Source organism: Ursus arctos, unplaced genomic scaffold, assembly GCF_023065955.2.
Source record: "Ursus arctos isolate Adak ecotype North America unplaced genomic scaffold, UrsArc2.0 scaffold_15, whole genome shotgun sequence".
Classification (NCBI taxonomy): domain Eukaryota; kingdom Metazoa; phylum Chordata; class Mammalia; order Carnivora; family Ursidae; genus Ursus; species Ursus arctos.
In genome coordinates this window covers 49,682,555-49,970,912 of record NW_026622819.1, presented here as the reverse complement: position 1 = coordinate 49,970,912, position 288,358 = coordinate 49,682,555, and the positions used below count along the sequence as shown (strand labels likewise).

The 288,358-nt window shown below is 36.4% G+C and overlaps 1 protein-coding gene across 3 annotated transcripts; it reads left to right on the top strand.

Annotated features, from left to right (window-relative positions):
- The first annotated feature begins 49,633 nt into the window (after window positions 1-49,633).
- On the top strand, window positions 49,634-281,075 carry GABRB2 (gamma-aminobutyric acid type A receptor subunit beta2). 3 transcript variants are annotated; one of them, XM_057312398.1, is made up of 10 exons: window positions 49,634-50,267; window positions 51,359-51,591; window positions 51,748-51,839; window positions 52,852-52,919; window positions 126,904-127,124; window positions 163,162-163,244; window positions 238,161-238,298; window positions 240,263-240,415; window positions 243,714-243,958; window positions 278,955-281,075. In XM_057312398.1, exons 2-10 carry the CDS (start codon window positions 51,515-51,517, stop codon window positions 279,300-279,302), a joined length of 1,425 nt encoding a protein of 474 aa, XP_057168381.1. In that variant the 5' UTR covers window positions 49,634-50,267; window positions 51,359-51,514; the 3' UTR covers window positions 279,303-281,075. The 3 variants fall into 3 exon arrangements, with proteins under 3 accessions (XP_057168381.1, XP_044244421.1, XP_026366701.1); XM_044388486.3 differs by lacking the exon at window positions 49,634-50,267 and adding an exon at window positions 257,180-257,185 and having other exon boundaries at window positions 51,469-51,591; window positions 278,955-279,302; XM_026510916.4 differs by lacking the exon at window positions 49,634-50,267 and adding an exon at window positions 248,485-248,598 and having other exon boundaries at window positions 51,469-51,591; window positions 278,955-279,302.
- The last annotated feature ends 7,283 nt before the right edge of the window (window positions 281,076-288,358 follow it).

Below are 288,358 nucleotides of genomic sequence, written 5' to 3'. Positions count from 1 at the left end.
ATCTTTCAAATAAGAATTTGGTTATTAAAATATCAAATCACCTTTACTGTCATTTTAGCAGTTACATTTATTATTTTGTGCCAAAAATTTCTCTAAGGACTTTGCATAGATTGTCTCCTTTCATTGTCATAAAAATCCTAAGGGGTTATATTATTATGATAGAACAAAAGCCCAGAGAATTCAATTTTCCAGGATCACATAGCTGGTGTTGAGAATCCAGGACTCAAACAGAAGCTTATCTGTTTTAAAGGTACTCCTTTTAAGTACTACATTATAAAAACACTAATAGGTATGTCCATTTAAAATTTCAAGATTCCAGTAAATTTGAATGTTTACAAAGAGATGTTCTTACGGAAAACATGCATAAATAATATAGATCACAAAATAGCATTGGACTAAAATTAATTATTGTTTATATGTTCACGAGATAGCATTGTTGTAAGAATTAAATGAGATAATTCCCTATTATTTAAATACATTAGTTATGTCAGGCTCTACTCTTGACTACTCACCTATAATTAAAAAAAAGAAAGAACACAGAGCCATAAAACTAAGGATGGACAGGAGCATAAACAGCCAAAAAATGAGGTTTAGAGACTGGTCACTTTTGTAAAAGTTTAGTGGTTGGCGTACTTCCCTCATAAAAGCTACATCCCCTGTCAATGACTGGAAGAAAATATATTTTTCCTTTGCCTGAATGTCTCTTTTTCTCTCTGTCTCTTTCACCTTTATTTATGTTTCAAGGTACATTCAAACAACTTCTATGGAGCCTTCCCTAACATCTCCACCTACCCCTAGACCTGCTATGTCCCAGAAAGAAAAAATAATAAATTTTACCTCCTCTATTTTCATATAGCACTTCACTTACACTTCTACTTACAGCACAACAGTAAATTTTTTATTGGCTTATACATTTTTCTTCATAGTAGACTATAAACATCCCAAATGTCTTATTTCACTCTGATTATTCAGTTCCTGGCATAGTAATTTCCACAGAAGAGTTGTTCATGTTCAACTTTTTTGGATGCATTAAGTAGAATTTTATATTTAACAGAACAGAATTATTTCTGCATTGTTCTAACTACAATTACTAAATTTCTTTGGTATAACATCTGTTGCTGGCTTTAATACATGCTGATCAGAACTCCAGACACATGTGTGTAACCTAAATTTAAGCTAATCTGAAGAATTTGCTGGGATTGACTCATACATGGGCACATGTCAGGATAGCATGTCAGGATTTCCTGAGGAGCTATGAGGAGAAGGAAGAATTTTCCAATATGGCTCCCCATAGCTTTACATTTCCTACCCAAAAGAGAAGAAAACAAAGTTGAGAAATAGAAAGAAACGGTTCTTTATCAATGTCATTTAAGTTCCTAGAATCAGTCATTTCTGAATCCACTACCACAATCCTGAACTTTCTTAATTTTTAAATTAAAGTTCATTTTTCTCTACGCTGGATTTTCTATCACTTTTAAAAGAACAAATACACACACATAATTCTAAATAACACAATTTATTCAGAATATCTCAGTCTCAGGCAGATTAAGGAAAAGGACCAGAAAAATAGAAGGCATAAAGTCTTAATTCTTGTATCAGTAGCTAATATTTTTCCAAACAACAACAACAACAACAACAAATCAATGGTAAGAAATAAGTAAGGGAGAGAAAGAAGTAAAATAGAATGGCTTTTATCAGGTAGATAAAGCCCCACATACTTTACTCGGGTTCTTAAGTCGCTGACACCATAGTCAAACATTACTCAGGATTTTGTTGATCTCCAATCCCTGCACAGCCTGGAGGATCCCCGTATAGCCAACTTCTCTAATGTCTAATAACCTGGTTTGATGGTGACATGTAAAGTACCAGCTGACAGACCCAGGAGTCTCAAAAGTAGAGATCACCCACATAGACATGTCCATGTGGCATTTCTCATTGGTGAAGTGGCTTGTTGGCAAGATTTGGGACAGATTCAGCCACATAACTCTTTTATCTGCTATAATTTCTTCTCTTCTCCCATTTCTGGTCACTGACAAGTGAGTCTATTATTGCTCTGTGTAGCAGTTTCTTAGGGTTGCGATAACCAACTATCACGAATTGAGTGATTTAAAACAACAGAAATTTATTGTCTCACAGTTTCGGAAGCTAGAAGTCCAAAATCAAGGTGTTAGCAGGGTTGATTCCATCTGAGGGCTATAAGGGAAAAGCTGTTCCATACCTTGGTCTTAGCTTCTAATGGTTTGTTGGCAATACTTAGCCTTCCCTGGCTAATATCTACCTTCTCTTCATACGGTTTTTTCCCTGTCTGTGTGGCTGTGTCCAAATTGAGGACCATCGTACTGGATTAGAAGCCCACCCTCCTCTAGAATGACCTCATCCTAACTATATCTGCAACAACTCTATTTCTAAATAAGGTCTCATTTTGAGGTGCTCAGGGTTAGGACTTCAACATATTAATTTGTAGGGAGTGGGAACAATACATCCTGTAACACTCTGGCATTCAGCAATGTCCTCATATTCAAGAAAATTTCAGAAATTTATGGACCATTATATTTAATGCAATAATGCTAAAGAATAAGAGTTTTATTATAACTAGTTCAGGAGACTAGGTCTGTTAATATGCTTTTAACAAAATTTTTAAAAAGAAGAAGAAAGTTAAATGGATCCAATGACAAGTGAAGTATTATGAAGGTTACAGCTGACTCATCCTGATTACAACAATATACACACACATGCAGAGTTTCAGAAACCTTAAAATTAGAACTTACTGGCTCAGCTAACACTGCCTGAATTTGTTTCACCTGTGGAAATTTTCTAGACCTGCTTTTATTTTAATTTGCAATTTGAAAGTGCTAAGTCTTAAGTATGAAGAATGCTTTATTTCCCTATTTCTAAGTAAAAGTGAAACAAGTGACTTTCAGAGATGATTTCTGAGAATAGGAGTAGAAACAAAACTAAATGCATAAAGCGTAGATCTAGCCAGAAAGGTCATACACACACAAAAAAGTGTTTACATTTAATATATGAAGAACACGGGAAGAAAATTTATCAGATAGAGTACGGCAACAAATTAGATTCTACGGTCAGAGTTATTGTTATTTTGAATGAAAGAGGAAAATTAATAGTTGGAGTGAAGGTCTGCAGCTTCTTTTTTATACATGTTCACTTCATTTTCTAAAATGAGTGTTTGATTAAAGCAAGGAAAATTGTGATCCAACCCAGAGACCTTTCTTGATGAGGACCTGGAATGACTTATCTTTCTTGGACAATTTCCCAAAGAATGAAATGCTAGGGGAATTTAAAAGAAGGAGCTGGGGTCAGCTGATTTTTCCTTCCTTCTGTAAGCCTCTTATGATTAGGATTTTTAATAGATATTTCTACCTCCAATTCACTGAGTTTAAGAAAATTGCTTCAAGAAATAAACAAATTCAAATCCTTCATGAAACTACTACTAGGGTTTATATAGCCACTGAAAGTGGTGATTTGCCATAGAGCAGACTGAAATGGTTTTCATTAACAGGTGAAAATCATATCAATGATATTTTCCATCATGCGCTTTGGCATCACAATTCTTGATCTGAGCAGACTGAGAGTGTCAGAAGTTGGCCTCACCTTCTTTAAGCTATGTATTTGTGACTCTTGCCACATGAATCACATACATATCATGAAAATCAAAAATAACACATGCCTATTAAAATACCTGACAAAGGTGTCAGTAAGTTCATTGATACTGTCATTTATAAAACTGTTTAACAAAGAATGGAACAGGAGGAGAGGGTCACAGAAATATATGAATTTAACCAGCATTTAGTAAGCAGAATATATCTGAGGGTACTCTGCCAGCAATGATGAAAAATCAAAGACAAATGAAACCAAATCCCTGACCATTATAGCATAAAAGGCAAAAAGCTGGATTCCCTCCTTCCCTTGGTTATAATGGAGAAGGCACCTTCATGAAATATTCTAATCTTAAGTGAATCATTCAATAAGTTTTAGAAAATAAATACACACATAGACTCTAAATCCCAACAAAATATATGGCATTTCCATCACCTCAGAAAAGTTTCTCACGCTCTTGCTAGTCAGTCCCATCTCTGTCACTCTCAGACACACCTCATGTTCTAATTATTTTTCAATAAGATTAATTTTACCTGCTTTAGAATTTCAGATAAATGAAATCTTATGGCATGTACTCTTTTGGATTAGTCTTTTTCTCAGCATATTATTTTTGAGATTCATCCAGGTTTTTGCATGTATCAGTTCCTTACTTTTTAATGTTGACTAACATACCACTATACCTATACCAGTTTTGTGCAAGCATGTGGTGTGTGTGTGTGTGTGTGTGTGTGTGTGTGATTTAATTATCCTCTTGATGGATACCTAGATTGTTTTCTGGTTTTGGCTATTATGAATAAATATGCCATGAATATTTTTTGTACAAGTCTTTTTATAGAATATATGAGCATTTCTCTTGGATAAATATCCAGAAACAAAACTGATGTACATAGTAGGCCTTTGTTTAGTTTTATATGAAATTGTCATATATTTCTCCAAAGTGGTGGTAGCATTTTACTCCCATACTGTAACGTTGAGAGTTCTAGGTGTTCCAAGTTTTCGCTAACACTTGGAGTTGTCCTTCTTTTTTAACTTTAGCCATTCTTATGGATGTTTAGCAGGATCTCAGAGATTTAATTTAAATTTCTCTGATAACTAACAATGTTAAGCACATTTCTCTCTCTCTTCTCTCCCTCTAAAGGTCCAATACCCATATGTTAGCCATTTAGGTATTACTCCACAAATCTCTGAGTGCCTGATTATAATTTTTCAATATTTTTTCCCTTCTGTTTTTCAACTTGAATAATGTCTATTGATCTATCTTTACTGACTCTGTCTTCTGTCATCTTAAATATGCGGTTAAATGTATCAAGTGAATTTTTTTCAGACATTGCATTTTTTAGTCCTCAAATTTCCATTTGATTCTTTTTATAGTTTCTATCTTTCTGATGAGATTTGCTATCTTGTTATTCTTTATGTTCTTATTTCCTTTTACATCTATAGTTGTAATATCTGCTTTAAAATATTTGCTAATTCCAAATTCTGGGTCATCTTGGGTCTTGATTGTCTTTTTTCTTGAGTATGGAGCATGTTTTCCAGTTTCTTCACATATTATACATTGGATTATATCCTAAAAATTGTCAATGATTTGTTGTAAAGACTCTGTATTCTATTATACTCTTTTCAAGAGTGTTTGATTTGTTTTTATTAGGCTGCTAAGTTCCTGAACCCAAACTCCACACACTGTCCCTTGTCTCTGAAATCTCTATTCAATTATTTTAACAGTCTAGCGAATAAGTTGGAGTTTACCCACACATGCATAGTTCATGGTTAGCCAGATAGTTGGCTGAAGTTTATATACAATATAGCATATAGTAATGCTCACTAAATCTTCTGAAATGAATAAATAAATGAAATTAAATCACATATGAGGCATTGGAGTCAAGCAGATCTTAATCCAAATTTCTCCTCTACATGTTTTCTGTTATTTGATCTTGAGAAACTTACTCAGTGTCTCTGAGTTAGATTTTCTCCACCTTAAAATGAAGAGAATAATAGCTACTTCTCAAGCTTGAGTTAGAGAGTGAGTTAATTAGGTAGTGTTTGGCACATCAGCATGTGAGGGCTCTCATTATTACTTGAAGTTTGAGTAAAGTTTCATGAGAAGAGTGTATTGTTGAGGGGTTCAAAGTAGGCAGCAATTATTTTCATTTTGAAGAAAAACTTTTTGGAGGAATTTAGTATTTGAGGTAGGCCTTGAGAGATGAATGTTATTTAATTCAAAGTATTTGCTTCCAGCATTTCACATTTACATATCGTGTCTTTATTCATCTCTATAAGTATATATGTGTATATATTTATATTTTCTAAGATATATCTATAGATCCCTATATATGAATGTACTTATATGTATACATACAGATCTATAGATATAGATAGCATAGATACGGATGTATATGTATATGCATATGTATATATACAGAAAGATCTATAGATGTAAGTGCAGATATGAATATAGATTAAATATATCTATGGATATATAGATATTTAATATATAGAAACATAAATATATACATACAAATACACATTTAAGAATATAAACAATCAAAATGTCATATAAAATAGGTCAAGAAGGATGTCAAAAGTCCTTGAATACTAAGACTTTTGCAAAGCTAAGATGACGAGCAAAGTCATGAAAGGTATGAGTTCAAAGAATTTACCAGAATTATTCTACTCCCTCTGTCAGAGTATGTGCTAAAATCAGAATTAGCATCATGTCTGACACTTGAAATTTGGATACAAACTTCCTTATTAAAGAGAATTACAAAATGTGTGCCTGGGAGCTGAGTTTTTGTTATCTTTGTAGCTAATCTGGTTGTGGTTCAGGTGATTTTGAAATTCTACTTACTGTTGCAAAAGGAATGGGTCACATAAAATATTCAGGACTTCTTCCTCTGACATGTTAGACTAAACCTTGACAAGGGTCTTGATGGTCTGGTTTACTAATATAAATTATAGTTAATCATTTTAAGTCAGTGAGACCCAGTGACCCAGAAACTAATATCTTGGAGTTCTGAGTTCTAGTCCTAGCTCGGCTGCTTGCTGTGCAGACTTACCCAAGTAAAGCAATACCCCTTGCTCATTCTCTCCTGGTTAAAATCAAAGAAGATGGGAGTGGGAAGCCTCTCATTTCCCTTCCAGATACCACTTACAAAAATGAATTTGGTGAAGAGTCTACAAAATGAATAGGCACTATCATGCTGAAATTTACCTAAATAATACAGCACTTTCAGAATTTTTTTATTGTACCACATTTAATAACAGAAGGCTAAGAAATTACTTGTAACCACATCATTTTTTAAATACTGTGTATTTATAAAAAGAAATATTAAATAAATATATTCTCAATTAGTGATCAATAAGTTTATTAAAATAGGACTTTAAAATTATAATCAACAATGAGGAGTAAAGTGTGGTTGTGAAGTTGAAAGAAATCTAAACTTGTTCACATGGTAGAAATTGTATACTTTAAAAAGTACAATTTCTGAAATATACAATGCAATTGCTTTTACATATAGGTCCAATTTTTTTTGACAGTTTAAATTTGTTTCTTCTAGAAAGGGAAATTAGGGAATCCATTCCATCAATAGCACCAAAAACCATATGTTGCCTTGGAATTAACTTAACCAGAGACGTAAAGGACCTATATTCTAGAAACTATAAATCACTCTTGAAAGACATTGAGGAAGACATAAAAAGATGGAAAGATATTCCATGCTCATGGATCGGAAGAATTAACATAGTTAAAATGTCCATGCTACCCAGAGCAATCTACACTTTCAATGCTATCCCGATCAAAATACCGAGGACATTTTTCAAAGAACTGGAACAAATAGTCCTTAAATTTGTATGGAAACAGAAAAGGCCCCGAACCTCCAAGGAACTGTTGAAAAGGAAAAACAAAGCTGGGGGCATCACAATGCCAGATTTCGAGCTGTACTACAAAGCTGTGATCACAAAGACAGCATGGTACTGGCACAAAAACAGACGCATAGAACAATGGAACAGAATAGAGAGCCCAGAAATGGACCCTCGGCTCTTTGGGCAGCTAATATTTGATAAAGCAGGAAAAAACATCCGGTGGGAAAAAGACAGTCTCTTCAATAAATGGTGCTGGGAAAATTGGACAGCTACATGCAAAAGAATGAAACTTGACCACTATCTCACACCATACACAAAAATAAACTCCAAATGGATGAAAGACCTCAATGTGAGACAGGAATCCATCAAAATTCTAGAGGAGAACATAGGCAGCAACCTCTATGACATCGGCCAAAGCAACCTTTTTCATGACACATCCCAAAAGGCAAGAGAAACAAAAGATAAAATAAATTTATGGGACTTCATCAAGATTAAAAGTTTCTGCACAGCCAAGGAAACAGTCAGAAAAACTAAGAGGCAGCCCACGGAATGGGAGAAGATATTTGCAAATGACACTACAGATAAAGGACTGGTATCCAAGATCTACAAAGAACTTCTCAAACTCAATACACGAGAAACAAATAAACAAATCAAAAAATGGGCAGAAGATATGAACAGACACTTTTCCAATGAAGACATACAAATGGCTAACAGACACATGAAAAAATGTTCAAAATCATTAGCCATCAAGGAAATTCAAATCAAAACCACACTGAGATACCACCTTATGCCAGTTAGAATGGCAAAAATAGACAAGGCAAGAAACAACAATTGTTGGAGAGGATGTGGAGAAAGGGGATCCCTCCTACATTGTTGGTGGGAATGCAAGTTGGTACAGCCACTCTGGAAAACCGTGTGGAGGTCCCTTAAAAAGTTAAAAATTGAGCTACCCTATGACCGAGCCATTGCAATACTGGGTATTTACCCCAAAGATACAGACGTAGTGAAGAGAAGGGCCATATGCACCCCAATGTTCATAGCAGCAATGTCCACAATAGCTAAATCGTGGAAGGAGCCGAGATGCCCTTCAACAGATGACTGGATTAAGAAGTTGTGGTCCATATATACAATGGAATATTACTCAGCTATCAGAAAGAACGAGTTCTCAACATTTGCTACAACATGGACGGGACTGGAGGAGATAATGCTAAGTGAAATAAGTCAAGCAGAGAAAGACAACTATCATATGATTTCTCTCATCTATGGAACATAAGAACTAGGATGATCAGTAGGGGAAGAAAGGGATAAAGAAAGGGGGGGTAATCAGAAGGGGGAATGAAACATGAGAGACTATGGACTATGAGAAACAAACTGAGGGCCTCAGAAGGGAGGGGGTGGGGGAATGGGATAGACCGGTGATGGATAGTAAGGAGGGCACGTATTGCATGGTGCACTGGGTGTTATACACAACTAATGAATCATCGAGCCTTACATCGGAAACCGGGGATGTACTGTATGGTGACTAACATAATATAATAAAAAAACATTAAAAAAAATTTGTTTCTTCTTGATAATCTCTCACTTTGGGAAATTGCAGAAAGATACGTAAGGATCATAAATAAACTCAAAGTATTTTCATTTGGGTCTAGGATTTTGTTTGAATTACTTTCTTAACTGTGATCATTTTACAATCTAAACCTGAATTGTTCTACTAATTTTATGGCAATATTAATCAGTTCTATTTTTAGAACTGATTACAATACAGAGTGATTGAAAATGTTATCAATGATACTGATTGCAAAATAAAATTGCAGATTGTTTGCAGAGCTGAGTTTAACAACAGGCTTCTCTCTACCATGTCAGGAATGATCACTACCTTTACAGACCTCCCTCCTGCTGCTGTCATTGGAGAATAATTCTTGACTCTGGGATTCTCATCCCCAAATTTGTCATTGCCTAGCTATTTGACCTTGAGCATGTCAACTATTAACTTCCCTGTACCTTGATTTTCTTTGCTTGTCTTGCCTAAGACACAGATTTACTGTGAAGATATAGTATGTTACTATTTATGAAAATGATTTGTAAATCATAAAGTATTACAGAAAGTACTTTTACTTTCTTGGTTTGGCTTTTAAAAGATATTTCAAAGAAATAGTATCACAAACAAGTCTTTTCTAGGACCACTAAATCTAAGGGAGTTTACACAAAAGTAAACATATTATAAGCACTAATTTAAGTCTGTGAAATAAGTCTAGTGGTAAGAGTTGGACTCTAAAGTCAGAAAGAATTGTTCAAACCACAATTCTGTCTTTTATTGAGTCCTTGACCTTGAACAAATTAGAAAATTTACTTGAGCCTTCAACCTATCAATAAAATGCAGGTAATATCTTCTTGATAAACTATTAGTTAGGACAGCCTAGGACAGGTTATGCCATGATAACAAACAATTCCAAAATTTTAGTGGCATATACAACAAAGGTTGGTTTGTTTTCCCTCTCACTCATGCTGTGTATCCTTTGTGGGTCAGTTGAGGCACTCCACTTAATTTCTTCTCACTCTGGATCCTTTGCTGTTAGAGTAGCTACCACATAAAATTGTGTTGATCACTAGAGCAGAGGGAAAGTGAGAGCCGTAAGTGTGTACTGACTTGGTTTTAACTGCTTATATTTCACCAGCCAAAGAAAATCATATGGCCTCACCCGACTTCAAGGTAGAAGAAAATTGCAATCCTATCACAGGCTTGGAGAAGAACTGGAAATATTTGAAAGCATGATCATTGCTACAAACAGGTTGTTTTAAAATTACATAGATATGAAATACTTATTATAGTGCCTGGCAAGTATATTATGGTTTCAATAATGTCTTATTATGGTGTACTTAGTATTATCTCAGTTAACTTATGTTTACACACAGAAATAATTTAGAGATTTCCATAATCTATACATAAAAACTGGAGAACCTATCAGAAATTTGAGTGTCTAAGTTATTCTGTCATAAGGGATAATAATTTCTCTCCCCCTTAAAAACTTATCTTCCTCTCTTAAAAAATAACTGCAAAGAGAAATATTGTGACTACGTGGAAGTACTATATGGTATTGCAAAGCAGTTTGAGCTTCTAAAAAGTACCTGTGTGACACACATTGTATCTATTTTTTACTGAGAATACCCCAGAGCTATCATTCCTGATGCTTCAAGAAGGGATAAAACTTACAAATAGGTCTTGTTTTTAAAATAACTTTGTGGTTCTTTCCCTGGAAGCCCTGTGACTATACTTCCATTCTTCATGGAGACTGTGATTCAGGTTGACTTTCTGTGATCCCAAAAATATCCTAGCTTCTAGTCCAGATGACAATTACAAATAAGAAAGTCAGAGGGAGAAAAAAATAGAAAAACAAAAGCGCTCACAGAGTGACTAGCATAGTTCCTTGGTACATAGTATACACACCAACAGTTTCCTCTTTTTAGATGGTAGTATATTACCTCTTATTTAGTCCTACAGTTGCCCATTTTTCTGAAACCTGATGCCAATCATTCAGGCTTCTTTCAATTATGTGAAAATAAATATTCAGGTTCTGTATTTTTTATGTCTAATGTAAAAGTATCCTGTACAAAATCATAAATATATAAATCAGTAATAATATTATATAAAAATAATGAATGTATGAAACCATAAAGTTCATGAGAGAAGAAATGGGTCATACTTATTTGGTAGGATCCACTCCCACCCCTTAGTTCCCCTGCCCTGTCCCCACAGCTCCAGCACAGGCTCAAAAATATTCATTAAAAAATGAATGACAATATTTAATACCAATTCAAGTATCTGGGTTGTTAGGTATCAAATTCTAGACAAGCTTCTTGAATGTGGTACACCAAATTGAGGTGGCTGTCTTCTTAACCAGTTTATAATTTGGAGTTATAAAAGAATGGTTGTCAGAGGGGAGTTGGGTGGGGGGGATGGGTTAAATAAGTGATGTGATTGAGGAGTGCACTTGTGATGAGCACGGGTGTTTTTGGAAGTGTTGAATCACTATATTGTACACCTGGAACTAATATTACACTGTATGTTAACTAACTGGAGTTTGAATAAAGACTTAAAAACATGGTTGTTATACTCAGTTCCAGCAAGCATTTTCATATTTCCTAGCCTATCAGTTCCATGACCAGAAGTGTTTAACTAAGGGACCATTTAGACACATGTACCGGTTTTGAGACAGCAACTCTAAATTGCTTTGAAAAGTACTATTTTGGGAGTATGGGCACAATTAGATATTCAATTTCATGCAGGTGTTGTATCTCTGACAGGCTTTTATTTTCTTTTCCCCCTTTCTTTCTTTTCTTCTCTTTTTATTTTTGTAAATCCATTTGTTAAAGTAGAATTCTGGCCTGGAGATCCATAGCATTTGTCAGTGGGAGAAGATGTGGGTGGGAACAAATGGATTTTTCAAGTCACCGCCTCACTCTGCACTCAGAGCACAGCTCCTACTGCTGGGTGGACACCTATGAGCGCTCTTTCCTCAGGGGCAAGCTTCGAAACTTAATTTATGGATGTGCTCAGCCTGATTTTAGAAAATACCTGGTGATGTAAGACTGAGAATTAAGAAAAAAGATCAAGTTCTCACAGTTGCTGCTTGCTAATTAATCCCGGTGATTAACCACCTGAGAGAATCATCTAAGAATAGCTATATTGGGCAGTATTTCTATTTTTTCCCCTCTATCTTTGGCTGTCCACAAACAGGATAAAATAGAGGGTATTTGGAAGCGAATATTTTGACAGTTTTAAAACAATAATCAAGGCTGTAATTACTTAAGTAATTTTTGCTTCAGTGAGGTCTCTTGAAGAGAAGCAGGTCTGTCTTTCTTTCATTTGCAGCCTTGTTTTCCTTTTCCAATAAATCAGCTTGGGATAGCTTCAGATGTATGCACAAAACTGTATAAAAGATTTAAGATTTTCACAAATCCCAAACTCAAGGCAACATGATCAATTCTAGATAGCATAAACCATTTCACTATAAGGTATGTTGCCCTATCAGGACTGAAAAATTTGCAATTAATGCTTTCATCATATAGACAAAATCTTAATTAGTTCATTTAAAATTATTAAATAGTCAATAGGTATGTTTTTACGTATGCATAAATTAGTATAAACCATTCAAAAATGTATTGAACACCTACCAGATGCCAAGCACTATTTTATATTTATAAACAAAATTAGATATATAATGTTGTATATTCATATATTTAATTTAAACCTAATAAAGAATGTGTTGGCTAAAATGGTCTTAGAATCAACTTTAATGTTCAATATGAGATGACATCAAATTCTACCACTCAGAGGTCTCAGATGGCATTCCATTGTAGATCACTCTAGAAGGTTCACTCTACAGATACATATATAGAAAGTTTTTAAAAATTGGATCTATAGACCATTTGGAAATATAGTATGATTTAAAAATCATAAAAATAAATTTTTAAAATTATATTACTTTTTAAATTTATCTTTACGATGCAGAAGTTTACTCTCAGGGCCCCATTCTGCCCTCTAAGAAATAATGCATATTTCCTTGAAAAGGGACCACACTGAGTTTCATCATCCAATGGTCAGTCCATTAATTCATTCCAATCACACCATGGTACAGTAGAAAGAACAAGCTCAGAAATTCTCCCACTAACTAGACATACGACCTTCAGCAAACATTACCTTCCCTGGAATTCATTATTTCCATCCATTCAATGAGGGAAATAGAATAAATGACTCCTCAGTCTCAGTGACTTCATCTAAACTCTCCAGGGAGGTGAAGGCTTTCTCTCAGACCCTTACTTCTCAACCCTGGTCTACTGAGATGGGTCCCCACAGAAAGTGGCACAAAAGAGTCCACTTTCATTCTTTCATCCTGCAAAACTGGACTAAGCTCAGCTTCTGTGCTAGGCACTGAAGATAGAGGGGTAAATAAAAAGATATGAAGATATGATTCCCCATATAACAAATTGTATATTCTGGATACTTAAACTTCCTCTAGTCTAGATTTTAAGATAATTCAGCAGATTTTAGAAATTTTGGATACTCATTTGAGGACAACCAGGACAAGATATCAAATAAGTAGGATTTAGAGTTATAGCTTAGCTAGTAATAAAGAAAATGCATTTGCCTGGCTTGTTTTCTATGTATCATTTAGTTTCTAATCTATTGCAGTGGTTGCTGATGAATGACATTCACAGATTTAGAGATCCTAAGTCTAGCCACATACCAACATAGTTCTTTGCAGCTCTAAAAGTCTGTCATATTTGGCTAGGCCCAGCATACAAAAATTCATTGATTTTTGGATGTTAAGTGTTTGTTCAAAATCAGTTATGATACCAGTCAGCATTTCCAGCACCTGACATACTGTGAGGACTTAATAAAATACATGTTTGTTAGATTAATTAATTACTCAAGTTCATCTCTTCTAAAAAGTGCTAGAGAGGTAAGAGTCAGGAATTCATTTCATCTACTTAGACCTTAGCTAGAACATGCTGATTGCAGTCTAGATCAGCAGAAAGTGAAGGCAAATTTTAAAAAGGAAAAATGGCCAAAGACTACTATTCTTTTGTCGCCTTAATCTGGTGTTTGCTCATCATCCACTGAACTAATCATGTTTGTTCCTTGAGTTGAGAATAGAACAGGGATATTATGAATTCAGAAAATTCAGTGCTATTTCTTTATTGATGTAATTATTTTTTTGAGAGCCTACTATGTCTTGGGTATGTTCTACATTCTGTAAGTTGAGAAGCAAATATATGTCTTCCAATAGCCACACAATCAGATCTTTATAAAAAATAATCCAAACAAACAAATCTTAGTTTAGAATGAGGATAGAACAAGAAAGCTTAAACGATGTTCTCTAGGAAGTTAAAACATTTTTCAAACCACATCATTATTTTCAATTTTATTATCTGCAACTATATTCCAGAAGACAATTGTATTCATAGATTTGGACAACAGCAGTGTTCTGGCCCTTTGTTTCATTGCTATGTTAGTTTTGAGTGTTCTGTTTTTCCAAAACTGATCCTTGTTATGTATATACATAGATTCTTTTTAGGAAGAAAAAATATCAGTAAGGTGAAATTGCTGCAGTATTTTTCTTCCCAACTGTGTGCAATTCGTTTCTTTAGCTGTGTGTCTGTTTCCTAGGAAACCTTAGTGGAGTAATGTTTGATTGGCTGTCATGCTGGACTTATCATGAGAGTTCTGAGCACAGAGTTAGAATGGCATAGCCCCAGATAAGTTGTCCTGAGGATATAACAATGCCTCTCTGTGCTTATTTGCAAGCAGATACATGCTATACTGAGTTTGAGGTGTTACCATGTTGCAAGAAGATCTGTGCGTGGAATTTTGAAGACTCTCGTAATAGACATGATATAGCACAATTTCTCAGTACTGCAACCTTGATCTCTCACCAGGTATTCAAAATTTGTTTTCCAACTCAGATTCAAATTTGAGATTCTTAGTTGTAAATCCCTCCAGAGAAATAGAGCTGTTTACTATCCTAGGATATTTTACCTGATTGTGGTTGATGATTAAAGTATCCTTGATATATTTTCCAGTGCTGTCATACTGTTTACATAATATATTTAACAATAATTTTTAAATCTGTAATACATTCCAATTTATTAACTGTCTATATATATTACCTCATTCAATTCTTTCTAGAATCGATGAGTTAGGTAGACAAAAAGTCTAATTACCTCACTTTAAAAGATGAGGTATTAGAAGCCTCAAACAGATGAAGCTATTCATGTGTGATCACACAATTGAAAAGTAGCAGACCTGAAACTGATATCTGGGTCTGTCGATAAACTTCAGAGTTCTCTTCCTAAAAATTTCTAATTGTCCACATCTAATAAAACAGCATGTGCTGGTTGCCTCCAGCTTCAAAATATATCCCCAATCTACTGTTCTCTCATTTTCTGTTTTATCACTTATTTTTCCTCCAGAGTTCCACAATAACTTTCTCAATAGTTTCCTTGATACTAATCTTCCTAAGATTCATTCTCTCCACAGTAGCCAAGTACTTTAAAATTTGTAATATGGTTGTTTCTGAAGTAAAATTTATATGCCATGAAAGGCACAGATTGTAAAAATACAATTTAGTGAGTTTTAATACATATATACTTCATGCCAACTATACCAAAATAGAAATATAGAACATTTTCAAAACTCCAGAAATTTCTCTCATGCCATCTTCCAATGCCCATCCCTCAGCAGCACCACTATTTGAATTTTTTTCACATAAAGATTAGATAGATGAAATCGTGCAGTATGTACTCTTTATTCTGGCTTCTTTCCTGAACAAAATATTTTTGAAATGCATCCATATTGTTGTATGAATAAGTTTGTTATTTTTAGCACAATGTAGTATTCCACCAAAAGCATAGACCTAAATTGTTTACCTATTTTACCACTGATGGACTTTTGAGTTATTTCCTATTTTGTATTATCATGTCACAGTAATTTTTAAGTAAAAGTCTTATTTTAGAATAGTTTCAAATTTACAGAAAAGTTGTAAGATAGTAAAAATGGTTCCCATATAGCTCACAACCGGTTCACCCTATTATTAACATCTTACATTAGTGTTGTATATTTGTTGCAACTAATAAACCAATGTTGAAACATTATTATTACCTAAAGTTCGCACCTCATTCGGATTTTCTTGGATTTTTATTTTAAACTTGGGCATTTTATTTTATTTTTTTCCAGTTTTATTGAGAAACAATTGATGTACTTCACTGAGTAAGTTGAAGGCTTGGAGCATGGTGACTTCATTTATATATACTGTGAAATGATTACACACCAGGTTCAGCAAACATCCCTCTTATCATATAAAAAAAAGAAAAGAAAGAATAAAGGAAAAAAATTCTCTATGATGAGAACTCTTAGAATTTAGTCTCTATACAACTTTCTTGTATATCAAGCAGTGTTAGCTGTGGTCATCATGTTGTACATTATGTCCCTAGCACTTATTTGTCTTGTAACTGGACATTTATACCATTTGACTACCTTCCTCAAATTCCCCCTCCCCAACCCCAACCTCTGATGACCATAATTCTCTTTTTCTTTGAGTTTTTTGCTTTTGTGTTTTGTTTTTAGAGTCCAGATATAAGTGAGATCACGCAGTATTTGTCTTTCTCTAACTTACTTCACTTAGCATAATGGCTTCAAGGTCCACCCATGTTCTTACAAATGGCAGGATTTCCTTATTTTTTTATGGCTAGATAATGTTTCATTGTGGTGTGTGTGTGCATATTTATTTACAAATAAAATAACTTCTTTATCCATTCACCCATTGATGGACACTTAATTATTTCCATGTCTTGGCTACTGTAAATACCACTGCTGTGGACATTGGGAGGCAGGTATCTTTTTTGAATTAGTGTTTTTATTTCCTTTGGATATATTCCCAGAAATAGAATTGTTGGATCAAATGGTAGTTCTATTCTTATTTTTTTGACGATTCTGCATACTGTTTTCCATAGTGTCTATACAAATTTACAATCCCATTGAAAATGCACAAGGGTTCTCTTTTCTCCACATCTGCACCAGCATTTGTCATCTCTTGTCTTTTTGACAATAACCATTCTAATATTTGTGAGGTGACATCACGTTGTGGTTTTAATTCGTATTTCCTTAATCATCTTTAACGTTCCTATTGGCCTTTCATATATCTTCTTTAAAGAAGTATCTATTCAAGTCCTTTGCCCATTTTTTAAATTGTTTTTTTTTTTTTTCGTTTTGTTTTACTGTTTGTTTTTGTTTGTTGCTATTAGGTTGGATGAGTTCTTTATTTTGGATATTAACCCTTTATCAGATATATGATTTGGAAATATTTTTTCCCATTCTTTAGGTTTTCTTTGCACTTTGTTGATGGCTTCTTTTGCTGAGTAGAAGCTTTTTAGTTGATGTGTCCCACTTGTTAATTTTTTATTTTGTGGCTGTACTTTAGGTGTCATATTCAAAATATCATTACCAAGACCCATGTCAAGGAGCTTTATTCCTATGTTTTGTTCTAGGATTTTAATGGTTTCAGGTCTTACATGTAAGTCTTCAATTCATTTTAATTAGTTTTTGTAGGCAGTGTAAGATATGAGCCCAGTTTCATTCTTTTACATGTGAATAACCAATTATTCTAGCACCATTTCTTGAAAAGACTTTTTTTCTCCACTGAATATTCTTAGATCCTTTGTCAAATATTAGTTGACCATATATGCTTGGGTTTATTTATAGGCTCTCAGTTCTGTTCCATTCGTCTATTTGTTTGTTTTTATGCCAGTACTATATTTTTTTGATGACTATAGCTTTATAGTATAGCTTGAAATCAGAAGGTGTGATACCTCTTGCCTATTATTTCTTCTTTCTCAGGATTTGTTTGAGTCTTTAAGGTCTTTTCTGGTACTACATACATTTTATGAGTGTTTTTCTCTACTTCTTTAAAGAATGGCATTGGAATCCTGATAGGGATTGTATTGTATCTATAGATGGCTTAGTAGTATTGGACATTTAAACAATACTAATTCTTCTAATCCATGAACACAGGGTACATTTCTATTTATTTGTGTTTTCTTCAATTTTTTTCATCAATGTCTTGTAGTTTTCAGAGTAGGTATCTTTCAACTTATTCCTGTGTTTTTTATTGTTTTTGATGATATTGTAAATAGGATCAATTTATTTTTCAGAAAATTGTTCATGCACAGAAACATTGCTGATTTTTGTATGTTAATTTTGTATCCTGCAACTTTACTGAATTTATTGATTAGATCTAAGTTTTTTGGTTATATATTTTGGATTTTATGTATATAAAATTATATCATTTCCAAATAGAGACCATTTTACTTCTTCCTTTATAATTTTAATATTTTTATTTATATTTTTCCTGCCTGATTGTTCTAACTAGGAATTCTAGTATTATGTTGAATAAGAGTGGTGAAAGTAGGCACCCTTGTCTTGCTTCTGATCTTAGAGGAACATCTTTCAACCTTTCACTATTAAGTATGATGTTAGCTGTGGGCTTGCTATATATGGCCATTAATGTATTGAGATATGTTTCTTTTATGGCTAATTTGTTAAGAACTTATATCATAACGGAATGTTGAATTTTGTCAAATGCTTTTTCTGAACCTATTGAGATTCTTTTCTTTCATTCTATTAATGTGATTTATCATATTGATAGGTTTGCCTATATTGAATCATCCTTGCAACCCAGAGATAAATCCCACTTGATTATGGTGAATGATCCTTTAAATGTACTGCTGAATTTGGTTTTCTAACATTTTATTGAGAATTTTTGCATTCATGATTAAGATATTGGTGTGAAGATTTCTTTTCTAGTAGTATCCTTTTTTGATTTGGATATCAGGATAATGCTGGCTTCATACAAAGAATTTGGAAGTCTTCCCTCCTCTCTAATTTTTTGGTAGAGTTTGAAAATCATTGTTAATTTTTCTTTAAATATTTGGTAAAATTCGTCAGTGAAGTCATCAGATCCTTGACTTTTCTTTGTAGGGAGTTTTTGATTACTGATTCAATCTCCTTAGTAATAACTGGTTTATTGAGATTTTCTACTTTTTTTTCCTAATTTAGTCCCGGTAAATTGTATCTTTCTAAGAATTTTTCCCTCTTCTAGGTTCTTTAGTTTGTTGGCATATAGTTCTTTTTACTAGCCTCTTATGATTTTTGAATTCTGGATATCTGTTGTGGCATCTCCTTTTTCATGTATAATTTTAATTTGGGTCCTTTCTCTTTTCTCCTTGGTTAGTGTGGATAAGGGTTTGCCATTTATTTATCTTTTCAAAGAAATAACTTAGTTTGTTTAATATTTTCTATTATTTTTCTGTTCTTTATTTCATTTATTTCTGCTCTAATTTGTATTATTTCCTTTTTTATGTGAAATTTGAGCTCAGTTTGTCCTTCTTTTACTAGTTACTTAAGGTGTAGAGTTAGGTTGTTTTTTCTTAATGTAGGTGTTTATTGCTATGACCTTCCCCCTTAGGACTGCTTTTGCTACATCTGATATGTTCTGAGATGTTGTATTTCCATTTTAATTTGTCTCAAGAAACTTTGTCTCCTTTAATTTATGCTTTGATCCATTGGTCATTCAGGAGAATGTTGTTTACAATTTCCACGTGTTCATGAATTTTCCAGCTTTCCTCTTGTTATTGATTTCTAGTTTCATGTCATTATGGTCAGAGAAGATACTTGGTATAATTTCAATACTGGATTTGCTAAGACTTGTTCTGTAGCTTACATATGATCTATCCTAAAAAAATGTTCCATGTATACTTGAATAGAATGTTCTGTGTATGTCTGGCAGGTCTATTTGGTCTATAGTGTTATTCAAATCCACTGTTTCATGATTTTTTAAAAAAGATTTTTTATATTTACTTGAGAGAGAGAGAGAGAGAGACAGAGATAGTGAGAGAGAGCATAAGTGGGGAGAAAAGGGAGAAACAGGCTCCACTCTGAGAAGGGAGCCCGATGTGGGGCTTCTTTCCAGGATCATGACCTGAGCTGAAGGCAGACAGTTAACCGACTGAGCCACCTAGGTGCCCCCACTGTTTCATTATTGATTCTCTTTCTCTGGATTATATTTCCATTGTTGAGAGTGGAGAATTAAAGTTCCTAAGTCTTAGTGTATTACTCTTTATTTCTCCTTTTAGCTGTTAATTTTTGCCTTATATATTTAGGTGCTCCAATGTTGGGTGCATAAATATTTATAATTGTTATATCTCCTTCATGTATTGACCACTTTATCATTATATAATGTCCTTCTTTATCTTTTTACTACTTCTAACATTTATTTCTGATCTACATATAGCTATCCCTGTTTTTTTTTTGTTGTTGTTGTTGTTGTAATAATTTGTTTGAAATCTCTATTTCCATCCCTTCACTCTCAGTCTACGTGTGTTTTTAAGGCTGAAGTGTGTCTCTTATAGGCAGCATATTGCAGGATATTGTTTTTTCTTTTCTTTTTTTATATCTACTCATCCATTCTATGTCTTTAATTGGAGAATTTAATTCATTTATGTTTAAAGTAATTGTTGATAGGTAAGGACTTACTCTGGCCATTGTGTTAATTATTTTCCAGCTATTTTGTAGATCTGTTGTTTCTTGTCTCTTATCTTGCTATCTTTTTTAAATATTCTTTTTTTTTAAAAAAAAAAAGTAAACTCTACCCCCAACATGGGGCTTGAACTCATGACTCCAGGATCAAGAGTCACATGTTCTACTGACTGAGCCAGGCAGGTGCCCCATCTTGCTGTCTTCTTCGTGTGTGTTTTGATGTCTTTTACTTTCATATGCTTTGACTTCTTATCATGTTCTTTTGTGTAATGACTATAAGATTTTCCCTTGTTACCATGAGGCTTACATAAAATATGTTAAACTTACAACACACTATTTTAAACTGATAACAACTTAACTTCAATACAAATTGTACTTTTACTTCTCTTTCTCTTCACATTTTAGGTTATTTTTGTTATAATTTACATATTTTTATATTGTTTAACTAATAACAGGTTATTATAGCTATGGTTATTTTTGCTACATTTATTTTTTAAACTGGAGTTTAAGTGAATTATGCACCACTATATTGCTAGTGTTATTGCTATTACTATATTGCCAAATCTAGCTTTGACTATATATTTACAATTACCAACTATTACCAGTGTGATTTACACTACTTTTTATGTTTTGTGATGTTAATTTGCATTCTTTTACTTCCACTCAAAGAACTCCCATCAGCATTTCTTATAGAGCAGGTATGGTGATAATGGAGTTCCTCAGCTTTTGTCTGTTCAGAAGTCATTATTCCTCATTTGTTTCTGAAGGACAGGTTTGCCAGGTATAGAATTCTTGACTGACTGTTATATTCTTCCATATTTTGAATATATCTTCCCTTGAAGTTTCTGTTGAGAAATCTGCCAATAATCTCATGGGGGTTTGTTCCCTTCTCTCTTTTCTATTGTCACTCAAAATTCTTTCTTCATCTTTGACTTTTGTCAATTTAATTATAATGTGTTTTGGTGTAGCCCTAATAGAATTCAACTATTTGAGTCCTTTGGGACTCATGGATCTGGATGTCCATGTCTCTTCCCAGGTTTGGGAATTTTTCAGTCATTATTGCTTTAAATGTACTTTCTCTCCCTTTCTCTCTTTTTCTGGAATTCCATAAAGCAAATACTGTTTTTTTTTTTCTTTGTGTTCTATAATTCCCATAGGAAATTTCTTCACTCTTTTTCATTATTTTTCTTTTTTTTTTTTTTTAAAGATTTTATTTATTTATTTGACAGAGAGACAGCCAGCCAGAGAGGGAACTCAAGCAGGGGGAGTGGGAGAGGAAGAAACAGGCTCATAGTGGAGGAGCCTGATGTGGGGCTCGATCCCATAATGCCGGGATCACACCCTGAGCCAAAGGCAAATGCTTAATGACTGTGCCACCCAGGTGCCCCTCATTATTTTTCTTTTTTGCTCCTCTGTCAGGGTAATTTCCAAAGTCCTATCTTCTACATGGTTGATTCTTTCTTCTGTGTGGTTGAATCTATTTTTGAAACTTTCTATTGAATTCTTCGATTTAGTTATTGCATTTTTCAACTCTAGGATTTCTCTGTGTCATGTGTGTTTTGATGGTTGCTATTTCTCTTTCAAATTTCTTGTTTTGTTTGTGCATTGCTTTTCTAATTTTGTTTAGTTGTCTGTGTTTTCTTATAGTTCACTAAATTTTGTTTAAAAGATTATTCTGAATTATCAGACAATTCATAGATCTTTATTTCTTTAGGGCCAGTTTATTGGAAATTTATTAGTTTCATCTGATGGTGTCATATTTACCTGACATTTCTTTGTGATTCTTGACTACTTTTGACATCTGCACATTTGAGTAATAGGGCTTCTCTTCCTGACTTAACATGTTTGGTTTGACAGAAACAGTTTTTCCTCAGTCAGCTTAGCTTAGGTTTCTGGGTGCTTCTGCTGGTAATGTTCTTGGGCAGGTGGAGCCTGCTTTTATGGTCTATTTTTGGGCGAGGCAAATGTTCAAGCTCTGAAGACGGGGATGGGGAGTGTGACACTGGCTGCGAACAGTTGGATAAGACTGCTGGCTTGGTTTCCTACACAAATGAAGCTGTTGGATAGGCTCCTTATTTGCCTGGATTCTCTGGTCAGGCTTACTAAATGGTCAGGACAGGGTATTCTATCTACAGTAGATGGGGAGATGAATTAGCTTCCCTTCTCTGGCAAGGCAGCAGGATGGGACCCAAGGCCTGTACAGTTCATTGTTTGGGGACCCAAATAAGGCCAGAGTACAATGAATTCCCTGATCAGGTGAGGCCACCAGTTATGCTCTGCAGATGGGAGAAGCCATGGGTTGTGCTCTCTGTTCAAGTGTTACTGTACATAGGACTTTGAGTGGGCTATGCAGCTTCCTGTGTTCTGTAATGTTCCGTAGTTGGACAAGCTTTTTTCAGCAATGAGCAGGGTTCCAAATTAGATTCCCCACCTGGTCGCAGTGGGAGAAGCAGCTCTAAGGCGGATAATGTTGTTGTCTTAACTCACACCGACTCACACCCTAAGTTTCCTGATCAAACAGGGCCACTGGCTTTGTTCTGCAAACTATTGGCTCTGCCGGCTCCTCTCTCAGCTTAAGGGCTGCTGGGCCACACTGCTTCCAGGAGTAGGACACTTTTGGTCAGAAGGGGCTGAAAAACATTCTCCACATCTGATGGGGCTGCATCTCAATTTCCTTGCCCAGGCAGGAGGAGAGGCCTGTCCAGACTACTCTCAAATTCCATACAGGATCTCCAGTTGAATGGAGCCAAGAACTACCCACAGTCTTAGCTATGAATTAATAACCCTGCCTGTGCATAGCACCAGAACACTCTATGCCTGGCACTGGCTTTGCTCTGGGGATGATTACCTTTGCCTGCCCACCTCTCAGTTCAAGCACCACTGAGCCACACTGCTTCCAGGAGTTCTCATCGGCCTTTCTGGTTAGATGGTACTGGAAGACACTTCCACAGTGGGTGCACCTGCAATTCAGCTCCTTGTCTGGGCATTGGCAAACTAGGCTTTATGGCCCCAAATTCCTCATTTGAGGATTCATTCCACCAAGTTCCCTAGTCAGAGTGTTCCCCAAACATGATTTTGCTGATGAGCAAAACTGCTTGTTGAGATTACTACTAAGGTATTGCAGTTATGAAATCAGTCTCCCAAGATGTGTGTGCTGGTTGTTGGAAGCCCCTCCTCCTTTCTCTGTCACAATAAGATTCCCAGTGATTGGACCGTGTAGATTCTCGTACAGTCCCCATGGTTTCAAGATCAGAGTGAGGGCTTCCACAAAGTGACCTATAATGCTGGGGACTGGTTGTCCCCAAAGTTTCTCTTTCTCCACTGGAGGGCATTGCTGGAGCAATGCAGTCAACATGTAGCCATTTCTCTTACCCTTATAATAGTCTGTCTTGGTCTCTGTGGTACAGCGGACTTCAGCCTCACTGTTATGTTTTAGTATTCTCTCAGTGTTTGCCATGTGCTTAAATAGTTGTTAGTTGTTTTTGTGAGGGGGAGTAAAGTCAGGAACAACCTACGTCACCATCTTGGTGACATTCCTCCCCCAAATTTCCTTGGGATTTTACCTAATGTTATTTCTTTGTTCCAGAATTCCATCCAGGATACCACATTACATTTAGCTGACATGTTTCCTTAGGCTTCTCCAGACTGTGGCAGTTCTTGAAACTTTCCCTGTTTCAGATGACTTTGAGAATTTTGAGGAGTACTAAAGAGGCATTTTGTAGAGGCATTTTGTATCCCTGAATTGGGGTTTCATTTTTTCTTATGATTAAACTGGAGTTCTGTGTTGGGGGGGAAAAGGCCACAGAGGTAAGGTGCCATTCTCATCATGCTGTCAACATGACATTGCTGTGGAATAAACCATGATCAGCTGACTGAGATAATGTTTGTCAGGTTTCTCCATTATGAGCTTACTTTTATTCTCCTATCCACAAAGTACTCTTGGCATGGAAGTTATTGTGCACACACTTAAGGAGTTATGCCCACTCCCCACATCTTGATGGAGAAGTATCTACATAAATTATTCAAAGTTCTTCAGAGGAATCTTGGCTATTCTTCTTCACATATTTATTTACTAAATTACTTATTTGTATAAGTATGAGGTCATGGATATTTATTTCATACTTTATGTTATAGTCCACTGCTATGTTATTTATTTTGCCTCTCAAGTCGTTCTGGCTTTGGCCATTGAGAGCTCTTGCAGTTGGCTTCTGTGCCTTTTGGCATACTCCCACAGTTGTTTGTGACATTTTGTTTTGTTTTCAGTTCTTCCTTTCTTTCTGGCATTACAATATGCTCCAGGTTCATCATGCATATACCTGTCCCAGTCCCCAAATCAGGCTTTTCTTCAAAGACACTTGGCTCCTTTTATTTGGAGAATAGTATTAGAAACCAACAGCCTCTATAAGCCTGTCTGTATTTTTCACAGCATGAAACATTTTAATCTTAATAAAGTCCAATTTATCATCTTTTTTTTCTTTCGTGAATTTTGGTTTTGGTGTTGTATCCAAAATGTTATCACCAAACCCAGGGTCACATAGATTTTCTCCTGTGTTTTCTTCTAGAATTTTTAGTTTTTCATTATACATTTAGGTATATAATCAATTTTAAGTTAATTTTTGTGTAAGGTATAATATCTGATTAAGTTCATATTTTTATATGGATTTCCAATTGCTTTTCTCAACACCAGTGTATAAAAAGACTATCCTTTACAGTAACATTGATTTAAAAGACTATCCCTGCTACATTGAATTGCCTTGTACCTTTGCTAAAAGTAAGCTAACTAAATTTGTGTGGGTCTATGTCTGTCTCCTATATTGTTACATTCATCTATGTGTCTATTCTTTTACCAAAAGCAAGTGCTGTGATTACTGGAACTCTATAGTAAATCTCGAAGTAGGGTAGTTAAGTCAACAAAGTTTATTTTGCTTCTTTAGGACTGTGTTCGTTATTCTATGTCCTTCCCATTTGCATATAAGTGTTAAAACCATTGTGCTGATATCTATAAAATAGCTTGCTGGAATTTTGATTGGGATAGAATTGAATCTACAGATCAAATTAGAAAGAAATGACATCTTACTGCATTGAATCTTCCATTCTATAAACACACAATGTGTTTGTACTTATTTAGATCTTCTTTCAACAGTGTTCTTTTAGTTTTTCTCCTACTGATCTTGTGTATATTATCTTAGATTTATACCTAATTACTTGCCTTTTGGAGGGGGGGCTAATATATGAGTAGTATTTTTTTTATTTCAGATTCCAATTTTTTTTATAGCTGGTACACATAGTAAATTTTGAAACACAAGCAATGTCATGTTTAATCACTGCACTTAAAGTGCAAATTCCTTAACTCTGGCCTATAAGACCCTGCCGATCTTTCTAAACCAGGTTAACCTTTAATTCCTGGTTTTAAACTCACTCTCTTTTTTATTTCTTGACTTTTTCCAAGCTTTTTCATACCTCAGGGCTCTCGCACTTGCCCTTCATTTTGTCTGGATTTCTCTTAAGTGTTTCCCTCTTTGCTTCTGGCACTTTTCATTCTTTGGGTCTCAGTTCGAATGTCGAAGCGGCTCTCTCTAATCACTACATCTAAAATAGTCAACTTTTCTTCCTTCACCTCTTTTCATTTATCCTTTATAGCCTGAATAATACTCACCATTATTTGGCATTACACTGTTTGTTTGTTATTCTTCTTAGTTAATATTGGTCTTTACCCAAATAGAATATAAAGTAAACAAGCGTAGGGACTTGGCCTTTTTCATTTAGCACCTTATTCCCAGTGCATATTACCATGTCTAAAATATAACAGACACTCATTCAAATGTCTTTGAATGAATGAATATATTTTCTTTTAATACACCAAGGTCAAATATCTCAACTTCAACAAAATCTTCCTTCAGTCCCTAAACTGGAAATGATTATTCTCTGCTCTGATTCTCCCTTAAAATGTATTCTTTTTTTATGCAATTATTTATAGTCCTTGTTCATATGCATCTTTTGTCTCCCATAATCACTACAAATAGGGACAGTAGTTTATTTATCTTTGTATTGGAAAAGTTATCAGGCATCGATGACAGAGGGTAAGTCAGCATAAGAAAATGGGGATAATGATAATCAGTGCCAGTCTTCTACTGGAACATTCCACTGCTAAGTGCTAATAATAAAGGGCTTGGACTCTAATTGTGCTTCGGTCAGTTCCATTGACACCAGTCCTTCACTCTTCTTTCCTCACCTATCCCTTCCTCATCACCTGACTATAATTCCTTTCTCACTAAATCTTCCCTCACAGGAGAAAATGGGAGGAAAAAAAAAAAACCCATGATGAATAATCGTGTGAACTAAAAGTCATTTCTGAATGGCCCTAATTCCATGCATGCTGGGAATTCCCCTGAATACTTGCATTGAAAAAAATGAACCCTTCTTGACCTTTGACTAGATAGATCTAGAGCGAGGCTTCTATTCAGATGAAGTCACACTGAGGAGATAAAGTCTTAGAACATGCAAGATATGTGTTACTGATATCTTAACTTTTCTTTATGTTGGGTGGGTGGAGATTTGCACTGATGGCCATTGTTAGTATTGATTCCATGTGAGTTTAATTTCAAAGAAAAAAGCTATAGATTCTAATTTTTTGAAGTCCCTAACATTCAGTGGAAGTTTGTCTAAAAGCACAGTAGATATTAGAATCTCCAATTCTAGCAAAACAAACAAAATAAAAACAAAAACAAAACCTACAATATGGCTTCTGAAATATATTTTTTTTCCAACTCTTTCACTAGCACCATTGTGGTTCGTCTACAACTCATGCCTCCTAAAAGGAAAGGAGTCTTTCTGACAAAGAAAGCTTGATAAGACAGCTGGAGTTTCTTGGAAGATGTTGACCAAAGTAATTACTGTTTTTCTGAGAGCAGCTGTAAAGTTTCTGTTGCTAGGGTAGAGTTTAACCCCATACTAACTGAATTCTAAAGAATTTATTGTTATAACTTGCTGACATACACATCAAGATATTACTCTTAAAAAGATGAGCTATTTAATTGGATTAACAGCAATGATTTCTTCCTTAATACCTTAGGTTCAAAAGCTTTGCAAAAATATTTATAAAACAGATGAAGAAAAGGAGATTCTCCTTACTGGTCAGCTTATCCCTGCTGTGGTTTCCATAGTTGCATATATCCTAACATTCAGCCCACTTGGTAAGCAACAAAACATAGGCTGCTTTTGGATACAATTAAGCTTGAAGCAATATGGAGGTAAATGAGAGTAAAATGCAATACGTTGTCTAATCCCAGATTGCAAAATTACTCTAAATTTCTGTCTCCTACTCTTCTCCTAAATTATCAAAACTCATTATTTTGTAAAACAACCAGTTGCCAAGTATTTGCTAAGTATCTACTATTTATAAAACAGTAATCACTTACGAATTACCAAGAAGTATAAAACATAATTTCTGTCTTCAGAGTTTATGCTACAGGTATGGCACTAAGATATATGGAAAAATAACTATCAAGAGTAAGCAATAAATTCACAGGCATCATCATGATCAAAAGTTTATTATTTAGTGCCTGGTTGCTATGCAGGAGGATTCTGAGTAATACTCAAATAAATTATGTGCACAACATTGCTTTAGGAATTTTGAGGATATCAAACTGTGAGAACAAAATGCTACCTTGATTATCACAAACGTGTTTATGGCAGTCATAATAGTAGTGGTAAAGTTAGTAGGTATAAGAACAGCAAATATTTACCAATCAGACACTGCATACCACATGCTTTGCATTTATTATTTCTATACCTCTCAACAATTCTATGAAGTAAGTGTTATGTGCCACATTTTTACAGAGGAGAATTCAGGCTCACATATTCCAAATTAGGAATTTAATTAGAATTCCAAAGTCAGGATTTCCTGTCTCAGTCATGATGTCCTTAAACACATCAAATCAGGCTTTGAGGAGGAAACTAGATCAGAAATAAGTTTAGCACATATGAAACTTGTTTCAAACATTCAGCCCTAAAGAAAGTATCCATTTATTTTCTATAAATCAACCTAAAACCTTTTTTAGTTTCCCAACATGTGGAAGATCACATCAGTTATTTGTTTATTTATTTTTTTTAGTTTCACCTCCAACCATTTGTACAGAGATTCTGAGTTTGTTTAGGTATGGAGAGGAAGAAGCTTCCTTCCACCAGTGACCAAGATTCTCTTTTTTATGTGTTAAACTTGGGGTGCTTGCCTCTCTGGCAAGGTTGGGATCTTTATTACTAGGGTTCCTGCACTATAGATACAGCAGGCAACCATCCCCTTAGGCATTTTGGCCTCCTTAGAACTCCATTCCCTTCCCAAGCATGGGATTCTCTTCACTGCTGCCACTCCTCAAAGAGCTAGACTCTCTTCTCCTCCCAAAGAAAGCCAACACAATTCCTCTCAATCACTTAGGCTTCAGGAAGACAAAAACCAGAGTAAGATGTATCTTTCTTTTGGCCCAGAAACAGATATCTCTCCTGGGACAAGGAGGCACACAAGGTCATGATATCTTTGTGGAATGGATGAAGAATGAGAACAGACCATAAGGAAAAGAAAGCAAATTAATATCTCAGTTAATCACTCTGTCACATAAACATTGAAGACAAGTAGAAATGAGACAAGCAAAGAAGACAAGATAGGGCATTCTGGTTTACCTGAGATTTTATTAGCCTATGTGTAAATCTTTGCTATTCAAGCGTGGTTCTAGCTCCAACAGCAATTGTATCACATGGGAGTTTGTTAGAAATGTAGACCCTCATTGCGCACCCTATGATGAACACTATTAAACTTGTTCAATAATATATACTAGTAAACATGTACCTTAACAAGATTCCAAAGTGATTTATATGCATATTAGAGTGGCTTGAGAACCACTAGTATAGAGGGCAAAAAGCATATTCAGGGTACAGTAAATAGATCATTTGGCTAAAGCACAGGGTTTCCACAAAAGAAAAAGTTTGACATGTCTAGAAATGATGGTTGGTCCAGACAGTCAAGAGACTTGAAAGCCATGTTCAAGAAATTAAAAGTTTTCTGTAGTCATGGGAAGCCACTGGAAGTTTTTGCTCTGAGAAAAGACATAATCAAAGAGATGACTTACAAAGACTGGAAGAAGGGGACCATTTGTGAAAGAACATGGTGATCTGTAGTCTCAAATCTTTTCTGTAAGATACTCCTTCAAGTCCATCAGACACTTTCAGAAATACATAGACTCTTTCAGGCTGCTGGGAGACTATTAAATGTACGAACACTTTATGATGCAAAGATGTTCCTACTAATGACTTGAAAGAGTACTTTTAGCTCTTAGTGTTACTGGGTTCTACAAAGAGGCAGTGAGAGCTAGGGTTCCAGGGATGAGAGACTGAATGTTCACAGCCAGTTAGAAACTAATACCAAACAGAAAATGTAGGGCAAACAGGGCCCTGGGAACACAGCATATGGATCTTTCAGGTTCCTTAACGCTGAAGTATGTACCTTTTTTCATCTGCCCTTTGGCAATTCCACCACTTATTTGAATTCTTCCCTGAGGTAGGTCAGGATACAGAGTGGAGCCAGCTGTTGTCATCCTACTGGAACAGCCTTAAGGTCAGTGGTTTGCAACCACTGCTGCACATTAGAATCACCTGGGGTGTTTGAAACACTACAGCTGCCCAGCCATGTCCCCAGACCAATCAAATGATTATTTCTGGTAGTTCTAACAATCAGCCAGGTATAGCTAGAGTCAAATAAATGCCCTCAAAATGAAAATTACAATAAAGAAGAAAATATTCTTCTGGTTCAGTGTGTGGAGTAAAATATAATGGTTACCATTTATTAAGTCTGCAACACCTGACAAACACTGAGATCTGTATTTCACATGCACCATCTGTTTAGGTTCCCCCTTGATAACTTGTGTGTCAAGTAAGATCTTTGCCATAATCTTCAGTTTACAAAACAGTAAACTGAGGCTCAAAGAAAAGAATACACTTGCTTACACTCAGGAAGTGGTCGAGCCAGGATTCAACCTAAAGGAGTAAGATTTGGAGCCTGATTCTTGGTCCAAATCACCAATTCTGAGAATTATTTGTGAATTCATTCATCCTTTCTACCCTCAGCCAAGGCTACTGAATACAAAATGTATTTTTTTAATATTATGAAAATAGTGTATTCTGTGATTCTGTTTGTATATGCTTGAATTTGTTTTCGTGTGATGGGTCATTTCTAAATGCCACCAGTGCACAGGGTGGTGCCTTGCACTTTGCAGGTATTTGATAGCTGCTTTTCAAGTGAAGAAATGGGTGAATCTGTAGGGACTTTGTGAAAGAGACAAAGGTATCTGATTGAATCAATCATACCACCAAAAAATACATACGACAATGTGTTTTTAACATTGTCAGTAGTTCCATGTTATTTGGTTTAGTTACCAAATATGGTCTGTTCTCTGTATTTGGGGTCTCCTTTGATCAATTTACTCCAGTCACACTGGAGTTCCTCAATCCAGTCAGTCTTTTCTCTTTCTCAGAATGGGGAGAACCTCACACTCACTGTTCTCTCCACTAGATTCATCCCCTCTACTCTCCTCCCTTTGTCCATCCCAACACCATCACTACCAGTCTATGCCTGAGTAATACCTTCAGATTCTAATTTAAATGTAATTTTGTCACATAGCATATAGTGACTTTTCAATACCCCCTTCTCCCATAATTTTTCCCTATTTCCCCATTCTTTTCTTAAAGTGACTTAATCATACTTTGTTATTATGTATCTACTCTTAGGTTTATTTATTCAATAACAGATTCCCTACTAAAATGTGCCTTCCTGGAGAAAAGGAATAATGTCTTGTTTACCACTGTGTTTCTAGTGCCTATAAAGTACCCAGCACACAGTAGATGCTCATTAAAACCATTCACTGTTAAGTGTTTCTAAGCATTAGCTGGTTTAATCCGTCAAAATAACATTGGTTTCTCTTAATTCCCAGTCTTATTAGGTGATCTAAATTACATACAGTTGTTTTTCTTCACTTCAGTGTTTTCAACTGATGCTTAAAAAATACATAACCAACTCAATATTTAGTATTTCCATTTAGTAACCTACTTATTTTTTGGAAAGCTCTTTATCTGTAGGAAGTTAGAGAATCAATGTAAATTCAAGAAAATTCCTCGGAGGCAGAAAGTAAGCAGAAGACAGACAGGAGTTTTGTGATATGACCTGCTAATCGGGGGGGGGGGGGGGAACGCAGAATATTTTACTTCAAATCAATATCCTGGAATTTCTCAATAAATTTGAAAGGACTGGTTAATTTTCACATATAACTATACCATTCTCTTACACCAATTCACCTTAAGGGATGACTCTTATCATCTGTCTATCCATTCAGTAAATTCACTTTCAACAAGCATTGATAACATGTCTACAATGTGCCTTACCCTATGTTCCTTGCTGTTAGAATGCAAAAGGAAACTAAAACAAGGTATTCAAAGAACTGTCAACCATATCAAGGTTACAAAATAAAATCCATGACTTGGGGTAGAGGGAAGGTTGGAGGAGAAAGCATAGGAGACAGCATTTACTAAAATGAGATATTGAGCACAACCAAGGACCTCACTGTAATACTGCCATATTTGAGAAGCCCATATCACATTCAGTGGTGAATGGTTGAAAGCTTCTCCTCTAAGATCAGAAACAAAACAAGGGTGCCCACACTTACCACTCCTGTACAACATGGTATTAGAAGTCCTAACCACAGCAATTAGGCAAAACAACAACAACAACATCAAAAGCCAAAAACAAAACGAAACAAAAACCCAAAACAAACAAACAAAATCCACATTAGATAGCAAATAGTAGCACAGTTTAATAAGACTATCACTTTGAAATCATCTGACTTACCCTCCCCCCCACTCATGCTCTCTTCTCTCTCTCTCAAATAAATAAATAAAAACTCTTAAAAAAAAAAAAGAAATCATCTGACCTTTGTTTGAATTCTGGTTCTGATATTTATTAGCTTTGTCAGTTTCCAAGAGCATATTCCTGGTTACCTCACTAAGTTGTTATAAGGATTAAAATATGCAAAGTGTCTCACATAATATTCTCAAAAATATGCAACTCTTATACCTGATGAGAGGAAGAAAACAGCAATATTAAGTCAAAGACGAAAGATTCATGGAGAAGGAAAGATTCAAAATTCATTCAATATAAATTTTATCTTAGACCTATTATGTGTCAGATCTTTTGGATACAGTATTAAAGAAGATAGACATAATTTCTTGAAGTCTTCATTTTAAGGGGAGAAGCCAAACAATGAACAAGTTTTTTAAAAATTACAGTTCAGAAGAGAAAATAGTGAAAAGCTATAATATGATAGAGAAAGACTTGACTGGAGTTGTTGAAGCATAGGAATGGCTAGTCTGACCAGGTTATATGTGAGAGGATGAGACCTGGACGTGCAGCTAGCCATGTGGAAATCTGGGGGAAGGGTATTCCAGGCAAAGGACCACAAGGGCAAAGCACAAAGGCAGGAGCCTGCCTGGTGAGATGGCCAGTGCATATGGAGTACAGTGAAGGAGGGAGTGAGTGAGGTGAGGGTCCAGGAGTAATTTTAGGCTCTAATACAGAGTGCCTGGAAGGCCATAGAGCAAAAGTATCTGATGAGATGGACCTGCTGCACCCCTTGAAGTTGTGCGGAAAAACAGCGCAAGTAAACCACTTTGGAAAGAAACCGGAGCCTAAGGAATGAGGCAAGGGAAAAGGAGCCTGGCTGGAATATAAAGTCAAGATTTGTGTAAGTTCTTAGAAGCATACTTCAGATTTAAGCAAAGAAAATTTGATGCCATAGTTACTACTTTTTCTTAAAAGGTATAAATGGATTGCAAAACAAGATTCATCAAGAATTCTAATGCCTTCCAGGGCTTGTCTCTTCACTTTGGATTCCATTTCCTTATGGGTCAAATCTTAGAAATTTTTGAAAAAAGAGGTTGCTAAATGCTAAGGGCATTATATTCTTCATAGAAAACCCTGCTAAAAATTAAAAGTATTAGGGAGACACAATTTATATTTTTAAACAGCCTGTCTGTTTGAACTTCTCAAGAGACCTTACAGCTTTTTCTCTTATTTTCCCTACACTTTTCCAGTCTCAGAGGCAAATTCAGCAGTTTACATATCTGAATTCCACATGCATAGCATTAAAATGTAGGTGAAGAATGATATATACTTCTTTCAAAGCTAGTAGATATTATTTATATAATGGATATTTTCAAAACTATAATACTCTGTACCTTTGCTTTCTTTAAATCAATTCTCAAGAAAAAAACAAAACTTTACATTCCCACCAACAGTGCAAGAAAGTTCCCCTTTCTTCCCCTACCGATCGTCCTAGTTCTTATGTTCCATAGATGAGAGGGGAAGAAAGGGATAAAGAAAGGGGGGGTAATCAGAAGGCGGAATGAAGCATGAGAGACTATGGACTATGAGAAACAAACTGAGGGCCTCAGAGGGGAGGAGGGTGGGGGAATGGGATAGGCCGGTGATGGGTAGTAAGGAGGGCACGTATTGCATGGTGCACTGGGTGTTATACACAACTAATGAATCATCGAGCCTTACATCAAAAACCAGGGATGTACTGTATGGTGACTAACATAATATAATAAAAAAACATTAAAATTAAAAAAAAAAAGTTCCCCTTTCTCCACACCCTCGACAACATCTGTTGTTTCTTGTGTTGTTGATTTTAGCCATTCTGACGGGTGTGAGGTGATATGTCATTGTAGTTTTGATTTGTATTTCCCTGATGATCAGTAATTTTGAGAACCTTTTCATGTGTCTTTAGAGAATGTTTTCTTTATAGAAATGTCTGTTCATTTCTTCAACCCATTTCTTAATCGGATTATTCATTTTTTGGGTGTTGAGTTTTATAAGTTCTTTACATATTTTGGATACTAACCCTTTATCAGCTATGTCATTTGCAAATATCTTTTCCCATTTCATAGTTGCCTTTTAGCTTTGTTGATTGTTTCCTTTGCTGTGCAGAAGCGCTTTATTTTGATGTAGTCTCAATAGTTTATTTTTGCTTTTGTTTCCTAATATCACTCATCCATAAAAAAAGAGTGAAATCTTGCCACTTGGAATCATGTGGATGGAGCGGCAGAGTATTTTGCTAAGTGAAATAAGTCAATCAGAGAAAGACAAATGCCATATGATTTCATTCATATATGGAATTTAACAAAACGAATGAGCAAAGGGGATAAAAAGAGAAAGAGAGGAAGAAACAGACTCTTAACTATAGAGAAGAAACAGATGGCTACCAGAAGGGAGGTGGATGGGAAGAGGGGTTAAATAGGTAATGGGATTAAGGAGTGTACTTGTGATCAGCACTGGTGTTGTATGGAAATATTGAATCACTGTATTGTACACCTGAAATTAATATTATACCATATGTTAACTAACTGGAATTTGAATAAAAACTTTAAAAAATAAACTTTATCAAAAAAAGAAAAAAAAAACCAAAACTTCGGAACATCCCTAAATTATCAGGACTTTTTCTTCTATAAGCTAATAGTAGCACCACTTTATAATGAAAAACATTGTTTTTAGTGTATAAGGGAAATGCCAACATGCTTTTCAATGCTACCCCACATCCATATTCTGCCTTGTTACCTGTGTAGTTGTAGAAAAAATAATTAACTTCTCTAGTCTCTCCTATATTTTTGTGAAGAATAAATAAGCTAACATATACAGTCTGTGTACAATATTTGACACAAAGTACGTGCTCCATAAATGCTGATTCATTCCTTAATTTGGAAAATTTCTGCTTCAGAGTCAGGTCCCTTTACATCTTTCTTGTTAATGAAAGATTTTGGTGTTAGTAGGTCTTTCTATGTTGGTTCTGAGTCCAGGTGCTGTTCTGAACATCAGTCACCTACCTGTCCCCCAAACCCTAATCTCTATCAAGTTTCAGGCCAGGATAAATGTTTCTTTCTCCAACTACCTTGGTGAATGATATCACTGATCTGTTCTTGATCTTGGTAATACAATTTTTTAACCTTTTCTCCGCCGATCTAGATTCATCACTACTATCTGATCCCCATTTGGCAACCTGCATCTTTCTTGATTCACATTACTATTTGAGAATTTTTATACTTTACCTGTTTGGGTTCTTGTACAGGATTTAAGGTAACCACCTAAAGGCAGATTGACCTGAGTAAGAATCTAGAGTGCATTATTTACCAGTTTTCTGCCTTTGGGCCACTCCCTTAACTTCTAACAATCTTAGTTTCCTCATCTAAAAATTATAGACAGCAAACTCAACTTCAGGGATTAATGTGAAGATTGACTGAAGTAAAGCATATTAAGCACTTAGCACCGTAGTCAGTACAATTACATACTCAGGCAATCATTTAATAATGGCAAAGTTAAATACACACATGTACCCACACACACACAAAGAGAGAAGAAAATTGGTTTGATTTTATTGCAAACCCAGACACTGCTAAAAATGATCACACAAGGAAATTCTGACCTGGGCAGAATAAGGAATAGATCACCCACTTTTCCCACATGAGGAAAGGCATTAAATTACAGCTACAATGTCCAAAACCAGATTATTTTAGCCAAGCTCACTTGATGTGATTGTCCAATTGTGAGTGACAAAATATTTACCAGAAAATAATACCCTTTCCTAAAAAAAGAAATAGAAATTCATATTAGCTACCCCTACTCCTCCATGATTTAAATCCTACTTATCATTCATTTAAGGAAAATAAATTGAAAAATGCTTCTCCATCCTTCCCTCTTTGGGATATTTCCTTCTTCCTCAACTTATATCAGTATATGAACTCGTTCCATTCAAGTAGAAAAGGATACATAAACGGATGTTGAGGGAATTTATGTCAACGGGCTCTAAAACAAACAAAAAATATAACACAGACTGTGCTGATGCAGTATACATAACACTGCGGATTGTCAGAAGTAAAATCGTCTACCCTTTGTCTTATCATCCGTCACGTTGCCTAAGCAAAATTGCAATCTCAGAGGAAGTGGGAAGGGGATGAGAAGTGAGAAGTGACTTAAAATGATTAGTTCCGCTCCACAGACACAGGAGCTGGCGTGCTAAGGACCAAGTCAAGCATCTTAGTTGTGAATTTGTTTGTGAATGTGTCTGTGATTTGCACCATGAGGGAAAATGAAGAGAACATGAAACCACATTTAAAACTGCATGTGATGATGAAAAAATAAGTACGTTTTATTTTATTCTTGCTATTTCCTAACAACTTTGTTGAACCTGCAGACACCCAGCCCCCTTCCTCTCCTCCATTCATGCTTCCACGTGTGTTCCTGTTAATGTTAACCCTGCTACTAAAAACAAAATAAACATGGTGTAGTTACTATGAATCAGAGGGATTTAACATTAGTTTTCATTATGACCTTCCTAAATTAGGGAAGTCAGGACTGTCGCTGTGGTTAAAAACACCAACTCTGGAGGCAGATTGGCTGAATGTGAATCTTAACTCTGCCATTACTTGCCTTGTGAACTTGGGCAAGTTGTTTAACCTTATTTTGTCTTAATTTCCTCATCTCACTTAAAAAAATGTGGAGGATGATAATAGACCTACCTTATAGTATGAGGTAGTATGAGGTAGTATGCCTCAATTCTGTGGCATAAAAGCAACCATAGATAGTATCTAAAACAATGAATTACCATGTTCCAATAAAACAGGAGGCAAGGCTGTATTTGGATAGTGATCCACAGTTTGTCAACCCCAATTTAGTTCATAGAAGTTTATTTATTTTTATTTTTTTTAAGATTTTATTTATTTATTTGACAGAGAGAGAGAGACAGCCAGTGAGAGAGGGAACACAAGCAGGGGGAGTGGGAGAGGAAGAAGCAGGCTCATTGCGGAGGAGCCTGATGTGGGGCTCGATCCCAGAATGCTGGGATCACGCCCTGAGCCGAAGGCAGACACTTAACGACTAAGCCACCCAGGCGTCCCGAGTTCATAGAATTTTAGATATGGAAGAAACTTTAGAGATCACTTAGTCTGACAGTCTTATATTACATATGAGACAACTAAGAGACAGGAAGAGGCTGTACCTTGTCCTCCTCCCTCCATCCCCCCAAAAATCACACAACTAGTACGAAAACAACAACAGAACTGTTTTTCTTACATAACTCATGATATCATTTTCATCTGTGGCATTCCAAAAATGATGTCTTATTTTCCGGAAACAAAGGTTTTCCCTAGAATGGATCTCATACTTTCCAGTGGTCTTAGGTCCGCTCCTCAGAAGCAGACCAAGGAAGAAAAACTTTTTGGCAAGTGATAAGCAAGTAGGGGAAATAAGAAAGGGAAGCAGGGGCAAACCAAATAAGGGTGAGATTTCAAAGAAAAGCCATTCAGAGGATAAGTTTGAGTCTGATTCTATGGGGAAATGCTGGAGTGTAAGTCACTTAAGGATTGCTCTATTCTCCACCACGTAATTATCAGTTAATGGGCACCTGCAAAGCTGCAAACTCTCCAGTGATCCCAGTGGTACAAAACTGCCCCAGGAGCCTAAGGGTGGTATACTGAAGAGGATGAATGCTAGTACTGGCCATAGAAATCACTCAAAATAATGTATGTGTGTGTGTGTTGGCGGGGGTGTGGGGTTGGGAGGATAAAAAATTATCTGAGGGAATTTAGGTAGAGCGCTAACAGTGTCTTCTGCATGACCTTAATAATAGAGGAAAATAAATAAATAAGCCTGTGTGAAGGTATAGACCAGAAATTTCTGCGGCAAGCTAGGTATCTATTTGAAGTGTTTTTATCTGTAAAAATTCATATGAATTTTGTATTTTACCTTAACATCTCAATGATTACTTGAGGGTCTTTCCAAAACTATGACTTTGATTTGCTATCTTCAAAAGTTGTTTTATCCGATACCTGACTTTTTTAACTTTTAATTTTAGTGTTTGTTTGTTTTTTAACCACCACTCTCCCCCTCTACTTTCTTTCTTTCCTGGTAAAACATCAGTTTTAGTCAAAATAGCATCTTAATGGTTTTCTTTTCTCATATCCATTTATATTTCCATCTCCATATAGAAGGATGGAAGGGGGCAGCTAACTCCTTATATACCACATAACCCCACTGCCCAGGTGAAAAAAAAATTAGTAAGCATTAATGTTATTAGTCCGGTCTCTTGCGGTAAATTCTCAAGTGCTTTTTCAGTAGAATTTGAAAAGAGACTGAGATATAAGGTTTCTTCCCCAAGTCAATTCAACTTCACACTAAGATTAAATTGATCTATGATGCCATGCCATTCCTTTCAAATACTCTCATGCCCCTTTGTACACGGAAATGACATAAAAGATCCTCTCAAATCACTAGAGCCATTTATATAACATGAGAAGCGTTTGTCTGTTTGCTTTGTTTGCTTTCTTTCCTGGTAAAGATCTTACCACATTTTCCCAGAAGTGTTTTGGTTTTGGTTTTTGGTTTTTTCCTTCTCTATTGCTCCTTAATCCATGACTGATCTGTATTGTTTAGGTTTGTCTCTGACTGCTTTCGTGCCACTACCCCATAGTTAAGTAGCTTGCAAAACTAAAAATGTTTAATATCAGAAAAAGTTTGCTCATCTTTGATCGAAATGATGTGGGAACTATACCATAGCTAATAAATGATCAAAGGGTGACTGGATTCCAGGCTACTCTACATCTATGTCCATAATTTGAAATGCTTGTCCTGATATTAACATTCTCTGCATCGTGGCTGAATTTGCCAGCCATTTATCTCTAGCCAGACACTGGTTTGCCAACAAAGAAACTTACCTCAAACTTTCCCATTCCCCATCCTTCCAGGTCCGTTTCATATAGCATCTTTTCAGTAAAGTCTTTCCTATTTAATTCCAACCAGTTGTGATCTCTTTTTCCTTCAGTCTCCTTGGATTAGGTTCTTCTTGGTCTATGCCTTTCTTGTGATATTAATATTCTACTGCTTAATCATTTTTGCTATCCTCCTCACGCTGCTACAATTTAGCTCCTTGAGGGGAGGAGCACTAATTCATCTTTTGTTTACCTCAGAACCAAGCACATTTCCACATGCATAGATGCTCAGTATAATCTATATACCTGAAATAGATTTTGACACCCAATGTATAGAGAAGACCTCATTGTCTGATGGTGTTCAGGTTCACGTCACATCTCCTGAATACTGATCACTCACACTGTGATTTCTGATAATTATAGATACTTAAGAGTTAGAAGGCCCTCACTGTAGCCTAAACTATGAGAATTTATCTTACAGAACTTTGGCAGGTTGTTCCTGCCCAAATAGTTTAGCCAGAGTTTCCCAAATGCTTGCATATCAGAATCTTTGCATACCACCTACATTATTTTTGTCAAATGCAGGTACCCCTGCTCTGTTACTTTTATCGGAATTTCCTTGAATTTATTCACCTTTAACTTACATAAATGTATTTGAAAGAAAGGTGATATCACTACCTTTTGAGGAATTTTAGTATTATTGACCATAAATGGAATATAACCATAATAAGAAAGATCAATAATTTACATCTGAAGGCTTACACATTTTAGTTAAAATGGAGAAGGAACAAATTTGGTAAGGGAAGATTAATGGCATGCTGGCATCAAACTGAGACTTTCTTGGGAGCTTGATCAGGATGGAAAGGAAATTGAGACATGTTGTGATATAATCCTGTTTAAACCTCTGTCCATATACTATCCTGAACCATCAAAGGCCTACATGCAAACTTCTGTATCAAGTGCATGTTTGAAGCATATCAAACTCCCAAAGTATTCATTGCTTCTTGTTGAATCATCATTGGCTCTAACACCTAAATCGCTTAATACTAAACTCTCATAAAATAAAGTCTGTTTAACAAAAAATAAAATAATCTGATTTAAAAAGTAGGCAAAGGACCTGAATAGACATTTTTCAAAAGAAGATGTATGAATGGCCAAGTACATTAAAAAGTGGTTGACATTACTAATCATTAGAAAAATGCAAATCAAAACCACAATGAGACAACAACTCATATCTGTTGGAATGGCATCAAAAATACAAAAAATAACAAATGCTGGTAAGGATGTGGAGAAAAGGAAATCTTTGTGTACTGCTGATGGGATTATAAACTGGTACAGCCACTTTGTAAAACAGTATGGATTTTCCTCAAAAAACTAAAAATACAATTATCATATCATGCAACAATTCTACTTCTGGGAATAAATGCAGAGGGGACAAAAATACTACATTGAAGAGATCTCTGTACCCCATGTTCACAACAGCATTATTTACAATAGCCAAGACATGGAAGCTAAGTGTACGCTGATGGATGAATGGATCAAGAAGTCATGGTACTTATACACAATGGAATAAAAAACAAGGAAATCCTGCCTTTTGTGACAACATGACGGAAACTGAGGAACTTCAATGTTAAGTGAATTAAGTCGGACAAAGACAAATACTGAATGATCTCACCTATATGTGGAATCTAAAAAGTAAAAAAATAAACTCATAGAAAAAAGATATCAGAGTTGGGGTTACCAGAGGTGGAGGGTGGGTGGGGGAGAATTGAGGAAGGTGCTCAAAAGGTACAAACATCCAATTGTAAGATGAAGAAGTACTAGGGATGTAATGTACAACATGATGACTCTAGTTAACTCTGCTGTATGGCATATTTGAAAATTGCTAAGGAAGTAAATGCTAGGGTGCCTAGGGGGCTCAGTCAGTTAAGCATCTCCCTTGTGCTCAGGTCATGATCCCTGGGTCCTGGAAATGAGCCCTGATTCAGGCTCCCTGCTTAGCGGGGAGTCTGCTTCTCCCTCTTCCTATGCCCTTCCCACCTTCTCATGCTGGCTCTCTCTCTTGTGCTCTCTGTCTCTGTCTCTCTCTCTCAAGTAAATAAAACCTTAAAAAAAATAAAGTAAATGCTAAGAGTTCTCATCACAAGAAAAAACCTTTTTTTTTTTTTTGATCTATATGAGATAATTGATGTTACTAAACCTACTGCGGTAATTATCTCATAATCTATGTAAGTCAAGTCATTAAGTTATACACCTCAAACCTATACAGCCCTATATGACAATTATATCTCAAGAAAACTGGAATTTTTTAAAAAAGATAAATTACAGTCAAAACAATAACATTGGTAGATATTGGCTGTTGGGCTTTCCAGCCTGAAAGGAATTGTCTTTATTTTATAGAGCAATCGTGCTCTAGGCCACTACATACCACATCCCTCAGTGGGAACACTTCCTTCACAGCTCCTAATAATTTATTTGAGCCCAAAAGCAAATTCATTTTCTCAGGAACTAGGAACAAAACATGTCTTCATGCAGTTGCCGATATGGGAGAATTATGTTAAAACATGGAAGGAAACATTGGTTGTTATCACCTGCTCTTAAGTTTTCCAATTAAAAAAAATCTTCACTCTGACAGACTTTGACTAGGTCTCCATTCCTCCTTTTCTGCAGAGAATCTTTCTTAATCACAAAACCTTTGACACGTCCATAATATTGTGAAATGGAGATAATATTAGAACTCACTTCATAGTATTTTGTGAAAATTAGTGATGTATAGAGAGGTGAGAAAAGGTCACCTGGTCTCCACAATGACTTATGTGTCATAGTTAAATACCAAACAAAGGTATATTTTTATTATTAAGAAAGAATGCACATTAACACTAATTAAACTATTGTATGATTATTAATATGGGAGGTCTTTCTAAAAAAAGATTTTATTTATTTATCTGAGTGAGAGAGAGAGAAAGAGTGAGTGAGGGGAGGGGCATAGGGAGAAGCAGACTCCCTGCTGAGCAGGGAGCCTGATGTGGGGCTCGATTCCAGGACCCTGGGATCGTGACCTGAGCTAAAGGCAAAGGTTTCATGGGGGGAGCCACCCAGGCACCCCAGGAGGTCTTCTATTTAAATGCTTAGACAGCAAAAATGTGGAATTCATCCATTCAACTTATATTGATAAGGTCTTATTATGTATAAGTGGAGCAAATTGAATTATTTGACATTAATACCATAATATTTATAAAACTAGGTCCCAGTTACTCAAATATTCATTTATTGAGGACCTTTTGTCCCTAGTCATTCTTGTTCATAATTTTAATAAATTTTTATATCAGTTCCTGCATGTCTTTACTTATGTTTATTCAGTTACAGCATGATTATTTTAAAACAGTTTTCAGGGTGATTGTTTCACACATGACTATGGGAGCTGCTAAAATGTAAGTAGTAATCCTTCACCCTTGACATGAATCTGAGAGATCAGATGTCCTAGACTGATGTATTCATTCATTCATCCTTATTGGCCAGTTACAGGGACATTCATGTAAAATAGATGTGGTGAATTTGGGTTCTTCTTCTAGCCATATTCAAGTTCCCATGTTACAATTTCTGAATCAAAAACATGGTTAGTAATAACACCTATTCCACTATAGTAGACATCTGTGACTTCATCTGTTCATCATCCATTCCTCCTCTTTCCGGTAATAGCGCATTAATAATCTGACTTTGGGTCATTGTTCCTCAACCATTCATAGTCCACATAGTTTGGATATGGTTCATCCCAGCTTCAGGACCAGGAGTGAGCGCAGGCCCAGCAATCAGAGTGAGAGGTAGAAAACAGGAGTGGGGTCCAAGCCCCACAGAGTGTCCTAGTATGTAGTTTGGTGGAGTTACAAAATTGGTAAACCTCTCAATGTTGCTAAACTACAGCAGTTGATGGTTATCTTTGGAAGACAGCCTGAGATTGAAGCCAACTTTCATCAAACAGAACTGTGAGATGAGCTGCTTCAAGCCTTCTGAATCTAACCTGTACTGAGTTGAACACCCTTGACTCATTCAGTTATATAACCTCACTTACATTAGCTAGTTTGAGTTTGGTTTCTGTCCCTTTCAACCCCAAGAGCACTGAATAATATATTTCACAGAATTAAATGAGTAATCATTAATGTTCATCACAGAATAAGCAAGATAGTAAACAAGTAGTACTCATAAGTATTTGCCATGAATAATCATTGGAATTGTAATTTATCAATTACTGAGCGTCTCATGCAAGGTAGGTGAATGCAGTGAGCATGGAGAATAATAAAATAAGAATACGAGTCCCTTGTAGAATTAGCAAATGGAGAAGTTTTCAGAGATAATTTAAAGAAAAACAAAACAAAACAGAAAAGCAAGACTCTACAACTGGCTTTAGATGCACAGAAGTAGGAAGAGACTAACCCTGCCTGAGGCTGGTGACAGCTGGAAATTTTTAAGACTTTTTTATGCCTAAGTCCTCTAACTTTTGGAGGCCCCTGGACATATAATATAAAACATATTAAAATGTACATTTCCCATGTGAAATTTAAATTTGGTAATTATAGTCATAATATTACATTTTATAGACATTTAATTAAACATTAATTAATTTCAGCATTGTAGTTTGCTTTTCTAATTTGGAACCAATATGTACTTTTTTTTTTTTTCAAGATTCTGACATTTTTTATAGGCCCTCAGAAGGCTTGTAAACTTTAGGTTCTCTCAGGCATCTACTGGATAAATAGTCTGGTAGAGGAGCATCAGGAGAGACCTCAGAGTGTGTGACCCACATTCTGGAAAGCTTAATTTTACACATTGGATTACCTCTCTTTGGCCATCTCTCAAATTCATCCCTAAGTAACCAACCAACTTGAGAGAGATTTTGAAAAATTATTCCTTAGGATCTGCAGTGTCACTCACTGCTTACACATTAGTTTTGCTCCTTTACTTATATTGATGAGACACACTTTTCCTCCTCCTTCAGGTTTTGAGAAGTAGTTGGTAAAAAGATAAGGGATGTGGTGTTTTGTTACTACTGAGACTGTGAATATAATTTGTCTCCTCGAGTGGCATCAGAGCTAAGATAATTTCCTCATCTAACAATTTTACCTCCATTTGGAGCACCGGTAATTTCATTTTGTACTTTAAGGCACACTTTTTCTGTACTCTTGAAGATCGATTAATTTGAGGTGGTGCTTAAAGGTATAAAGGACTAAAGAATATTAAAGGTAAAAGGACTTTCAAAAAGTATCCAGTAACTCAAACCCAAAATTTCCTATTGGTCATTTGATTGTTAAATCAAATCTCCTTTAGATGCAGGGATCCTTCATTTAGGCTAAGATTTTATTTCTGTTATATTAACTCACTAGCTGAGACAAGCTGAGAACTAACTGCAAAGTAGACAAATCCACAGAAGTTTTATTTACAAAGTCACATAGTTATTAGGAAGGTCTGAGTCCTTCAATATTTTCTTATAATCTGTATAATCTTATAGCACTTAAATTTTGCTTCTATTTCCTCATATAAGAAAAGGTTATAATAATATTTTACAGGCATATTATAAGGATTAAAAATGCAGAGCATTTGAAACAGTATTTGATGCATTATTATTATTATATGTTAATTTTTAGTTAAATAATTTAAATTGATTTTTATGTCATCAGGCTTACTATGGCCAAGAATTATATGGAAACCAGGTTTAATGTTAGTGTTAAACTGCTGAAGGAGAAACAGACAGAGCTCAGTGAACACAGAATTTACATTTCTAATTCTTCAGAATAAGACAACAGTGAGCCATAAGCCCATAATTTGGAATTTAGGAGAAATTTTATTTTCCAGTGTCTATGAAAGCAAGATTTGCCAGACAAATAAATAAAGGGCATTTTTGACTAGCATGAGGGAAAAAAAAATTGATAAAATTTAAACCCTTCTAGCATCTTTTAACATATAAAAATAAATAAAGGTGCATTAATGTGTAAGACATATGGAGAGGTTATTTAAAAATGGTTCTTATTTGTATATTACAGTAGGTCCAGGAAGCCATATGCTTGGCAACATGTTATTAGTAAGTGCATGAATTTGTGCTGTTGTCTGTACTGAAAGTAATAAATGTATATTTTCTTCCTACATAGTATTTCTGACTTTCTCCTTACTCTTCAGCATTACTGAAATTTCTAAATATTATTTTAAAAGACCTCAATATTTAAAGCTAAGAGATCCATTATTCATTTAAAAAAATAACAGATTCAAATATTTAAATGATTTGGCAAAACAGGTAACCCATGTTCCATAAGACTTTCCCCAAAATCATCATCACTGATGCTCTGCCACCAGCAGCAGGTCAGTGAAAATGACCTGCACCTGTGGGCAGATTTCATACGTGTTCATCATCAGATAAAAGGCTATGACATAGAATATCACATTATCCCCTACCAACTGAATTGTATTAGTTTGTAGGGAAGGAATCAGGGTGGCAGAAGGACAGAGTGAATTCCCTTTTGAATTTTATACCATAGGCACATAAAGTCTATTTCAAAATTAATAAAGAATTTAATACAGTTAAGCAGTCCTTCTTTATCAGAATATTCTCTTTCCTTGGCTTTTATCACCACAGTAGTTTTCCTCTTACCTTTTGGACCAGTCCTAATTTGACTCTTCTGATGACTGTAATAATCCTTCACAGAAGATTATCTTCTAGATCTTCTAGTCTTCTCATTCTGTTCATCTTCTTGAGAAAAGTCTCATATGCTCCTATGATTTAAGTTATTTACACCCTCAGGATCTTCACATATACACTCATTCATTAAAACAGATGTATTAAGTGTCTACTATGGGCACAAGGTACTGCAATACAGTGGTGAATAAAGCAGACAAAAATCTCTGGGTTTTTTGAACTTTTATTCAATGCAGTAAGATAGAAATAAAATGGGTAATATATAATATGATAGTAATGTGTTCTAAACAGACAAATCAAAGCAGAAAAGAGAAATAAAAGTATTAGAATGGGACATGGAAATTTTATCTTGGTCCTACCTCACCCCTCACTTCTGAGCTGAAGCTGAAGCTCAGAAGTGCATGGATCGAAACATCCAGTGCACCTTGGAGGGCTAGCAGGTACATTAAACTTATCATGACCCAAACTGAGTATATTATCGCCAGCAACTGTTTTCTACCACCACTACTGAATTGCTCAAACAAGAAATGTATGAGTTATCTTTGGATACTTCTCTCTCATTCCCCATATTCTACCTGTCACAAAGTTCAGTCAGTTCTATCACATAACTCTGGTCACTCCTCTCCATCTTCACTGTCACTATTCTAATTCAGGTCAACATCAACTCACATCTGGATTCCTGCAATAATAGATCTCCCTATAGCTACTACCATCTTCCTCCAGTGTCATTAAAACTCATCTTGTCTCTCCTCTACCTCCAGATCAATGGTCCCAAACTGCTACTGTGAAGCTCTCCAACTGCATCACTCTGTGGGACACTCTTACTCTTTTCCTCTAGTCTTAATTTCTTTTTAAGATTTTATTTATTTGAGAGAGAGAGAGAGTGAAAGAGAGAGTACAAGAAGGGGGAGGGTCAGAGGAGAGGCAGACTCCCCACTGAGCGGGGAGCCCCCCTGTCAGGGCTTGATCCCAGGACTCCAGAATTATGACCTGAGCTGAAGGCAGAAGCTTAACTGACCAGAGCCACCCAGGCACCCCTCTTTTCCTCTAGTCTTACAGTTCTTCCTTCATTCTTCATTTATGCCATCCTCTCTTGCCCCAGGATATTTACACATACTATTCCTTCTTCTCGGAATACTCTTCCCCCAACCCTTCACCAGGCTAACCCATCTTTCAAATCTCAATTGAAGCATTAATTTATCTAGCGAATTTTATCCAAAACCTCAAGCTGATTATTACTTCTATAATGGCTCTACCCACACTGGAGTGTAAGCTCCAAAAGGATAAGGACCTCGTTTGTCTTTTCAACACATCATCCCCAGTGTCTGTCAAATAATGTTTAACATCGAGTAGATGCCTAATACATATTTACTGAATAAATGAAGGAATATTATAATAAAGACTAAGGAAGGGCAGATGGTTGGTGACTGGTTTTATCTGGAATTTATGTAATTCATACTCAGAGATGATTTTGAATCATGATCTCTTAATAATACTTACATTTTGCCTTCTTGTACATTTGGGATCATGGCAGATTCTCTCCAGCAACTGATACCTCTCCAGATTTCAGCAGTGCCCTCCCTTGCACATTATTGTTCCAATTTTCACATGCCCAGGCAGTGTTATCAGTCTTCCAGAGAGAAGTTCTAGTGTTGATTCTGCTGTACAATAAGACTCATTTTAGATATAAGTTGATCTCAGGTGTTATAAGTAGTAGAAATATCTCTTTGATTATGTTAGTAATATCTATTGGTAAGAGATATCCCTGCGATGTTACCACACAAAGAAAATATTCTTTTATCATTTCTTTTTGATTGCCTTTAATACATTGCTTCTTAACCTTATCTTAATTCCCTTGAAATGTCAGCTCCTCTCTTCTCAAGTCAGTCTGTGATAATTGCATTAAATTTATGTCCACTCAGTCTTTATATATTAACGTTATTAAACCTTGTTTTCCTGTCCACTCATTATGCTTTATTCATGAAAAATTGTTAGTATTTGTTAATTTCATACCAAATGCTACACATATATTTATATCATTCTATAATCAAACGGAGAAGGTACAAGTACCATTCTCATTTTTACAGAAGAGTGAGCTGTGGCTTAGATTTGTTTACTGACCTATCCAAGTTACAAAGGTACTAAGTATTCAAACTGGAATTTGAACCCAAAGTTCTGCCTCCAGTTCCTTTGAAACTCACAGTTTGCACTGTGCTATTGTTTTACTTGCTCAGATGCAAGTTACCTTTATTTTAACTCTTTGCCCTCCTTGCCCTTAATTTTCTGTATAAGGCAAGGCTTCCATAAGTACTTGTTTAACTGTTCACTGGGTTATTTTTATTACCGCTGGATGACAGTATTTGTGGTATTGTTCTGTTTACTGAGTACTTTTCTTTCAACCCAAACTGAAGGGAGTCTTAAGTAGGAGAAGCTAACAGTGCAGAAAGTGCAACATGGATAACTAATGGTCAAAAGGAAAATCCTGTTTTGGGGTGTTTTCAAGAAAAAGACAAGTTTCCTGAGTTTTCACCAGTTAGTTAGCTGGGGTTCAAACTGATTAAGGAATCCTATGGATATAATGCTAGTAACCTAAACTTTGTTTTCCCTTCAATATGTTAGCTTGTGTGAAGAATTCCCACTGTATATAAGTGTAAAAAGAGAGGAAAACTGGCAATTTTCCTCTGCCATGGATCTGTATTTTATCTTTGGAACTCTCAACCGGAATACTTACAGATGGGAGAGTTACAGATATCATCTTTCTCTCTCTCCTTCTCTCTCCCCGTCCGTCTGTCTCTCAACGGACTCCTACGAGCCTGGAGCCCCGCAGAACGCCGGGCTGTAGAACTGCATGGTTTATGGCGTTGTTTTACCTGTCTCAAATTCAGAAACTCCCCTAGTGAAGGCACACAGCTCTCCCTTCCCGCTCGCGTTCCCTCCTAGGGGAGCTGTCGGATTCCCGCCTCGAAGCCCTCCCGCCTCCACCCTCCCCTAGGAGTCATTTCCCGAGCCGCCCCAGGATGACCCTCTGACCTACGCGGGGTGAGGGGGAAGGAGGGAGGTGGTCAAGAGGTAAATGGGTCAGGAGCTTGGCTGGGACCAGGACCCTGAGGAGTCCCGGGTGCGGCGGAGACTGCTAGTCTGCGGAGCACCGCCGGCCCACTACCGCTGCTGCGCGCGGCGGGCGCCTCTCCTCTGTTCAGACTCGGGCCATGCAAGCGTGGGACCGCGCGCTGCCGCTCCTCCCGCAGCCGCCGAGGGCTCCGCGGGCCCGGGGAGCTCTGCTGCAGTTGAGGGCCAGCAGCCGTCATGGTCACGGACTGGGGGGCCAAGGGTGTCTAGTCTAATGGTTAGGGACACTGGCTTTGGAGTCCAATTCGGGTTCCACCTCTAGCCTCCTAGGTGACCTTGGGCAAGTTCCTTCGCTTCAGTGCGCCTGTTTCTAAATCCATGAAGGAACTGAGGTGATGGCTACATCCTAGGGCTGTTGTAAGAATTAATAAATAAAGCACTCCTAGCAAGTAGTAGGCGTTCAGTTAATGGTTAACGATGATCAGCGATAGGAGTTAGAAGCGAAAACTGCTCTCGGTCCAGAATGTAGGTTTGGGCTTTGCTTTTCCCGTTCTTCACCGAGGAGAGGGGGAAGGGGCAGCGAGAGCACCTGCCCTACATCCCCTCCTCCTTCCTCCCCCGCTCCAAGATAACTCGGGAGTACTGGGAGAGTCATTCGTCCTGGCCTCGGGCTCCGGCTCCTTCACACACCCAGACACCCCAGCCTTGAAGCAGCTCCCGGCACCCGTGGCACGTCTCTCTCCCTCGAGCTGAGGAAACATTTCGGGCGTGAATTAAGTATCTCCCTCCCTCTCCAACCTCCGAGCTCGCTCGCTGCCTTCTCCGGGTCCCGGCGGCCGAGGGGAGCCGGGCAAAGCCTCAGGCGGGAGGGAAGAGGCAGCCTCGGGGTCTGAGTGTCTCTCTGCCCTGGGAAGGGGAGCGAGGACGAGGTGGAGCGGAGACAGAGGGAGAACGCCGGGCCCCCAGACGCCCCTAGGCCCCTTCCTCATTTTCCCACCTTCTGGGGACCGCTCTGGTTTTTCCCACCCCGAGCCACACTCAATCCCTGAACAGCCAGGAGTCCCTACCCGCCACTGGCCCTCTCCAGCTGGGACAGAGCTCCGGGGGGCCGGCTCCGCCCGCGGCAAGAGTGGGCGGCGGGCGCAGGCCCGGGAGGTAAGGAGGGGCGGGAGGCGGATTGGGAGAGTGCCTGCACGTGCGCGCGCCTGTGCGCGTGCTCCGAGGGGGCGTGTGGGGGGGGTGTCCGCCTGGGGCGCCCCCCCAGGGCTACCTGTCCCTGCTGCACGGTATCGCCGCTCCAGCCCTCTTGCCCCCGGCACCCGGGGTCAGGCGCTAGCCACCCGCGTTCCCCAGGCTTGCTGTCCCATCACCCCCCTCATCCAAACCCCACCCTCCCCACTAATAATTTCCCAATGCAGAATCAGACCGAAACCTGGAGAGACAGCGTTGCCTTTCTGCTCCCCTCGCCCCCCCTCCACCTTCTATAAATAATCAGGACTAGCGGGTCAGGCACGTCACACGGCAAGAAACCGGGACCCCGAGGTTTTCTTCTCTGGGAATAGGGGGCAAAGGGTGAGAAGGAGGAGAAAGGAATCGCTCGTGAGTAGTGAAGAAAAGCTTGCTCCTTGACTCCTAGAAGAGACCAGGCATCATTTTATTCTTCCTTTCTTCTTCTTTCTTTTTTTATTTTTCCGTTTCTTTTTTATTCTTTACTCCCCTACACCCCCCCGCCCCAAATCCGACGGATTGCTCAGCACTTCTCCCATTGGTTTCTTTCTTCCCTCCCCCTTTGACTACTGCACCCACCGTCCCTTCCCCCATCCCCCACCGCACAACCCCCATCTCCAGCACACATCTCGCCCCACGCAGGGGGGAATGCTATTCGCCAGGAAATAAAGTTCAAACTCCTCTCCTCCTAGGCTTGCTGATACCAGAAGTGGGCTCCCAGCCACCCCTTTTCCACTAGCACTCCACACCTGGTATCTTTTAAATTCCCTATCTGGTTTTGCGTATTTAAGAGGAAACACACATACACGCCCCAAAAACCCGTGAGGTGCAAAACTGCCTCCAGGAACTACCAAAACTTACCAGACGCTCTAGTTGTTTTTGTCTTAACGAAAGGAAAACAAAGATTTTACTCTGGGTTCTCCTGGGGGGTAACTTTCCTATATTATTAGAATATGTATATGTTATACATATATATGTTTTTCCTTTTTCCCCTTTAATTTTTTTTTTTTTTTTCTTAGCAAGAAAATCTGCTCGGTCCCAGGCAGCCGCCGCTGCCCCTTTGATGTTTTGGTACACCGTGCGCATGCGCTTCACATTAGAATTACTGCACTGGGCAGACTAAGTTGGATCTCCTCTCTTCAGTGAAACCCTCAATCCCATCAAAAACTAAAGGGATGTGGAGAGTCCGGAAAAAGGGCTACTTTGGGATTTGGTCATTCCCCTTAATAATCGCCGCTGTCTGTGCGCAGAGGTAAGTGTGCCCAGCATTTCTCGTTTTCATTTCACTTTGAAGGGCTCTGTCTGCATACCTCTGTGATCAGGGATCTGTAGTGAGGATCAGATAGATGCTGAAGACGCTGTGCCTGCTGCCTTATTGATGCCTGTTTATTGTCTTTTCTTTCCTTAGTGTCAATGACCCTAGTAATATGTCGCTGGTTAAAGAGACAGTGGATAGACTCTTGAAAGGCTATGACATTCGTCTGAGACCAGATTTTGGAGGTAATGGGGTTGCCTTGGAAATAAGAAACAGCCCAGCTATAGCCTAAGCTGCCTTGTGAGCTTTGTGCGCGCTGTGTCTTCCCTTTCCCTCACTGTTGGCTGCACGTAGTATATCGAATGTGTCTCTGTGTTACCATATTGAGCAAGTGATCCAAACTTAAGCCGATTTGTTGCTATCCAGCACTTAGAGGGTCTCTCAATGAGACCCTCTTAGAGTGTATAGGTGACTGCTGTTCTTTAGCTCCACTGCTGAAATCCTTGGCTTCACTTTCTTTGATTCATTGAGATACAAACCTCTTAAGTTTAGTTAATGGTGTGCCCAGAGAACCTGGCTTACTGGAGGCCATCGTGAACATTTTTGAGAACAAAATGTGCAGGCAATTGGTTGAAAAGTGACATTAATCCCCTGTGCCCGCCTACTTTGGAAGAGTTCTGGCAATGGTTTAAAGTGGCTGGTATCTGGATGTTATCCAGTCCTGAAAGCCCCACTGCTTGAGGCGGTGGGAGGGAAGGGGTTGGGGAGGGCTAGAAGATGGGGAGGGTAAGTGGGAGAAGGGCTAGGGACCTCTTGCTGCAGCCTTAGATACACTGATGTGCCCATTTAATTTTGGTTTAGACTCTTATTAGGAAGCTCAAGGAGTTAAAACCTGCTTTACGGAAGGGGGTGGAAAGAAGGAGGAGGGGGTTTTAGTGCAATATATAAAAATTCCCTCGGGCTAGACTGGGCTTGTCGGGGCTTCTGTGAGTTGTGTGTTTTCGCATACTGAGACATCTACATATGTAGATAGAATTGGAATTCCTCTTCCACGAGGGCACGTGTGTACACGTTCCATAGAGCATTTCCTAGAGGAGTGCCGGGCACTCCTTTTAAAAAGGAGCAGAGAAGTGAAGAATGTAAGGGTGAGCAGCGGGGGAGGGATTTGAGGCAGAATACCCCATGCCCCGGGGACAACTCTTGCTGAGAATGAATGAAGTTCTGAGAAATCACATGGCTGGCTATCTTGGTTCTCAGGTCCCCCTGTGGCCGTGGGAATGAACATTGACATCGCCAGCATTGATATGGTTTCCGAAGTCAATATGGTGAGTACTGAGATTTATAGTTGTGTCTCCTCAGACCTTCATTTGGGGACAGGAAGTAGAAAGGAGCCGGTTCGTGGGGGTGGTGTATGCATAAGTATGTGTATGAAGTGGGGCTGAGGGCTGGGATTTTGCTTTGGAGCCCACTGTGTTTGAGGTTTCAAAGCCTTTGCTTTTGGTCCCTAACGATTTTTCCGACCTGGTTTGGATACTTGGGAATTGGTACAGAGAAAGTAAAATGCATCATAATTCAGGTGCAAAACACAGCAACATGCAGAAGATCCCCTGCAGAAGCCACATGTCTTAAGGCTTAGTGGGAAACCAGATTCATCAAGGATTTTCTGAGTTTGGGGTGGGGTCAGGAAAAGAGGGAAACGTTTTGATTTGATATTTCACAGGGAATATAACTACAAACTAAACTGTCACAAAGAGGCTGAATAAATGACCCTGGGATACTGATGTCCACTTGTTGCTTTCAGAGATGGCCTCTTTACAGCTGATGGCAATCACCTGCTCCCACAATTGTTCACCAGCTCTTTTAACGTGGGCTGCCCACCAAAATAAATAACAAAACTTGGTCACCCTCTTTTCTAAAGGCAAGCTCAGACCATGTGCCCTAGCCAGTCACTTCTGCAGTGTTATTCGCCTCATCTTCTAAGCTTGTACGGTTTATGGATAACAGCACTCCTTATTGGCTACCTTGTTGGACTTGGGGCAAATGCTAAGAGGAAAAGCCTCGGTGTTCCCGACCAGGGACACTTGTGGGGGGTTTGCTTCATGCAGGAGCGCCCCCTGCTGCCCATGTTGGGGCACTGCAGACATACAAAACATTAAGTGTCCCAGATACCCCTGATTACTTGGGCTGCTTACCTGTTTCTCCAGTGACTTTTCTACTCTGTTTTTGAAGTTTTCTCCTTTGGAAAAGTCTCTCTAGAAAGGCCACATTTGAATGTAAGTGTTACTTTCAATCCTGAAAGCACACAACACATTTCAGAAGATCGTGTCGTGGCATGGTTCTTCCTAGAAATGAAATGAACTATTTAAATAAGAGGATGTCGTGTGTAAAGTTTTATACAAAACACTTCTAAGCCAGCCATGGGGACTTGAAAGTTAGGACACTTATTAAGTAACTCAAGAGAGCCAAAGTACTAGGCAGTGGATATGCTCTCAACTTTATGCAAATTTTCATATTCTCTGAATTCAAATAGAGACCAAGCTCAAGACCAGCCTTCTCCCTATACACTCTCCAAAGACAGTTGATAGTCCTGAGGCATCACAAGGTTATAAAATATCTCACGACTACTCCAGGGAATATTCAACAGTTTCAGCAATGTTTTAATGCCATGTGTATCTTCTTATATTCTAATTATTGGGGAGGTTTTTGATATATAGGATACACAGACTGAGACAATATTAGGTGATTCAGAACCACAGATTTCCCACATATTATGAAAATCCCCCGTAGTCTAGAGAATACGTCTTCCTTGGGAAACTAATTTCTCAGATACACAGATATTCACTTTTGTGGGATTATGGAGGTCTTTCATCAATTTAAATTTGGAATTTTACCATAACAATTTAAAAATGTCCTAATGTGGGTATCTCCCAAGTCCCAAACATATGAATCTAAATTGTGTTGCTAGAAACAAAGTTGTATAGAAATCAGGTGTGGTTCTGTGTGTCCTACGTGTGGTTAAATTAGATTCTCTTGCCTTTTGATTTATTTATGTTGTTTTTACATAACAACATCACAAAATGGTATTCTATGGAAAAATTAGGAAATAGAGTCCAGACAAACGATGAGAGGGTTAGAGTTTGCTGTGAAGGTTGCTAAGCTAAGAACTTAGATGTGTTATATCCCCCAGTTGTTTAGAGTAGTGTTTTGTTTTGTTTTTTTCCCTGAAATGCATGCAGCATTTTGGGGAGGCACCTGAGCTGGACACAATGCCAAAACCTGCTAGTCAAAATATAGACACCAGCTAAGGCGAGGTGTCATGTCTTAACGCTGTTTACTGTTGCTTAAAAATCATGGGATGTTGAAAGTGCAAAGACAAATGTCAGGTTGTAAATAGGCCAGTACTGCAGCATTAATGATTAGAACCAAGTGTTAAAAATCCCATGCCAGCTTCCTTTCTTAGCCTACTGCTAACACATGTGGACTTGTCCAGACACATTTTTACTTGTTGAAAAATTAACACTTATTTCAGCTAACAGAGTGACTTTAAATTAATCCTTCAAAGAAAAATTTTGCAATGTATGTTATTTTTAAGTATGCTTATTTGATTTGAAGCAACAGATGGGAAATTTCATCACTGGTGTGTGTAAAAAAAAAAAAAAAAAGGTGTTCATGGCATATTGCCCCCTGTATACAGGTCTTAAAGTATTAGTATCTTTTGATTATTTTTAGTTCTGAAAGAATGATTATTTAAATGAAACCTCAAAATTAATTAACATACATGTTTTTGTCTCATTATCTTTTGTGACCAGCGACCTCTGGTAATTGTAACTTTCTTTTACTATAGCAAATCTTCCTTTAAGGGATGGTAGACATCAGCCCATTTAGATTGTCAGTGACTCATTTGTACTGAAGGAAGAGACCTTTGTCAATTTGATGCTCCTGGTAAATGACAATAATAGAAATTCTAAACCAAGTCAGGAGTCTTGAATACTAGTTCTGCTTCTGCTGCTCGGTCATCCTGAGGGAATTCACAGACAGATGAGGCTCAGAATCCTCACCTGTTAAAGGGCAGGCACAGTCTCTTTTTACCTATCTCAGGTGACTACTAGAATTAATAAAACAATATATGTGAAACTATTGATGTTCCATGAACATAGCTTATGTGGAAGACTGAGTAAAGGCTATCACTCAAGAGACTCTATCTAGTCCAGCTGTGCCCTAAATGTACTTGGGTCAATAACTGATATTACCAGGTCTCAGGGTATTTTTATGTTTGAAATGAGAGGGGACATGTTAAATTGATTTCCAACTCAGTTATATGTGTTGCTGGTTTGGTTTATTACAGTAGCTCTGTTGAGTACAAAGAAGTTCCAGGAAAACTTGGAAATCCAGCATAAATGTCAGGAAAATGCAGAATTCCTAAATATCCTGCAGTTGTGAGTCTGACTCAGGAGGGTGAGGATGGTAGCTTATTCAGGTGACGACTAGCCCAATGCTAGATCTTTGGAAGAATGCGATTTCAATTAGAATGTTCCTGAGCGGAAAGCTTGGCTTTAGAATGAAATATTTTTAGATGTCTTGGTTACATTGGCAGGAATCTTTTTGTTAAGACTCTTTGATGAAAAGTGCATTTTAAGATCCAAAATTGGCTCTGAGAATTATGGACCGAAATAGCTTTCTCTTCATTTAAAGCAGATACTTCTCCATCTTGAAACAACACATTTGCCAACCAAAGAGGGAAGCAATATTTCACTTTTGAGGAAATAGTTCTAGTAAACACACACACAAATTACCTTTTTATGGAATGGCGAAAGAGAAAAAGTGCTGCTTTTCTTTCTTTTTTTTTTTTTAACAGATGTTTTCTTGCATCACCAGATGCAAAGTTAAAATTCAATTCAACACAAATGCTTAGTTAGCAGCTACTATGATCCAGCCATGTTGTTAGGCCTTAGAGACAGAACGATGAACAAGACTGATTTGTCCCCCGACCTCATGGAACTTAGCATCTAGGTGTTCACTATTCTTAATTCTTCTGTAGTCTCTTACTATACTTATACTTCTCTTTTCTCTAAAACTTTTTTTATGAGCAGCCAATTGAGTACCTAGTGGTCTGTATCTCCCATGGGTTCCTTTGTCACTTGTTGGTTTCACCATTCATTTGGTATTTGCCGCTTCAAATTGCTATATATGTTACATATTCATTCTAGCTTCCTGATCCTGTTTATAAACTGCATGTAGGCAGAATTATAGTATATCCCCCCATGTGATTTTGCTCTATACACAATGGTTGGCTGGATGTTTGACTCCTTGTGAATGCTGCAAATATTGGGTGAACTATTTGTTTCATTGCAGCAATTTGTTGTTATTCACTAGATACTGTACCATATATGGGGAGAAACAGAGCATAGACTCATAGGCCTCAAATTCAAGGCATTCACTGTTTAACCAATGTAGAAAGAATCACAATGCACAATGCAGGTTTATAAATGCTTTGAAGGAAGAAATAAACAGGGTATATTGGGAATACAGAATACTGAGATATTACATAGAAATTACTAGGTGAAGATGGGGTTAGAGGGCTATGGATAGATGTTCCAAGCAGAAATAATGGCACATAGAAGAAAAAAACCAGGAAAGATAAATGGGGTTAAGGATTTGCAAGTAGCATTAAATGGCTGGGGTTGGGAGTGGGAGTAAGGAGGTGGTAAGAGCTGGTATTGAGATCATAGGCAGTGATTAACCTATAAAGATCATTTTTGCAGCTTGCTGAAGAGTTTAAATTTTGTTTTGAAGACTGTAGAGACCCACAGAAGGATGTGACTAGGAGAATTGCATGAACAAATTCACACTTCAGGAAGATGTTTCTGAAATACAGAGTTAAGCAAAACCTAAGGGTGGGAGATAAGATGAAAACTCATTGCAAAAATCCAGGAAGAGTGATGAATTGAGGCAGGGATGTAAAAGAGAAGATGTAAAACTGGGACATTTACAAGGTAGAAATAAAAGGACTTGGTGAATCCCAGATTTCTGATGGCACCATTTATTGACATGGAGGACACAAAAAGGGCAGCCAAGTTGGAGGCGGGGTGGGGGGTTAGGCGTATGGACAGACAGTGAGCTCAGTTTGGGATATGTTGACTTTTCTACAGACATGAAATCTCCCATTGGAGATTGGAAAATATAGGTCTAGAGCTATGTAAAAAGTAATGACTAGAGAGATGAACTTGGACATTGTCAGCATGTAAGTAGTACTTACAACAGTATGAATGGGTACAATTGAATAGGGAAAGTGACAAGACAACTACAAGTGGAGATCTGGTGAGCACTGTAATTTAAGCGGAGGAATAGTGAAAACGAGTCACAAAGATTAATAAATAGCTAAGCAGCAGATGGTTAGAAAGAGAGCCTGCAGATTAGAATGTTTTGGAAGCTGAGGTACAAGAGAGTTTCAAAAAGAAGAAAGTGGAGGAGCGCCTGGGTGGCTCAGCCATTAAGCGTATGCCTTCGACTTAGGTCATGATCCCAGGGTGCTGGGATCGAGCCCTGCATCTGGCTCCCTGCCCAGGAGGAAGCCTACTTCTCCCTCTCCCCTTGCTTGTGTTTCCTCTCTCGCTGTCTCTCTCTGTCAAATAAATAAGTAAAATCTTAAAAAAAAAAAAAAAAAAAAAAAAGGAAGTGGAACACCTGGGTGGCTCAGTCAGTTAAGCCTCTGACTCTTGGTTTCGGCTCAGGTCACTGTCTCAGGGTTGTGGGATATGACCACCTCATTTGCTTGTTTGACTGGGAGTCTGCTTGAGATTCTCTGTCTCCTTCTCCCTCTGCCCCTCCCTCTGCTCATGCTCTCTGTCTTTCTCTCACAAAAATAAATAAATCTTAAAAAAAAAAAAAAAACAGAAAGAAGAGGGTGGTTAGCAGTGTCGCATGCCACAATGATCAACTGAAATAAGCTCTCAGACTTAGCTTCCAAGTATAGTAGTAACAGGAGCTCTCTGGTAAACCTAGAGTGTTCTAGTAGTTCGAAACTATACTTTTGAAAAATTTGAATCTGAAGGGCAGTAGGGAAGGAGTAATTGCTAAAAGGGATGATATATAATTTGGAGAAATTTCCTTTAAAAGGGAGGAGGTTGCAGATACAATGCAAGGGATAGGTAGGGTGGCAGGACAGGAAGCTAAAGGCTTGCTTGATGGAAGACCTTCTATTGTCTCTGACATGGGAGACCCTTTCTGTCGAGAATAGAGGAGGTTAAAATTGGCTTCTGTGGAGAGTGGGTAAGTGAGGTTACCTGGGACACTTAGAAGGATAGCTAGGAAGCATGAAGCATAGTGAAGGGTATGAGAACACTCACTGGCCACAGGCACACTTAATTCTAAATAAATTATGCTTAGAAGGAGGCCTCCTCCTTGCTAACTTTTAGCAAGCTGTCATATTCTCTCCTTTTTCTTCTTCTCCTTCCCACTCTCTTACCCCTTTCCTCCTCTTGTATGGTACCCAACATTTTTCATTGTCATCATAACACTATATAATAAAATAATTGCAGTTAATGCTTATTGAATTTTTAACTCATGTAAGTATCCTGTTGATTTACATTATCTCATCCAATCTTCCTATAAAAACAGTGAGATGGCTAGTATCAACCTACTTGCAAAAGAGGAACCTGAAGCCCAGAGAGGTTAAGTGACTTGCTCAAGGTCACACAGCTAGCAAATGACTGATTTCACATCCCTTAATCTTAGCCATATGATTATACTGCAGTTTTAAAAGTAGCAAGGCCTCATTTAAAAAAGAAAAATCATTTTCATTCCTTGAGGACCCTGTTTTGTTGTAGTGTTTGTTTTTATTCTATTTTTTTGAAATAGTGGATAGACCAGATAAACTAATCCTTCATAAGATGATATTCCTCACTCTTTCCACCTTAAAAAAAATCTTAATTTTATTAAACTGATTCCAGGTAGGTACTTTATTCAGTGCATATTAAATGTAAGAAATGGTCCCCATCCTTGAGAAACTAATATGTTAAATTACATCTATTGAGCATAATTTAAACCGTGTAATAAAGGAAGATTTACATAAGACCTTGAAGAATTCAGGATATTTCTTGTGTCATAATTTCTTTCATTATGAATGGGTACTGAGAATAATTTTCTTGTTGCTCCAGAAGAATCTGTCAGATAACCATTAAGGCCAATAATTGCCAGAAAATACTGGCTGGTATATGTTTAAGAACCATAAGCTCAGTGGTTATGGGCTGTGGGTGGCCACTATGTTAAAAGACCACACTCTTTTCCTTATTTTTTTTATTATGAAGACTTCGTTTTCAGTTGAACTTCTTTCCATTGAGAACACATTTGTCTGATTTCTGATAAATTGCTCTTGCAAATAATTCTCTTAAAGGTGGTTGAATTTTTTTTCTTTTCTTCCCGGATCTTTCCTTCCTCCATCCCACGTAGTGTAAATGAGACTCATTATAAAGATTACATGTCTAGAAGACTTACCTACTTTTAAACATCTATGCCACTTGATATTACAGTTTATAAATCTATTTTTTTTCTTGGTTAACTCTTAGAACAATTTTTTTTGCTGTTTCTTTATGGGTACCCTGAACAATGCTCTTGCTTAACTATGGCATGAAATAAATACATGACTATGGGCTTACTCTGCAAGAGAAAGCAGGTTAAGGAAATATCTCAGGTTTCATATTGTAGCGTATCATGGGTACTTCTGTGCACTCCTCTCAACCCCCACTCAAATAATTAAATGGTTGTGGGAATTCCTTTAAGAATGGAAGTCAGATAAAGTATTTTCCTTAGCCGTATGGGAGGGGCATGTGTATATGTTAATTTTTCAGAAAGGGCACTGATTTGTTTTCTGGTCATTCTATAGCAAGATTTCTTACCCTCAGCATTATCGTCACTTTGGACCAGAAACTTCTTTGTTGTAAGGGGGCTGTCATGTGTGTTGTAAGATGTTTAACAGCATCCTCGCCTCTACCAACTAGCTGCCAGAAGTACTCCTGCTGTTGTGAAGACGAAAAATGTCTCCAGAAATTGTTAAATGTGTCATGTAGGGTGAGGGGATTGTCCTTGGTTGAGAACCATTGGTGTAAAGAATGGTGTTGTGGTTTTATCTCCAACCAAAGAGAAAAGAGGAGATTTGTTTTTGAGATTTTTCTCAATGATCTTTTGCATAATCACGATTTTCATTTATGTTTGGTGGTACTTTGTGACAAAACAATTTTAAAATGCCAACAAACATCAAAAGCAAAAATTATCCACACCCCCATCACTTCATTAAAACTGTACTTTAATTGGTCTATATTACCTTCTAGTTCTCATCTATTTGTTTATTCATATTTGACACATTGCACTTATTTTGTAGAGAGAATTTTATAGTCTACATTTTCACTTAATGCACCATGAATATTTTTCCAGAATTATGCTTTCTTAAAAAAAAATACACATCTCTACTACCACTAATGTGAACCGATGTGTGTTTTTCTCTGATCTTACAAACATACACATGAATGTACTGACATTTTATTTTTTATTCACTCTGTATTTTTTCAAAAACAATTTAAAAATACATTTTATAGATTGCTAGTCTTAATTCTAGCTATCAATTATTTGAAAATAAACATATTTACTTTTACTTATGCATCATTAACAATAATATACAAATCATATACAAAATAGAGAACTGGATTTAAATAGCATATAAGTGGAAATTTAAAAAAATTATAAATCAACTTGACTTATGTTTACACAGCTACTCTTTACTCTGTTTCTATTCTGATATTACTCAGTTTTTCCAAAATCAACTTATATTTTTCAGATGACAAAAATACTTAGAAACAGTTAAAAGAGGAATAAGAGGAAGGATGGTTATGAGTTTTTAAAAGACACAAACAGAAGATTTTTTTTAGTATTTATTTATTTTTGTGAGAGAGAAAGAGGGAGAGAGAAAGAACGAGCATGAACCAGGGGGAGCAGCAGAGGGAGAGGGAGAAGCAGGCTCCCTGATGAGCAAGGAGTCCATGTGGGACCCGATCCCAGGATCACAGGATCATGACCCGAGCTGAAGGCAGAGGCTTAACCGATTGAGCCACCCAGGTGCCCACAAACGCAAGGTTTATATGTTGCTTCCAGTTGTACATTTTATTTACAAAATGCGTATTTTATTAAACAAGGAGAGAAATGGGTTTATATTATCCTGTCCCTATTTATATGGAAAAATATAGAAATGTCTTTAGCCCATTGGCTCTTGCTGGTGCTCGTTTTGTTAGCATTCTATCTGCTTTTTTATGCCAAGTCTCATTTTTCCTTGTTGTATAATTTGGCACTTACTGCCCACTTACTTGCCAAGAGGTCTTAACTTAGAAGTAATTGGCAATTGAAGATAAAATAACTTCTCTCCTAACACAATAGCAACAATTAATGAAGTTTTAAAGGTGAATCTACATATATCTGAGAAAAGTGATACAGAAAAGTAAGTGATAGGAGAAGATCAGAGATGCATGGACAGTACCTACCACAATGCCTGACAATTAATAGATGCTCGACAGGTATGGAATGGATGAATTTGTTGAATGGGTAGTTGAAGGACTCCAGGACATCAAGCTACAAGGAAATATTTGTCAAGTGCTAACTTAAGCAGCACTATGCCAATTAAGCTAGATTGTGGAAGGATGTGAAATGGTTCTTACACAGGGGCTGAGTCTAGAATCAAGAAAGCTTAATTTTACTGCTGAAGAGGGAGGTGAGGGTAGATGGAGAGAAGAATATTTCAGATGGTGGGAGAGGAGAGTGGTGTGTCTTTCAGCTAGAAAAATCAAAATAAAAAGTTGAGAACCAAATTTTTACAGTGATTCTCAGACTTCCCTTTACGGTAGAACCACCTGAGTCTAGTCTTAATATTCATATTTTTAAGGTCCATATCCAGAGTCTGACTCAGTAGGTCTGGAATTGGGTTCAGGAATCTGCATGTTTAAAAGCTTTCTGCATAACTGACACGGGCACTATGCAACTGACTGGCCTCTAGTTAAAATGTGGATTTTTGCAACAATAACAAGCTAAGCGGTCAGAGTGGGTGGAATTTGTAGAAGACTTCATGAAAGAGAGAGTTGAGCTGAACAAACAGGACCAGTGCGATTTGAATAGGTGGGAAATAACAGTTCTGTGGGAAAGGGCAGTAGGGTATAGACAACATGAAGAAAATCATTGCACGTTAGCAATAATAATATTGCAAAAATATAAATTTACAGTGTGTATATCTCACTTAATATTCACAAAAACCCTATGAACTAGATAATAGTATTATCACTTTCTTTTACAAATGCAGCAACTAAGAACTAGATGGATTATATAATTTCTAAGATTTTACAGCTAATGTGAGTGGATTGGAATGGTAGGGTGCCTATATAGGGTATGAATATGCAGGGTATGAATACGTAGGGTGAAGCTTAATTGCATAGGACCTTGACAGCTGTGCAGAAGAGACTTTGGAAATTCTTGAGTGGATGCTCTGACATGATGAGAGGACCTGAAGCATCTTCACAGAGAGTAGAAGGCAGGCCACGCTAGAGGAAGTATGAGGAAGTTGAAAAACATTTTCCAGCTCTGATTTTTATTTTTATAAAATGTGCTTTGGCGTCTTCACACCAGTTTTATTGACACAGATGATGAAAATATTTAGAAAGACCAAAAGTTGAAACAGACTGTGAAATGGGGGAGGAATGAGCACCTAGCACAGTGTTTGATACTATGGATAAATTAATAATAGCCAAATCAATTATTTAGTTTTAAGTTGTCAGGAAAAAATCAGAAATACTGATATTTTAATATACATTTCAGGTTAATATGATTTGGCTATTCCTTATTTAGAAAGGTAGCTATTTAATTGGTGGTTAGTAATAATAGTATCACACATTTACATATAGAGACAATGCCACAGAATAGCTTCCTATAAATTATTTGTGGCTGCCTAATTATAATTCCGGAAGTATATGCTTAAAAAGTAAGGCTTTAGTGATTAAGCATCTTAAGATTGCTCCTCTAAAGATCAATAATAATTCAGTGCCTAATTGGTACAAGACCATCGAATCAAAAACATTTTTTAAAATGTTTATCTGCAGACTTTTCCATGAAGTTTTTTAAAATTAAATAGGTAGTTTTTAAAAGCCATGCTTCATTCAGCTATTTTATTTTTTATTTTAGATAGAAATGATAGTTGCATCATGAGAATTTAATCCATCTACTTGATTTGCTCAATTGATGTGTATTTATCTATGCACTAATATATAACGTACATTATCAAACATACTTGAAATAGAGATATTTATTTATTTATTTATTTATTTATTTATTTATTTATTTATTTATTTTAGAGAGAGAGCAAAGGGAAAGGGAGAGGGAAGGGGAAAGAATCTCAAGCAGACTCTGTGCTGAGCATGGAAAGCCTGAAGCAGAGCTCCATCCATCCACCACCTAGAGATCATAACCTGAGCCGAAACCACAGAGTTGGATGCTTAACCCACTTAGCCACACATGCTCCTCAAAATAGAGATTTAAAGAGGATTTGATATATTTTTATCTCATGCTCATCTAACACTGGGTTAGGTTTTGCATTTTCCATGAAAATAGAGTGAATAATAATGGAAATTAAGGGCTGTTTTATTCTGCATTATTATTCTGCTAAAGGAAAATACTGGATAGTATGGCTTGTGATATAGATAATTCAAAGGTGACTGTTTTCTGTGGAAACAGTCCCATTTATTCCTACCTCCCAATTTCTAAAGCATCAACATCAGGCAAGTAGTATTTTAGAGAGTGTGCTGTTCATCCCTTCCAAGATGGAGCCTTTGTTTTCAAATAATTATTGAATCTTCCTGCTTCTTATAAGTTGGATTTCACAAAGGACAGTATAGTCACATAGCCAGCTTTTAAACAATTCTGCAAAGGTAATCTTTAAAAATTGTCTGGTTTTGTGAGGGTGTTAACATTTCATCAACTGTAGATTTCTCAAGAAATACTTTTAACGTTAATCTTTAAAGAAATGATTTGTAGGCCATTTTAAGGAATATCACAAAATAAGCAGAGATGTCAAGAGTTTTAAATACAAGTGAGTAGGTGCCAATTATTGGGTTGTAAAGTCTAATCGCCAATCTGTAAACTTGACCACTGTTGAACATATTGTGCTCCAAGAAATAAAATTTAAGTACTTTTTCTGTTTGCATTCTTTGACCTACAGAGAAACTTCAAGGCTTATTTTGTAAATACATATTTCTTTTTCTTTTTCCAAGTGAATGTTTGAGTTAATAGACTGAAGATCTCTTGAAGCATTCTCCCATCAGTCAGTTGTGTAAACCATTGCTCTTTCAAGCACTGTTAAGCCAACACTCTCTTTTGACACTGGTGGGGCTCATCTGCTAGGCTGTGTAAATTTGCATCTGGCTTATGTGTTGGAAGAATGCTTTTAAGTGTTTACTTGAATCACATTAGCATGCCAGTGTGGCAAACCATTTTCCTAACTGAACTCATTAGCGAATGATACCTTTGTTCCTCTAAAAGTCATAATATTTTAAGTACTTGCCAAATTTACAGGTGAAATATCTGTAGAATTACAGAGCATATGAAAAACACAACTTTTCTCATTTCCTTCAGATTTTTTGGATGCTTTATGTTAAACTTTAGATGTTGGAGGCAAAGTTCTGTTCTATAACAAATCTGAATAAAAGCATTTTGCCAATTGCTTTTTTTAACACTAAAAAGGTAATATTTCCTGACAAATATATTATTTTCTGATTACTCAGAAAGATCAGCTCTCATTTTCATATCTTAATTGCATATTTTCTAACAGACCAGAAAATTCTTCCTATCTATTTAATGAACCAGCTTTGAGAGCCACATATTAAAATGCTTTATCTTATTAATTTACCGAACTGACGCGGATCATCATCATCACCACTTAGGCGGAAATTTGTTTTTAATGGAACTTTCTTTACTTAGGTTACTTAAGTCCAAGTGGCAATGCTATAGATGTGTCCTAGTTTTAAAATTCCCAGCTTTGGACAAAATACCTCTTAATTAAAAAATAGCCACAATCCCGGAGCTCTGGGTTTCCCATTTTGTTGTTGCTGTTGTTGTGTCTACTGCAATCATGGCAGGAATAAAACCTGATTAAATCAAATGCTACTTAGGTCTTTGAGCTTTAAAGAGAGAGGGAGAGACAAAGAGAGACCCAGAGAGGGAGAGGGAAAAAGGGAGAGATACATGTGCTTCCCTTCTTGAGGAGTGTGTAATGTGTTTTCAGTGGTTGAGAAATAGCACACGGTCTTTCTTACACAGTTGCTGGGTCCTATTTAGTATAAATGAATATTTATGTATGTAAAGTATGCAGCAAAGATTTACCATGTAAGAATGTATGTATAACTAAGGACTGTCTTTTTGAATTTACGCGATATGAAATCAACGATATCAAAGTGCATGTGGATTCACTGTTCTTTTACGCATTTGATAGCTAATAAATATTTTTAAAAAGGTCAATGAAAAACAGGAGTTGAAAAATTGCAGTATACCTTTGATGTATAACTGGGATATATTTATTTTGATTAATGACACGGAAAGTCACTACCATTTTTTGAGAAACCTTAATTTTCAAAATTTCTATGAAATAAGAAGGATAATCACATTTTACAGATGGATAAACTGTGGGTTAGAAGATTTTTGTGAGTTAGAACCTATTAGAACCATGACAATACAGCCCTCCTTATGTTACAGCGGGAAAACGCTGGAACTGGAATTTGAGCCTGATTTGTTCCCTATCCCATTTATTTTGTGTTTTTCTGAAGTTAAAGGAAAAGGAACTTGAAAAAATTGAGTGGACCTGCATCTATCATAATCTCGCAGGGTGATCATTAATAGTCCACATTCCAGATTCCCAGATGACTTTTGGGAAGCCTACAAAAATAAAATAAATAGAACAGAAGGAATAAAATCTGTAGTACACAAAAGTAGGCAGTCTAATTCATTGAGAGATCAATTAAATTAGTAATTTTCACTATGTCAGCATCATTAGAGTTTGTGGGTAAATTGAAGATTATTATTTACTTTTTTCTTGGCTATTATAAATCATCTTTCATCACAGGAGAATGAATTCAATTCTTGCTTGAAACAAAAATCTACTCTGAAAAAAGGATATGGTAATCTTGAGAATTAAGAACAAAATTTGATTTTGATTAAATTTTATGACTTTTAGAACCAAGAAAATATCAGCCCTTCATATCTTACTTGTTATTTTAATGATGTGGTACCTATCTCAGTATCTGAGCATCTCAGAATATTCAGTAAAATGATGATTAACATTTGTGTGAAATAATAATTGTGATGTATTTCAAGGTCAATCTAAAAGACTTCAGTTTGAATACATGTGCTCTTCAAGGTTGAGAAAAACACGTGGCTTAAAATGTTTCTAATTTCTTTTTTTCTACTTTATCAAATATACGCCTGGGTTGATAAAAATTAAGAATAAAATTAGAGTACATATATTTTATATATCTAATTTTATACACATATACATATATGTGTAATTATTAAGTTCTAGATTTCTTTTGAACATAAGCAATCCTTGGGCTAAAGTATGCTATTGCATTTTTTTTTAGAAATTATTTCTATAGTTATTGTGAAAAACTCAGTACTTATATCAAAAGCAGGGACTGATAAGTCCTGGATTTGTCACTGATGATAAAACCTCCTACAGAATTCTTGTTCAGAGTTCTCTATATTTGGAAATCAAGGAAATTAAATGAAAGATATAAGGTAACTTCCAGCTATTTGGTTTTTATTTTATTTTGTAAAGTGGGTTAATTTATGTTAAATAATTTTCTTAACATTCTCCCATTTTAAAAAATTTCCATTTTTTAACTTGAATTGTTTTTATTACTTGTTTGTGTCCATTATAGAACAATTAGTAAACTATAATTAAAAGTGAAGATGCCTATTAATGTCATCACCCAGATATAAATACTGTTAGCAAATTGTCAGTAAATCTCCAGACTTCTTGAGATGTATATGAAATAGAATCAGGTAGTATCAGACATGTTTTATGATTTCTGCTCTTAATATTTTGTGAACATCTTTTGATGACATCTAAAATTTTTCTACCACATAGTACCCAAGGGTTGCAGAATTTTATTGACTTTATTAAATCAATCCTGTTGATAGACATTATGATTATTTTGGGGGTTTTTACTATCATAAATGATACTATATTAAACCATCATGTGTGGTCATATTTGATGCAATTGTAGAAGTATCTCCCTGGTAAATTCTTAGAAATGAGATCACTGGAAGCCAGAGCATGTAGATATTAGGTATTGATACATATAACAAAACTGTGCTTCCTTTGGGTGCTAATTTATGTTCACACCACCAGTGTATGAAGAGTTCCATGTGCACATACTTAGACCATTCCTGGGTATCTCCCTCAGTGTGTTCATTCTTTCTACCTTTGCCAACCCAATAGGTGACACTGGTAATTTCCTCGATTGATTAAACTTTTTTATTGCAAGATAACTATCTCAAATGCTGTTTTTGTTTATAGGACATTTGTATTTCTTCTCTCTGAATTGGCTTTTCCTGTCATTTATTGATATCTTTTTTTCTATTTAGAGAATTCATTTTTTCATATTGATTTGTTGGAACTTCTTATGTATTAAGGGTATTAACCCTTTAGTATACATTATAAACATATTTCCTCATGTAATAACTTTGTGAATAATATATTTTAGTATCCAGAAGATTTATATTCGTATTTACTAAGTATGTTATGGTTTTTTATCTTGGTTTTCAGACTTTGAAAAGTCTTGTTTACCCCAAGATTTGAAAAGAATGTTCCAATGATCTTTCAGTATTTTATGTGATCTTTCACTTCAATATTTTATGTCAATATTGACTCCATTAGAAATGTGTTTTCGGGTAAGTTCTGAAATGGTACTATCCATAGGATAGATAGGTAGATAGCTGGATACATAGTTGTGACAGTAAGATCTAATGAAATAACCTGTTCTTGCCCTATAATTTGAAATGTTGTCTTTATCATATATCACGTGTCCTTAGGTCTATGTTTTTATTTGGTAATTTGCCTCATTAATATTTTCCTCTTTCTATTTTTGTGCCAGCATTATGTGGTTTTCATTATTCTAATCTTAAATATCAAGGCAAATCTCCCCTAATTGTATTTCTGTTTATTTATACTTAAACACCGAGATAGTTATACTTTTGTACAATCTTTATATTTTGGCAAGTTAAAAAAAATGCAACTAGTATTTTGGTTGTAATTGCTTTGCAATTTGGAAGAAAATTTACTTCTCAACAATATTGGTTCTTTCTATTGAAAAACATACTATGTTTCACCATTTATACATATTCCATTTTGTCCTTCAGTAAAGTTTTATAGTTTTCTACATGTAAGTCTTGAACATTTCTTGTTAAATTTATTTCCATAGGCCTTCCATAATTCTTGTTAAATTAATTCTTCAATACTTTACAGTTTTTATGGTTATTGTGAATAGGATTTTTATATCCAATGATTATTTTTGATCATTGGCCAAAGGAATAAATGCCATATAACCATCTGAGAAGGGTGTATTTTAGCTTTACAACTCAGAGTACCATTTCTATTTCAATTTATACATGAGGTGCCTTAAGTGTCACTACCCTGTTTGAAATATATGTATATATTTCATATATATATGGGGGGGAGGGAGTAGGAGGGGGAAGGAGAGAGAAACATTATGCACTTTTTTTGCTGTTTATTACTCCTAACCAACTTAAACACTTAAAATGATTGTTTTATTTCAATTTCAATCTCCAACATAGGATTCACTTACTTGGCACCATAAAACCAAGATGAATTACCACTGAAGGCATAGTCTTAAAGATTCCTTCTATTCCTTTAACCTTATTGAGTAAAATTTCGATTTAAAGTAAAATGTTCTGCTTAATATATCACATTTTTATCTTGCACATTATGAACCATATGGAAGTAAGAAAGCTTTTTTTTGATGTAGTAAGCCAAATCATCATCATATGCTACATTTAAACTCTGGTATCCATCACTTGAAGTATGGATGATTTAATTTCAAGTAGTTGAAGAGGGTATATTTTATAACCAGAACAGTTATAACGAGAGAACAAAGCAATGTAATTGACACAGTGTGTGAATATTGCTACAAATACCTGTTTCAGAGTGAAGACTTGTCTGGATTTAATACTAAACCTAATCATGACCTTTATCCACAGACTTGATCACCAAAAATTGGGAACCATAAAGGCTCCCCCATTATGGTAGCCTAAATTCATAAGTTATTTGACCAGTTTAAATACATTGACTTGTGAATGTATTTACTGAGTAGTTTACTGAACAGTTTTAGTTTTCATGATGAATCCTTCAGCTAAGAATGGTTTAGTTTTGCATGAAGTTAGAGATTTCTAGAAAATATCCCGATAGATGTTACAAAAGTTTAGGGAAAGCATAGCATACCATATACATTTTAGGGGATTTAGTGACTCCTTATTTGAATTGTAACTTTTGTTTTGGTTAAATCAGAAGTGCCTTAAAAGCAAAAGCTCAGATGTTGGAGAAAAGGCTTTCTATAAACTAGTCCAGCATTGTCAGTAGCATATAGTATTTGGCCATCATACACATAGACATATATATATAATATTATATATATATATATATATATAATATTATATATATAATATATATATATATATAATCGAGTATAAATTCTTTTTCTAAGTAAAAAGTTACTACTTTCTTGAATTATTTAATATTGGTAAACTTAAATTAGATGCATTAGTAGATGGGGATATATTATGAAATAATAATATATATACATATATATGTATATTATATATGTATTATATATATTATATAATATATATATTATATATATATTATAATATATATATATATAATCGAGTATAAACTCTTTTTCTAAGTAAAAAGTTACTACTTTCTTGAATTATTTAATATTGGTAAACTTAAATTAGATGCATTAGTAGATGGGGATATATTATGAAATAATAATGCCACATGCATAATTTGGAAAAGACGGTATATCCTTGGACAGGAAAATGTGTTCCTTGTAATTAAATAGCAAACTGAGAGTAGAATCCCATGCTATTTTGCATGAGTTTAAATACATATTTTTACTTGCAAAATGTCTATACTGGATGAATGTTTTTTAATATTAAAGTATTAATGTGCTACACATTAATGAATTTAGACTTCTGACTGATGTATCAAGGAAGGCTTGATCTTTTGACAATTTGTTTATTTTCATAAAAAATACAGTTACAGTACTATCATAAATAGAATCCTAACACAAAAGGGATTTGAAAAAAAGGGAATTTGATTCTTAATCTTTATAGATTTATCCTCCCTTCTAAAAGATAATTACAAAATTTATTTTCAAAGATATATTGTAGAATATTTTATTTTTTAAACTGTATTTTAGTGAGACGTGCTTTTGACAGTCATGCTCATCTTTATTCAGCTAGTGTTGGCCAAAAGATTGTTGATATTTTAGAGCAAGGGTCAACCAAATATGGCCAATATTTGCCTATTATTATAAGTAAACTTTTATTGGAATGCACTCCAGTCCATTTGGTTACATATTATCCATATCTGTTTTTGCACTTCAAAGGTAGAATTGAGCACTTGCATTAAAGACCATATAGCCTACAAAGTCCAAAGTATTTACTCTGTGGTCATTACAGAAGAAAGGTTTCTGACCTGTGTTTTAGAGCATTAAGTATGGAATGAATATAAAGTACTTTGGATATATAAACCAATAGAAGAGGAAGCATGTGAAATTGCATATCATTGTTCTTCTTTATGTATCTGCTTGGACTTCACTTGAATGAGAGATGGTTCAAATTAAATAAGAATGTATTGAAAATGTGATTTCATGCAGAAGAACATTTTTGTTAATTAAAAGTACGGAAAACATAAAAAGGAAAATATCTTTAGTATTAAAATTGGGAGAATTATAGAAAATATTGTGAAGCTCTTTGTCTCATATTAATTATTCTTAGATTTGCTCCTTAATATCATAGATAGTTTTAAAAAAAGATAGCAACTTACGTTCAGGTTTGCTCTATAGTAATTGTGAATTTATATAACCTAAAATGTATGGATGCTTCTTCGAAGATTAACGTATTAATATAAGAATTAGAATCAAGAAGATCTTTTCTACTCATAGTCCTTAACAGTTTCTCTCTACTGAGAAATAATCCCATAGCCCATTAAACTATGCTTCATGAAGTCGGGACCATTTCTGTTTTTTTTTTTTTTACTATTTTAACTACTGCCAGATCTAGCTCAAAACCGTCTGACTCATGGAAATTACGTAAGAAGTGAGTTAAATTGGTGGTAGAATAACATATAATCTCTCTTATTAGTGTTTCTTGCTCTTAAGAGGTTATAGCACCACAAAATCTTAGTTTTGTTCAGAAGTTTTTATCATTGCTCACTTTCAATTTGCAATTTTTATTCATGAATGTTTTGGTTGATTTTCAGAATTTGTTCTGGAAGTCATTGTACAGAGCTATCACAGTAGTCCTACAGTTATGTAAGGATCTGCATATCAATAACGGTGACAGTAGAATCCACAGAATTCAAATGGTTCCCAACTTGACATCTTTAGGCAGTTCCATTCCTTTCTGAAGTTTGTGTGCTAGAATTACGGATAGGATTAAAACTAAATCTAAAGAGCAGAGCTAAACAGGAGTACCAGATTGTACATAAAAAGAGGTATAATTGTTGTGACTTAACAGCTAATAAATATGCCATCATATTTCAGATGTAAGAAGAGCAGGGATTTCAACAATGAACTAATTTAGCCTACCAGATAAATAAAGCTTTAATCTCAGTCCTTGAAACTGTTTATTAATGCTGAATGTCTTTGGAATTGGTTGAAATGTATTTAAAGAACAGAATTAAACAATCTGCTTTTTATGCTTGATTAGAAACTCTTCTTACTAGCTGTGTAATGTCCAAATAACCTAATTTCATAAATCATCACTTTTCTCATCTATAGAATAGGAATAATGGTATCCAGCCTCAAAATATAATTCTAAAAATTAAATGATTTAATATACCTAGAGGGCTTAGTAATGTTCTTTGCACATAATAAATCTCAATAAATTATATCTATTAATAACATTACACACATACAAAATTAACCTTGTATGGTGTTACAAGACCTCTGACACATTCATGATCTCAGTTTATGCAGAATGGACACCAGATCAACGGTAATGATATACTGAAAAGAACATGATCATGTGATGGTCGAAGAAGCTTTGTGCTAGAAAAGAATCTTAAGACATTAGGCTAGTATTCAGGAGACCTAAATTCTAACTCCAATTCACTTACACACTAGTGTGTGATCTCAAGTATGTCATTTTCCCCCCTCTCTGGACCATAGTTACATTTCTGTATGTGGTATGGGGATAGGAGTGGGGATGAGGGCAATGACTGGATTGATACAATCTTCTAGTTCTGAAATCCTGAAAATCTTCGAGTTAAAAAAGTAGCAATTTGTAAAAGTTTTTTTTCTAAATTGTTAAATTTGCAATCAAATTTGGAAAGAACTAGGAAAAAATAAAAAAAGACATTGTTGCTTATTAGGCCAGGAAAAAAGCTGGCAAATGGTAGTTGTGTTTATCAGAAACTGTGCTTCTTTCCAATGGAATATTTTGCAGTTGTTTTGCAGAATAAGCACTTTGCTAATTCTTTAGAGCTTTAGGGGTATAATCCTCTCAAGGTGTTCTGTCTGCAGGAGTCTGCTATGAAGTTGTTAGATGCTAATACTTCTGGATGCTAATATGAAAAGAATTTTATTGAGAAGCTAAAATGGAAGTAAGACACAACTCTACTCTCTTTCCAAAGGTAGTTTTCTTTCTGAGTCAGATGTGTCTAATCTTAAATGTGTGATAACAACTAGGGGGCTATTAATTGTATGAATGTAACAAGAGCTTTATGTTCAATGGAAAAAGATTCAAGGTTCATATATAGAAAATGACACCCTTCTTATTGGATATAGCATGGGATTTCACCTTGGGAAATGCAGATGCCCTTCACCATGGCTTTATAGGTACTATTTGCCTTCTGTGATGGAAGAAACTAAAGAAATGATTGTACAGTTTAGTAATGCTAGAAAGACAACTCTGTCTTCTCCGATTCATTTGGAAGTCATTGCCAGAGTCATTCTCAGAGAGTGAAAAGTCTTAAAATAAAATGCAGATGTTCAGAATATAAGTCCCTTCCTACCTGCAAAGTTTGATTTACCTGCTTTGCCAAGACAGAAAACTGTGATTTGTCATCATACACGTGCTCAAATCGCAACCTCCATAGTTTGGTTTAGATACGGTCTTTCAACAGTGCATCATGGCCCATTATTTTTTTGAATTTTATTATGTGCTACCAAGGCTATTTCCTAGTTGAGTGTGAATACTTACAATGATGATAATACCAGTACTAACATTTTTATCATATTTTAGGATTGTGCTTTAGTATAATCTACTTCATTTGATCTTGCCACCGTTCCTGGGAGATAAATACGAGTTGTGTGTATTTTTTTCCTCCCTTCTTGCTTCCCTTCCTCCCTTCTTGTCTTCCTCTCTTCTTCCCTGCCTTCCCTCCTCTTCTCTGTCTTTTTCAAAAATAAAATTCAGCAACATTAAGTGACTTATTAATATCAGTCATATTATTAACTAAATAGTAGAATTTGAACTAGAATCCTGGTTTTACAAATTCAAATCTGGTTCTATTTACTAATTCAGGAAGCAAGCTATTGGAAGTATGATCGAGGAAGAGATTTTTAAAAATCTCAAGAAAGTGTGATAGAGGTTTTAGTGACCATGGATAAAGTACTTGGAACAAGCACCAAATACATTCCTTTAAAGAGTCAATAAACCTAATAGTTAATCCAAAAGGAGCAGCTTGGATTTGCTAAGCATCATTTCATTTTAATGCCTTGGGTAATCTCAAGAAACCACTAAAACCAATGTTCCTTCAGCTTGCCTGTCCCCATGAGATTTGTCTACATTTGAAAGATTGGCACACTTAATCAAGCATCATAAATTATAGATGTTCCAAGTCACAGCCAACAAAGTAGACCTCCTGCAGAAAACCTCCCCAAATCAGTAAATACGATTTGTAATACCTGTTTTCTGAGGCAGTGTCTTATAGCAGCAATTGATTGTTTGGAAAGTTATAGTGATCATTGAGATCTAATGTGGTGGGCTGTGATGGGAAGTTTAGCCATGCTCCTTTTTTGTTCATTTTAGAAAGGCAAGTATGCTTTTCTGTGGGCCTATGGCCCATACCAAAGCAACAGAGCTTCTCCTCTGGATGGCCAGGGTACCAACTGTCAAAGGGTATATATTCTTGTGAACAGGTTTCACAGTACCTGGTCTGGACACAGACAGACTGCATTAACATCTCAAGCACGTATGAATTAGGCAGGTTACTGAATTTCTAAGCCTCAATTTCTTCATCTGTCCAATGAAGTAAATCTGTTAGAGATTATCGAAGATTAAATATGATACTTTCTTTAATGTTTTTAGGATATTTCCTGTGCAAAGAAAGCATTCATTAGAAATTAGCTTTGAGGAGTGCCTGAGTGGTGTAGCTGGTTAAGCATCCAACTCTTGATTTTGGCTCAGGTCCTGATCTCAGTGTCATAAGATCAAGCCCCACATCAGGCTCCACGCTCAGCATGGAGTCCACTTAAGATTCTCTCTCCCTTTCCCTCTGCCCCTCCCACTAATGTTCTCTCTCTAATAAAGAAACAAATCTTAAAAAAAAAAAATCAGCTTTGTTGCATATGAATGTTGGCTATCACATTATGTATAAAGGGATATTATTCCCAAAGAAGCTATGTAAGAGTTGAAATAGTTGGCAGCTGGGAACTGAATATTAAGAATTTTACTAGGTTAAAATAATAGAAGAATTTTTTCATTTTGTAACCATATAGTTTCATGAAGATTTGTTCTTTGATAAAGTCTAAAAATAAAAATTAGCAAAGCAGAAAGACATTTTGCAACTCATCAAATCCAAATCTATTTTATGATGAAAGAGCTGAGTATCAGGTCAGTATTCAAGGTTATAGATGACTTAAGATAACCATTCTGACATTTTGCTTTTATCTTAATTTTTATTTATTTTTAAAGATTTTATTTATTTATTTGAGAGAAAGAGAATAAGAGAGAGAGCATGAGAGGGGGAAAGGTCACAGGGAGAAGCAGACTCCCTGCTGAGCAGAGAGCCCAATGTGGAACTCCATCCTGGGACTCCAGGATCATGACCTGAGCTGAAGGCAGTTGCTTAAACAACTGAGCCACCCAGGTACCCACCATCTAGCTTTTATAAGCCACTCCTTCCTACATACTAGAGGCAGCCACAGAAATATTTCCTAATTATACAACTCACATAACCTCATGGCCAGGTTATTTTTTAAGAAGTTGCTAAGAACTTTTACCTTTAATGCTCTTATAATTCACTTGGTGGTAAATTATCCTAAAAGCAAGTAGCTATGGTTCATTTTATGCTCCATTTTAATGCAAAATCTAATATCAACATTGGCTAAAGAGGGAAAAACAACATTGGAAATGAGAGCTATTAAAGAAAATATGATCATGGTATTAGATGCTATTTAAATAATCAAATGTATTTTCTATTATACCTTGACCTTGCTTTGCTTATTGAAAAGATTTCTTAGACATAACTTTTATATGCCAAGATTTATAGATTTTAAAACAAAAACTGCAGAATGACTTGCAGAATTTCATCTTTCTTCACCTTCGTTCACTTTATTATTTTTGTCTCATAAAATTGGGATATTATTTTTTAGTTTAGTTTCTTTCTGCGTTTTCTTTAGTAATTTCAAACCTTCTCTTGATAGTCTTTTGCTTTATTTCATTAACGCCTCAATCTTTGATGAGACTTACATGTAAAAGAGTCTTTAAAAATAGTCAATTTCTCTAACACGAAAACGTTTTTATTGTAACTACATTTGTTGAATCCTAAAGGTTTCATCGTGAGGCTTCATTGATTTTTCCCTCCATCAGTAGAGATTGAGTGGCCACCTTTAGTGGTAGAATGATTCTCAAAAGGGTAGGTATCTAGAGGAGAGCTCCATAAGCCTCCTGTATAAATTAATGAGTGTGTTTCTGGAAAAACTACTCCTGTTCAAACAAGGGGTGATGCCTTAGTGTAGGCCAAATATAATCGCTGTATCTGAAGCAAAACAGTTTTGAATTGCAAGATAATTGAAATGAACATATGGTGAGCCCGCTCTGAGTCTATATGTGTGCATGGATCAATTTCTAGTCTCTTTTCGAAGTGTTACCAGTTCTGCTGTGGCTCATGGTCTCCAGAAGGGAACCTCTGACCTGCCTATTCATCTCTTTTCTGGTATGTGTTAAAGGGCATAGTGGTTTTCAAAATAACTTAACATCCAAACTTAACCTTTCTTTAGAGACTTTGAATGGCCGTCTGAACATGTTCATTATGACTTCATAAATTCTGCCCTGAAGCTACATACGGTTCTTTGTTAACCTTATAAAATTCAAAGGTAGTTGTTTTTAGGTTGGTGCCTAAGAAACTGCCACTATTGCTTTCCACAGTGATTTGTTTCAAGAGTTAGTAAATTCCTTTACAAACTAAAATTTGATCATGGAATTTAGGTCAAGAGCTTGTGTTATAGGTTGTACAAAGAATTCTGATTTCATTTATAAATTGTAGTTTGTAATATGTCTTTTTTTTTTTACATTTGAAAATAATGTGTATGCTTTAAGATGTCTTCTCAGAATACCCCGTGACTTTATCCGTGTCCTTTTTATCAATACCTTGCAATAATCAGAGTATCTCTCTGTTATGTGGATTGTATTTCAAGCAAGTTTTAGAAATCTTTGGCTTCTGTGGGATGCAATGTTTATGAATGTTGTGCTCTCAATAATCAAGAAGAATTTTATAGTCAAGTAGCATCACCTATAAAAGACTGTCTTATGGTAGGATCATAGATAGCATTAAATATATTTTCACTGTTTATAATCAAATGTACTTTTTAGTATAAAGTATTGCAAACGTTAGGGAACCGCATAGGACTTTAACTGACCATTAAAGATATTTGTATTCTATCCCGACTACCTGTCCTTTGGCTAAGTTACAGCAATGGGATGGTAATGTCTATAGCCGCAGATGTCTGTATGAGACCCCCTTTCTAGAATAGATTAAGACTTGGTCTTCATTTTCCTTTTAGCTCATTGTTTACATCATTGGAATTTATCTAGATCAAGAACTTGTTTTTTCAAAGGAATTCTTTCTGTTCATACATTTTTATTTTATATGGTATAGTTAGAAAATAATAAGCCTTTCCCATGTGGTGCAGAAGGGACGGTTGGCTAAACTCTTTACTTCAAATGTACCTCACTGTTCTCTTATGAACAAATCAGAACCTTTCAGTTTTATTTTATCATCTGTGGGTTATTTCTTTAATGACATCACCATTTGCTGCACAAATTTATCTCAGAAACTCAAATCTGAGTTAATCCCAGCCACAAGGATCCAGTGTTATATATCCTATCAGATTCAGGCCTTTGTGTTGCCTTTGGCAGACATGACCATATTACTTCTCCCAGAATGACGTGAGATCTTTCGTCAGGGTCAATAATCTAACCTCAGGAGTGATGGAAGAAGGAAACTTTTATTCCTCTCAAGTACACTATAATGATAACTGCATATACCTGATACTGTTTATCTTGTCCAAATTCCACCTACATCCCAGCTGTCTTTGTGAAAAGTTTGGGCACAAACATCTAATAACATTTCATGTGATATCCCCCAACATGCCAATTTCTGTCCTGTTAATTTATATATTTGTATCAGGAATTGTCCAACCCCTCAAATTCAGTTACAGAGCAGACAAGAGCCTAGCAAGATATCTAAAAAAAAAAAAAAAAAAAAAAAAAAAAAATGGTGCTGCTTTATACATAAAAAAAGGTGAGACAAAAGTCTAAGTGAGATGAAGTGAAATGTTCCCTGAAGTCAAGTGTACCTTATTGCTAGAAAAAAAGAGTAGAGACATGTCAAAGACTGGGAACTAACAGCTGAGTGAAATGTTTTTCAGTTCCTTGGGTCAGAGCTTTATTTTTATTTTTGTTACCTGGGTTATTGGTGGCAGTCCCTTGTGCCTTTTTGTTTTGATTATTTGAACATGATTAAGCAAAAACAATTTTTGGAAGTTTGTAATTTCTTAGTAAGAATATTCCATAAAATGTGCTGGACATTATATAAAATCCATTGTGTTTAAATCTTCCTCAAAGACAAGAATCAAGTTTTCTCTTACTTTGCAAATCCTGAAGCACATATAATAGAAGACTGTGGTATATCAGAAACATCATTGCTCTTAAATAGAAATAAAATAGCTAGGTTCAAGTTTAGTTGGTCCCTTATTAATTATATGTACATATGGGGAGGCTTCATTGTATTTCTTCACTTTTCTCTTCCATAATATGGACACAGAAATAATTACCTCTGGTTGCTATGATGAAATCATGTATGTCTTTCGCAGAAACCATGGTATCCATAGTGGTTAAATGGGGGGCTTTGGAAGTTATGCAAAGCAAGGATAATAATATTTACTTCACAACGTTGTGAGGATTAAATGAAAGACTATATAAAGCCCTTAATACAGTTTCAGGCATATACTAAACACTCAATAAATATTAGCTAAAGTATTAAGCAATATAAATGGCAAAAGGAGATAAGATTAGTCAACAACAATAAAAGCTTTTTTTATTTATTTAAGTCTTATTATACACAAGTAATGCTAATAAGTACTTTTTTGCAGATGAGGAAAGTAAGAATGAAAGATAGAATACAACACACTCAACTAGCAAATGCTAGCATGGAGAGTCAAAATCTTGCAAATGGCAGTCCATAGTCTGTGCTTGTTTTCTATAGCAGCTGCCTCTTGACAAACCATGAAGTAGCAGGCAGAAAAGTTACCATAGTATCGGGCCAATGCCAGGTTAGTTATACAGCTGACTTATACCTTTCCAGTGTGGCATGCTGTTTGTACTTATGTTCTACCTAAATTATAACGTCTGTTTTTGATACCTGTTGATTAGTCCATAAACTGAAGCTAAACGTGTTTTCTTGCCTATAAAACAAATATGCTGATGGGTTGTCCGAAGTTAATTGAAAATTACATTTTTAGTATATTGGAAATAATCTTAAAGAATTACAGCTACAGAGTAGGAATTCACAATTTTGTTGTTATTGTTATTAACAAGAAAGGGGGAAATTCTTTTATCAGCTCTCTAGCATGTGCTTCTAACCTTTAACTCTAAGAAGCTTAGTTAATGCATTTGCATGTTAATTAAAAATCAGTGACGTTTAAAGGAACTTAAACCTAGTGTGGAATTAATGGGATAGGTGAAGCATACCAGAACTTAAATATTTTGTTTGGGTAATTAAACTGCTTAAAAAAAATAAAAACAGAAAAATCTCTTGTAAAATTGAGTTTCTCACAGCTATACTTGTATGCAGTTCATTCATTTTCCAAATTAAAAGATTTGTTTTGCAAATTGTCTCCTGGGTAGAGCGGTACATATTTTCCAATAATAGACTCATATTGCTGAAAACAAAAATTTCTTTTACTTTTGATTTTTTTTTGCATTTTAATTTCCTTTCCATTTACATTTAGTCAAAATGTTAAATACAGTTTCAGAGAAATATGTTGAAGATTTTAGTGTAGAACTGATTTAGGGATATTTTTAATGAAAAAAAATGATGACACTCAAAGAAGAGGTTGACTTTATAGACTAAGTTTATTTTGCCTAACATGGTCCTTTTCCTTATCTAAACCGTATGTCAAGTGAACTCAGTAGCTGTTAAAATTAACTGATCTAAATGAATAGACTATTATTACATACAGCAGCATCAACAAATAAAGATCAATAATATTGTAATGGTTAATTTTATGTGTCAACTTGACCCTGACTAATACAGGTATTATAACTACTCCTTAATGAGCACTTGCTCTGGTAAGGCTTTTGGTTAACATATATTTTCTTAATAAAAAGTAATTAATGATTATGAGATAAGGTATATTTAATGTGAAGCAAGTAGAGATTAGAAAGAATAAGCAATCTTCTAAACTCACACATGTCATAAATGAAGAAAACCAGTTTGACTCAAAATTCAAGCTAAGGTTTGAGATGATTGGAATGCAGAGCGGTATGTGGACGTCAGTCTTGGCTGGGGAATCTGGGAGACCTTAGCACTATAGGATTGTCCCAAGGGCCATTATTCTACTGTGACTGGATCCACTGTGCATAACGTTCATAATCAGTGCACATCGTTTCTCATGCCCACTGAGGACCAATTTGGGGCAGTTATAGCTTATAAGAATGACTCGATTAAAAATGTATATACTTTATGGGGCACCTGCTGGTTCAGTCTGTTAGGTGTCTGCCTTCAGCTCAGATCATGATCTCAGGGTCCTGGGATTGAGCCCCTCCTCTGCCTGACTCCTTGCTCATCAGAGAGTCTGCTTCTCCCTCCCCCTCTGTCCCTCATTCCTACTTGTACATGCTCTCTCCCTCTCTCTCAAATAAATAAATAAAATCTAAAAAGTTGTATATACTTTAATGATAAAAAGAAGGCAAGAGAATTTACTTTCTCTTTCTTGTTTTCATTTATTCAACAAATATTAAGTATTCACTGTAGGATAGACACTCTTCTATATGTTTCATATTAAGGAGATAAAAAGATGAATGAAACAGACCAGATCTTTCATCTGATGTGCTTCTTCTACAAGAGACAAACAATAATCAAGTGAACATGAATATAAGAATATTACATATTCTGTGCAGGAAATAAACAGAATATGGAAATGAAGGGTATGATGAGAGAGTAGCTTAGGGGTAGAAGGACTCTTTTAGAATAAGTGGTTGGATTTTTAAAAGAGGTTGCATTTAAGCTTGTGATGAAGGATGAGAGGAAGCCACCCTTGGGAAGAGTATGCAAAACTCTGGTTGGATAATCAGCAAACACATTTGCAACTGTTTAAGCAGAAGTGTCAGGTGATGAGCACATCACTGTGCTGTGGGGAGCTGTGATTATAAATCTCTAGAATGAAATCACACTTGGCTAATGTTTTTGGCATGGAAAGAGTATAACTATATGAAAAATATTTGCTTTCTTGCTCCAGATGAAATGGAGCCAAAATTGTGTGACTTTAAAATGAATTTGTCTTTAAAAAAGCAATCAAATGATGAAGAAACCAGAATTTGGTAATGTATATAGGTCATCTCCAGCTTCATTGTAGTTAGGATTTCCAGTGTGATTTTTTTGTAGCAATTTCTTTCCATTGATAGTCAGTTTTAGTTGATACATGTTACAGATGAGTGTAGTAGAGATTTATCTAAACCCTAGTATGTTACTATAAAATCGTGCTTGAAATTTAATTTGTTTGGTTTGGTGATATTAATCATCAGTTTTTCAAAATAAATATGTAAAAAAAACTTAAGCTAAAATAGTGTTTGGGTTATTTCTTATGCTAAAATATTATTACTTTGCATTTGTCGCTTTGTTTGAATCTATCACTTTTTTTTTTTAACTGAAGTGACAGCAAATTTGTTTGTTTTGTTTTAATTAGTAACTTAGTAAGAATAGCTTGTGTAATATGTACCTGGGTAGTGAGCATTTCTGTGAATGTTTCAATTTTGTATATTTCTCCATATTTTTAAAGTTTTTTTCCAAAGACTGTGCATTCTACAGTCTGAAAAGGATATTCTTTGGGATGTAAAATAAAATAGTTTCATACAATATATAATTATTTTTTCATAAAAAAAGAGCAAGATTTTCCAAATGTATTGATTTGTCTTTCTAAGTTCTCTATACCTTCGGTTTTGAGGTAGATTAGTACAGGAACCTCTGCCGTCAGACCAGCTCTATTCAGGAGAAATAGCTCTATAATCACGTATTTAGTATGTATGTGAGGTTGGTACTTTCTCAATCATTGTGGAGTAGCCCTTTTGTCTTACTATGAAACTAACTATGGTATGGTAAAATAACATAGTCAAAATACTGATAGCATCATGATTGTTACCTTAATCTGATTATCATTATCCTGACTACTGCGGTGTGGAAAGAATATGTGAGCTTCTAGCAGTTATGGATATGTCCTTAAAAGACCAAAGAAGCATAATAAAAGATGAAAAAGAAAACTTGGATATATTCAAATCATCATAAAAAATGTATTTTTCTTCTCCTTGCCTTCTTTCCATAATGGTTTTTTTTTTTCCTTTTCTTTTTTAATGAAGTCTAAGTGGTAGACTTAACATGGCGTTATTTGGTACATTGACAGATATGCAAGAAAAAAAAACCACGTTATCCTGTAGACTAGAGTAGAAATCTAGGCTAAAATAATTAAAATTCACAAATACTATGTGACAAAATAACTTTTTAAAGAGTTTAGTGAGAGAATTTTATTCTTTTCATTTAAGTTAAAAAAGAATTTTCTGAGGTGAAAGTCAAGCTAGATCTTGAGTAAAAGTAAATTAGCTTTATAAAAAAAGATCATGCTGGTCAAAATGTGAAGAGAAGATTAAAGGGAATGAAACTAGAGGCTGGAAGGTCTTTAGGAAGTAATGCAGAAGGCGAAGCAGAGGTGATGGCAGGCTTCTTTAGGACAGTGGCAGTGGGGTATAGAGGAAGGGTTTACATTCACCCACTAGAGCTGTTCTGGTTGGGTAATGTCAGTATTTCTTCTGATTGCTTAGCTTACATACCACACTGGGTATAATATCTTAACTGTGATGCATGGGTGGAGGTGATATGAAGTGAGGATTGAGAAAGAGGAGTCAGCGTGAAAAGGATAGACATGTAAACAAATAATGCAATCCAGTGCTATGAGAGCAGTAATCGACATGGGTATATATAAGATGGAGCTGATGCTAAGGAGAGAGTGATTCACTCTCTGAGGATGTCAGAGAAGACTATAGAGAATGTGATGCTGAGCTGATTTCCTCATGCAAAAGAATGGGATAAAGGCTTTTCAGGCAAAAGAAACAGCATACGCCAAATTTGCAAAATTGTAAAACTGAATGTGATATTCAGGGACATATACATGGATTGATATCGCTAGACTGTAGTACACAAAATGAGAAGGCATGGTAGAGATATTACTGGAAAGCTATTTTATCCTGCAAGACATTGGAATGGATGGAAATCATGGAAGTTCACTCAGCAAGTCATATTTAATATATGCTTTGTATCCGATATTGTACTGGTTGTTGGGGCACTTTAATCAAAGAGTGAATTGTCCATGCTGTGTTTTACATCTGTTATTTTGAGACTAATGCAAAGCAAAGCAAATAGAGATCTAGTACCTCATTTATGTAGTGTTGCCTCATTTTGCTATATAGCTATCTGTAATGGGGTTAAGTATTTGCTAGTTCGAAAAGGAACCACAAAATCCTCTCCAAAGAGAATAGCTTAGAGGAAATTAGGTTGTTCTGGCAAATTAATTCTACCTTACTTATACGATGGTGGTTTACAGATGTCCCTGCCTTATTTTTATGATATTAGCAGAAAACGTGATGATACCGTGGTCAGGTACAAAGATGATCATAAATATGATGTGGGAAGCCAATTAAGAATAAGAGATAGGACAATTTGGCCTACACTATTAGGAATCAGTGTCAGGGCAAGATATGTGCACTTACCATTTTACCTACTAAGGACATCCTTCGGGTTTCTGCATAATTGCCTCCTTCTAGAAACCATAGGTCTAGTCTTATTTTCTCTTTAGAAACCTGGGCAGTCTATTTTCCTTATTATAAATTTAATTAAACATTACCTATCATAGTTCGTTTTAATGTCCCTCTACTTGCTAAAGTGACAACAACTTGAAAGGAGGGGCGATGTCTTAAGAAACAGGGAGTATGGTGTGTTATTTGGTATGATAGTGTAGTAGTCAGGGAGTCTGCATTTTGGGTCAGAGAAATCGGATTCAGATCCCAGCCACCATCTCTCAAGCCTCATCTATAAAGTGGGAACAATATCGTTACCCATCTTAATACAGCCTTTAATTATCAACTGTCTCCCCCTTGTAGAGTGTAAGCTTTAAGAGAACAAAGAACTTGAGGTGCCTGAGTGGCTCAGCCAGTTGAGTGACTGATTCTTGGTTTTGGCTCAGGTCATGATCTCGGGGTTGTGGGATCAAGCCCTGTGTGGGGCTCCGCACTCAGCGGGGAGTCTACTTGAGGTTCTCTCCCTCTCCCTCTCCCTCTGCCCCTCCCCCTGCTTGCATGCTCTCTCTCTCTCACTCTCTAAAAATAAGTAAATTAAAAAGAGAGAGAGAGAGAGAGAGAGAGAGAGAACAAAGTTTGTATGTCTCCAGTGCCTAGAACATTGCTTTGTACAATATAGATTCTTAATGAATGTTTGTGGAATAATATGTATTAATAGGCAACATATGTGGCTATAAAAGGTTTTTGTGAAGGTTAAATAAGTTTGAATCTATAAAGTTTTTAGCATAGTACCTGTCACAGAATAGGCACTTAGAACATATATTTTTTTTTTACTTAATAGCAAATATTAAAACAGTGCTTATCTTAAAACAGTATTTGAACATTGTTGTTCAAATCTTTTTGTATATGTGTGTTTCCATTTTTCTTGTATAAATACCCAATACTAAGTGGGATTAGTGGAATTAGGAAACTGCCCAACTCTTTTCCAAAGTGGTTATTTTATTTTGCACTTCCACCATCAGTGTACGAAAATTTGGGTTGCTCTATATCCTTGCCAGTCGTTGGTGTTGTTCTTTATAAATTTAGCCATTCTAGTGGGGGTGTAGTGGTATCTCATTGTGGCTTTAATTTGCATTTTCTTTGATGACTAATGCTGTTGAGCAATTTTTCATAGGCTTATTGGCCAGTTTGCATATCTTCTTTTGTAAAATGTCTGTTTTAGTCTTGTTCATTTTTAGTTGGGTTGTTTGTCATTTTATTATTGAATTGTAGCACTTATATACACATTCTGGGTACAGTCCCTTACAAGATTATCTCTATCTCTGTCTCTATCTCTATCTCTATCCCTATCTCTATCTCTATCTCTGCCTATCTCTATATATAGTTTTTCCTCCTGGCCTGTAGTTTGCCTATTCATTTTCATAACAACCTTTTTTTTTCCCCCTCAGTAATTTTATTTCAAAATAATTTTAGATTTACAGAGGAGTTGCAAAGATAGTACAGAGAGTTCCCAAATACCCTCCCCCTAGCTTTCTCTATTGTTAACATCTTATATAACATTTATCAAAACTAAGAAATTAACATTGGTAAGATACTATTAAATAACCTACAGACAACAGATTTTCCTAGTTTTTCCACTAATGTCCTTTTTCTGGTTCAGAATCCAATCCAGGATACCATATACATTTAGTTTTCATTTCTCCTCCAATCTGGACAGTTTTGTGGACTGGTCCTGTCTTTATGACCTTGAAAATCTTGAAAAGTCCAGTCATTTATTTTTTAGAATATGCCTCAGTTTGGGTTTAACAGTTTTTTGATGAGCAGAATGTTTAAAATTTTCTATGGCGTTCAATGTGTATCAATGTTTTCTTACCTAATTTATGCTTTCTTTATCCTATTCAAAAAATCTGAGTATCCAAGTTTACAAAGATATTCTATGTTTTCTTAGAAGTTTTATAGTTGTTGCTTTTGTGTTTAGGTCTATGATCCAACTTAATTTTTCTCTACAGATTGAAATCAAAGTTCATTTTTTTAATGAATAATTAGTTTTCCAGCATTGCCTATTTAAAAGTTTGACCCTTTTTCATTGTATTACTTTGATGCCATTGTCAAAAGTTAAAGTATGCAGGTATGGTTCTATTGCTGGATTCTATTCTGTTTCATTGCTCTATTTGTCTCTTATGCCAATACTGTAGCTTTAGATCAGGGGCAGATAAACTTTTCCTTAAAGGGGCAAGTAGTGTTTTAGATTTGCAGGGCATAATTAATATCTCTCTTAAAATTACTCAGCTCTGTTGTAGCTTTGATAATATGCAAATAAATTGCTGTGGCGATGTTTCACTAAAATTTTATTTATAAAAAGAAGCCAGCCTATGGTCAGTAGTTTGTTGATGCCTATTTCAGAGTAAGGCTCGAAATCAGGTAATGTAAGTCCTTCCAACTTGGTTTTTCTGTACCTTAATTGTTGTGGTCATTCTGGACCCTTGTAGGTTTACGTAAATTGTGAAATAAGCAATTAATTTTGAAAACATTACCTGCTGAAGTACTTATTTTGATTACATTGAGTTTATAGATCAATTTAGGCAGAATTGATATCTTTTTAAAAATTTATTTGAGAGTGAGAGCACCAGGTTGGTGGGGGGGTGGGGGTGCAGAAGGAGAGGGAGAAGTAGCCATGCAGGACTCCATCCCAGGACACTGGGATCATGAACTGAACTGAAGGCAGATGTTTAACTGACTGAGGCAGCCAGGCACCCTGAGAAGTGGCATCTTAACAATATTTTGTCTTCTAGTTCATGAGCATGACATATTTTTTTTTCATTTATTTTGGTCTTCTCTAATTCATCTCATAAATGTTTGTGTAGAGATATTGTATGTGATTTGTTAAAATGTTTCCTAAGTATTTTGTGGTTTTGATGTTTTTATAAATGGAATGAATTAATTAATTTTGCAGTTTCACTATTGTTAACTTTGCATTCTGTGAGCTTCCTAAATTCCTTAGTAATCCTAGTACTTTTGTTTGTAGTTTCCTTAAAATTTTCTATCTATATAATCATCTCATCTGCGGATAAACACAGTTATATGTCTTCCTTTCTAATCTTTGTGATTCTGCTTACTTATTTATTATAATGGCTTTGGTTTCCAATAAATTATTGAATGAAGGTAGACGTGATGATAGCAGGGAATCTAGCTTTCTGATCTCAGGAGGAAATAAATTTCTCAATATTAAGTATGATATTATTTGCAAATTCTTCAGAGATGTCTTTTATTGGAGTAGGATGTTCCCTTCTATTTCTAATTGCTGTGGGCTTTTAAAAAATCACGTATGAGTATTGAATTTTGTCATATACTTTTTCTGAACCTAATAATATGATCAAATTATTTTTCTTTTATATTATGTCAATGAATAGGAGAAATATATTAATTTATTTAAAAATATTAACACATAGTTGACATGCCTAAGATAAACTCCACTTGATCATTCTGTATTATCTTTTTAATTTATTACTAGGTTTATTTGCTATTTTTTTTTTTAAGGATTTTGGTGTCTATGTTCATGTGGAGTAGAAAATAGGTATATAATTTTCTTTTCTCATAATATCCTTTTGTTTTGGTATCAAGGTTATGTTGGCTTCAGGACAAGACTTGGGAATATTGATCTTATCATTTTTTTAGTTGTTTGTGTAAAATTAGTGACATTTCTTCTTAAATTTGATAGTACTCACTAGTGAAGCCATCAGGGGTTATAGGGCTTTTTCATATGCAAAAAATTTCATTATGAATTGTTTTTATTTTATAGTTACTGGGCAATTTATAGTTACTATTTCTTCTTGTGTCATTTTTGTGAATTGTCTCCATTAATGAATTTGCAATCTAATTTGGATAACGTGTGCACATAAAGTTGTTCATCATATTTCATTTTTTTTTCTTTTTAATGCCTTGAGGCTGTGTACTGATATTCCCTTTTGTATTTTATATATTGGTTTGTGTTCTCTTTGTATCTTTTTTCTCTCTCTCTTCCCCTCGTTAATGTGGCTAAAAGTTTATCAATTCAGTTGATGTTTTCAAAGAATCTGCTTTTGGTCTAATTACTTTTTCTGTTATATTTATTAATTCCTTCCTTCTATTTTGTGCTTGATTCATACTTGTTTTTATAATTCCTTATAGTAAACCTTACATTATTAAATTTAACTTTTCTTCTTTTTAAATATAAGCATATAAAGAGCTATGGCTTTCTCTATAAACACTATTTTGGCTACATCACACAAATTTTGAAATGCTTTGTTTTTGTTATTTAATTCAAAATATGTAAATATTCCTTATGATTGCTTAAGTCATTCATGAGTTACTTAAAATTATTTTGTTTAATTTCTAAATATTGTGTGGTTTCCATGGTTTTCTTTGTTGTGATTGTTACTGAAATCTAGATCGATTCTAGTGTTGTCAGAGAACATACTATAGATATGACCTCAGTCCTTATAAATTTTTACCTATTGACTGTCCTGGCATATGGTTTATCTCAGTGAACATTCCCCGTACCCTAGAAAATTATGTGTATTCTTCTGTCTGTATGTAGTGTTCTATAAATATTAACCAGGTTATTTGGTATGTAGAGTCAATCACATCTTCAATGTCCTTCTTGATTTCTTGGTCTACTTTATCCATCAACTTGTGTAAGAGGGTTATTAAAATTTCCAACCATAGTTGTGGATTTAGTCTGTTTCTTTTTATTTTTTTTATTTTATTTATTTATTTTGACAGAGAGACAGCCAGCAAGAGAGGGAATAGCCAGCGAGAGAGGGATAGTCTGTTTCTCCCATTAGGTCTGTCAGTTTTTGCTTCATGTTTTCAAAGCTTTGTAATGAGATGTATGTACATTTTGTGTTATGTCTTTTGATGAATTTATGCTTTTATTATGACATTCCCTCTTGATAGTCATGCTCCTTGTCTAGAAGTCTTGTCTGTTTTTAATGTTTCCACTCTAGTTTTCATATGATTAAGTTTATATGATTGTCTACTCCATTTATATCTTCATTTAATATACCTATTGAAATATTTGGGAGGTTAAATAAACCATATTGCTGTTTCCATTCCATTTGTCCCATTTTTTTTGTTGTTGTTGTTCATTTTTTTTATTCTTTCCTGCCACATTTTGGATTTATTGAAGATTTTTTAGTTAAATTTTTTTCTTCTCTTTTTCAATTCTAGGATCTTTATTTGATTTTTAAGAAAATAACTTCTATACCTCTGCTGACATTTCCTATGTTTCCTTATTGTAGGCAGCTTTTCCTTTGAATCCATGAAAATATTTATAAAAGTTTATTTTTAATGTCCCTGTCTAAGAAAACCAAAATACTCCCCCCACAAACAAACAAACAATAGCAAATAAAAACAACCCTTGCTCTTCTTTTATTGACTAGTTTCTCTCTTGTTTATTAGTCACATTTTCTTTTTTCTTTTAGTTTAGTAATTTTTGAACGTATGGTGAACTTTTTTTTTAATGCCACATTATCAAGTTTATTGTTTTCTTTGTTTAAAATTTGTTGAGTGTTGTGATGGGTAGTTAATTTACTAGTGGATTAATTTGATCTTGTTAAGACTTGCTTTTAGGGGGCTCCTGGGTGGCTCAATCAGTTAAGTGTCTGCCTTCAGCTCAGGTCATGATCCTGGAGTCCTGGGATGGAGCCATGCATTGAGCTCCCTTCTCAGCGGAGAGCCTGCTTCTCCCTCTCCCACTGCCCCCCCCCCCATTACCCCTGCTCATGCTGTCTCTCCCAAATCAATAAATAAAATCTTAAAAAAAAAAAAAAAAGACTTTTAGGCTTTATTTTCCCCCTTGGTACAGTAGCCTGACTCCTAAGAAATGGCCTTTTTGAGTCTCAACTGAATAACTGGAGTGTTTCTCTGAAGTCTGTTCTCTCGCTTGTTGGAAGTCCAGTGTCTGCAATCCCTGTATGACCTGTAAAATTCCCAGATTCCCAGCTCACAGATCCCCATAAATTATTTTTTTCAGGGCCTTACAGAGTTTTGCCCTATTCTTACACTGCTTAGCATTTGGCCAACTCTCACTGGAAAACTCCTGTGGAGATTGTTCGAGTTTCTTCTCTGTGTAACTCTCTCCTCTCCAGTACTCTGCTTAGTACTTTGCCCCACAAATTCCAGCTGCTTTACCAGCCCCAAATCTTGATATCCATTTCTTCTACTTACCAGACTATTGCTCCCTATTTAAGATATACATCCTTCTGCTGTGCTTTGAACAGTGCTTCCAGGCAGGGGGCTGTGGTGCTTGTGAACCTCACTACCTGTGTTTCCTTTCTTCCAAGGGTCACAGCCCTCTGCTGTATTATGTTCAGTATTTGAACACAGTTGACATGGTTGATTTATATATTTTACCTGGTTTTAGAATTATTTGCAGAAGGCTCTAAAGGGAGGAAGGACATGAGTTATGGAAATGTAAGTCTAATATCTATCAGTCTTCATAGCTAGAACCAAAAGTTAGAAATAGGTTTTATTTTTTTTATTTATTGTTTTTAATAATATTTTTTATTATATTATGTCACCATACAGTACGTCCCTAGTTTTTGATGTAAAGTTACATGATTCATTACTTGTGTGTAACACCCAGTGCTCCATGCAATACGTGCCCTCCTTAATGCCCATCACCAGCCTATCCCATTTCCCCACCCCCCTCCCCTCTGAAGCCCTCAGTTTATTTTCCAGAGTCCATAGTCTCTCATGCTTCATTCCCCCTTCTGATCTTATGTTGCTTATCAAGATAGTTTTTGATTTTTAGATTGTTTGGTTCATTCATTTGGATATACATGTATGCATTTCATGTCTATTGTAATAAACAACTTGTCTCTTTCATGATGACTTTATTAAATAATGAAAATACTGATATTTTAAGCAATCTAAATACTTTTGTTTATCATCATTTGCATTGGAATATATATACGTCTATAGTGTAGTAAAGTTTATTATACCAAAAATACTTTATTTTTTAGTCTGTTTTATATTCTTATTTAGATCATATTTTCTCCATCAGTATAATGAAATTATACTGAGGTTTCCATAACACAATGGAAATATAAATAATATTGCACATTATATAAAATATATTTTATTAAGTATGCATACATGTTTATGTATAAGAATAAAATAACAAAATATAAATATAAAATAACTAATTGTGATTATTTATATATAATCATTTATTATATATTATAGATGTATTTTATGCATGTATATAAAATAAGTTTAACAATAGTATATTTAATTAAGGTGTTTTATATATGTTAATTATTTAACATGTCACTCCAGCTTTCTTTTTCTTTTTTTTTAAAGATTTATTTATTTGAGAGAAAGCTTGAGCACAAATGGGGGAGGGGCAGAGAGCAAGAGAATATCCAAAGACACTCCTGCTGAGCACGGAGTCCCATATGGGGCTGGCTTTCATAACTGTTGAGATCAGGACCTAAGCTGAAACCAAGAGTCGGACACTTAACCAGGGACTGAGCCACTCACGCACCACACTCCAGCATTTTTTTTTTAGTTGTAGAGAAGAAGAAACAGATAAATATCCAGATTTGAATACAGATATGTGCATAGACCACCTACAAGAAAATCAGGATCAATATCAAATAAATAAACTAGATTATTCTTGGAAAATACACTAGATATTGTAATATTGGAAAACTATAGCAGTAACTTAACACTAAATACTTCAGTTTGGTATGTCTCTAAAACTGAGCTATTAACATTGAAAAATAAAATTATATTAGGTCACTATCTTTTAAACTGTCAAAAGGGAAAGTGGAATGAACATTTTCTAAAATAAAACACTCAAAAGGCTACTGTGATTTAAAATGGATAATGGAAAAACCTGTCCATTTAAAGTTTTGTGGTTGAAAGGTAATTAATTCCACCTTGCTAGAGGCACATTATTTTCTCATTCTTTTACTACCACTCATGGCAATTTTTTTCTTTTTCTTTCCTTTTTTTCTCTCTTTCTTCCTTTTTTTCTCTTTCTTTTTGTGACAAAGACTTGGCACAAAAAAGATTTTTTATAAGAAGTTTAGATTTCTTTGGGAGAGTAAATCTCATACACATGCATAGCTTTTTGTGTTTCCTTCTTGATTTCAAGATTGTTTTATAATTTTTGTCAATGAGCTTTCAATATATATTTTTTTTCACAGGATCACTATTCAAGAACTTTTAAGGGGTTTCACCAAGCACTGAAAATTCATTTATTATTTAAAACTTTCCATGTACTGGATGATACATGCTCATTTTAAAATAAATATATCAGGAAAATTTTTATTAAACATAATAATTTTAGATGAAAAGATTTGGAGAAATTATATTACCTTGCTTGATATGTTTGGAAACATTTTTAAATGACGTAAAGCCTGAAGTAGAAATCACTGATTAGTAATTTCCTTTGAATTAAATCAGATTTTTACTTTCACAAGATGAGTCTATAATTATTGAAGGCTTGAAGGAGATCCATGCTAATAGTTTGATATCATTCAAAAAGAGTTATGAAGTCAGAGAAGGGAAGGAAAAACAAATCAAGGACAACAATAGCAACAAAAAACCAAGCAAAGCAAAAAGTCCATTCACCACCTGCCAATTAAGGATTACCCCAAATTATAGTCATTTTATATACATTTACCAGTTAATCCCCACAACAGTCCTAATATATCCATTTTACAAATGGAGTTCCATTTACCAGATCCCTACACCCATGTTCTTTCCATTACTTCACACTGACTTCAAGGTCATTTATTCCAGCCCCTTTGTTTTATATATGGAGGGGGAAGAAAAGGAAACAACCAACCAACCAGACAGACAACAGAAACTGAGCCCCAGAAAGATACTTAGTTTACTTAATTAAAGACAGACAGCAAGTAGTAGCATGGATATTCAGTCCCAAGTCTTCCCAGTGCTTGTGTCTGTAGCCGACTCAACAATATTATCCTCAGAGTGAGAAAACGCATCTTAGGAAGTGAATCCTAGGAGAACCTATATATTTAAATTTTCAAAAATCTGCCATTTTGCATCCACAAGATTCCCGTCTTTCAGTTTGTGGATTTGCACCACTTGCCTTGTTACATTGTTTGGAACGACTTATTTTTTTCATTGCTGTCCTAGCTAGAAGGCTTAGGATTTGAACCATGAAATCAATTTTCCTCATCATAGAGTATGAAGAACTACAGGATATAGTACTTTATTAAAAAATGTTTAATAGAGATAAGCAAAGCAATTTAGTAAGCTTTCATGTTCATTGCGGTTTGTACTCCTTCCCTCTCTCCCCCCCAGAAGGAAGATAAAATACTTGGCCTGTTCATGCTTCTCTTTTATCCCACCTATCCAGTGGTCATTGTGGTTACAAGATTGAAAATATCCCCCAGATAGTTCTCATATTAGTAAAAAAAAATATTTTTGTTATATTTCATATTTACCTAGTTAATTATTTTCAAAATGCTACATAGTCATCAAAAGACATGGTATTGGCAATGCCTGAAGAGGGGCTGATAATTTCATTATTTAGAGATAGTTGCAATCTGTTTATTTTACTAATTTCAACTACCCAGTGAAATCATGAACTCTTAAATATTTGGAAGGAAGGCGATGAAGTTTCAAAGCTTATAAGGGCCCATACAAGATTAAGTAATTAATTTATTCCCCTTATATTACAGATGAAGAAATGCTGCATACTTTGTAGGCTCCTAACATAATTCAATTTCAGTAAGAAAAAAATTAATTTTTTAAATATTTTAATATGAGGTTCTGTTCTCCTCATGTTTGGCCACCTTTTATTGCTGGTAAAGTAGGCTTCAGGAAGTGGTACATGCTTTCTCTCTCAAATAAGAGAACTGATACTTCTTATTTTTGAAATTATTTTTGAATATCATTTTTGAATAATTTGAATAATTTTTGAATAATAGTAGAATTATTTTTGAAATATAGTGATTGATAGGGTATTAATGGAGAAAGATTAACGCATAAACTTTGAAAAAGGGTACCTGCAAGAAGAATCTAATAGATTACGGTCCTTGATTTGGTGAATAGAATTTAATAATTTTTTAACCAAAATTCAAGGTTACTGTACCTCCAGAGTCAGAGCGAATAGAAACACAGGAACATGATATTTTTGGTTCTTTATTTTTATTTTAATTCAGTGGCATTGGTGCTATTTAAGTATGATTAAGAGAAATGATGTAAAACTAAATAATTTTAACCTGTCCTCTAACTCTTTATGAAAGGAAGGACAGTGATTCCTCAAAGATCCCAAGGAGAGTCCCTGATACCAAGGAGAGTTAACTTAATATGCTTATGTAATGCACAGACTTTGCTATGTGAATACTTAAGAGGATCAATTATGATGTATTTTAAGGCATCCATTTCAGTCAGACTTCTATATTTGTATCCTTTGGGTCTGACTCATGGTGAAAACATGCTCAAAGATCCATGCAAAGCATTCTAAATTTCATAGTTAAATTAGTGTTCCCCATATGCAATAAAGTAGTATTTTCATGACTGCACTACTTTGCAGTAGCTTTTCAAAGAAAATTAGGGGTGAAGCTATGTTTACCCTCTTTATTTCCAAAAGTTGATTATTATTTCCAGATGTTTCTCTAAGAAACATCTCTAAACATCCCCAAAATAAACATCCCAATATCTCATATTGCAAATAGGGAATCTTTAAATAATCTTGAATTTGACCAAGAGACCCACGTAAAGGAAATTTTCTCCCAAAGTGATATAGGCAGGAGATAGCTACACTCCAAGACAGAGGCAGAATCACTGGGGGCTTCCTGACTCAGGATCAGTGTGAGGACAGGCTAGCAGTTCAGCTGGAGAGGGAATAAAATACGTGATCTTCGTCAAGTAACTTGAAAGGTAGTTACAAAAGTCAGCTTATGTGATGTGTAGAAGAAATTGAGCTGTCAGGGAACAAAGAGGTTTTGTAGAGAATGCTGTGCTGTATTATTGTCGTGATTATGGTATTGCATACTGCAGGCTTCCCAGGTCCTCTTCCCCATCACAGACTGGCTGTCTTCCACCCAGGTTCACTGGGAAATTCTAGTTATTGTTCAAAATAGAAGAAGGCAGTACATTTAAACTTGACTTCCTATGAGATCACATGATTATGTGCTGCTGAGTTCAGATTAGTTTCTGCCTTTTAGATATAACACTTCAGCAATCTTAATGCCTCAGGACTCAGTGGTGCTTTCTACCTGAGCAATGCCAGTCACCATCACCTCACCTGGGGCTGTGTCCTTAGGTTTAGTCCTCTAGGAAGACTCAAGATCAAGGATTGGGAGAGGTTTGCCAGATGCTAAGTGAATTATTGCAAAGATTCTCTGTTGCCTTCTGTTTTTAAAGAAGTAATCATATTGAAAATCATTTTTGAGCTTGAAGCAATTTTTTTTTATCTAAAGCATTATACAGAGGCTCATTGAATTAGAACTCATCTTGAGAGTTTCAATAACTTTGAGCTCAGTTTCTAAGCATTCCATATATAAGATTACTAACTTCTATCTGAGGGGTATGTCCCCTTGAATGTTGGACATTATTGGGTTATTTACTTTTTGAATGGCAAAAGGGCCTAACGGCAACCCAAGAAAGCGTGTGTCTTATGGAGAATACAGCATTTATTATGTACTAGTTATATCAAATAATAATAATGATAATAATAATAGATATGAACTATTCCCTAAAAAGATATTTTGCCAAGTGTATAAAAACGAAATATTTAAGAATACTCCTTACAAATTTATCAATTTCAGTAGAAAAAATGTACAGATTAAAAAACCCACATTAATCAATAAGAGAGTATTGGTGGTATCTAAAATTGAGGAGACTCCTCTGCAGACGTTGAAGTGATGATGTAGAAGATATCTAAGAGAGAGAGAGAGAGAGATACTTAAAAGTGAGTAACAAAATAGCATCTATAATATGGTCATATAAGTTCATATTTATATTTGTTTTCTGGAAGTTTATATGACAGTCTTAACAGAGGTTATTTTTAGGTGGTAGGTTATGCTTCATTATTTTCTCCTTTATTCCTTATTGTGACTTCTATTTTTTCTATAATTACTATAGATTGTTTTTATAAGAAAAAACAAATCTCTTCCCAGTTTGAGGAAAATAATCTTATCTGGATACAAAATAAATTGAAAAATTAATATGTAATGAGTAGTTAACTACATACTTTCTACTTCTTCGGGAATTTTAAATGATTATTTAATCCTTCCATAAATCCTCTACTAGAGGTATTACGGTCACTATTTTATAGGCAGGAAAAAAGAATCAGAGAAGTTACATAACTTGTCCAATGTCAAATTACGTAGCTAGTAAGGAATAGAATCAGGGATCATTACCAGGTTTCTCTAAATCTTTCTGCTGTGCCCACGTTGCTGTACTAACGGCAGTTTGGTGGCATGTTGTCAAAGACCTATCAGTTTTGGAAAGGGAAAGGGAAGAGTGGTATGTGTTTGTCATCACTGCTAATAGTCCAACTTATCACCTCTGCTTTCCAGTGTGGGTTGAAGCAACATTTACAGTATTCAGTTAGGAATGGAAATATGAAGAGCTGTTTGGTTACAGAAAGTCTAATGCGAAGATTTATAGTAGTGGATCGAAGGAGGCACACATAGTTTATCTGCTTCAACTTAATTTTTCCAACTTATTGCGGAAGACATACGGGATAGACCTATGAAATCCCTTTCTCATGTGCTCCCTACTCATGAGGAGGTCTCACTCTGTCCTCCGTTTCAGAGTGGCATATTTCCTTGTGGAGTGTGTCCCTAACTTTATTTCTGGTTCAGCTAATAGCATGGTTGAAACCCCACTAATAATAGCAGGGAAATCTTCCATTTATGGCCACAGTGTTAATCATTGAGCCTTGAATACCATTCCGCCTCTGGAGTATAGAATCCACTATTTTGAGATGTTGACATTTAATTTCTCAAGGGTACCTTGATAGAGTGGAAATTCAGGGTGATTCAGGGAAACCATCTTCAGATTTTTCTACAGGAGAATAAACTGAAAAAAATTCTTTGAAATGAATAAAACAGAAACTCAAAAGGAAAAAAAAGGTCTGATGGCATTAAACTACTTACTTGCTTTAAATGATTTTGTATAAATCAGCTTGCCCTTATCCTATAGTATTTTGTTATGGATAATAATTTATATTTCTTTCCATATTATTTTGATTTTTAATCAAACTTCTAGGAGTCAAACAACTATGAGTATCATTTGTAATAGATAACTGTCAGGAGCATTTAAGGAAGAGTTTATTTAAGAAAATTTTCTCTATATTAACAGTGTTTAATCAATTTAACACTTAATCACACAAAACAGTAATACTTGTGAATTCAATTTTGAAGTATTCAAAACATGAGGATTATAACTTTAGGATTAGGGGGATATTAATTTATGACTTAATATGTGATTTTGGGCTTTACTGTAAAAACAATAACAACAGTGATAACAACAACAACCACTTTAAATAGTATATTTTGTAAGCCAATTAAGATTGTAAAGGTCAAACTACTGGGAATGATAGAGTTAGGAAGCTAGAATCTATAAGGACTTTGTATAGACTAGTTGTCTAAATTTCTACTATTCGTATACATATAGGGTTGCTGAGTAATGAAATATACTCTGTCTATGAGAAAGCATTATGATAAATAACTGAGATTTTTGTTTACAGATTTGAATTTTTTTTTAAATAGGATTTTAAAAGAAACCAAGACACCAAGGGTCATTTCAGATTTGAAAATGCACAATATTCCAGTAACTGGACATTATATGTTATCTGGAGAAATACCAAGTAGATTATGGGGTGCAAAATTTTACTTTACATTTAATGCTTCTCCACACAGAAAAGTAAACTTACTCTATATATTTCAGGAGATACTGGAAAATGCTTTCAGTCTTCAATCATCCTGTATACACATTTGCACACACATATACACAAGCACACACATACACAAACAAACATACGTATCAATAAATATATCCCCACCCTTTTTGGATTGTTAAGGTGAATTTGTATGTCTAGTGATGGGTCAATTCATTTGGATAATATATTGTAAGACACCATAATTTGCATTCCATATTGGAACTAGGGAAGAAGAGGAGAAAGTAAATCAACTCTTACAATCTCTCCTCATCTATTATGTAATCCAGTAGGCAATTCCCAAATTCTTATTTTTTCATCATCAAATGTGGAAAGTCCTAGCGTAGCATGTAACAATCTGGTGATTTATATAATCTTTTTATTATGTGTTGATGATTAGATTATAAGCTCCTAGAGGGAAGAGATCATGTTTTATTCAATTCTGTCACCACCATAGTATCTAAAGTGATGTTTTATACACATAATAAACCAGTGGTCAATATATGATTACTGAATGAATGAAAAACAGAGAACAGATAATTTGTGCACAAAAGAACACATACCAAGAGATACTGTTATCACTTATTTATTAATTCATTTTTTTAATTTGAAATACATGTAATGTGTGGGTTTTTAAGCACAACACATCTATTTTTAGTTCATAACAGCCTAATTCTTTGTTAGTTTACACCGCCTGCTGGGCTCTTACAGTTATTTGAGTTTGAGATCTTATTAGAGAGCATTACTTGTTGTGACTATAGATGTATATTCAACAATATGTTTACAGAACTATTTACCATATTAAGTAGTATTTGATGACACAAGAATCCTTCAACATTAACAAATATATTGGTGTAATAAACTATATTAATATATTATCATCTCCATGGATGCTAAGATGGTCAGATACCATATAAATATACAAAAACTGGTGATTTTCCTTTCTTTCAGCAATCATCCATTAAAATGTGATGGAAATACACGTTGAAATATGCATAGCTGTTTATAAAAGGAAGAACAAACCTGAATTTGAATAATTTTACAAACACACATATTCAGTGTTATAAAAACCTCAGTTTTCTGAAATTGATCTGAAAATGCAATAGAATTTTCATCAAAATCTCAATTTTTTAAAGAGAGAATGGGAGTCTTTCATCTCAAAGAGTAAATTTGTGGATTAAATAAATCAATGGAAGTTAGTATATGAAAAGGTGACATTCTAAATCAGTGAGAAAAGGGTGAAATACCTAGAATGATTAATGGCTATGTGATAAAATATGGCATTAAAAAATAGGAGATTTTTTTCTCTACTCTTTTCGAGAATCAAGAGAGGAAAAACCACTTAGGACAAAGTGTTATTATCTATAATATGTAAGCATCTCATTTATATCAATAAGAGACAAAAAGAAAAATGAGAAGAGACATTAATGACAGATTACTATGTAAACTATCTCTCAGCCTCAGTAATAATTGAAAAAATGACAAAGTAATAAAGAGATACCACTTTATTTTTGACAGGTGCTAAAATATTATTAGTATTCTCAACCATTCAAGACATTGTTGCTGGCTATTTGACAATATATATCAAAATTAAAAATGCATCTTGAAGCAACTTTCTTTTACTTGGTATATGTTACTGGAGGCAGCTTTCTTTTAAGAATCTATAATTGAGAAATATTTGCATTAGTTGAAAAATCTATGTTTGCAGTCATATTTCTTTCAGCACTTTTGTAACAGAAAAAACAAACATTGAAAGCAACATAAAAGTATCTGAATGAGGAAATGAATGTATCAATTTTTATAAACCTCTACAACAAAGCACTAGATAGAAATAAAAATATTAAAGTAAGTTCATTTATACTTATTTGAAAAATGGGATGTATCATGAAGTACAAATACCTGTTGGAGATAAACATGTCTTGTGTGAGCTCATTAGACCTATACCAAGCTGTTTGCAGTGGCTACCTTTAGGATGTGGGTGTAAAATGATGAAAGAACATTTACTTTTCACATTTGTATTTTGTTTGAATGTATTACACGTGTTTGTTACTTCTTAATTTAAAAATGAACAAACTCTAAAATAGGAAAAAGAAAGGAAATAAGTGTGAAATTATAGATCCTGGTAGCCATGTGGAACATGCATGAATTGCAGGGAAATGGGATGAGTAGCAGGAATACGTTTTAGTTGCTCCTTGCATTAATCCAAGGAGTGGACAAACATTTAGGGATAGAGACTAAAATGAAGAGAGGGAACTGGGTTCTGTAGACATTTACAAGGTAGGATCAACATAGTTGGTTACAGAGAGGAAGAGAGAGAGAAATGCAAACAGTAACATGTAATGATAACACCTTGACGCTAATGTTTTTAATTAATAAATTAAGACACTTTGCCTGGATTATAGGTACGATGAAAGATATTTGTGGAGTCCAGCTACCTGATGTTAAAATTAAGAATAATCAAATTTCTCTTTTTTAAAGTTCTAAAATATTAGCGACTTGTATTTTCTGAGGTCTTGTACTGAAGACACAGGTTGTTAATAAGCAAGATTGAAATATGGGCCTATAATCAGATACGTTTTTTCCTATTGAGAACATAAATTTCATTTAATCTGTTTTCGTATCTAAGCTACAGGGAGTCACCCTCCCTAACATACCACTTTTTTTATTGGCCTTTTCACATGATGCTACTACATCATCAAAACTTGATATGTCACTGCTTCGTGATACTCCTGGTCCTGTTGATGATGCTGAACGTACACCAAAAGGTCAGATAGCTGCTCTGTATTAGAAGGAATGCAATACGTATGCAATCAGAATGTCAGTTTACTTAATTTGCTCCAAGACTTAATCTCACTCACATGTGGAATTTAAGAAATAAAAGAGAGGATCATAGGGGAAGGGAGGGAAAAAGAAAATAAGACAAATTTAAATTAAAAAATAAATTAAAAAAAAGACTTAATCTTCAGTAATATATGGAATAGATTCATCAAGTCAAGAATTTTCTAGGCAAACATCTTTTACCTTTAAAATGAACTTCTGGAGGACTAATCACTTTCCTTGGTTTTGAAGATTTTAAAAGGGATGCTGCCCACTACACCTTTGGGCAAAAAAGATGTCTTTCTTCTGATCTGGAACCAGAACTAATCTTATCAGAAGATCAAGGGAATAATTGCTTTTATTTAATTACTTCACTAGTCTCATTCACATAGTTCCTGTGAATTACATTTGCATCCAACAAGTTTTGCATTGAGGACATGATTTGTAAATAAAATCATTCATTTTTGAAGGAACACTAATTAATGACAAGTCATGAGTCATTGACTTAAATTTCATGGGAAAGAATTTTAGTCTTCCAACTATTATTCATTTTTCATTTTTCATTTTTATTGTACATAGTAACGATTTTCTACTTGTAAATAATTTGCTGGGGTAATCATACTTGAGAAACTTTTTCTCCTCATTTTCTTTATAACTATTACTACCACTACTACATTATTATTTTCCTGACCTTTTCCTGTGAATTACAAGGCCAGCAACTTTATCTTTTTTAAAATCGATTTTGTTGTCATGAGTAATTTTGGTATGTATTACTTTCATTTTGTACTACTGGCTTTACCCCAGTAAAAGATTTCTCTTTTTTGAAAAAAAAAGATTTACTAATGGGGAAGGAGTTCGTGGCTTGTGATAGCATTAAGAACCCTTTCAAAACTGCAATGAAATTCTAGCTTATGGGGGAAAAGAAGTTCTAAATCAAGTTATTCTCGCTGCTATTTGGAGACAGACCTAGAAGAAATGATATTTTAGAAATAACTTAGAAACCAGGATGCCTGGGTGGCTCAGTTGGTTGAATGGCCGACTGTTGATTTCAGCTCAGGTCATGATCTCAGGGTCCTGGGATTGAGCCCTCATTTCGGGCTTCATGCTCCGCAGGGAGTCTGCTTGGAGTTTCTTGATTTCCCTCTCCCTCTGCTCCCCCCCCCCACATTCTCTCTCCATCTCTCTCTCTCTCTCTAAATAAATTTAAAAAATAACTTAAGAACCATAAGCATGTGAGGAAGGATGTTTTCTCTTGCCTCTAGAGGCATAGTATGAGAATATGTTAAAGAAAAAGTAATATACTGGGAGGCAGATGTGTGCTTTAGGTTTTATTAGCTATTTATCAAAATTTGTTGTGAACTTATTATGTGAGAAATTCAGTATAAGGCCATGGTATCTCTATCAGTTTACTCATTAATTTTAGACTCATGTTGCGTCTTCTGTAAAACTGAGATAAATTTTAATAGCCCAAAGCTTGGGGATTAGGCAGACAGTAATAATTTCTAGATGCTTATTGAACACTTACTGTATGCTGAGTAATATCTTGAAAGCTTAATAAATAATATGTCAGGTAAGCCTCACAGTGGTTCTACACGTAGAATTGATCATCCTCATTTTATAATCCATTGAAAGGGTTTAGGAGGTGCTCATATAACTTACCCAAGTTCACATTATTAATAAACTGTAAGCCACTTTTGCGAGCCGTGTTTGTCTGTCTCTAAACCAGAGTTCTCAACCACTACACCAAAATGTTTCCACAGATGATTTCTCCAGACTTTTTATTTTGAAGATCTGTGTCTAATCTGTCTCCCAAAATGCTTAGCTTAGTGCTGAATGCACATACTGTTTATACTTTTTACAATTGCTTTCATCCATGGCATGTAGAATCCAAGACAATCTTAGAAAATTTATTTGTGAAATAGAAAGACTCCTAGCCAGAGAGAGTCAGCAAAGCTAAGTGGCCTAAATGGTTATACAAGTGAACATATTGCAGCTTAGACAGTCATATCCCTCCTCCCAAAACCACTGAAAGCATTTATTTGTGGGGTGAATTTTTTTTCCCTGAAGTCTAGCAATCACCTTTCATACTTAACGCACAAACATTGGATTTTCTGACCTCCTATGAAGACATGTTCTTATCCACTGCCCCATGATCCATAATTTGAGACCCATGGAATGCTTAAGGGAAATATTTGATTGAGTTTAAAATTTAAATCTATAAAAACGGTTCAATGTCATAAGGAGAAGGTGCTTGCAGTCTTATAGTCATAATGTAAAGAGCTTTTAATAAACTTCAGGTGAAACATTTTGAGATAGTATTATATTATTACTATTACTATTATTATTATTATTATTAGCTTTTCAAAAGGCTGCTCCTTGATTGCATAAATCCTTCAGTACAGCTTGTCTAACTTGGTATGAAGAAAAAAACCTTGTATGGAAACTTCAGTATTTCCTAATCATGTGGCCTGATATATTTTTCTCAGTGTTGTTTCTGTCAGCAATTTCACTAAGATGCTGTATTGGTGAAAACTTCAGCCCAGTAGTCAGACTGCCTGGATTTGAGTTCAGGTTCCCTCATTTACTATCTGTGTGACGGTGACACATTTACTTACCCTGTCCTCTCTTGGGTTTCCTCATACGTAAGAATGAAGATGGGGGTAATACCTACCTCATAGGGTTGTTGTTTAATTAACTGAGATAACTATGCAAATTGGCTGGCCCGGAATTTGTGCTTCCTAAGTGTTACCTGTTATCTGCCTCATTTATGTTGTCTTTCCCATGGGTTTCTAAAACATATTTGTACATAATTTTGAGGATCATTCTATCTTCTATATTAATATTCTGAGATATAGCTTACTACAAAACTAGGCTGACCGTTTCTGCAGGGAAGAAACAGATTAGAAAGCCTTATTTTCAACCTTGTTACTCATCAGCCATCTACCTTCAACACAGTCATCTGTTCATTTGAAGAATGATGGTTGTTTCATTAGAGTCCAGGGTTCCAGCTATCAAGTGATGATTAGTCTGAATTTCAGTATGTCTTGCATTTCTTTACAAGGCATATCTGCTCTGTAATCATACGTTAACCTCTTGACACATAATCGAAGTATAGGCACTTAACAAAATGTAAAACATAATTATCCTTTGCAACGCAACCATGAACAGATTTCTGATTCATGAGTTTGCTAAGTGCTTTTTCCTAGCTGGGAATAATATCTCTGGCTTACTGTACAGCCATGATATCAATCTATACCTTTTGTAAATATTTTCTTCTGAAGAGATACTATGCAAAATTTGTAACGAAGCAACAGGTAAGCACGTTTTGCCTTAGGCCAGAGAAACACTTTTTTGGCGCTATGGGTACTGAATGGATTAGACAAGAATTTAGAAGAGAAATTAATTTCATCACTTGGGGATAATAAAAAGATAACTGTAATGTGAAAAAATCAGCTATTTTAACAACAGAGATTTCCTTAAAACATTCTGTAATCAAAAGCCAATAACCATAAAATAGTAAGAGGCAATAACTTTTTTTCCCCACCTAAGGGTTTCATAAATATTTCTCTAGCCATAAAACCATATTTATACAGTCATTTCTCACCAAAACTGCATAAAGTAAGATAATGAGCCCTAAGTAAAGAAGAATAAAGACCAGAATAAGATAAGGAGTACATGCTTCCTCAAGAGAGGCTGAGAGACAAAGCTCCCTGGGCCTAAAATCTTGTCCTATGACTGAACAGCAGTCAACATGTGACTTGAAGAGTATCTTGAAACTATTGGAATCTTAAAGTCTTAAAGTCTTCAGAAAAAAACGAGAAAAAAAAAATCTAAGCCATTTGTGCCGAGCCAGTTTTTTCTGTTTCGCTCTCTCAGGGCTCTCCACTTTTCATCCAAACCATATTGACCCTTGAACCATTATTTATATTAATAGAAAAAGCCATGGAGGAGGAACAATGATTAATTTGTTCCTCCTACTAAACCACTCAGTTATTCTTGTGCATGAAGATATATGGAGAATATTTCATATGCATTTTAATGGAGGTGGGCATACTCTGTGCTCTTCTAGTTCTTTTTTTTTTTTCCATGTTTTTACTTTTTTTTTTTTCTTCTAGTTTCTAAGGATTTTTAATCCCATGCCACTAGATCATCTGGTTTCAGCCAATAGTTTTATAGGGTTAGGTGTAGTCAAACTTTCCTTTCAAATTTTGGTATTAGAAACAACAAAACATAGGAATCTAATTAGGAGTAAAACCGTGAGAAAATTCTCTTTACTTATTCGTAATTCCCATCACTATAGCTACCATTTATTCAGTGCTTTGCCATATAGCAGGCACTAGTTTACATGTTTTTCACATGTTATTTTGTTTAGCCTTTGTGGCCACTCTGAATTGGGCATTCATCTTACAGGTAAGGAAACTGACAAAAGGATAGATGACCAGCCAAATTCACACAGCTGAGAAGGAGCAGAGCCAGGCCTGAGTTTCAAACACATGGATGTGCTGTATCTCTTGCTATGGCGCTTTCAACAATGGTCTGTGGTCAACGGATAGAAACATTTTCCTTGCATTTAAGGTCTTTTCCAAATCTTTCGCTTTGTCCTCATAAGCCAAAAATTTATTTGGAATTTTTCCTCTTTAAGTCCAAATTTTTGAATTCAAAAATTCAAGTCTAACAGCTTTCAAACCCAAATAGTAATGCATTTACAATTTCACATGCATGGCTTTTTTTTTTTTAAAAAAGATTTTATTTATTTATTCGATAGAGATAGAGACAGCCAGCGAGAGGGGGAACACAAGCAGGGGGAGTCGGAGAGGAAGAAGCAGCCTCCCAGTGGAGGAGCCCGACATGGGGCTCGATCCCAGAATGCCAGGATCACGCCCTGAGCCGAAGGCAGACGCTCAACCGCTGTGCCACCCAGGCGCCCCCCCCCTTTTTTTTTTAAACTGAGACTCTCTCCACAGGTCTCTCACATTACCAGCCTGTCTAATTTTTATCATTTTCTACCACTTTTGGGAAAAAACATATGGGAGAGCTCTGTGATTACTTATCTGGGAAAGCAACATTATTTTTCTATAATGAGTTAAAAACACCAAACCTTGAGTTAATTTTTCATATTAGCTTGTCACTTAGAAGAAAACCATGGGCAAAGGGGTAATGGTTCTCACCAGGAAAATTGGGGGAGGAACATTTTCAGAATCTGTGTTGCTACTGAGTCAGGCAGACCTGGAAAAAATCTCAATCCCCTGGCTTTTAGACAGCATGAGAACAGCTATAGAATGAGGTACTTGTAATCTTGAATTAGTCAAAAACTAAATTTATTCTTTCTTCTTGGTATATTTGGCAAAGATTCCTTGTCTATTGGTAACCAGAGCATATAGAAAAGCTAGGGTACATGGGTTATGTTCCATGATGTCCAAAGTTATTTATATGAGGCAGCTCATCACAGTGACTCTCCAGCATCCGGAAGACAGTAGACGGCCAGTATTCAGCTGATGCCTTTCTGAAATGAATATTTATTATCTCCAGCTGCGGAGGAGGAGACTTAGAAAGATAAGACTGCATGGGAGGAAAAAGCTTATCAGTCTTTTTCAGGGTGGCATAAAGAAAGCCACCAAGTTAATATATAAATTTATATGTTACACAGCTGACTTAACATGTCATGAACTAATGAACTTAAAATTTATGTACCATCCTTCCAGCCTAACCAGTTGTGTGCTCAGCTTGAGACATCATGGTGCCCACATAAGCCAGGCTGGAGCAAATCAGAGATGGATCAAAATCTTTCAGTGATATGTGAAGGAGATTATAATATTATTCATCACTGTTGACAAAGTGTTTTCATGTCTGCATTGTACTGGAAGTTAGACTCAGTGGGCAATATATTTAGTTCTGGAGATTATTTAGTTGAGGTAGATGAAATGTACAGACCAAACTCTGAGAACCTTGAGGGCAAGAACAGTTTTATAAGTTTTATAATTCCTGTTTCTAAGCAGGTGGTCTGGTACAGGGTGGCCATTTGATAATTATTTGTGTAACTAAAGAGGCAGACCTTTCCTCTTCTCTTTTCTTCAAAGAACTTCCTCAAAGTTCAGCGTGAACCCATTTGTCCGTAATTACCCTAACCATGAGTACCATATATTAGGTATGGTTCACTTAAATGGCCAATGACAGAGACAAAGCACAAACAGGCTTAAACAAAGAGGGAATGTATTATCTCCATAATAACAATGATGAGGGATTGTTCTAGTTTTAGACATGGCTGAGTCTAGGTGCTCGTATAATATGATCAGGAAGTAACCTTTTTCCATCTCTTGGTTGTACTTTTCTTTATTCCCAAGCAAGTGCTTTCCAAATGGTGATCATCAAAGTTCCAGGGCACAAAGACAAGTGGCTTCTTTTTTTCAAATTGCTGAAACAGAAGTCATGGATTGAGTCTCACTGATTCAGCTGTAGTCATATGACCATCTATGAACCAACAGAATGAAATAATTTAGCCAGGCGTATCTCATCTCAAGAGTGGGAGGTCAATTTTATCCAAATTACATGGACACAGTGGGGAGAGGATTTTTTTCCTCAAAGAAGAGGTTTAGGTTGCTATAACCAGAAGTTGAAGAAATGGAATTTGGGCAGGCAGAGGCAACAAATGGCAACTACTCTCATTTTAAGCCCCAGTATTGGGCATTCTAGTCTCTGGACTTTAGGTCGTAGTTATGGTGGCTCTGGAAATAGATAGTCCTGAGTTTGAATCTTGCTCTGTCATCTAACTGCATTCCTTAAATAAGTAACTATATTCTCAATTTCCTAATTTTTAAAAAAATGAGAATTATACTTTAAAGTTACTGTGAAGATTATAAGAAATTTATATAAAACATAAAACAGTGTGTTTTGCGCGTATTAGGCCCTTAATACTGAGTGGTGCTGGTAGCAGTAGTAGTACTGGTAGTAGTAGTAGTATAGTAGTAGTGATTCCTCACTCTAACTGTAATTATAATGAGCTATCTATTTAAAGTCTTCATCTGATATTTCTGTCTTCTCTACATCATTGATATCTACAATGACCCTCTGACAAGTGATTTTTTTAAATCTTATGTCTGCATTGTACTCACGCATGGCAAGCTATTCCTTTTGTTTCATAGCAGACATATGCATCTTGATAGCTGTAATTTTTAGATAATTATATCTTTTGTTAAGTCTCTTTAAATTTCTACCTATCAGCCATGATTTCTAGCTCCAGAGTTATACGTAAGTGGTCTCTTTTCCTTCTAGGTAATGACTTTGTTATCATATGACCAAATGAAGCCATGTGAACATTACTCCCTTTCCCCCAGATATCTTCAACTATCTCCTTTAACTTGTTGTATTTGGAAGTGCTTTATCCATCCATCCATGCGTTCAACAAATGTTTTTGAATTCCTTCTCTGTGCTAGTCATCAATAGTGCTAAGGCTATAAAAATAAGTATAATGACCAGGACAGTGACAAGTTCAGGGTTTTATGTGTACAGGGGTAGAGGACTGCAGTAGAGGTGGAGAATAAATCATTAGAAAAGAAGTGGTATATATTTTAGGACCTGAAGGATTCATGGGAATTGCTCAAATGAAGAGGAAATGGCTAGGTAGGAGGGAAAAGGAAAAGTAATATAGGCAGAAGAAACAGCTTATACAAAGGTCTGGCTGTTGGGTAGCCTAGCAGACACAGGATATTAAATAAGTTCAACGTTCTGAAGAGTAACTTCTGAGCTTGGACATTACTGGAGATGAGGCTGGAAAAAAAATGCAGGTCCTTATATGCTACACTGAGAAGTCTGAACTGTATATTGAGGACTACAGATCACTACTGAAAAAACTATAAGCAGGGTAATGACAAGATCAGAATTGCATTTTCAGAAGCTCTCTCTAGCAAAATGTGGAGAACACAAGTTAGAAGGAATGAGATTGGATGCGGAGAGACTAGTTTTAGTAAAAAGTTGGGACAGTGGTAGCTTAAATATAGTCGGGAGTTGTGGGATGGAGATAAGTGGATACATTATGTACACTGTGTTTACATAAACTCCTTGCTATGGAATTTGGATTTTTTAAAAAATGTATTTGAGAGAGAGTGAGAGCACGAGCTCGGGAGAGGGGCAGAGGCAGAGGGAGAAAGAGACTTCCCACTGAGCAGGGAACCTGACACACAGCTTGATCCCAGGACCCTGAGATCATGACCTGAGCTCAAGGCAGACACTTAACTGACTGAGCTACTCAGGTGCCCCTGGATGGTTTTTTTAGGTATTTAGTTTTATACGTAGTATAGTGTTTTGTAACACAAACAATAGAAACAGTGAGCATTACTTTTGGTTTCCTTTGGGTAGAAATGGGGTGGAAGAGGGAATTCATGGACCAGGAGCTGATTTGTTTGGAGGTCCTTCTTCCCAGGCTGACACTTTTTTTTCTGTGTGATTGCCTCATCTCTGCTTCTCTGTTGTACTTTGAGAAATGAACCACTTATCAGTGGAGAAGTATCCAGTTAATCACATGGTGGGAGAGGTAGGGCATACAGGGGTAGAGGACTGCATAGATGTGGAGAATCGATCATTAGAAAAGAAATTGTGTATATTTTAGGACCTAAAGAGTTCATAGGAATTGCTTGAATGAAAAGGAAATGGCTAGGTAGGAAGGAAAAGGAAGAATAATATAGGCAGAAGAAATAGCATAGTACATCTCTTACTGTGTAGGGCATAGTATGAGAGTTCATGAAAAAGAACTGAACACAAGTTGATGACTTCTTTTTACTCAAGAGTGGATGGTCACTACATGAGGATGTCTCTGGGAAATAAATATATCTCTCTAGACACGTTGGGCTGATGTTTTCAATCCAGGAATAGTTGTAAAGAACTATCCATTCAGGGGTGCCTGAGTAGCACAGTTGGTTAAGCCTCTGACTTGATTTTGGCTCAGGTTATGATCTCAGTGTTGTGAGATCAAGCTCTGTGTTGGCTCTGCACTCAGCACAGAGTCTGCTTAAGACTCTTCCTGGGGCACCTGAGTGGCTCAGTCGGTTAAGTGTCTGCCTTTGGCTTTGGTCATGATTCCAGGCTCTGCCTTTTCAGCAGGGAGCCTGCTTCTCCCTCTCCCTCTGCTGTTCCCCCTGCTGTGTTCTCTGGCTCTCTCTCTGGGTCAAATAAATAAATAAAATCTTAAAAAAAAAAGTCTCTTTCTTTCTCTCCCTCTGCCCCTCCCCCACTCGCTCATGCATGCTCTCTCTCTCACTCTCAAATAAATAAATGAATCTTAAAAGAAAAAGAAACCATCCATGCAAAAAATTGAAGACTGAATCAAATAAGATGGGCACAGTGATAACCAAGTGAATATGGAACATGCTTAAATGAAATAAAACTATGCTTTTTTTTTTTGTCATTCCCTCTGTCTTTTAGCCATAGTTTATGACCATTTCTCAAGCTATGTATCAGTTACATTTTTAAAGATAGAATCAGTTTTAGTATACTCTATGGGTGAAAGTCATAGGGAAGCACATTTCTTATAATTGTCATCATCTAAGAGTGCAATACCAGCCTTGCTAGGTAGAGATTTTTGTTACTGGACATATCCAAGCAGAATTTGGGTTACCATCTGTCAGGGATTTGGGAGAATGGATTCTTTCATTAAAGAGGAAGGTTGGGATCAGATAACAAAATCACAATAATCCCATCACTTTTAACACCTTACTGTATTTTCATCCAGATTTCTGTAGTCTAAATCATAAATATATACATTTATACTATTTTATGCCACATTTTATAATAGCAACAACTTCTATCTTTCTATTTTAATATGTCTGCTCCTATAACATACTGTATTGATTTTTTTTTCATGTTTTCCTTCTCAGTGAGCTTTTCTGAAGCAGAATTCTGAATCCAGGATTACAACATGTATCTGAGAGTTATTCATCTTAAATCTATTTTAATCTACTTCAATCCCATTTTTTTTTAAATAATACTGATTCAATAATGAGATGAGATAATAGTTTTGTAGAATACTTATCTGTTTTTTTGGTTTTGTTTTCTTGGTTGTATCCAATTTTTATATAATGGAACCCTTCCACCCATTCATTCAGAATTATTTTTGAGACATAACCATGTGTTTGATTCTCTATTCATCCCTGGAATACAGCAGTAAACAAGATATAGGGTAGCTTTTTCTTGGTATGGCTTACAGGCTAAGAAAGAAAGAAAAGTCAAGATGTCCTTCCTAAATAGCACAGAAATATCACATGTAAATGGGAATTCTGCTAGTTCCTATTTACTACATGGTCAATGAGTTTGAGAAATTCTGTAATGAATTAGGATAATAAGTTTCTTTACTATAGAACTTCTCAGTAACAAGCAAATCCCTAAGAAAAACATAGAATGCGTGTGGTTTTCCTAACACAATTGACCATAGCACACTTCCCTTGAGAAACATCTTAGTGGAATTATTGTTGTGTAGATCACATTTTGACCAGACTGATGGTGTATATGAAAATTCATAGCACAATCAAGTAGGAAATACAATGAAATCTAGAGATTCTGAAGTCAAAAAGAATACTTGTCTACCTTTCAAAATTCTTCATAGGTGGCAATTAAAACGTGGAACAAAATCCTCAACTCAAAATAAAATAATCTTCTCAAACTTCTGTGTTTAATAAGACACATTGGATCCATGGACTTTTGTGCCAAGAGGTATCATTGAATATTTGTCACTGATCTACAAAGTATGTTGTGAAGGAATTGATATGATCATGCTCATGCCTCTGAGGTACCACTTTTTAAAGAATTGAAATATAATTAACATCCAGTGCTATATTAGTTTCAGGTGTACAACACATTGATAAAAACAATTCTATACATTACTCAGTTCTCACCACCACAATATCTGTCACCAAACAACTTTGTTATAGTATTATTTACTATATTCTCTTTGTTGTACTTCTCATCTTGATGGGGTACCACCTTTTTAAGACTGGGATTGTAGGTTCCACATTATGTAGGGAAAGTTACTGTGCTATAAATAGATTTGACAGTGGCTCAAAGATTAGCTTAACTAGTATAGAGAAGGCAGCATCAGTATTAATGCACATTAAAGATGCTCCTTTCTGCCACGAGACAGTGTCTGAGAAAGTCTTGAGATTCTTGGGATTCTTAAGGAGCATTCAAGTGAGAAGGAATGATGCTGGACTTGGAAAACTGTCACAGTAACTATATTGCTATAAAGTCATGTAAACTCTTTCAATTAGGAACCAACTCTACCTCATGGAAGGAACCAAAGGAAGACAGGGACCCTAGCTGGTTGGAATTAGAATAGTTTTGGCAGGTCTCCTTTTGTAGAAAGTGTATAGTTTCATTTTCTAAATCTCTGAAATCAAGGCACAAATGCACACGTCGTGAAGGACTTGTTTTCCTGCTGTCTTCCCACCCACACCTTTGGAAGGTATTTTAATAATTAATGAGAAAGTTTGGAAGCAGCAAAGCTTACTGTTCATGGTAAAGCTGAGAATGGGGAGAATGCACAAGATGGCATGGTGTGACACCCTGGTGTCTCTCTCCCCTTACCCCCGCATTTATGATTGCAGGCAGGTTTTTAAGTTTCAGGGTTTCAGTTTCCTCTTTTGTAAATTGAGAGGACTGGACTCCAAACTGAATAAGGGTCTCCCAGCTCTAGGAATTGGACTGTCTTTGATAATTTGGGTATTTAGGACCATTGGCTGCCTCCTGGATCATTTGCACTGGAGCATGGGAAAGATGAATGGCCAAATGTTCCTGAATATGAATTTTCAGTTTGGTATTAAGTATTAAAAGCACATCGTCAACTTTGCCCTCAAAACTCCTGGAGTCAGAATGTACATGAACTTTTTATAAGACTCTTGCCATAGTTTTATTATTAAAGTTCCTCGAATGGATTAAAATTAACCATGTAATACCAGATTTGGGGATGGAATAAATTGTTAACATGCTTCTGCTTTTGGTTAAGGTAAGATACTATTCCTCTCTGTGGAAAAAGGATTCAGAAAACGGGCCTATTCTAAGTGATATATGTGTCATATATAGGAGTGTGCAACATATTTTTAGATTGGCATTTATATTTTCACTTTGAGGGAAGTCAGAAATTTATTTTGATGTACAACAGCTCCATTTATCATAGGGGCCTGGAGCATCAATGACAACTTTTTCCTCTTCAGAAATAAGTAAGTGTGATTATTAGAAAGAGACATATTGAAGAGAAGGTGCTAAAAATGACTATAATGATCACATATTGAGTTCCTGTGCTGTGCCAAGTCCTTTCTGTATATTAACATTAATTCCCCCTATGATTCTGCCAGTAGGCTTCTTCACCTGTATGGCCATATTTAATATGTGATTTTGTTCACCCAGTTGCCTTTAATTTGTTTTCAGGGAAAACTAGGTTTAGTATATAAACTACTGTACTTGAAAACTGGACCTGTATATTACACTTGGCATTGTACTTAATACATGATAGGTAGCCAAATATTTGGTTAAATGCATTTGTTGCTTAACTAGATGCATATTTATGTTAATATGTATAAACTGTTTAATGTTTGCTTTTCATCTCTTTAATATTTGTTTTTCACACCTTATATCTCCTGGTGGGCAAGAATAGAAGTATATCTTTACTGTTGAAAACCCAAATTGATAATCCTTTATATTTAGTTGATAGAATGTTTTTTCATCATCTTAAGTATGCTAAAATGAGAAGCATTATTATATTCATCATCAAACTGTAAACTTTCATGCATTTCTTAATGGATGAAAATAGCACTTTTTGAATTTTATAAAGTGCCCCCAAAGCCCTAAGTTGACCAAGTTTATACTTGCAGTATATCTGATTTGCTTCAACACTGGTTCCTGACAAACATGTTGAAGTCCACTCAAATCTTCTTAAGAAGTACATACGTTACAATATACAAAATGATAAAGAAATGACAAAAAACCCAATAGCTATCCTATTAAGAACAGTTATTATTTGTTTGATTTGCTTTCTTCCATAGTAACTGCCAATACTGACCACTTACTTTGCATCAGGCACAGAAACACATGTACTCTTCAGTTCTTACAAGAATCTTGCAAGATAGGCACCATTCTCTCTAATATGCAGAGGAGACTAAAGGACTTCTCTTGTTGGAGGCTGCAGAGAAAGTAGGTAATCTAATCATTGAAACTTCAGTTCTATCATGATCCATGAACTTAATAGATGAACATCTATGCTCTCTGCAGCATTAGGCTAAAACCAGGTTTTGTAGCTGACTTAACATAATAGAAGTTTATTTCTCACTTATTGAACAGATGAGTGCAAGTGTTCCTTTTTTGAACAGGCAGCTTTCCTTTTTGCCGTGAACCAGGCACTCTGGTTCTTTCCATCTGGGGGCTCTGTCATTCCCCAGGGTCATGGAGGGATGAAAAAGGGACACTATGTTCAGGAAATGACACATTGTACAGGCTTGCATATGATAGGCTCAAAAAGACAATGAGGAGAGAGGAGGTGGGAGGACTGGGAAAAATAGTCCCAGGCTTAGCTTGATAAATTGTAAGGACTGTGAAGTGTGTGTGTGTGTGTGTGTGTGTGTGTGTGTGTGTGTGTGTGTGTATAGGATAAGACCATAAATTTGTAATACTTGGAGGACTGCATTGAGAAGAGTACCTGAAGAAAAAGTCCAATGTGTTTGTGGTTACTCTGGATAGTGGTATTTTGAGCTGTTTAAATTCTTTTCATCCTAATATTTGCGTAGTATTCAAATCTTCTATATAAGGTTTATGATAAAAAAAAGCCAATAAGCATATTTTTAAAAAAAATCTGAGAAACATGCTTGTACAACATGCAGGGCCAGGACTAGAGTGGGGTGTTAGGATGCACAATTTAAAAAGAATTGTCAAGTTCTGACTCTATACTTGCAGAAGGCACATACGTAGGGGGTAGTCACACTCACAAGAAAGAAGGGGATGCCACTTCGACGTCAGAAATCCTGGGCCGTTGATGCACTCAGTGGATATTAAGAATATCTAATGCAGACAGGGCAGTGGCAAAGCTCTGTGCTTAATGCCACTTTCGTCTCAAAAATTTGTTTTTAAAAAATTGGCTTTGCCTCCAAAAGTGATCATATGCATTTCTGTTTCATCTTAGCACATCAGGTATTCTCTTGGAAGCATTGACTAAGCATATTCTCTTTGTTCCATCCTGGGTCTGCAGATTGGCCTTCTCAGCTTCTACAGGCTTGTCAAAAGTATGAAAGCAGTGATGTGTACTTATTTTAAAATGTCCTTTCTTTTTGATACTGTCAGATCTCTTCAGAGGCTACTGCTTCAGAAAGAATGAGCCTATCTCATGCCAAGCAGAACAAAAATAAGCATCTAAAATATTGAAAAGGGTCTACATAGCACTTCCTGTCTCTGTCATTTCCTTAGAGTTTACTCTTTTCCTATAAAATCAACTGCTTAGAATGAAGGAAAAACTAAAATAGCCAAGTAAGACAGGATGAGCTCTACCCATTGCAAGTATGCATAAATAAGGTAAGACAAATTTATTTGAAAGGACACATAATATGATACAGTATACATTATAGGGTCATGACAAATGCCCTTGGAAATCTGTGTGGGATATTTGCTTGCCTATTCCCTTCTCCCTAAAATCTCTTGCAAATTTATTCTTTTGTAACTGACAGATTAATGCACCATTGTAGGAAACTCCACGGGAGATCAAAAAACACTAGAACTTGTAAATAATTTCATTTTGATATACTTAATACTAATATGCACCACTGGCCAGTGTGCTGTAGGCTGAAAATGAATTCTTAAAACTTGATGATTTCAAAGATCACTTTTGAGACCAACCTTCAGATGTATCATATCTGGTGAAAGTAGTAATTTACATCAATGAGAACTGAATGAATTTGTTTGATTTGAAAAAAGAATGGCAATATGTATGTAACTTCTGTTACTCAAGGTGAGTTTTAAAAAAATAACTTAAGAATGTCATGTCAAGTGGCCATAAATGCAATTTTCCTTGGAGATTTTAAATATATCTATATATCCCAAGTAAAATTTTTCTTATTAACTTGATCAAACCAATCTTTCTGTATCCTATAGCAACAAAGACTTTGTAACATTACTTTTTTACTCAATGCATTTGTGCAAAAGGAGGGAGAAAGAATAGTTCTAGCTTTTCTTATATTTTTACAGAATAATCATGTAAAAAGTAGAAGGTTTACTAAATAACTATATAAATCCAAAATTATAAAGCAAGTGATTGCTTTATAAAATGATTCTTTATTTTTCACACATGATAACTTAGCTAATATATTTTGGGTAAGTGAACAGTTCAGTAGTATCAAGTATATTTATATTGTTGTGTCACCGGTCTCCATAACTCTTTCCATCTTGCAAAACTAAAAATATATCATTAAACAACTCTACCTTTCTTTCTCCTCCGAGTGCCTGGAAAATACCATTATATTTTCTGTTTCTGTAAATTTGACCACTTTAGATATCTTATAAGAACAGAGCCATATATATTATCTGTCTCTTTGTGACTGCCTTGTTTCACTTAGCATAATATCTTTGTTTCACCCATTTTGTAGCATGTGACAGAATTTTCTTCCTTTAAAAGGTGGAAAAAATAATCTATTGTATATGCTACATTTTGTTTAACTATTCATCCATTAACGATATTTGCGTTGCTTTCACCTCTTGGAGATTGTGAATAATGCTGCTATGAACATGCGTGTGCAAATATCTCTTTAAGATCCTGCTTTCAATTCTTTTTGGATATATACCCAGAAGTGGGATTGCTGAATCATACAGTAATTCTATTTTTAATATTTTGAAGAACTACCATACTGTTTTCTACAACAACTGTATCACTTGACATCTCCACCAAGAGTGTACAAGGGTTCTAATTCTCCGCATCCTTGACAGTACTTACTATATTCCCTCCCTTTCTTCCTTTCTTATCTAAGCTGAACATGCTTTAGTTTGCTGAAAATAGTTTTCCAATTGAATTATTTGTGAGTAAGTGCATTACTACAGGTAGTACCCTACAGTCCCTCTGATGATTACCTTGGGCTTCTCAGTAGTAAGGTATATACTCTGCCAAAACCAAAGCTATTTTAATCATTCTGCATGGTCAAAGGGAGTTGATGCAATCATATGTGGTGTAAAATTGAGTCTCCGTATGTTTATTCAGGAAGATGTGCATATATACACAACTTTAGTATTCAAATCCCAGAGAATTCTCAGGGATCAACATTTACCTTTTCCTCTCGAGAAATAACTTATGTATGCCCATGATTGTTCTAGTTTCTTTGTTCTTCTATGTAACTTTGTAGCTAGCTACATAGATAGATAGAAATATAATTTCCTCCCTCACTTTTTGGAGGGGGTGGAGTAGAATAGAAGCAATGTTGGGAAGTGATGACTCAAAATCAAAACTGGCAGTAAGATCAGTGTTCTAGAGGCAGCTCATAATAGTACTAAAAAACATGGGCTCCATGGTCAGAGATTTCCCTAACCAAATCATGACTTAGAAAATTATTGACTGAGTGGCATTGGAAAAGTGACTCACATCTCCATGTGTCATTTTATCTTTTCTAAGATTTTAAAATTATTTATTAGAGTGAGAGAGTGCATGAGCAGGGAGCCCAATGCGGGGCTCCATCCTAGGACCCTGGGATCATGACCTAGGCCGAGAGCAGACACTTAACCAACCGACTGAGCCACCCAGGCACCCCTCACATCTCCATGTTTCAGATGTGTCACCTGGAAAGTGGAGATAATGAAAACAATGATGATAATAACAGCAAACGTTTATAGAACACATAATCTGAGCCAGGCATTCTACTAATCACTTTCCTTGGGTGAACTTATTTGCTAATAGTGACTGTGATTTACTTTGTTTTACAGAGCATGATGTCTCAGGGAAGTTAGGTAGCATGCCCAAAATCTCACAGCAGCTAATAAATGGTGAATCCATCCAATACATACCTTATAGGGCTGTTATGATGATTAATGAGATAATGCATGTAAAAAAATGTTAGCCTGGGGTCAATGTTCGGTATTAAATTTGGGGAAAGAATTTAAAGCAATTTGAGATAAACTTACTGGGTAAGAAAAAAGCACCAAATGATAGGCAACAAATCATACATACAAAGTGTGATTTTGACATTGATTATCTCAGGGTGAACTGAGTCCCCTACCGAGAGTGCATTATATATTAAGATAGGGACAGAGATAACCAGTTATACTGGCTCAGTTTTTTAGCCATCCTTGGAATTAGTCCCATCATCACTGCGAAGGTTAGTCTGTAATAAAATGCAAAGTGAACTAAGCAGAATAGTGCAAAAGCTCATTGTCTTGACCATGTGCATTTTAGTTTCACATACAAGAAGATAATCAGTCACTTCTGAACTTAGATTTCCCTTATGGGTGATCTTAGGTGCGGCTCTCATGTCCCGAATTTGTCTCTAGCAATTAGAGCTGCAGCCATGTGCTTCTTCTGAAATGCTGCAATTGAACATCTGGTGTGATGGCTTCTATTAAGTGGGGGCTGAGTTTTACTCCATTACATTCTAGTTTAGGAGGTTGCGAATGTGGAAATATTGCCATGACCTATAATTGGATCACCAATTTGTGGGCTCAGATGTGGAAGACGGAGAGCATTTTAAAGAGCTAGGAATGCGGAAAAGGCTTTGTGGGAATTTTTGTACTTCTCTCTGAGTTCTTTCTGCTTTGGGTAGATAATTGTGTCCTTCAGAAATCCTCATTCTCAGCCCTGGGGACTTTGCTAGTAGAATTAGAGGAGCTATAAAAAACTGAAAAAAAAAAAACAAAAAAACCCAGTAGCTCTAAGGGTATTGGAGACATGTGGGAAAGGAATAGAATGAAAACTCACTCTCAAATGCTAGTGGGTGAGAAGAACGAATTCCTTAGTGGGTTTAGGAGTAATGATTAGTAAGGGGGGGTTAAAGAATCAAAATTTGAAACCCATTAGGACAAGTGAAGAAGTGAGAACAAGCCTTATTTTAATGTGTCCATGGATAAATATTTATAAGGCATCAATTATGTTAAAGACAAGATGCTCAGGCCCTGAGGAACACAGGACAGTTACCTGGGGAGGTTACCCCTCTCCTCTAATTAACATCACATTAGGTAACAGTTCAATACAACGATGCTTAGGATGCTACAAACCACTGCATTAAAGGATTCCAAGGATGAACATGGATGGTGACAGAGGAAGAAGTGGGAGAGTCCTCATAAATGCTTAGAGAATGGGTCGGGTTGCGGAAGGCAGACAAAGAATTGTATGAGGAAAAGAATAACAAAGTGGAAGGTAAAGATGGGTAGGGGAAGTGGAAAAGTTTAGTTGAAACAAAAAATTTAGGAGAAGGATTAGTTGAAGAAAAATGGAGTGACACAGAATCCTAGAACATCTGAAACTCAAACTCTGAAAATCCTGAAGCTCTTAATTTCTCACTTTGGATGAGGAAACAGAGATTCAGAGAGATGAAGCGAGTAGAGCAGACTTTAAAGAAGAGTGGAATTTACAAACAATGGAGTCTCTCTGAAAGCTTTTTGGAAGAATCCATTGACTCAAACTTCCATTGCAGTATAGAGGGTGGTGTGGTGTGTGTGTGTGTGTGTGTGTGTTCATTTCCTCTGAGTATTAAACAAGGAACAGATATGAAGCCTTTACATTAGTAATAAAATGAAGTTTCCTAATGGTTACTATGAGGAAGATTGAAGTTAGTGTCAGAGGAAGAGTCTGGGATCTCCTCTTTTGATATTTAGGAGGAAAATTAGGGATGGATTTTCACTTCTTAATAATGGCTTAACTATGAATTTCCCTGGGATGGAAAAATGGTTACCACTTAAAGGTCTTACTTCTTGTGTGATTTTAGATAAAATCCCTTGATCAATACAAAGGAGATGTGTGTTTTGTTAACAAGCCAAAAGGCTGAGAATTTTTCATTTATGACTATATTTCCTTTTCCTTTATGCTGAGCTCTAAAATATGCAGAAAGTAAAGACATTTTTAATATTAGATTCTATTTTTATAATTTAATTCAACAAGGAATTATTTATTTATATAGTTTTTGTTGTAGGTATTATATATAGGTGTATATATAATATAATGTATCTATATTGGTATATACATAATGTATATATAATGATATATATATCATAGGTTACAAAAAGAATTAAAAATCTCCTGTCATCTCACCATACAGAGATACCACTGTTTATATTTTATTTTAGACATTTTTTCCCAATATGTATTTATGTAACTCTAAACAGAATCATATTGTGCATATTGTTTTGTAGTATTCCTTAAAAAACAATAATATATAACAATATGTCGAGAACATATATTCATGTCAGTAAATATCTTTACAATGTTATTTTTAATTCCAGCATGTATTCCATTATGTATTTGTACTATATTGTATTTACTCAGTTCCATGCTGATGGTCTTTATTAATTTTTTTTTTTTTTTTGCTAATATAGCAGTAAGTATTTGGGGGAGATAAATGTCTGTGCATTGTCTTTCATTCAAATGGCAGAGTAAACACATGTGAAATCAGGCCCCTGCCCCACTATCTGTTTCCCCAAACAAAAATCTAAGAAAAATGACATAAAGGGATGGACAATGATGTAATTACATTTATAATTTTTCTCACATACATAGCCATGCTCTGAAAGAAGAAAGGGAAAGCTCCATTGATTAGAAAGGGTGAGGTCTGCAGAGAACAAAAAAGCATATGAAAGACCGTGGAGATAAATGAGATAGAGAGAAGGCTGAAGCTTTGTGGTTGAGCAGCAAATCAGGCTCATGTATGAATATAGACCACAAAGTGCAATCTGCAGGCTTGAGATAGGATAAGATGCTGCGCCATACATCCAGAGGGAAAGTCTATAGCTGAGAGCAGGATCCACTTATTTGTGAAAAGAGAAGGTAGACAGAATGCTCCTCAAAAAGATAGTTCTCATTATTTAATAATAAAACACACGAAATGGCTTATGTTTGTATTTACTTCTTTTGGTTTGTCTTATTAATAGTTAAGCATTGTCAATGGATTGAATACATCAATTCAGGTTGAGATGAATGAAGAGAAATAGAAATTTGGAAAGCATGCAAATGATTATAGTGATTATAGAAGTCAGCTTAATAATCTTACTGCTTTCACAGTTCTAAAGTGTCAACCCCAAGATGTTTATTTATTACAAAGGAAAATATTAACTTCCCAGCGAAGAAGCCTGGCAGATACAACCTTAATCAAAAACTAAGTGCAAGGTGGTATCTTGGATTGGATCCTGCAACAGTAAAAGGACCTTAGTGAACAAATGGGTGGTGTTCTAATAATGTCTATAGTGTAGTTAATAGTATTGCATTAATGTTACTATCCTGGTTTGATATTGTTCTGTGGTTTTGCAAAATGTTAATTTTAGAGGAAGCTGTGTGCAACTCTGTACTAATGTGTTCAAAATATAAGGTTAAGATAAATATAAAAAGAAATTTAAAAGAAAATAGCAAAGTAAGAACGTTTTATCTGTATCTACGCCTGTATCATTTACCTATATCTATATCTATCTATCTTGAAATACCCAATAGCAGGCGGTAAACACTCAAGCAGAAAAATGTTCAAAGAACATGAATAGGCAATTTGCAAAGTAATAAACTTAAAACAGTTAAGAAATACACACAGAAATTATTTCAGGTATACATTTTCTAGAAGACTAAGCCAAAGAACAGGAAAAGTTTGAATCTTGGTATTAGAAAACAAATTACAAAGATAGCAAAAAACAAATATAAGAAATATTTTAGACATTTAGAAGATTTTAAAGTGACAGCATGCATTTGAACACAGTCAATGGAACGTTTCTCAGAATGGAATTATTTTATTCCTAGAAGCAGCCTTAAGGGCTGCCTAGTTCAGCTGGCTCGTCGTACCGATGAGGCATTGTGCGTTTATCACCGTTTAGTGGGAGTCTTTTCAGCCCATCCTGATGGGGCTGTTTGTCCCCCAGTATACACAGAAGAGACTTATTTTGTAGCATCAGTCTGCTTTTTCCCCCACAGATGTCAAAGCAGTTTTGTTTAACCCAATTTCTAAGTTAATTAACTTAAGTTGTTCTTCTGAGTTGAAAACAAGTGCAGAAATATGAGAGGATTCACCCAAGGTCACAACAGAGGAACATGAAAAGTTCTAGGATATGAACCTGGGTGTGTCTGACCCTACAGACTGTATTTTTTAAAGCAGTTTTAAATTTTATTTTAAAAATGCATTCATTCTGGTGTACAGTTCCATGAGTTTTGACAAACGCCTAATCATGTAACTGCCACTGCAGTTAGGATTCAGGACAATTCTATTACCCCAAATCATTCCCTTATGCTGGTCTTTTGTAGTCAGCCTTTTCCCTATCTTGAATCCCAGGGAACTACTAATCCTATAGTTTTACCTTTTGCAGAATGTGGTATAAATGGAGTCATATAATATGTATCCTTTTGAATCTGGCTTCTTTTACTTAATATTCTGTATTTGAAAAACATTGATGATGTTGCATATGTCACGGTTTTGTTCTATCTTGTTGCTGAGTAGTATCTATTTCATGGATGCACCCATTTGTTATCTCTTCATCTGCTGAAGATCATTCATCCAGATGGCTTCTTGTTTTGGCAATTAATAGAGAGCTGCTGTAAATATTTGCACACTGGAGTAAGATTACTGGGTCATTTGTCAGATGTATGTTAACTTTATAAGAAACCGTCCAACTCTTTTCTAAATGGCTGATAATTTATATTCCTACCTGCAGTAGATAAGATTTTCAGTTGCTCTGCAGCCTCACCAGCACTTGGAATTGTCATTTGTTTTTAGATGGTTTTGTTTGTTTGTTTTTTGTTGTTTTTTGTTTTTTGTTTTTTTGGGGGGAGGGAGGGGGTAAAGGGAGAGGGGAAAAAGAATCTTAAGCGGGCTCTATGCCCAGGGAAGAGACTGATGCCAGGCTCAATTCACAGCCCTGAGATCATGACCTGAGCTGAAATCAAGAGTTGAATGCTTAACTGACTGAGCCACGCAGGCACCCCTTATTTTAGCTTTTCTAATGGGTGTGTAGTAGCATCTCATTTTAGTTTTCAATTTGATTTTCCATGATGACTAATGATGTTTTGCATCACTTCCTGTGCTTATTTATCATTTGTGTTTCTTCATTGGTTTAATTTTCATATAATTTGCCTATTTTTTATGGGGTTGTTTGTTGAATTTTGAGAATTCTTTATACATTTATATACTCTGGATACCTGTCCATTGTCAGATACATGATTTGCAAATATTTTCTCCCAGTCTGTGGTTTGTCTTTTTACTCTCCTCATAGTGTTTTCATGGAGCAGAAGTTTTAAATTTTGTTGAGGTCCAATTTATCAGTATTTTGTTTTATTGCTTGTGCTTGTGGGCTTTTTTCAAAGTCTTTGCCTAACTCAAAGTCACAATTTCTCTTATGTTTTCTTCTCATAGTTTTATAGCTTTACATTTAAGTCTGTGTAATTGAGTTAATTTTTTGTGTAAGGTATAAAGTATGGGTGAGGTTCTTATTTATTTATTTACATATGGATGTTCCTGTTGATCCAGACTATTTGTTTAAAAGATTGTGCTTTCTCCAATCTATTGCCTTTGTATCCTTGTGAGAAATCATTGAGCATATTTGTGTGGGTTTGTTTTTAGATTCTTCTATTGATCTGTGTTTCTATCAGTACCGCAGTACCACCCTGTCTTAGGTGTAGCTTAATAGTAAGTCTTGAAATGAGATAGTGAGTCCTCCAACTTTGCTCTTTCCTTTCAAAGTTGTTTGGTCTATTCTCTCATTTTTTTTTTTTTTGCTTTCTATATAAATTTTAGAATCAGCTTGTGCATATCTATAAAAAGTCCCGCTTGTGTATTGATTGGGATTGAATTTTATCTATAGATCAGTTTGGGGAAATCGACATCTTAACAGTACTTTTCAAGACCAGGAACATGGTAGAGTTCTCCATTTATTTGCTTTGGGCTTTGTGTGTGTTTCTGTTTAATGAGATTAAAAGAGGGAGAAAACATAAAACAAACAATAAACTCACCCATGGAATGGTCTGTCTTCACATTTTGATTCCTTCTGCAGTCTACATACTGTTCCTACTTTGCATAGTCCTTAGGTAGGTTTTTTTTCCTTTTTTTTTTTTTTTTAAATTATTTCCAGGATATTTAGTTGTAATTAGTGAGAGAGACAGCCTGTAGTGGGCTTACTGCATCTTATTCACCATTCAAAGTCAATTGGTTTAGTTATGATTATCTAAGTTCTTGCACGGTGATGCCATGGATTGAGAAGCAGCCAGAAGTGGTTTATTTGGTGTTGTTGTTGTTGTTGTTGTTGTTGTTGTTGTTGTTGTTTTCAGTTTGAATAAACCAATTGTGAGACAACTTCCAAAAGGTGGGGTTGTTAAAGTAAAGGATATACTTTTTTATGTGAATGTTCAAGGGATTTATCTTGGGTGGATAGAGGCTTGGGAGAGAGGATGGAACACAGAACCACTCTTCTTAAGTCCAATAACGTTTATTTAGGTTCAGGAGTTTCTTCTACTCTTGACTGTGTCATTTGATGTATTGTTTAAAAATAAATGAAATGAAAATTAATGTGACAGCAGCCTGACTAGGGTCTGTCTGGGTGCATTTCTTAGCAGGCTTTGCTTTGCTGACAAATAACAGGAAGTAGCATATGGCACTGGTTATCACAGTGGTACCATTTATTTAGCCCTGAAGAGAATACAGTTTCTGTGTCCAAACACGTCTCAGCTGGCTGATAAACTCCAGCACCTTCCAAGCAGTATTATCTCCCCTAAATCTTAACAGGGTTTATGATCAAAGAAGCATAAGTAGCTTTATCTTCTAATAGAGATAATAATCAAATTTTCAGTTTTATCTCCAAGAATTAGAAATTACAAAATGTGTTCTCTTAAGTACCATATAAATTGCCTATTTTGTTTATGTCTTACTTTTTAGGCTATAACATAGACGCGTGCAAAAAATGTATCTGGTCCTTTTCCTGTTTTCTAGTTCCGTAATTCATAAGTCTACAAGGTTGTTTTTACTATAAATCAAGATGCTATTCTAGAGATCCTCATCCTGTTTTTTTTTTTATGAAAACTGAGTATTGCAGAGCACTTCAGAACACTGACTAAACTGATCCACTAAAGGAAATTTCACCTACAATTATTTGATATAACTTGAGGATATTAATGAATCTAATGAATCTTAGAATAGAACTTTGATTCTATACTTCTCATTCAGAAGTCAGCTCTACCCTGACTTCTGAATGAGATCAAAATTTGTATATTTATGAAACAAGTGAAAATATTTAATTTTTTTTGCAGAGGGATTATATTTTTCCTATTAAAACTGTTCAATGTTTTTAGCAGGTAATATATTATAAGTTACATTTTAAAATTATATAACCAAATTAGGATGTATAAATCTCAATAAGGGTTGGAAACACTTAAGGACTTCACAGAGATTGAGTTGTGTATCTTATCTACAAAAGTATGCCGATATGTGCAGAAATCCAGTAGGTGTACCTTATTGGATATTCATTCATTCATTCATTCACTATTTGTGCCCTAGGACTATGCTGGCTCTCAGGTTGCAGAGGTGATTAATATATGATTCCAGTTTTTTCAAAAGCCCTTAAGTAGAGCATTGCAAATTGATTTTAAAATAAAATGGTAATTATCTTTTGAAATGAATATTTGGTCTTTCATTAAGTTATTCAAATGCGGGTGAGAGAGCAATTGCATTGTACCCATAGGCCTCTAATGGATAAAACATGTCACAGTATATATGTAAATATATATATATATATATATATATATATATATATATATATATATATATATATATTTCACAGTATATATGTAAATATATATATATATAGTATATAGCTTTTTGTAGTTTACAAATTGCATTTGAGTTATACATTTGTCATAACAATCTTCTGCTTAGATCAGGTACGTATTGAAAGTCCCATTTATAGTTAATGGAACTTAAGCAAAATAAGTTTTATAAAATACATGCCATAAACAATTGAGAAATGCTGGATCTGGGACTCCAAGGTCAGTGCTCACTTTATAACAACCCATTGCTTCTCAAAAGCTAAGAGCCTCCTAATGATTCAGAATCCTGAGATTAAAATTCTCGTGAAATACTGACTGAGCTAATATTGTTTAGCCAAGAAGCCACGTTAAGTCTCAGTGTAAATGTCATCTCTCTTGGGAAATCCACCTTGATTAGATTGTTTAGGATTCTCATTGACAAACTCTTACAATTACTACTGTAACAAATTAACCACTTTTTTGCAATTGTATTTGTATCCCATCTAAAACACTTTTATGTACCCCACTTTGGGAGGGACGAGTTAATTCACTAATTATTCCTTACCATCTTTCTTCCTGGGTAACACATAATAAATTTCACCAGAATATGCTCTTCTCATTTCCATATTTACAGTGCCTGCCATGGTGCCTGACAGACACATAGTGGGTGTTCAGCAAGAAAGGGTTTAATAAATTAATATTTGCCTATATGTGAATAGTATGTGTTTCTAGTGTGTGGTCGTATATATTTTCTTTTCTTATGAATACTAAAGTGTTTGCCTATCTCCCAAGTCTGTTTGGGTACAAAATAACCATTTTCTTTTCACATTCACAGGATTATACCTTGACAATGTACTTCCAGCAAGCCTGGAGAGATAAGAGACTGTCCTATAATGTAATACCTTTAAACTTGACTCTGGACAACAGAGTGGCAGACCAGCTCTGGGTGCCTGATACCTACTTCCTGAATGATAAGAAGTCATTTGTACATGGAGTGACCGTCAAGAACCGCATGATCCGCCTGCATCCAGATGGGACGGTTCTTTACGGCCTCAGGTTTGTAGTGTCCATTTCAAACTTGAACTTTTCCTGAACGAAATAGTTATTGATTTTTATTGGAGGGGAATATTTGCTGTTTTCCTTATTCCTTCTTCAATTCTGTCAAAGGCAGGTAAATCCTCTATACAGTAGATATCTGAGAGCTTAGGGGAGCATGTTTACCAAGGGACTTAGCCCTAGCTAAGAATAAGTTTTTCTGAATTGTCTTCTAATATCAGCTGCTGATCCTAAAGCTGCTTTCTTTAAGAAGTAAGGATAAACAATCAAAATAGCTGAGATATAGGGCTTCCTTAAAATGGAAAAAATGTTGAATGCTGGATACTTGTTTGAGCATGGCAGATGCTTGGTTTCATAAATTGCTCCTAAGCTGCATGAATTGGGTCTGGTCCTCTGATGACAGGAAGGCTTTTTGTGCCTTCTTATCCTCCAAGGAGCAATCAGACTTGCAAATAAATAAAGTTGTTATCCCACGTTTATTACTAATAAATTTACACTATTCAATGTACTTTTATGTCAGAAAGTAATTGTGATACTCTGCTGTTAAGGTGAGGATGAATTGTAAAATAAGACTGCTTCTTCTTTTAAAGTTTATTTTGTATTAGAAGCAATAGATGGTTTCCTGAAAGAAAATGGAGGAAAAAAGATATCTATCTTACTCTGAAAAATTACGTTATTACAATATAAAGGATTCCTCTGTGTTATCAGGAAGAAACTCTAAATTCTGAAACATTCAAATGTCTCTGATCAATTCTGTTTTACACACGTGTGGTTACTTTATCATAATAATGATGTTAGTAACAATAGTATTATTCGTTTATTATGGGGTCAGATATTGAGTTTTTAACTCAATGCTTTCCATGCATTGTTATAGTTAATCCTTACAACAACTTCATATGTTAGAAACTGTTATGATCTTTATTTTCAAATGAGGAAACTGAGACTGACATCTAAAATCACAAAGGATGTTAGCAACAAAGATGAGATTTGAACTCAGATCCAAGTTTAGAGCCCACAGCTCTTAACCACTACACTAGGATGCTTCTCACTACCACATTTTTTCTTATCTGCCATGTCTTGTTTTCATTATCTGATATAGTCAGTGTGTCTGACTGGCACATTGTCTTAGTGCTTATGAACCAGCTTCTTTGTTAATCATATTTTCAGAGAGAGTGGCATTTGGCTGCCAAGGGAGAGTGGGTGAGGGTGAGGCACAGAAAAAGCATGTGTGTACTGTCAGCTACCGGAGGTGAGGAGATGACTTGGATATGGGCAGGGCTCACATCCTTAGATGTCTTAGATGTCTTAGAAAATAGAGAAACAGCAGAGAGAGAAATTGACAATGTTGGCAAAGATTCCACCAAAGGTATGGACTTTGAAGCACTAATGGAAAGAATTGTGTTAATGGATACATTGTGCTAAATTTACCACCTGGAATGAAACATTTAGAATCACAAAGACCTTGCTGAGAGTGTGACCATGCAGGCTGTGGGGGAGATCGGGGTTCAAAGGAGGCTGTAGTTCACACTTTTGAAGAGTTAAGCACAGAGAGTGGTCAGAATCCTGAAGAAAGCAGAAGGAAGCATAGAAATAACCTACTTGGTGGTGAATGAGGGGAAGGACTGGCAAGTGTCAAGTTTTGGCTAAACACCAGACCCAGTGCTGGAGGCATTTGCTCAGCAAATCACTTAATCTGCACAGCAGTCATGCAGAAATTACCCTGAGCTCTTCCCATTTCTGTGGAACACCCACCTTGGAAGCAGAGAACAAGTTGTATTCTCCTTGGTATACCCAGCAATGACAAAGCATCTACACCATAAATACGCTCAACAAAGTTTGTCGATTTTGAATTTATAGATGCAAAGTTGAATGGATGGGAAAATCAATGATCAGGATGTCTTTGGAATTGAGAAGGAAAAGAGAGGACCAATATAGATGATAAATATGGCTTGTTTTATCATTATATAATCAGACGAAAACATCAATGACTGCTTCTTATCATTAAGACCCACTATATGACACTGCTGTAACTCATACAACAATAGGAAATCATCACTCTCCCATCCCCTCTTTCAACAAAGGGTTTGAACACATCTGACATGTAGGAAATTAACACTACTAGACAGAGAAGGCACATGAATTGTAATCATACTATCAGTTGTATTGTTAATTCTGACTTTGATAACAAGGTTTTACAGGAAATTTAGAAGTATCTTATTCTAGTTTTTTACTGATAAACCGTAGAATGATTTGTTTCATGGCTAGAAATTGAATACAGACCACATACTCTCTTATCAACTACAGAAGGTTCATTTGTAATGTGTAAGTAAAAGGAATTCAATTAAAATTACCATTGCTAGGATTGATTCCACATAATTTTTTTCCCTACTTACCCTTCAACTCCTCTCCCATTGAGATCCACACACATTGGCAGGGACAAGGGGAACAGAGAAGAGAACATTCAGAGGATCTAAGTAAGCTTCTTTTGTAGGGTTTACTTTAGTGAAATGTTCAGGTATTAAAGGAGAGGGAGAAAGTCGTATGCAAAATATTAATGCCTATTTAATTTTTCTTTTTGTTTTAGAAAGACAGAAGGGGGGATGGGCAGAGCGAGAGGGAGAGAGAGAATCTTAAGCAGGCTCTACACCCAGTGCAGAGCCCGACGCAGGGCTCGATCTCACAACTTTGAGATCATGACCTGAGATGAAATCAAGAGTCAGACCCTTAACCTACTGAGCCACCCAGGCACCCCAATGTTTGTTTAATTTTGTCATTGGTATATAGGTATTCATGTACTGTTCTTTCAATTTGTCTGTAAATTTGAAAATTTTTATGATAAAATTTAGAAAAGGAAAACTGTTATGTTTCAGAGACCTAGGAATATCTGATTTTAATATCCCTGGAAATATCATTCAGGATTTAAAAGTCTGTAGCCAAGAAATGATATTTCTGATCTCTTGGAGGTAGAGAATCTTCTATACATGACATCTCCTTTCAGGAGCTGTGTCTGAAAATGATATCACCTCATCTCAAAGGATGTGTGGCTTAGAGGGTGGGATCCATGACCATAGACAACCAGGCTAAGCCATAACCCAGAAACGAGTGGTCAAAGCCCTTCAGTTAAAACCTTGATAACCTCCTTATGAAATCAGTTGTCCTCCTGCATGAGTGGCCCTTCATGTCTGATTGTACACAGCAGGAGCTCTGAGTACACTCATGCTGATATATTGTGTGGATAGCAGGAGGTTTGAGGATGGCATAACGGCCACTCAGCAAGCTTGCATAAGGTACAGTGGCTTTGAGGAGCTCAGAAAATGGAGGTTGGAGACTGACATTTAGATATATGGAAAATATTTTAGGTGTTACTGTTATAGGCTACGTTTTACCGGTTTTCATTCTGATTGGATTTATGTTTCCCCATCACGGAAAGCACAGATTAGCAGCTCACTCTCTGTTATCCCAGTGTTCTTCTGGTTGATAATTATATTAGAGGTTTAGAGAACAAAGTTTTAATGTTGTTCAGATACATAAATGGACACAAGTAGGTAATGCAACCAACTTCCTTAACAAAGCATAATGATAATGAAACTCAGGTTTTAGTTTGGACTTTTGTAACCTTGAGTGTCTTATCCAGGTTTTTAATTTCCTCGTTTATAAAACAGAGGGGTAAATTAGATGATACCAATGTTTTTACAACCCAGTCATCCTCTGGATCAATAATTAATGAATCTAAAAGAATATGTAATCTAACATCAGACTAGAAAATGAAATTATATATTTGGAGTAGCATAGTAATTGGTAGATAATAAGTGTTCAGTATTACTATTTAATGAATGAATGAATGTGAGGATATTTGAAGTCTGGCAAAGGGAAAGCTTCACATATCAAGGTAGCCATTTTATATTGCAGAATTTTACTTCAGTTATCTTTTCACAATTCAGCCAAGTAAGACACTAGGTCCATTGTGTAGAAACAGAAGAGTGAGCAAGTGGATTGAAGAGAATGCGAAACGTCTAGCCCAGGCATATCTTGAGTGAAAAAGGGAACCACTAAAAAAAAATGTATACTGGAGTCAGTTAACTCTAGCCTCTGCATTTGGCAGCACACAATCTGGAGCAAGGAAAATGAATGCCTGGCTTCAGACCCAAGTGGCATGACCGCCTGTAAAAGCTGCCCTGTAGCCCAGCCCACAGCCTTGCTTGTAGTATGCATGAAGTAATTATTTAATCCAGTATTGTGCATTTTCTTAAAAAGACTTTCCTTTTCCTCATCATGTTTCATCGTGTATCTAGTTTCTCAACTTATTCATAAGATCTATGGGATACAGGGATGCCTGGGTGGCTCAGTCAGTTAAGTGTCTGCCTTTGGTTCAGATCCCAGGGTCCTGGGATCGAGCTCCACATTGGGAGGGAGCCTGCTTCTCCCTCAAGCTGTCGCTGCCCCTGCTTATACTCTCACTCGCTCCCTCCTCTCTCTCACTCTCTCTCTGGCAAATAAACAAATAAAATCTTTTAAAAAATCCATGGGATACAGGAATAATTAACCAAAGTTATGAATAATAACTTTTTGAAACTTAAATTTATAGTTTATGGCTAAAGAATAATGAAATCTTTGAATATAGATTATCACCTTCACTGTTGACTGGTTGATAGCTCAGTTACACCAGTTTGATCATAAAATCAAATATCTCTTGTCTTTAACAGTGCTATTTAGGGATTTCTGTCAGGAGATATAGCTGGAGGAGGAAGAATATTTTCTCAGGAGTAACCCAGCTGGATAATTGGTGACAAACGACTTTCCAGTTGACGAGGCAGAAGAATTCCTAGCAATTTACAAAGGAAATATTTCAAACAGATTAACTATATATTATTCACAAATAAGATAGGGCCAATCAAATCATTTTCAGAACACTTCAAGGGAAAATGATATAGAAAATGTAAGATTTTTGTTAATGAATCCAGCTAAAACCCTAGCAGGTAAAAATCAGGTTTAATCTGATATTGACATTATAAAGAATGTTACATAGAATTTAGACCTTTATTTACTTGAAATAGGAGACGTTTGTTAGATTTCAAAAGTAAATTAATAATTACAGTTTGCAGAAAATTAGAAGACCTTGTCTTACAATTAATAGGTCCTATAATTACTCATTTAAGTGATTTCTAAATTTTTTTCTCTCTCCCCAAATCCCATAGTCCTATGATTTTGCTAATGTATGGCACATGTATTTTTAAGCATATATAGTCCCATCTCATTATGCATACAACAGTATTTAACATGATATTTCAGTTATTTAGCAATTGAATTTATCTCCTTGAAAAAATCTGATTAAGAAAAGAAAAACAAAATAATTACATTTTGGTATACAAGAAAACCTGAATTATCAAATGATGACATCTTTTTTGAATATAACAATGTACATTTTGTTAACATTTAGAATCTGAATCCAAGTTGGACTGCATATTATTTATATCATAAGCATTTTATCACATATTAAAAACTTCAACAAACATCATTAAGACAAAAAACTTTTCCTATCAGGAGGTGATACACATTTATTTTTAAAAATTTAGAAAATGTAGTTCTGAAAATAAAACTACTCTTAATTCTACTACCCAAAGATAACCACTACCTGTACCTTGCTTTATAGTCTTTCAGATACTTTTCTCATAAAAAAGCATATTGGAAGTTTTTTTATAAAAATAGATTTACATTATAAATGCTATTTTGTGATTTGAATTTTTTTCTATAACAATGGATATATCATAAACATGTTTGCATGTCAACAAAACCCTCCTCCCCATCATTTTTTGGCCATTATGAGACATATTTGGGATATATTTCTTTATCCAATATAGGATGTGGTTTATAGTTTTGATATAAGGTGAGAAATATGTGGTTGTTGCTATCAAATACAGGACTACCATTTAAAATTTACTTAATATTTTAGTGACAGGCAAAGCTATTTGTGGCACAATTGATAACCTTATAGTTGTGCTGTTGTAATTCGGAGTCTCATTGGTTAAATAAATGGCTCTGGAGATATATTGGTGCTGGTTTTATTAGGCCAGTTCTTATGGAAAGAATGGCTTAGTCTTTCCATAATAGCTGACCCATCTAAAAATAGCTGTTTGTCTTTTGATGTGAGGGGGAGGCCTTGACTTTATATGCCCGAACACCTCCCATATGTAACATTAGATCAGAAACATGTCACTTCTGATTAAGGGTTCACATTCTTAAAGAAAAATTCAGCAGGAAGCAGAAGGCAATTCAACCACCTCCTGCTATGTATGTTCTGTCATTGGGAAAATGGCAAAGGATAATGTTAGCTTGTAATGAATTTCGACAGGAAGGGTTTTATTAATTTTGCCGCCTTCTTCTGTTCCTAAAGTTTTACCACAGGATATTAAACAAGTAAATAATCAAGTAGCTATCTCTCACTGAAATGTAGTCTATCAAATAATAAAATATCAATTTTTACTCAGATTTCCTAATTGATTTAATGCATTTTCATAGATAGTGATTGCATTTTGTCAAACAGAAAAACAGAAATTTTATTATCAGTCGTCATGGCCAGAGTATGAGACCCTGCTCTCTAGATTTTCTCAGTCTTCTAAGAAGGAAAAATCACCTTCACCTACCTCTGTTGTGGGGGAAAAAATGCATATAATGATACTGTTTTATAGAATATATCCTCTGTAAAGAGCTGTAAATAATTTTTAAATAAATTTCTTGGGGCACCTCAGTCAGTTAAGCATCTGCCTTCGACTCAGGTCATGATCCCAGGGTACTGAGATCAAGTCCCACATGAGGCTCCCTGCTCAGGAGGGAGTCTGCTTCTCCCTCTGCCCCTCCCCCCAACTCATGCACACGCGCGCATGCGCTCTCTCTCTCTCTCTCAAATAAATAAAATCTTCAAAAAAATTTCTTGCTCATTATTTTTCCCCATTAGAGAAAATTATTTAGATTAAAAATATTTAGAAATAATTTCTGACACCTCCAAGTTTACCTCCTTTTTTAATGGATGAGAAGAGGGAGGCTCAGAGAAGAAAGGGATTGTGTCTAACATCACACAGTTAACAGTAAAGCACGGAGTAGAACCCCAGACTCCTAACTGCTAATCCAGGGCTTGCTATTATTGCTGCTGCTGCTGCAGTGATTTGGTTATTTGGAAATCAGTCTGACTGACATCAGCAAGTACGTCAAATCCAAATGTAAAACAGTAGAATTAGGATCACGCCATCCTTTGGACTTGAGAAATGGAGGCAATATGTATTTAGCAGCCCTAGGAAATAATCCAGGGCTCTTTCTGTTGCCATGTTTTGCTGAACTTTTAGATGAAAAACATATTTTTTAATATTTATTTATTTGAGAGAGAGAAAAAGAGAGCATGGGGAGGGGCAAAAGGAGAGGGAGAGAATCCTCAAGCAGACTCCCCGATGAGTATGGAGCTTGTTGAGGGGCTCCATCCCGGGACCCTGAAGTCATGACCTGAGCCAAGTCAGACACTCAACTGACTAAGCCACCCACGTACCCCTAGATGAAAAACATTTAAAGAGGAAAAGAAAGTCTGACCAACTTCTTTTTATTAATCATTACTGACTCATAATATTCCAGTAGTCAGTGAGTTTCTTTCAATGCCAGCTAGATGGGTTCCTAGTTGTCCTCATGTTCTTTGATTTCAGTCAAATGATAGCTGGAAGTGGCCGAACTGAAACCAAGGATGTCAAAGGACTGCTGGGGAAAAGATGAATGGTCAGAGGCTCCAGGCGTTTCAAAGCAGGGAAGAAACCAGCTCTACTCCTAGTAAAGACATGGGTCTTGTATCGCAGGCCCCAAGAATGAGTACAATGGTGCCATTGAAGTGGGCCTTGTCTGCAAAGGGAAGAAGCATTAAAACTCATTGAAGACACATTATTCGTAGGCTCATGAACGTAGCTATGTACAGCACTGTTATACATAGCACATCTGGAGGTGCCTTTTGCGTATTCCTGACGCCATTGGGAGTGAACTCTCTGGGTCACAAGAATACTATCATCGTGGAAAGAAGCCAGATCTTCACTTTTTGATTAATTTAAATTAAATTATCCTATTTTATTTTATTTGAAGCAAAGTATTTCCTAGTGGATAATTAAAATTATAGCTGTTGCATATATGTTTGTATATAGGTGTATATCTCCATTTATAGGTATAAATATGCATATGTATCAGTTTAGAGATATATATATGTGTGTGTACATATATGTATATGTGTATATATTTGGACATACATATTTCAGCAACATTTTTTTTCTGTTTGTCTTATGTTAAAACTAAAGAAAACAGAAGGGACTTCCATAAATCTAACCTTCAAACCGTGTAGATTGTCCTCAGCATCGATTTAAAGATAAAGTTTTTTTCCAATTACATTTGGAGTAACTTTTGTAACATTCCGATTTAATGAGATCAGTGAATTTTTTTGGCAGCTTTTGCTGATAACTTGTTTGGCAAATAGGCAAAACGCAGTTTGGTTAGATAGTCTTTGTAAGGAGTTAACTCATGGCAGAGTTTTAATTAAACAACGACCTTTTCAAAGCAAATATAAATGAGCAGTTGTTTAATTGAGAGAGTTGTAGTATGGTAGCAGTAGGAGTAGTAATATGTATCGAGTGCTTTCTATACATCACATCCTGAATTACCTGGATTCAATAACCCTGTGAAGCAAGCTACTGTTATTTCCATTTTATAATTGAGAATACTGAAGCTTTGGGGAAGTAGATAACTTGCTAGTTGGTTTTGGGCTTGGAGTTGAACTCAAAGCCTGTGATCTCAGTCACCTCTCCAGAGTCTGAGGAAATGCAGTATTCGCCCAGGTAGATGGATGTAGAAGACCCTTAGGGAAAGCAAGTACTGGAAATCTAGATGGAAGAAGAATGGAGAGCCCAAATTTCCAAGGCTCCTAAAAGGAACTTCGAATAGTCATTTCTTTCCCCCTAGAGAAACTGCATGGTTGCTGTTCATAAATAAATGAATATGACTTTCTCAGTCTTAAACAAGCTCCACAATGGGGATTTATGCAGTTTTTGGCTAGCCTGTAGACATTTCTATACATACAGCACATGTAGTGTAGCCTTCAGGTTTAAATTAATATCATCACCTCTATTTTCATCATTTATCCTTCAAGGATTTTCTACTTTACAATTTAGATGCAGAAAGTTATTTTTGTTTCATGTTTTTGAAACCCCAATTTCAAAGAAAAGCAATATGCACTGTAGTTTATAATTTGGGGTATAGGGATTTTTAAATTCTCTTCTTTTTCAAGATTATATTGCCATATTGTGGAGTTTGGTTGCAGACTAGGAAAAAAGACAACCACTGTAGGATTAGATTGTCAGTTAGCCAAAGATGTAATACCTTAATGGAAGTGAGGAGGCCACCTAGCTTCTATGGTTCCCAGAGACTGAAAGCCACCCTAGACTTACTGTGTCCATAGGCTTTTCTGCTGGATTGAAGAAGCTAAATTCTTCATGATCTGGGAAATGATTACCCAAGTAACCTGTACACTTTCATGTCAAGGATTCATAGGTATTCTTTCACTAAGATCCTTGACCCTAACTCTACCATTAACACTCATCCTGAAAGGGAAAACAGAGAAAGTACTGAGCCATTAGTTGTACCTCTGACTCTCAGATGACTAGAAAAGTACCTTTGTCTACAAGACTATTAGGGAAGATCCAGAGTACACTGAAGAAAATCTGTTATTTGTTTTGTGGCATAAGTTAAAAGAAAAAATTATTTCACCGAGGTATTTTTCAGCCTTATTCCCCATGGAGAGAAAAAAAAATAATAAAGGAGATAAAAAGCTATCCAATCTAAGGATATCAAATTTTTTTGTTAAAGGACTTTTGGTAAAAGTTTTAATGCCTTGATTTGCTAAATGGTTAGTAAGAGAGGATTTCTAACCCATCGCTACCTTTTTTATTCTGGAGGTCACAAATAAAGCAAACCTTCCTTTTGGAAACCATGCCAGTATAATAGCTTAATGACTCAAATCACAGTCACCACATTATGAAATGATCAAGCTTTTTCATTTCTCAGAAGCAGCTCATTATCTGCACTCTTATGGACAGAATAAAAGGCAACAAAAATGCTAACTGGCCATAAATCCTTGGAGGAAGAGATTAATTCCGTGTTGGATTGTTCTCACTAGCCATAATAGAGGAAATAATTAGGACTTTTATTTTAGCAGCTGTTAACAGTCTGACAACTAAGGGAAACTACTAAAAAGATCAGGATAAAGACCAGAGCTGCTTCTGGCATCAGCGTAGCAGGAGGCATCTGTACTTTTTACACCACTGTAGAGTGAGGCCACAGAGCACAAAACCACCTGAGAAGCAGTGTTGCTGAGTATTGAGAGCATGGGTTTGGGATCTGACTGCCTTGTTTCAAGGACTTCCTCTGTCACAAACTTGCTGTGCTCCATCTTTCTGAGGTTCAATTCCCTTATCAGTGACATAGGGTGTTATAGTAACCACTTCATAGGATTACTGGGGAGATGAAGTGAACAAATACTTGTAAAGCACTTAGTAAAGTGCTCGGCACACACTCAGTTCTTTGTATAGATTACTTGCTATTGTACGATGACTACATGTGTCTAACTTTGACCTCTCCTGCTGTTTCTATCATGATTAGTACTGGGTGATATTTGGCAAGAGGAAATGAGAGTGTTAAACCCTTATTATGTATCAACACTGTGCCAGGTGCTGGGGATGCATGAAGATGAATGAGGCAACCAAAAATTGAGACTCAAAACTTGGAGGTTAGTGGGATGAGAAAATATGTAATAGTAAGATGAAAAGAAATAGGATAGGATAGTAGGAGAGGGCCAGGTTCTAGAGTTTGTTTTTATAGGTTTTGTGGTTTTTAAAAAAGTTACCTAACTACTTTAAACTGAAAATAATGATATCATTTAACTTACAGGAATATGATCAAATTAAACAATGTAACTTATGTAAAGTAGCCATCATACAATAGGTGCCCAGTAAATAATTGTGATGGCTTTATGTATTGTTGTAGTTACGCAGGTAACTATAACCATCCAAATCAAGTAGGTACATGCCGTGTGTCATATGCTGTGCATGTGTCGTATCTTCTGATCTCCAAATAACCCCATCTGGCAGATATTAATATCATTCCATTTTTACAGAAGAGGAAACTGAGGCCTAGACAAATCTAGTAACTTGTTCAAAGCAGCACAACTTCAAATGTCAAGGCAGGGAATAGAATTCAAGTCTGTTTGACTCTGAAGCCCGTGTCTTCATGTTGTAACAGATTTTAATGCAGAGCAATGACCCAGTGCATGGGCTGGAATGTAGCAGAGCAGACACAGACATACCGAGGAATTTCATTAGACTGATAGCTGAATGCCGTTATTCATTCAACTACCTAATGTTAGGAATGTCCGTGTAGTGCACCCAAAGCAAGCATGAGAAAATGCTAGTGTTTTAATTTATGTTTAATGAAACATGGCCATTGTAGTCAAGTCAGTTTCTGAACCTTTAGTTCATTTATGCCTCAAGCCACCCAATCAACTGCCGAGGGAGCACTTCTTGTTGCTCTAGGTGGAGGATGGGGGTGCAAGAGTGAATAAGCCAGACATTGTCCCTAACTCCAGAGGCTTGTACTTGGTAAAGGAAACATATAAACCACCAGCAAAAAAAAAAAAAAAAAGGTATTTAATGATAAACATGAGGCTTGCACATTGTGATGAAGTCCATGAGGAGAATTAAACAGCATGAATGATCTAATGAAGAGTGACTGGAGAAGAGGGGTGGAGTCCTACCTTAGGAATGACATCTGAACCAAGATGTTATTTATGAAGATCAATAAGCAGAGATCTGAGGCGTTAGTGTTCCAGTTAGAAAGAACAAAAGCACAGTGGTCCTAAACAGAACACACTCCTGTGCTCGCAGGAGGAAAGTTAAGTAATGCTGCTTTACCCAGACTTTCTGTTTCCTCTCTTTCACATTACTGCATGTTATGTTCTTTATAACTAAGTGCTTTATTCATTTGTTTACTATTCTTACTGGCCTCGCTCCACTGAACAATAAGGTCCATCAGAGCAGGGCCCTCTGTTCTTTTTTTCCCTGCTATATCCCAGCATCTTGAACAGTGCCTGTCTCAGAAGAGGCAATGAAAAACTACTTGTTGAGTAAATGTCTGCATGAATGAATAAGTAATAGCAATTTGTCCACAGCACTTCCTACTTTATCAGTGTAACTACCTGACTCTGTTTATCAGTTGGAAGGGATCTGTGGTCTCTGCAGGGCTTATCTCAAATTGATTTATCATTCTGTCTCAATGCAAGCAACGCGGGCAAAATGGCATCTAATGTTTTTAAACAATGGATTTGCATATTGAGGTAAATAAAGAGGAGAAAAAGAGAAGCATAAAATCAAATCTATATCATGGAGAACCCAATTATCAAAGATTATTATGTTTTAGTAAGGTGAAAAAATCTGATTGTCCTACCTGGTAGACACTGTGTGCATTTCTATTAGTGGGGACGACTACATTAGCAGTGAGATGGTGCTTGAGGTGATATTTATATAAGCGGATGATAAGAAAGCATTCTGAAAACAAAGACAGAATAAGCATTTGTCATCAATTCAGCTTTTCAAGTTGTGACTTAAATGCAAATATGAGTTGACTGTGTAGAAACTTCCGTTGGTGTGGTGTTTTCTTATGTTATCTTATTATTTGCTGTGCATGTGGTATTTTAAAAGATATACAGAGATGTGAAGGTGAAGAGAATTGTATGAATGTGGAATTTAGGTGACCCATATTAGCTTTCTATCACAGAATGAGTCAGTGAGAAAACACTTTCTAATGAGAGCTAGTGCTTTTCAGACACACACCTCAAAAAATTTATTATGGCTGAGTTCAAGGGAGATGTTCTTTTTTTTATTTATGATAATAAAGTCTTCTATGATTAAAAAGGTGTATAGTTTCTCATTGATTACAGAGCAGAAAATCATATTTTTTCCTTAGCATAGAGTATATCTTTATGTTATTTGAACTATCTTGTCTATATTTCAACTGTGTGTGTTTGCGTGTGCACTTACGTGCACACTTGTATGGCTTCTGTGTTTGTGTGATAAGAAGCAAGGCAGGAAGTGGGGGGAGTGAGGGCTGACTACTGTGTGGAGAAAAGAAGCATTTACATTTGCTCAGAACAATATTTTTTGCAGATTGTAAGTATTTTAGTCCATTTGGCTGGAATCATGAGTTGATTTTTCCTTTTGGAAGTTATATATAAGGGACACAAGGGCCGGTCTTCTGCCCATGTAAAAGAGGTCTCTGGTGTGATAATGAGAAATTTTGCTCCCCACTCCCACCTGGCTCATTCTTAGCCCATTTAGTATGTGACAAAATTGTACATTTCACTGCTTCACTAACCTTACTCACTAAGGGTTAGTTCATGGATCCTTGTTAAGTTACTTAATCTCTGCCCAATCAGTCATCACCCAGTGATGAGGGGATGAGACAAACCATAGGTCTGATCCTTATTTGTGGAAGGTGGACTTACTCGGAAGGAGGAAAAGTCTGTCCACTGCATGTGTGGCCAGGGGCTGGGTGGAGTTGAATGCTGAAAAGACAGAGGGGGAAATCAAGACAGGAGTGAAAATGCATTGCTAAATTCTAGGCATAAGAAAAACAGTGTTTTACTCTGAGAGGCCAAGTTCCAAATAATATGAATTATCAGACATTCTAATTTGAGAACACTTAAGATTCTGAAATTGCCTTAGGGGCTGACTTTAGTCTGTGTCATTGGATAGGTTTTAGTTTTAGTGTTTATTTTATTATGAAAATCTTAGACATTTTAGACAAAGAAGAGACTATATCCCAGGGTTACTTTTCCTTTATTTGTGATTTTGTTCATTTCAATTGAGGCTCAGGCTTTTGTTTTCTTCATCATGAGTGGGATGCTTGGCTCAATTTCATCTCTTGCAGTATTTTAAAATTGTGCAAAATCAAATTACTGTTGTTTAGTGACAACCTTCCTTCATTTCAAAAAGCTATTTTGTCCTTGCAAGTTTTCAGTTTTCATAGGCGTGAATAGAAAAAAAGCATAAAATATACATGGAGCAAATTTCCATTGATTATTAGTGTAGTTGCTGACTGATAAGATCTGGTGGGGGTTAGGGGGCAGTGGGAGGTTTTATTCTATATTTCAGGTGCTGTCAGCTATTGAAAACACAGTTTTATTCAGGAGAATGTCAGGGTAAGTGTTTACCTATGCAGACAGCATTCATTGCAAACCAGACACTGGACATGAATGTATTCCTTATATGAGCCATTACCTTTCCATGCTTTAAAATATGGTTTCAGGGGCACCTGGGTGGCTCAGTTGGTCAAGTGTCCAACTCTTGGTTTTGGCTCAGGTCATGATCTCAGGGCTGTGGGATTGAGCCACATGTTGGGCTCTGTGCTCAGCACGAAGTCTGCTAGAGATCGTCTCCCTCTTCCTCTCCTCTGCTCCTCTCCCTGATCCCCTGCTCTTTCTCTCTCTCTGATAAATAAATAAAATCTTTTAAAGAAACAAATAAAATAAAATGTGCCTTCCAATTCCTCATTTATTATCTCCACTGCTCTGTGTTGAAGAGAACCAACTGAATCAGGAGGGATTTGGGGACACCAGACTTTTTTACTTCTCTGGATAGCACCATCTGCACAAACAGATGGGGAGACATGTCACAGGGCTAGAGGGGGACTCCAAGATCAAAAAAAGAGGAGAGCAATGAAAAAGAAATGCAATGGCAAGGTAGAGCAGACGATTGCCAGTGGCTGGGAATTCTTTGCCATCTGACCCGGGTAATGGTCACTGAGTAGCTGCTACCCACAGAATCCAAAAGTCCCCAGAACAGTGACGCTATGCATGTGCTGTAGGCAGGTTGCTCAGCACTGGGAAGGAGCACACACATCCATTTCTCTGTGGTGACAGGAGGAGAGCTCTGGTACTCTTAGTTAAAATTCTCCATAGCGGATAGCAAGGTTTAGTTTCCATGAAGTTTTCCATGGGGCACTGGCCAGCAAAGTGGCTACCTCCATGTGCTAGTTGAAGATTCTGCACAAGAGTAGATATATCGTTTTAAATACATTCCCCAAATTGACACAAAACATATACTTTTTTCTCATGATGTTTTACTTATTTCCATGTTTCCTTATTTTTTCTATTCATTTATTGCTTATTCAAACATTCATTTTAATTCACATTTATTAGTAGTTATTTTGGGCCAGGCACACCATACTAAATGCTTTATATACTTTAACTCCAAGAAGTAGGTATTTTACACAAGAGGAAAGTGAAATTCCAAAAAAGTTAAATAAGTACCTAACATCACACATCTGGTGAGTGCAGAGCTGAATATTGGATCCGAGTCTGTCTGACTTCTGAAATTGTAACAGTTACTCTGTACTGCCCCTTTTACCTTTCTGTGAACACATAGGTTATTATAACTGACAAAAGTTAGTCTTCGTATTTAAAGATACATAAATTGTGAATGATCTGCTTTCTTAGCTATAGCTCCTACATTATAGAGGAACAAATCTTATAAATTTAAATTCCAACCACATATTTTGTAGGTAAGAGATTTTGTTCATAGATTATTCAATTTAAAACATCATTCTATATCTATATCCATATCCATATCCATAGCTGTATCTCTATCTATATCTCTATCTATCTATCTATATATCATTCCATAACTGCACGTCTATAGACTATATCAGCTGATAGGATTTGCAGCATAATTGTTGGCATTGTTGTAAAGTCATGTATCTGTAAAATGATGAGCCACTGGAGGTTTGAAAAATTATTGAGTCCTCTGCCTACCATCTTACATGGAGTTATTCAAGAAATGTCATTTCTTTCTTTCTTTCTCCCTTCCTTTTTCAGTAAGACTAAGAGTTAGTTTTCCAGTTACCTAAATAATAAATGTTGGTCATAGAAAATTTGGAAAGTATTTTATTTTATTTTATTTTATTTTATTTTAGATCTTATTTATTTATTTGAGAGCGAGACAAAGTGAGAGAGAGAGAGCGAGCACGAGTGGGGTAAGGGGCAGAGGAAGAAGCAGACTCCCTGCCGAGCAGGGAGCCTGAAGTGAGGCTCCATCCCAGGACCCCTGGATCATGACCTGAGCCAAAGACAGATGCTTAACCAACTGAGCCACACAGGCACACCCAGTATTTTAAAAAATATCAAATTTTGAAGAAAAAAATACCTTCATGGTATCTATCATTGTCAGGTCAGGTAGAGTTCCGTTCTGTATTCTTTGAATATTTTTTTCACATAAAATCATGATTATGTTTTATGTTCATTTGATAATTTTCTTTATTCACTTAATATTGTTACTTCGTTTTTCTGCAGTATGATTTTTGAAGCATATTTGTGGGTAGTGCTGCACATTGCCAACCCTGTACTTTAGAATATTTAAGTGGTTTTCAACTTTTAACTACAGTCATATCTTGTTTTATTGTACTTCACAGATACAGATTAGAGGTTGGTAGCAACCCTGCGCCAAACAAGTCTATCAGCACCATTTTCCCCACAGCATTTGCTTACCTCATGTCTCTGTGTCACACTTTGGTAATTCTCACAATACCTCAACTTTTTCATTATTATTATATTTGTTACGGTGATCGGTGTTCAGTGATCTTTATTGCTACTATTTTAATTGTTTTGGGTCATCACAAACTGCACCCCATAAAATGGCAAACTTAACTGATAAATGTTGCGTGTGTTCTGACGGCTCCAAGTGACCATTCCTCTCATCTCTCTCCCTTTCCTCAAGCCCCCATGTTTCTTGAGACACATCATTTTTAAAATTAGGCCAGTTAATAATCCTACAATGACCTCTTAGTGTTCAAGTGAAAGGAAGACTCACACATCTGCCTCTCACTTTAAATCAAAAGCTAGACATGATTTAGTGCAGTGAGAAGGCATGTCAAAAGCCGAGATAGGAGGGAAACTCAGCCTCTTATGCCAGCTGCCCAAGTCGTGAAAGCAAAGGAACAGTTCTTGAAGGAAATTGAAAGTGCTACTCTGGTGAACACATGAATGATAAGAAAGAAAACAGCCTTCTTGCTCACATGGAGAGAATTTTAGTGGACTGAATAGAAGATCGCATCAGCCACAACACTCCCTTCAGCCAAAGTCTACCTCAGGGCAGGGCCCTAACTCTCTTCAATAGATGAAGGTTGAGAGAGTGAGGAAGCTGCAGAAGAAAAGTTTGAAACTAGTAGAGGTTGGTTCATGAGATTTAAGAAAGAAGTCATTTCTGTAACAGAAAAGTGCAAGGTGAAGCAGCAGGTGCCGACGTAGAAGCTGCTGCAAGTTGTTTAGAAGGTCTCGCTAAGATAACTAATAAAGGTGACTACACTAGACAACAGATATTCAATGTAGACAAAACAGACTTCTGTTGAAAGAAAATACCTTCTAAGACTTTCATAGCTAGAGAGGAGAAGCCAGTGCCTGGCTTCAAAGCTTCAAAGGGTAGGCTGACTCTCCTGTTAGGGGCTAATATGGCTGGTGACTTTAAGTGGAAGCCAATGCTCATTTACCTTTCTGAAAATCCAAGGGCCTTTAAGAATTGTGCTAAATCTGTTCTGCCTGTGTTCTATAAATGGAACAACAAAGCCTGGATGACGGCACATCTGTGTACAGTCCACTGTTGAGACCCACTGCTTGGAAAAGAAGATCCCTTTCAAAATATCACTGCTCACTGATACTGCACCTGATCACCCAAGAGCTCTGATGGAGACGTACAACATGATCAATGGTTTTTGAGTGCCTGCTAACACAGCATCCATTCTGCAACCCATGGATCGAGGAGTGAGTGTGACTTTCAAGTTTTATTATTTAAGAAATACATTTCATAAGGTCATAAATTTCATAGTTCTCATAGATTTCATAGTTGCCATACATAGTTATTCCTCTGATGGATCTGAGCAAAGTAAATTGAAAACCTCTGGCAAGGATTCACCATTCTAGATGCCATTAAAAACACTTGTGATTCATGGAAAGAGGTCAAACTATCACCATGAACAGGAGTTTGGAAGAAGTTGATTCCAACCCGCATGGATGATTTTAATGGATTCAAGACATCCGTGGAGGAAGTAACTGCTGAGGTGGTGGAGAGAGTAAGAGAACTAGAATGAGAAGTGGAGCCTGAGGATGTGACTGAATTGCTACAATCTCATGATAAAACTTGAGTGGATGAGGAGTTGCTTCTTATAGATGAGCAAAGGAAGTGCTTCTTGAGATGGAATCTACTCTTGATGAAGATGCTGTGAATATTCTTAAAGTAACAACAAAGGATTTAGAACATTACATCAACTGAATTGATAAAGCAGTGGAAGGGATTGAAAGGACTGACACCAATTTTGAAAGAAACTCTACTGTGGGTAAAAAGCTATCAAACAGCATTACATACTACGGAGAAATCATTTGTGGGGTGCTTTCTGTTGTTGTTGTTGTTGTTTAAAGATTTTATTTATTTATTTGACAGAGAGAGATAGTGCACGCACAAGCAGGGGAAGCAGCAGGCAGAGGGAGAAGCAGGCTCCCTGCTGAGCAGGGAGTCTAATGTGGGATTCAATCCCAGGACCGTGGGATCATGACCTGAGCTGAAGGCAGATGTCTAACTGACTGAGACACCCAGGTGCCCCACAAAGAAATCATTTGTGAAGGGAAGAGTCAATAAGAAATTGACACAGCCACCCCCATCCTTCTGCAACTATCTCCCTGATCAGTCAGCAGCCATCAACATAGAGGAAAGACTTTTCACCAGCAAAAGAATTATAAACTGCTGAAAGCTCAGATAATGGTTAGCATTTTTTAGCAGTCATAAATTTTACTTTATTTAATCACTTTACTGTGATTTTTGCTTTAAGTGGTGGTCTGGAACCAAACCTGCAGTATCTCTGAGGTATGCCTGTATCTTGAAGCCAGTGTCACAAAGTCAAACATCCACTGGGCCTGGGTGGATTACTAGGTGAAGAGAATCTGGAAAGATGGGCCCTTAGAGAATCTGGAAAATGTATGTCTTCATTAAAGGCCTTTAAACTCACATTTTAAAGCTATATGCTAACCAATTGAAATAAGTGGTGATCTGGCACGATATATATATATCGTATATATATATATATATGGCTCAGTTCCTCAGATAGATAAAACATTCCCAAAATCTTCAGTTAACATTTTGTATATAATGAACACTAATCCTATAAATGGTACCAGTTCAATATATTGCTTCAATATATATTTTATATATATATATATATATTATGTATTGCTTCATATGTATATATTGGAATATATATAAAAAAGCATTATTCAGCCATAAAAAAAGAAAAAAATCTTGCCGTTTGCAGTGACATGGATGGAGCTAGAGAGTATAATGCCAAGTGAAATAAGTCAGTTAGAAAAAGACAAATACCATAGGATTTCATTCATAGGTGGAATTTAAGAAACAAAGAAATGAGCAAAGGGGGAAAAAAAGAGAGAGAGAGAGAGACAAACCAGGAAACAGGTTATTAAGTATAGAGAACAAACAGATGGTTACCAGAAGGGAGGTGGGTGGGGGATGAGTGAAATAGGTGAAGGGGATTAAAAGTATGCTTATCTTGATGAGCACTGAGAAATATATAGAATTGTTGAGTCAGTATATATCTGAAACTAATTTAACACTGTATGTTAACTGTACTGGAATTAAAATTTAATTCAATTTAATTTAATTAAAAAAAAAGAAATAACTGGTTGGTCAAATTCAGCATGTGGTCCGATAGCTTGGTCCCTACAGGATATTATTCTATATATAATTTGTTCCCTTATCAGAGAACCTGGCCCAGTTCCTCAGATAGATAAAACACTCCCAAAATCTTTAGTTAACATTTTGTATTTAATGAACACTAGTCCTATAAATGGTACCGGTTCAATATCTATGGAAATCAAAGATTACATTAATTATGCTTTAAATATAAAATAATATTTTCCAGAATGAGAAAATTGATTGAACAATCACCTCAAGAAAGTACTAATCTTAGATATTTATTTTTAAATGAACCTAAGGATGGAAGTGCTGTATTTCTTACTGCTTTGTGTTTCTTCTTTAAAAAAGCCATTATTAGAGGGGTGCCTAGGTTGCTCAGTTGATCGGACATGCGACTTTTGGTTTTGGCTCAGGTCCTGATCTCAGGGTTGTGGGATCAAGCCCCGTGTCAGGCTCTGTTCTCAGCATGGAGTCAGCTGGAGATTGTGTCTCTCACACTCACCCTCCTCCTCTGCTTCTCTCTCTGCTTTCTTGCGTGGGCTTTCTCTATCTCTAAGGTAAATAAATAAAATCTTTTAAAAATTATTTTAAAAAAGCCATTATTAGAGAAAGAAGTATAAAAATTATGCAGAGGAAATCTAGAAACTACTCTTTATCAAGTGCTTTTCCTACATAGTTTTTGTGGGATATTTTACTGATTGTTAGGACAAACATAAAAGGTGTATATAATGTGTTTCCTGCTGTCACAGAGGCTGCTGTTTGACAGAGCATTCCTGTCAATTATGTAAAACAAAGGCATAAATATGAATATGCCATTCTAGATGTGAGATAATTCACATTACTTTTAATATAAAAATTCATCTTGTTATCTATATGTTCAAAGCATTAATTATAATATTTTTTGCAATAGTAGTTTTAATTACTCCTTTCTTTCTCTTTTTAAAAAAATATTCTAGGGATGCTTGGGTGGTTCAGTCAGTTAAGCCTCCAGCTCTTGGTTTCAGCTCAGGTCATGATCTCAGGGTTGTGAGATCAAGCCTGGCATTGGGCTCTGCACTCATCATGGAATCTGCTTGGGATTCTCTTCCTCTCCCTCGCCCTCTCCCCCCACCACTCTCTGTCTCTCAAAAAAATAAATAAAATCTTAAAAAAAATATTATATTTCCCCTTTGACCTCACTCAGAGTCTTAAAATAGATTATAATAGTGATGATAAAAGCAGTTGCCATCTACCTAACACCGAGGATTTGCAAGTAATTGCTTAAAGTGCTTCATAGACATTATTTGCTTGATTTCTCATAGCACTGCTATAAAATAGACATTTTTATCCACACATTACAGAAAAGCAAATTGTGAGAGGGATTAATAATATCCCCAGTGTCACAGAGGTGGAAATGCCAGGTCCAGATTGAAATCCAAGACTGATTCCAAATATTATCCCACCTCTTTTCCAAAAATGCTAATTCTGTGTCTTTTGGAGTCACAATTGTAAATGCAGGAGAGTTCTGTTCTATTAGAAAGCTTGCTTATTTCCCCAGCTCATCAATTTTCTTCAAGATTTACGGTAACTCAGCTCATTTCTTTAACTGTGAAAATTGGCTTTAACTCACAATTCTTCTATCTTGTAATACATTAAAACAATTAATCTTAATAACAATGCCATGTGTAACCCATCCTTATTTCTGCTTTACCAGTGTCTGAATTTTTCACCAATCTAGATTATATGAATGGTAGAGCAGTTTATTAGTAGTTTAATTGGTTGTTACCATTGCTGAGTTTTAAATTACATTTCCTAGGGAACTTGACTGTAAGTGCTCACATCAGAACATGCTTTCCTGATTCTTAAATCATTCATTCTTTTCTTGACTTTCTTAAATCAATGTTTGAAAACCAAGTTGTATGACATTGTCAATCAAATACTGTGATAACATCCCATCAAGTTATCGACTTCCATGTTATCCTCCAGCAACCTACACACTAGGAATCATTATTTCCATTTTAAAAACAAGCAAACTAACCTCCTCTAGCGACACGACTAGGAAATGATAAACACAGGACCAAATGATCCCCCCGGACATCTCTTTCCTCTCTATTAGACTAATACCCAGAAAAGAGAACCAATGCCTACACTTGCTTTTTTACTTGCTTTTGACCTGTGTTCATCTGCTACATTGCTTACTTTGAGACTGTAATGAAAAATAATCTAGAACTTAAAGACATGTATGAGTTCAATGGACATTGCACTGAAACTTCAGAGATGTCCTGGCCCTGGGCATGTGCCCACATGGTTCACACTGACTAGAATAAAGCCTAGCCCCCAGTGAGGTCAGCCACTACATACAGCCTCTCAAACAGGTATGAACCTCAACAAATTTGCTTACCATGCAAGTTTCTCTATCCATTTTACCCTTATGTCCTGGCTCTGAGCATGTGCTCACACTGTGCCATGCTGCTGAGAAAATCTTCCTAGCTACATTCTGTCTAGCAAAATCTTATCTGTTCTCCATCACCTAGCTGATAGCTCGTTTTCTCTGCAATGGATGTTTCAGCTTCCAGTCATCTTCCTTATTGGAGATCTTATAATACAATTTATTCATAATTAACACATATGCCTAATAATAATAAATATAAGTAAAAATAAATATAATTATTTTATATTTATACCTAAAGTGTGTAGGAATGCTTATTCCAGGCTAAACAATTTCTATGTATTGTTTCAGTTTTTACATCCATACTAAGAGGTGATGCCCTTATTGTTGCCATGCTATTATTATTATTATTGAGACTCAAAGATATAATTAATCCAAGGTTATATAGTTAATATTCTCCTAGATCAGTTCCTTCCTGGATCTTGTATCTGGGCTTTGATTTCAAGGACTTAAGGCCAAAGATCACATCTTAATAATTTTATAAAGTATTTTCTCCAGTTCTTAGAAGCACCATGCAAAATGTAGACTCACTATAGATAGATTAATATTGATCAATTCTTTATTGGCACTAAACTTGCAAATTTTAGCTTTTTAAATTGATACATACCCAACTCAAAGTCCTTATACTCTCTTTAACTCCCTAATGATCAGTTAAGAATTAATAGATATTAGTTTGTTTCATTGTATTTCTCTCAGGGATGGTGTGCATTTGGCTAATATTAGTCTATTTTTTTTTTCCTGTCAAGAAAAGACAGTTGAATATGCTTTGGGGTGAGGGTGGGGGTGGGGTTTGCAGAAGACAAGAAGTCTGATGAGAAAGCAAATATAAAATTGGTTGTATCACAGTGATATAATACATCTTAATCAATTAAAAATAATTGCTTTAGACATAATTACTCATTAGCAACATTGTAGTTATTACACCACCACAAATGCGTTAACTAATGTGAACACTGAGCACAAAAATTATGACCAACATATAATGTTGCATCTCAGTGCTGTAGGATAGTCTTGAATGGTTTTGTTAATAATTACTAGACAGAAATATATCTTTACCTAGCTCTTGTTGTCATTAAGCATGCATTGAAATACTTAACGTTTATAGGCTGTATTACAATTCTTTAGTTATTTAATTACATTTAGCGAGTCCTCAAGTTATTGTCTGTTTTATTAAGCTAAAATCCATTACAAGCCAAGTTAGCAAAGGTGTGCTGAGGCTGCAAAGGATTTGGGCATTTGCTTCGGTAGCTAAAAATTAAAGACAGACGCCACTTTCGTGAACCAGAAAGTACAGCCTGTCACTAAGACTCTCCTTGTGCCATGGTTAGCCCCCGCCTTCATCACGCTGACAGATGAGCCTGTCCTTTACACATCATCTTCAGAAAGGGAAATCTACCATCTACCCTGGGGAGCCATTTCATTATTTTACAGCCCTCATGACCAGCCAAGTCATCTTTCTATTTAACCTAAATCTTCCACGTCCTTCATGATAGAATTTATGACCATAGCTTCCATTTGGTCAAATGGGAACAGCACATCATCACTCCCTTGAGCCATCCATATAAATAGTGGCTGTTATATCTATCAGTCCACTCTCTCTTCTCCAGCTGGAACAGCAGAGCTCATCCAGCCATTTGCTAAACAATTAATTTTCAGGTTTTAATACCCCGTAACATTTCACTGGATTATGAAGCCATTTTGTCATATTCTTCTTTTTTTTTTTTTTTCCTAGAAAGAGAACAGATAGAGAGACAGAGAGACCAGTACAGCAGTTTAGGCAAAATAGTAACACTGTGGGCATTCTTTAACTTAGTTGTCCATTCTCTCATTCTTCCAGCTCTGTTTCCCTCTCCCGGCTTTGATGAAATGAAATTGTCCATATAAAAAAAGTGCTACACACCTTTTCCCTTCTGATAGCTTGTTATCAACTTTCATTTTTCATCCCAGAATTGGATGTGCCTGTTTTCATTCTCGTCTTTTTGCAATGTGCTATAATAATATTTGAGTAATTTTTATTGTAAATTGTCATTTTTAATGCATTTATGCTTTCTTGTGAGACTTTTCTGTTTCTTTGAAAGCCTCCTTTAAAGTGGCCCCATTTTTAAAATTATGAACCACTTTATTCTGCTTTAACTGTTTGTTTTGTCAACTAAACTTGTTAAGAAAGTGTGCCATTATTTGGGTATAAGATAATATTTTTTTTCTTTTCCTCTTGTGTTTTCAAACAACCCCACATTATAGATGTGTTTTAGTAGGAATTTTTCAAATACACTTTTTTTCCAATTTAGCCTCTAATTTTTTTATTTAAAGATTTTATTAATTTATTTGAGAGCGAGAGAGAGAGAGAGTACGTGGGAGCACACCAGCAGGGGGAGGGGCAGAGGGAGAGAGACAAGCAGACTCCCCGCTAAGCAGGGAACCTGATGCGGGGCTGGATCCCAAGACTCTGAGATCATGACCTGAGCTGAAGTCAGATGCTTAACTGGCTGAGCCACTGAGGCACCCGTCTTTGTTTTGTTTCAATCAATCTTTAGTTGTATGGGGCTCTCGGAATTTCAGTTTTTAGTTGCTGTGACCTATATTCGTCACCCCCCACACTCACTTCAAAACTCCATCCTAAGTAACTAAACACCTCTGGATAAATAAAATGATTTCCACAAGTCAAAAGAAAGTTCGTCTTAATTGCTTTTTGGTGAGATTCTCAGGGTCATGCTTCCATAGAATTCTGACTAAATAATTGTCCAGAGTTCAGAAGGACCTTTTGCATTGTAGCAGTTCCTCTTCATATGTTGGCTCAAGGTCACACAGCAAGAGGCAGAATCAAGACCTGAGTTCCAGACTGCTCATTTCCAAGGCACCTATTCTTGATCTCTGTGTTCATGTGTGTGAGTCTTATACTATCAGTTTACCAAACACTGTGTTCTCCGCTCCTCACGACTATGTGTCATGCAAGGATGAGTATCCTTGTACATGTTTCTTTGTCCTCTTCTCTGTTTCCCCCAATAAATTTCCAAAAGTAAAACTACTGGCCAGTATGTGAAAGGTTCTGATAACCAAACTACCCTTTATAAATGTTGAATCAATTTATATTTTTACCAACAATTATGAGAATCCCAGTTTATGCATATTCTCACCATTTATTACATTAAAAATGATAATTTGCCTGTCAAAAAATCATAGCCCATTGTTTCCATGAAAAATGTTAGGTATGTCCTCAGTGTACACAGTATATCAATATCAATTCCAGACGGATTTAAGAATTACTATAAAATTTGAAACCATGAAACAGAAATATAGTAAAAACTTTATCTCATCTTAGGATGGACAGGGACTGTCTTGACATAAAGCAATTTAAGAAACAAAAATGTAAATGAGTTACAGCTTTGATGACAAAATAACATCAAAACCCTAATTAATCATTAAGTAAAATAAAAACACTCCCTAGACAAAAAAACTGTGAAGTATATGGATAAACAATTTACAGTTAAAGAAACTGAAACTTCTGGTAAATATAGAACTTTCTGGTAATCATAGCTTTTCAAAGATGGAATAGAGTCCTTTCACAAAGAGTGAGTTCCAAGTCACTGGAGAGGTTCGCGTTAGAACAATAATTGTAGAGGTCTTATGAAAGGAATTCACTCATCAGGTGATTTGTATGTCTGTATATCTGTACATCATTTAATCATCCTTTGTACCTTGAGAATCCATCATCAAATGTTGACATTTCTGCCAACATTTTAATAGCATAGGAAATTTATTGAAGCACCTACATTTGACTCAATTAGCATGTGACCAATATTTCCAACCAGTGGTATCTAAGTATCCTGGGCATTGTCTAACATTCTCAATACAGAACAAATGCTGCTGCAAATAGAATAAGTGAGTAATAATGAATAGTCTTGGTGAAGACTAAAGCAGACAGAAAAAATTACCTTAATAACATTTTTCAGAGAGAAAAGCAATATACATTCATCAGAAAAATGGTGAAACTACAGAAAATATGAGAAAACGAATACTAACTACATTTCCACTGTTTATTTTAGTATACTTTTGGTCATTTAATTGTGCACCAACATACCTCTTTAAATAAATATGAAATTGCACTACACTTCTTTCTAATGTTTTTTCCTCTGAAAAAAATTAAGAGCACTTTTCTATGTTCACACTCTTCTCAAAGTGCTTTTTATTGCATTATGTTACTAAATCAAAATGCATTTAACTATCCTTATAAGTTATCTTTTATAAGTATAAAATGTTTCCATTTCTTCCCAGTTTAAAGTTGTACTTAACATCTTTGTATATAGTTTTACATAATTTTATTTTCACATTAATTTCTTAAAGTGGAATTTCAGAACAGAGTTTGGTCATTTGGTGGGTTTTGATTAGTGTTGTTGAATTACCATCCCGAAGGTTTGTACTGGTTGACATACAGATCTACGACTAGCGTAAGAGGGTGTGTTTCCCTGCAGAATCTGTAGTACTGAATATTACAATTCCTTTACATTTTTGCTGATTAGATAAGCAATAATAATCATGGCTTAATTTGTATTTCTACAAATTTGTGGTTTCTAATGGTGTTAAGCATTTTTTCCAAATATCTGGTGCCTATTTTATGTAAAAGACTTAACTCTTAAATAGCAAAACTGCCATTTAGTTGGAAATCTTTACCATCAGACATCAGAGTGGTGGAAAGGCCAGAGACTGCGATGTTTGTGGATTTTGTTGGAGTGGAAGTGCAAGGTGAGTTGCCAGTATGTGATAGGAGGCAGCTTTTTGTAATTCCTTTTTCATGTTTAAAACACAACAGCAGTTATAACTGTTACTGTTACTGCAGTAAAGCCTATTTCCCTTTACTGGTTAAGGTTATCACAGCTGCAACCACGTCCTACAGAGAAAATATGTTGTGAGGTTATGTTAAAGGCTGAATCTACTACAAAAAACAGTGTTGCTCTGAGCTTTTCATAGAGTATGTCTTTTCCTCAGATGTTGGATGCCAGTTGCTCAAAGAAGGAGTGTGTGTGTGTGTGTGTGTGTGTGTGTGCGTGTAGCAATGGTGGAGGGGGCAGAGATGGTTTAAAGGCCATTTCAGGCTCATGTTGGTACTCTGATGGCAATATTCCCTCCAGAACTTCCACGTCATTGGGCCTGAATCCTGCGCTGACATTTTGTGTGTCCAAACCTGCTTCTTCTCCCTTTCTTTCATAGGTGATGATACTTGGTGAGCATCCTTCAAGGTCTACTGGAAAACCCTACTTCAGATAGACCCTGCGTCTCCTAGGGGTACAGAAAATAATGAACAAGCAAATGCATACACAGGATAATTTCAGATAGTAACAAGTATAATGAAAGAAGTAAAAGGAGACATGACAGTGACCAGTAGGGCTACTTTAGCTAAGGTGGAGGGCTACCTAGGTGGGCTGGGATGAACTGAGACTGCTGTCGTAGAAGGAGGAAGTTCATTTAAGGTAGAGGGAACCTTTATCCGCTTATCCCTACAATCCCAAGACAAAGGACCCAGGAATGGAATGCTTCTAATTTTTTGACAGCCTAATTTAAAAAAACCTCAGGTTTTAAATGCATTTCTGCAATATATTTTATCAGTCAAGGGCCCACCGGGAAACAGATGGCATACTGAAAATGGGATAATTTGCACACAATGTATTAAAAGGGAAGTTTACAAAGAGAACAGCACTTCCTCCCTCCCAGAGATAGGATCAGGGGATTGCCCATCCACTCCCTGGTGTGCCAGACTTGAAGAGGGAGAACAAGGCGTGGTTGGGGGAACCTGCACACAAGTTCCGCAGGAATGGAGCCTAGGAAACAGTTCCCCTGGTCTCAGCTCTCCTCCCTCCTCTAAACTCCTGGTCTGCTCCACATTGGCCAAATCCAATCTGAAGCCCGAGAATCAGGGAGACAGTTTATGAAGTCTGTGTAGTCTGTAAGGCCACCGAACATGGTGAATAAGGCTGGAGGGTAGAGCTGGAGAGATGATGGAAGACATCTAGCATGTGTAGTTTATATTTTAAAATAATACTGGATGGGATTTGGAAGAAGTGGCAACAGACCCAGGTGAGGTTGTAACCTCAGCCTGTCACTGGGTAGCTATAAATCAACATCTATGAACTACTTACTTTGTTAAAATAAATTAAAAAAAAAATGGCTAGTAAAACTGATCAATTTATTCTGAAATGGTATGACTCTAATGTGTTAAAAATCAAAATTAAATGTTTTAAGCATATTTTATGAATGCAAAAAAAGTTTCTGGCATACTTGGACATTGTTTTAAATTTCAAAGACAAAACAAAACAAAAATCATTGTTGAGATAATCTGAGTACCAGCTATATGTCTTTCCAGTTGGTAAGTGGCTCTGGTTCAGATAAATCCCTTACATTGATCTGAAATCAAATTTCAGTTGTTAGATTATGAGTCAAAAAATAGAATGATTACTTTTTCTCAGGGACTCAGACTTCCTTTAAGACGTAACTTAGGGGCGCCTGGGTGGCTCAGTCGTTAAGCGTCTGCCTTCGGCTCAGGGCGTGATCCTGGTGTTCTGGGATCGAGCCCCACATCAGGCTCCTCCGCTATGAGCCTGCTTCTTCCTCTCCCACTCCCCCTGCTTGTGTTCCCTCTCTCGCTGGCTGTCTCTATCTCTGTCGAATAAATAAATAAAATCTTTAAAAAAAAAAAAGACATAACGTAGAGAGAAGTGAGCATATTCTCATTCCTGAGATAAGCACACAGTTTGCATAGGAGAGACCATCAGGAATGTAATGTGGGAAATCTTGGTAAACAAGGGAGTGACTGCAGAAGAATAAAGGCTTAGACTGTATGTCCATATCGATTAATATTTTTGATTGAGTGGGATTTATATACTGGTAAGTGAGATTTTGTTCAATACTGCTGTTTGGATGCTACAGGCATGTTATTTAAGAAAATGTCTTTGATAATAGCACCTGGATTTGTAGCAGAAACCATGTAGCCCTTACATGGTCACAGTTATCTTCACAGAGGATAAGATTCCAGAAAAGCAAAGAGTCACAGAAGGCCAAACAGCTGCAGAAGAGTACAAATAGCTCTAATCTCAAATGCACGATTTATGAAATGGGAACATGATTGCTAGCAATCTTACTTTTTTTGGTGATTACGAAGTTGAGCATACTAGTGCATGTGACTCTATATGAGGACTTGTAAAGAGCTTTTAAAAACAATTATGCATGAGTGTTGGAGATTTTAATTTAAACAGGACTCTGTGGAGGTAAATCAAGAGCATAGGCTGGGAGAAAAATGCTGAGGGAGACCTTCAATCAGGGGAGAATATTAAGTGGGACTCCTTGGGGAGAGGCCTGTATTTGCTTGTCTGGGGTAGGCTAATCTGCATAATTGACTAAAACAGAGTGAACAGCTGTGAAATACAGCATTTGAATGTGTGGGTAAAACACAATTACAAAATATACAGGGTCACAGAACATGTAATGTATTTTCATAGGATTACAGAATTCCCAAGCTCATTTGGGATTTCAGAAATCGGCCAGTTCCCCAGAGAAGCTAAATGACTTTATCAAGGTCAACTAGCTAGTTAGTTATAACATAGTAGTGAAGTGTGGGCTCTGGAGTCAAACATCCTAGATTTAAATCTGAACTCCACTACTCACACTGTGACTTGGAGAAAAACACTCTACCTTTCTGTGCCTCCGTTTTCTTATCTATAAAAGGGGAATAATAGGACACTGATATTAAATGAGATGATACATTTAAGCAATACTAGGTGACGTCTGGAACTCAGTAAGTGATCAGTTAATACGAAGTATGTTTATTACCAGCAAGAATGCAAAGCTGAAGTCATTTAAGTCTTGTATCAATGGTCTGCCTACTCTACAAAATGTAAGAGCGTATCACAAGAGGGATAGATGTCAGAAATTAGTTTCCCAACAAAGTGGTTGTGAAACACAAAGTAATATCAAGCCTGCTTTAAGATACAGAGGCAAATCTTTTAAAGTACCTTTTGGGGAAGTGACTCAGATGAGCTCTTTAGAACTTTTCAAAATTTCAGTTTGTACTCTCATGCTTAAATTCAGTGTATTAATATTCCCACACCACCACCTGAAGTCTTTAATTAGTTCAACAGCCAGAAAAAATATATATCAATATATTTTTTGATAATTGTTTTTAACATCCTAATTTTTCTCTAGTAAGGATGCCCACTCATGCTATAGGATTCCTTTATCCTTTGTAATTAGAGGAAGTTGTGCTTTTAAGTAAATGTACATTTCAAACAAAATGAAAGCATGCTGTGAATTAGAACACCATGTTTTGAATATAGTTGGAGATAGGCATCTGATTTTCTTAAAAAAATACAAAGATATTGAAAAAAAGAATTTTGTGTGCATAGAATAATTGGGTGGTTATCTAGATAAAGAAATCAAAGTAGACGTCCACAGTCACTTTCTTATCATCTCTGATTGAAATCCTAACAAGCTTCTCACCTGTTAAGGTACTTGTTTGACCATATATCCAAGTCTCTGAAGCCATCCTGAGGACTCTGTTGAAGGGCATCTGAGTGTTGAGTTGGTTAAGTATGGGACTCTTGGTTGGAGCTCAGCTCGTGATCTCAGGGTCATGAGATCGAGCCCTGCTTTGGGCTCCACGTTCAGCATGGAGTCTGCTTAAGACTCACTCTCTCGGGCTCCTGGGTGGCACAGCGGTTAAGCGTCTGCCTTCAGCTCAGGGCGTGATCCCGGCGTTATGGGATTGAGCCCCACATCAGGCTCCTCCCCTGGAAGCCTGCTTCTTCCTCTCCCACTCCCCTGCTTGTGTTCCCTCTCTCGCTGGCTGTCTCTGTCAAATAAATAAACAAAATCTTTAAAAAAAAAAAAAAAAAAAAGGACTCACTCTCCTTCTCCCCCTCTCCTTCTCAAATAAATAAATAAATCTTTAAAAAAAATAATCTGTTGAAAGGGCCAAAACATGTCACATTGATTATGATTTTGAGTTATTGCCTACCGGCTGAGAGGCAAAGACATTTATTATTACTTAATAACTACCTTTGATCATATTCAATCTCAGAATGATATGGTAGCATCATTAAATCTGAGGTAATGACACTGTAAAATATTTGTTATGGCTTTGTTGCAAAATGCTGGCATGACTCTTGTATGTTCTGATTTTATAGGTGCCTTTAGTGACTGTTTTAATGTATGTTACATATATAGTTTTCTTGTACTGTGTCGAATTTTATGGTTGACAAGGCCCAATGGCTAAGGAATAAAAGATTTCTCCAAAGATCTTTTAGCCCAGTCAGATTATTGACATTCCCCAAAGGTGGCTTTCATCTTGCAATAGTATTCAACTCCAAAAAGGCATATTTCCACTTGTAACTGGAGAAAATTTGTGACATGTAAATGAGGTACATTCTGAAAGCATCATTGACTGTTTCCTGTGATTGAAGACAAAGCTATCTCTATATATTTCACAGTGGTCTTAAAATTTAATCAGGATACCTGCATAATGAGTTACTAGCTTCACTTCAAAGACTGTTAGTACTAGTGTTGAGTAATTTAAGGCCCATTAAGGATGTTTCTCAGGATTGAGGGAGGCATGTTCATGAAAACCCCATTAAATATATTTGTGTATTGACATATTCCTAGAGAAACTTAGCACTGCTATAAATCATAATATTCCAAAGAATAGATTTTGATGTTGATCATTAGACTTTTCTGAATAAGATTCATTTCTGAGTAGCTTCTTCTATAAATCTATTCTTTTAGAACTTTTTACGTAAATTAAATGAGGCACTTAATATAGAGAACTGTTTCAAAATTCTCAGTTTGAGAATGCTTATGACGATTGCTTTCTTTTTTCTTCTCTTTATTTTATCAATATTACTGTTTTAATCTTGAATTAGTGATATGTGACAAGGACCTGCCAAAGTGCTTGAGATACAAATAAGACAAAAATAGATGTAGTTCCTAATTTGACACATCATGTGGGAAAGATGCAAGTTTGTTATACATGTCTGTACCTTGTATTAAAATCTATTAGATATAGTTCTATATACAAATATGGAACAAGTTTTTGCACATTAATGTGTTTGGATGTGTTTGCTTTTAATATAGGTGTATGAGTATTCTACATTTCTTCATGTATACAAACATATACATATGCATATTTCCAAATACCAACCACTTGTCAAATGAGTTATCACTGTATCTGCTCATTAGCAGGTGGTCATAACAAAAGTTACAGAACATTTTATGAGACAGGTCTCTTGTTGCTTTTATCATCTCACAACCAATTAGGATGACAAGTTTTTAATTCAAGTGTTCAGAAGCATCCAGGTATTACGGGATCTAAGTGATTCATCCCAGCTCACTCATTCTGGTCTGTATGAACAGGACTCCACGTGGATTATTTTGTCTACAGAGTTTCTGCTTTCACCCAGTAGGAGACACAAATGTCTTGTAAACATTGTCTAGAAAATATTTATACATATTTATTTTATGAAGTATAGCATTAAAAAAGTAAAACACTGGTGTAAATACAAATGTTGATGTGACAAAACATTTTCATCTATTTTATGTTTTAAATATGGGTAGAAACTCATTTCTTCTGCAATAGCATTAGTCAGTTTATTTTTCTTGTTCACAGTGCTCGTGTTTACAGCATTAGTTCACAGATGTTAGTTGCCATGAATATGTATCCGCAGAAAGTGAACCACAACCTTTATAGTAGCTATCGTAAGCTTCACCTCACTTACATAGTTGAGCATCTGTTTATGGCTTTTTTTTTTAATCATTTGTGTTCACTTGTACCTTTAATGTCCTTTGTGTTCATTCTGTCAGATGAAGTTAATTTTCTCTAGTTTCTGAAGATGGGGATTATTTCTGCTATTTTACAAAAGTAATGTGGAAGTTTTGTTAAGCCCATCATATACCTATTTCATTTTCGTTGAAAATTTCTCTTCTACATAATACAGGCTTCTGTATGTTAGTAGCAATTCAGGTTGTAACTACATGTTATAAAAGAAAAAAAGCAGAAAGGAAAGAAAACAAAAGAAAAGAGAAGAAAAGAAAAGAAAAGGAAAAAAAAAGAGAAAGACCAGTGAGAAATTCAGTCAAGTATTTGCAGAGCCAAAATAAGTTGTCATTTTTAAGCCCCGAGTAAATAATTAAATGTTAGTGTTAATTTTTATATAATTTTAGAATTTATAAAATAAAAATATTTGGCAAGTCCCACTGAAAGCATAAACAATCAGTTTGATGATATGATAAACTCTAGTACTATATACACAACGTTAATTAAATGGATTCAAATTTATTTACTGTTAAAAATATAAGAAGAATCCCTAAAACTTAAAGGACATTGTAAAGTTGAAAAAGAGAAGAGAAATAATACAGTAAGATGGTCCTCCAAATAAAAGATTTATAATCAGCAAAACGAACTGCTTCCTTCTTTATAATTCATGTTTTTGTTTGTCCAACAGATGCTTATTGGTTGTCTTACAATAAATAGAACAAAGCCTGTGCCTCTAAACAGCTTACATTTTATTGAGAGAAAGAGTACTTAAAAAAAAAAAAGAAAGAAGCAGAAGTTTTTATTTCTTAATCCCCTTCACCCATCCCCCTAAACCCTGCCCTTTAGCAATCACCAGCTTGTTTCTCTCTCTTTGTTGTTGTTTGTTTGTTCATTTGCTTTATTATATTCCACATAGAAGTGAAATCATATGGTATTTGTCTTTATCTGTCTAGCTTACTTCACTTAGCATAATATCTGCATTGTCATGAATGACAAGATTTCATTCTTTTCTTACTGTTGAGTAATTGTTAAATCATTGTTATATACCTGAAACTAATTTAAATTTTTAAAAGGGAAAAAAAAAGGCAAGATAATTTCAGATTGTGATACTTGCCTGAAGGAAATGAACAGGTAAGATGCAGCATTAGTTAAGGCAGCCACTTTGGGTAGGCTGCTTGGGAAAAGCCTCTCAAAGGAGGTGATTTTTGACCTGAGGATCAGAAGAGAAGGCCTTGTGAAGGTCAGGGAGACACATATTCTAGGCAGAAAGAAAAAATGTACAGACTGGAAGATAGTGAGTAAGGACTTGGTATGAGATAATATTGGGAAGGAAGAGGCAGATTATTCAGCCAAGACTTTGGATTTTGTTGGAAGAACCACTAAAACTTTTAAGCAGAGGAGGGATAAGATCTATGTTTTTAAAGATCTGATAGCTGTGTGGATAATGGATAGTCGGAGGGAGATGGAGAAGCCCGGAGACCAATCTACTGGAATAATATGAGGTGAGGCAGTGGGGCAGTAGATTTTAAGGGAGGCACTGGAGAGGAAAAGGAGCCAGGAGCCGAGGCAGAGTAGCTAACTCCGGTGAAGGAAAGGAAGGAATCAGGGATGAACATTACCCTTGGATACTCACTTATTGTGAAAAAGAAAAACAAAAGTTAACAGAGCACAAACCTTAATGAAGCAGTAATCAAACTAAAGAGGCATGAACTACTTACATTAAGCTAATCACTTACTTCCATTGTACAACTGAGGAGTGGGACTCTCACACCTAACTGAGGAATTTCAGAAACTCTGTCTGCTTAGATTACTTGTAAACTCTGACCAACCTTCCAGTGTAAAATGTCCAGCTGGGGACTCTTTCTCCCAAGTTGGGGCCGTATCTTCTTTCTGTATTCCCAGCTCATAGTGAAGTGCCCTTCAGAGTAGAGGGAGCCAAAGTTGGTCAAATTCAATATCAATTTCTTCTCTTAGTTTTTTTCAGCAGATGGAAAGGACCTGCTATATATAAGTACTCTTTTATATTCTTTATATAAATTATTAATTCTTATAGAAACCTAGTTATGTAATTATTATTGTTAATAATATCCCCTTAGAGGTAAAGAAACTAAGGTAGGTTAAGAGATATTAACTGTGTTGATGTCAGTGAGACATAGAATTTATACCTATGTCCGTTGTATTCTAAAACTTGTGTTTTTTATGCCATTATGCTGCCTTATTGATCAGAAAATATATATATTAACAAATCATTTAGTACTATCTGCTTTTTGACTCCTTTTAGTAGGTCCTCAATAAGAGATTACTGAAAAATGATGATAGAGAAATTTTATATAAAGACATTAAAGGGACATATTCACATCTCTCTGATAAAATAAAAAAGGTACCAGGTGTTCTAAATAACTCTGCCAGCCCATAGGAGAATGCTTTCTAACAGGTCATGAAAGTATCAGATTACTCAGCATAGAGCAAATCAGGCAATAGATGAAAGGCTGATTGTGTGTTGTATTAAAGCAGTTGCGAAGTACTACACTATGCATAGAAATGTCAAAAATGATGACTCAAAGCCAAGATTTAATGAAGATTAGATTTGAGGGGGAGGAAACAAATGTGAGTGGAAGAGGAATTATCTATGCTGATATTCTTAATCACCTGTGATGCTTATAAAGAGCCTTGGGACCATCCCTCCCTACACCAAGACATTCTGAAGCATGGAAACTGCCTGTTTAACAAACGCTCCCAGGTGATTTGGGTATAAGTAGGTAATGGACCACACTTTCGGAAAAACTGATTTAGTTCTTTTTTTTTTTTTTTTTTTAAATAAATCAGCCTGAGGCTTATAAAGGAAAATGGTTATCCAAAGCTGTAACACCCTTTTTTGCTAGAACTTTGGCTAAATCAGTCTCCTAGAGGCCCAGTTCTGCCATCTTTGAAACTTGGATTTAATTTTTCCAACTCCAGCCATGGACCAGCTAACAGTATATATCGTCGCTATTTCTCTTCTAGAATCACAACCACAGCTGCTTGCATGATGGACCTAAGGCGGTACCCACTGGATGAACAAAACTGCACTTTGGAAATTGAAAGCTGTAAGTTTTTCTAAGAATGCTGCTAGACTGAATTCTGCTTTAAGGTTATTCTGCTTCATGTTCAGACCACAGGTCCTGCAAAGGTCCTGCTACCACAGTAAATCTGGTGGAGGGAGATACAGTATCTTTCCTCAGTGATGCTGCCAACCTCTTTATCTCATCTCTAAATCCTTGGGAGAGATGTATAAGGGAGGGAAGACATAATCTAGCAATAAAAGGAAGACCCTAAGAGCCTGGAAGGAGACCAAGCACTATTCCAGGCATTTAAAGTATGGAATTGGTGCATAGAGCTGCAATGAGATTGGGAAAATAGGTGGTGATGGCAGGGTGACACAGGAAATCCCAATTGTCTTTGCCTCTCATAAACATTATCTCTTTGCAATTGCAAAATCAGTGTGGCCTTTAGATCAGTTAAAACATTCACAGACTGTGGATTGGTGGAATGCTTTTTGTTTCGAGGGACTATTTTCAGTGTCTAAAATTTATTTTATATTCTTGCTGAAGGCCATATGATGAGCAAGATTGGTGTATATGTGCATGTTTATTTTCCTTCCTATGCTGACGTGTTCTGCAGTGTTGTTGCTTTTCTGGGGCACAGTTTCAGCGTCCTTCTTCATGATTCAATCACATACCCTGTTGGGTGGGCAAAAACGTTGATTTCATAACCTGTCTCCTTTTTGGAGGTCACACACAGAGGTCATTTGAGTTGGAATAGGATTTTGAATCTCTTTTCTTTGTCAGTTCTTTGCAATGTTTTCGTACCTCATCCTACCAAACAATTGGAAGCTGACGATTTTATATCCAGCATTCTAGATAATGAGTAACTTGACTGCTGTGCAGATAGGGTACTCTCAGCTGTTATGAGGAACTCTAGCTGTGAAAAGCAGTCCAACTCTAAGTCACTGCTCTGAGCGGAAATACAAGCATTTATGGTGTATTGCTGATAGTTTGCCCATTTAAAAAAAAAAAAAAAAGCTTCCAGGGATAATTAAATTTACATGCATTTTTTTAAGAAATTGATTTCATATTTATGTTCCCAAATCATCATTATTTTCACATTTGATCTTTGCAATAAAGAACTATTTAATGAAATTGTTCTATAGCATTTTGATGATTATTTTTATGTAAGTATTTTTGGGATAACTTTGCATTTTCATAGCCTAGGACAGAATTTAAATATAGAATGTTCTTCAAAGTCCAAATTCTTTGGTTGTTTCAAATTGTTGGTGTAAGTATGTGTGTGTGTGTGTGTCTTTTTTTAAGTAGGTTGTCATGTACTAATAATGAATTTTTATGGTAAGAGAATTTTTCATGATGAAATTTGAGTGGAATTTTGAATAACATAATTGTGCACATAGTTAAAGCACTTGCACTGATGTTATTTCACTTGAGCTGTTCACAACCCCCTCACGTAAGTAAACAATGCCTTTTTATTTTAAAGAACTGATGCTTAAGGACACAGGCAACACCCAGGTGTTTAATGTAATTAATATAATTCTGACATGAATATTTTAAAATTAACATGACAATTCTTCAGACTTTTAGAATTTAAGTTTTTTAATTTTTTTTTTTAAAGATTTTATTTATTTATTTGACAGAGATAGAGATAGCCAGCGAAAGAAGGAACACAGGCAGGGGGAGTGGGAGAGGAAGAAGCAGGCTCATAGCAGAGGAGCCTGATGTGGGGCTCGATCCCACAATGCTGGGATCACGCCCTGAGCCGAAGGCAGACACTTAACCGCTGTGCCACCCAGGCGCCCCCCCCCCTTTTTTTTTTTAAAGATTTTATTTATTTATTTGACAGAGACAGCCAGCGAGAGAGGGAACACAAGCAGGGGGAGTGGAAGCAGGCTTCTAGCGGAGGAGCCTGATGTGGGGCTCGATCCCAGAACGCTGGGATCACGCCCTGACCCGAAGGCAGACGCTTAACGACTGCGCCGCCCAGGCACCCCTAGAAAGTTTAAGTTTTAATAAAAGGCCTTTTACATCTCTTACCTCAATTCATAATACCCTGTTAAATGGAGTAGACTTTTTCCCCCAGCTTTACTGAGATATAATTGATATATAACATTGTGTATGTTTAAGATATACAATGCCATCTTAATATATATTTGGTGAAATGATTACCACAGTAATGTTAGTGAACACATCCATTACCACAAGTGACCTTGTGTGTATGTGTGTATGTGTGTGTGTATGTGTGTGTGTGTGTGTGTGTGTTGAGAAATGATCTACTCTCTTAGCAACTTTCAAGTATACAATACAGAGTCGTTAACTATAGTCACCATTCTGTAGATACCCAGATCTTATTCATCTTTTAACTGAACATCTGTAACCCTTTAACCACCTTCAGCCATCTCCCTCATACACCCACCCCTGGCATCCACCAAGTTACTCTTTGTTTCTATGACTTCAGTATTTATTTTTAGATTCCATAAATAAATAAGATCATACACTATTGGTTTTTCTCTGTCTGATTTATTTCACTTAGTATAATTACCTTGAGTTTTGAGGTGCCTGGGTGGCTCAGTCATTTGAGCAGCCAACTCTTGATTTTGGCTTAGATCATGACGTCAGGGTCTTGGGATCAAGCCCCACATCAGGCTTCATGCTCAGCACAGAGTCTGCTTGAGATTCTCCCTCTCCTTCTTCCTCTGCCCTTCCCACCCCCCACGCCCACGCTCGCTCTCTCAAATAAATAAATCTTTAAAAAAATTCCCTCAAGTTTTATCTATGTTGTCAAAAATGACAGGATTTCCTTTTTTTATGACTGAATATTCCATTGTATACATATATCACATTTTTATTTATTTTTTTGCCTATTCATCCATCAGTGGACCCTTAAGTTGTCTCTATGTCTTGGCTATTGTAAATAATTCTGCGATGAACATGGAAGAGCAGGTATCTCTTTGAGATAGAGATTTCATTTCTGTCACATATTTACTCAGAAGAAGGATTGCTGGATGATAGCTAGTTCTACTTTTAATTTTTTTGAGAAATTTTCATGCTGTTTTCCATGGGGTCTGTACCAATTTACATCCTCACCATCAGTGCACAAGTTTCCCTTTTCTTCACATCCTCGCTAGCCCTTGTTCTTTTGTCTTTTTGATAATAGCCATTCTAACAAGTGTGAAGCAATATCTCATTATAGTTTTGATTTGTATTTCCCTGATACAAATTCTTTTGCAAGTATATATCCAGTTTCCCCAACACCATTTGCTGAAGAAACTATTTTTTTCCCGTTGAGTATTCTTGGCTTCCTTGTCAAGTTTGAGTTGACCATATGTGTGAGAGTTTATTTCTGGGTGCTTGATTCTGTTCCATTGGTCAACGTGTCTGTTTTTATACCAGTACTATACTGTTTTGATCACTATAGCTTTGCAGTGTAGTTTGAAATCAGGAAGTGCGATGCCTCCAGCTTTGTTATTCTTGTTCAAGATAGCTTTAGCTATTGGGGCACCCAGGTGGCTCAGTCGGTTAAGCATCTGCGTTTGGCTCAGGTCATGATCCCGCAGTCCTGGGATTGAGCCCAACATTGGGGAGTCTGCTTCTCCATCTCCCTCTGCCTCTCTCCCCAGCTTGTACTCTCTCTCTCAAACAAATAAATAAAATCATAAAAAAAAAAAAAGATTGCATTAGCTATTCGAGGTCTTTTGTGATTCCATACAAATTTTAGGATTGTTTGTTGTTTTATATCTATAAAAAATACATTAGAATTTAGATAGGGAATGCATTAAATCTATGGGTGGCTTTGGGTAATATAGACATGTAAATAATATTAACTCTTCTGATCTGTGAACATACGTTATCTTTCCATTGATTTATGTCTTCAGTTTCTTTCATCAATGTCTTATACTTTCCATTGTATAGATCTTTTACCTCCTCGGTTAAATTTATTCCTTACTATTTTATTGCTTTTGATGCTATTGTAAATGGAATTGTTTTCTTTATTTTGTTTTTAGAGTTCATTGTTTATGTAGAGAAATGCAACTGATTTTTGTATGTTTATTTTGTATCCTGCAACTTTACTGAATTTGTTTATTAGTTCTAACAGTTTTTTGGCAGTCTTTAGGGTTTTCTATATGTAAGATGATGTCATCTGCAAGCAGAAATAATTTTACTTCTTCCTTACCAATTTAGATATCTTTTATTTCTTTTTCTTGCCTGATTTTTCTGGGTAGGATTTTCAGTACTATGCTGAACAGGAGTGCTGAGAGTGGGTACCCTTATCTTGTTTCTGATCTTAGGGGAAACCCTTTCAGTCATTCCCCATTGAGTATGATGTTAGCTATGATTATGTTGAGGTACAGTCCTTCTATACCAAATTTGTCGAGTTTCTATCATGAAAGGATGTTAGATTTTGTCAAATGCTTTTTCTACATCTATTGAGATGATTTTTATCTTTCATTTTATTAATTTAATGTATCACATTTATTGATCTGCATATAGTGAACCATTCCTACATCCCAGGGACAAATCCCACTTCCTCATGGTATATGATTTTTTTTTAATGTGTTGTTGAATTTGTTTTGCTAGTAGTCTGTTGAGACTTTTTGTATCTATATGTATTAGGGATATTAGCCTGTAATTTTCTTGCAGTATTCTTATCTGACTTTGGTGTCTGGGTGATACTGACCTTGTAAAGTGAGTTTGAGAACATTCCTTTCTCTTAAACTTTTTAAATGAGCTTGAGAAGGATTGACATTAATTTTTATTTAAATGTTTGGAAATAAATAAATGTTTGGTAAAATTCATCAGTGAGAACACTTGGTTCTGGGCTTTTCTTTGTTGGGAAGTTTTTGAGAACTGATTCAATCTCCTTACTTGTTATTGGTCTATTCATATTTTCTAGTTCTTCATGAATCAGTCTTCATAGATTGTATGCTCCTAGGAATTTCCTGATTTCTTCTAGGTTGTCGAATTTATTGGCATATGATTCTTCATGGTAATCACTTTGATCCTGTATATTTCTGTGGTATCAGTTGTAATGTCTCCTCTTTTGTTTATAATTTTATTTATTTGAGTTCACTTTTTTTTCTTGGTTAGTCTACCTAAAGATTTATCAATCTTAGTTTATCTTTTTAGAGAATGAACTCTGAACTTCAGTTTTTTTCTTTTATGCTTTTTTCTTTTCATTGATTTGTTTCTATTTCTTTTATTTCTGCTGCTCTAATATTTATTGTTTCATTCTTTCTGCTAACTTTGGGCTTAGTTTGTTCTTTTCTTATTTCCTTGAGATCTGTTAGGTTGTTTATCTGAGATCTTTCTTTTATCTTGATACATGTGTTTGTAACTATAAACTTTCCTCTCAGAACTGCTTTTGCTGCATCCCATGAGTTTTGATATATTGTTTCTATTTCATTTGTCTTATTTCCCTTTTATTTCTTTTTTTAATCATTGGTGGTTCAGGATTGTTTTATTTCCATGTATTTGTGCATTTTCCAGCTTTTTACTGTTATCGATTTTTAGTTTCATACCTTTGTGGTCAGAAAAGACCCTTGATATAATTTCTGTCTTTTTGAATTTTTTGAGACTTATTTTGTGGTCTAACATATGATCTATCCTAGAAAATGTTCTGTGCATGCTTGAGGAGAATATTTATCCTGTTGCTGTTGGATAGAATGTTCTGCATGTCTGTTTGATCCATTTGGTCTGTAGTGTTGTTCAAATATGGTGTTTCCTTATTGATTGTCTGTCTGGATGATCTAGCCATTGCTGAGAGTGGGTTATTAAAGTCCCCAACTATTATTGTATTCCTGTTTATCTTTTCCTTTAGTTCCATTAGTAGTTTCTTTATATATTAAGGTGCTCCAATTTTGCATAAATGTTTATGTTTTTTATATCTTTTTGATGAATTTACCCCTTTATCATTATGTAATGACCTTCTTTGTCTTTTGTGAACACTTTTAGCTAAAAGTTTATAGGTAGATATTAATATTCCTGTCTTTACATCTAAAAGAAACAGACTCAAAGAGATAAAGTGATTTGCCCAAGATCATGCAGCCACTGAGTGGAATAATGGCTCTGTGCTGATGTGGTAATTGATAGCTGGCTTAACTTTTAAAGTCACTGATTTTGTAGGGACCAGATTAATAGGAATATCCCTATTGCAGAAATCAAGAAAATATCCTTACTTACAAAAAATTGGAACTTATTCATATTTAGCCAGACAGTAAATCATTGCTATATGAATGAATATGAATGGTCATGAAATATGGTATTATATTAATAATATATATGATATGCAGGTCTTACTGTAATAAGTAGGTAGTTAACTAACTAAACCTATTAAAATGAATTTAAGATCCTATTCTTTAAACAAGTAGCTCTGAAGTTGATGTCTGACATTCGACCTTATTTAACTATTTCTTTCTGTTAAGCAAACTTTAGACATTCATTTATTTTCCTTCTCCCTCTCCCTCACCCTTCCCCTCCCTCTTTGCCTCTGACTTCTTTCTCCTTACTTTTCTTCTTCTCTCTCTCTTTCCCCTCCTTACTGCCCTTCCTCCCTACCTTTCTCAAATGCAAATGGCCTTAGTAGTGGCATTACTAAGTCATTATTACCTTGTCTCTATGTCAGCAATTAGTATTTAATTTCAGAGAAAATAATATAACTTGATTCTGAGTGGGGGAATGTTAGGATTGAACTTATAGCAAGGCTATTTAATATGTTCCATCCAGAAATGAAAAATAGGGCATAGGGGGCAAGGGGAGTACTATAGATCTTTGAAATGGGAATTGTTAGGAGGCTAATCCCTTATATTCTGAGCCAGATTAGCTGCCCATATCAATATCGGCTACATGACCTCTCTCCCCTCCTTAGAAGGGTAAGATTGCCATATACACTCTTAAACCCCATTTCTAGGTTCCCCACTTAAGGCACGTGAACCACTCATGTGAAAGGGAGTGTTGAATTCTCTGAACTAGATCCATTGACAGGCTGCTCAAATTACTAAAAACCCTAAAGTTTCTCTTTTTTTCCTCATTTGTTTGTGTGCTTTTATCTGAGCCCATCTCTGGGTGACTTGGACTGGACAGGCTCAGTGTCTCAGAGAGCAAGGTTAATCCTCTTATTTTCAATATTATTGGTTTTTCCATCAGTCTCAGCCTTTGTGCAATCCACAGTAAATTAGAGAATGTAGAACTTTCCCAGCAGCTCTTTCATAGACAATTTCACAGGGCTATGCTAAGTGTTCACTGATAGCCAGTCAGGCATCATCTTTTAGGATCTCAAAAAAAAAAAAAAAAAAAAAATCCTAACAGTGCCCTTGTGGCAGCATCAGAAACCAGTTGTTGCTGGCCTCTCACAGTCACTGATTTCCTACATTATATCAGGGAAGTCACCCAATTTATCTGAGCCTCAGTTTCCTCATAGATAGAATGGGAATAATAACATCTACCACATCAGGTTGTTTGAGGATTAAATGATCTAATGAAGATAAAGAATATAGCACTTTGCTTGGTGCATGGTAGACATCTAATGAGCGGTAACTTTGGTAATTAATTATTATTATTATAGCACTGATTATGTTATATTTAAAGATTCCCATACTACCACAGATTTGACCTAATTATGAGATCTAGTAAATCCAGCCAAAGAGTGACTCAAAACATTGCCCCTCTCAACTTTTGCAGATCTTATTTCGGCTCTTGCTTTTACATTCTAAGTAAGTCTCATTATCTGTAGGGCTGTCTACTTACTCATAGAATGTCTCAGCCAGCTGGGCCTACAGTATAAAATGCAAATTAATTTCTTCTACTTCTGTCACAGGGAAAAGAATTAATAGCTAGTTTCGAAATCCAAAGAGGGAGATTTAAAAACTCTTTGACGTCTGTACTTAGATGAAATGAAAGTGCAGTCCATTTAAAAATATAATTCATGTGTGATTTTGCTAATATTTTAAACTGACCGGAGAAGAAAGTCATCACCTGCTGACCATTTAAAGTCTCTGCAATCAATGTAGCAAATGTGCCTGTGAGTGTGTGAGTTGGCACAGGTCTTTCTTCTTCCTAGAGATATTCACCATGCTGTAGGAAAGGAGGAAATAGAAATGTGCCTCTTGTTGTCTTATTGATTTCCAATTTGGATATTATATAAAACAACTTGCTGTTAGGTTATCGATGGGATAAAGGCTCTGTTTTCTTTCAACAACTTTATTTAAAATAATCCTTATTAAGGAGGTCAATATAGATTGATACATTTGAACAGATTAAGGTATTGAATCCATATTTTCTGTAGCATAGGTTAATATATTTTGGATATAGTTTATGCTATATCCTGGTCAACATTTTAGTAAATATACATATAGAATTTTTAAGAACTTAGAGGAGAGAAGTATTCTTCCACTCCTAAAGTGAAAATTGATCGCACCTTAGAGTATGTTGTTAGATTCAAAATACCCATCACAGAGGAAGTAGTGATTGGATAGGGTTCTGAATTAATGTGTATAATGGATGAGAGGACATTTATTGAATACAGGTAGCTTTCTGGTATTGATTTCTCAAGCTAACCAGACAGGTCACTTAGCTTCTTCAAGCGATGGTTTCTCATCTCTACAATATTGTAATACTGTAAAAATAACGAGATAATCAGGACAGAGATCTTTGTGCTGTGCTTGGTACTGATATTTCCATAGGTAGCAGCTGTTATCTTTATACCATTATTGTTATCATTATCAATTTCACCTGGAATATTGTGCTCGATTCGAGTCACAACATTTTAAGAGGGATATTTAGCAGTCAGAACAAACAAAATATGAATGATAGTTAAACCGCGGAGCATGATGAACCAGTAGAAGAAATTTACCTGTACATTTACCTTGAGGAACAGAAACCCAGGGAGAGTGGCAGTATTTGAATGGGATAGCTGTTTTCAAAAAACTACAGCATTTCCTATTAAGAGACGCACTGTGTCTGCTCTAAGGGCAAAACTAGGCTAATGACAAAAGATGCCAAAGCCAATTTTGGACTAAAATATTTTAAAAAAGAAAACCTCATAGCAGTTATAGCTGGTGAAAATCCAGCAGGTTGTTGAATGCTGTAAGACCATTTTCTGGGAAAAAGGGAATTCTTGCATCGGATAAGTGATGGGATTATATGATTTCTAAGGAGCTCTGGGTTGATGGTTACTTGGCACCAGCAAAAATATATAGGACTTTAGTTAAAGGACAATTAGGCAAACACTGGTTCCTGTGAAGGTAGAGATCCCATATGCATATACATCTGGGAGCAGTGCTATTTAGGAAAAGATGGAAATCGCATGCTGGCTAAGATTTTAAGTAGATGCTATGTGTGTTTTGCTGATGGTCTGTTATTTAGCTAGCAATCTTTGTTTTCTCAGATTTCCTCACAGGAATACCTCTTACCATTAGGTGTGTGAAGATTAAGACTAAGACCCCACATTTTCCTGCCTTTCTAAAAAATTTAGAACCCCCTTAAGGGTTTTAATCTCATTAAGGCTTTAAGAATCATCTCAGCAGAAGAGAATGTATGTGGGCATGTGTCTGTGTGTGTGTGTGGGGGGGTGGTAATGTTAAATCATGAAGCTACCAAGTATTTTAGGTGATCCTAGAATTATTCAAGTTAGAAAAATATTCCTGGGACATTCCAGTGGGACTTAGTCATAATTATTTATCTAGAGAAAATCAAAGGGCATTGCAAATGCTCTGTGGTGTTACTGCATACAAATTTAGTTTGCATCGCTGTCCCATTTTGGTATCTTATTGAATTGTGTCTAGCAGTGTGGAAGTGGAGGATTTGTCTTCCCCTCCTTGCTGTGTGATACTTGGTTGGAATGTGACCACTGCTTAACCATTATAATTCCTTTTTCACAATAAACAAGTGCCAGGATGTGTATTTAGAGACTCTGGCACCTTGTGAAGATAATATTTGTCATCTTGTGTATCTGGACTTCGGGAATTCTGTTCTTTCAATTCTGCCATTATGGGAAAGTGAAGCAGTGACTTAGATATAAAGGGTACACTCTAATATTGAGTATGAAAAATGAGAATATTGAACTCTTTCCATCTAAATAAAGCTTTTTGTTTCCCCCAAAGAGAAATCTTATTTTTTATTCACATCTTTAATTTTCTTTCTCTAGTCTCTGTTTTCTCCTTCTGGAATTCCCACAGATAGACCTTGGGCTCTCACATTTATCTGCCATGGCTCTGAAATAAAATCTGTAGATTTTTATCTTTCAGATTGGTAATATTAATTTTATTCTAAAGAAATTATTTCTAGTAAGTATGCTATTTTGGCCATCCTGTTTTCAATTTCTAAGAATTCTTTCTTATTCTTTGATTACCCATTTTCCATAGTTGCTTGTTTTGTTGTGGAATGTCCTTTTTATTTTAAGGATATCATTTTAAATTATTTTACAAGTTTTCTTCTCTCTTCATCTTTCCATGTCCTTTTGTGATGATGTATGTTCTTTTATTGCGGTCTTTTTCATGCTGATGGTTTTCCTTGTAAGTCCAATCCTGGTAGTCCATTCATATTTGTAAGTAAAGGGCTGGTTTGACCAACAAGGTACTGATAGAGGTTTTCTGAACTGATGTGGGTTTCCTTAGCACTTTTACATGGCTGTTTTCAAAGTCAGCCTTTTCCCTAAATAAGGAGAATGGAGGCAAGAGGAGAACAGTGCATGCTGAGCAGGCAGCCTCCCCCTTTAGGAGAGTGGGCTAAGATTTTTCACAGAGAACCAAGGCTCATCTGAGGCTTAAGCACCTTTCATTCCTAGAAGGATGTGATGGAACAACAACTTATCTTTTTTTTTTCCCTCCATGTGTAGCAGTACCCAGTGCTATCGGGGACTCTGTACTGAATCTCTCTTCAGCCCAATATCTAAACTAGGAACCTAGGCAACCCCCACTTTGTTTAAGGAGCCTTTTTGCAGCATTATCTCAGGGACAGTCGCCACAGCCAGATGGAAGAGAAGCAAGGGGACTGGTCTGGTGGTGGCAGGGTGGCTCCTACCTGTGAACTTCCTGAGTCTGCAAATTCTCTAAGGCATAGGTTCTCAACGTTGATGCACATCAGATCCCCTGGGGAGTTTTTAAAAATCCAAATGAACAGGCCACACTATGGACCTATTGAATCAGTCATTTTAAAAGCTCTGCAGGTGATGACAATGAACACAGTTAGAAGACAGTCCTCCAGGGCATGGTTCTCACACTTGAGTGAGCCTGAGATTGTCCTGGAGAGCTTGCTAAACCAGATTGCTGGGTCCCGTCCCTGAGGTTTCTAACTGAAATGGGTCTGAAGGGAGGCCCAAGACTGCATTTTTCGCATTTGCTGGTGATACTAATGCTGCAGGAGTAAAGACAACACTAGTCTCAGAAGTTAGTGGAAAGATTGGCCCTCTCCTTTGCACTTGTCATGGAAAACTTGTTTCTTTGGTTTTCTCTGTCCACATAACCTCAGCTACATTCTAACTTGTACAGTTTTCAAAATTACTAGCCCATTGATGTAATACTTTTCTGTAATTTATAGTGCTATTATGGCTTTTTACCGTTCCTTCATCTTACAGTTATTTCTATGAGATTCAAGTAAGGCTGGAAAGTAAATACGTCATCTTAAACTGGAATTCTCCCTTTTCATACACATATTCAATTTTTAACTACATATACAATTTTCAACCTCATTTTAAAAATGTAATTGCATATCACAAGTATCTTATTTTCTGAAATCCTTTCATAATTTCTCATCTGTCTAGTATTCCACACGTGGATGAATCATAATTTATTTAACCAGTCCCCAATTGTAGAACACAAAATAATTCTACTATGTTGCTATTTTTAATAATGTTATAATTTGTGTTTGATTGAAGCTATTTATCATTAAATACAATCATGATTTTATATATGTATGTATATATATGGCTCTTCTGTACAATGTAATATGTAATGTTAAATTTAAATTAATTAAAATTTTAAAAAGACTAAAAATTCAGTTCCTCAGTCTCACTAGGCATATTTCATGTGCTCCGCAGCCACGGGTGACTAGTTCCTGCCATATTGGACAGTGCAAGTCTATAGAACATTTTCATCATTTCAAAAAGTCTGAGTAACAATAATTTAAAAGGCAAATTCATAGTTGAATAACTATATTATAGAAAATATGAAATTTAAAGTCTTTTGATATGGTTTTACATATATCCTGATTTCGAAAATACTTGATGTAAAAGGAAGCCAAAGGGCATTAGAAGTGAAGTTTATTTTCTTAATTGAAAAGGAAAGCATTATTTTACGTTCCTAAGTGGGCAAACTGAAAGGAAGCACAATTCACAGTGTTACCAAATTAGCATCTCCCAATCTCACAGGTGAAAATCTGCCTGTTTTGTTCATTTCCCTTAAGGCACCATTAGGCTGTCTCTGATGGTGTGCAAAGTGAAGCCGTTTCTGAAGTGTGCATGTATACCTTTGTAAATGCTAGCCCGAAAGGTACAATGTGGATAGACCATATTATCTTGGTAGTGATCAAGATTTCCTCATGAATTAACAGGTAACTTTGGAATCTAGAGTTTTAGATACAGAGAATTTGGGGAGAAATTTTTTAGTATTAGACTCAGTCCCTTATCAAATTTTTGCCCTGTGTACATCAAGATAAATACTACGCCAAACCCAGGTAAATTAAACACAAAGGCTTCCACCCCTCACCTGTATTAAACTGACTTGGTAACTCCATGAGTCCAGAGCTTAAGAGCTACTCATCCATCTGACCATGTGGTAAGCACAGGTGTAAAGTTTAGGATGTGTTGGCATCAGCTTGCAACTCAAAGAACATGCAACATCAGCTTGCAACTCAAGGCTCAGCTTGCAACTCAAAGAACAGCAAGGAGCAATTACAAGGAAACTGATTCCCATTTTGGGTTCTTAAAGGTGGAGTGTTTTCTTAAAGGCTAAATGAATTCCTAAGTCTCTCAGGACAGAGTGTTGGATGAGGCTCTGGTCAAAACCCTGCCTTGTGGGTATTTACCTTTCTGAAAGTGATGGCTACTTTCTTTTGTGTTTCTAATGCTTTTTTTTTTTTTCTTCTTACTTTGAAACTTCTCATTAAAACTGAAAAAGCAGTTTAGGTGCTCATTGTTTTGTATATTATAAATTTTTTCATGGCAGATCTCCTGGGGGAAGGGTGGTAGGTTACAAACTTGTTTACTTGGTTCTCCTTTAGGCTCAGGAAAGGTGCCAACAGTGCTGTCAGCAAAAATTGTCTCTTTGGCTGGGCTTCATTTTATACTTGATCCTAATTAAGTGAAAATGCCACATTTGTGGCTTTCTTAGCATTTTTAGTGAAAGCTGGAGAGCACTTCATGAAACCTGATGTGAGCATCATAAGCCAGAGGCATAAATACACCCACAGACCTTCCCTGAAGTATTTCCAGAAGACTCATGTTTTGTGAGATAGTTGCAGCCCAGTGAATTATAACTCTGACTTTTCTCAGATCCTAAATCTAGCTCCCTGTGTTACCACTTGAAGATATTTTCCTTTCAGTAGGTTTTCAATAATGTTGATTTGTTTTTGCAAATCTCATCCCTTTTTCTTCATGTTAGCTTCCAGGGTCTACCTTCTATCCCTGCTCCCACCTCCCCTGTAGCCAGTACCATGATTATTATATTTATTGTGAGCATGATCAACAGCATCAATAATAGTAACTACCATTTATTAAATGTTTACTTTGTTTGAGACATGGTGCTGTGTATATATGCACATAATCTCATCTAAATACCTCGTATGGCAGCTACTAATATTATTTCTTCTTTACAAATGAGGATGTGGTGCCTTAGAGGGGTTGTGTAACTTACAAAAGGACACACAGGTTAGCAGGTGAATGTCTAGTTGAAGAAAGGAGAATCCAGTGCAGCTAGTTTAAAAAGAAAGACTTTTTTGGCTTACTGAATTCTAGGGAAGACTGAAGAAACACACTCTAGGCTGAGCTTTTATATATAATTCCTACAATCACAGCTGAGGCCTGTATTGGCAAGGCAGTCATTGTTCCTGCCAGAGTATTATGACTGCCTGCTGAAAAAAAGGGTCACTGTTCTAGTTGCTAGACCAAAACCACACTGCTTTTCAGGTAGTCTGTACTAATGAAAGAGGTGTTTTGTACTGTACCCGACTCCCAAGTTCTGAATTCAGGGCTCCAACAAGCGTATCTGATTGTCAGAGCCTGGATCACATTTAGAACTATAGGCAAAAGTGAGGAATGTAGTCAGTTTCATCATTGAGCAGAGTGGCCAAGCTGAGATGTGAACCCAGATCAGTCTGATTTTAGAGCCCATGTCTAACTGGTATACATATTGTTTCTTTGTTTCTATCCTGAACATAAAGTTAATATATTCCTGTTACTATTATAAATAGTTTATTTCTAAGCATTCTGTATTTGTTAAATTCTACCTGCTGAATTGTATGCTTTCAGGGGACTTTGTTATTTTTTTTGCCTGCCCATATCTGAACACTAGATTTGAAGAATCCCCTACTTTATGAAACAGAGCCAACCTCCCATAACAGAAGCTGAAAAAGCCTCACACTCATTCTCTCAGCCTTACGTGCAACTACGAGGTGCGTGCAAGACCAAGGCACTACCAATCCTGTAACTTTGAATTGGAAATCTGTGCTGTGAGAACCAGCGACTGTGCGAAAACGCAGCCTAAGAAAGGTAGGAGCCACAGCAGTGGATCAGTGGAAGTGTTCAGGGGCACAAGTTGCTGTAAGAACTGTAAATACCTCGACCCAATGGAGGTGCCTTGATAACTTCACCACACCAGTTCTGCTCTATGATTGTGGGCATTGTTCCTGACTTCATAGCTTCCACATCTGGATCTCTGCCCTATTGTAAGCTGTTCAATATCAATTTAATAAATGCCTGTTCTATTTAGTTTAACCCAAGTCACTTTCTATTGTATGCAGCTAAGTACCCTGATTGCTATGTTTCTTGAGGGAAGGGTTATGTCTTATATTATCCTTTATCTCCTATATTGCTTTGCAAATGACAGGTAGGTAGTGAAGAAATTCTTCACCAATTTAATTGATTTATTTCATCAAAGTTCAGTCTAGAACCAGGTCTTCCTCGAACAAAATAGTACAATTAGGAGTTCCCTAAATGTAAGCCCCTCCATTGGGATTTATCACCCTCCCTGCCCCCAAGCTATCTGGCAAGTGATTTCAGGCTACTTGCATGAAAATACTAGAGGCTTACTGTTAATTTTTCTGTGTCCATGTTAGGTAGTTACATAGAATTTATTGAGCACTTACTAAGTGCTAAGTGCCTTATATTCATTGTCTCATTTTATTCTATCAACCCCATGAGAATAGGAGATTAAATAAAGGTCCTACACTGAGGCGCACTCAGGATTCAGTCCCAGCCAGTCATCCTCAGGGACCTTGTTCTCAGTCAGTATACTACCTACTTTGAAAGTATATAAGGAAATTGGAGAGCCTGGGTGACTCCTGTTTTCAGCTCAGATACTTATCTCAGGGTCATGAGATCAAGCCCCACATGGGGCTGAGTCTCAGTGCGTACACTCTCTCTTTCTCTAAATTGATTAAGTTCTTTTTAAAAAAAGTATACAAGGAAAGATGATGCTGAAGTCAAATAAAAAGTAATGGTGAAACTAGGCATTAAGTTTTTAAGCTATTTTAAGGTAGGAAATTGCTCTACTCCCATTTAGTCCCCATAATTAAAGGAGTGTTTATACTGTTGGTATATGCATAGTAATCATAATATCCATAAATGTGTCAAGAATTTCTTAAACCATTGCTAGTCAATCACTTTTTCTCTCTTTCTGATAAACAGAAAACAAATATTTTTTTAAAGATTTTTATTTGAGAGAGAGAACATAAGCAGATGGGGGGAGGGGCAGAGGGAGAAGCAGATGCGGGGCTCATTCCCAGGACTCTGGGATCATGATCTAAGCTGAAGGCAGACACTTAACCACGGAGCCACCCAGACATCCCCAGAAAAAAAATAAATAAATAAAGATTTATTTTTCACTAAAAGAAAGCCATTCATTGATAGATTAACTGATTTCAAATGCCCCTTTTTATCACCTTTAGAAATAAATATTTAGTATGGTTATATATTCTGAAGCATTTTTGTACTTAACCCCCGACATAAAGTACTACTTGAGTCTAAACTTAATCAAATTTACTGCCCAAAGTAAGCCTTGGTGGACAGACATGGAAAAAATACATTAAGGATGATCTGGCCTTAAGGTCAATAATTGTGGCTGTTCTGATTACAATTGTATCAAAATAATGTATAAGCAGAAGACCGAGTATTATAAATTACTTTAATAAGCCCAAAAAAGTTACAATTCTACCTTCTCTTCTTAGAGCTTATGTAAATAAAGGTCATGCTAATTGGCTACAGTTTTCTAGTTGTGAAGATACATTATTAGCCGAGTGTTCCTTAAAGTTTAACTAAAAGACCCTTTTAGGATTTGAAGAAGTATATTCAATGCAGTACTAACAATAGTTACCACTTGGAATGCCAATTTTGTGGTGAGCCCTTTACATTGAGAATCATTTAATCTTCACTAACAGCCCCTTGGGTAAGTACAATGTCATTGCTATTTTACAGAGGGGGAAAATGAGGGTTAAGTAATTTAAAACACACATTTGGAAGTGGTGAGAATAGAATTCATTTAATCCCCAAAGTCTAATTACAGAATGATAATTTAACCATGTTGGTGATGCTTATTCATTGAGTTAATAAAAACAATACAGGCTTAAGAACAGAACTTGAAACTGTAGCTCATAGTCAATTAAACACATACTTACTGGTACCTTACTGGGTTTAGGAAACCATCAAAGGAATTGGGAGAAATTATGTAAAAAAGACTCATTCAAGAGCCAACAGAAGAATGTATTATATAAGCCAAAGGGGTTTGGGATTCTCATTTTAACCATCTCTCTCCTCTGGGAAATCTGAGACAATGAGAATGCTTTACCAGGTTTTCCAGAAAGAAGAAAACAGATAATCTGCCCTATTCTCCATTGCCAAGTAGGAGATGAGTGACATTCCTGGAGCCATGAGAAATCCTCAGTCCCTCTAATCACTCTGTTGTAACATTTTACTGTCGCAGTGGGCCATAATGCCACTCCGGCACCTGGAGGAATGGATGGAATACATTTAGACTCAGTGTGGTCCCTGCATCCTTATAGGGCTAGTCTAAAATGTTACTTTTCAAGACCTAGTGTCTGACGTTTTAAGCTTCTTAGTTAACCATTATGTGCATCTATAACTCAAAAAGAAGACCAAAAATATATGAGAATAATTTCTGAAGCACAATATAGCATATAGAAAACTATTATCTAAAATTTTTACTCAAACAAAGAGAGTAAATTTTCCTCTTTTGTTTTGGCTATGGAAAGCAGAAAGAGAGAATCAGAGATTAGAGGCTTCTTTCCTGGACTTTCACAAGTTCCCCAAAGAAGATGTATTAAGGATTATTATATTCTTGTACATAGCCTTGAGTTGGTGAACTGCCTCTTGATCACTGAGAGGCAGAAGGTGTGTGAAGCAGGGTGAGCAGTCTTGGCTCTTCAGCCTAACCTTATTCTTTACCTAAAATCCAGAGAAACAAGTCACTGCACCTGTATCAGGAAAAAAAAAAATTTTCCAGTAGCCTCAGGGATTTCTACCTTGCTGTTCTCTTTGCCTACAATACTTTTTCCTCTCTTTGCCAAGCTCACTCCTACTCATCCTTCAAATCTAAAGCTAGAGTTAATTTCTTAGCACTGCCTCTCCTAATTCCCCTCTCTCAAAGCACCTGTACCATTTCTTCATAGCAGTTGTTACAATTGTAATATTTGTGGGGTTTATTCTCATATAATTAATGTCTGCCTTTCTTTCTTGACTGTAAACTCTACAAGATAAGTACAATGGCTATTTTTCATCATTCCATCTGCAGTGCTGAATGCAAAACATTATAAAATTCAGAAGTATTTGTTGAATAATAAATAGATGAATGGATGGTTGGATGAATAAGGAATAGCCATCCCAACCCATTTTTGTTTACCATTTGCTATATTTAAGGAGCTCTTTTCAGTTTTACCATCAAACTCAGACTATCACTGCCTCCTCAAATTAAGGAGAAAAATAACAAGAAGGGAACATGAGACTACTGTGTTTTCATTAAGCGAACTCTCAGAACATAAAGGATATCTAGCTATCAGCTGCCTCCTCAACCTTACTAAAAATGGAGAATAAATAGCCCCTCAGTGTTTGATCACGTGGTTTTTCTTTGTCATTATACTTTGGTGGATTATATTAATGGATTTTGAAGGATAAACCAATCTTAAATTCTTGGCATAAATCTTACCGGGTCATGGTGCATTGTCATTGTTACATGGTGTTGAGTATGATATTCTAAGATTTTGTTAAGGATTTTTGCATCATGAGAGGTAGTGAACTATAAATTTTCATTTTTGGCAGTGCCTTCTTAGGATTTCGCATTAGAGTTATGAGGCCTTAAAAATGACTAAGCACAGTGGGCCTCCTCTATTTTCTGAAAGTGTATGTAAGCTTGGTGTTTTTGTTTGTTTTTCTTTCTTGAATGTTGATAGAAATCACAAGTGAAGCTATCTGGGCCTAGAGGTTTTTTGTTTATTTATTTATGTTTGTTTGGTGGGAGGGTCCGATGAACGTGATATCTTCAATAAATACAGATTTGGTCAGATTTTCTTTCTTCTTGTGTCATTTTTGGTAATTCTGTTTCTCCATAAATGTTTCTATATCTTCTATGATGTTGAATTTTGGCCTAAGGTTGTTCATAGTAGTCTCATAATTCTTTTAATGCCTGTAACATCTGTAGTGACAATCAATTTTGGTAAGTCAATTTTGATAGCATTTTCCAAAAATCATGTATTGGCTCTGCAGTTTTCTCTAGTATCTATTTTGTACTTTATTGATTTCTGTTCTTTATTATCTTCTTCTTTTGCTTCTTTTATATTTACTTTACTCTTTTCTCTAGACTTTTTTTAGATAAAACCTGGGGCTACTGATTCAAAATCTTTTACCCACTCTAATATGAGGATTTAAAGATGCAAGTTTCTCTCTGAGCCCTGATTTATTTGCTTTCCCAAAATTTTAATGTATTTTCATGATCATTCTTTTTAAAATATTTTCTAATTTCTCTTGTGATTTCCTCTGTCTTAATAATTATTTGAAATTGTGTTGTTTTACTTCCCATTAGAGTTTTTCTAGATATTGTATTATTAGTAATTTCTTTTTTTTTTTTAAGATTTATTTATTTACTTTAGAGAGAGTATGGATGAGTTGGGGGGAGGGGCAGAGGGAAAGAGAGAATCTCAAGCAGACTCCCCACTGAGCGTGGAGCCCAACGAAGGCTCCATCTCACAACTCTGAGATCATGACCTCAGCTGAAATAAAAAATCGGATGCTTAACCAACTGAGTCACCCAGGCACACCAGTATTACAAGTAATTTCTATTCAGTCCTGTTGTGGTCAGAGAATACTTTCTTTATAGTTTCTATCATTTTAAAATTTATGGAGGGCTATCTGTCATGGGTAAATATGCTGTATGCACTTAAAAAGTATAGGTATTCTGTACCTGATGCATATATTGTTCTATACATGACAATTAGATCAAGATGGTTAATAGTATTATTTGTATGTTCTTTACCAATTTATTTTGTAGCCCTATCAAATCCTGGGAGGGGGTGTAAAAAAATTCCTGCTATATTTGTGTAATTTTTCTTTGTTTTATTCTGTAATATTTGCCTCATGAATCTTAAGACTGTTATTTGTGACATACATGTCGATAGTTGTTATGTCTTCCTGATGAATTTTCCCTTTTATTATTATGAGTTGCCATTCTTTATCTCTAGTAATATTCTTTATCTCTAGTAATATTCAAAGCATATTTTATTTTATATTAAAAGGGCCATCTGGCATTATTATGCTTGCTTTTTGCATGATTAATCTTTTTTATCCATTTATTATCAGTGTATGCCTTTATATTTAAACTAGGACTCTTGTAGGTCTCATATAGTAGGGTCTTACTTTTTATACACTTTGATAATCTCTGTTTTTCAATTGGATGAATATGTTTAGACCACAGTTTGGCAAACTGTGACCCATGGGCCAAATCTAGCCTATGTCCTTTTTTGTATGGCAAATTGCTAAAAATCGTTTTTTATATTTTTAAAGAGGTCTGAAAAGGAATATACTGAGCAACCTTAGGCCTGGGTGCTTACTTGTGGTTGCACTATTGATTGACATTAAAATCTGACCTCTTTTCGCCCTTTCCTTCACTGGATACCCTATCCATACAGCTTAGAATTATACTTGCTTTCTGGGAAGTCACATTATCTTGTGATTTCATGTGGAGCTTCTGGTCAACTTTAAAGATATCTTTTTTCATAAAAATGAACCCAGGTCTCCCTGTGAAATACCATCTTGTTTACTTTTGTTCCTCCTGTCAGTCATTTCTTATCCCAATACTTAAAAAAAAAAAATTCCCTCCCAGAATTGTCCCATTAACAAATTTAAAATCATATCACATACATTTTTATCTAAACCGTTAGTAGAAAGTTTGAATAATATACAACAGTAGCTCTGCCGTATACATATGACGGTGTTTTTAGAGGTGAAGCATGAAATATTAATAGCTAACATTTGTTTAACGCTCTATACAATAACCAGTGTTTTGAATTACTTATGAGAAACATTGAATTTGGCGCACCTGAGTGGCTCAGTCAGTTAAGCATCTGCCTTCAGCTTAGTTCATGATCCCAGGGTCCTGGGATTGAGCCCCACATCGGGCTCCCTGCTCATCCAGGAGTCTGCTTTCCCTCTCCTTCTACCTTTCCCCCTGCCACTCGCTCTCTCTTGCTCTCTTTTAAGTAAATAAATAAAAATCTTAAAAAAAAAAAAAGAAAGAAACATTGAATTTAATCCTGTGAAGTACTCTTAGAATGCCCATTTTCTTTTCTTTTTTTTTTTCAAAGATTTTATTTATTCATTTGACAGAGAGAGAGACAGCCAGAGAGAGAGACAGCCAGAGAGAGAGGGAACACAAGCAGGGGGAGTGGGAGAGGAAGAAGCAGGCTCCCAGCAGAGGAGCCCGACGTGGGGCTCGATCCCAGAACGCCGGGATCACGCCCTGAGCCGAAGGCAGACGCTTAACGACTGAGCCACCTAGGCGCCCCCGAATGCCCATTTTCTGATAAGGGAACTGAGGCACAGAGAAGTTAAGCAACTTGTCCAAGGTTTCACAGAGTAGTGGAACCAGAATTTGGGTCCAGACTATTTGGTTCCAGAGCCTGAGCCATTAACAACCACTCTTGCCTCACAGTGTTATTGAAAGAACATTGCATTTGGGGTCAGAAGACCCAAGTCAGAGCCATGGACTAGTGCCAGACATCAAGTAAGTTCTCAGAGAGTGGAGGAGTTAGATCAGATTGTCACTAGGTGTTCTTTTAGTTCAAAATAGTATGATTATTCTTATCTACTTAAATGCCTGATCATTTCCATATAAAGAAGAGGCAAGGATAATCATAAATATTATCACATGGGCCTTTTATCAAGGTCCTAGATGAATATTCTCGTGTCTGAGTACATGACAGAACTTAAGTTTGAGCACAGCTCTGTCTGCATCCAGAGTTTAATACTCATCAGAGTCGGCTTCATGGGCACAAGACCTGGGCAGGCAAACAGGGCCCCATCATTACAGAGTTCTCATGCTTGGTGTAGTTCTCTGATATAGTCCTGAAATTCATGATAATTTGTCAGCAAGAGACTTCTCGTTTTAATTTTGCACCCCACAATATTATGTCACCAGTCCTGCTTTCAATCCATCTGCAGTAGTCTCGAGCTGCTGCTTGGATAGCAGAAGTTCACTTGGCATGGGGATCAGGGTTAGGGGATGCTCCCTAATATGGGAACATTGTCTGTGATCCAGCCCTTCTTAGAGACAACTAATAACTCATCAGTGAATGCTGAGTCTCTTGGTTTGATGGTCTCTATTGTTTCTTGCCTTTTGGATTCTGGAAGAGAAGAATTTTTCATTACATCTTGTTAACATCTGCAGCTCTGTGGGTCAGTATCAGTTATCTTTCTAATTGGAGAGATAATGAAACATATTTACATAGATCTCACATACACAAAGAGAGAGAAAGAGATATTTCTCAATGTGTATTCCTGGTTTTCTCTCTAAGCATGATTCCTAATGCTAATATTATTCATTCTCTGTTGGCTATGATGTTAAGTTTCCTATGCCATATGAGAATTCAAAATTTATATTTTAAATAGAACGAGGTTTTATTCTATCCTGTGAAACTACTTCACGTTCAACTTACTCCCACCACTCTACCCCAGGAGAATATCTCAATGATTAAAGAAACTAAATGAAAGTTATTTTGCACAGAGTATAGCCTACTAATGCTGCTTTGATATCACAGATTTTTAAAAATCTGTCTTGTTAAAGTGACCCGCCAGTCTCTCTCTCTCATACACATGCACACACACACAAGGGGGCATGGTTTGCCATTTTTAACATATGCTCCTGCTTTACAAAGTTAGTTGAAGCAAATCTGTCAAATGCCGAAGTGTAGAGTATGAAAAATTCAACAAAATGTCAGGAGAAATGGGAAAACTAGTGAATTTAAGAAAATCTGTCATAAAGATTGCATTGCATGTTTCTTTCTGCCTAACTTTGGGTGACACATGGAAGTTTAAAAATATAACCTAATGATGTGCCTTTATGGTAAGAAGTTTATATAACCTAATTGCCACAAAACTGTCATTGCTCATTAATTTATTAGAGTAATAAAAAGATGTTGTGCTCTTAGAACTTAGCGGGAATGAGTTCTGTCCAACAACGCTGATGGCCCCTGAACCATAAATTTTCTATTTTTGATGCTTATTTGAAACCTGAGAAGATACTATTCTTAACCATTTTTCTTGGAGCACTGGTGTGGATCCAAGAACATAGGTGAGTTAGGGGCAGTGCTGTGAGCCTCCTGTTTTGGGAGAAGCTGAGGTGTAAAGGATTGGGAGAAAGGAAATACAGACTAATATGAAAGCCTGATCATTTTTGGGAAGTATTAGTCCTCAGACTCCAGCCAAACCTTAGTTTTTAAAAAAAAAATTTTTTTGAAGTAACTTTGGGTTCACAGAAAAAGTTGCAAAGACAGTAAGGCGAGTCCCTCAGGGTTTCTTACCTAGCTTCCTGTAATGTTACCATTTTGCATACCATGATGCGTTTCTCAAAACTAAGAAATTAACATTGGTAAAATCCTATTGAATAAACAAGTCTTCAGTAAGATTTCATCATTTTTTTCATGGAGGACCTTTTTCTGTTCAAGAATCTAATCCAGATGTATTTAGTCATCATGCCTTGTTAGTCTCTTCTTGTGAGAGTTTCCAGCTTTCCTTTTTGTTCCATAGTCACAGCACTTTGAAGAAAACTCATCAAATATCTTTAGAATGTCCCTCCACTTGGGTTCATCTCATATTTCTCATGATTAAACTGGTCCGCACAAATATTTAATCTACTTCCTTAAGAAACTGTATGAAATCCAGCAGAGCTGACTTGAAAGCAGGAAAGAGCGGGGCTACCCAGATCATGTTTGACCATGTAAAGGCCAACATGATCAACTGGACTAATAATAGTCTCTTAGTTTAAACATTGGTTGAAAGTTTACTGTATGGAAATTTATTTCACAGAAGAAAATAATACCAATAATATGTCCCAGGCATTGTGCTTTACATACATTGCCTAATTTTACTGTCAAAACAACCTATGATTTAAGTTAGTATTATTATTACTGCTATTACAATCATCGTCATCATCATCATCATCTTGGAGTTAAGGAAATGTAACCTCGTGAAAAGTTAAGTTCCCAGTAGCACAACTCATACTGTCTCTGGAGTGCATCCTTAAGCCTATGTCTCTCTGATTCCAAAGTCCATACTTATTCATTAAGCAATAAAAATGTGGGTCTTCTGTAATTTGTTGCTCCTTCTCTGGGAGAAGCCTGTGTAAAATTTATAATAAAGGTGTATTCCAGAGGTTTTTAATTGAATTATTCCAGCTTTGATACTATATTGGTGGAAATTTCTATGACCCTATTGCTTACGTAGATATTGGTCAAACCATACTCTAAAACAATTCCTTAATCCTCTGTCTTCCTCTGTCTCTCTTCCTGTGTTTCTCTGTTTCTCCCATCTCTGTTTCTCTTTCTACATATAACACATACATGCACACACAGGCACATTATAGATATGTGTGTGTGTATAAGCTTTTATCTATAATCTGTCTGCAAATGTAATACTGAATATGAGATGTATGAAAAATCATGCTTTCAAAACAAATATAATTAATTGGTGAAATTTCTTATGCTTCAGTGCCAAGATGATACTAGTCAAAGTCCACTTTTTTCACACTTTTAACACAAGTCAGTAGAAATAAGGAATTTTAGGAGTATATTTTAGAAGTTTAATTATCTACAATTTTGACACGTTGCCTCCTACTAAATTGGATGATCTGGATGGTTACAAACTATTAAACTAAAACCATTAATGGTTTGTGTTTTAATTTGGATGCGTCACATTCTGGCATTGTTCCCATTGCCTATTGTTATGACAGAGTGCACTGTATTGAGAGTTACGTATTGTCTAGTTCAACAATTCAATTTTACAGATAAGTAATCAATATTTTTAAGGTCATTAATCTGACTAATGACAGAATCATGGCTAGAATGTCTAGGTTATAAGTTCCTTCCTCCTTGATATTCTGTGATTCTGAGAAAACAAACTGACCTAAGGATTGATTAAAATAGTTTTCTAATTATATTTATTTTGCACATGTGATTATAAGAGAGGAATTGTCCAAGATCTATAGTATGCTTTGTGGGTATTATGTGTGATTTTATTTCCATTTTTACCAAAATTAAAGCAAAACTATATATTCTTTCTTAGAGTAATTAATCATTGTGTTGCCATTGAAGACAGATTGGAATTTAAGGATGGCTAAAAAGATTTGGTGATACATTAACCAGTAATAAAAATATTTTTAAAAACCTAACCACTATCTGATTTTACGGAGGTTGTTGCTTAGCCTAAGAATGATTAAATGCATAATGGCCAATATATCTCATGTTATCTATCTTCTAGAGTTAAAATTAATAAAAAATACGTGCCAATAAAAATGTGGTTTGTATAATAAAAAGCCAGCAATCACAAGTAAATTATACCTCTCAATTTGAAAAATGCTGATAGACTATAGATAATAAATTTGTGGAATAATGAATTTTTAAAGTTATTTTTAATATATCAATGGACTAATTTTTATAGCTTTCCTCTATTGACATCTTTGATGAATGATATCCTGAAAATCTTTTCTACTGGTCTTTCTGAAATGCTTTTTTACAAGTTGGAATTAAAGGGAAGGCAGCTCATCTATGTGACATCTATAGATACTTTGAACACCTCATAAAATCACTTTAGAGGAATATGTTTTGAAACAGAATTTCCCACTATTTTAAATCCTTTCACAGATTCTTAGAATTAGGGCCAACATGTGTCCTCCTGGTGGAATAAGAGCAACTTTAAATTGAAAGATGTATATATTTAGTTTGTGATCCCAAATCATAGTTCAGTTGTCTGTGTGCTGACAAGCCTACATTTTGAACTTTGTCTTTCAAAACCTGCTATTGGCTTTCTGTGCCAATTTTCTGAGATTTAGCTGAATTTAAATCCCTAAAGCTGTTAGGATTTGTGTATTAATATCTCCCTAGATTTAATTATGTATGGTTCATTTTTTTAAAAAAACATTGCATTTGAAAATCTCTATATGTGTTAAATCTTTAGTAGTTTAAATATTTACTTAAACTAATAGTTTCTTATATAGTGTTTCATTTGATTTTACACTTTGTAGGTTTAAGTATTTTAAATTATATAGTTCCTTCCTAAAGAAAAATAGTTGACATGAAAGATGAGGTTGTTCACATCTATCACATGGGATTTATTACCTATTTCAGCATGAAAATAGAAAAATATGAGGTTATTAACATTAGGTAATATATGGGTTCTGTGTGGTATAGGTACTCTACATTCTCCTCACAGCTAATTTGTACAAATGATTTTAATATATGTTCTTTGATTCTATGAAATCTCTCAGATGACTGGTTTGACAAAAAATTAATATTTTACATACTCTTAGGAAAGTTCCAGTTTCCTCTGATAACCTCAAAGGATACATTCTCAGCAGAGTGACTAGAACACATCAGGCTGGGGAAGCTTTGAGTGAGTGCAGCCTCTTGGGTCTCCAGGAGATTTGGTGGTATTAGTACTTCACCTGTCTTCGGTGAGAGACTGTCAGGACACAGGAGCCCCATGTTGGGATGAACGCAGCTGTTATACCAAGAATTTCAACCTTGATGAACATACACTGCTAGAAGTACTGGTCTGCAATTATGTGCAGTCAGTAATTCACAAAGCTAAGGACTGGGGGAGCATGGCAGGCTCAGGTTGTGAATGCCACAGGATTAGAAATTGGACATTTCATTTATTTTAATTACACATATCACATTTGAATTTGATTATGATATATAAATATAAACATACAAAGTATAAAATTTCTTTATCATGCCTTGTACTCTCCAGAGATAACCAGCATTAATAGTTTGTAGAGCCAGAACTTTTTTTCTATGAATGCTGTTTTGTAACCACCCCCCAGTACTGTATGCTTCAGTGTCAATACTAATAGATATCACTGAGTTTTTTTCAACACTTGCCTAGTATATAGATGTGCCATAAATTGTTTTTTGTTGTATTTTTTAAGATTTATTTGAGAGAGAGACAGAGATAGCAACAGAGGTAGTGAGAGAGGGGAGGACAGGGAGATGTATATATTCTTTGGAGAAATAATAAAGTCCTTTAACCATTTTTAAATTAGATTGTTTGTCTTTCTGTTGTTGAATTATAGGCATTCTTTATATATTCTGGTTATTAAACTGTTATTCTGTATATGATTTATATTTTCTCCTCTTCTGTAGATTGTCTTTTCACTTTCTTTTTTTTTAAGATTTTTTTATTTGTCAGAAAGAGAGAGAGAGCACACAAGCAGGGGAAGCAGCAGGCAGAGAGAGAAGCAGGCCCCATGCTGAGCAGGGAGCCTGATGTGGGGGCTCCATCCCAGGACCCTGGGATCATGACCTGAGCTGAAGGCAGATGTTTAACTGACTGAGCCACTGAGGTGCCCCTATATGTGCCATAAATTGTTTAATCATTACCCTATTGAAACTTTAGGTCTTCTGTGAGTTTTCAACTATGATATACAATGAAAGCAATACAAAGCGCTGTCTTTGTTCTCTTGTATTCCATAGGATACTAGATTGATAGGACTGGAAGTGTTGGTTGAAAGGGAAATTTCCATTTAAAATATGTATAAATAAATTGCAAACAGTATATTTTATCAATATTTGACATTTTCTTTTGCAGTCTGATTGATAAAGACTTTTCTCTAATTAACCTGCATTTTTCTGTGACCACTAGTCAATTTGTGCATCTCTTTAAATATTTATCAGACATTGATGTATTTCTTCTATCAATTTTTGGCTAATATTATGCTAATTTTTCTTTTCAAAATGTTTTATTCTTGTATTTGGAAAAGGGTGACCCTTTGTTTTACATTTATAAAGACTCTCTCAGTTCACCATTTGTCTTTTCATTTGGTTTATGATGAATATCATCAGAGAGAAGTTGAATTTTTTATGTGGTCTAATCAACTGGTCTTTTGTTTTCTTGCCTTGGCTGTTGTTTTCTTCTTATAATATTTTGCTACCCCAGAATAATAAACGTGTTCTTATATAATCTTATATATTCTTTCAATATATTGATATAACCCTGTATCTCCATCACAAATTGAGCTCCTTAAATTCTTCGGCAGAATTATAAATGCTGGTCAGCTTCCTAAGATGTATAAAGAATAGGTCAGGGGCACCTGGGTGGCTCGGTCCGTTAAGCGTCTGGACCTAAGTCCAGTTCGGTTCAGGTCGTGATCCCAGGGTCCTGAGATGGAGCCCTGCGTCTGGCTCCCTGCTCAGTGGGGAGCCTGCTTCTCCCTCTCCTCCCCACTTGTGCTCTCTGTCACTATCTCTGTCTCTGTCTCTCTCAAATAAATAAAATCTTAAAAAAAAAAAAAAGAATAGGCCTATGTATTCTCAGTCAGAGGAATGGAAGGAGTTGGCAGTCCAAATTTTGCAAAAGTGTACTGTATTGGGGTGTCAAACTTCATATTTTAGTTTCTTGACTGTCTTTATTATAGATTACATAATATTAAAAATTATTAAAGTTTTGGGGCGCCTGTGTGGCACAGCGGTTAAGCGTCTGCCTTCGGCTCAGGGCGTGATCCTGGCGTTATGGGATCGAGCCCCGCATCAGGCTCCTCCACTATGAGCCTGTTTCTTCCTCTCCCACTCCCCCTGCTTGTGTTCCCTCTCTCGCTGGCTGTCTCTATCTCTGTCGAATAAATAAATAAAATCTTAAAAAAAATTATTAAAGGTTTTCCTGTGGCATTGTAGATTACATAATATTAAAAATTATTAAAGTTTTTCCTGTGGCATTAGATCAGAATAAGGTCCTTTAGGCTGGGAGATTTTGGGGGGGGAAATCATGTCGCTATCTAAAATGTTAGTGGAGATCACAAGTTTAACTAAATCTATGAGGGTCACTTAGGTGAAGGATAAACCTCAGATGGGTGAAAATAATGATTGGGTAGATCCGTAACATCAAACCACAGGTTCTTTTTTTCCTAGTGGTTATTTTAGAAGAATAATTTGGACATGAAGGGAGAACAGTTTGATCTGGGAGTGTTCAAGAAATAAATATCCAGTGAAATCCAGGGATCCACTCAACTTCTGAATATGTATGTCTGCGTATTACATCCCAACACACACACACACACGCACGTGCGCGCGCGCGCACACACACACACACACACGCGCGCGCGCACACACACACACACACACACCAGGTAACAGCCATTAAAAGTTAATTATGTGACAGGCGCTGTTCTAGGTGCTGTACTTGATTATCTCCCGTGATCCTGAGAATAAGTGTAGGAACTAGGGGCTGTGCTTTTCCTTGCTTTCTGGGTAAGGAAATGGGCGTGGAGACAAAGTAAATCACTTATGTAAACCGGCGCAGGTAGAAGTGTAGAAGTGAGGGAGGCAGTTCGGACACTGGCGTTCTGATTCTTCAGCCTGAGAGCACAGCCACTGCACAGGCTGTCATGTGTCTGCTCGCAACTCCACTCCAGAAAGAAAAAAATAAATAAATAAAAATGACACAGGGAACATTTGTGTAACACATCATATCTTGCAAGGTAATTTTACATTCTTAACACATTTAATTATCCCAGCCATCTGCTAAATTCTCCAAGGCTAACTTTATTATCTTGGTTATATAGACAGGGGAACTGAGGCACGGAATTTTTAAACAAGTTGTCAAAGGCCATACAAACGTTAATTCCAGACCTCAGGAAACGCAGAACAAAACACACAGGTTTGGATCTTTCGAGGGTGATAATTCTACTCTCCCTCCTGATAACATCAAAGAGCACATTGGAATATCATGTTTAAAACATACCAAGACTTTTAAAATGTACCAATAGAAGCGTCAGTGCAACAATGGACTTATACATTTTTTTTTAAAGATTTTATTTATTTATTTGACAGAGAGAGAGACACCTAGCGAGAGAGGGAACATAAGCAGGGGGAGTGGAGAGGAAGAAGCACGCTCCCAGCAGAGGAGCCTGATGTGGGGCTCGATCCCAGGACCCTGGGATCACGCCCTGAGCCAAAGGCAGACGCTTAACAACTGAGCCACCCAGGCTCCCCCAGACTTATACTTTAAAGTGGGTTTTCTACAGTGTCTTTAGACTCACCTGTTATCTTAGTAATTCCTCTGCCTTTTATTGGAAGCTAATATTGAAGAATTAAATATATACAGGAGTCAAAACTTACTTTATTTGAAAAAAATGCATAAAACGGAATGTGCTTCCAGCTTATCCCAGATTTGACAGAAAGAACACTTCATATTGAAAAATAGAGGCCCCTCTAATTGCCACATATTCTTCCATTCTCCCTCTGCTGCTCTTCAAACTGGCTAACTCCTTTCTTCCTTATTGTTTCTTCAAATGTTATTTTTTTCCCCCTCCTCCTGGGGTATACGTCCATAGCCAACTCTCTCAGCTTCACCTGACTAATTCCTTCCCACTTTTTTTGGGAGAAGGTTTCCCTCAGCAATCGAATCAACTAAGCCCCCTTATTTATTAAGGCTTTTAGTACTTAATACTTTTTCCTACTACATAGTTCTTCCTACAATACATAGTTACGTATTTACTCTGGTGCTTATTTGTTCAGTGTCTGTTTCCCCATTATTCTCCACTAGGGAAGGGGCCATGTTTATGTCACTCAATATTCAATATGTAGCGGTTAGCACAGAGCATGCCACAGAGCAAACAATCAGGTGATATTTATTGACTTATTAAAATAATTTTATTTTCAGATCTTGTGAGTGTAGGGATTCTTAAACTACTGGATACTAACAAGCTAACATGAATTTCCCTATCTCCTATTTTGGCACCAAAAATTTTTTTCTCCCCACCTAAAAAGAAAACAACCTTGAAGTACTAAGGAAAATGTAAAATGACTATTTCAAGCATCAATAACCAAGACTGTTTCTGTTTGTTTTATAAAGAATTTTCCAAATGAGAGGACCTCAATTCATCACTACTGAGAAAGAAATGAGGAGAGACAAGTTTGTTGGAAAAAGTATTTACAGAGAAATGTTCATGAACGATTTTGTACTAAAGACTTGAGCAAGGACTGATGTACTAGAATTCAGTTGGGAGTGTGTGCAGAGTGTGTCGAGATAGATACTGTTGGTAGATATTTGCATCTGGAGTGGAAGAGGATATTCATCAGAGCTTTTTTTTTTTTTTTAAGATTTTTTATTTATTTATTCGACAGAGATAGAGACAGCCAGCGAGAGAAGGAACACAAGCAGGGGGAGTGGGAGAGGAAGAAGCAGGCTCATAGCGGAAGAGCCTGATGTGGGGCTCAATCCCATAACACTAGGATCACGCCCTGAGCCGAAGGCAGACGCTTAACCGCTGTGCCACCCAGGCGCCCCCATCAGAGCTTTTCTGATGGGGACTCTTAGCTCGAGAAAGACTAGAGGAAATCAGAGACTTGGAACTTTCTGGAAAAGATCACAGATGCTCCACGGGAAGACTCCAGCTGCGGCTGGGGATCGCTCATTCTCTAGTTAACTTACTGGGTGTCTAGACTGTGGTCCTTGGAGGAAGATCGTGCAAAGCGGCAACAGGTTAACTACCATTCTGAGAGTACAAAAGCAGAAACACAATTTAGAGGATGAAAGAAGGGAAGTCACAGCAAATGTAAAATTATATAATCCCACCTTCTCTTACTTACTGCCTCAAACAGTATATATCGAGAGACAGTCCTCTCCCCAACTCTCAGAATGGGGATGTTTGGTGGAATGCAAATGGAAAATATAATCTCTGTGAGGAAAAGACTGCATCTGTCTGGCTTACCCACTACAAGGCCTGCCTTATATTAAATATTGGATAAATATTTGGAGTGGAATTGAGAAAACTCTCTTCTTTCACCTGTCCCTGGACTTTGGCACAATTATCCTCAGTAACGCTACCTGTCCAGAGAACCAAAGTTGCACTCCAGCTAGGGGTTTATTTAGAGCTGTGATCATCTCTCCCCCCCCCCTTTTTTTTAAGATTTTATTTGTTTGTTTATTTGACAGGGAGCGAGCACAAATAGGGGGAGCAGCAGGCAGAGGGAGAGGGAGAAGCGGCTCCTCACTGAGCGGGGAGCCTGATGCGGGGCTCAATCCCAGGGCCCTGGGATCGTGACTTGAGCCGAAGGCAGCTGCTTAATGACTGAGACCCCCAGGCGCCCCTAGAGCTGAGATCAGCTCTTAACCATAGTAAACCATGAACTTCCATTACTGGCACGTGGCTGGTGCTATTAGTAAATAGGTATTGAGTGGATGGATGGGGGATAAATGAATGAAGGTGAACACTGTAGTTACCACAACAAAAGCCTAGGGCAAACTCCACTTTTCTAAGAAGTCTTAACCTAATTATATAAAAAACAAACTGAGAAGCATGTTCCCCTCTTCTCCATACCCAATTATACATTACTATATAACAGATGAAAACTCCAGACACCCATCTATATTTTATAGTTAAAAATAATGAAATGTATAGGGGCGCCTGGGTGACTCAGCCATCAAGCGTCTGCCTTCGGCTCAGGTCATGATCCTAGGGCCCTGGGATTGAGCCCTGCCTCGGGCTCCCTGCTCAGCGGGAAGGCTGCTTCTCCCTCTCACACTCCCCTTGCTTGTGTTCCCTCCCTTGCTGTCTCTCTCTGTCAAATAAATAAATAAAATCTTTTAAAAAAAATGATGAAATGTATAGAAAAATAAAGATGTCTCTAAGAATGCATTCTTTATCTCACATTTATAAGGTCAGCTTTACAGTTGTATTCACAATTAAACTATTTCATCTCTGTAATTTAGCTGACCACATGTTTTTCTAAGGGAGTGTTGCTTGAATTTGGAAAAACTGACCCTTATCAGAATTTTAGAGCTACTGCCATAAATCATCTCCTCAGAAAAAGGCATGTATATTCGTTAACAAATTTTTGCTTATAACCTAAGAACTTCTGCTAAGCCCTTGAAGGCTCCTATGTACCCCAGGTTAAGGAACTTTATTATAAGGTTGAAATTTTAACACTGACTCCGTATTTGATGTTATTACATATTATTGTTGTTATATATTATTATAATATATATATTTATAATATTATAACATATTGCTAATATATTGATGTTATGTTTAGATGACATGGTATTTGCTACAAAATACTCTGTGGTGAGGGTTGGATAGATTAGCACTGTCCAATAAAAAGTTCTATGAAGAGGGAAGTGTTCAACCGTTTTATAGAGTTGCAGTATGCAATGATAGTCACTTGCCACATGTGGCCATTGATCCCTTGAAATGAGGCTCGTGTACATGGGGGTCTGAACTTCCGTGTGTTTTTTAACTTTAATGAATTAGCAAGTGCAGGTGTTATTGTACTGAATAGTACAGGAAGAGACCAACATAGCTGGACATCTAGTGATGGTGCTTGAAGTTGAGTAATGGGAATATGACTGTTATTTAAACCATTTTCTTAATTATATATTTGGAATGGTCCATAATAAGGCAGTTACAGAGGGACAAGTACTGTATGATTCCACTTAGACAGCATATCTGAAATAGTCGAAGTCATATAAGCAGAGAGTAGAATGGTGGTTGCCAGAGGCCATGGATTGGGGAAAATGGGGAGTTGATGTTCAACAGGTAAAATTTTTCAGTTTTACGAGATGAATAAGCTCTAGAGTTCTGCTGTGCAACACTGTGCCTATAATCAACAGTACTGTATGGTATACTTAAAAATGTCTTGGAAGGGTAGATCTCATGTTAAACAGTCTTAGTACTATAAAGACATAAAAAACAGTATGAATTTTCTAAAATTAAAAAAAATAAAAATTAGGGGAAAAAAGCAACACTTGAATAGACAAAGGAAGAAGAAAAAATTAAGTCTTTAAAACCTAATTCTTTTGCTGTCCATCCGGAGTTTTCTTTGAAGGATGAAGTTTTCGTTGTTGGATCTTGGCAGCCTTTCCTCAGGAGAGGTTGCCAAGAGACTGGCACAAGGGAATGCATGGCAGGACTAGAAGGCTCTGGGCATTCACAGAGCTGCTTGAGTGGAAAATGGAGCCTTGGCTTGTCAAAGTGAACAACAGGCCTTTATGACTAGGTCGTAGGGTGAGATGAACCAGTGATTTAGAATTGAGCCGTGGGGCTACCACTCCTGTTATGTGTAAGAGACAGAAACATAGCATGTCATAGAAGCCAGAAGATTTTGAACCAATGAGTAGAATTTAGGTCCTTGGGAGACAAGTCATGTGACAATAACTCTGAGAAGGAGCAACACCAGAGTGAAAGGTGAAGAAGGATAATATCCATTTGCCCAGCAAAGAAAGAGAGCAGCTGAGAATTAGCAGAAGTATAATTGCTAATCAGTCACTTACAAGACTAAAGACTATGACCCAGATAGAGGATTGTGAAAGTGCAAACTATGATCAGTAGACACAATAGAGATAAATGGATTTGTGCTGTGCTAGGAGATAGGGACCTTCAATTTTATACACCTTCAGTCTGAGTAAGTAATTTGGGCGAAGTCTCTGATGAAATACTTCCTTATGCCATTAAGAACCTACTATCCAGCTTTTTCAGGCCCACTACAGAGGACAAAGCTCTTTCTGGCAGTGGAGGGGACTGAGCTAGTGGCCCTGACATTGACTGTCATCTGCCACTGGAAATTTCTTCACCCTCCTCCTTCTTCTCTGTCCCATCTTTTCAATGTCTTGGGTCAAGAATAGACAAAAGAAATAGTTTTTAAAATCTGCATAGCAAGGCTTACATTAGATTGACTAAGCAGCACTTCACTCTATAGCATGGCAATATCAAAAGGGAAATGAAGAAGAAGCCCAACAGGCAGCCAGATAATGTATTTTATTAGTAATATTAAAGAGATTAAAGTGTGTTGAAAATATACCGCATATCCAATACGGTACTGTTTGTTTATAATATTAGTTGATCCATGCACCAGATATATGAAATAGATATTATTCTCATTTAATAGAAAAGAAAACTGAAGTAATTTTTGGTCTAACTTGCAAAGCTAAAGCTATTCAGATCAGACTGGACTTGAATCGGAGTGTGATTCTCCAAAGTTCATGCCCTTAACCACTTTAGGATATTTTCTTATTTCACATTCAGCTTGGAAACTCCTAGAGGGCATTGCCTAACCTGTTTCCTGACCTGCCTCCAAGTGTCAGGGGACATGTTTTGTTTTGCTTTGTTTTCTTTTTGTAAAGAGCACACTGAATAACTGCTCGCCCCCTTCAGAATAAAGCCCATCCTCTCCCACAGGGATGAGTCTCATCTTCAGCCTAAGACCTCAACCAGTCAACCATCTCTTCATGTAATAAATGGATCATCCAGATCTCCTGTCGACTCCCTGTCCTCTCTAGTCCCAGACCCTGTGTACCTCTCTTGCCTTATGTCCAAAGGAGATCACAAGTTCACTTCAAATCCTTTTCTTCATCCTCATTCTTTATGATGATAATACTACTGTGGTAGTACTGTTGGTGGTGGCGGCTTCCATTTATTGAGTATCTCAGATACCCAAGGAGCTAGACTTGGTGCTTGACACATTGACAGCAGATCCAATAGGAGATAATGTGATCTCCACTTTACAGTTGTAGAAACTGAGGCTCTAATAATTTAAGTGACCACCCAAGGTCACTCAAACTGATAAATGCAAATGCTAGGATTTGAATTCAGCATTGCCTGGTTCCAATGCCCACATTTCTTTTACTGAAAAGGCTTTAAGGGAAATAAGAATATCTGTGGGGAGGGTTGAAGGTCCCCTAAATCTGCCACTTGGGTACCAACACTTGTCTTTCAACATCTTCTCTTGTTCTGGAGTTTTGTGGTAGGGCCTTTGAAGTCAGGTAAAGATCTGTTTATTTTAGAACACATGGAATTTTTATATCTTCCCTCTGACCCCCCTCTTAACTCACCCTTAGACTCAATAAAGCCCATTTCTTTTTCCCCTTGTAAAGTCATGAAAACAATTGATCTCTTGTCACATCGTGTTGTATCAATACACAGTCATTTTGTTTCCACCTCATTATGGTCTGTCATTCTGGTTCCATGCGATAACTATGTGTTCCCCCTCAGGTTTATAGCATTGTGTTGTCAAAAGTCTCTGCATTCCCTAAAGCTTGATTTAATTCAGGTCTAGCCACTCTGTTTTCTAATTTTCAAAAGTCAGAATCGTTTTTCACAAGAGCATTGCATGTCCTGAACAGAAAGGTTACTGACTCAGCATTGCTCTTGAAACTTTGCACAGGGAGCTAATTCCCCCCGACAGTCGCAATGCGGCTCAGTTCTTAACTCCCAAAGTCAGAAGTTGTTATTTGCAAATGCAATGGGTAAAAAGCTGGTACACTTGGGTTCTAAATAGAATTTGAAGAACATTTGAGCATATCATTAAGAAAAAGAAAGAGAAAGGAATCTTGAAAGTCCAGAGTTTTGATAAACTACAGTGAAAGTGATCTGGCCTTTCATAAAATAATAAAGTTGCTTTCCATTGCCCAGGTGATAATTTATACCCTCACTGGTAAAATAAGTTACTGAAGAGGTATTATTTTGTGGGAAGAAGTTTGGGGGTTTTGTTTATTTTTTTGTCTGTTTTTTTTATTATAGAGTTGCAGAATAAGGCAGATCAGATTCCAAAAATAATAGACTCTATTTCAGAGGGTATATTTGATAATGTGTGGTTATCAGAACACTTGCATCAAACTGACTTGGGATGTCTGCTTAAAATGTGGATTTCTGATACTTACCTTGGGGAGCATTGAGTAATATGCAGAGTATGTTGTATGCTTGAAACTAATATAGCGTTGCATGTCAATTATTCTTCAGTAATAAATAAATAAAAATAGACTTCTAGATTCAGATTCTATAGACATAGAGCCCCAACCAAAACATTTGACAGAAATGCCATTTATAAGGTGATTGAATAAGATCAGCTCCATAGATTAGCAGGTATTGAGTTCTCAGTATTTTTTATCTATTACTGTAGTTAATTGCATCCTTTGCCTCCTGTTTGCATCTTGTACCTTTCCTCCTTCAGGCTTCTTTCAGTATTTTTTCATATTTGCTCTCTAGAAAGAATGCATTCAGCACTTTTACACTGTGGCATAAACAACTGACAATGCTTTCAAGAGTTATCCCTCTTAGGAGAAGCATATGCAATTTAACATATATTAAACCCTAAGCTTCATTTCAAACAAAGGAGTGAAATGCTAAGAGTAGAGTTTGAGGTGAGTCAGGGAGAGGAGATAATTGGAAGTGGTGGGCAGTGAAGTCTTATTTTAATGGATACTAGAAATAATGTATAAAAATATGCTCTACGGTCAGAGAGTGTGGACTCATCATCCAAAATACTTAAGCACCGGGAAGGTGAGAACCAATGCAATAGGAATGGAATGAAATTCGAGAATGTGTTATTTGAAATATTTTAATAGAGATCATCTTGTAGGTATATTGCTCTTTGACTGATGTATGAATATTTTTCTTTTTGGCTTAAATATTTCAGTATTTACAAATACAAGCACATGTCTCAGGGGGCAAAAAGGGAAAAATCTTTAAAACTCAGAAAATTCAAACACACACACACACACACACACACACACACCCCACAAATCCTGAAGTATTATTCTGGGGACATTAAGGACACATGTTTGAAGCTCCTTATAAGTCTCACAGCACCAAAAGGAGTGTCAGGACCTCTGTTGTACATCGTTTTGCTTTTGCTTTTGTTTTTGCGGGTGTTTAGCTTCACTCAATATGTGTTATTATATTACTTAGACAACTGTAATGGATTTATGTTTTAAATAACTGTCTTTCACTGAGCACCGGCTCCTGGAGACCTCACCTGTTTGTTTTATTCATTCTCTGTATGCCCAGCAACTACTTAGGGTAAGCACATAAAGATGACCAGGTACATGTTTCATGAAAGGCTGAAAATATATTTTATATGTTTAATTTAAAATGATAGCTAATGTCATTCCTACTGTGGTTTAAATCAGAAAGTAAGGGAGTATGGTTTAGTGATGAGTAATGACAATGAGGAGATTAAATTTCTAGTCTAGCTGAATGACTTTAGAAAGCCACTTCTCTAGACTGTTTTATCTTCAAAATGAGACCACTCAAGTAGTTCTCCTGTGACCTGTGTCAGTGGACCCCTCTGCATCTTATGTTCAAAATTCCATCAGACACTCTGGCTTGAATTAAACTATAGCTGATTCTGTTTAATAGTTCTCAGTTTTGCTTCAAATTTTAAATATGTGCTTTTCAAATGCACTACATGTTTTTGAGATTTATAAGTTTGAGGTATTTTATCATTATTGGCTGTACCTTTCAGAGCCATTATAATCAATTTATATCAAGTTTTATTTTTAGCAGAATAGGACTAGCTTAGGGAAATTCCTTTTACTCAGTCTCAGAATTCTCATAACTGCCTTTCCATTTGCACCATGATTGCTATTAGTGTAAAGCCAGAAATGGTACCAGTTGGTGAAAACATGTGTTTGCCTCCAGAACTGTAAAAATATCTCATGACCTCAATCCACTAGCCATTAGCTTGTTTTAAGGGCTGGAGTCAGTTCATTGGGAATATATTTAATTACAGGTGTTGTAGGAAATTAAGGTTAATGTAGAAATAATGGCTTCTTCCCTCATGAAGTTCATATTTCAGTATGATGAAGATTGAATATTTTTACTTTCATGTTTATCAATAACAACTGTTATTGAACATTCGCTATGTGTTACCTTACTTAAGACACACAACAACCTTTAATTAACTGTGATTATTCCTCCATTTTACAAATGAGGAAACACAGCTTCCAAAAGATTAAATAAATTTTGCAAAGGCATGAAGCTAGTAAACCAGTTTTCTTAAATACTTAGTTTCACAGTTTTCAAAGTTTTCAATCTCAAAGAAATAGAGTAGAAAAATTGAAATCAAAATCCTCAGAGAGAAATTCTCTCTCTCTCTCTCTTTTTTCAATGTCTGCAAAAAGATGCTTTTCTTATAGCACTGGGACAGGATCCCTGGGCAGAAAGAGCTGCATTTGTGATTGTGAGGAAGGACTGATTATATACTTTAAGTTTTTTTTTTGGGGGGGGGGGAGTTTCAGGTAGGGATAATGTAAGTCTCTAAGAGATTTTTGCATGTTAAAGAAGAGTTATAGGATCCTGGATGTCTGGCTATTGTCAAGATAAGGTTGCTTTTAGTCTCTAGCAAAACGTATCATTAAGGCAGCCCTGAGTTCTTTGAGGAATGTCACACTTGCACGTCTAAGGTATTTATCAGGGGGCCGCACATTGTAAGGAGATTTAATTTTAGCTACATTTCTCTTGCCTTGGTTCTCCTCATCTATAAGCACTCATGAAATTCAGCCCCTCTAATTTTCAAGGCCAAAATGCCTGGAGATTTTTTTCCCCTTGCAGGCTCCCCAGTGTGCTAGTCTGCCTCTTGCCCCTCCCTCCAGTGGTCAGACCTTTGGAGTCTGGGTTCCCACAGAGTCCTCACCCTCCTACCCGTTTCAGTACAGCCTCTTCTCTACATTTAGTTGTGCAATCCACTCGGCCAGTCCTTAGGTCCGTTTCTGGGCTATTTGCTTCAAAGTGCATATTACCTAGTTGTATCCATGGGATGAGACTAGTTCATGGTCTCAAGAGGGAAATTCTAACTGGATTTCCTGTCTAAATAGCATTATATATGGTGGTTAAATACTTAGTATTAAGTCTAATACTATAATCAGACAAGTTATGAGTTCAAAGAAATTTTGTGAGCTGATCAGCAAATGTAGCCAGTCTTTATATACGAAAGTAAGTCCTGCTACCAAGTAACTGGTTTCTAAATTAATAAGGGTTTTCTGTTATGAGAAAAATAAGTGTTGAACTTGTTGGGTGCCTAGACAACTCATAACTTAGCTAAAACTAGTTATTTAATAACACATTGAACGTTTATCTTAAGACATTGTGTAAATTATTTTCTACCTTAAAGTAGCCTTTGCATTCAGAACAATTATTGTTCCTTTTTTTTTTTTTTAGGAAGCATCGACAACTCCATTTTGTTTAGTTTAGTTTTGTTTTTTATAGACTTCAAATAGCTAATAGCAGAAAAATTCTTGTCAGTCAGAAGGATTTCAACTGCATTTATTGCTGAGAATACATTTTTCTTAGTAATGTAGGTTTAATCATTGAGTAATGATATCATGTATTATATTTCTCCCTCAGTAAACATTCTCTGTAAAAATGAAAAGTTTACTTCAGAGACTTATCACTAATTCCTGAAGAGGCGCCGCGATTTATATCCTTAGAGAACAAAGGATATGAGATATGGAGGCCCCATTCTTCTGCTGGGGTCTTCCATAATGCTGGTGGGCTACCAAGGCTTTTTCCGTGTGTCAACCCACACACACGCTCGACCCTTCAGACACTCAAAACTCAAAAAATGATGTCTATGCCTATATACATATTTTAAAGATTATTTACCAAAACGTCAAAGCTTGACAGTTATGACTAAAAATGAGGAAAAAAAGGTATTTTAGATAGGGAAGAGAAATAGTCAAATAAAATATCCATTATTTTAGGTAAAGCTTTAAATGTTAGCAACAGCACAACCTGACATAGTTGCCCTAGTTTCCACCCCTGCTTTTTATTGCTTTATCTCTGTTTTTTTCTCCTTCCTCCCTCCTCATTTATAATTTTCTCAAATTACATAAACTCTCCTTACTATATATACCAAGGCTACCTTTTTAAGCATTTTAAAATGTGCAGTAAATATTTTCCCTCACATATATCACATGACCCACTTGCCCTGTCACCTGCAATGAAATTGACCATGGTTATAGCAGCAAGTAAAATGCATTGCCGGAAATGGGATATATAGCAGTTTATATATATATTTTTTAAGAACATTCAAGATATTGATAATATCCTTCTTATTGACAAATGTTACGGCAATAAGTATTATGTTTTACCACAGATATGTTACATTTAGTTATAAATTTATATTTAATTAACCCCTTGGTTAATTCCCTATAAAAATCTAACAATACTGTAAGTATTCTTACATAAACAGCAGATGAGACCAAAAGTTTAAGGACTTCTACAAATTCTCCCCCCAGATAACCTTTTTGAATATCTTCTTTTATTCTGGTTCTAAACAACTTACAACTTAGGAAAGAGTCATTCTTTCTCATCTTTTTACATCTGGACTTGATTTCCCACATTTATGTATGTTGGACCTTATTACCCATGTCAAGTACTTACAGAGTTTAAACTCATCTATATCCTAGAATTCTCTTGACACTGTGGCTGGTTCAAGTCCAATTATCTGCATATATGGCAAGTTGGCTACACCACCATCTTCTCTGTTATTAACATAAACTAAGGTTACTAAATGCTTTATGAGTTCATCACTTGTATCTGAAGGAGTCTTCCTCCTCACTTTTATTTTCTATTACTGCTGTGAAGATGTTTGAAGATATGTCTTTGTGATACCCAATAAATTATTTTAGATATTTAAATTTATTAATTTTTAAAAAAATTATGAATGTAGGCCTGCCTAATGACTAACTCCTATAAATGGGATGGAGGGGGAAAAAAAGATGCATCTTTTTATCTGAGGGGATATTTCATCTTGACTATGTATTAAGTAGAAACTTCCACAAAAGATTACAATACCCAATGATATGGTTAATGATAGAACCTTAAACAATGATTGATTATATTTTCCATTGATAAGCCAAAAATAGTAGGATTTTTTTTTTTTTTTTTTTGGTTAGACAGAATTATCATTCTAATCATTATTGGTATCATCGCTAACTCATTGAGTATTTTTTTTTTCATTGAGTATTTTTAAATGCCAGAATATTTAAGGACATTATCTTATTTAATCTTCAAAATGGCCTTGTATTGCTCCTGTTTTACATATGAGAAAACTGAGATTTAAAGAATTTAAGTAGAAGTTTTCCTAGCCCCACAGCAAGAAATGGTGGGGCTAACATTGGAAGCCAAGTCTGTTTGATTCAAAACCCCTCACTTTTGTCCTTGCTATAATATTGTTTTTTCAGGAACCATTTTTAGTTATGGAATCACAGGGATTGTCATCTGCGCAAAGGCAGAATCGCAAAGACAAATTGCTATGGAGTTAAGCGGACAGTGTCCATGAGTGAAGCAGGCAATGCAGGAGCTATCTCACGTGCCCTTTCTAAAGCCAGGAACCACTGCCACCTCACTTCAGCCCCAGCTGAGGGCTTGAGGAGAGAACAGCAAGCCACTATTGCTGATCTTCTGACTTTTCAAGAGAAATTACATACCTAATTTTTATATAAAATATCTTTAAAGCAGTATTTGTTTATTATAATTTTAGTCCCCTGGCCAACAATTTATAACCTCTCTCCTAAAGATTTAAACTTGATCTCTTCCTTCTTGGTGTTTTGAAGTCGTTTGCTTGATAAGTAGTTGTCGGATACTGACTATGGACAACGATTTATGCTAGCGTCTGAGAACCAGTTCAGCTCACCCATTCAAGTAGTTTCCTGAATAATGAAGGATGTGAGAAGCAAATAATCAGCTTCTAAATCTCCTTTTTGTGTTTCATACTGAGCTAGATACCATAAGGGATAGTAAGACATAAAACATGGCATTTTGTCTACCAGGAGTATTCATTCCTTTATCTATTCAACAAATCTTTTAAGTGTTCACTATGTGCTAAGCACTCGCCTTAGCACTGGAGTTAAGAAGTTAAAAAAAATAAGTCATGCCTTTGCAGAGATTAAATTCTACTGAAGGGGACATATAACAAACCAATAAATATATAATGTGGGAAGCAGTATGTGCCATGAAGATCATAACGTGAGGTAAAGAAGTTAGAGGGAAGTGAGGAATCACTGTATAGTAAGTACTAATTTATATATGGTGATCATGGAAGGCATTCCAATAAAGTGAGATTTGAGCAGAGACCTGAATTAAGTTAGGGATTGGGCCATTTGTATATTGAAGAAAGATTATCCCTAGGAAGAAAGTAAAGTAAGTGCAAAGGCCCTGGGGAAGCCAGTTTGAAGGTTCTTGCTGATAGCCCAGAGAAGAGATTTGATAGCTTGGGCAGGGTGGAATTTATGAGAAATGATTAATCTTAGATATATTTAGAAGGACATGCCAGTAGTATATGCTGACGGCTGTTCAGCGAGAGAAGGAGAAGTCAAGGATGACTTAGCAATTAGAAGAATCAGGTTTCATTTACTGAGATGGAGATTTATGAGGAACAGGTTTGTTGTAGAAATCAAGATTTCTGTTTTGAAGATGTTAAATTTGAGATACCTCTGTACATTCAAGTCTGGACGAAATGTCCAGAAGGCATTTGGCTCAGAGGGAAGAATGAGCTAGAGATGGCAACATAAAAAAAAAAGAGAGATAGAAAAAAACACTCAAGCAAGTGGCACAGACTTGAAGTACCATGGGTGTTCAGAGAATGAAGGACTTGTGATCTGAAAAATCTGCAAACTGCTTAGTAAAGAGATGGATCTGGAAGAGAAGCTGTAAAATAAATGTAGCTTGAGGAAGCAAAGCTCTGGCAAGCGTGGAGGCTAAAGATGAGAATGAATGAGAGTCACAACACTCAAGTATCGTAACTTCTTTGCCCAGGACAGTTATGAAACTTTTGACACATTAGGATTCAATTTCAAAGGTGATCTATTGGAGGGAGAGATAGAGAGAGGGAAAGAGAAAGAGAGAGATGCCACATTATGAAAGTAGAAAAATTTAGTACACAATGGCTGTTAAAATGTGTTCCGGCAGTGGAACAATGGGTGAAAGGTACATTTTTTAAATGATGTTCTCATTGAGTGTGAGCCCCAAAAGAAGCACAGTTCCCAAATTAACATAGGGACCAGTGCTGTTAGGTATACCATTTGTACTATATTTTTCTTTATTTTATGAGTGTGCTGACGTTGATTCTCTTGAAATGTATTGTCTATTGAAATGCTTTTGTAAGTCACAGAATCGGTGGGAATCTGTGGGGACATTTAGCCCAGAAAGGCAGAACTTGTTTGTCTGTGACTGATGTCTCTCTGGTATATGAGCTGAGAAGGGACTGTTACTTGGGTCTTTTTTATGATAATTTACCCATAGTTATTGCACTTGGATGCCCAAGGGATGTCCTTATGTAACACATATTTGCATATGGAATTCCAATTTACATTGGCACTTCCAAGAAGAAAAAAAGAGTATAGGCATTTGCCTAAAGAAGTGTGTTAGTTTGGAATATTGATGCCCCTGGCACTTCACAGTTTTGATTTTCCCCATAAATAAGTGTTCTGGGTTAGTGCTTTCTTTCTAAAGAGGCCAGGGCTGCTCATTCCCTGAGTGGCGGGAACCCTGTTCCAATGATTTTAATGTAGTATAACTTAGCCTGTGCAGCACAGCAGAATGGAACATAGGGTCTGGGAACCACACTGACCATGTATAGATCTCACCTCTACCACTGCTTGTATAGTCCTTTAATTGTCTCATCTATAAATGGGAGATTACAATACCGAATAGGAATTGACATAGACTTTAAATGAGTGAATGATTCATGCAAAAAGGTTAGGACAGTATCTGGAACAGAGTAAGCATTCAATAAATATTAAGCATATCTATAATTATGAATACTATCTACATTTTGTTGATGGAGGGAAGGCAGGTACACGAATGTTTTCCTTGCAATGAAGAGAAATATCTGAAAAGAGGGAGCCATGAAGATTATTATACTTCAGTGGATGTTAAGTTATTCTCACTCTAAGGGCACATGTAAATGAGTATGTTTCCCATACTTAAGGACATATTTTAGAAATGACCCAAAATAGGAATACAATCTCAAATGCCCGTGGAAAGTATGAAGGTAAAGAAAATAAGGGAAGATGACCATGCATACCACAAAGGAGGATGGAGACTCTGGAGAATTAGAAGCGGGCATTTCCCTCTCCCCAGGAGAGGGCAGGCAGCATCAGCCACAGATGGTTGTGGCCACGCAAGGCTATCCTGTGCAGACGTGCAGTCCCAGTGGGGCCACATTCTCTGATTTTTCCAAAGAATTTCCAGATTCATTTGTGTGACATTAAGACATAAAATGTTTGGCAAGTAATTCTTTAAAAAACTGTAAAACACTGAGGGTGATCCAAAACAGTACATGTGCAGATCAGGTTTGATCTGTCTGCCTGTCACTTCTGGGTAAAATGGCAATAACACATGTCCAACAGATAGAAATAATTTAATCAATTAGCTAATGATTGAATTCATCTAAGTGCAAAATATTTTTATGCACTGTGTATTTGGCTCTCATTTGGGTCAAACAATAGGAATTTTGGAAACCTTTCCCATCTTAGACTCAGCATTGATAGATAAAGTTCCTTCAGAATCCCATTTAAAAACTGTTGCTTGGTCGTACCCTTGTCCTTGACAGCCAGCTCTGGAAGAAGGCTCTGCTGCGTAGGCTGATTGTGCTTCTGTGCACATCATCCCATCAGCGCTTTCTTTTCACAGAAATAAACCAATGGGCATTTTAAATTTCTAGTCTGCAGGATGCATTAAAGGCTATTAAAAGAGACTAGATTGTGCCTTGTCTTCTCTTTAGATACTTATTTTAGAAATTTAGATGTGGCCCAAGATAGACAGATAGATAATAGATATTGTTATTTTAAGACCATTCACGTATTTAAATAAATGGTCATTAATTTTACCGTTTTTTTGTTTTTGTTTTTGTTTTTAACTTTGAGGTCATTCTTAAAGTGTGCTTCCAAGAAAGTTTCTGCCCAGGTCATGACTAAGAAATGAAGAATTCTGTAATAATAAGAATATCCTGTCTTTTACGTTCTGAAGGTTGATTCTTGTCAGAGAGAGCTATGGAGACAAGAATATGGCTTAACACAGCTCTGGTACCCAGTCTGACCAGCACTTAGAGCTAAAAGGAGGAAGAGGTGAGAAGAAGTGTAGGACTACCCAGCTCAGAGCTATTAAATAATAACACCATACTGCTACATCATTTTTCTGAAAACAAGGTTACAAACATTATTTCCTGCTCTTAGAAATCCATAGCACAATAGATACTGACTTTCCCAAAAGCTGAAGGCCGTTCTTTCTTATTCACATCAGTGGGTCTTCCACCAACCTGGTCATCAAGGTGACATCTTTAATGACCGTGTGGCTATTCTTCTAAGCCAGATTTTCCAGTGATTAATAAAGGTGGCTGCTGCCCCTTGATTTCAGTTTCATTGTTACCTCCCTGTCCTGAAGATTCTTAAAGTGTGTGGACTACTAAATCATTACTTTATTTACAAGTAGCAAAAGATTTAATTCTCTGGCTAGAAGACTCTGATTACTTAATCTTGCCAAAACACCAAATTGAATGCTGAAGGAGAAAAAGGAAAGCAGATTTTTTTTGGATGATCCACAGCCGATGGGAAGTTATATAACACAATTCCCTCTAGGCACAATGACAGATTTACAGAGTTTGGCTGCAAGGTTTCTGGCACATTTTGACAAATGGGGATGGTAGATCTGTTCACATTCCTCTTTCTAGATAGGCTATCCCAAGTCATGCATTCTTCTAAAATTATTTTCAACTCTGCTTCCACGCAGCTAGGTCTCTCAAAACCGAAGCTAAGTTCAGATTTATCAGCCCTGTGATTGACAGATTGAGCTAAGCCTACCTACTGTTTAACAAAAGGACAAGACACCAAATACTCGCTCTAACACTGTATTTCCCCTTTATAGTAAATCATTCGTACACAGAGCCATAAAAGTACATATGATCCTGTATGCCATCTGGTATTTTATTTTTCCTCTTCGTTTTTCAAAAGGAAATATCTTCGTTATGAGAATGGATTCCAGTGCCATGCACTACTAAAATAAGTCTCATCTTTATTTCTTCTTCTTAATTATTAGCCTTAAGAGTGTTAGTGCTGCTGAGTACTTCATTACATGGAGCTTTAGCTATCGCTGAGTTGATAGGCTAAAAACTTACTGATTCCAGACATAAGGTGGCAAGCAGAAACAGTTTAATTTATTACAAAAGAAGAAATCTGAAGACACCAGTCAGAGAAACTTACTTGACATCACTAATTACCTTCTCAAGTTACGTGCACTTAAAGAAAGCCACCATTTAAGATTAAACGCTGAGGAAAGACAAATAAGAAGACAAGCATTACTTAAAGTATCACTTTAAGGTGTACAACACAATGATTTGAGATATATATAGATATATATATATATCTCAAAATGATTAGCATAATAATTTTAGTTAACATCCACCATCTCATATAGTTATATTTTTTCTTGTGATAAGAGCTTTTAGGATCCACTGCCTTAGCAACTTTCAAATATATAACACAGTTTTGTTAACTATGGTCATCACGCTGTACATTACATCTCCAAGTTATTCATCTCGTAGCTGAAAGTTTGTACCTTTTGGCCCCCTTAACCCATTTCCCCACTCCCAGCCACCACGTCCCTGGCAACCACCAACCTGTTCTCTGTTCATCACTCTGTTCCCTGACTTTAGATTTTTTAGATTCCACATATAAGTGAGATCATACAGTATTTGTCTTTCTCTTCTAGTATGAACTTATGCTCTTTTATTGCATTCTCTCTCTCAATTTCTTTCTCTCAGAGATAGAGGCAGAGAGAAATCTCATTTTCCCCATCATAAATTAGGTTTTTACTGCATGTTATTTCAGTGATCAGACTCAATCATTTATTCTTTCCAGTTTAAAGGAAAAGTTCAAATCAGTCTCATATAAATGTTATCTTTATAAGAGAAGGGGAGGTTTTCACTCATGTGTATCAGAAATCTGCACTATCCATGCGTATTTCAATGCATATTCTTATCTGCATTGTTTAAAAATAGAATTGCTATTTAAGATATTATTTTTAGGAAAAAAATGTTGCTCTTAAAACACCTTAGTTGAGAACAATTCAATGGTCTCTCAGCAGGAGCTGCCAGTTTCCCTGCAGGGTATCTATTTCGCAGCATAGATTTGGGTATGCTAATATGTTCACAGCTACACAAGAGAAACTGGGAATTTTATCAGATTTTCTTAGGCAAGTTCTTCTAATAATAAAACCTAAAGAAATCTGAAGGCAGGCATCCCCAGGGTTAGAAGCTGTCCAATGTAGACCTGCTGGTGCACCAGGCCCCATAGGCATTATTTAGTTGTTAATGTTTATAATTGGGGTGATTTCTGCGTTTTCTAGAAAAGAGATCTGAGGACACTGATTCTGTCATTAAAAATAAAAGTGGCTATACAGGCCCTACATTTTACTTTCAAACACATTTCTAAACATGAAAATTTTACCACAAGAAGAGATGGAATAAACAACCCTCTATCCATTCTGGAACTTGAAAGACATAACCAAAATGATGCCTCACTCTTTCCACTTAGTCTCTAATAGGTTCTACAAGTCCTCCATCGAAATGTGTCTTAGCTTCTTCTCTTGCCCCTCTCCACAGATACTTCTCTAGTCTAACCCTTTATCATGTCTCTTTTGGATCACTAGAGCTGCTTATACAGACACCGAAATGTGAAATGCCTCCCCTAAAACAAGGTTGAATGTATAAATAAGTCAGTCAGACCAGGTGGGAAAAGTATGCAACATCTGTAATGGCAGCTTCTACTCAACTTCAGAACATTGCCAGAGAGGGTTTTTTTTTTATCCCCCCAAGAGAAATTAGAAATCTCCCATTTCTTAAGTGTTAGCCATAAGTAATATCTGCAGGCCAAGCTGGATCTGAAGATCCATGGTTGGCCGTTTCTGACATGACAGCTCCCTGCTTTTAGGTTTTTCTGTTTTCCACCGTCATTTCTAACATATTGTTAGATCTTTCTAAAATCATGCTTTCCTTTATACCTTGCTGCTCAAGAACATAAGATAATTTCCATGGCCAACAATATCAAAAGAGAATTGCTCTTCCAGCACTCAAGATCTTAAGTGTCCAATTTTGATTAAAAAATTATTTGAGGGTGCCTGGGTGGCTCAGTCAGTTAAGCATCCAACTCTTGATTTCGGCTCAGGTCACGATCTGAAGGTTATGAGATGGAGCCCTGCATCGGGCCCTGTGCTGGGTGTGGAGCCTGCCTAAGATTCTCTCTTTCTTTCTCCCTCTGCCCCTCCTCTCTAAAAAATAAAATAAAATAACTTGAGATTTGTCCAATAAGGGATGGACAACCCATCAAAGGCTTTCAAATAGGAAGTGACAAGGTCATTATTGCATGTGGGTAATTTACGTATGAGCTGTGCGGGATGGCTTTTAGACACTGGTTATAACACAGGATTGAGAATTAACTTTATCAGCACAGTCAAGGCAACTCTGATGCAGGCAAGAAAAAATTGAACTGGTAGATTAGGAAGTTCAGGAGGAGTAGAAAATAAAACACAGTTAGAAAAGTATCCGTAAACTTTAAGAAATAAACGCAGTTTAGTTAGCAGAAGTATTAGTACTGGAGAAGGGTTTCGGAGACTGTGGAGCGGACTGCTTTCTCTGCAGTCTGGCAGTTTATTCATTCAAAAGACAACTCATTTCACTTACTTCATGCAAGCCATGGTGATACTAATGCTTTTCTATTTCACTTGCATCTTCTCATCTAAGATTTGTAGTAGCCTTGTGAAGTGAGGAGAGTAGTATGATCCCCGTTTCATTTACGAGGAAGGGCTATCTAAGAGAGACTGTGGCTTGTCTAAAGCCACAGGTTTCATCAGCAGTTGGACGTGAGGTGATATACCTGTTTCCCAAATCTGAGTCAAATAAAGAAATTACTTCCCCAATTCTATAAGGGCAGATGCTTTGGGCACCGTAGGCATATACTGCATTTGTCATCCCATCCCCTAACCAGTAATGCTCAAAACAGTGGCACAGAGGTCTCTAACCAAATCACTGGCCTATAAGTAGCCATTCGCTGTCACTTTAACTGACTTTCCTGCAGTTCATTCCATGAAAGTATTAGTACTTTGTGGAAAAGTTGGCCTAATTTTTCTCCCTTTCCAAATATTATTTTCTTTTCCTCTGTATTTTGTCTTTTAAATATTTTAGGAGATGAAATACGTGTGGGGAAGCTTGTGCATGTGAAAATCAGGTCATAAATTAAACAGGATATTTGTATGAAATGAGGTCACAAAATTAAAACACAATTTGGAGACAGGGAGCTTAGACTTCCCCATGCACATTAGACAGTGGATTTGGGATTTCTGCCTCAGGTACACTGTGTGCAGTGGAATGAGTCTCTGCTGAGTTGCCTGACTACAGATGGACTATGAAGTTTCATTCCAGATGAATCTTGAAAATTTCCCATTAAAATGCCTCCTTATCCTTGGTGGAGACATTTAATCCTGTGAAATTCTGTTATTTCCTGGTGTTAATGTTTTGAAGCTAAACTTGGTCTTTGAATGTATATGTGAATCCCACTGAACTTTGAAACATGCTGTAACATTTTCTGACACTCAAATGACATTTCTTGGGATGTTTTGAAGATAGGGGATAATTAGGCTTTAAATAATGCATCTGAGAAAGATGCCACCTATCATAAATTCTTCTGTACATATGAATTGTGCTGTAAGTAGGAACTGGGGCAGGGGTGGGATTGAATTAAATGCAACAAATAAACCAGAAATTCCAATGTATTAATTGGAGAAGACTGCAATAAGATGATAATTCCTAGTCACTGCTTTCGGAAAGAAAAAAAAAAAGTTAGCTCATAGTATTTCAGCAAACTCTAAATATGTGGTTGGTTATTTTTAACATTTTGGTTGAATTTTCAACAACAAAAATAGTATCTAACATTGATTAAGCTCTTAACACATGCCAGACCTCATGCCGATCGTCTTCATATGGATGATCTCATTATGTCTTCACAACAACCCCATGTGTGTGAATTCAGTTATAGCGGTTAAGTCTGTTTTTAAATTCATCTACAGAAAATTTCACTCATGCTTACAATTTGAAATTTATAAATATCCTACATCATGAGGTTAAAAAATTCAAGAATAGAGAACTTAATATGGACTACTGCTATCAAGAGATTCCTAATCAGATTCTTGAAAGATTAATGCATTAGAAAATGTGTTTATCATTTTTCATAGATTTTTTTTCCCCTGATCAGTTGAACATATCTTAGAGCAATGTCTGAATTTCGAAGAGGGTACTTCAAACAATATTTTGGTAATCTTTATCAACAGCAGAGTGGATAATGACCATTTTGTCCTAGTAACCATGCCCCGATTTTTCTATTAAAAGTGGGGCACCATTCATTCATCTATGTATGCATACATTCTTTCAGTTAAGAATTAACTGATCACTTACCATGGGCTAAGTAGGACAATAATGAATGTTGTTCCTGCTCTGAAGGTACCCAAATGACTGGCGTTTGAATAGAAATTTTTCTTTGGTTAAATTAGATCTCTGCTGATTTTGCTCAGATAATGTCAAATGATTGGTTCTAAATTTATAGTCCTTTGTGCACGTTTACTTGAATGAGATTCAAGAATCCAAATGTGGAGAACAATCACTTGCCTATTTCATAGCTAAGAGCAATGGAAACATAGAAACCCTTGGATGATGGAGAGATAATAGATATTCTTTGGTCATTGCTTCATCAGCAGCATTCTGCCTTGGAGCTAACTGTGCCAGTCATATTTTTCATTTTAAATGCAGTTTTGAAAGAGGTTCCCTTTCTATGACTGTCATTTCCTTCCAAAATGGTTTATTGTATTCTTTAGAATCTAGGTTACTTTTTATAACATTGAGTCTCTGGGGAATTGGGCAGAACAAAACACTCCCTGACATAAAAGTGCCAGCTTAGCTGGCTTTACAGAATTCATTCTAGATAAATTGAGAACTTTTAAGGCCAACTCATTGGACACCTGAAGCACCTGATATCTGCCAGGTGCAGGCAAAAGGCCCCCCTAAGCATAACTCCAGCTCTAAGGAGAGTCCCAAGTTTTGTAACATGGTCAGATTTCAGAGACAGAAAGAAGAGTCATTCACAAATCCTACCTTGCCACAAGAATAAAAATAAAACAATATCATTAATCCTCAATATCTTCATTACTTTGCTATCTCAGAGGCTCATGTGCATCTTACTTAAACAAGAGGAAAAAGAGAAGCCCCAAAGCACAATGAAAAAGAAAACACTTTGGAGATGGACAAGCAAAGGATAGAATCCTGGTTCTACTACTTACTAGTTGATTAGAGCAGATATCTTAACCTCTCTGTATCCCTAATTCTTCAGCTGTAAAATTGGGCATTTTTAATGTGCATAAAAATGCCTGGTTATTAAAAATGCCTCTGGGTTATTAAAACATGATGGTAGCAGCCGCAACAGTGAAGTATTGGATTAACGAGGTCATATTACCTGTATTATGAGTGATTCAGTCACATAACACTACCATATTAAAATGTATTTCAGAAAATAAGCCAAACAGGGCATGAAGCGATTGTCAAACAAATTAAAATACTTTATAAAAATGTCAGATTTTATTTTCAAGTTATTTGGGATAGGGGAATTTAATATGGGCTAGAGAGATCAAGTCTTCCTGTAGAAGCCATTTAATCAGGTCCTGAAAAGCTTAATATGTGAGAAAAACACTTGTTGACTCTGCCATTTTTTCCCCATAGAAGTAATGTGTATTTTAGAACCGGGCAATGCTGGGGATATGAAATGAACCTTGGCTTTCTAATCCTACATCTGTGGTCAAGAGCATTGGCTTATACTTCCTACTAACTCTCCTTAACACATAGCTTCCCTTTAGCTATCGCTCTGAGCTTTACTTAGTATCAGTAATTTGTCTTAACATGTCTAAACCCTTCTTGATCTGAAAAAGTATACATTTGTGATAACTACTACAGACCTGAAGAAATCCATGGGAATAACAGTGGATTGTGAAACCATCTTCCGATAAAGAAGGTTTTGTGATCAAAGCATCTTTAAAAAATAGTTATTAAATTGTTCTGGTTAAGTCACTTTATCCTATAGAATAAACGTTCTTTATAGGATTTTAAACATTAAGCAGAATGGTATTTCTTAATAGATTTACTACACTTTTACTATCAAACTTGGGAATTGTATTAAAGGAAGAAACACACAAAACATAGCTTTTTTTTTTTTCCTGTAGGGTAAGAAGTTAAGTGCCTTATTATCAGTCTAGCCAGAAGGATCTAATATAAATATTTAAGGCAAATGTGTGTCAAAAATTAATTTTCACTCATCTTAAGGTATTCTTTAAGTGTATCTATACATAGGAAAGTATAACCAAATGTGAAGCAGGTAGATGGAGAAGATAAATTTCAAGGTCCTTTTATATCCAAAATTTTATATTTAAACATTCACTCTGTATATAAATATTTTGGAATGTCACCATTTCTAAATTCAGCATAGAGAATTCAGTGCCATTCATTCTGTTTTTATTGAGTACCTATTATGTCCCAGGTACCATTCCAACAATTGGGATAATATGATGAACAAGACAAAGAAGAAAATAAACCGAAACTTATGTCATACAAAGTCTCATATTTAGCTATCATAATGTCCCAATTATTTTACTTTAGCACATAAGTTTTGAGAAAAGCCTTACAGATACTTAAAAATAAAATTATCAATAATACATGTATATATATTTTTATATATACACATGGATTTTCCTATTTAGATTTATATGTATGCAGATAATCATAAAAGAATCATTGTTTTTGTGTATTTCCTACTAGTATACATACATGAAAACTGAAGTGGTGTGCACTATAAATAATGTAACTGGATAAATGTTATCCCACGATTACATACAAAATGAATGTTTAATGCATTGTATATATTTTTAAGTATGTGATTTTTATCAATTGAATTAACCTGAATAAAATGTGAAGCAGAGAAAAATGAGTATTACTAAAATAGTATAACATTATTCTCCTTCAACTTACTAAAACAAAACAAAACAAAACAAAAAGAACAAATAAACAAGTCATAGACCATTTATAAATAAGGCAAGACGATTCCAAGAACCTAGCTTTTACTTATATTCCATCTTGTCTTATTTGGAAATATAGTTTGTCGCTTTCCATAGAAAGGAGGAAAGATTACCTAATAGTTCAAAGCTTTATATGCTATAGAAACAATACATGTTTCGGTGGTAACACCAAAGATAAGGACTATTTTTAAAACATAAATGAATACCATTATTTGTTATACCTAACAATTTACAACAATTTCTTCATGTCAAAAATTCAGTATTCAAATATATTTATTTCTTTTTTAAACGATTTGTTCCAGTCTAGATCCATATGAGGCCCATACAGTTTTCATTGTTTCAGTCTCTTAACTTTTAACCTATAATTTCTTGCCACCTTCTTCTTTTTTGCTTATAATTTTTATTGAAAAAACAGTTATATTTCCTTCAGAGTTTCCCATAGTCTAAGATTGCTGATTGCATTATTATAGTGTCTTAACATATTCTTATCTATTATCTTTTTTCTGTTTCCCATAGTTTGTTTTAATTAGATCTAAGGCTTAATCAAATTCAGTGTATTGTGTTTTTTGGCAAAATACTTCATAGTGAAAATTGTCTGTCAGGAGATATATAACATTTGGGTGACTATTTGTGATGTTAGCAGCCTAAATTATACTTCGTTAAAACTAGAAGAATGGTCATATTCTTCTACCATTGTTTTATTTTAACTTATTAGCTGGAATATTTCTATAGAAAAATAATCCCTTTAACTATTTGGTTACCTTGAGAATTGAAAAGGCAGAATAAATGCTGTTTTTCCTCTTTATTTACTAGTTTTCAAGATGAGTTGACTCCCTAATAACCTCCAGTGTTGACTACTTGAAGGGCGTGTGTGTGTGTGTGTGTGTGTGTGTGTGTGTGTGTGAACAACTCAGAGATTTAACATATTACAAGTATTTTGATCCGTTGCAGATACCCTCTTAGTTGACGTTCAAATCATCTCATTCTTTTTGCCAATGGGAGCCTCTTTAAATTGACACTTGAGCCTTTTTGATATACTCTAGTTTGGTTTGTTTGGGTCCTTCATTGGTTCCTTCCTTGCTTTCTAATATGACAAGATTGTCTAGGCTCATCTTATACATTTCGTGCCATTGGGAATCAGCTATTCCTCTGAATAGCTGTGGTTTCTTCATGAGAAACGATAGTTAGAAGCTACAGTCTGGGCAACAGAGGTGCTCAGTGCTGCAGGGTGGGTCATTTCTGAGGCCTTCACTGTTAACAAATCTAAGAAATAAATATTCTTTTTTTTTTTTAAACTTTCTTAAAGATAAAATACAGCATGAATCCCTACAGATTCAGGTCAGTGTTCTTTCATCTGTACCTCTTTTCTACCATAATGAAAATCCCTATTCTCAACATTTCTGATTGATTATAAACCAAAATGGGAGCAAAAATAACCCATTCATAGGATTATCATAAGTATTAAGAGGTAATTGAAAGCATTCCATAGTGTTTGGCAGATGGTAATATGTCAATAAATACACTGCTATCAGTTACCACTGTCGTCATCAAAATTTTAGTAGAGGCATATCTATCCTGTTGCCACCCTTATACCCTGAGAGAAATCATGTGTCTTTGGAAATGCTCTGTGTGTGTGTGTGTGTGTGTGTGTGTGTAGCATGTGTCTTAGTCCTTTCAGGCTGCTATAACAGAATACTACAGATTGTGTGCCTTGTAAACAACAGACTTCTATTTTTCATGGCTCTGGAGGCTAGAAGTCCAAGTTGGAGGCACCAGCAGATTTAGTGTCTGGTGACAGCCCACTTTCTGGTTCATATATAGTTCATAGTAGTCTCGCTGTGTTCTCACATGGTAGAAGAGGCAAGGGAGCTCTCTGGTCTCTTAAGAGGGCATGAATCTCAGTCATGAGGGCTCTGCCTCCATGAGCTAATCACCTCCCAAAGGCCCCACCTCCAAACACCATCACATTAGAGATTAGGTTTCAACATACAAATTTGGGGAAAACAATAAGCAACCTTGAACTCTAGAAGAGTATTTTATTTCAAACCAAACTACAGCGCTATTTAAAACAATGAAACAAATTTGATGTTTATAAAAGCTTATCAGTGTTGTTATGCAGAGATCCTAAAACTATGCACTATATTGTCAGCACTGCCTAATAGCGAAAGACTAGAAAATTACATTGGGGAGACAAAGTAGCAAATATTTCAAAAATTGTTATTGAATATTGAATACATGTATTTTTTTTCTAATACATCTAACTTGTGAGTCCTTAACAGTTTGGACTAAGTATTTTTAGATGCTAAGATGCTTAGATGAGTTAGGCTTTTTTCCCTTTCCAGTGCAAAAAAAAAAAAAAAAATGCATAATGATGCCCTAGATTTTCATTACTAAAACATCAAAATAAAAAAACTGCCACCCACAGATTTCCCAGGAGGCAAAACTGCTTCAATGTAATTCTATATTCTGGTCAAGGCTTTTTGGATACAAAGAAAAAGTCCACTTACACTAGCTCGGGTAAAGGACCTTTAAATTCATGACCACAGACTTCAAACTTTAATAATATACTGTTCTGGTCCATTCATTCTTCTCCTCTCCTAAATGACTGCTTCATGTCTTCTTTCCTCTCTTCTTACTTTCTTGACACCTCCTGCCGCATTCTTACTCTCAGCTAATGACTTTGCTTCCTACCTCACTATGAAACTGAATCATTATAAAAGAACTCAGAATATCCCCACCACTACATGATCCACCTACCAGCATCCATGCCCACACATCTGCCTTGCCCCTGTGGTTATCATGCTTCCACCTAAATATAATTTCATCTTGCCCACTTAAGAAGATGATTCTAGCAATCTACCCTCTCTTTCCTGTATCATTAATATTTAGTTCTCTATTGATCACTCCCATCAGTATTATAAATATGCTGTTGTTATTTCTTCCAACTTTAAAAAATTTCATCTTCCTTCTTCCCAACAAACCCTGCTAGCTACCATGCCACTTCTTTTTTCCCTTTTGTAGCAAAATTCCTTTAGTAGTATATTTTCTCATGTTATCATGAAACCATTTCAGTATGCCTTTCTCTTCCACCATGCCACCAAAACTGCATTTGTCGGGGCGCCTGGGTGGCACAGCGGTTAAGCGTCTGCCTTCGGCTCAGGGCGTGATCCTAGCGTTATGGGATCGAGCCCCACATCAGGCTCCTCTGCTGTGAGCCTGCTTCTTCCTCTCCCACTCCCCCTGTTTGTGTTCCCTCTCTCACTGGCTGTCTCTATCTCTGTCGAATAAATAAATAAATAAAATCTTTAAAAAAAAAAAAAAACTGCATTTGTCATGGTTGACAATGCTCTTCACATTGTTAGCCTCAAATGGACATTCCTCAGCTTTCATCTTGTACAGTTTCCACAACCTGTTACACCGGGATTGTTTGACACTGTTGATTACTCCCTTCTACTTAATATATTTTCCTCCCCTGATTTCATTGACTGTACTCTCACTAGGCTATCTTTTTACTTCTGATCTTTTTTTCTCAATCTCTTTGTGGTTTCTTTCTCTTCATCCTGGGTTCTTAATACAAGAGTACACCAAGATTCACTTCTTGGAGTTCTTTCTAATCTACGTTCACTTCTTTGGGCTGTCTCATAAGGTTGCATTCCTTTACTTATCATCAATATGCTGATTGCACCCAAATATTTGTCTCTAATTCAGACTTCTCTCCCAAACAAACCTCGTTCCCAGACTTTATATATTCAATTGTATGCCCAAAATGGAACTCCTTTTCTTCTCTTCAAAATCTGTAATATGTGCAGCCCTTCTTATCTCATTTAATGTCAACTCCATCTTTCCATTTGCTCAGGACAGAAACCTTGGGGGTATAACTGTCCACTCTCTTTTTTTCACATCTTACATAAAATCCTATTAGCTGGGACTACAAAATATTTCTAAAATTTCAGCACTTCTCACCACTTCTTTTGCTTCTACTGTGCCATAAGGTACCATTCATTATCTCTTACTTGGATTACTACAAGAGTCTTCTGACTGGTTTCCCTTCTTCAAACTTTATGTAACTCCATATCGATCATTCTCTACATAGAAGCTAGGATAATCTTTTTAATACATATGCCAGATCTTGTCATGTTCTTGCTTGAAGCCCTCACTCAGAGTTTGAAACCAAACTCCAAATAGTAGCTCACATGATTCTATATTATAAGACCCCCTTCCCCAGTGCCTCTCTGACCTCATCTCCTGTTCATTCACCTTGCTCATTCTGTTCTACCTGCACTGGATTTCTTACTGTCCTTCCGGTGCATCATGTATCATCCCAGCTTTGGGCCTTTGAGCTATCTGTTTTCTCTATCTGAAATACTCTTCCACCAATAGGCCTATGGCTAAGTCTTTGCTTATCTTCAGCTTTCCAGTGAGGCCTGCACTAACTACCCTCTTTAAAATTGCAACCTAAGTGCCCTCCCAAGACTCTACCTTGTTCTACTTTTTTATTTGTCCATAGTCAACATAAATCATATCACTTTCTAATATACTGTATAATTCACCTGTTCATTATGCCCACTATCATCCATCTCCCCCTGCTTGAATACATTCTCAGTAAGGGCAGCTGGGTTTTTAAATTTTTTCTTCTACCAATGTGCCATAAGTGCTGAGAACCATGCTTACACATAGTTGGCATTCAATAAATATGTATTGAATAAGAATACAACAAGCAATCTCAGAGACATCTCAGAAAAGAATGTTCAAGATTACTTGGGAATATCCAGAACTTCAAGATATTGTTTAGGCTTTGAGAACTAGAATACCTCTGTGTCCATGTGTCTCTCTGCCTCTCTCTGATTTTCTCAGGATCCCCACGTCCCTTATCCCATGGTATCTGTGCCTCATTGTTCATTCTCTGCATACTGACTTCCTCTACTTTCTTATAGCCGGTTATGACTCCTTTGTTCCTATCCTCCCCTCCCTTTCTAAATCATTACCTTTTCATATTTCACTGGTAAATATACTGATTCAATCTCTCAATATTTGGATTCCATATTCTTAGCAATGGAATATGCTTAAGCCAGCATAAAGTAGACATCCTTCAGATATAATCAGCCATGGCTACAATGAGGGTACAGTCGAGGTTCAGCAGGAGCTGTGGAGAGGAGAAGTGTCAACTGATGTTTGGCTTTTGGTGGGCAGCGAACCCTTAATTTATGTACTATAGTTATTCTCTTTAATGTGCCATATCTCTAGCATAAATTGTGAAGATAGATATGAGCCGGATTCAGATTATATAAGCTCTTCTAGATCACATTACAATTTTTAGAAAGTCGTAAAATTCCCTGGAGGTTTTTTGTTATGACAAATCTTAAAATACGATGTCCATTTGGTCTCTTCAGCCATCTATTTGCTTAAATTTAGGTAGGCTTGCAAATTTGAAAAAGTGTAGCAAACCATCAATCTTCCTTTGTCTTCACCTGATCCTATTTTTGTGTGTGTGTTTGGCTCTAAACTCTGGTTTTAAATTTTACTTACTTCATTCTTGCCCCTTGTATTCGTTAAAACCATATATCCACCAGTGGGCCTTGTATTTTGGAGAAACTGAGTTGACAACAGAATAAGGAATAGGAACTAAAGTAGCATGTCAACAAATTAATAACAGAAGTCTATTTTGAGGAACATACTTTTATGATATCAATAAGACACTTTATAAAAGTATCATCATTCCATAAAGCAGGAACCAAGAAGACCTAATTCCTTTGTAATATGAGTAATAAATAAGATTTCAAATGCTCTTGTGCATATTAAAAAAATGGCAAAGCTTCCATGTAAATAGATATCTTCCAACCTGTGTATTTATATATGTTTGTTGTGATTTCAGCCCAATACTTCTTTTTAAAAGCCAGTTCTTAATCTGTTAGATCTTAAACTATATACCTACTGAAGATCTTTTTGGTTTATTTTTAATATATGCAGATGATGAGACCAATGTTATCTGTTATATAGAAGTTAATCAACAGAGTTTACTTATTTGTTCAAAAACATTTATTTAGCACCTACCATATACCAAGCAATATCTTAGATGTTTTTATACCGCAGTGAACAAAATAGATACATTCCTGCCCTATAGGAATGCACATCATAGTACAGAGAGACAGACAATAGAGACTCATTCCTCGATGATCAAGTATAAAAAAATTAAACAAGGTAAAAATGTAGAGAACAACTATTTTGGGGAATCAAGGTGATGGCTCAGAATAAGATAGAGAGGCCAACCTTCATTTGGAGGTCATTGAAGCTGAAATCTGAATGAGGAATAAGAAACATCCCCGTGAAAAGCTACCTAAAGGGCGTGCAAGGCAAGTGCTAAGGCCTCAAGACCAGGAAGAAGCTTCCTGTGTTTAAAGAGCAGAGTAGTCCAGTATAGTCTAGCTGAAAGACCAAAGTAAAAGTAGAAGTTGACTTCAAAGAGATAGGCAAGACTAGAGTCCGATCATGTGAGGGGGGTTGTTGTTTTATTTATAAGGTAAAATGAGAAGTACCCTAGAAGATTTTGAGCAGACTGACATCGTCAGGTTATTCTTTTAAAGCTCGCTGCCTACTATATATTGTAGGGGAATACAGATGGAACCTGGGAAACCAGTTAGGTGGTGATAGCAGTTTTGCAGGCATGAGATGATGTAGTCATAGTCTATGACACCAGTACTGGGAGATGGAGAGAATTCAGTGAATATATTTTGCAGGTAGAGCCCACAGCTAGAGTTTTATTTTGGACATATGGAAATAACAGATTTGCAGATATATCCCCTGTAAGCCAGAGGAGAGTTTCATTATCTCATACATAGACTCCAAGATTACAGAGTCCCTAGCTTCCAGGATATCCTACATCTAAGAACATATAAACATATTATGTCTTAGAACATTCCTGAATGTTTAAGGAATTTTTCAAACCCTATAGTTCATGCATCAGAATCTGCTGGTACATTTATTAATGTAGTTATACAGTTAGCCTACACAATTAGACTCTATAGGTATGGCCCAGGAATAGGCATGTTTAACAGGTCCTGGAGGTGATTGTTAGCTCACTAAAATTTGAGGATACTGCTGAGGTGAATCACTCTTTAAGTCCTAGCGCTGTTATATTAAATGCCAATTTGCTATGTTGGTAATATTTGTTCTTTATTTTCTCCCTCATCAAGGAAACCATTTGTACTGTAAAACCATAGTTCTGTAAAGATAATGTGGTTTGGAGAAAAGTGCCCCTTGAATTTGAAAATCAATTGAGTTTTTCCTCCAGTCAGAAAATTGCCCTATTATCTTCAATTGCACAATCCTTAGGAACTAAGGAAATAGATTTTAGTAGTTTGGTTTCTTTTTGTTTTGCTTTATGAAATCTTTTTGGATAGTTTGCTTTAATGTCACATGCTAAAAAATATCCAAGTTCTATATAGAAAAAGTACTAATAAAAAAGTTGATTTGGATTGGTAGGATTAGTACAAGGTATCATGTACACTGGACTTACCTGCTGCCAAATCAAAGATATTACCTTAGTTGTGTTTAGACATTTGGGCAACTTGCCTTAAACAAGCTGGGTTGCAAATATTCAAAGTACAAATGCTCGAGCTGCAATTCTGGAGGCTGGAAACAGCTTGCACAAATCACCTAAACACCTCACCATCTTGAAAATTATGTTTGCTTTTGGTGTTTATTGGTTTGAAATCACTGACCTAATTACTGTTATGTTAGGAGAGGCACACAGCTCCCGAGTCTGTTAATAACCAATGGTGGAAGAAAGGGGCTTCCACATTTCCAAACAAATTGGTTTAACCCAATTTAGAAAGCAAACTGGTAGCAGAGGTGACCACTGGGTCACTGTACAAGCATGGAAATGTGCTTCTGTGATTTTTTAGGATGGAAACTCATAGATTCAGGTGACAGCTTTATTCAGAATATACTTTGTTTGTTTGTTTGCCAGCACAATGTCACTGTTTCTGGCATTAATACTTGAATTATTTCAGGTACAGGAGCACATCCTCCAGCTCAGCACTGTTCTCAGGACTTATACATTACCCATTTTGTTTGACCCCTGAAGCATTTGAGAATCTTAGCCCTTATTTGACTGCTGAATGTTTTAAACCAGGTACTGGTAGGATGAGACAGCCAATAAATCAGCTCCCTTCCTTTGCTACTCTATTCAGACTCTCCAAGAGAAGGAATATTACTCTATCACATACTAAAGATCATGCCCATAATTTACTGAAAATAGACATTAAAATGATTTACCTGATATTATTTATTGTTGGGTAACAAACTACCCTAAAGCTTAATACCTTAAAAGAGTAGACATTTATTATCTCATAGTTTCTGAGGGTCAGAAATCACAAGTTGGTTAGCTAGGTGATTCTGGTCCAGGATTTCTCATGAGGTGGGTCAAACATGTTGGTCAGGGCTGTGGTCTCATCTGAAGGCTCAGCTGGGCAAGGACCCTTTTTTTTTTTAAAGATTTTATTTATTTATGTGACAGAGAGACAGCCAGCAAGAGAGGGAACACAGCAGGGGAATGGGAGAGGAAGAAGCAGGCTCCCAGCAGAGGAGCCCGATGTGGGACTCAATCCCAGAACGCCGGGATCACGCCCTGAGCCGAAGGCAGATGCTTAATGACTGCGCTACACAGGCACCCCAGGACCCATTTTTTTTAAGCTCACTCACTGAGTTGTGGCAGGTCTCGGTTCCTCACAGTGTTCCTGTTAGACTGAGGGCCTCAGTTTCTCAGTCACCTGGAGGCCTAGCTTTGTTCCTCACCATGTCGGTCTCTCCACAGAGCAGCTTACAATGTAGTGGAACTTGAAGAAGTGAAGGAGAGAGAGAGAGACAAAGGGAGTACATTCAAAAGAAGCCTCAGGCTTTTTAAAACCTACGCTCAGAAGTGACATCTCATCACTTCTGCTGTATTCTGTATCACTAAATCCAGCCCACACTCCAGGAAACTGAAATTAAGCTTCATCATTTGTGGGTCATAGCCCACACTCCAGGAAACTGAAATTAAGCTTCACCATTTGTGGGTCATAGCAAAAAATTTGTGGACATTTTATTAAAATCACCATAGCAAGCTAGTTTTCTATTCAGATTAGAAAAACAAAACTATAGAGAGGTAAGGATGCTGCACTTAGCTTGGCTGAATTTGGGTCATAGCTTGATAATTATTTAGTTTTAAGCACCTTCCTCATGTCCTATATTTCATCTTTGGTGTCAGCATTTAAAAAATTATGTTTAAGGAATAATTTTATTCTCAAGCCAGAAATATAATCAATAGTTTAAAAAAGTGCAGATTTGCATCAACATTGATCAAGGCTTTAGGCATTACTTTAGCTGTTTTCATCATAACTTTATTTTTTAAGATGAAAATGTTTATTCCATGTTAGAAGCTCCAAATGTTAACTGCTTGGCCTGCACTAATGATTTCACTTTCAGGGTCTTGTTTATATGAATTAATTTGCATAGGTATTTAGAGGCCAAACAAAGAGAATTGGCAGTTCACTGCATTCACATATGTACAACTTCCACCAAACCAGTAGTCTGATAGGGATGGACAACAGCTTCAATTGTATAAAAATACATTTAACTTCCTTTAAAAAAAAATAATAATGCAAGTATTTCACTGCACTGAAGAACCAAGTGATTTATATTTAATTTCAAGAATTTCAGGGGTGCCTGGGGGGCTCAGTCAGTTAAGTATCTGCCTTTGGCTCAGGTCATGATCCCAGGGTCCTGGGATCAAGTCCCACATCGGGCTCCTTGTTCAGCAGGGAGTCGGCTTCTCCCTTTGTTTGCTGCTCCCCCTGCTTGTGCTCTCTCTCTCTGACAAATAAATAAATAAAATCTTGAAAAAAAAAAAAGAAGAATTTCATACACACACACACACACACAGTCTAAGAAATAAAAATGATTTTTCGAGGTCCCTTATTTTTATTCCTACTATAAAGGAAACAAAATTACTAGTTTTTGGTCATCTTAACAATTTAAATTAAAATGAATTATTTACAGTTTTCCTTAAATGTAACCAAATTTCGGATTAGAGATCCTCTAAAATATTGACTCGGAGTGTGAGCTACAAGGCCACTGGGGGGTTGCTGAGACCCTTTCAGAGTGTCCTCAAGGTTAAAGCTCCTTTCATAGTAATACTAAGCCTTTATTTGCTTTTTTCACTTTCATAATTTCAAAATGTAGTCATGTTTTCCGAAGGCTCCGTGAAACAAATTATCACAACCACTGAATGCAGAAGCAAATATGAGAATCCGGCTGTCTTTTGTTAAGCCAGCCATTAAAGAAATTTACAAAAATACAAAACAGTGCCAGTCTTTTTTTGTGTGTTTTTGTAAAATATAGCTACTATTCATAAAAATGCATTTATATTAGCATGTAAATAGGATCATTATTATTACTTTAAATGAATTAATGAATAAATAGTTTTAAATATCTGTTTTAATTTCTAACATAGTATATATCAATAGGTCTAATCCACATCAACAAAAGCTTTTGGGAGTTTGCAATAATTTTTTGAATATAAAGGGGTTCTAAGACCAAAAATTTGAGGATTGTTATTTAGATCAACTTTATTTCTTAGGTATAGAAACTGCGTTCTATGATTTGCCCCAAATTCTACAGCCTGTATGTAGCAGCACTGGGATAGGAACCTAGGTAGGTTTCCTGATTTGGGTTATGCCATATGGCTGAGCCCGTCGTATTTATAAAACTAGTTGGTGATTCTCTGAAGCAATGCTGTAGAATGAATTTTATCCTGCAATTTTATATTGGAAATGTAAGTGTATGTGAGTATTTGTGAGTATGAATTTTATCATGGAAATGAAGGTGTATATACCATTCTATGAAGAAAAACGTTTGTTTTTGTTTTCTACAGAACCGAATGTCCTCTATTAGCTTTTACTAATTTACAGTCTACCCCTAAACCTGGTGGATTCGAACAGAAACCATTTATTATTGCTTAGGAAGCTACAGGTAAGCTGGGAGGCTCTGAGCCAGGCTCACATATGCATGTGTGGTTCTCATGCCACAGGCTTGGAGCTGGCTGACAGCTGTGAGGGGGGCGAGTAGCCACATGTCCCTCCTCCTCCACAGGCCTATGCAAGGCCTTTCACAGAGTGGCAGCAGATTCCAAAAGAGAGGGTGGAGGAGCTGCCAAACCTTCACTAGCCCCAGCTTAGAACCGACTGGATGTTACCTCTTTGACTAAAATAAGTGTCAAGGGCAGCTCAGATTCAGGGGGTAGGGAAATCACTCTACCTCTTCCTGGGAGGAGCTGCAGAATCACACTGCAGAAAGGCACTGATACAGTGAGAGGGATGATTACAGACGTATTTCTGCGATATTACAGAATAGTTTGAAAACAAGGCTTGGAATAGCAGTGTGAGGTAGTACATAGAGTTACTGAGAAATTGGACCCTGGTGTTGAAGGGGATTTAGTTCAATTCCCATTTCCGACATTTGAACAAGTCCCTTAACCTCTTTAAATTGTAATTCCTTCAGCTGTAAACTGGGGATAACAGTTTTTGCATCAGAAGGATTAAATGAGATCATGCTTGTGAAGCACATGGCATCTCACAGGAAACGATTTTAAAATGTTAGCTAGTCGCAACTTTAAAACTCCCTTGCATTAGATCACCTCATTGAATTCTTTCTGACTCCCCCAAACGAAACAGCAATGCCATGTTTGCAAGAGCAGCTGGCAGGCAGGAGCCCCGAAGGCCTCCCTCCTGCTGTTCACATAAGCCCTTCACCAAACACAATTCGGGTCCATCTTTGGCAAATGTACTAATAATCTGGTATTTACTACCTTTCCATTCCAAGCTATGGATACAAATTTGAAAAATATATGCTCACTGTTTAAATGAGAACTCATAATTGAGTATGGTGTATGGATTCCCTTACCAGATAATTTAAATTTATTTAGTGCTACTGTAGGATATTATGCAAGCATAGAAGAAGGGGGCTCACATCTGGAGTTTAAAAGCAGTACGAAGGAGCGCCTGGGTGGCTCAGTCAGTTGAGCTGCTCGGGTCCTGATCTATGGAGCCCCTCCTCATTGGGCTCCCTGCTCAGCGGGGAGATTATTTCTCTCTGTCCAGCTCCCCTCCACTCCACCTCATGTTCTCTCTTGCTATCTCTCTCTCTCAAATAAATAAATAAAATCTTAAAAAAAAATAAAAGCAGTATGAAAATTTTTTCTTATTAGACAAGACACGTGCTAACAGTCTGTTTCACAGACCAGCCATTCAGACTAAAAATTCCTCTGCAAGAACCTCCCGCCTGATATCCTTGAATGTGTGAGTCCCCAGCTGAGGCCTGTTACAGTGAAGGTGTGTGAGAGAAGGGGTGAAGACGGAGAGGCTCAGACCACTTCCACCATCAGCAAGCTGGCCTTCTCTTTCTCTGTCGCCCCTTACGAGAAAGCAGATGGGTTGGTGTAACACTTGATAGCGTTTTATTGCACAGCTGTGCATAGCTCCTAGGCCATTCAATTGGCCTTGTTAATTCTCTTGAGCTAACAAACTCTTCCATGTGACTAAAGCCCCTTGTCACCAGGGAGCACTATTCCATTTGTGCTGTAGGTATTGGCTGTCCTTGAGGCTATTATGGCAGTTTGGTTTTCAAAATCTATCAGTCCAGAGAAAGTCATTACCAGGGGCCCATGGCCACTCCAAGAAACTGTTGTTCACCTAAGAATGATAATATATATTGGAAGTCAGCAACACCAGGAAGTTTCTTCTGACACATGGCCTTTGTTTCAACTTAGTGACTGGCACCAATGGCATTGCCATTCTTTTAGGGACCCTAAGGCTGGCGCATGGGAATTCCCATCCCAAGTCACTAATGATGCTCAGGTTTGCAGTTCCACCACCTTGCAGTTCAGCAAGTAGCATCTGTTCATCACTCCATTCTCAGGAGTGGGATCTGGTGAACCACAGCCAAAGGGTTAGTATGTTGACAGTTCAGTGCAGCAATCTTGTGTGAGTGCTTCCCTTAGTTAAGACCCTTATTAAGAGGACACAGGCCACAGAGAATTATCAGACTTGGTTCTCCACCCTCCAGGGTCGTCTAGTGGCTGAGACCAACACATCCACAAACCTTCTGATGCCAAACTGGCTGTGACAACTCTATGAGTAGAAATTCAAGCAGAGTGCTGTGAAACATGAGGAAGGAAAGACAGAAGGATCTTGGGAAAGGTGGAAGTTGAGATGGGCCCTGAAATTGTACATAAATTTGATATGAGTGGGGAAAATATTTCAGTTAGCTAAAATAGCTTGGACCAAGTCCTGGAAGCCAAAGGATTACAAAAAAGTGTGGGTGGAAGATGGGAGCTTTGGAAGAGGAAGACGCGAGGTAGATATAGAGTTATGAATGCCTGAATGAAGAATTTGCTTTTAAATCTGGACCTATTGAGAAGGCCATAAAGACGTTTTCCCACATTTTTGTTTTCATTTTGTTATATGTTTTTTAAGGCATAGAAATGGCACATCAGCCTGTTTGTGAGTGAAGTATAACAGCAGCATGTGTAGCACAGGCTAAAAGAAGGGGGGAAGCCTGAAGGCTGTTGACCAGTCTACTGAAGAATATAAACAAAAGACGCAGAGGTCTGATGCCACAGTGGACTATACTTCATCCTAAATATTCAAATAAAACTGATGTGAGTACAGACGTGCGGAAACCGTTCAGACCTGGCTCCATCTCTCTGTTCTATGCTATTGGTGATTGTAGGCCATAGATTATTGAAGAGAACTAGATAGATACCTAGAACTAGATAGAGACACCATCAGAAACATCTCCTCTTGTCTCTTACAAGAGAGACAGAGCTGGGAGAAAATATTTTAATCTTGGAGCTTATAAGACCTTGGTTCAGAAGAAACATGGTTCGTCTCTTGGTCAGGCTAGGTACCAGACATCCCTTGCCTGATTCCCATGGCAAGGTAAATGCCATCCACTCTGCAGCATTCTCCTAATCACTTGCTCTGCAGAGGTGAGTGCATTTGGTAAATACCATCTGCCTTGCCTGGAAGTTTATGAGAACTACAGAATGCCAGGCTCCACCCACTTCATCCTAGTTCGCTTGCATTTTAATAAGATTTCCATATCATTTCTGTGCATGTTACATTGGAGAAGTACTGGCCCGTCCTTTCAGCCAAAAGTTCTCTGCCTCTTCTATGTTACTTCAGGACTTAGGGCTCATGCGTAAGGAAGAAACAGGGTTGAGTAGAGGGGAAGAATCCTGGTAACCATAACCCAGTCTAGTTTATGTGGTTCTAGACAGAACCATGTAGAGAGTTTAAGGCAGTGCCCAATACATAAGGGCTCTGTAATGGCAGTTGCTACTGTTGTTGTGACTTTTTCTGTTATAATAATAACTATTATTATTATTTATTATTTATTATTATTAATGGTTTCTCTTACCTCAAGCATCAGCTTAATTGCTTGAGCTCTGCAAACATAAGAAAGCTTAAGAAACACATCATGGAGTTAAACTTATAGGAGCAGTGCACCAGAGCACTCTGCTTCCATACGAAGACAACAAATACTGAGTTTTGCAATGAAATCCAAAAAAAGGGAATTATCTTTAGAGCACAAAATCTGACATTTTACTTGATTATGATCAATTTCGTATCCTCTACAAAAGATTTGAATTTGAAAACGCTAATAACATAAAAAAATAGGTTATCTTTGATGTAGGGATTGAACGCCAGGCCATGACTTGGTGTTCCTTACTAAGATGCCACTTGGTAATCAAGTCTGACCTACTCTAGGCCGATTATTTTGAGCTTCACAGCTGAGAAATGATTTGATAGCAGAACATTTGTGTCTAGCAGTCCATGTAAAGAAGAGAGTAAAGAATAAGATGCAATTAAGGAGTCAGAGCAATCACTCAGAGTGTCTTTGGAAGACTTTCTTTGCTGAATTTAAAGAGTTGTAGCTGACAAGTGAGTTTCTCTCTCTCTCCCTTTTGAAAAATCCCCATAACTAATTGGCATTGACCATATTCAGTGTTGCACCTTTGCACGACATGCAGGAGCCTGTGGAGGGGCTCAGTCCATTCTGACTCTGGACTGATGGATTTCTAATCTTGGTCACTGAGTTAGTCATGAGACAAAAGCCTGCCTTCTTGTTGCCCATTTGGTCATGCTACTTCACTGAAATATTTGTTTGCTTTAAAAGGCAATTTGATCTTTGTTGTTATTGCAAATGTTTTTCTTCTCTTCTGGAAACTTCTGGAGGGAAAAAAAAAAAAGTAATCCACCAAACAATAAGATATGACTCCAAGGGACTATATGCCTTCTCAACTACTTACCTGGTTTTTGGGAGATACATAACTAAAGCACCCTAAAATGTGTGAATAGTTCCAGCATTTTATGGAATCATTACACTGTGTGAATATTTTTTATATCCTGAAAAATCAATGTGTCTGGTCAAATAGGTGTGGGAAATGCCAGGGGTAAGTAATATTAAGCAAATTCTTTATTGAGGAATATCCTAAACTGTACTGTGCTAATGTTTGTGATTATGAGAGGCTTCCCAAAATATGCAGGGACTCCTAAATACATTTACTGTAGAACTCTTTTGCATGAAGCACATTACAGGATTAGTGTTCCCCAGAATGTAAATTTTTAAATTATAGTTACTTATATACTGATAACAGTAACCACATAAAATTTTAAATACTAATAGGAGAGTGACATGCTAAAATTTATACAATGAGGTGTACAATTCAGAGAAGCTTTTAGAGTGTTGTGATAGTGGGCACCTTGGTGGCTCAGTCAATTGAGTGTCTGCCTTCTGCTCAGTTCGTGATCCCGGGGTCCTGGGACCAAGCCCTGGATCGAGCTCTGTGCTCAGCGGGGAGTCTGCTTCTCCCTCTCCCTCTGCCACTCCCCCCCACTCATGCTCTCTCTCGCTCGCTCGCTCTTGCTCTCACTCTTGCTGTATCTCAAATGGATGAATAAAAACTTTTTTTAAAAAAAAGTGCTGTGATAGATACATAAAAGGGCAGAAAATTTGAAATAAGATAGTTCTTAAAAAGTCAAAACCATCCATGACTAGAGTGGTTTGTCCCAGTAATACTAGCCCATAATTCTCAAACATCACCAATTGGTTATGATGATCGAGAGTTAAGTTTAAAGCAACTACTGGGGCGCCTGGGAGACTCAGTGGGTTAAGCCTCCTACTCTCCATTTTGGCTCAGGTTATGATCTCAGAGTCATGATCTCAGGGTCATGAGATCTAGACCCACCTTCCACTCCATGCTCAGAGCCAAGGCTGCTTGAGAATTCCTCTCCCTTTGCCCCTCCCCGTGCCCCCTCCACCCCCGTGCGTGGGTGCGTGTTCACACCCTCACTCACGCTGTCTCTCTCTCTCAAGTAAATAAATAAAATCTATAAAGCAACTACAATGTTACTATTGCTACTTGGCTACAATGGGAGACAGAAAATAGATAATTACCCTAGAATGTTTAACAGTCCAATTGAGAAAGTTTAAATAAATAATAAGAGAACAATAAGTCACTTTAATTTCTCACTAGGAAAAAAAAATGATGGCATTGATCATTCATTTCTTCTAAATGTTCTCACCAGCCCCCACTGTTTAATATCTTAGTGTAGGTTCATATTCCCTACACAGTAAAATCCTTCTAAAATGAAGTTTTTTTTTTTTTTTTTAAGATTTTATTTATTTATTCGACAGAGATAGAGACAGCCAGCGAGAGAGGGAACACAAGCAGGGGGAGTAGGAGAGGAAGAAGCAGGCTCTTAGCGGAGGAGCCTGATGTGGGGCTCGATCCCAGAACACCAGGATCATGCCCTGAGCCGAAGGCAGATGCTTAACCGCTGTGCCACGCAGGCGCCCCTAAAATGAAGTATTTACTTAGTGGATAACAAAATAGACAAGTAGACTGACACTGAACTGCCATGTTATGTAATAAGATAATGTCACAATTGTAAGGACATGTTCAGTTATTATGTGAATGTTTTTAAAATGGTATTGCTGCTTCTTAGATCTCATATAGTATATATTTTTATCAATATTTAAAAGAAAGCATATCTATCATTCATATCTTATATAGATTTTTAAATTTACATATTTATCCATCCTGATCAAAAACTTTAACATTTTATACAGTTTTAATTCCTTCAGGTAAATTCCAGTGAATTTATATTTTGGTTTATTCATAGGCCATCTGAATTTATGTGGGTTATGTTTTTAATGATAACAATACAATATAATTTAATGACAGTTTCTGGAATCCCATGAATAAAATATAAAAGATGAATTTAATTTGCAAGACATTAATAAGAAGCTTCAGTGCATCTCCTCCTTCTGATATCTTTGAAAAGATATCTAATTATTTTTCACTCATTAGTATTATGAAAACTGTAAAAGTCAGATCATATATATTTGCATATGTTTTATTTTTTTAATCACTTTGAGAGACAAATATTTCTTCTGAGAAAATGAAGATGAAGAAGAAGCAGCAAAAGAGGAGGAGGAAGGGGAGAGGAAGAGGAGGAAGAGGAAGAAGAAGAAAAACTAGGTCTGCTTTCAGTTTCTCCTACACAGTATATTGAGCTGGCCTGTGAACTTGACCACCCTGACACTATCATGGATCACTGGTCCTTCATCTTCAGAAATCAGTGATGCCAGAGCATACATTTGCTTTCCATTGGCAACATTCTACACTTGGTTAACCCAAAATGAAGTCAAGAAGATTGAGATTTTTAAGATCAGGAGTAACCAAGAAGTATTACAATGTGCTGCTCCATTATGTCAGATTCCAAAATCCTAGACATCAAAATAAACTTCAAATGTTTCACTTTCGACTTCCAAACACATTGGAGGGTTCTGTGTCATTGAACACCCAAGTTTCTCATTGTGTAAATGCATTCATGTGTTCATGAAATAGAAGCAATGTGACATGCAACTAAATATGAGTTTTTAATTCATTTTAAACAATTTTTATTTGAAAAGAAAGTATCAGCTAACCTTTTTGAGCATTTTCTACCAGGTAGTGTTCTAAGCATTTTATAAGTAACAACTCATTTTTCCTGCAAAACAGCTCTGAAGTATCTTTTATTATTGTTGCTGTTGTCGTTGTTACAATTTACAGATGAATAAAATGGAGGCCAGAGATAGGTTAAGCAACTTGCTGAACTACTACATACACATAAATACATAATAAAGAACCTTCGGATTTTTCTTAAGGGTTATGTTATTATTGGGTGACTTTTTTTTATTCACTCAGAAGATATTTATTTAATACAAGTACGTGCCAGGTACTGTAGTAGGAGCAAGAGACAGAAGTATAAACATGATGAATACCTCCACAATGCCAAGCATGTGGATAAGCAACCATCACCCAAATCCACACATGTATTAAATAATTATTGTATTAATTCAACTGTATATCCCAAATGCCTCCCCTCTGCTAGGTATTACCTAGCAAACACTGTGTCAAATAGGTAGCATTTTGACGAAAGTCTGTATTCAATAATAATATTCTTACCTATTAAACAATTATTAGGCATCTCCCATACAACTGTATTGAAGCGCCATATATTCCCATGCCTCTGCCTAGAGAGAGCTTCTGTGATAGGGTTTGTAGCGATGGACAAGTGAGGTAAAAACTGAGTTAAGGAAGCTGGAGGACCAGAAACACATTCTTCACTAATTTAGACTTAGTTCTCTATTGAAAATGTAAGAGGTGACTCATTCTCATTGTCTTTTGAAGATGGCAGCATTCAACACTTTTTTTTTTTCCTAGAAAACTATGGACTCCTTGTTTCATAAATACTTTCTTTCATGTTTATATACCACAAATCCAATTTTACAATGCATTTCTAGCTAGCTAGCTTGATTCAAGAGCGAATTGCCCTTCTTTTATTATTTTAAACTGTTTTATCAAAGGTGGGATTGTCATTGACTAAATAATTTCATAACTGAGAAATGTGTGCAAAAAAAAATGAGAAATGGGTAATGTTTGAGATGAAGTCCTGGATGGTAGAGATTCCCACGGCCATATTAAGAAAGTTGCAGTCACAGAAAACAACAGTTATTCTTTGGGACAGATCCCTTAGTTCTTAGGATTAGAGAGACAATATTAATGGGACAGACTAATGGAGAATGAGAAGAATCTGTTTACTGTGCCATTCACTTTATACCTGACTTCCCTTTAAAATTATGAATAATTTGCTTTTAAATCAAAGTTTCATATGAAGAAAGACATTCTCTAACAAAATGAATGACTCCAAATGAGATCATGCTAATAAAAATGGTGGTGGTATATAATCTATTAAATCCCCACAATTTTGATTATAACATAATTTATGATGTTTGCAAGTAAACAAGTCCTTTTAAAAATCATTAGCTATTATCTAAAAGACTAGAGTTATGGAACCAGAAATTCGAGTTCTCATTTACTCTTCCAAAAATCTGTATTTCTGCATCAGATAAAGATGGTTGCTCTTATGAGTAAAGAGGAATGCAGATTTCTAGAAAAGTGAAGACATTGTCTAGCTGTGCTATGGTTGATGTAGATTCTCAAATCAAGAGCACTGTAATTCTTTGAAAAATAATCCATTTCTACATTTTTGAAGATTTGACTTGCTCTCTTTGGAAGAAATGTGATTTAATGAAAATTATAAGAGTTAAGAGTGAAAGGATTGATAGTCTAGTCCTGTATTACACTAACTCGTCACATGTCAAAAGGCAAAGAACTTAAGCAGTCTTGTTTTGCTTTGAACTGGGGAGCAGTATCTGTCCTGCCTACCTCCTAGACTTGTAAAAATGCAAAAGTCCTTTGAAGAGATAACTATGATATACAACTATAATTTATGCTTTGCAGGGGGGACTTTGGGGTAGGTGTACTGTTAGAAATATCAATGTTCACTGGATTTCATTGCGTGCTTCCCTGTATAGTTCTGTTTATAATCTTTTTTTTTTAGTTATGATATGTTAGTCACCACACAGTACATCATTAGTTTTTGATGTAGTGTTCCATGATTCATTGTTTGCGTATAACACCCACTGCTCCATGCAATACATACCCTCCCTAATACCCATCACTGGGCTAGCCCATCCCCCTACCCCCCTCCCCTCTAAAACCCTCAGTTTGTTTCCCAGAGTCCATAGTCTCTCATGGTTCATTTCCCCCTCTGTTTACCCCCCCTTTATTTTTCTCTTCCTTCTTCTATCAATCTCCCTGCTATTCCTTATGTTGCACAAATGAGTGAAACCTTATGATAATTATTATCTAATATGTGCTTATTCATTGCATTTATATGTATGCTCAATCATTAAGATGTGTGCTTATTCTACTCTGTCTCATGGGTCGACAGTATCATTATAACAGAGGGCATGCTTTTATTATGCCGAGTTCTATCCCCAGCAACTACACTGATGAACATAGTACATGTTCAATAAGTAATTGTCGAATACGTGGAAACATGCCTCCTAAATGCAGTGTGCACGTATAGTACACACAATGCATTTGTATTTATTCCTTCAAACAATTAAACTTACTGCTGTTTTGGGTTATTTGTGGGCATTATTTTTTGGAATTTAGATTTGCAAAATCAAGTTTGGACATCATGTCTATGAATATTTAAAAAATGATGACTCACTTCTTCATAATCACTACTCTTCTGACTTGAAACCAAATATATTGTAATTCAAAAATTTTAATACGGGGGGGTTGATAGCATCCAATACTGCACTGATAAATGATATTTTTCTTTGCTGTTGTCTTCCCTTAGAGTACCGCCCAGGGTCATGTAATAATATGATAATGTTTGAGAAAATGAGATTCATAATCAGATGAACTGAGGTGCAAGTCCGGACTATATACTACTTCCTACTTGCAAGTTGTTAATTTCACTAAACCTTTGCAGCCTCCTGTGGGCCTAATTATGCTCCTCATGAGACTGTTAGGAACTCTAAATGGGGTGATATACTTCAGGTGCTTAGTGGGATACCTAACACATAGTAGCCTTTAGCTGTGGCCGTTATCATGAACATCGTTCGTCTTTTAAACAAGCATTTTTTTCTGTTCTGTTTTGTTTGTTTGTTTTGTGTGTCTGCATGTGTGTGTATGTGTGTGTGCTTCCTTTCACAGATGGCTATACCACTGATGACATTGAGTTCTACTGGCGCGGGGATGATAACGCGGTAACAGGAGTGACAAAGATTGAACTTCCACAGTTCTCTATCGTGGATTACAAACTCATCACCAAGAAGGTTGTTTTTTCCACAGGTTTGTGTCAGGGAAGAGGGTTACGGGAAAAGGGGCTTCCGCATGTTTTGCAAAGGGTTCATTTATATCACTATTGGGTCCCAGGGAAAGATGATGAAGATGTAGATCTGCTGAAAGCCTTCAATTCCCCATCGAGCTCACTGCACATTTGGGACCCATGCACTTATTTCCCAGGAGGCACCCCAACAAAGCTGAGAGGGTTAGTTCTACGCCTGTCATCTACCAAGCATGGACTAATGGTTAGAGACAGAATACAGAAGGAGAAAGGAAGACCTGGCTCAGAGTTGTTTCCCCAATTTTATGCATCTTACAGAATTCCTCATAATCCATTGAAAAATACTGGGGAGAGCCAAGTCACAGTTCACTCAAGTCTGACCATGATGAAATTCTCTGGAGACAGTAGGGTAGGAGAATTCCACATTTTCCACAAAGGTTAAGAATTTCTTTATGTAGCCTTACCTTCTGTTTTGGAGCTAAAAGCCCTTCCGGTTGTTGAGATTATCCTGATGCTTTCTCCATTGTTCCTCTTCCAGCGTTGAAGTTTTAGGTTGTCAAATTTGGTTTCATCAGCACAAAATTTAACAAAAGAGCTCAAGAAAGTAATGCTTTGCTACATAATCATTAAGGGGAAAAAGCAGGAAGCCCACAGGAATATTTCTTTTTATGTTTTTCTTATTGGAATGAATTCCCCAGGCACAGAAATAGCTAGTACTGTAACTATACATTTTTAATTGCCCTTCTGCGAAGGACTCAGGCACTTTCTTTCCCTGCAAACTACCTCAAGTAAGAGTTGTATGACTTCGTAAGAATACGAAGTCTCTAGCTTTAAAAAACAACCAATAGAAACCTTTCCTGGGGCGCCTGGGTGGCACAGCAGTTAAGTGTCTGCCTTCAGCTCAGGGCGTGATCCTGGCATTATGGATCAGCCCCACATCAGGCTCCTCCGCTATGAGCCTGCTTCTTCCTCTCCCACTCCCCCTGCTTATGTTCCCTCTCTCGCTGGCTGTCTCTATCTTTGTCGAATAAATAAATAAAATCTTTAAAAAAAAAAAAAGGAAGAAAGAAACCTTTCCTAAATTTGAGGTCCTCTGAATCCCTGAGGCTATAGAAATGAGTTCATACTTAAAATATTCTTACTTCAGTATTATGATACTTAGTAGAGCCCTAGATGGCTAGACAGGCTTTCTTTCAATATTAGTAAGAATATCACCCCAACACACACTGTTTATCCATGTGACTTTTTTATGTTCTAAGACTGTTCAGTTACATATCTTGTTTAAACAGTAATTCCCCAGACCATAACAATCCAAGGACCTTGCTACAGGAATCTGATCCTTTAGTTTTGTCTCCCACAAATATTCTTTGAAGCCAGTGATTCTCCACTGTTTGATGAGCCAGGAATCCCTTTAGAACTTTGATGGAATCAGTGGAATTAGAAAAAAAAAAAATGTGGTCCATACATGTGAAAACCTTCACAGAACTTTAGGGAATTGCTGTATACCTGAAGCCTTGTCATTGATTCCAGACTTACAATGAATTCTGGGGCCTGTGGAGAGATTTCTAAAATATGATCAGACTTCGCAGCCTTCTTCTTATATACAAAAACAAAACAATCTTACAGGATAGTCTTGTTGAGAAACGGCTGAGGGGGAACAGAGGGGCTGTACAAAACTACCTTGTCTTCAGAGTTGTAGAGAATGAGTAGCTTTGATCCAGTGCTGGAGGCTGAGCAGGGAAGAGCTGGAATTCTTTTAATTACTCAGGAGTATGGGTGTACTCAACACTCAGTGACTCTTGCTAATTAAAAGCCCGATGTTCTGAGACTATTTTGCAGGAGAAAATGCCCTTCACCAGGAGTTAAAAATGAATTTAAGAAAGATATACAAACTACTTATGGGCCTTAAAAGGAAAGTATCCTATAAATACTGATTGATAATGATGATGTTCTAAAATTGCCTTTCTAGGTTCCTATCCCAGGTTGTCCCTCAGCTTTAAGCTTAAGAGAAACATTGGTTACTTTATTCTGCAAACATACATGCCTTCCATCCTGATCACTATCCTCTCCTGGGTCTCCTTCTGGATTAATTATGATGCATCAGCTGCAAGAGTGGCATTAGGTAGGCCATTTTCTAACTGCTTATGGAGCTTGACTCTGTGTGTGCACGTGTGTGTGCATGTGTGTGTGTGTATGCCCCATGCACGTCCGTTCACATACTTCCTTTACCCTGGTATTGATGATGCGTGACGAGCCTGGACTATGCACATTACAAGAATTTGGCTGTGGGACTTTGGGTTATCTGATTCAGCATTAAATCAATTAAATACAAATTAAAACTCTTTTATGTCAAAATTAGTTAACCATATAGCAGTTGGTAATGAAATTAGTCCCATCAATTTGATAGTTTTATTGAAGCACAGTTCATGTAATATCACTTGATAATTGTTCAGTTTGCACCGGTGCTTCCTTACCTGGAAAGAGCTCCCTTCCGTCTTTTTTTTTTTTTGTTCTTCTGAGCGGAAAACAAGGAAATGTATTATGTAACTAGCAGATAAGCAGAAAGACTTCTAAAGTCTTATTAAGATTTTGGAGTAGCATGGTAGAGGGCAGAAGACAACAAAGTAAGATTGCTGGGAAATCATCGATAGCATCACTTCTTTTATGCTTGATTTTTTTTCTACTATAACACCAGAGGAAGAGAATAAATTATATTTCATGAACATTTTCATGTTACTAACTCCAGATAGAGTAAATTATGATCTTTTACACAATTTTTATTATTTTTATTTCTGACTAAGCCCTTTAAAATGTTGGGCTGTTAACTCCTCCACTGTGATATCTCAATTCAATCGTCACTTCCTTGGAGAAGTCATTCATTTATTCATTCCACAAATATTTGTTGAACACCTACTATGTGCCAAACACACTAGGCACTAGAGATAAAGCAGTGCCCTTCTGGAAGATATACTAGCAGTAAAAAGACAATAAATTTATTTTGCTTGTGACATGTGAGCTGTGTGATACGGTAAAGTCTATAGAGGGAAATAAGCAAGGCGAGGGCAGTTGGGTATGCCGGAGGTACCGTTTAGAATAATCATTGTAAACTCCATTCAGAAATTATCAATGGAACAAAGATGTCAAGAAGACAGACTCACTTAAATGTCTGGATGGGAATATTCCAGCGTACTACAAACGCCCTGAGGTAGGAAGGTGCCAAGGCTGTCAGCAAGGTGGCCAACGAGGTGAATGCAAGAGGGAGTTCAGGGGTGAAGATAAGGTTGGGGAGAGGGGACTACCAGATTATGAAGCAGTTCTGGGGCCACAGTAAAGGCTTTGCTTTTATTCTGAGTGAAATTAGGGAGTCACTGAGTGAAGACGTGGCATGATTTGATTTCAGATTGAAAGGGATAACTCTGGCTGCTGTGTTAAGATTAGATTGTTAGCAGTTCAAGAATGGAAAGGGAGAAGTAATAACCTCCTGGACTAAAAGTCCAGTCCCCTGTGATAGATTCTCTTAAAAAACTAGAGAACTGCCCTTTGTAAACAAATTGCAGTTAATAATTTATATTTATTTGGTTTGTGATGTTCTTTTTCTTCAAGGTACTGAAAGATACATTAAAGAAAGGTCCATATCTAATTTTCTTCCATTATATCTGTAATATCTCACACAATGAATGGTGTTCAGTAAATATTTGCTGAATAAAGTAATGAATGGAATTTGTAAATATCCTCTTATTCCAAAGTGAAAATCTACTGTCAATTTTATGTCTATTACAGGAATAATAAATAAATAATTTAGTTTTTAAAAGAAAATTGTAAAATGTCTTTTGATGTGAATAATTTATTACTTGGTCAGAAATATCTTAAAATGAGATTGAGATAAAAAGCAAAATCAGCATTGTCAGTTTTATAATATACACATTGAACAGGGTAATATACAGTTGAAATAATGAAAAGATAAATGAAACTGGGAAATGTTTCAAAATGAATGATATTATAGAAAAGATACAAAAAACTCTAAGACACGTAAAGCTTTTTTCTGGCCCTGTTCAGAATCAGATGTGCAAATTTATTTTTTCTATAGCTGTTTTATGAGCGTGTAGAAAAACAAGACAAAAATTATCTTTTTAGAGAGATAAAATTAAATCAGAAAATTTACACTTCCAAAAAATCATAGAAATGAAACTTAACTCAGAGAGACCCCCATTCAAATGTTGGTTATACAATTTCCCATCTGTGTGATCTTGATCTCTGGGCTCTATTTTTACATCACTATTTTGCTACAAAACTGAACCTTGGCATACTCAAGGACTCTGGACTCCTAGTGCTTTTACCCGGCACATCTCTGTCTCTTCACTGTTGGAGATGACCACTCAGAGGGATGAACAATTATAACCTGACCCAGTATGCCATTTCCCATAACCTTATAATGTTTCTATATTATTTATCTGTGCATTACATGCCTACTTGCCCAATCCAGACACATGCAGGCTAGACACCTGCCTCTCTGTTACCCATCATATCCAGCTTCCAAGTTTTTATAGTCATTTGTCTCTAATATCTATATAATGCATTCACTGATTTCAATACTATTGTGAGTATTTTAATTTATTTTCTCTTTATCACTTAGATGATTCTGAAAAACTATTAGCTGGTATTCTTTCTTCCTGTCTTGTATGCTTTCCTTCTATCCTCCACACTAGTACCAGAGTGATTGTCGTAAACGTAATTTGTCCCTATGCTTCCCTGCTCAAAGCTGGTCAATGGCCTCACCTCAACTTTAGCTTTAAGTTCAGATTCCCCTTTAGGCTCTGTATATATGCTCTCCATTATGAGCCTTACTTAATGTTCACTCTTCTCACTGTGCTTCCTGTCATATCCTATAACGTACCCCATTCACTTTCTTGAGATGCTTTTGATGGGCCATGTTCTTTTTCCCCCACACACAAAACACACCTTTATAAAAGCTCTCTCTACCACACCTTGAGCTCCAGTTCTTGGTTGCTTGGGTATCTCCCACTCATCCTTTAGGACTCAGCTCCAGAGTCTCCATTTCCTGACTTCTCTCCTGCCACATCACGAGGCTCATGTAGGGTCTTTTCTCCATGTACTCAACGCTCACCCTATAGAGATGTCTGCCTTAGCATTTAATTCACACCTCTAGCCCCTCACTAGATATATAACTATAAATATAAAAATATAAATAAAGGAAAAGTTTCCAAATGATTAGTTTTACTATAAATTAATGATTTATATGTGTCTCCAGGGCCTATCACAGCACAGATACATAATCAGTACCCAATAAGTATTTTGTGGCATATATGAATGAGTGAAAGAGTACAATTAACCTTTCCAACTATGATGAAGTCAGCAAGGACACAGGGACATTATTATTCTAACTCTGTCATTTTTTTCAGGAATTACAACTGTCCTTACAATGACCACGATCAATACCCACCTGCGGGAGACTCTCCCTAAAATTCCCTATGTGAAGGCCATTGACATGTACCTGATGGGGTGCTTTGTCTTTGTTTTCATGGCCCTTCTGGAATATGCTTTGGTCAACTACATCTTTTTTGGGAGGGGACCCCAACGCCAAAAGAAAGCAGCTGAGAAAGCTGCTAGTGCCAACAATGAGAAGATGCGCCTGGATGTCAACAAGGTAAATTCAGAGGGCAAGCCCTCCTTGCTTCCTTAACTCATAGAAGAATGCCAGCAATATAGGTTAATGACCTTGATTATCAAATGAGGAAACCAAGGCCCAGGGAAGAGAATGGGTAGTTTTTCCAAAATCATAAAGTTATTTAGTGATGGAGGCACAATTAGGGCCAAAACTCATCATACAACATTTGGCATCCCTTACCTTAACACTAGGGTTGCCCAAACCATGGTCATCTGAGAACTACCCTTGTGAGTTTTTCCATATATGAGTATAATGTGTACTATTATTTACTTTATATTTATTTACATTTACTCACTTTAAATAATTAACAAAGGAAATTTTAAAACACTTAAATCAGTACTACTTGCTGGAAGTTAATCTTAAGTGAGAAATATGAAACTATGTTATTAAATTCTCGGCTATCCTAGATGAAGGCTCTGGGCCTGAGTCCATTGTCTGATTTAAAAGGGAGATAAACAAGTACAAAGATGTATTAAAGAGCCACCAGCAATGAATAAAGTCTTTCTCTTTGAAGTCATCAGAAGGATAGAAAGATAAGTGGATGGGAAAGAGAGTAATTTTCTCCTTCAGTGACAAATAATCACGTAATGCCTTGCGTACAGTACCACTTAAAATCGCTAGAGCACATGACTATAAGAGACTGCCATCTTGCTTAAGTTACACATAGTCAAAGAACAATTTCCATGCGGTTGTAAACCCTGTTGAGTCTTTAAGGCAGTGGTTCTCAATCTTGGGTGCCCCATTGACTGACTGGGAGAGCATTAACAAATACTGAAGCCTGATTCCTTCCCCAGAAATTCTTATTTGAATGTACTAGAGTATGCCTGCGTATCATAATTTTTAAAAATTCTTCAAATGCTATTCTAATTTGCAGCCAAGATTTAGAATCTCCGTTTGAGGTTTTTGACAGCAGTCCCAATGGATCCATCCCTTTTTACTACCCAAATGTGACTTCACCTGGCTTCCTCTATCAAACTTTCTGCACTAAACAGAATATTTATGTATGTATTTTCCCATAGTCCAAATTTAAATCCTTCAAAATAGACAAAAAAACAAGGTCTTATTTTAATATCTGCCATAAATAGTGCTTATAAAGTAGCACATAGTGTTAAATTTAATAAATAGTTCACTGCGATGAAACTAGGAAAACAGTAATACTTTTAAACCATCTGGAATTATTAACCATATCAATCATTATTTAATTGACATTTTAATATTTCTGTCTTCATGTGATTTCCAAGGATAGCACACCATAAATGATCTCTATAGTTGAATTTTATTTGGAGCAAACCCAATGAAAGCTTCTAACTCACTAATGTTTTCACATATCTATAGGTCTCATTTTTCTTTTTTGAACTATTCTCTAAGAAAAGGCACTCGCTTCCTGAGAGATGATATTTGTAATGATGCAAATTTTAAATATGACCCTTAAAAGCTAATGAACCCCGAGTCTAGAAAATTGTCCATTTCTTTACAGTACCTGAGGTTTCGCTTATTAAAATCTGTTGCTAGGTTCCAACCTAGCATTATGGCTCTCTCAGGCTGTCAAGCGAAAGCATGCTTTTTAAATCCATTCTATGATTTTTCTGATACAGTGGTGTTAGTTAAATAAATAAATAAATAAATAAATAAATAAATAAATAAAACTATCTCAGAGGACTGCAGTTTGAAATGAGTCTAAATCAATTGCCTAATGAAATGCTGACTTAATAAGATAACATCTGATCTCTTTTCACTTTCATCTACCCTATTTTTTTTTCACACCAATTTGCATTTAAATGATAAATTTAAGAGCCAGAGAGTGGCAGTTTTATAGCACACTGAGCCTGGAGAGCTTCAGAGTTTAACTTCAATATACTGAGATGGAGATAGAGAATGGTTCACCGTACGAATACCCCACAGTGGTGAAAAGCCCATCCTCTTGGCTGAAGTTGGACCCACAAGTCAGAGCATAGAATATGAGAGAACAAAACAGATATCAGAGTTCTTCTCATACAGTGGTTCCCAAAACACAGGAGATCTTTCCCCCAGAGGATCTTTGGCAATGTCTGTAGATATTCTGGGTTGTCAAAACTAGGAAGAGGGAACTGCTACCCATATCTAGTGAACAGAGGCCAAGGGTGCTGCAAACACCCATCTGTGCATTGAATGGCCTCCTCGTAACAAATAACCATCCAGCCCCAAATGTCGATAATGCTGAGGTTAAAAAACCCTGCAGGAATCTAATCCTCTAGTTTCAAACATAGGAAACTGAGGCCCAGGAAAATAGAAGGTGCTTGTCCTGTTCTTAAATCTCTTAAATACAGTGGTTTCTCCACTTTCTTCAATCAAGATGTATAGTATCAAGACATCAGAAGTTGTAATTAGCACGACAGTTCTAAACAAGCATTTTGTAGTCAGTTCCAGCATTTACCATCCATTTACAGTTGCGTGACAATATGCAGTAAACAAATAAGCAAGCAGGCGAGCCTCTCTGACCCTGCCGTTTCCTCCTCTGTAAAAACAGAGTGAATTCCTCTCTCATAAGTTATTATGAGATTATTTGTGGTGATGTGTAGAGAGGATAACATAGTCCTCACTATATGGTAAACACTCTGTAAGTGGTAAATACTCATAATGTATTAAAATATTATAATGATAGGAATTTTACTTTTTGTAAAATTTACGATCTCTAGACATATTGCCAATGCTTGTGTATTTTACGCAGTAAATATATAGCATATAGGGTGCAATCCCATTCCTAAAAGAGAATACTATCTATAGAGGAATGTTTCACGTTAGAAGTTTTAAAGTCAGTGCAAGAAAATCATTTTTCAACAGGTATTAGCTATAAAATCTATAGCAAACCAACTACAAACTTTATCATTTCTGAGGCCAGGATACTTAGAGCTATCTTGATTTGATTAAAACAAAAAGGTGACCATCTCACATTCCATACTCCTATGGTTTCTTTTTTAACCCAGCATGAAGGATTAGAGATCTACATAGGGCTCTGATTGCATATCCCCTTCTTTTGTGTTGGCATTGCGAATAATGCCACTCTATTTCTTATCAAGAATGTCCCTTCTTTTCAACTGTAATTCTAATTTTTGTCTTTTTCCCCCCCTAAAGCTGGGGCACATATAATCAGCTAAGTATTGTTGGATGCTCTGGAAAAATCAGTCACTAGGAGGATTGGCCTTTTCAGTTTCCCTTGATGGTTTCCTAGAGACGCAAGCAGCACGTCATGTCATCTAAAGTGATTTTTAAACTGTGCTCTGTCCTGAGGTCAGGGAGGGATGAATACGGGAAGCCTAGCCAGGTGGGAGCCAATTGTTGCTTCAAGGGCATACTTCCACATTTTTCCAATCTCTTCTCTGTATTGGTTTCCTGTAAATTTTTAATTTAAGAAGAGTGTATGCAGCTCTTAAAACAATTCTTATCTTGCCATTTAATTGATGCCAAAACTAAGGCTCTTAAGGAAAGTAAAATATCCAAGGTGGTATAACAAAATTAATGAAATTTCTGAGACTTGATCTGGATTTTCCAGTCTGTATCTGGTATACATTCTGCTATGCCAGCAAGTACAAAAATAACATAAAATTTAAAAGCTGATTCCGCATTAATCCATATATTCAATTCAGTTGACTTCACCTGAAAAAAAAAATCCATCTGACACATGAGAGTCCATGGCTAACAAATAGTATCACATGTCTTCATGTAACAAATTAAGTTCTAAAATATTGAGAATTTTAAATAAACCTCAAACCAAAAAGAGGTCTACTGAATATTTTTTCCACGTGTCTTCTGGAGTTGTTAATTCAAAAAGATATATATATATATATATAAATGTAATCTCTATCTTAGTGTTAGGAGAGCCCTTCCTGTCATTCCTTGCATTCTTCTATTTGTGTGTGTGTGTGTGTGTGTGTGTGTGTGTGTGTGTGCGCGTCCTTATAGAATTTGCTCTTGATTAATTTCACTTCCTGCTTATGCCTTCAAGTTTTCAACTCTCCTTTCTTTCTTTTAAGCTTTATGTCGTTCATTGTTTATTTTGCTGCCAATAACTAAGTATATGTGTATTTGAGAATTTAGTTACTCCTGCCGTTCACCACCCTGACTCCTACATATCTGAAAAGCCTCCAATACCTTAATTGCATTGAGGGACCCATAACCACCAGTTTTCCAAATAAAGCTGTGCCAAAAAGTCTCCATTTGGGGAGCGTTCTTTATTCTGTATTCGTAGGTGTTGTGAGTCTCTGTATTACCTTTATCCATTGTGCCTAATTTTTTTGTTCTGCAAAGCCACTAAAACCTTTTAAATCTATTTATTTTTAGTGTTTGGAATTAGACTTTTTCAAATGATACATTAAAAAAGTACAGCTAATTCAAAAGCCTTCTCTCTGTTAGCATCAGTCTTTCTAAAGACCAGTAGCATTTATCTATATCCAATTTACTTTAACCACAAATCCTAATCTACTGGCATCAGTTGACTTAATTAGCACATTCTCTACTTTGTCTTCCAGATTTTTTATAAAGATATTAAACAAAATGGGACCCAATATCGATCCTTGTGGGACCCAACTGGAAACCTCTCCCCAACTAGACGGACTACCAATTACGATTTCTCTCTGTATACGGTTAGATAGCCAGTTTTTAATCCATTTATTTGTATTTCTGTTGGAGCCAATTTGTTTAGCTGTTCCCTGTAAAATAATGTATGGGGTCTTTGCAGATAACCTGTGGACTTATATCCACAGAAACTTGGAAATAACTTGAATGTTTTCATGAGACCCAAATGGGATTTTCCTGTTGTTTTTTTTTTTTAATGTAGCTATAATGAGCCTAAGCTTCACTGTTCCATTCAGTCATTATTATTGTGCTAGAGAAAGAAACCAAGTGTATCATATTTTGAGATTCCTTTTCATTTGTATTGAGGGAATAGAATGTCATTATATATTGTGCCATTTCTTAGTTTTCTTGTGTTTCTTTTGGTTAGTGGAATAGGTAGAGAATTATACATCCTTTCTATTGGTTGGCTCAGAATTTAAGGACCTAAATTTTCTGTCCTAGATTATTAATTTATGTCTAGGAATGTTATGTTTGCATCAAGTCCTTGTTGCTTTATTGTTATATATTTTACAAATAACTGTTACCTTGGTGGACTCGGCACTATTGTAATGACAGGTAAAAGGCGATAATTGAGATTGTTCCTTGTTATAGCTCTTGACTTAAATGAATTCCAAAGACAACCCTTTTTTTTTTTTTTTGCACTAATACTTACAGTTTAGTTTCTGAATCCTCATGTGTTTGCAATTCTTAATTGGCAAATTGTCATTCATATTGCCCTCCCATTGGAGGAGGAGGAGAATTATCACCATTCTACCTTATCATCCACTACTTATCCAACTACATTTTTTAAAATTTCTATTTCTTGGTGAGGCAGTGAATGATAGTGAATGCTTGTGAATCTTTCCTATGAGGACTTGATGCTTGATAAGCTGTTATTGTATCTTCTGAGTACCATGTTCTTCTCTAATTTTACTGTTCTGACCCAGGGTTCCTTAATTCCAAATTTTTATTGCCTTTGGGGTGGGAGAAAGGTATGGTTTATCTATTAAATTACTACTCTGTTTTGGTGTTTTAAGCTGCCTATTAACTTTATTACCTGTTGTGATATGCATAGTAACAGAGTCTGATAAATGGTATTAGGTAGATTCCAGAAGAGATGGTTGAAATTTTGCCATCACTAATTTACTCCTAGTCCCCTAAACATCCAGCCCCTACTGTGTCTGTTCTTTTAGGCTATCTCATTTGTGTTGTTGTTGCTGCTGTTCTCGTTTTTAACTCTAGGTACTCTTGTTGAAATTGAAGTGGACTGATTTGGTTGGGTAGTATCCTGGGTAGAATGTTGATCATTTAGAAGAAAACATGTTTGACAGCTGGAATTTGGGTTTATGATGAAAACGATAGAAGAATCTTGTATTTTCCAAAACCAAAACCAAAGTATACTGCATGATTGTTCTAGTGACTGGGTAAAGTTACATGAAAATTCAGAAAATCCCCAGATTGTGAGAATATTTCAAAGACAATTTGCCCCTTTAGTACATTAGATTTTTCAACTAATGGCTTGAAAGAGTTAATGATACTCTCTAAAGATCCTAATTTGTTAAGAACTCTTTCCCTATTTCATTAAACATTATGTTAAAGAGAATGTTCAATAATTTACATTGAAATATGAATCTTAATGTCTTCTGCTTTTATGCTTTTTGCTGTTGTTGTTGGGTACGTCTTTATTCTGTCCTTTGAGTTCTCTTTTAAGTTCAAATTTAGTGTATGAAATAAGGACTGGTGTCCAAAAGTTTGAATAATGAGCTATTAAATATATAACCTGTGAACACCAAGATGAATGTGACAGTCCTCAGAGGCAATAGGGTCCACTGGGAAAATGGTGGCTTTTAGAATCAGACTGAACTGGGTTTTAGGAGCTAGGTGACATTAGATATGTTTAACCTTTCCACGCTTCAGTTTCCTCAACTGAAAACTAAAACATTAATTTCTGCCTCATGGAGCTGTTGAGGGGTTTAAATGAGATAATTATGTTAAGGGCCTTATATGGTACCTGACAAAGAGCGCTCAATAATTTAGTTGCCATTATTCTGGAGATGGTAGCAGAGAATGTATAGCTTTCTCATTTTTTTTCTTTTTTTCTTAGTTCTGTTACTATATTTCTAATTATAAAACTAAGTCATGATTTTTTTAATGTGTAAAAGGCATGAAAACTGTCTGTTTCTCCACACTCAGGTATAATCATTGTTAATATTGCCTTTTATTCACATGACATGCTTTTATTTAAAGAATTATGCTCTGCAATTGTGTATACTGCTATTTTCCACTTCCCTTTTTCTACCTTTGAGTATAAATATACATCATTTCCAGTAGCTACAAGATATTTTATTGATATATGTATCATAATTTATGCAATGAATACCTAATGTTAGATATTTACATTGTTTCCAGGTGGTTTTCCATTATAAACAACATTAAGCATTCCATTGCTGACATGTTTGTACAATATTGATTCCTGATATATTGCTTAAAATGGAATTTCTGGGTAAAAAAGTACATGCCTTTAAAATGGTGATTGCTAAGTTGTTCCTTAGTAAGGTTCTGCTATAGTTTACATACTAGCACCATATGAGAGCATGGCGGTGTACACACACACACACACACACACACACACAATGTCACCCAGCCTTTAAAAGAGAGACAGAAAACTGATGCCTGTGTCCAACTGAAAAAGTGTCAGAGAAGTGAAGGTAGAAGAACCCAAAACCTGTGTCCTCTCCATTCAAAAGCCATAGAGAATAAAACAATAGAAAAACAAAAAAACAATCAACACTCAACTCAAACGGAAGCTCTACAGAGAGACAGAGACGCATAAGCAGGGCCAACATTCATGCAAGCAGAACCCAGACAAATCCAACTAAGCTGTATTTGAGCAAATGGGGAGACCCATTAGAAGCATCTAAGCAAAGAAACAGCATGGCAGCTCCGTAAGAAAACTATAAATGACTCTGTCTCTGTCTGTTTTCTCAGGTAGAGAGAGAAAGGAACTCAGGAGGCTAAAGACAGGTAACAACTCTTACTGGGGAAAAAAAAAAAACTTCAGGATAAATTAAAATTTCCCTAATAAAAGCTTTTTCTCACCAAAAATTGAAAGAGAATATGAAACAAAAGGTCAAGGATGGGATGATAAACAAGGTGCTAGGAGGTGATTAAGAAGACAAAAATGAAGACAAAGCAATCTCTGTAGAACCTAGGAACTGAATCTGAAACAGCAAGAGAGCAAGCGTGGCAGAGAATCAGTGCAGTAACACAGAGATCAGATTGTAGGAAATCGTGCCAAATGGAGAGAAGAGAGATGCAGAAAGAAACACCACTTAGAAAAAGACATAATACATACGTAAAACAGGTACAGGAGATTAAACATGCAGAATCGTGTTAGTAGAGAATGGAACAAAATGGAATAGAAAAAATCTGATGTCAATAATTATAATAGTAATGAATACTTACTGAATCCCTTTTCTGTTTTTAGACACTTTACATATATTACGACATGACATAGCTCTTATTATTATCCTTTGTGGTAGTAATTATAATTTTACAGATGATGAACTGAGACCCAGAGAGTATAATTAACTTGCTTAAGGTTAGACAGCTAAGAAATGGTTGAACAGAAAATATGACTACAGGCTACACTCTTAACTAATATGCTAGACATTATATATTTATACATACCTGTGATGAAATTAATCAGTAAGCCAAAAGAATATACTGGGTTCCAAGGTAAAAATTAATATAATCTCATTACCACCTTATTATATCCTTGTGACTTTACCAAACTTCCAGTCAGAAATAGTGAATGATCTACAAGGAAGGAAAAAAAAAGTTAGGACTCAAAGTATTCCATAGCAATATTAAATTTTGTAAAATAATGGAAAAATGTTACAGGACTCTGAGGGGGAAAAAATGTAATCTAAAAATATTATTGTTGATAGACAAAGGCAAAAGAAAGTAAACTATCCTCAGTATCCAAGGTTTAATGAATAGAGCATCCATGAAATCTTATTTAAAAAGCTTCATAAAAAAGTCTAGCCCCAATTAAAGGTAGTCAAAGTAAGGAATTTTAGAATAGGAAAAGCCAGTGTGCTAGCATTCAGAACTAAAGACAGCATGTCAATCTAAAACTATACAGTTCCAGAAATTAAAGTTATAGGATAAAAGACATTTCAATTATTTTTAAATACTAAATACTATGTAAAAAGAATAAATCAGGATGTGTATTGTTGAAGAGGGAGAAAGTGTTGTTTCCTAATTCTTAGCAGGGACTTGACATTTACTCTTTATCTTTAGAGTTTATGAATCAAGAAGTTGAAGATTAAGGATATGTTTAAAAATTACCATAGATTACTACGACTTTGTCTCTTGAGGAGTGTACCCAAACTGCCTACATTAGGGTCATCTGGAGTTCTCGCTTAAAAAGTAGATTCCACCTGAGAAATCGTAAATCACAGTTTTTGGTGGGACAGCTGAGGAATCTGCATTTTATCTCCCAGATCTGTCGTATCCACTGAAACATGAAAGTTCAAGGATCAGGATTGGTATGATGAACTGACAATTCATCGTATACAAAACTTCAATAATAAGAAGGCAGTAGAGAAAGATGCAGAAAAGACAGCTAAAGCCAGATGTCAGAAAAAAGGATAAGGACAATTTAAAAGCAAATTTAGAGCGTAAATTAGGATGATAGAATTAAGACCAAACTTGTTTTAACTGCTGTAACTAGAGCACCTAATCAACTTACCTGTCAGAAGAAGAAGATTCTTAGATTAAATCAAGCAACTAAACCCAACAGAATGTTATTTATTAGAGACCCCTCTAAAGTAAAGGTATTGAGAAATATTCTTTGTAAAGTCACAGGCAAAAGCAATGAGGCAAATAAAAGTCTGAGGATAGCTGAGGATTGGATATTATTACATTTTAATAGTATTAATATCGTGACTATTACAACATTATAAGGATGAATTGAAGGTAAAAAATACTGAGAAATATTTTATAATAATTGTAATCCAAAATAAAGGTGTTATCATTGATTAATAATTTTTATGTAATTCATAAAATTAAAATTGAAATAGCATCCAAATAAAATGATAGGAAATGAAAAGAGAAAATGACAGAAACATTACCTGAGTAATGTATTTAATAAAGTTGATAAGTTGTATAGCCCCATTTTTATAGAACTCATGGGTCAAAGATACAATAAATTTAATTTGAAGAACATCTACAAAATAATGTCAATTTAAAATACTATATAATTAATTCCAAGGAATGTGGTTAAAATAACAGTGGGAAAGTTGTAGTTTCAAACACATTTCCTAGCAAATAATTTTAAAAAATGAATTAAATGTACAATTCGAAAAGTTAAAAAATAGATCAACAATATATCTAAAAGAAGCAGAAGGTAATTAAGAAAAGTTGGTACACCTGGGTGGCTCAGTCAGTTAAGCATCTGCCTTTGGCTCAGGTCATGATCCCAGCGTTCTGGGATCGAGTTCCGAGTTGGGCTCCTTGCTCAGTGGGGAGCCTGCTTCTCCCTCTGCTTGTACTCTCTCTCTCTCAAATAAATAAAATATTTTTTTTAAAAAAGATCAATTAAAAGTTTTTTAAAAATAGAAAATCAAAATAAAATTATGTACAAATAAGTAAGTTCTTTAAGGGATGCCGGGATGGCTCAGTCAGTTAAGCATCTGCCTTCAGCTCAGGTCATGGTTGGGATCAAGTACCATGTCAGGCTTCTTGCTCAGCAGGGAGCCTGCTTCTCCCTCTGCCTGCTGCTCCCCCTGCTTGTGCTCTCTCTCTCTCTCTCTGACAAATAAATAAGATTTAAAATAAATCAGTTCTTTTTAAAAAATAAGTAAAATAGGGAAATAATTGATCAAGGAAAAACTTACTAAAGAAGCAAAGAGGGAGCCAAAGTAGAAATTTTTTAAAAGCATAATAATTGCTTTTCTAAAAGGTGAAATTAAAAGAAAATTATGCAAAGATCTCAGAAAATGTGGATAAAATATATGACATTCTTAGAAGATATAAATTAGCAAACTGAACCTAGAAGAAAGAGAAAACAGAAACAGAGCAATTACCAAAGATAAAACTAAGAAAACTGACAAAACGATGTAACCACACTCCAGCCCAGAAGTCTTCAGCAGTAAGTCTTGTCAAACATTATAAGCAAATACTTCCGGTGCCAAAACCATAAATGAAAAAACAAAAGTATATGAAAAAAAAAGCTATGGATCCACTTTATTAATGAATATTTCAGTGGAGGAAAAAAATCTTTAAATATCAAGTTTAATCCAGAAAATATTAAAAGCAAACTGCAACATAAGCACATACTGTCATTTCAAAACATGATTATAATATTATTTACCATATTCATACATTGAAAAGGTGAAAATTTTTTCATCCTTCCAGTAGATTACCAAGAGTTATTCTAAGGTATCTGTTGAATTCAGTATTCATTTTTGGTTGTAAATTTAAAATCCCTTAGGGAATTGGGAAATGATGGATATTTTTCCTGCTGTTTCCTTACTTCTCTTCATCTAACCAAAAGCTCTCTCTTACATTTTGTCTTAGGGTGGGAAAGTACAGGCAGGGACAAGAAATGGTGCTGACTATCACACCATTATTTAATTTTGTAAAAATTATTAGCCATTGAAATTACATGAGAGAAAATAAGGAATGTTAGAAAAGGAGGGAAAAGGATTTCACTCTTAGCAAAACAAAACAAAAATTCTGGGAGAAACTTTTAGAAACCCTATGAGAAAGGAGAAAGGGAAGTTTTCACAGCTTTTCTATATAAAGAGTATATAAATAATAATTAAAATATTTGAAGGAAAGAAAAGAGCCCTTTTACTACTAATAATAGGTTTTTGACGAAAGAAAACTTTGTTAAAAAAAACTTATTTTGAGGTGCGTGGGTGGCTCAGTCGTTAAGCCTTCAACCCAGGGCATGATTCCGGCGTTCTGGGATCGAGCCCCGCATCAGGCTCCTCCACTGGGAGCCTGCTTCTTCCTCTCCCACTCCCCCTGCTTGTGTTCCCTCTCTCGCTGGCTGTCTCTCTCTGTCAAATAAATAAATAAAATCTTTAAAAAAAAAAAAACTTATTTTTTTTAAAGGTAACATGTTAAGAGAATCAGTTTTTTTCTGAATTATTTTATGAGTTTAGTGTAATCTCATTGGATGACCAATGGCTTCCTTTGGAATTTTGATCTTTAGTGGTTGGTTTTAGAAGTCTGACATAGTAATTTTAAAGTTTTTTTGGAAGAAAAAAATATATGTGAAGAATCAGGAAAGTGAAAAAAAAAGAAAAAAGAAAGAAAAGACTAGCTCTACCAGAAGTTTAAATGAATTGTAAAACCAGAGTGATTAATGCAGTATAGTACTGAATCAGTGCTATCTAAATAAAGAGCACAGGAATTGTCTTAGAAACATTAGAAAATTAAATTATTAATAAAAGTATCATTTAATAACATTGGGAACATGTAAGTTATTTAATAAACAATGGCGAGTAATTAGATGGTCTGACCATTTGGGAATATTTAAATGTAATACCATACATCTAACCCACCCCTTCCTCCAGATTAAATTCTAGATAAATTAAAGTGCTAGATATTTTTTAAAGACAAATGGATACATAAAAAGCAGAAAACCATGTATAAATATTTTAGTTAACATAAATTTGGTAAAACAAGACAGGAAATCTAGAATTCGGGAAAGAATAATATATTTGAGCTTTAAAAATGTTTGATTTCTGTATTTTTCTTTTTCTCTTACCATTCTTATCAGATAAAGCTTTTCTTTCCACAAGGAGCATAATTTTTTGTCTTCTTTCTAATTACTAATTGCTTTTTAAAGCACATGGTTATTTTCATTTAATAATCCCACTTTTAAAGCCCACTTTTTGAGGGTAAAAACAATCAAAATGTTTTATAATTATTTTTTTAAGTTTTTTTTTTTTTTTTTTTTTTGAGAGAGAGAGAGAGAGCACCAGCAGGGGGGAGGAGCAGAGGGGCAAGCAGACTCCCTGCTGAGCAGGGAGCCCAGCATGGGGCTGGATCCCAGGACCTCCGAGAACACCAGGAACATAACCTGAGGAAAGGCAGATGCTTAGCTGACTGAGCCACCCAGGTGTCTCTATAATCTTTTTTTTTTCATGAATCTGTTACATCTGTTTATACTTTTATATGAGCAGATTCTCTTTCTCATTTTCCCTTCAACAATATTGATTATTGATTGCTCTTCACAATTTATTATGGGTATAGTCTTATTTTAATTTGTATTTCCCACATTTCTTAAGCAATGTAATAACTTTTCATATATTTATGTGGTGGAATCAGCTTCCCTGTGAATTGCCTATGGTTACTGTTTTTTTTTTTTTTTAAGATTTTATTTATTTATTTGAGAGCGAGAGAGAGCATGGCGGGAGGGGCAGAGGGACTAGCAGACTCCCCACTGATCAAGGAGCCCAACACAGAGCTTGATCCTAGGACCCTGAGATCATGACCTAAGCTCAAGACAGACGCTTAACCGACTGAGCCACCCAGAAACCCCTTGCCTATGGTTACTCTTATCCATTTCTCTTTTTTCAGTTTCGAGAGGTCCAAGTATAATAAATATACTAACCATTTATTAGTATGAGCATTGCAGATATTTTTCCCAAGCTCTCACTCATTCCATAACAAGTTTTCAATTTTTATATTGTCTAATTATTAATACTTTTGTATTTTCTGGGTGTCCTGGAATGGATAAAAATTCCTCCTGAAAGTCTAGGTTAGGCATATGGTCTAATGAATTTTTCTAAAAGTTTTTTTTTCCTTTTCATACTTAATTGATTATTTCATGTTTTACATTTAATCCATCTTAAATAATATATTATTGTTAGTGCAAGAAAATGGTCAACTTTATATTTTTCTAGGTATAAAACCAATAGCACAAGCATTATTAAATTATTGTATTTTAAAAATCCATTTTCCCAATGGTTACATTTGGAGAGTGGGGTGGGATGATAAAACACTTCCATTTTTCATTTTATGTCTTTCTGTAGAGTTTGAACTGTTACAATGAGCATATATTACTTTTAAAACTTAAGACAGTGTGTGAGTCTGTATATATACATATTCCCACTCAATTTGGCAGTATGATCCTGGGATGCAGTTATTACATCCTCTCTTATACACAGAGACACACACGCTTATTCACCATACCTACCACACCCATACAGACACAAACCACACACGGACACAATTCCTAGTTTTCCCAATGCTTCATAGATCACTTAACCAGAATAACCCTATTACATATAAATAACACACGCTCATTTCTAATAATTATTGTGTATATTCTAATAATTATTGCTATCAGAAAGAAAAAGAAGGAAGGAAGGAAGAAGGGAGTAGGGAGAGGGAGGAAAGAAGACGGAAAGAGGGAGAGAATGGTGTGGGCTGAACAGTAACTGGTCTGCCTTGGGAATAGTCAAGCCCTTGCTGTCTGACTTTCTTGTCAATGTTGTCACCAGTGATACAGTTAGACAAAGAGACCTTTACTGTTTTTTTTTTAAGTTTGGACATACCTATAGCAACACTGCCCATGGATCCCTGCAGATATAGTTCCCCATGAAAAAATTAATCTTCTAACTTGGTACAGCAAACTGAAATTCAGATGACTCAAGATTTAAGTTTTAATTCTGACACTTAAGCCATATTTGTAATATCCAAGAGGTCCACCTGTCCTGCAAAATAAGGATGTGATCTCTAAGATCTCATCCACCTTAAAAATTACATGGTTCTAGAATGTTTACTGAGCCTTCCTGCCCGAAATTCATTAGTTCCATAGCCTCCTTTTGATTAAACCGCCTATCACTTATTTCTACTACAAGCAGTTGTTTATTAATTTAAAATTTACAAACAGGTGTACAGAGTTAATATCATACTGTGTGGTTAAAAATCATTTTATTTAATAACTTTCCTATTGGAAAAATGTGGAAAAATGTCTATAGAGAGAAATATTGTAAAACAATTCCTGGGGTAGGAACAACTGAAGGTACTATGAATCCAACTCCTTTTCTAAAATTAACTCATCTAAATAAGGTATAGTTCTTACATGGGAAAAATTAGACTTGGATAAATTGAATAGTAAGCTGTAAAGAAGGTAGTAAGTAGCCAAGCAGGCAGGTCCATTAGACTATGATAATATTGTGCCCTGGTGTAGTATTTATACTTTCTCAATGTGCTTCAATGATCTCAAAAATAACCAGATCCATAGAGGGTAAATATAAACCCCATTTTATAAATGAGTAAATGGAACAGACACCTAGGCATTCATTATGGAAACACATTTCCAGGACCAAAGCCCCTTGAATCTTACTACCATGTTCTTATCCATTGCCTGGTCAGCTTCTCTGTTGAATCCCTTCTTAATCAGAGAACCTGGTTATCTCCTGTCCTACAAGGAGGCCAACATTTACCAACTATGATTCATTTCCCTTCAATTAGGTTTTTTCCTAGAATGAGAACCGCAACCAAAGAGTTAAATTTTGAGAACATATTTGTTCTGTCAGAGGGCCCATGTTGCCAGTAAACAAAATTTAGCAAACGACAGAAAAGGTATATATGTAACATTTTGTGGTTTTCCAAAGCACTTGTAATACGTTGCCTCTTCAGGTGCTCCATTCCATTCTAGAATTCGAAATACAATACCGCTAATATGCTACTACCATGTTGTTAGATCAGTACTGGAAGTCAAGCCCACCTTGTGGAATATTAACATAGTCTTTAAGGAAAGACATGCAATGGTTTTCAATTTTAAGACAAAGCTTCACTTCTGAAGAGCTCCTTAAGTTAGTATGATACTTACCTATACTGAAAACATGTAATTTCTTTCCTATTGTCCATTATAAAAACCCGCCAATAAATTAATGGTGTATTTTGCAGTTACTAAATTTCCTAAAATCAGATTTTAGGAAATGTGGTAACAGTCGTAGTATCATGAGTACAATTATTTCTGAGAAAACTCTGGAAAGATGAATTGTTGAAAAATAGAAAACTGTGTGTTCCTTGGGCAGCTTTGGGAATTAAGGACTGGCATTAAATTTTTATTAACCATCTTTCTATTAATATTAAATTGTTAAAAAGCAAAACAAAACAAGTAAAGTACCTCCAGCAAGTCTTGTGTTCCTAAAGAAATTAGGAATTTTTTATGGCCTCTGCTGAGAAGAGGTTTACAGAATTGCTGGATGCTTCTTTGATTTTTGGCAAAGAGCACCAAGAGAGACATAACGAAAATGGAACCTGACATAATTTTGAAGTCTCCCTCAGCAATAAACAAGCTGTCTCTTTGCCTCTCAATACTACTGCTAGCTTCTGCTGCAGAAAATTCCTGGAAGCTGGACCAGCTTCAAAGACCCCATAGCCAGTTTCTTCCACTGAGTCCCAGGTACTGCTCTGACTCCCTACAGCAGGGTAAGCATCTCTGAATCCTGGAGCTCAAGCCTGCTAGCCCAGGTGCCACCCTGAGAGCGCACTGCAGTAAGAGTCCTCCACAGTGAATACTGCTTTCCGGGGCATTTCACATTTCTTCACCACGTCAGGGTTGTTCACTTCAGCAGCTGAGAGCGTTGGTCCCCTGACGCCAACAACATGGGCCCCATTCCTGTGAGAGTCTTTCGGATACGCGTTGCTCCCGTCGCGGCAGCCAGCTGTAGGATAGCATTAAACTTTTCTCACAAGGGACAAGATTTAGAAGAAACATCACAGATGTGCTGATCACTCAGCAGGTTTATCAAATTATTGCTCTTGGAGAGTACCACAGCTGTTCAGAGCACAGGCACACCTAGCTCATCAAACCGACTCGATTCCGAATTTGAGACCGTCCTGAGTTTAAGCCCTGTCATTCTCACTTGTTAGATATGTCAGCCTGAGAAAGCTCTCTGAGCCTCAGTTTCCGAGTTTGTAAGATGGGGATGACTGTCGTACCCTTAAAAGATAGTTTTAAGGATTGCAGGAGGTAATTTGAGGAAGTACTTGGAAAGCCAGCATTTCTTAAGCACTAACCTCAAAATTGATGTCTATCATGAAAAGGATTGCAAGGGCAGAACTCTTGACTTTCCCCATTTCTCAAGATTTGTTTCTAAATGAAGCACTGTCTCTGTCAGTGGGATGAAACAGTCCACTGCCTCTATAATATTCTTTCAAATTGTATGACAGAATCAGAATGAATAGTACATAGTACACATGATGCATGCTACTGAGTTTCTTGCTACTGAGGTGTTAACTTTAAATGCGTGTTCTGGAAAAGCTTCACAGAGTAAAAAGGACAGTCTGTCTCAGGGGCAAAAAAAAGAGCAAAGTGCCCTTCTGCCCTGCCGATATACATGGCTATGACAGAACAACGGTATTTTAACCCTTGAAAGAATGTGAATTGATCTTCTCATTTTATAAATGAAGAAACTGATACCCAGAGAGATAGATTGACTAGTCTGCGGACACACAGCAATTAAATAACAAAGACCCTAATTCTGTGTAACCTGTGTGACACGGAATAACCTGTGTAACCTGCCCATTGTGCAGCACTGCTTTTCACTTCTTGACTTGACAATACATAATAATTTGATCTGCACCTTTCCTCAATCCCTTGCTTTTTTCAACAAAGTACTCTGACAAATATTAGTAAACAGGAAACCATTCTGGTGCATTGGAAATTGTTCCATCCTGGCTCCTACCCTATGTAACATTGAACAAAATACTTCTGAACTACTAGTAATATTTCTAAAAAACTAACATTTACCAAGAGTTGACAAGAGCTTTATTTGAATTTTTACCATCCACTGCCCTGCCCCATAGTAGCATTTTATAGGAGGCCATCCTCAGACCACAACATCAGAATCACCAATACTTTAAAAAATGCAGAACCCCAGCCCATTCCTGGATTTACTGAATCAGAATTTCTGATGACCCAAAAATTTAAATTTTAGCACATTCTCCAAGTGATTCTAATGCTTATGAAAGCTTGAAGCTTGTTGAGTTACTAGATACCCTTACAGTCCTCTAAAATTTTACTGATGACAAAAACTGAGGTCCAGAGAGAAATAACATATTAAGTCACACAGCTTAGTAAGTTGCAAACCTGGGATTTGAACTCAGATCTTTATTATTATTATTATTATTATTATTATTATTATTATTATTATTATTCAGGTCTTTTATTATTATTATAACTCAGGTCTTTTATTATTATGATTATGATTATTATCATCATCGTCATCATCTGAGGGCTTTCAATATTTAACACAGAGTCTAGCTGATATTTTGTTCTTTGGCAAAGCATCAGCTTAGATTTGATGTTCTTTCTTATCTCCCTAAATTCATAATTTTCTTCATTTCTTAATTCAACCTATAGCCTGCATTTTGTAAAGTTTACCATCATCTGCAGATCTCAGAGCCAAGGGTCATTTGGTGTTAAAATGGAACAGAGAGAAGTTTGATAAGGCTGTGTCAGATTAATAGCAGTCTCCCAACAAGCGTTGTATTGTGAGAGTGGATGGTGCATTTGGCAAATTCTCACTGCAGTAGTAATTCACCATGTAATTGACTAAATGTACAGGACTGTCGGCCACCGTTGTACAGGGTTCCCTGATTGAAGTGGATTTAATTGCTCCCTCTCCAGTTCACTCTCCCCCTGGGGTTTAGTTGGTGCCTTGATCGTGATTAATTCAGCATTCTGAAAAGGGAGAACAAAAAATTACCAACGAACTCCTCTACCCCTTTACCGTATAGATGTTGAAGACCTGGTTTAGCAGACTTGGAGATCTACCCTAGATCCTTAAAAAATTCCTTTTGTTTTTTTTAGTTCTACAGTCAGTGACTTTGAGAACTTGAAGGGGTCTAAGAGATGATGTCGCCTGGTACTTCTCAATCTTTAGTGTGCATAAAAGCTGGCTACATATCTTGCTCAAGTGCGGGTTGCTATTCTGCAGGTGTAGGGTGGGGCCTGAGATTCTGCACTTCTAACAAACTTCCTGGTGATGCCAAAGCTGTTGGTCTCTGGACCACACTCAAGAGCAAAGAGCTAGCCCAGGGAATGCAAATGAGTTCCAACCCTGAAGGAGTAGTGGTTGCTGCCTTCAGAACTAGACTGAAGGTTCTGTAGTTGACTCGGGGACCGGCTGGTCCATTTGCCTGGTTTGTGCCTCTCTCAGGTGTAAGGATAGGAAACTTCACCTCAACATAAATTTTTGTTGTTTTTAATTAATACTTCCTTTTACCTATAGTTTCATTTTTTATTTCCTTTTTTAAATATTGAGGTATAATTGACCTAACATTATATTAGTTTTAGGTTTGCAACATGATTATTTGTGTGTGTATATGTGTGTGTGTGTGTGTGTGTGTGTGTATCAAAATGATTGTCATGATAAGTTCAGTTAACATCCATCATGGTACATTTTTTTTCTTGTGATGTCTCATTTTTATATGCAGACACGGAAACCCAAAAATGTCAGTAAATTCCTCAGGATCATATAAGCTAGTTAGTGGTGGAGCTGGGACTAACTGAAGCTGGAACTGAAACCTAGGCTTCTGAGTTGCACAATTTAATCGCAGATTGCATGTGAAGCTGTTTTAAAATATCTTTCCTCAGCTCTGTCATTGGCAGAGCAAGCCACAGAGTGCAATTCGGAGTCAAGAAGCCAAGACACTGAGTCGAATTCAGCCTTTGAAAAGTTCTGCAACTTTGGGAAAAGAATTTCTCTGTATCTTAGTTTTGTTAATCTGTGAGATGAGGCCTTCTCAGGCCTTTCGAATTCCTTCTGACGTTGTAGAGGCAATGAAATAGAAGACATGAGAGCCATCTGATAAAACATAAGTAACTTAAATAAATCTAGGGGATTTTATTAAAATTACTGTAGGATCACTTTATTCTTACAGGATTATTGTTTTTGGAAAACTGCCTCTATATTTCTATATATCTATATTTTATATAGATATAAACATATATATATGTATACTTACATATATAAAATATATATGAATAATACATGACCTTCCTATTATCATGGGTTGAATTTTATCTGAAATTATTGAAATTACTATTTTGAATTTTACTAATGATACCTTTTTGATTTTCTACCCACCTTTAATGCATCTGGTCTGTGCAAAGCATGCGTAGAGACATGGGAAGTGAGAAAGAGAGAGAGAGAGATGAAGCAAGCCAGCTTAAATCTTGTCAGTGATATCTTGTTCTGGGCTGCCAGCAGCAACAAGACTCCATGTTTCTTTATTCACATCCAGAAGGAAAGATGAGGACTTTTTTTTTTTTTAACCCCAAAGCCTCCAATAAACCTTCCCTTTCTTTTCATTGATTCAGTTGCCTTATGCCTTCCGATTCCTGAACCAATCCCTGGTAAGGGGAGGGGGGAATACTGAGACTGGTTTATAGCAATCAGGCCCACATCTGGCACAGAGAATCACTCTTTCCCATTGTTACAACGGGTGGGATAGATTCAACCACAATCCGCTGCACAGGCTAATGGGGAAATACAAAGAATTAGTTTTACCTACCTATGTAAACCAGTGAATTTGCATTTTCTTTCCCAGTTGAGCAATGTTAAAGTTGTAAGTATTGTAGGAGTGTTACCTTTTGTTACACACCTAATTGTGTGCCAGACATGATGGTAGGTTCCTTAAGTCTCTTGTCCCCAGCTTAAAACAAACCATCACATAGTGTGCTTTCATTTTAAAGATGAGGTGATATAACTTATTTTAAAGATGAGCAACCTGAGACTCAGCTAAGCTATGGAACTTGACCAAGGGCACAGAATAGAAGCTAGAATACAAAGCTGATTTCAAAACTCATCCCTTCAAGCCTTAACTAACTATATATATGTTCTTATCTACAATTTAAATTTAAGATAGTGCTGCAGAAAGATGATCTCCAAAATGTAATTTCATATCATCTCTACATTGTAATGAAGCTCTCATTATAAATGCATTTAATTGGGGAAGTAAGAGAAGACAGAAATTAATCCAAAAACTTTAGCTTTGCTGATGGGTGCAAGCTCTCCCTTCCCCAAATTTTACTGATCCTGTTGGCAAACAACAAAATGGAACACTTTGAGTCACCCCTTGCCTCTGCCCACTATAAGGATGAAGAACTAAACAAAATTAAGCATTAGGAAGAAATATTATTTGCAGTTACTTTTAGTAGGCCTGTGAATAATGAGGTCTCAGCATTAGACGCTTTCCAGACGACTGAAACGAGAAGATTCGCACAGCCCAAACCAACAGGAAGCTCCCTGCCCAAGGGCTGCCGCAGAGAGTGGCACAGGTGTCTTGCTGTGTTCATTCATTTTTTGAAGAGTAATTGAGCAAGTGCTGTGTGTGGTCCTCTGCCACTACTTCCACGGCTGTTTTAATTCAAAAACTGGTTTACCGTCCCCAACCTCTCCTGTCCATGATGTGACGCCAGTTCAATTCCTTTATTTCTATCTAATGTCTCACGACGTCTTCCACATTATCTTTATTATGTGCTCTCCAGTGCCTCTGCCTCCCTCACCCGTCCCTGACTTAGAACTTTCTCTTCTCTAATTAAAGTTACCGTTCCGTGAGTTTATCATATAGGGCACTCTTTTAGGTACTTTATGTGAATTCTCTCATTTAATCCTCATGACCACCCAGTAAGGCAGACACCGTTCTACCTATTTTACAGTTGAGAAAACTGAGGCTCAGAAAGGTTCAATATCCTGCCGAAGATCACAGAGCTTTGTGACCTTTCCTTTAACCCAGTCTGCTTCTAACCCAAGCAGTGTGGCTTCAGAGCCCATTGATGCCTCAACCCAAGAGAAAGTGAATGCTTATAGGTTTACCCTGAGAGTGCCTACAGTCTATAGGTGAAGAGTTTGGATATTTGTACTAGCTTATTTTAAAATCTAACATGAGTCCCTCTCATTTCACAAAGTGGCTCTTCCTAAAATGAAGTCAAATCAAAGTTAGCAGGAAAGGTCCAGAGGTAAAAGAGATCCCTCAAGCTGTCTAACGTGGTACTTACTGAATATAATGTGTAGACAAAGTCCCCCTACCTTCCCACTTTCTTTCTCTTCCCGCCTGATAAGCCTGACTCTCTCTTTATAAAGGCCCAGTGCCACATTTACCCCACCCCCACCCCCGGCAGCTCCGAGCTCAGGCCATAATCTCTTACTTGCCCACTGCCCTGCCCCATTCTTGTCACCGTTCCTTCAGCTGCACGGTGCATGCTCATATTCCTAAATGTCTCCCCCTCAAAACAAGAGGGAATTTTACTGTCTCAAGGGAACATGTAACTCCTGGCATACCATCGATCTTCAGTGTGATGACTCTGAATGAGACTGTCTGGGTTCACATTCCAGATCCCTTATTTACTCACTCCGTTACTTTCTGCAAGTGACTTAAATTTTTAGTCTCAGCAGGCTTATCTCAGAAATGAGAGTTGTTCATAAGAGAACCTACCATAAAGGAGTGTGGTGAAGAATGCGTGCCATAATCCACAGAGCGTGCTCATAACTCCCTGGAATATAGTATGTAAGCCCACTAAATGTTGACTGCAAGTATTACCTGCTAATTTAATTGATACTTCTTGAGTCCCTATCCAACGTGCTCCTTGCCCTCACAGGGACCACATCTTAAAGGGAGGATACACTTTCAACAAATGTCTATGGAAATAATACATAAGCAAAAATAAAGGCAGTGAGGGAAATGTCTTCATTGCTATGAGAACCTGACGGAGTGCGGTATGACCCAGGAACACTCCCCAGTAGAAGGAACATTTTCGAACTGAGCTGTGAAAGATGCAAATATGTAGGAGTAAGGAAGGCTGAATATGGATCCCCTACTCCCTATTATCTAATGACACAAAGGTTAGAAATTCCATGGTCCTAAGAAGCTGTGTGGAGTTTATAAATACTTTTGTTGTAATTAGATATTTGCCATTCATATTTGTTATGAATACATTTTTCTGTAATCATACTGCTTTTATCAGTTATTTTGCTTTTGTTGTATACAGTGGGTGCACGCTTACAAGTACACACTTTGAGTTATTTGGACTACATCACTTTTTAATTACTGCTGAGTCACTGTTCACTAGTGCATTTTTTTTAAGCAGTTACTAGATCCATTGCTCTTTAGTGCTAAATATGTGTCTCAACTCCCACTCATAGGATTTGGTAACCAGTATGAATCCATGTACCCTCCCCATCCAGCCCACCTCTGTTCTAGAGACCCATTTCAGCGCCACTTTCATGCCCCCTGCCATTTAAGAACCAAACTAAACTCTAAATGCATAGAAGCAAAGGTCACTGGCTGTGTTCCCGGCATCTCTGTGGAGCTGAATGTTTCTTTCTGTTACCCTTTTGCTACATGTTCACTGGAATCCTGCCTATCTGGTCTGCATTAGATCAGCTTTCTGGCGTCTTAGCCAAATGAAATGAAAAACAATAGGAGGCAGGGGGTAATGTTCTGTAGAAGGAGAAAGTGTCTCTAATACATAAGAGTGGAGCAGATTATAGGCTAGCTGGTTTGTTTTTGTTTGGTTAGAGTAGACTAATTCTCTTTTTTTGAGTCAATATCTTACAGGGGGAGGGAACTATCAGATTTTTAACTGCATTAAAACATTGGTGCCTTGACTAAGGAGGACAGAAACTAAAACTTGACTTCTTTGCTTCTAGATGACAGATAGAAGCAGATGGTAATTTCCCTCTGACACAGAAATGAAGAAATAGCAATGGGTGGCTCTGTATGACCAAACTCCTCCTCATAGCTTATGGGACAAGGTTGTGTTTCAAAACCCAGTAACAAGAGAAAACCATGGGTGTCCCAATGACCTGGGATAATCATGGCTCACAACCTTTAAGCAAATATAACCTACCAGTAAGTCTTGAAATTTGACCTGATTAATTGCCACATTTTTATTCACTTTGGAAGCTAGAAAAGCCACCCCTTTTCCCCCTGAGGAACATGCACTGGTATCACCCTTGACAACATGTGTAAGCCCCAGAGGGAAAATGTAGCTCCTCTTTTGCTGAAGTTTATCCATTTTTCTCCCTCTCCCTCTCCCTCTCCCTGTGCATTAGAAACACTTGACTCGTGTTTTTCCAGCGTTGCAGAAAGAAACCAAAACAAATGCCCTCTATGATATTAGTTAAAAATGGATTGGGAAATTGTGAATTACTAGTTACATGGTGTGTCTAAAAATCTTGAGCAAGTCATCACCCATAATGCTTTGAGTTGTATGAACCAGCTAATAAAAAGATTAGATCCATTTTTTTCTCTCCAGCTCGGGACTTGAGTCAATTATTCAGGTGGAAATTGAACCGGAACAAACCTTTACCTCTCAGGACCCTCATGAGTTTCCAGGTGGTAAAACGTCTTTGAATTATCAGGATTGGGTGGGCAAGTTCTCACATCTACCTCTGAAATTTATCAAAATAAGACTCTGGGCTTATGTAAGGTCATTTCAAACTTGGCTCCATTCCACACATCCTGAGGACCTATAGTAATTCAAGGCAAGTCCCTCCTTTGGATGGAACCAAAGTAAATTAAAATTAATAGATTGAAAATACAGTTTCCTTCACTTTTTCCAGCTTCAGAGAATTTTAATATGATTCCTATCTTTTATATTTTTTCCATACAATAAAAATGACTCCTCATTTTCAGCTTTAGCTGAAACTAGTAGCTTTATCTTTTAAATTAAGAAGAGGAACCCAGAGAGAATTGTCAACCTTCCAAAAGAAATAAGTCAATTCATCATATTTTTTATTAATTTTACTTTATTATTAAATGTAGCAATTTGAATGTAGTCTCATTTCCCCTAAACATAGCATGCATCCTTCAATCTCAAACCAAATACTATTTTTAAAAATACATGATCTGTCATTTACATATCATTCTTAATGAATTCCACATAAATTAACAATATATAGAAAAGAATCATTTTCCAAGAGAGATAAATTTGATTCTGTGAAAGTAAAAGGCATCGAAGAGATTAAGCCACAAAAAATTAAGGAGGCTACTTAGAATGTTCAAGAACAGAGAGATACTGCAGAATTTTTCACAGCAGCATCCTACATGGTTAGGAAAACAAATATAATATTAGCACTGGATATAGATCACAGTTTTTGTTCTGTTTTGTTTTTTCCATATATTTTTTCTTTTTCTTTTTCTTTTTTTTTTTTTTTAATTATGTTCAACTGTATTTCCTACAGTTTTGAAGGAAGCTCCAGGACTATAGAATTTTTGCTAGATAGATTTTCCCTATGCATTATTCCTATGTTATGCTATGAATTTTTTTAAAAAGCAATAAAGCAGTTCATAATTATAGATTAAATGGAACTGAAAGGCAAAGTTTTTATAAATTATACCTACAATGACTGATGTAGCAGCCCATGGGCTGAGCCCCTAGATGTGATTTTGATCACTATGGTGATGTTTAAAAATTTGGATTTAAATGTCCTTCAGGCAGGCCTGTATTTTTTAGTCTAGTTCACTACAAAGGCAACCATTACACCTGCTTCACATTCTTATATGATCTCCCTAGCCAGATTTGAATGTGTGATCCTAGACTTAGTCTAACCCTCTAGTAATTCCATTTAGCAAGTTTTATTTTGTTTTGTTTTAAAGATTTTATTTATTTATTTGACAGAGAGAGACGCCAGTGAGAGGGAACACAAGCAGGGGAAGTGGGAGAGGAAGAAGCAGGCTCCTAGCAGAGGAGCCTGATGTGGGGCTCGATCCTGTAACGTCGGGATCACGCCCATAGCGGAAGGCAGACGCTTAACGACTGAGCCACCCAGGTGCCCCTAGCAAGTTTTATTTTGAATACTTACTTTGTATTGACTCTAGTGGTCAGCATTAGGAATATATAAGCAATAAGATACAATCTCTGCTTACGTGTTTGCTATCATGGGTGAAACGAGGGCTCTGTTGGTAATAGAGGATTTAACCTGGTGGAGAGGGTTAGCAAAGGCTATCCTAGGTCCACCTAGACTTCCTAGAGCAAGAAAGAACACTGAGGCCCAGAACAAGCCAGGATTAGAACTGGCTCTCATTGCTGAAGTCAGTGTTCTTTCCAGTCTGCTTGTGGGTGATGAAAGGGGCATATGAGAAGCACCAAAAAGAGTAGAAGCCTCTTGGCAGCTCATGCTTGCTGAAGGTCTTCTCACTCGTGATCCTGTATTAATCACAATTTTTAGAAAAGCCTTATCTTCTGGGGTCCTTTACAGAAAAACATCATATTCTTCTCTTTCTGTTCCCGAGGTATACTTCTTATTTCTTCTAAAAACTGCAGTATCATTTGAAGTAATAGCTTAAAACCTCACTGAGCTCACTTGATTCACCCATTTGGCCCAATGGATTTGTGTGTGTGTGTGTCTGGAGCAGAAACTTTCCACTTTGTGATGACTATAGAGTAGGATTTCCTTAACAGGGAATCAGTTGACTAAGCAAACCTTGAGATATGTGCTCATGTGATCTACCTATGAAAAATTAAGAATTGAAAAACTAAACAGGAATAACTAGACCTACCCATATCCTTTCCATAAATACTTCTCCTCATGTGAAACTATTTAGTAGAGAAAGCACAAGATTTGAATCTGCTAACATAAATTTAAATGATTGCTTAAATATTTAATAAACTTTAAGCTACCTATGAACTTCTGGATTTTGATGGGAAGGGTTGTTTACAAAATGCTGATAGGACTAACTCTACCCTCGTAATGTGGTTGTGAGATTTCAAACACTTCACTATAGCATAACAGAATAAAAAAAGAGTAGAAATCTCAGTCCCTTTTTTTTTTTTCCTACAGTTTTTTTTTTTTTAAAACGACCACCCTCCTGCAACTTCCTGGGTAGTTCAGCAGTATTTTCCTGTATTTATGTTCCAGATCTGAACTCCATATTTGGTTACTATTTCCCCATTTACTTTGGTGGAGGGATTCGACAAAGATATTAGCCTTTTCTTGCTTTCTTAGAATCTCCACTTCATATTCTAGTTGGGTGAACTTTCTTTCACCTCTTAGAATACCAAATGCGTGTTAGGTGGTTTCTGAGTGTTTTTCCTGTGGAAAGAGTGCTTTGGATATTCCCAGAGGGTTAACCATTCATTGCCTTAACATTTCAAGTTACTCAGGTCACAGTGTCATTTCATGGAAGATAAAACAAGATCTCCTACCCAACTAGTCACAGCAATTGGAAATTGCAGAGCTAGGATTTCTTGGAGTTCTGCAATTTCTCACTCTTCTCTTGATGATATGAGTGGTGAACTGAGATTTAAAATAGCCCCATTCTCACTTCCCAAGATAAGCATGCAATGCTGCTGGGCTGCTGAGGGATGTGATTTGTTTTTCTGTATAAGATTATGGGACAAGGACATTCTTCCAGCGGACACACCTGTCATTGGGAAAGGTGCAGAAAAGGGAGCAAGAAACGTGAAACTAGACCTGGAATTAACAAATTATATAAAAATAAGTTCCACTCGTCATTGTTTAACGTGGTATATTTTAAGCAAAATGAAACTCTGTTAACCAAAGCATGTTCTGTTACTTGATGGGGAAAAAAAATGTTGGGATGAGGAACGGAAAGAAGGAAGAGAAAACCTCTGAATCCAAACGTTTAACATGAATTTACCCTTGTTTGAACCATCAGCACACTGGTCAGTCTGGGAAATAAGTCAGCAGAGAAGTCCAACCTTCTATCCAATAGAATGGCTGATTCAATCAGTATGCAAACTGCCTTGTTCACAGAGGATCATTCATAGGAAGCTCTGGAATGCTGGAGTAAATAGTCTGTTTCCCAAAATTTCAGCACTTCCTTCTTGATTGATAAGCAAAATAACTCCCAGTAAAGCACAATTTTCAGATGGGTTGTTGAATGGGAAACAAGAGACTTTATTCACACTGGTTTGCTTACTAGGGCCTCTCCAAAAACCCTTGTTTTCAGGAAGGGACACTTGGGAGTTAAAGTTCAAGATGAGAAAGCAAATAGTGTAAATGCTTGGACTAGAGCAAGGCCTCGGCATAGCTCTTGCAAAGGCAATTTATCTGCAGAGAATAACAGTCTGTTCACTGGTCTTTCTTCCCCTTCATTTGCTTTTGCTTCCTTCTCTCTCTTGTTTTAACTACTACCTACAAATTTCTCACAGCTTGAGTAAGTAAAAATGCCAAGACATGAAAATTTGATAAATATTTTGTTATGTTTTCCAGAGCAATAGAGATTGCTACATGATCTTTCTGGTTAAAGGGACGCTAGTTCTTGTTAATTTCCTAATCAGAAAAAGGACAGTTTAGTGTTTTCTCCTGGGTCTCACTGCTGAAGTGAAGAAAAAGGCTATTAGGAAATCCACCTGGGCAAGCCTGGAAAGGTTGGTGTGGAGACCCAAATTCGAAGATTAGCTAAATCACGTGACAGTTGCTATTTGTTCCATTTTCTGGAATGTCTGCACCTAATACACCCTGATACAGAGATGGCATTTCAAGACAGAACTCCTAATTGAAGAAGTCTCAAGATATGTATTGTATTGTTTGATCATTAGAAATAGGAACCTTGAGGGGCACCTGGGTGGCACAGCGGTTAAGCTTCTGCCTTCGGCTCAGGGCGTGATCCCGGCGTTGTGGGATCGAGCCCCACATCAGGCTCTTCCGCTATGAGCCTGCTTCTTCCTCTCCCACTCCCCCTGCTTGTGTTCCCTCTCTTGCTGGCTGTCTCTATCTCTGTCGAATAAATAAATAAAATCTTTAAAAAAAAAAAAAAAAAAGAAATAGGAACCTTGGAACAAATAGATGAAGTGCTAGTACATTCCATACCAGCTGTGCAACTCTGGTCAGATCACTAATTATCCAAAAATCTCAACCTCCTCATTTTCAAAATGAGAATATTAGAAATAACTTTCTCATAGGGATATTGTCCAAGGTGAAATATTACAATTGTGTAAAGCCTTGAATACAATGCCTACCTCCAGAAAATAATAAATGGAAGTCACATATGTTCTCTCTATATAAAAGCTGCTTTTCAACATGGTGGTGTGTACTGTGGTCAGAACTTCAGCTTTTTCTTCATTTCTCAAGGCCTCTGCTTCTTCTTCATTTAAAGTCATGCCCTTCTGCTACTTCCAACAGACTGATAGCTTTCCAACTGTGAATTCAGCCCAACAGCCTGGCATCACCTGCGAGCTTGTTAGAAATGCAGATTGTCGAGCCTTATTCCAGACGTACTGACTCAGGAACTCTGGGAGTGGGCCCAGAGACCTCTATGTTTTAATGGGCTTTCCGAGGAATTCTGATGCACATTCAAGTCTGGAAACCACTGAAACAGACTATACCATCCACCAAACCAAAGAGATACTGCGATTGGTGATTCCCAGACAGAAATTGTCCCTGGTAGGGCTGGTGAATAGTCAAACCACAGATGTCTACTCTACCTCGGTGAAAGCATTGCAGTTAACAAGATTTTTACATCAGCTGTCATCTTTGTGACATATTTAAATGCAGGCACTCTTGTTCATTCCTCATTAAGGAAAATTTTGCAAGCCTTCGGATGACTTACCTCTACCATGCACTGAGAGGGCCGGTCCTCTTTTATGAGCTATAGAGTACACATGGGTTTGGGGGCTTCTGCTGTGCCTCAGCATGACACAGTGACAAAGACCAGATTCTAATTCTTCCTCTAATTCACCGTGCAAACATGTGTTAGGTTTCTTAACTTCTCTGTGCTTTGTTTTCTGAGCATGAGATCAGTACCTGGCCTTAGGGCCTTAGGGCCACAGGAATAACTGAAAGAGGTCAATATGTAAAATGATTAGTCCGGCTTCTAGTGGCTACTCACTAAGCTCCCTTCTCTGGGGTAAGAATGAAGCATCCATCGTGTAAATGACCAGGGCACTATGGGAAATCTGCTTCCAGATTTCAGGCACCTGAACATGATGCCCCAGCAAGAGACCTATATAAATAGAGGGAGAAGCTATAGAGCAGGAAAGGGACTCAAGAGGTAGTTCCGTGCACTTCCAATCTTCAGACTGGTGTTGCAAAATTAAGTCCACTTTTTAAAAAGGATTATATTTATGTATGTATGTGTGTGTGTGTGTGTATTTACTTACTTATTTAAGACCTAGCCAATGAGAGAGAAAGCGTGCATGCACAGGAACAGGGGGAAGAGCAGAGGCAGGGGGAAAGGGTGGGGAGAAGGAGGGAGAAAGAATCTCAAGCAGATCGGTGCTGAGCACCACGGTGGGGCTTGATCTCAGGACCCTGAGACCATGACCTGCGCTGAAACCAAGAGTCGGACACTTAACCAACTGAGCCACCTGAGTACCCCAAAATCCACCTTATTGGTGACTCACAAAGGGATTGAGTTACGAAGGGTCACAAAATTAATTCCATCCAGGCAGCAGTATTTATTGAGCATACTATGTACCAGGCACCATGTCAAGTGCTGGGGATACGACAGTGAAAGGACAGACCTTGTTTCTGCCTTTGCCAAGAAGTGTAGTCTGGTGGGGCAGACCAATATTAAACCGATGATCATAATGGTGAGCATTATGGTGGAATGTTGAAGGGCCGTGAGGAAAGACAAGCCATGCCCTTTCCCTGCTCTGCCACACCAGCAATGGAGACCTCTCCCTCTTCGACGCTGGCCTCGGGGCTGTTTTCCATGGTGGTCAGGAGGATGCTGGTGGATCGCGAACCCACAAACACTGTACTCCCTCTCTACCCATGAAATGAAAGGCAGCTGCTGCTCATCTCACTTCAACGTTCAGAAGTAACTCAGTCTAGACTTATTATATTTAATAAATGTATTATGTATTATAACAAAAACATATTCAGTGTTTACTTTGTACTAAGCATTGTTCTCAGCACTTTACACAAGCCACCAATCAAAGCAAAGTTAAATAATGTGCTGAATTCAAAGCTCTGGTTTGTTCATACAGTCCATGGCATTTGAAAAAAAAATGGCAATGGAAGATCAAATATATTCATTTAATGAGTATTTATTGCTTTTTAAAAGCAAGATCATTTATGATTTTTTGAGTGCTTACTATGTACAAAGCTGGGCTAAGTGGTTTGCATGTGCTGTCGTATTTAAGCCTCTCAAACAACAGGAGGAGACTGGTATTGGCATTTTCCCCCACTTTACCTATAAGAAAAATGAACTCAGAGAGGTTCAATAATTTGCCCGTAGTCTCAAAGCTGGTGAATGGCTCATTCCAGAATCAAAACCTGGATCGTGAGTTCAGATATAACTTGGAAACACTACACTGTATCCTCCCCTTCTAACAGCAAACTGACACAGTTCCAGGTGATAATTAGGCCATGACTGCACACCTCAAAACAAAAACAAAAAACTCCTCAGAACTGGTGACTCCAAAGCAAGTTGGGGAAACGGATTCTATGGTGTGGTGGCAGGGGAAGGATGCAGCTCATTTCTGAGGAGGCGAGTAAAAAGGTGGGCATTATCTGGAAGGCTTTAGATAGGACATGAGAATATGGTGAGAACATTGGTCTTTCAAAGAAGGACAAGGTGGGGTGATCAGAGCAGTGTCTCAGGGCTTAAGGCTGAGGTGCAGCCTTGTAAACTACAACCTGCTTGAGCCGACTCCTCCATGTCGCTGTTAATTAGGAAATAAATTAGAAATGAAGGTGGTTATACTTTATACCTTTCCACCTTACAGCTCCATGGTAAAGGGGAAGGGTTTTCTGGAAAAGCATTGTTTTGTTTTTTAATTCAAGTTCATTTATTCCTAGACTGTTAATGACCTTACTTCAGACTATACAGGCAGTCAGATTTTGAGGTTGAAGTATCCTGAGGTAGCACAACACTGAGGAGCAGCACCTTAGAAACTGGTGCGTATGTTCAGTGCACCTCACCCACCACCGTCACTCCCCACTTCGAGCTCCGGCAGTGCTGAGATGATTAGGCTTACCTACAGAAAGCTCATCACCTGTGTCTATTCCACATACACTGCAAGAGCAACATACTTTTTTTTAGGCATAGCTATTTACTGTGTTTTCCCAGCCCACTAGCACCCGTGTGTATCCCCCTGCATTCGTGACCTGTCATGACACTCAGCCTGCGTAGCATTTGCGTTTCCCAAGTCCTTCCCACCTACCTGTCTCAGTTAATCTCTCAAAACTCTACTCTTACAGTTGAAGAAAACTGGCTTCCAAGGGATTAAATCACTTTTCTGGGCCACCTAGGTGGCCCAGTCAGTAAAGCATCTGACTCTTGGTTTAGACTCAAATGGTGATCTCGGGGTCTTGGAATCCAGCCCCGCACTGGGCTCCACCCTCAGCCTGGCTCTGCTTGTCCCTCCCTCTTACCCTCAGCTCCTCCCCCACTCTCTCTCTTTCAAATAAATAAGTAAAATATGAATGAATGAATGAATGAATGAATGAATGACTTTTCCAAGGTCAAAAATAACAAACAGAGCAGCCAGAACTCGAATCTTTTGACTCCAAGTCCAGTATTCTTTCTGGAGACTGTGATGGCCACAGGGACCAGCAGCAACGCCATCTTCCTCACCACCATGGCTATGGTACTTGGCACAGTGCCAGACACAGACTCATGTTCAATAGATATATTTTTTAAAGTTTTGATTAAAAAATAATAAAGCTTTACGAATACTCTAATAAATCTTGAATTTCATAGATAACAAAACAGAAGCCCACTAAAATCAGACGGATTATCCAACTTAGAACAAGTTTCCGTAATAAGAGTCCACTACTCTTGTTTGTTTGTTTGTTTGTTTGTTGTTTGTTTAGGTGGGCAGCAAAGCAAGTTTTATTGAGTGACAGTAAAGTGACAGTACAAAGCTCCTGAAGAGGGAGGGGATCCAAGAGGGTTGCCATGCTCCTGTTATTTTTATAATGCTTGTTATTATTGACCTGTATTTTTACCTCAGCCAAGTCTGATAGATATTCATAACTGTTCTCAATACAGTCGCTCAGTAGAAAAGGAAATGTCCCGGTGCTTAGAGAGGGGGAGACTCCTGACTATTGTCATGCATAGTGGCCAAAGAAATGTTGCTAATCAGTTGTTTTATAGGTAGTTAAAATAAAAATTAACCTAGAGCAGAACAGAACATAGTGGAACAGAAAATAAGCACCCAGCCTGAAATAATGAGGGGTGCTCTTTTCCCCTCGTCTATCAGCTTCACTTTCCTTGAATGTTGTAAAGTCACACTTCTCTCCCCCAACCTGTGTACTCTGATGAGCAGGGTTGAATTCCAGCTCTACCATCTAGTAAATGTGTGAGTTTGTGAAATTGAGTGAACACCTTCACTGATAACCTAGGAAAGAATTGCTTTTCAAAAGATGGTTGTGAGCCTTCAGCGAGACAGTTTCCACAAAGCCCTAGTGCATGGTACATGCCTTTGAATATTTGCTTTCTTCCCTGGGGCCATTGGATCCATTACTAAAGCCATTACTTGGCCCTTCCTTGACAGAAGTGGGTCTTATTTCCAAGTCTTATAAACTTTAAAAATTATTCTTAAGAATATATTTGTTTAATATGTCCACTAAGCAAAATACTGCCATAAACCAAACATACAAAACGTCTAATCAGTGGGCAGAGATTAATTGGTCAATTACTAGGTTCTAGCATATTTTATAGCTTCTATTTCTCAAAAGATTTGAGATTTGAATTTATAATACAGGGTCATCAAATCACATTTGAAAGCTAATTGTTAGTATATAATCTTAGCAGCCTTCTTTTCGCCTTCTGCATAATTCATGAAGCTCAGACCATTTTATCTTCCAATTAAGTGTTTGGTTATATCCCTTGCTTCCATATATCACCAGTATCTACTATTGACCATTTTTTCTTTATTTTGTATTTCAGAGATTTTACTGGCAATTGGCATATCCTGATTCTCCACCAAAATAAATGTACTGTTATTAATAATGTGTTGCATCTAGGTTTTATTATCTGTAGCAATTGAGGGCTCTTAAAAATAAAACAGACAAGTCTCTCCTTAACAAAACAAAACAAAACAAAAACATTACATGGTCATTTAATATTTAGGTATCACAATGTCAGTATTCATTCTTTACTTTTAGCTTTGCCAAGAAAAAATCATCCAAGAGAGGAAAGGGTCACCCTGACTACAGGCCACCTTAATTGTACTCCCTGGGCCCAGAATTCCACTTAGTATAGCCAGCTTTGGACTGGTTCTCTTCTTGAATCCTGCCTCCTTCCCTCCCCTCTCAAGTCAATCCCTCACCCCACTCACCCCTCTACCAGGCACAGTTTGTCCATCTGTTAATTTTCAAGTTTCATGTTGTTCTGAGTGTTACTGCTTTTTGGCATGTCACATGATGCCTGAATTTCTATTGTTCAAAACTCTTCTTTTACCTTCTTTATATTGACATAGCAAATTTAAGGTGGTGTAACTGTGGGTGTTAAGAAGCATAATCAAATGAAGTTACATGAAAATGTTTCTGGCATATATAGCAGGTGCTAAACAAATGTTATCTACTGTTTTTAGTTCTAGTTTTATCATGAACTCATCTGTAATTAGGCTGTTATTGTGACCACAGTCCAGTAATGAATCCCTTAATACTATTTCATACCTAGCACAGCTTAATTTTGTATGTATTCATATCAGAACTGTAAATTCTTTATAGAGTGCCATGCCTTCTATTTCTCTGTATGCCCCTAAATAGAAACAATGAAAATGGTACTAGCAACAGTCTGTTATATCATGATGTCATTACAGAAATCTTCTAGGGTTGCATCGTCGTACCATTTAATAGATGGAGAAACTGAAACTTGTGTAGCTTATAGTGATGGAGTCACCATTCAGATTAGGACTTCACCCAATGTCATTTAGCTAGGAAGTGGTATAACCAGGATTTACACCCAGGCACCTGGCTCCCAAAGCCACACACCCAGCCAGTATGCTCCGCTTCCTTCTTCATCTCTTGAATGGCCACTTTGAAACAACTTGGTAATTGCTAGGTTTTCTGAAAGATCATTAGAATGGTGAATGTGAGAGTGCCTCTGATTTTTGAGCATCAAAATTATACCCATTAGGAAAAAAAATACACCCATTACAAGATATTTATGAGATAGTTAAACTGTGATACTCTAGCCTTGACCAAACCATATTCTCATCTCAGAGCACAGCTTGATGACCTTCCGTGATCTCAAACGGCTCTAAATGATACGCTGATTTGGGGGCCATGCTGGTTGTCAAATGATGAGCCATATCTGTTTGTAATCCCTCTTAGATCATGTAGCTTCAAAGCCAGTACTCTCAGCGACTCTGATAAATACCACCTAAACCACGTATCACCGTGCCTTGCATAATTAGCACCAACAAAGGCTTCCCGTTGTGATCATCTTTTCTGATTCTTCTCCCTTGCAGATGGACCCACATGAAAACATCTTACTGAGCACTCTTGAGATAAAAAACGAAATGGCCACATCTGAGGCTGTAATGGGACTTGGAGACCCCAGGAGCACAATGCTGGCCTACGACGCCACCAGCATCCAGTACCGGAAAGCCGGCTTGCCCAGGCATAGTTTCGGCCGAAATGCCCTGGAACGACATGTGGCACAAAAGAAAAGCCGCCTGCGGAGACGCGCCTCCCAACTGAAAATCACCATCCCCGACTTGACTGATGTGAACGCCATAGATCGGTGGTCCCGCATATTCTTCCCAGTGGTTTTTTCCTTCTTCAACATCGTCTATTGGCTTTATTATGTGAACTAAAACATAGCCTCCCACGGGAAGCAAGGACTAGATTCCTCTGCAAACCAGTTGTACAGCCTGACGTAGGACTTGGAAAACACATCAATCCAGGACAAAAGGGATGCTAAAATACCTTAGTTGCTGGCCTATCCTGTGGTCCATTTCATACCATTTGGGTTGCTTCTGCTAAGTAATGAATACACTAAGGTCCTTGTGGTTTTCCAGTTAAAATGCAAGTGATTTGTACACGTGTTGGTAAGACTGTGTCTCAGTGTTCCACTTTACCTGCTTAGTGTGCGGGCTATATAGAGGGGAATTATATTCTTAGAGGGCTCAGTAGCATTGCCACTCATTTCGCTGAGAAGTGGTCATATCCAGATACTCCCCATCTTCATTTCTAACGTTGGCATGCTGTTGAGATGGCACTGTGCTTATGAAACATTATCTCTAATGCCATGCAAACATGCTTACTGAAGATGGTCTATGCCTGTCTTTTGAAGGTGATAATGGTGTCATGGGAAGGTAATTCCCACTGGATTCTAGAAGGTTCTCATGTGGTTCAAACAGGATAGGGAGAATGAAGACAGAGGCTCGGTAACCAATTTGGCCAGTCTCTGCTTGAGCATAGGAAGTCAACACTGACGTCTTCCATTTTGACATTTAGAAACTGGGGACTGCGGAACATTATCATGTATGGTGGCCAAGAGATGTTTCTAAAAAGCTATTTCCTAGGTGGTTAAAATAAGGGTTAATAATCCAGAGCAGAGGGGAAAATCCAGAAGTTACTGTTGTAACAAAATTACACAAAGCAGCATGACCCTTATCAGCCCCACACAGCATCTAGTTTATACATATTTTGTAGAATGGCAAAAGGTCCAGTGAGAGAGATTTTTTTTCCCCAACTTCACAAGCTTTTGATAGCAGACCTAAAGAAGTTTTTAAGTTTATCTAATCAAAAGACAACCACAAAATAGAAAAGTTAGCAAAATTAGAAGTATCTTCGATGTAGGTTAGATTGGGATTCATTCAAATATACTAACAGAGAGCACAGACAAAGCCAGCAAACAGGTTGATCTTCTCAGACAATGTCAGCGGTCTCTACAACATTTCCCTGTACGTTTATTTCTGAATTTAATAGGGTATTTCAAAAGAAGGATTTGTTCATTTCTTTAAAGGATTAATGGTCCTTTCCAGCTTTTCTTGTTTCTGAAATCCTGATTATATTCTTAGGAGACAAAGTAAGGCTTTGAAGAGATTGATTGAACTACATTTCCTTAGGTGCAGTGAAATTCACCTTTGTATTTTTCATAGCAAACAATACTTAAAGGATTATGTGCACAAGCGGAGTTAGTTTGTGGGTTTGTTGGGTTTGACTTTTTAAGGGTGCTTTCATTGTGTATGTTGCAATTGGCCTAATGAAAGGAAATATGAAAAGTAGTGTATCATAGGATAACAACAAAGCCACATTAACATGATGAATTTTATGAGCCTCAGTTGATATTACATGAAAAATATATAACTGATAGGCAGGCATGATGTATTGTTTTTATTCAATTTTTGAATTATGTCAGTGTGCTTCTTTCTATACTAATTGGACATATGCATTCATATGTGAGACAGGAAAGAGAATAAGCTAATATATTTTATTTCTATCAATGTGAGGTTCATATTTTGCTTTTCTTGGAGAAAATAGTGAATTGCTAATTTCTCCTTAAAGTTTGATTTGATTGAATGTTTTCTTGGAGGATGACTTTGCTATTTCTATTTTAAAAACAAAACAAAACAAAAAAAAAACACCTTATTTTTCAAAGTAACATCCCTAATTGTGCATAGTAGCCAAGGCCAGTATTTGCCTGTGGATTAAATGTATGGTTTTTTCCCCCTGATAATTCAGCATCCTGGAATATGATGGAGTCCTACTGCCCTCCTATTCCAGCTTTCAGAGAGGGGGGGAAAGGGTTTAGCATTCAGCTTTCTAAATTTGCTCTAAGATGGGACGTATTTTTTTTTTCCTTCACCAGCAAAGGGAACTCTGGCCTTTATTTTTTGATTATACACTTGAACACCTCTGAGTATGGTCTTGGGCAGAATCCAATCAAGTTTCTGCCCATGGGCTCAGAGTAGAAATTCCTCAAGTTTCTCCAGGGACACACTTTCTCCTAGGCAATCATTTTGGGGCATCACTCTAATAAAAGTGCCTGTCCCTTGTCGCCGGGGGCTAAAGTTTGAGTAGCATATATCAGGAAGGAGCATATCGATAACTCAGGTGCACAACTCCAAAATGCCATTCTGGGAAGGTTTTTCTAGAGACAACTCAGAGCCCAAGTCTAGAAGTGGGCTCTAATTTGCAATTATCATAAAAGCCATAAAAATCCTTGATATTGTCATCTATGGTTACAACAAAATTTCGACGTCCAGGGAAGTCAATATAGTAATCTAGACCAAAGTGAGAAAGGAAACTTTGCAGCATGAGCCTCAAAAGCATATGACCAGGGATTCATTTCTGCTCACAGTGACACGAAGAAACCGGAAAAAGGAGAAACATGGGAGCTTGAAACAGATGCCCTAGAGCGAAATCCACATATTGGGATTCGATAACCACGTAGGTAGAAACGACTGACTCATCCTGCCCAGAGCTGCCAGTAGATGTAGAATTTATTTTTAACTCTATTTTTACTGTACTCGAGTTGGATTATAGGCACCAAATTGGGGGTGGGTCGGGGAGGGTGCTAGATCTCCTAAGTCTTTGAAGACCAGTCAGCTTGATATCCAGTGGTTAAATTTAAGGACCACAAAAATGTGTTTTGGCAATTCTGATATGGTATTACTATCACTTTATACATATATATATATATATATATCTATATATATAGTTTTCTTTTGATTATGAAACAGCCAGATAGCCAGCAATTAAGGTGTTTTTCATCTTTGTAAAATTCATAGGCAAATTCTGACTCTAAAATGCACAGTCTAAATGAAACCTTTGATCTCAATCTGTATATATATATATTGTACATGACTGCTAGTAGGTATGAAATGCATTTTCAGAATTGAAAACTCATGCAACATAATCATGTGTTTGCATAAGGAATGTTACAATTCTTTCTACTGCAATTTAATAACAGGGGAAAATACTTAAGCAGTGCCATCTAGACCTTTTCTCTTCCATGTCTTCAAAAGCAGTGCTAAGTAAAAATAATAATAATAATAAAAATGGTTTATGAACCAAAAGACTTTACATTCTAGCATTAGGAACACAAAAAGTCTGTCAGCTTATAAAAAAGCACAACACATAGAGAAAGTTCAGTGGAATGCAGTGGGAAAATGAATCATGTTCATTTTAAGCAAGACCTGCATTAAATTGGCAACTAACAATTTCCATTTTCCATAGGTAACTGTGTTCCAGTTTTATGATTAAATTCATACTCAACAACAAAAGCAGCAAAACAATCAACAAACGACAGGTCTTACAACATATCTACATGTATATATGTGTATATATAGATCCGTATAAACATACATACATATATATGCATTCATATGTTGGAAAACAGAAGGAATAAGCTAATATGTTTTATTTCCTTCGTTAAACCAGTGTATGAGTATTTTTAATTGGCAACCAACAAATCAATGTATTGAAACTAGTAATACAGGGTACTGAGCATTTCTCTATCAGCAGATCAATGCCTACAGTTCTTATGAACCATCGCACAGTTTGACACGACAATAGTACTGTACCTCAGAACATCGGGAATTACCTAGTTCTCACATTGCTTATCTACTTGCTCTCTTTTTCGAGGAAACAAATAACATTGTCTATTGGTGATTTAAAAACAAAGTCTTAAGAAAACAGAAAACGATAAAAAAAAATTCCTCCTTGAAGGAGGAAAAAAAAAAAATAACTAAACCCCACCATGTTGGTTAGGGCAAATACTCTCAACTGTAGCCATCATGCCATTTTGCTAAGTGTACAGTCCATGTAATGTGAGCCACCATAACTTTCACTGAGCGTGTGTAAATATTAAAACAGATTTCTTAAATATTTTTAACTTCTAATTTGTATTTTATGGTAAGGCAACGTGCTAATTCTGTTTATGGCTTAAGTTCATGTGTTATAATATTATGTAAATAATTCAACATGCTGTAAATGAATAGTCAATAGATACAAATAATTGTTAAATTTTTTTCTTAATTTTTATTTATTTTTTACTAAGTACAGTTACTGCAGTGCCCCAGCAGAGTAATTTAAACACCCTTTTGCATAAATGGTTTGGGATCCCAGACAGAAGGGTTTCAATTTGCTATCACACACACAGTCACACACATGTACACATACATACATGTACACACACACACATTCAAACACACATACTTTCACTTTCTGCTCACTCGGTCCTACTCTCATCCCCTTTATGGGAAATGCTGTAGTGTTTATGTAATAAATGTAACAACCAAGAGATAGCCTTAGAAATGGAAATGGGAAAAGCAGAAATGATCACTGATAATTTGGTAGAGTTTTTTTATATGTCAGAGTTCAAGAAACCAAAGGTTGTAACTTAAATCTCAATTTTAAAAGAGTAAAAGTTTATACTGATGGCACTACAGAAAATAAAAGTGCTTATTATTCATACCTGTTCCAGAAATTTATTACACATAATACACACAAGACTTTTTTTTAAATAATAGCATTTTGTCCTTAGATAGTATTATTCCTTTTAACCAAAGACTCCAGAATTATTAAAAAACAAAAAAGGAAAGAAAAAAGGAAAAATGGGAGAAAATAAAAAAAAAAAAAAGACTGCTTTACACCAAAGGTTTAAAAAATATTTTCCAAATACACTAGGAACATTGTAAAAACTAGTAAGGAGCCAACAGAACGCGAATTAAGATACTGCCCTAAAGAAATCATTTAAGAAAAAGAAAAGCAGCAACACCCTAAAATAATCTGTTAGTTATTTGAAAATTAATAGAAAACATTTCTGTGGATACATGCAAAATTCTAACATCAGATTTTAATCTGCTTTGATTTTGTGATAATCTGATTTGATTTTGTGATAAAGACAAATAGGATCCAAAATAATGACAAACAAAAACTTTATGTTTTTTAACTTTCAAAACCAACTGTCTCTCTCCTGTCAAATGTCTGCTAATCTGATACCCATGTGTGTGTCCTTGTACCACCTGGAGCAAGTTGACAGTTCCATCAGCTTGTATCTCTTCCTTTTCAGTTCAGTAATTTGAGTTCAGCCATGGTCATTTTAAGCATAATTATTTCAAACATAGTTGCAAATGATTCAAGTTCCATAACATTTTTAAAATTTTATTTGCATGGGTGTTTAAAGAGTTCTGTTATGAATATTGTCCCTGCACAGTCTGAATTGTCCTTTTATAAAAAGTGATATTCTAGTTTCTTCACAATGTAGTGATTATCAGCCTTACTAATTACCTTGTAGCCTTTCTTAATATGCACATAATGCACATTTTCCAACGGCTAGAAAATGCAAAACACGAGTGAATACCATTGCATCTATTTTCATGTCTTTCTAAAAACAGGACTACTAAAATCTCTGGGATACATGAGATAGTAACAAATGAGGATTATAAATGAGTAGCACATAAGAGTTATTTTCTTGAATTTAAACTTATTACAGCCAGTTTCAGCATGTAAATATATAATAATGTTGGCTAGTGTGTAATTCTTGAACTAAGAAATATAAATAAAACTTTAAAGAATGTGTGTGTGTAGTTTCATTGGGTTCATAATATATATATGTATATATACATATACATACATACGTATATAATCTATTAGTATGAGTTAGTTTGTAGAATCTTCGCTTATGCGAAAAGCAATGGAAAGCTTCAGAACTTAGGATGTGCTGTTGGGCAGATTTGAGTTTGAGCTCAAACTTGTCCCATATTAGGTATATGACCATGGAACTACTTAACCCATCTAACTCTGTTTTCTTATCTGTAAAGCAAAGATACAATTGCGCCTCCCTCATAGGGCTGTTGTAAAGATGAAATGTAATAACCCACGAGAAGTCCTTTGCACCATACGAGATACATGGTAAGTGGTATGCAAACAGAAGATACTATTGTTTTCGCTTCTGTTAATTACCATCATCACTAGAATAGTCAACATATCTATCTATCACAAATTCTATTATATATAAAACTTGACAGTAATTATTAAATGTTCTCTTAGGTTAGGTATTTTATATGAAGGATAATTAACTTAAAAATTGGCCTTAATCATGAAACATGATAAACGTTATGTGCTCATTCATTTAACATTCACTATATATCTGCTGGAGACATTATGCTATGCTCTGTACAAATTTAATACTCATTTAATCCTTACATATTCCTCAAGTAAAAGAAAGTCAAGATCGGAAAGAGTAAGTTCCTTGCCTGTGAGGGTAGAAGTACTTGGATTCCTACCCAGGCTGGCCTCATCCCCAAATCCTTGTAAGTTCTTTCTACTTCATCGTTAAACACGGGCAACCAGGCTTATTCACTTCTCATTCATCGTGGTCATTTCTCAAGAAACGTTTGCTCCGAGCCTGCCATCTGCAGATCTCGCACTAGTACTGGAAAAATAGAGGCTGAGCACACAGAGCCCTCTCTCAGTTAGATTATGTGGCACCTCTCAAACGTGTGAGAGCTCTCCCAAACCCAGCAAATCATTTGGTGACAAACTTAGTGATCTTCACCTCTCGTGACTTTAGAATGTCCAAGCAGCACCCCAAAGACACTATCTGTAAGGGAGGCAGCCTGTCAGGACACAATTGTCCAAGAAAGTCAGGATTAAAAGGAGCTATTGCTACCAAAGAATGAACACCACCGAAAAGACCCAATTATGGGATGAGTGAAGAACCAGTTCTTCTCCGCTTGAGCTGTAAGTTGCAAATTATGTAAATCTAGAAATGCAAAATATGTGCATTTGCGGTTGACACCCCTTATGCAAAGTTTCAGCATTCTGTCCAGCAGAGAGAACACAAGTGTGCTCAAATACACGAACATGTTCAAATAACTGGTGGTGTGTGTGTGTGTGTTGTGTGCACACATACATAAACTCTTGTAGGTAGGGGATGGTGAGAGAGCCAATAGGAAATGATACTATAGGTGCAGCTCATGGTTTATGACTTACCTTGGGAAGGGAAAATCCCCAGACATCTCCCCTCAGAAGTGCTTATCCATTCATGATGGGTAAATTCCCCTACTCATATTCCAACTACTACGATTTCTTCTAAAGACCCTTCAGATATCCTGGCTGTCTTCTGAGACTTGTTCTAATTCTGAAATATCACGTATCATTTTTCATGCAGAATATCCCTCTAAACCATGAAACCTGCCCTCTAGAATAATACCAGGTTAGTAGGAAAACTTCTCAGGGATATCAACAGGTATAATCAGTCTATAATCCTTGATTTTTTCAAGCAGACAGCAGCAAAATAATGTAAAATCATTCTTATTCCCATGTGATGTAATGTGTAATGTGACAGAGCATTAGCCAAATGTACAGCTCTCTTCCACCTTACCCACCATGGTACTAGAACCACTACATGGTTCTAGAAGCAAAGAATAATCATAGGATGATAAGTTCCAGACAACCCCAGAATGATTAGGCTGGGGCTAATGGTCAGTAGGGTAACAGAGAAAGGTGGGTCTCCTTATCGATGTATTGATTTGTGTATGTTCTGGTCCTTTATCTTGTTTCGAGTGGCTAGCTAGGACATTAGCAGTCATTTATACATTTACTTTTTCCCTTTTATTAGATTTTTATTAGAAAGAACAGAAGAACATACTCTGAGACAATTCTTAGAGTTCCACAAATACTGAGGAAAATGAGTGTCTTTGAGGGTAAAGAGAGAGAAAGGGAATTTCTCTCATATTGGACGGAAGGGTAGTTGGTAACATGGAAGTAGAGGTTGGCACACGATTCGGTGGTGGTGACCTGAGGAAATGGAAGACCTCAGGGCAAACGGTGTAATGAACCTTGGGAAGCCAGCCTCCGGCACTGACCCAGACATGTCTATAAAGTGACAGAGTCTTGTGATCACAGTGAAAACATCAAACAGGTTGCAACATCTCAGTAGAAAAGAAATGTGGTTTTTCCTAAATAGCTTCATATAGGAAGTTAGATTCATTACGACATTCCCATTTGGGACCTACTGTGCCCTTGGTCACCCTCAAACCCCAAAAAGTGGTATGAGAAACAACAGGATGAATTTGATGCTAGATCAGCAATATACTATTTCTAGGACTAGATGGTACAAAAGAAGTGGGCATAATAGGTTTCAGTTCTGAAAGTTAAAAGGCTAACAAGAGATACAAAATGTGGCTAGACGATGAATATATCTCACATTCTATGTTTTAGAAACACAAATGTATATACAGGGCTTTATAGGAATTGTAAAAAAAATAATATAGACCTGGCATAATACAATAGGGAGTGGTGGGGACTGTGGGTAACTGGGGAGGACAAGCTGTATCTAAAGGCAGCCACTATTAAGTCCCATCCAATTGTCACCTTGAGAAATTGCAAGCCCAATGTTGCCAGATTAATCTTAGAATGCAAGAAACCTCCAAAGCACTGAATCTTTTAATTTCTATTTTTTTTTTAAAGATTTTATTTACTCATGAGAGGCAGAGACAGAGAGAGAGGCAGAGGCAGAGGGAGAAGCAGGCTCCTTGCAGAGTATGGAGCCTGATGCTGGACTCAATCCCAGGACCCTGGGATCATGCCCTGAGCTGAAGGCAGATGCATAACCGATTAGGCACCCTGAATCTTTTAATTTCTGGACAGGTGCGTTATGGTCAGAGAGACACCAAAACTTTAATCTTGTCTATGCCGAAAATCCCATGCTGATGTTCTATATCTGTAATCCCAGGAAAAAACATGTTACAAGCTCCATGAGAGTGTTTGCAGATTGATCAAGCTTCTATGCCATTATAATTGTGGCAAGATCACTTTTCTTCCCTCTCCTGCAGGGTCACCTTATAAATGAGGTAAAATGAGATTTTTTTTTGTACTCTCTCCAAATAAAAAAGATATAGAAATGTTTTTGCAG

Excerpts from the sequence above, each read along its gene's own strand:
- GABRB2 (XM_026510916.4), top strand. The coding sequence starts at position 51,515 with ATGTGGAGAGTCCGGAAAAAGGGCTACTTTGGGATTTGGTCATTCCCC. Across the intron at positions 51,840-52,851 it reads TCTGAGACCAGATTTTGGAG|GTCCCCCTGTGGCCGTGGGA; the intron begins GTAATGGGGTTG and ends CTTGGTTCTCAG. Across the intron at positions 52,920-126,903 it reads TGGTTTCCGAAGTCAATATG|GATTATACCTTGACAATGTA; the intron begins GTGAGTACTGAG and ends TCACATTCACAG.